Source organism: Hyla sarda, chromosome 5 (assembly GCF_029499605.1).
Source record: "Hyla sarda isolate aHylSar1 chromosome 5, aHylSar1.hap1, whole genome shotgun sequence".
Taxonomy (NCBI): Eukaryota; Metazoa; Chordata; class Amphibia; order Anura; family Hylidae; genus Hyla; species Hyla sarda.
The window spans coordinates 59,378,534-59,666,891 of record NC_079193.1 but is presented as its reverse complement, the minus strand read 5'-3'; the positions used below and the strand labels follow the sequence as shown (position 1 = coordinate 59,666,891).

Here is a 288,358-nt window from a genome sequence, read left to right as displayed (position 1 = left end):
ATGACATACGGGAGCGCATACGAAGGCATACGGGAGCGCGAGGTTTTAGCTCCCCCCTGCCGTATGCGCTCCCGTATGGGGGAAAACGTAGTGTGAACCCACCCTAACACAATTAATTTGCGCTGTATTTTCAATTTTAACTTTTAAAGTGTTAGAGTGAATTCAGTCATCTAAATTTGTATCTAAGCTACAAAGTGGAATACTCTCTCCTTTCAATCTCTAAAAGAAATCCTCTGTGAACTACATGTCCTGTGCCTACAAAACACTGTAAACTGTTATCTGCTCTTAATTGTTCAAGTCCACAACTGTAACTACCTCCCCCTTAGAGCTCCGTTGGCAGTTCTGTCAAGTTTAGCAGAGAAAAAACGGTGCAAGCACTATTTTTTTCTCTGCTAAATTCCTGTTAAATTATAAATTACCGGATCACAGACGGCCCCATGCAAGTGAATGGGGGGCGTCGGGACCCAGCAGTAGCCATTTGCATCCAGCCCGTTTCAGGGTCTGATCAGCTCAAGAAAAGAAAAAAGAAAAAAAGAACGTAGCCTCAGACAGTCAGTCCTGCCAGAATCTGTGGGTTCAGCCAACTATTTTCCTAATGTGTTTGGGGGCCTTTAGTGACACAGCCCCTTTAAATGAACATCTTTATATTTTATATTGCCACCAGTTTGTTTCTTTTTTACACAACACCAGGAAATTGCTTTATATCTTTTTAAATACTCTAATCATTTACCAGTTAGTACGTTCTATGCTTTATGTTACCTCATTTTCCCTTTTAAGTCCTGGCATGTAATTTTATCTTTTTAATTGGTTCTGTAATTTTAAAATTACATATGCAAACGGTTTTAAAATTAGCTCGTGACATTTTAATAGCAAGATCTGCTGCATTCTAGGCTGAAAAGTCAAAAAGTTCTTCTGCCCTTTTCAAAAATGCCAATGAATGCAGCGCAGAATCCCACCGGCGGGAAATTCTTCATGATTAGTGAAGTATAAAGTACAAACTAATGCAAATGAAATGTCATTTAATAAATTTTGATGGCGCCGAGTCACTTCACTTCACTTCCCAGTTATCCGCTGATTTTATTTGTGACAATTACAGTTTGATTTTAACATTTTAGGAGGTTACTTGAAAGAAACTAAATGAAACTAAATAAAACTAACATTAAATATTTCTTAATTTAATTATTTTATTTTTATATCAGAAGTGTTATTATTTTCTTTTTTTTCTTTTTTTTTTTTCAGGAATGCCAAAACAAAATGCTCCTTATACATGAATTCAGGACCTTAAAGGGGTACTCCACTCGCCAGCGTTCGGAACATTTAGTTCCGAACGCTGTGTGTGTGCTGCCGGGGTTGGCCACGCCCCTCAATGCAATTCTATGGGAGGGGGCATGATGGCTGCCACGCACCCTCCCACAGACTTACATTGAGGGGCATGGCCTGACATTACGAGGGGGCATGGGTGACCCCGCAGCGCGCACACAGCTTTCGGAACTAAATGTTCCAAATGCTGGCCAGTGGAGTACCCATTTAACTTGTGGAAAACAGCTATTTTTTTTTTCTATTTAACTCTTAACCTCTTAACAGTTAAAGGGTTATTTACGATATCTGAAACTCTATGTACTGAGGGGATGGTTAGATGCAGTTATGTCCCTCAAGGGGCTGAACTCAGAGTCAAGCACAAGCCAAGCCCCCCCGACACATGCTTAACATGCTGCATCAACCCAGCAAGGGGGAGAAGGGTGGGTGACTTCGGATTTAAAAGAGTTACTGAACTTCCAGCCTAAGTTATGTGTGATCAAAGAAAACATTACTACTCCCATCCGTATATCTTATAATATTATATATTTTATGGTTATTCATTTTACGTTATAAATTTTTCCGAAAACAGAATACCCCTCTAAAGGAGTTGTCCTACCTCCCTATTTCAGTTTTCCAGCCAGCTCCCGGCTGTCTGCGGCCGCAGGAGTTGGTCAGAAAAGTCATAAACAGCAGAAGCTGGGAAATTACTTCTATTGACTTTAATTGGGGTTGTGCAAACAGCGAAGCCAGCGAGCTATTCAGCTATGAATAACATTCCATGTCAGGAACTGTCCAGAGTACAAGCAAATCCCCATAGCAAACCTCTCCTGCTCTGGACAGTTCCCGACATGGACAGAGGTGTCAGCAGAGAACACTGTGGTCAGACAGAAAGGAAATTCAAAAAGAAAACAGGTTAACATATTTAACCCCTTAACGACGCAGGACGTATATTTACGTCCTGCGCTGGCTCCCGCGATATGAAGCTCATCAACGGCCGGGACCCGCGGCTAATACCACACATCGCCGATCGCGGCAATGTGCGGTATTAACCCTTTAGAAGCGGCGGTCAAAGCTGACCGCCGCTTCTATAGTGAAAGTGAAACTATCCCAGCTAGTCAGTAGGGCTGTTCGGGACCGCTGCGGTGAAATCGCGGCATCCCGAACTGCTTACAGGACACCGGGAGGGCCCTTACCTGCCTCCTCAGTGTCCGATCGACGAATGACTGCTCCGTGCCTGAGATCCAGGCAGGAGCAGTCAAGCGCCGATAACGCTGATCACAGGCGAGTTGATACATGCCAGTGATCAGCATGAGAGATCAGTGTGTGCAGTGTTATAGGTCCCTATGGGACCTATAACACTGCAAAAAAAAAGTAAAAAAAATGTGTTAATAAAGGTCATTTAACCCCTTCCCTAATAAAAGTTTGAATCACCCCTCATAGGAAACCATTGATCAATGATTCTGCCGCCTGACTGCTCATGTCTGGATCTCAGGCACTGAGCAGTCATTTGGCGATCGGACAGCGAGGAGGAAGGTAGGGATCCTCCAGCTGTCCTACAGCTGTTTGGGAAGCCGCGAATTTGCCGCGGCGATCCCGAACAGCCCCCTGAGCTAACTGACAACGTTTTAGTTTCACTTTAGACGCAGTAATCAATTTTGAACTCCGCGTCTAAAGGGTTGATAGCGCGCGGCACTGCGATCAGTTCCGTGCGCTATTATCCACAGGTCCCGGCCTTTGTGGCCCCGCGTTATAGAACAGGAGCGGACTCAGGGCGTACAGGTACGCCCTAAGTCCTTAAGGAGTTAAAGGGGTACTCCACTGGAAAAAAAAAAAATTTTTAAATCAACTGGTGCCAGAAAGTTAAACAGATTTGTAAATTACTTCTATTAAAAAAAAGCACAATCCTTCCAGTACTTATCAGCTGCTGTATGATCCACAGAACAGGAACTGTCAAGAGCAGGATAGGTTTGCTATGGGGATTTGCTCCTACTCTGGACAGTTCTTAAAATGGACAGAGGTGTCAGCAGAGAGCACTGTGGTCAGACAGAAAGGAAATCCAAAAAGAAAAGAACTCTGGAGCATGCAGCAGCTGATAAGTACTGGAAGGATTACGATTTTGAAATAGAAGTAATTTACAAAACTGTTTAACTTTCTGGCACCAGTTGATTAAAAAAAATGTTACCAGTTAATAAAAAAAAAATGTTTTCCAGTGGAGTACCCCTTTAAGGACTTATCCCCTATCCCCTATTTAGGGGATAAGTGTCTGATCCCGAGGGGTCCGACTGCTGGGACCCCTGTGAACTATTGTCTGGTGCTGCGGCCCTACCCATACACGAAGCAGCCACTGGCCCCTCCATGTATCTATGGGGAAGTTGGAGATGCAGCGCTTGTATATCTCTGGCTCTCCCATAGAGATGCATGGAGGGGGGGGTGTTGACCACCATTTTCTTTATACTGTAGGTCAGTCTAATTAATACATTTCTAAATATCTGCACCCATTTACAGATATTCTCCATAACTTTCTCTTTCAACTATTCTAAGAGGAACATATTTTCTCTGGAGACAAACATGACGGCACACAATTTCATCTTCATTCTAATGATCGGTAGAAAGATGGGACTCAGACTTCTCTGGTCAACAATGGTAACCTCACCTAATCATAGGCATCAACCTTTTAGTCGTGGGAAAACTTTAGCAGAATCCAGTGATGTACATTCTCTCTTTACTCGAACAGTAGTTTTGTACTCCACTACAATAGGTACTTTTGTTACTAAGGTTTGTTGTTCATCACTTTCCCTACATGCACCTGGAACACAGGAAACACAACACAAAAAACCATTTTCACACAATAAAGAACATCTTTTTAGCTTCATTATTCTTTTGTCTACCCAATTATGAAAGTATTATTATGTTTTTATATACCTTATTATATCATATTTCTTTGATCAATGAATACCTATAACTACAGTAATCCCCTGTAACAATTACTACAATAGAAAAAGGTAAAAAGTGGAATTTGCTATAGGGTGGGAAAATGCATCTCTTTAACAGCACTAGAGATGAGCGAACTTACAGTAAATTCGATTCGTCACGAACTTCTCGGCTCGGCAGTTGATGACTTTTCCTGCATAAATGAGTTCAGCTTTCAGGTGCTCCGGTGGGCTGGAGACTCTTTCCTAGGAATGTCTCCACCTTTTCCAGCCCACCGGAGCACCGGAAAGCTGAACTAATTTACGCAGGATAAGTCATCAACTGCCGAGCTGAGAAGTTCGTGACGAATCGAATTTACTGTAAGTTCGCTCATCTCTAAACAGCACCAAATGCCATTCAGGAAGACATTGTAGGCAAAACAAAGCCATTTATTAGCAGCCTTAGATAAGATAAAAACATCCAAGAGGTATTAAACAGTCATTTGTTATTGTTTCTCTCTGGACTTTGAGCACATGGTTACGTCCAATCAGTGGGGGGCTTCACTGCTGAGACACCTGTCTACAAAGAAGTGGCAGTGCTGCTATGAACCACTTGGGATCCTGTACACTCTGCTCAGCTTTACTCAGAGCTTGTATAGGCAGTCATGGGCTTTAAAGGGCTGCTCACCATATCAGACCCCTACTGCTTTGTTGGACATACCGTATTTTTCGCCCTATAGGACGCACCGGCGTATAAGATGCACCCTATTTTTAGGTGCAAAATCTAAAAAATTTAAGATTTTGAACCCAATAGTGGTCTTCAACCTGCGGACCTCCAGATGTTGCAAAACTACAACTCCCAGCATGCCCGGACAGCCGTTGGCTGTCCGGGCATGCTGGGAATTGTAGTTTTGCAACATCTGGAGGTCCACAGATTGAAGACCACTGCATAGGAGATAATACTCACGTGTCCCTGCCGCTCCGGACCCTTCACCGCTGTCCTGGATGTCGCTCCATCGCTGTCGCCGTGCCCCCGTCGCTCCGGAACGTCTCTGCTGCCGGCCGGGTATCCTCGCTCTCCGTCGCCGCCATCACGTCGTTACGCACGCCGACGTACATATGCGACGACGTGATGACGAGGAAGGAGAACGCCGGCCATACAGGGGATCCCTGAACGGAGAAGACACCGAGGAGGCAGGTAAGGTCCCCCCCGGTGTCCTGTAAGCACTAACCCGGCTATTCAGTCGGGCTGTTTGGGACCGCTGGGGTGAAATCGTGGCGGTCCCGAACAGCCCGACTGAACAGCCGGGTTAGTGTCACTTTCGCTTCAGACGCGGCGGTCAGCTTTAATCGCCACATCTGAAGGGTTAATACAGAGCATCACCGCGATCGGTGATGTCCTGTATTAGCCGCGGGTCCCGGCCGTTGATGGCCGCAGGGACCGCCACGATAGGGGTGTATTCGCCGTATAAGACGCACCAACTTTTCCCCCCAGTTTTGGGGAAGAAAAAGTGCGTCTTATACGGCAAAAAATACGGTAATACTTATAGATTAATATATAGTTAAAGTTATTAGAATAGTGTTGAGCGCGAATATTCGAAATGCTAATTTTTACCGCAAATATCAGCACTTTGCGATTTCACGAATATTTAGAATATAGTGATATATGTTCGTAATGAATATCTATGAATAAAACGTTTTTTGCGAATATGTACGAATATGCAAATATTCGCGATTATAGGCACTTCCAGTCAGAGGACACTGATCCCTCCCTTCTTTTAGGTGAAAGATATAATCGCGCATGCTCACTATGCAAATTTCATAACGAATTTTCGCATGGAAAAGAAAAAGAGAACAAACATAGCGAAAATGCGAACTTTGCGAACATATCGCAAATTCGAATATGGTCCCCACCGCTCATCAATGGTCAGGAACCAATGGTTAGGATGGCATAATCAAGCAGCAAATAGATAGATAGATATGAGAGAGAGAGATATAGATAGATAGATATGAGAGAGAGAGATATAGATAGATAGATATGAGAGAGAGATATAGATAGATAGATAGATAGATATCTTTGTTTCATAGTAGATACTGTGTTTAGAAAGAAAACAAATCCAGAAAGAAAATACAAGGTAGAATAACTCCAGTACATATCTTAGAATTTGCACGCAGACATTGTTGTGCCTACTTCTTTCTTTCTCTAAGAGGGTGCCCAATTAATGCTGTGACATCACCTGCACGGATGGCCCGTGCCACCAGTGCACATAGCGGGGAAGTAGTGCATGCACGCTAGTGGTCCAAGAGCTTGTGGAACCAGGAATGAAAGGGGTATTTCAGTGAAAAACTATTTTTTTCATATCAACTGGCTCCAGATTTGTTAATTTCTTCTATTATAAAATCCTACCAGTACTTACTTATTAGCTGCTGAAGTTAAGTTGTTCTTTTCTGTCTGACCACAGTGCTCTCTGATGACACCTCTGTCTGTCTCAGGAACTGTCCAGAGTAGGAGCAAATCCTCATAGCAAACCTCTCCTGCTCTGGACAGTTCCTGAAACAGACAGAGGTGCCAGCAGAGAGCACTGTCAGACAGAGAAGAACAACTCAACTTCAGCAGCTGATAAGTACTGGTAGGATTAAGATTTTTTAATAGAAGTCATTTACAAATCTGTTTAACTTTTTGGAGCCAGTTGATATGAAAAATAAATTATTTTTTACTGGCATACCCCTTAGGCATAATAGTGCACCAAAGGGCTAGAGAACACCCCAAGTGCACTAAAAAGATGATTTACATTTTTTTTATTTTAAATATAAATAAATACTAGCTGAGTACCCGGCGTTGCCCGGTTTTTCCTTCCTAATCCTTGTTGGGGAGGAAAATCAACAAAGGAGGAAGCTTTTGACTTATCCCATATATCCCATCCTCATATATTGTTGCCATATCCCAACCCCATATCCCGTCCTCATATCTCAACCTCATATCCCATCCTCATATCTCATCATCATATCCCGTCCTCATATCCCGACCTCATATCCCATCATCATATCCCGTCCTCCTATCCCGTCATCATATCCCGACCTCCTATCTTGACCTCATATCCTGTCCTCATATCCCGACCTCCTATCTCGACCTCATATCCTGTCCTCACATCCTGTCTTCATATCCTGACCTCATATCCCGTCCTCATATCCCGACCTCATATCCTGTCCTCATATCCCGTCCTCATATCCCGACCTCATATCCCGACCTCATATCCCGTCCTCATATCCTGTCCTTATGTCCTATCTCCAGCCGTTTGGAAGTTATGCAGTAACATATATTTCCCATTGACTTGCATGGGACTTTAAACATTAACCCCGCCCCTGGCAAATTGGGGTGAGTAAGGGTTAAATCACCTATCCTATGTTTGTTGTTGACATATAAGTAACATGTGTGCCAAGTTTCATGTTTATATCTTTAGCCGTTTGGACGTTATGCTGGAACATACACACATACATACATATACACATACATATATACATACATACATATATACACACACACATACATACATACACACATACATATATACATACACACATACATACAAACATACATACATACATACACACACACACATACATACACACACACACACATACATACACACACATACACACACACACACATACATACACACACACACACACATACATACACACACACACATTTACAAAGACTGGAGTGTCGGTTAGGTTTTTTCTTTCAGTATACTCGTCTTTTTTTCCTTGTGATTTACTAATCTGTCGCATGTGTCGGTTTTTTTTGTGTCGCATGATATAAAATTCTGTTGCACGGGAATAAAAAGTGTCGCAAAAATTAAACCAAATAAATAAAGTAAAGTTACTCTGCACAAGGATGTAACTTTACATTCATGATTGTTAATGGGTTAACAACCCAAAAGTTTTTAAAAAATATATATATTAAAAAATATATATTTATATAAATTTAAAAAATCTATTACATAATTTAATCATAAAAGCGTTGAGGGGTTAAAAATGCTTTTAAAGTATAAAACAAGTAATTTAATCATGAACCACAATGGTCAGCTGTCCCTTCCTCAAAAACACTCAATTTTTCCATTTTCACTCGACCCCTGGGCTGTCGGTTTGAGTTGAGAAATCACTTTTTTCAGAGTGATTTTACAATTACTGTGAGTGATTTTTCCATTTTGTCGGGTTAACGCCCATTTTTTAGTAAACCACGCCCATTTTGTAGGTTAAATTAAACTCTCCGAGTGTTTTTGAAAATGTAGGTTGTGCGCCTAAATTTTGGGCGCAGATTTGGTCGCACGCAGGATGCAAACTAATTTTGGGCGCAATAACCGAGAAAAACTGTTGGTTCTCCTTTAGTAAATGAGGGCCATTGAGTTTTATATATATAGATATCATATTTTAAAACCATGTTACCATTAAAAAAAAAATTGCTAAACCGCAGAGATATCAGCATCAACCCCACTATTACCCTGTACCAGCAGGTAGGTACGGGTGATGCTTCTGACAGATTCCCTTTAAGGTATTATTATTACTAGAGTTGACTATATAGGTGACCCAGTGAGCATTGCGCCCTACTGATCAGTCTGGAGTGAAAACCTGAGATCAGCTCATCACTTCTGGGGTTCATACAGGAGGTCGTACACCGGTGACTTGACTGGCAGCGGCTCCCCAGACCTGATTTAAAGTGAAGATATGGATCCAGCACTTGGTAGAAATACAAATCAATCCTTTATTTCATCATTTAGAAACATGAAGATGCAAAAAAGAAATAAATAAAATAGGAAATAAAAACATAGGAAAGACATCTACATGTTTCTGGTCAGAAAGGTTTTTGTCCCTTCAAAGATCTTCACTCTTCTGATCTGTCACAGTCCTATGGAATAGACTGTGTGTTACCGAAAAGTTTCAATACCCTTCGAGTTATTTTCGCCATTACTATATCAATTCTTTCTTGTAGCTACTACATAAAGCAGATCATTAGGTATGCAGCGTATGCACATTCAAGAGAGATGTTTAAAGGCTGGATTGGCCGTAAAGCCGTATTAATCTCCCCTAGATCCTGCTTTGCTCCACATTCATGTTCTAGAGCGTATGATCACTTAATCATGCCCTATAGGGGCCAAACATTAGGCATATTACCATTTCTGCAAGCATATTATCTCAGAAGCCTAAGCAATAATGACGTCTTTCACCTATCAGTATGAGCTGTAATTGAAGCCTTGACACTTCACAGTAAAGATTTATTCCCCCGGCTTAAGGCACGGATCGATCAGTAGGAAACATTCTTTGATTTACGTATCTTTGATCTAAATTGTTTAACTGAGGTTTATCAAATGGTCAAAGTATTATGGTACCAGTGGGAGTTAAGAACTTCCAACACTTTTCGATTACTTTTTTTTATTTGGTATTGAGCGGTCAAATTTTTAGACAATACATGAAAACATCCAGTTGGAGATGAAGAAGTTTAATAGAGAACCAAGGATATTTCATTGATCTGGTACAAAGCATTTGACATGGAAATTGTTTTTATAATCAGTAATAGACAATAAATCACTTAGATTTATCATCTGCTTAACGTGGATAGAAGTGTGATGTCCCAGTACAGGACATGGTCCTTCACTTCATTTAGGCCCCCTCAGGTTGAGTCCCTCAGTGACCTGGGGCTCTCCTGCAGTGTCTACCCTGCTGTTACTATACTGTCATTTATTGTCATAGGATTGTAGTCAGTGTATTAATGTACAGTTAGTATAAAGGACCTGTGAGAGGTCATTTAAATGGCCACTGTCATCATCATAATAATTTTTTTTTTTTAATTAAAATGTTTTAATTAACGTTTGAAAACTGGCCACTAGGGGTCTCCCTCCTAGTGGCCGGATGCAGGCTGGTGTGACGTCACGCCTGAATTTGGACCGATGCCGGTCGGGCAATCGGTCCGAATTCATTCAATCGATCCCGGCCGGGCAATCGGTCCGAATTCATTTAGCCTGCGCTCGCTCCATGCCTGTCAATCAGACAGGCGGGAGCGAGCGCATTGGCTCCCTGGCCTCAGATGCTGGCCACTCCTCCCGCACCATGCCGCTAATGCTGCCCCTGCACTCCGCTGATGCTGCTGGACTCTGCAGTTTGTTTGTATGTATGGGGATCGGGGTTTGAACACAGGGGTTGCGGGGAGAGCGGGGCTTGGGGTTTGAACACAGGGGTTGCGGGGAGAGCGGGGCTTGGGGTTTGAACACGGGGGTTGCGGGGATCAGGGTTTCAACACGGGGGTTGGGGAGAGCGGGGCTGGGGGGGATGGGGTAGCGCCGCACCGCGTCCATGGCCCTAACTTATTGTTTTCAACACAGGGTGCCTCCAGCTGTTTCACCACTACAACTCCCAGCATGCCAATAGATGTCAGGGCAAGCTTGGAGTTGTAGTGGTGAAACAGCTGGAGGCACCCTGCGTAGATGAACTAAGGGCGGAAGTCGGCCTCAGCAGGCATCAGGGACGTCGTGCCTGCTGGGGAAGTCTGCCTGGTAGTGAGCACAGTATCAGGCAGACAAAAATACCTTTTTAATATAGTAAAAAAAAAATGAAAAGCAGGGAGGGGGTTAGGGATAGATTGGCAATAGGCAGGGACAGAAAAATATATATAGGATGGTGGGAGCTACTCTTTAAAGGACCTGAGAGATGTCACATGTTATGTTTATGTAATCACATGTTACCCAGAGGGCACCAGCTTAACACATGACCCGCAGCTTAACCAATAGGCTTTGGCTCAGCCCCCCTCTATATAAGGAGGCAGCCATTACAATTTGCGCTCTTACCTCTTCCATCACTTTACTGAGACCAGCAAACACCAGAGATCTCAGTGCTAGTGTCCAGCACCTGGAAGGCCTCAAATCTACAGTCATTCCAGTAAGTCCAAGTCTATGTCTGCTGTCACTACTATCTACAGTCTAGTCAAGCCTCAAGTCAATTATCTAAAGTCTTCTACAAGTCTAATTGGTCCCAGCAAGCTGTGAGGTCATTCTGTGCTCCTGGCCACCTCTCTGCGATTCTGGCCTAGCGGTGAAGATAATAACACCTGTCTTAACTCAGTAAAACCTCTGTTAAAACATAACTCGGTTGTGGACTCTCCTTTCACTGCCTAGTCATTGGAATAGCGGAGATACCGTTCGTGTGGTTCCGGTACCCAAAAACCACTCTGGCGTCACGAACATTAGGGGTTAATAACACCTTGCCCCTGGGGTTAATACCATCTTGCCCCATCCACCTACACCGCTACACCCGATGGTCCTGCCATCACCATGGGTCACCACAGAAGACACCAGAATTGCAGTCTACAGCCCAAACTAGGACATTGATTCTGGAAGAAGTTTTTTTTTTCACATGAGCATGCTTTTATTATACAGCACTTTATTTTCTTAAAGGGTACGGAAATGCTTGTTTTCTTTGCTTTATGCCATTCACCATAAAGAGCGTGCTAACATTATTCACTAAAATTGTGGCTAGAGCTTTGTTTACTGTTTGCAATTTTTTTATGAAAATGATATTTAATATTTGTTTACAAATGATGTATTTAGAGCGTAGTAACTTTTTTAGAACTTCAATGTATATTGCTACACACTACGAGTTGGTACCCTGTTAAATACTTTAATGTAAAAAGGATAAAAGTATTCCAGGAGTGATATTTTTTTCCCCTTCATCAGACAGTTAAAAAGCTTGCCTGTTGAAAAGGTTTGATAAGATGATTAAATATTTAGCTAATAAAGTTATCACTCCTAGAATACTTAAAAATTAAAAATAAAGTATTTAAAGGGGTACTCCTGTGGAAAACTTTTTTTTTTTTTTTAATCACCTGGTGCCAGAAAGTTAAACGGATTTGTAAATGACTTCTATAAAAAATTCTTAATCCTTCCAGTACTTTTTAGGGGCTGTATACTACAGAGGAAATGCTTTTCTTTTTGGATTTCCCTTCTGTCACTACCACAATGCTTTCTGCTGACCTCTGCTGTCCATTTTAGGAACTGTCCAGAGAAGCATATGTTTGCTATGGGGATTTTTCTCCTGCTCTGGACAGTTCCTAAAATGAACAGAGAGGTCAGCAGAGAGCACTGTGGTCGTGACAGAAGGGAAATCCAAAAAGAAAAGCATTTCCTCTGTAGTATACAGACCCTAAAAAGTACTGGAAGGATTAAGAATTTTTAATAGAAGTAATTTACAAATCTGCTTAACTTTTGGGCACCAGTTGATTTGAAAAAAAAAAAAAGTTTTCCAGGAGTACCCCTTTAAGCATCACATGACTGCATCCATAATCAAATACCCATCCTTAGCGATGTTTGTGTTCCCAATATTAAGGATGAGTCTGTTTACATTTGAGTCATAAGTATGCACCACAATTTTTACAGCACTATTCAACAGTACTATTAGTAGGCTTCACTAACCATATGCAGGCCTGTCAAGTCTAATGGCTTTGACAATTGTAAATGCATCTACAGTGTATAGTTAATGTGGAGACTCCTATTAAGACATACACTTTGTTTTTGCAATAGGATAATTTTTAGGTATGTCACATTATTCATGATCAGATGTTTGTTTCATATGTAATCTCAATAGAAACATTGCTGTCTCGGGCACAGACGGATGACACATGCATTCTTCTCAGTCTGAGCTGAGAGACGGAGAAACCAGACATTTCTTGGGTGGGGATGGCAATATATGTGAAGACATGACATGATCTATGAAACATCTCTTTCTCTTCTAGGAGGATCTTTACACAAGATGACTATGCAAATCAAGACATCTTCTAGAAAAAATATTTTAGGCTTGCCAATGGGTTATTCCCAAAATGGAATATTCACAGTACTGAGAAAGAGTCCCCTCCTACAGTGAGACATCATTTTGGAGGTGCATCTGTATGAAAGGTTGGTTGCAGTTTTTAACATTTGAAAAGTATGGGAATAGGTGTATAAACGCACCAAAAGTAAATATTCACATTAAAAATAAGAATCCGGCTTGGGACAAAAATAAAACCATGTGATGATCTGTTCCAATGCCTCCAATTTCATACTGTACTACCCAAGGAAAACCTTTTTTTTCTAGTTTTACCCTTTATTTTCCTTTATTTCAACAACAATTATACATTCTATTTAAAATCACATTTCCATTTTTCTTTGTCTATTATCAACACTGTGACAACATTTTCCCTTTTTACCCTCTCCCCCCCCCTATACATTTCTTCCGTCCAGTTCCAGTGCCCTGTCAGACCCTCGCCATCTCAATATTCCTTTTTCCTTATCTAATACTACCTCTCCTCCTCCTCCCCCCTTAATAGACCTTCCTATTGCTAAAACCAAACAAATAAAGTAACATTTGGCTCCTCCCCCCTCTCAAAATCCACCTCTCACGCAAAGCCATTTATTTCCTCCCTCTCTCCTCCTTCCTCACTCTCACAATCTCTGTCATCCTTTAGTCCCCTTATTATAGAAGAGTTTCTGGGTTTTTTTTCCCTCTCTCTTCCTCCCTCCTTTAGTTTGGTATTTACAAATTTCCTCCCCTTGCCAGCGAAGAATGCTGCGTCTTCACGCCCCACTCCACCCTGACTACTTGTGCTCCACTGCCGATGCGTTTATTACGCACCCCCCAGGATCAACAACTTCGGGATAAAAATAGCAATTAAAATAGTCCACATATACCTCTACCATATTTGTAAATTGCTCTTTACTGCCACCATTGGTGAATTGTTTCTTTAAGAATACATGGAACATTGGTCACATGACTCCCCTCGGCCAAACTTCTATGCAGAAACTGATTTTGATAAAAGAGCTTGAACTAAATCAGTTCAATCTGGCCTTAACCAAAGAATTGTGAGGGTATCTCCCAGCATTCTACTGTGTGGATCATAGGCAGAGTCTGGCCAAGCCAGAGTGGTGTGAACATGTACATGTAAATTACACATTGGGCTGTTTATTTCATAATTCAGACAGGAGTGGTGGAGAAAGACTCACGGCACTCGATGCAGATATGATGCAAACTTTTATTCCTGATCAAGGTACAACACCAACGTCAGGAGGGGGAGAAGTAACGGGACAACGTCCGTTTAGCAGTGGCTGCTGCTTCCACTGGTCCCTATGTCACTTTTCCTTACTCCACCCATATAACACAGTATAATCGTTGCACCTGTTCAGCCATTCAGTAAACCCTTTAGGTTTCTTTGTGGGTTTTAATTCCCTACAATTTTTTACCACCGTATTTACTAAGATTTCCCTACATTTAGCTTTTTTTACAACTGCTCTGATCTGTCGGGTTTTCCTCAGCTCAAATCCACCACATTTTCTGTGGAAACCTTAGTAAATATGTTGGCTTTCTGAGAAAATGTCGGCAACACCCACCTTTTCTGTGACCACGTCCCCTTTACCTGACAGACACGGGAAAATGGAGAGTTTTTTCGGCTTTTTAAATTCTGGCGCATTCTGGTGCAATGAGACAGAATTCTGGTGCAAATTCCAGAGCAGACAGAATTTCTGGTGCAATTCAGCAGACATGTCGGGTTTCTAATAGTAAATGAGGGCCATTGTGCGTTTTAAACACTAGTAATTAATAGTGAAAAAATAATCCCAAAAAATTATCAAACATAAGATAAAAACATATATACAAGTATCAGTGTCCGATAACCATCTACATTAAATAGATTACATCCATTTCATACACTTAGTCTCGCTATATACTGAACACATTAATATCACTACGGTCATTAAGTCCCAATTGTCCTAGGGCTTTCCTTCTCAAAATAATCGCAGTTTCTATTTTCAACAATAGGGTGTTCAAACCCCCCCTCCCGGGGTTCCATCAATATGCTTAAGCCCCATAAAGGACATGGTTCTTACGTCACCACCATGGATTTCACAAATATGTTTTATTAATTTTGGAGATCCTTTTCCTGAGGTTATAGATCTAACGTGTTCAGAGAACCTAACATTGAGGGGTCCAATATAGAACATACCGCACATGCATTTTATAGCATAGACTACTGATTTGGTGCGGCACGTTATATGTTGCTCAATTTTGAACGATTCACCATCCAGTTGTGTTGTCTTACTCAGACACATGTAGCTGCACCAATTACCCGACCCACATTTGAAATTCCCTGTCGGGACACTTTTGGTTAACCAGTTAGCTTGCGCCATGTTCACACGTCCCTTAACCAGCTTATCCCTTAAGTTCACAGTTCTGTGGAATATTACCAGAGGTTTCTTTCTTACAACATTCTGCAGAAATTCGTCCTGCACCAACAAGAACCAATGTTTGTGAATCACATTTTTCAATACACATTCCATAGGGCTATTTCAAATTAGAAGATAAAATGAATATCCTGTGGAGCCATGTTGCTGCGTTTCCTTTATTTCTTTTCCAGGAGTTTAGTGCGATCAAGGGCTCTTGTCTTACTGTATGCTTGCTGCAGCGTGGCCACAGGATAACTTCTCTGCTGTTACCCTTCTAATAATTCCTCTGCCTGTAAGTCAAAAGAAACAATATCTGAGTTGATCCGCCTTAAGCGGACCAGTTGTCCATATGGGAGTGAGTTTTTTACATACATAGGGTGTAGCTTTTATGATTAAGTAGTGAATTCACCGCTGTGCTTTTCCGGTACCCCTTAGTAATCAGATGACCTGAAGATGCATCCAGCTGTACATCTAAAAAATAATAATGATTTATCACCAAAAATGTTGGTGAACCGCATGTTGTGAACATTACCATTGAGGTATGCAACAAACCGTTCAAAGGCCTCCCCCGTGTTATCCCACACTATGATCACATCATCGATGTATCTATAGCACAATTTAATACTGCTAATAAAGGGATTCTCACTAGTATAAATCTTATTTTCCCTCAAAATCGGCCAAGTACAGATTTGCAAAAGTCGGGGTTCAAATTGGAAAGCATTGCACTTCAATACCAAAGTTATGAAGTTCCTAATGCCAGTACGCACCTCGGGAGCATGTCTTAACTGCTGGGATGTGGGTGTAAGGGCTCTCCCCATCTATACTGGCAAGATGAAATGTGTCCTCCCATGAAAACCCTTCCAGGAGTCTAAGAAGATCCTGTAGATGGGAAGGGACGTTCTCTAGTAGGGATCGCAGGTACCAGTCCAGGTACTTGGAAACTAAGTCTATCGCCAATCTCCACCTGCCCACAATCAGTCTCCCGGGCGGGCGATCGAACGACTTGTGGATCTTATGCAACCAGTACCAGTACGGGCGTTTTGGGTATTCCACCATAAGCTTTTCAGTAAACGTTCCCGTGATCAAACCTTGCTCTAAGTGCTGATTGAATTCTGCCCTCATAGTCACTGGTCGGGTCAGATGGTAACGGGATGAATGTGGATTCATCCTTGAATTGTCGCATAGCTTCCTCAAAATAATAGTCATGGGATAGTAACATAACATTGCCCCCCTTGTTGGCCGGTTTAACTATAATGTCTACCCGAGATTGCAACCACTTTTAATTCACCGGAAGACAAATTAGGTCCATCTTTTGGATAGACAAGAGCCAGTAACTCTCTTGTAACAGCCTCCATGAATTGATCTAATGGACTGCCGGCCTGCAAGGGGGGGTTACATTTTGAAGGGTTACCTTCTCTAAATATGAAATTGGGCACCTCTGAATCCAGCTCCCAGGGTCCTGTCATATCACAGTGTGGCTAATACTATTGAATCTTGTTCATCAAAGTTATCACTTAAAATAAAACCCAAGGAACCTATGCTTGGACGGAGTTCACCTTCCCCTATTGGTCTATTTTCAACATTAGATGCAGAAGATAGAAAGTAACGGTGGAGATACATTTTTCTATCTTTTTTCAGATCTACCTCAAACATTACAGGATCAAATTGTGTAGTTATACAAAAGTTAAGCCCTTTGCTCAACAATGCTATACAATCGTCAGGAAGTGTCACTGAAGTTAAATTGATCACATTAGGTTTAATAAAAGGGGGGATTGGTACTCACGTTTGTGGTGATGTTGGGTACAGAATCACCTACTGGCACCAGGTGACCTGTTTCCTTTTCCCACCTGTTTTTGTGAGTTGTTGGGGGCCCCCGCCTCATCCGCCGCCTAAAGGGCTACCTCACCTTCAGTCACTCAACTGGATGAAGATGGCATTGGTAATCCGTCTGGGTCTCCTTTTCCGCTAGAGTCTTAGCCGGAGTTGGTAGCCCAGTATTCCTTGCGCCTCTGTGGTAATCTTGGACGTCTCCTGCAGGGTTGCTTCTGTTGCCAATCGAACACCTTGTCTGAGTCATAGTCCAATTTGTCCCTTAAAAATTTACCTTTTTTCTTTTCCTTCAGGTCCACCTGTATTGGTATCAGTCTCTTTCCAATCCGCTTCAGACAATCAGGTTTTGAGCTCCATTTTAGTCCTCAATAGTTCCTCCTTCACTGTAGAATATTCCCTTTCCGTCCGGGATAGAATCAAACGTGTTAGTCGTAGCGGATGATCTTTTTGGATTTCTTTCCACTCATGCAAGAATTCTGTATCATCAAAGAACTGTGAGATCTCCTTATACAATCTTAGTCCTCTAGGAGCTCTTTCGCTTAGGCTGTAGGACTGAAGGGAATTGACCGTCCAAAATAACTTTGTTTCTTTCTCAGAGAGGATAGAAACTTTGTGTTCTAAAGTGCGAATACAGGGTACTTACAGTTCCTCTTTGGTGTTGCATTGGATGAAGAACTGGTCCCACCCCTCCCGACCTAGGGATAGGCCTTGGCTTTCAGGTGCAGGTGGTTTGCTTCATTCTGACATAGCCCCTTCCATACGATCCATAATACAGGTTTACTCTGGCTGCAGAGCACAAGATCCAAAGTCCAATGTTTGTAAATAGAAACACAGTCGGCAAGTCGTAATTCAGACAGGAGCTGAGAACAACATGAGGTTCACCAGCACAACATGCCATTCTGCAGCAAGCATACAGTAAGACAAGAGCCCTTGATCGCACTAAACTCCTGGAAAAGAAAAAAAGAAAACGCAGCAACATGGCTCTACAAGATAAACATTTTATATTCTAATTTGAAATAGCCCTATGGAATGTGTATTGAAAAAATGTGATTAAGAAAAATTAGTTCTTGTTGGCGCAGAACTAATCTCCGCAGGATGTTGTAAGAAAGAAACCTCTGGTAACATTCCGCAGAACTGTGAACTTAAGGGATAAGCTGGTTAAGGGACGTGTGAACATGGCGCAAGCTAACTGGTTAACCAAAAGTGTCCCGACAGGGAATTTCAAATGTGGGTTGGGTAATTGGTGCAGCTACATGTGTCTGAGTAAGACAATACAACTGGGTGGTGAATCCTTCAAAATTGACCAGCACATAACGTGCCGCACCAAATCAGTAGTCTATGCCATAAAATGCATGTGCGGTATGTTCTATATTGGCAAAACGGTAAGACCCCTGAATGTTAAGTTCTCCGAACATGTTAGATCTATAATCCACTGATTTTGGCAATACACCTAATATGGACGGGTTTTATGAACTGCACCTTTTTGTGAAAAGGTGCAAAAAAGGCGCAAAGGCACTGAAAAGCCTCTAAAACTACACCATCCCAGACTTAGCTTAGCTTTTTAGTGTATGTGAAGAGTGAAATTTCTGAAAATGTGACCTGCACCAAATTTATCAAATGCTCTGTGACCATTTAATAAATTTGGTGCATTACACATTACCAGCACACACAAAAAAAGGTGTAGAAAAATGCTTCACTTACACCTAAAATGATAAATGCCGGCACATTTATTTTATGGGGCTTATGCATATTGATGGAACCCCGGGAGGGGGGGACTTGAACACCCTATTGTTGAAAAAAGAAACTGTGATTATTTTGAGAACAAAAGCCCTAGGACAATTGGGACTTAACCCCTTAAAGACCACATGTTTTTCCATTTTTGCACTTTCGTTTTTTCCTCCTTAACTTTTAAAAATCATAACCCTTTCAATTTTGTACCTAAAAATCCATATGATTGCTTATTTTTTTGCACCACAAATTCTACTTTGCAGTGACATCAGTAATTTTACCCAAATATCTATGGCGAAACGGGAAAAAAAATCATTGTGCGCCAAAATTGAAGAAAAAACGCAATTTTGTAACTTTTGGGGGCTTCAGCTTCTACGCAGTAAATTTTTCGGAAAAAATTACACCTTATCTTTATTCTGTAGGTCCACACGATTAAATTGATACCCTACTTATATAGGTTTGATTTTGTCATACTTCTGGAAAAAAAATCATAACTACATGCAGAAAAATGTATACGTTTAAAATTGTCATCTTCTGACCCCTATAACTTTTTTTATTTTACCGCATATGGAGTGGTATGAGAGCTAATTTTTTTTAGCGGTATGATGTTTGTATTGATCAGACTTTTTGATCGCTTTTAATTCATTGTTTCATGATATAAAAAGTGACCAAAAATAAGTTGTTTTTGACTGTGGAATTTTTTTGCGCATACGCCATTGACAGCGCGGTTTAATTAATGATATATTTTTATAGTTTGGACATTTACGCACACGGCGATACCACATATGTTTATATTTATTTTAATTTACATGTTTTTTTTATGGGAAAAGGGGGGTGATTTTGACTTTTATTAGGGAAAGGGTAAAATCACATTTATTAACTTTTTTTTTTACACTTTATTTTGTAGTGTTATAGCTCCCATAGGGGGGGTAGAACGCTGCACATACTGATCTTATACACTGTTCACTGCAAAGCCATGGCTTTGCATTGATCAGTGTTATTGGCGGTCGATTGCTCAAGCCTGCATCTCAGGCTTGGAGCAATCAATCGCCGAAGGGACGCGCCGGAGGAAGGTGAGTGACCCTCCGCTCGCGTCCCAGCTGATCGGGACACCGCATTTTTACTGCGGTGGTCCCGATCAGCCCACTGAGCATACGGGAAGCTTTCACTTTCATTCTAGATGCGGCGTTCAACTTTGAACGCCGCGTCTAAAGGGTTAATAGCGCGCGGCACCGTGATCGCTGCTGCGCGCTATTAATCCCAGGTCCAATTTCCGGCTTCTGTTACATGCCGGGACCAACCCGATATGACACGGGGTCACGTGACCCTGTGTTATATCGTGGGAGCCGGCCAAGGACGTAAATATATGTCCTTGGTCGTTAAGATTGTAGCGATATTAATGTGTTCAGTGTATAGTGAGAAGAAGTGTATTATATGGATTTAATCTATTTAATGTAGATAGTTATCGGACACTGATACTTGTATATATGTTTTTATCTTAGGTTTGTTAATTTTTTTGACAATTTTTTTTTACTATTAATTACTAGTGTTTAAAACTCACAATGTGAATTGGTTGTTATATAACAGTGATTGGCACCGCCCAACGGAACCTAAGGGTTAACTGATTGGCTGAACAGCTGCAATGATTATATTGTGTTATATAGGTGGAGTAAGGAGAAGTGACGTAAGGACGTTGTCCCGTTACTTCTCCTCCTCCTGACATTGTTCTTATGCCTTGATCAGGAATAAAAGTTTGCTTCGCATCTTCATCGGGTGAGTCTTACTCCGCTTATATCTCATAACTTTCTGGACCACTGAACACCGAACCGCTTGATGTTTATACACGCGGTTAGTGTGTAGCCAGACTAGCTTTCGTACACCAGGTGCAAACGTTGGGAACTCGGCAGTGCTGACTGTGTTTCTATTCACAAACACTGTTTCTTTCATGTCTGCTTACATAACACCTTGCAAAGTCAGTACATCAGTAATCCCTTCTTCCTCCACATACCCTATACTAGTACTATGCTGTGTAAATCATCAGCAAAGCACAGCCTGTTTGGAACACTTTTTGGTGCACCAGCACTATGTCATGGATCAGCAGAGAAGAGTAAAAGCTGTCCTTACAGAGAAGTAAGGAAAAAGGAGTTCCGATGTAAGTACTGCTGGCAAACTGTCCAGCTCTGGGGTCCCACCCCCTGAAATGGAGTGAATGAGAAACAGCTGTGCATCATATAGGGAACTTTAATTGGCACAATTACAGCAGTGAGAGCCCAAAAATAACCTTGTCATCACACAGAAGAGTTCATGTTATAAAGTCATCTTTTAAAAATACAGGTATGCTCTCATTTCTGCCTCCATCATGTTCAGATATGACTTTGACTGAAAGGGGTACTCCGGCGATAAACATCTTATCCACTTTCAAAAAGATTGGTGATAAGATGTTAGATCATGGGGGTCCCGCTCCTGGGGACCCCCGCGATCTCTGGGCCGGCATCCAGAACACGAAAAACGTGGAGCTTCCGTGTTCGTGATGTCACACCACGCCCCCTCCATTCATGTCTATGGAAGGGGGCGTAGTGGTTAATAAGTAGTGGTCGCTCCTCCTCCCATAGACCTGAATGGAGGGGGCGTGATCACTACTCGCAGGGGTCCCCAGCGGTGGGACCCCCATGGTCAGACATCTTATATCCTATCCTTTTGATAGGGGATAAGATGTTTTTCACCGGACTACCCCTTTAAACACCAACTTGTACACAAACAGATTCCATAGAACTATGACCCACCTGAAGCCCAGATTGTACATACATTGCTATAAAACATCACAAAAGAGTAATGAAGATAGGCAATCAATACATTCTCAAGTGCTAATAAGAGCTGCCATGTTCTTTGATACGCTGAGCAGTTTCTCATATTAAGTCACATGAAGATTTATGGAAAATCCATTGTTAAAACTACAGGATGAGATAATACTGCACTTAGTGAATAAGGTGCTATTAACATTTACATCCCAAATGGCACAATGCAGAGATACAGGGAATTCATTGGATTTTATTCACTTTAAGACACAATCTGAGGGGACAATTCACAATACAGGAAGTCCCTATACATGAAACGGTGGTGAGCCAGGGACTACGTCTCTTCAGGCATACTCACTTCTTACGTCGCAGACACATGATGGTATTCCCTATGTGGCTGAGGTTTCGTATGCCTGAAGTAATAATACTACGATTCGCAAGACACAGAATTCAATTCATCAGCTTGATAGATAGTTCCATTGTCACGGTGACTGACTTAATGGCTCATTAATAGTCCATATACTATAAGACCTGACCTATAGGCCATCATTATTGACAGTGACTTATTGGAAATTAAACCTGTCCATTTTTTGGCATATCAACCCTTTAAGACACAAATCAAAGTAAATGTCTATACCTGTATACTTTATTTCATGTTTTGTCCTAGATTTCTTAAATGATTGTCCTTGTCTAAAAGACACCATGGTATCAAATGCATGAAAAACTATAGAAAGAGAAAAGAAAATTGATTGTACATAATAAGAAAAAAATGTAAAATGACACAAATCCCTATAACAAAGGGTAGCAAAAAATAGTAGCGAAAATGGGCACTTACCCTGTTAAAACTTAGCTTTTTAGAAGGGAAATTACTGTTTTCTTGTGTTGTATTTTTGTTTGTACGATTGGTTATACTTCTGTGTTATGTGTTATCTGTTATGATATGTATATTGGAAATTATAAATAAAGAATATAAAAAATTTATTTAAAAAAAAACTTAGCTTTTATTTCTTCATGTAAAAAATCACTCTCATGTCAAGGGAAGAAAACAGACCCGGCAGCCGCCGGGTCTGTTTTCTTCCCTTGGCATGAGAGTGATTTTTTACATGAAGAAATAAAAGCTAAATTTTAACAGGGTGAGTGCCCATTTTCAATACAATTATCACCTTTTTTTTTGCATTACTGGATTATATTTTATTGTGAGCACCACCCTTTAGCCTTTGTTACCCTGCTAATACGGGAATATAATTTGATTACTCCTTGCAACCCCATGTTTTTTAAACAGTATTGCCACCCGCTTATTGCTTTGTGCCTAGTGTTGTTTGCATATAACAAAGGGGTTGTCAGTGAAAAAACTCACCCCCTATCGACAGGATAAAGAGTAAGTATCTGGTCTTATAAGTATCTGCGATCTCCAGTGTGGTGCTTTGGCTCAAAAAGAGAGTGCATGCTGTAGACAACACATGCTCCATTCACGTTTATTGGAGCACCTAAGATTTGTGAGTACAGCACTTGGGCATCTCCTTTATCTAGAACATGTTGGCCCATGAAAACGTGCCTTAAGCTGAGGTGTCTTGTTCTGTCTGTGATGATAAGGATGAGGCTACTGGAAAGTGACCTGTACAGCATTACAGTGAAAAGTGACACCAGAAGATAGAGAAGATAAAAGATGATGTTCACAGCTCAGCCTCCCCCTCCACTGTAGAATGACCTCTGCACAGGTCATTCTCCCGGGCCGGAGGAGCGGTGGTCAGATCACAGTGGGGGCAGCACACAGACATACAGTCTCCAGCCATACACTGTATATGGCTGGAGGCTGTATGTCTGTGGGGAGGGAGGGGGGGGGGGTGCTGCCAACCTAATGTGGGGGGAACTATACTGCCAACTAATGTGGGGGAACATGCTGGCAAATAATGTGGGGGAACATGCTGCCTACCTAATGTGGGGGGAACTATACTGCCTACCTAATGTGGGGGGAACTATACTGCCTACCTAATGTGGGGGAACCATACTGCCTACCTAATGTGGGGGGAACTATACTGCCTACCTAATGGGGGGGAACTATACTGCCTACCTAATGTGGGGGGAACTATACTGCCTACCTAATGTGGGGGGAACTATACTGCCAACCTAATGTGGGGGGAACTATACTGCCAACTAATGTGGGGGAACATGCTGCCAACTAATGTGGGGGAACATGCTGCCTACCTAATGTGGGGGAAATATACTGCCTACCTAATGTGGGGGGAACTATACTACCTACCTAATGTGGGGGGAACTATACTGCCTACCTAATGTGGGGGGAACTATACTGCCAACCTAATGTGGGGGGAACTATACTGCCAACCTAATGTGGGGGGAACTATACTGCCAACTAATGTGGGGGAACATGCTGCCAACTAATGTGGGGGAAAATACTGCCTACCTAATGTGGGGGGGAACTATACTGCCTACCTAATGTGGGGGGAACTATACTGCCAACCTAATGTGAGGGGAACTATACTACCAACCTAATGTGGGGGAACATGCTGCCAACTAATGTGGGGGAACATGCTGCCTACCTAATGTGGGGGGAATTATACTGCCAACCTAATGTGGGGGAACATGCTGCCTACTAATGTGGGGGAACATGCTGCCTACCTAATGTGGGGGAACATGCTGCCTACCTAATGTGGGGGGAACTACAAGGTACTGTACATTGAGGTAGGAGGGGTAGTCTTATATGGCGAGTATATCCCAAACTCTACATTTTAACTGTAAAAGTTGGGTGTCATCTTATACACCCAGTCGTCTTATATGCTGGCATATACGGTATGTGGGGGGGAGGGGTCCTACAGATACAACCGACCCTTTGAGGGTGAACAAACTGCTGATGCGGCCCCCGATGAATTCGAGTTCGACACCCCTGATCTATAGCAATCATATGATTGCTAATACTGTTCAGTGCTATGCATAGGGCATAGCACTGATCAGTATTATTGGTGATCTTCTGCTCTGGTCTACTCGATCTCAGACCAGAGCAGGAGACGCCGGGAGACGGACGCAGGCAGGTGAGGGGACCTCCGTCCGCCATTACAGATGATCGGATCCCCGCGGCAGCACTGCGGTCGATCCAATCGTCTATTTTAACATGCGCATTGCCGCAGATGCCGTGATCTGTACTGATCACGGCATCTGAGGGGTTAATGGTGGACATACGCGCGATCGCGCATGTCGGCCATTACCGGCAGCTCCCCGGCTGCTGTCTGACGCGAGCACCGCTCCGATGCTTGCGGTCATACAAAGGACGTAAATGTATGTCCTGGTGCGCTAAGTACCACCAGGATGTACAAATTATGTCTGTGGTCGTTAAGGGGTTAATCCCTTTGCTATGACACTTTTTTGCTCTGGCACCTCCCATTTCTCTTGATCATCTTTGAAATGCTGATTGGACATTAAGTTGAAAAGACACAGCCCTGTCTATAGATAAGGTCTCTCAGCTGGCAATGCCTAGAAGCGGAAAAAAAGAAGAAAAAAACAAGTCATGAGAAGGAAAAAACTGCCCGAAGAGCTCAGAGACAGGATTGTATGGATGCACAGATCTAGGAAAGTGTACAAAAAATTTCTGCTGCACAAAAGTTCCCAAGAGCACAGTAGCCCACATCATTCTTAATGTTAGAAGTTTGGAACAACGGACAACTTACAATAACGGACATTAACAGATGTATTTGCTAACGTCCGTCACGCCATAGACTTCAATGTTCAAAATTAAGGGACGTTAATTTATCCGTTTGGAGTGACGGAAGAAAAATTAGTCCATCCAATCTTCTGTCACAACTAACAGACGTTATTAGTGACGGAATAAAACTGATAATTAAGGATAATCAGAAAATCCCATAGACTTGAATGTGATTTTTTAACGGACGTTTAAAATAAGTTTGGAAATATTTTACAACGCCCGTTGGTAACAGAACTTTGAACGGAAGAATACCATAGTGTGAAAGGAGCCTTATTCTGTCTTGAAAGAATCTGAACAGTCAGAAGCTAGCCCTCATGTGAAGCCAGTAATGCTAAAGTAGTAAGGCTAATGTAGTATCTTGGCCTCTGAGTTGGAAGAGGGGCCCCATTTGACAGGTGAAAACAACTACTGGTTTCTTTTTAGCAGAACCTTGTATAGATGTTCTAGAATTAAGTGCCCTGTCTGGTAATGTATGCCTTTTGAGATACAGTAGGTATTATCAGTAGATATTAAAGTCTATTAAATAACATTTATAAAAAAATTTACTTTGTTACTAATCTTGAAGGTGTTTTTTGTAACCTGATATGATTGATGGGCTATCCTCAGGGTAAGCCATCAATCATTAATCAGCAGGATGCCGACTCTCAACACCCCTACCGATCAGTTGTCTACCGCTACACATTACACAGGTGGCTCCATTCACCATGTAGTGGTTGCACCATGTAACTGCAGCTCATCTCCAATTCATGTGAATAGGAACTGAGCTACAGTAGCCAGATTACCCACTGTGCAGTTAATGGAGCCAACTGCTTTCGGCCCCATTCACTCTCCAGTACAGGCTCCAAATAGCTGATCGGTGGGGGTGCCAGGTGCCAGCCATGGATAGCCTAACCTGAGGATGGTGCATTAATCATTTCATCCTGGGAAAACTGCTTTAAGTGAGATGTCAAAGTGCTCAAAGAGTCAAAGCCAACTCCAGTTAAAGTTACTGAAACATTATTTGTATAAATGTGGTTCAGAACAGGATTTTTGCCACCCTGGGCAAAAGCTAATTTTGCGGCCTCCTTGGCCCACCCTTTGGCCCACCCCACTAGGGTGGCACACTGTAACAAACCTCCATCAACAGGGCGATCTAGGCGGCTGCCTATTTTGCCTATAGGCAGAGCCGGCCCTGGTTCAGATAATAGTAGGGCAACTGCAGATAAATAAAATTCTCTACAGCTGTTCATACAAGTGACATCATCAGAATAAAGGCACCGTTTATTGCCCCTGTCAGTGGACACTGACATGCACTGCTCAAAAAAATAAGGGAACACTTAAACAACACAATGTAACTAAGTCAATCACACTTCTGTGAAATCACACTGTCCACTCAGGAAGCAACACTGATTGACAATCAATTTCACATGCTGTTGTGCAAATGGAACAGACAACAGGTTGAAATTATAGGCAATTAGCAAGACACCCCCAATAAAGAAAAAGTTCTGCAGGTGGTGACCACAGACTACTTCTCAGTTCCTATGCTTCCTGGCTGATGTTTTGGTCACTTTTGAATGCTGGCAGTGCTCTCACTCTAGTGGTAGCATGAGACGGAGTCTACAACCCACACAAGTGGCTCAGGTAGTGCAGGTCATGCAGGATGGCACATCAATGCAAGCTGTGGCAAGAAGGTTTGCTGTGTCTGTAAGCGTAGTGTCCAGAGCATGGAGGCGCTACCAGGAGATAGGCCAGTACATCAGGAGACGTGGAGGAGGCCATAGGAGGGCAACAACCCAACAGCAGGACCGCTATCTCTGCCTTTGTAAAAGGGGGGCAGGAGGAGCACTGCCAGAGCCCTGCAAAATTACCTCCAGCAGGCCACAAATGTGCATGTGTCCACTCAAACAGTCAGAAACAGACTCCATGAGGGTGGTATGAGACCCCGACGTCCATAGGTGTTGGTTGTGCTTAAAGCCCAACACTGTGCAGGACGTTTGGCATTTGCCAGAGAACACCAAGATTGGCAAATTCACCCTGTGCTCTTCACAGATGAAAGCAGGTTGACACTGAGCACATGTGAAAGACGTGACAGAGTCTGTAGACGCTGTGGAGAACGTTCTGCTGCCTGCAACATCATCCAGCATGACCATTTTGGTGGTGGGTCAGTAATGGTGTGGGATGGCATTTCTTTGTGGGCCGCACAGCCCTCCATGTGCTTGCCAGAGGTAGCCTGACTGCCATTAGGTACCGAGATGAGATCCTCAGACCCCTTGTGAGACCATATGCTGGTGCGGTTGGCCCTGGGTTCCTCCTAATGCAAGACAATGCTAGACCTCATGTGGCTGGAGTGTGTCAGCAGTTCCTTCAAGAGGAAGGCATTGATGGTATGGACTGTCCCGCCTGTTCCCCAGTTTGAATCCGATTGAGCATATCTGGGACATCATGTCTCGCTCCATCCACCAATACCACGTTAAACCACAGACTGTCCAGGAGTTGGCGGATGCTTTAGTCCAGGTCTGGGAGGATATCCCTCAGGAGACCAACCGCCACTTCATCAGGAGCATGCCCAGGCATTGTACGAAGGTCATACGGGCACGTGGAGGCCACACACACTACTGAGCCTCATTGTGACTTGTACAAAGGACATTACATCAAAGTTGGATCAGCCTGTAGTGTGGATTTCAACTTTGATTTTGAGTGTGACTCCATATCCAGACCTCCATGGGTTGATAAATTTGGTTTCCATTGATAATTTTTGTGTGATTTTGTTGTCAGCACATTCAACTATGTAAAGACGAAAGTATTTCATATGATTAGTTCATTCATTCAGATCTAGGATGTGTTATCTTAGTGTTCCCTTTATTTTTTTGAGCAGTGTATATTATATTGCAGCTCATCTTCTCTTAATAATTGCAGAATACAGACTGTCATATAAACAAATAGTTGAAATGGTATGTTCATGGCAGAGGTTCTGTCTGCAGCGAGTGCTGCTGAAATCCATCAGCGCTAGGACTGTGAGGACATGCACAGTCACTATTGATAGCATTGCAGTCAGGGCAGAATTCCACCAGAAGAATCAACATGTTCAGTGGCTTAATTTTCCACCACGGAAATTCTGCAGTATTGATGAGGTTGATTGAGGTAAAAGCCATTCACACCAATGTTTTCTTCATGCAACAGAATTTCCGAGAAAGATTTATGAGTGGAATTCCGCTGGGAAGTTCTGTAGTGTGAACATACCCAAAACCTGCAATGGAAATTCAGTTAGTGAAGGCAACAAAGGCCAAAGGTATCGGCACATCAACAGAAAAAAACATTTCATTGGTGGTGGCTGGTGGTTTACTTTCCTTCATCACTTTTTCAGACTTTGACGCACCATAAAACCAGACTAGACACACCTATAGAATAAATGATTTTGTTATGGCTGACCCCTCAGAGCGCCTCCCTATGCCTACACACACAAAGCCACATCAAATACATATATTACATTAACATCCTACTGACTCAAGCTTCTCAAGATTATTACTAGCTTATTGTGCGAGTTGTAGAACCTTAGGAAGAACCTTGTCCCGTGCAGGAATTTCAACCTACAGAAAGTAGCAGTATTAAATAAAAGCTGGGATTTTCTTGGTCTGTTTATCTGCGATGACAGGAAGATTAATTGTTCAAGTCCTTGTGAAAAGGGGGGCTGCCACGATGATGCGTCACTGCTTACCGAGAAGGGACGTATTCAGCTCCAGTGACAAGACGCAACAAAATAAAGACATTCCTGCAAAAACAGAATTCTTTGCTGATGCTAATGTGCTAATAAACAAATGAGTTCTCCACTGCCACCATTCACAGATGGGAAATGTTATTATTTGGTTTAAGTAAATAGAGGGAAGAATTTGGTTACATTTCACTGCACAACTAATTTCAGTGGAAACTCTGGGACGGTGGCGGATTTAAAAAAAAGTAACTACTGGTTAATATGTTTATTCATTGAACTAAGGGGGGATCCAAACAAAGGGGACAAAGCACTTTCATTGTCGCCTGTTAGCACGTCATTTGGAGAGGACATGTTTACAAACAGCTTTTGTTGTTTAACACTAATGTCCCTCTTATTGTTTAATTGATTGTATTAGGATCGGGGTGGAACCTTTTAGGGCCCTAAGCTGCAACTCGATATGTGCGTTTGTGTTGCAGGTTGTTGTAAAAACAGCTATGTAAATTTCCTGTCTTACACTTTGTTAAAAGCTCACTGCTGATTCAACATGAGGCAGTGTTTGAAGTTGCAATTGCAATAGAGGTGGATTACTGAAACATTTTAGAATTTGAAACAAAGCACACGGTTCTCTAAATCTCCTACTTTTCTCACTGCACTTAGGGCAGAAGCTGTAGGAGGTCTGGAGATATTTAAGTTTATATGATTTGATCTTGAAAATTGAATACAGCAAAATTGGAATCATTATTTATTTATTATTATTTATTTTAATGGTCCATGACAGTATACAATAGTGTGGTTGTAGACACAGGCATATCACGTTATGTCAGTTGTAAAATTAAAGGGGCACTCCGCCCCTAGACATCTTATCCCCTATACAATGGATAGGGGATAAGATGTCTGATTGCGGAGGTCCCGCTGCTGGGGTCCCCTGTGATCTTGGCAGTGGCACCCCAGATATCTGGTGCACGGAGCGAACTTCGCTCTGTGCCGGATGACTGGCAATGCGAGGCGGAGGCACCTGACACCACAGTCATGCCCTGATCGTGACATCATGGCCACGCCCCCTCAATCCAAGTCTATGGGAGGGGATGTAACGTCTATCACGCCCCCTCCTATAGACTTGCATTGAGGGGGCGTGGCAGTTATGTCACAAGCGGGCATGGCTATGACGTCACGAGCTTCCAGCGCTACACCCGACTCTCTAAGCGAACACCTTGTGCAACAGGGAGATCGCGGGGTCCCAAGCGGCGAGATCCCTGCAATCAGACATCTGATGCCCTATCCTTTGGATAGGGGATAAGATGTCTAGGGGCGGAGTACCCCTTTAAAAAAATATTGAGAGTTAGGTCTATCAGATGAAACAATATTGGAGATTCCCCTTCCATTCATACTGAATGTGTACACATTTATTTTTAGAATATGACAACAGGACATGTTGTCAAATCATCTCATAAGTGGACCCTACAGCCGATGATTTGCTACAAAATTGCTGGAATTGTGGGGTTCTTAGTTGTTCCTAGCTTTTTTGAAGGATTTTCTGGTAGTCTGCAGGGCATGTTGAACAAATGCTATGTTCATGGTACATCATAATGTTAGCCTTATTGGGTTTTTGTGGTAGGTCTAGGCCCACAACTTCTGTACGTTTATTTGTTCACACTCTATAGGCTATGAAGGGTACTCCGCTGGAAAACATTATTATTATTTTTTTTTATCAGCTGGTGCCAGAAAGTTAAACAGATTTGTAAATTAGTTCAATTTAAAAATCGTAATCCTTCCAGTACTTATCAGCTGCTATATGCTCCACAGAAAGTTCTAATATTTTTTTTTTTATTTTCAGTCTGACCACAGTCCATTTTAGGAGCTGTCCAGAGTAGGAGAAAATCCCCATAGCGAACCTCTCTTGCTCTGGACAGTTGCTGACATGGACAGAGGTGTCAGCAGAGAGCGCTGTGGTCAGACAGAAAAGAAATTCAAAAAGAAAAGAACTTTCACTGTAGTATACAGCAGGTGAAAAGTACTGGAAGGATTAAGATTTTTTAATAGAAGGAGTTTACAAATCGCTTACAAAGAAAATGTTTTCCAGTGGAGTACGAATTTAAAGGGGTTACTCCGGTGGAAAACTTTTTTTTTTTAATCAACTGGTGCCAGAAAGTTAAACGAGCACAGTGCTCTCTGCTGACATCTCTGTCCATTTTTGGAACTGTCCAGAGCAGGAGAAAATCCCCATAGCAAACATTTGCTGCTCGGGACAGTTCCTAAAATGGACAGCAGAGGTCAGCAGAGAGCACTGTGGTCATGACATCAGAGAATTCCAAAAAGAAAAGCATTTCCTCTGTAGTATACAGCCCATAAAAATGTACTGGAAGGATTAAGATTTTTTAATAGAAGTAATTTACAAATCTGTTTAACTTTCTGACACCAGTTGATTTAAAAAAAAAAATTCAGTTTTCCACGGGAGTTCCCCTTTAAGTGTTTTTTTTTTTTACATTCCAAACTGCTTAGAGAGTCAGGAAAAAAAAGCTGGGGATTCCCTGCCGATCCTCTGCAGGTGCCGTTACCATAGTGCTGGTCCCCATTAAAAGCACTTCCTGTTCTCTGTCCTGATATACAGGAAATGCCTAATCTAGTAACAGTGATGACCCACCTTGGCCAATGATTGGCTGAGTGGGCATTACCCATATGTTCAGACCAGAACAGGATGTCCTAACATTGGGGATCGGTATCATCAGAATGGCACCTGCAGGGGATAGATGATTTTTTTTTCCTGACAGAAAATATTTATCCAGACAGATCTTACAAGGGAGATTTCTAACCAAACTCCCAAAATTACAATACACAAAAATTTTGAAAGATGGTGTCTGATCATCTGAGGCATGCACCCAGTTTTTTTAATGGTTCCATGAATCAATGGCCGAGCACTACAATCCACTTTATCCAATTGAATACCATGGTGGGACACAGCCAACATTTTCATATTTCACTTAAAAAGAAGCAAAGTAGAGCGGCACTGTTAGTAAAAGAAATTAACCCATGACTGATCAGTAGGAGGACCTTGTCAAACCAAGATCACATTCCTGAATCCCTAGGATGATGATTTGGCAATATGTGGAATATTACCTGATATTCTGAATATATTTTACATACTGTATTTGAAAACAAGTGAGTAATTGTGTTTAGCTATTATGCAACTGCTGCTACCATATTATATACTGTATATGACAAAATAGTGTTCTATTAAAGGGGTATTCCGCCAATAGACATCTTATCCCCTATCCAAAGTATAGAGAATAAGATGTCTAATCGCAGGGTCCCGCCACTGGGAACCACCACGATTTCCGCACAGCACGCACTAATCCGTGCCGGGTGCTGCTCCAGTCTTGGAAAAAGCTGGGTTTCCAGGACTGGAGATGTGATGTCATGCCACGTCCCCTCATGATATCATGCCATGCCCCTCTCCATTCATGTCTATGGAAGGGGGCATGACGGCCATCTCCAGTCCCGGAAACCAATTTTTTTCCGAGACTGGAGCAGCTCCCGGAACAGAATGTTGGGTGTGGCATGGAGGTCGCTGGGGGGTTCCAGGTCCTTTGGATAGGGGATAAGATGTCTTTGGATGGAATACCACTCTAAATACATTTAAAGCAAATGGGTAACCGTTATGTAGAAATTCTGTGCAAAGTGCAAATACAAACTTCAACATATTTAGAAAAACCACTTTAACAATTATTCAAACCAAACTTACATTGATGTCCATCATAAGGTTTGAAAATCTACAAAATAAATCGCACACAATGCTGTAAAAAAAACTGCTCAACCTTTATTGTCATAATAAAAAATACATTATAGTAAAAGCAATTTCAGGCTAATGGCCCCATAAAATAGTCGCTGACAAAGCAATATTGGTTTGCTAAATGACATTTTTTCTCTAAATTGCTGAAAAATTATCTATAGGCAGCAATGAGGTTGAATTTGAAGCAGCTTATGAATGGTCTATGAAGAAAGGTGAGAATGCTGCTCATCGTTCTGCGCTTAGTCAAGACAGAAGGTGGATTTGAAAGGTTGTATGAGCTTTCAAACTCTCATCGGATTTGAAAAATCATTTTCTTTATGTATTTTAACTAATTGAGGACTGGATAATATTTGGCCTTGAGGACATGATTCATTTTTTTAATTTTACTTTTTTGGATTTTGGCAGTCATAGCTTTTTCTTCATATACAGTATTATTTAATTTATACACATTTTTACTCTGACAGAGATACTAGAAACAGCAATGCCGCTGCAATTTTTATAATAGACCGATAATGAATAGTGTTATATATTCATATAAAAGTTGTTAAAGGAAAACTGTCACCCTGATCACTCACACTAAACCCAATACACTGGGTTATAGTGTGGGTGACCAGGAATCCAAAGATGGGTCACTTACTATAATCAGTGCTGTGGTTCCTGAAATATTGGCTAATGAATTTCCTCTTCTGAATTCAGAGAGTAGCACGCAGGAGGCAGGGCCCCGCCGGCTGGCCACCCCTGCTTCTTTGCCTTTTGGCTAAGATCAAGTGTAGTATCTGTTCTTACAGTTTCATGCTGGTGGCAGGTGACGCCAGTGTGGAGCTGGTGGGGATGGGTGCTGCATGGTAGGGAGCAGGTGTACTGTGGCGTTCCGGGGCTGGTTCTGAGGAATCAGCTCGACGGCTGCCCCGATGTGACCTGTTTCCTCTGGGTCTCGTCATGAGGCTGAGAGGGTCTAGAGCCGAGGTACTTAAGTGCCTCGGGGAGTGGTGACCCTGAGGTGCCGAAACTCACTGGGAGAATAGGCTCACTGAGTTGAAGCACGGGCACCATAATCTCTTCACCTTTGTGGCACTCACCTCTTGATTCCCGGCCTTCTGGCTAGGAGCAGAGAAATTTTTATAGATCCGGCCGGATGTCCGGGCAGTATATCTGTACATATTCACTTATTTATTTTCTTTTTGTCTCACTGTGTCACTTTTTCCGTGTTGTGTGTCCACAGGATTTGTCAGGATGCGGTAGCCCTTCTGGGTGTCCCTCCTGGCGGTCTAGGGGAGGTGTGTGTGGCCATTAGGTTCCGCACCTCCCTGCAAACACCCCGGGTACTCCTGCTTTGGTAGGGTACCGACCGTTATCGGCTCTGCGGGCAGATACCTTGGCTAACGCTAAGGGGGATGTCGTGGGCATTTGTGGTCCCTTAGTAGCTTCGGCGAAAAGGGACATCGAACCTGGAACCTCGCAGGTACCTTTTGGTCCGGAGGCGAAGAGTAAGGTTTGTTGGGGGGCCTCTCTCCTATTGGAGAAGGGTTTGCGATAGACCGCATCCTTTGTGCACGTTTTTTTTGTGTAACACGTTTGCACTTTTTCTTGCACTTTGGGTTATTCGAGAGCACGTTCCTCGGATCTTAATTAAAAAAAAAACCCTGCTTCTTTGCGTGTTCTCAATCAGCTGTCCTCTTAGTTAGCATATTCATATTCTGCGACTCCACGTCCTAGTGATGTGAGTTGCATGTCACGTGAGTGCTGCACACTGTCGGTAGAGCGCATGTGCCGGCAGTTTACATACAGCTCTAATGTCCTGAGCTCTGACTGCTGAAAGCAGTCATGTGAGAGCTGTATGTGAACATATGTCAACTGCTGCACATGAGCTCTACCGACAGAGTGCAGAGCTCACGTGACATGCAACTCACATCACTATGACGTGGAGTCGCAGAATATGAATATGCTAACTAAGAGGACGGCTGATTGAGAAGACGCAAAGAAGCAGGAGTGGCCAGCCAGCGGGGCCCCGCCTCCTGAATTCAAAAGGGGAACTTCATCAGCCAATATTTCAGGAACCACAGCACTGATTATAGTAAGTGACCCATCTTTGGATTCCTGGTCACCCACACTATAACCCAAAGTATTGGGTGACAGTTTTCTTTTAAGATCATGACACACAATAAATGCTATTTATTTTTATTTTTCACTGTATTTTGACCTTTATTTTACTTTTTTTTGTTAAAGGGGTACTCCAGTGTCAAACATCTTATCCCCTATCCACAGGATAAGCAATAATTCTCTCATCGAGGGGATCTGTTCGCTGGGACCCCCCGCAATTTCCTGCATGACACCCCGACCCTGTACATGCGTGAGTGACCTCCGTTCAGTGCACGCTCACTGTCGACCACTTCACAAAGCGATAGCCTACATGCCCCTCCATGTATCTCTGTGGGAGAGTCGGAGATAAATGAACGCTGTATCTCGGGCTCTCCCATAGAAATACATGGAGGGGTGTTGTTGGCCACAGCTTTGATATATTTCTTACTGTTTACATATAGGGAAAGATCTGTTAATCAAGGTGGCAGAAGCCATGAAGGACCGCCCTCATGACTCCTGATTTATTGCAGGGGTGGGGGCCTCAAGGCCCCACAATCTTCAGAAATGGAGGCCCAACTCTGCTGCATTCTCTATGGGAGCGCCAGAGGTACAAGTACAGCTTCAGCCCCATTAGCCCCCCTCCAGTGGCAGCACTGACATAAAGTGTCGCCAAAAGAAAGAAAGCAAGAGCCAGCGCACGGTCTTCAGATTTATTCAAGAGGTATAAACAGGTAACAGGATGGCACACATACCGGCACTCCGGATAGGATGTGACGCGTTTCGGGTCACGTGACCCTTTGTCAAACATTTTTTTTAAAGTGAAAATAAATGTGATTAAGCCTGTCTTCCTAATAAAATTTTGAATCCCCCCTTTTTCCATTTTTTAAATAAAATTATGTAAACAAAAATAAACATAAACATATTTGGTATTGTTGTGTGCGGAAATGTCCAATCTATTAAAAAATAATGTTAATTAAATCACACAGTCGTGGGGTTAATGTAAGAAAAATACGAAATTCTAGAATTGCAGATTTTTGGTCACCATGTCTGAAAAAAAAATTATGAAAAGTGAATAAAAAAGTCCAATTTAAACAAAAATACTGATAAAATCTACAGATCCTGGCGGAAAAAATTAGCCCTCATACTGATATATAAAGAGCTATAAGAGTCAAAAGAGGACAATTTTAAACATACTCATTTTATAGAGGATCTCAAGTGAACGCTTCAGGACATTAATGCAGGGTATCCGGCACTGGAAAGGACTGACAACCAGGTGATAGCAAATGGCATTTATTGGACCAACATACAACACATGTTTAAAAAAAAATATATATAGTAGTGGGGGTGGATGGTAGTCTGGAGGTAATAGTGGTATTGGAAAATTTAAAGACTTATAGCTATTATTAAAAAAAAAAAAAATCCTGCACAGGCTTCCAGCATTACAAAAAAAACCTTTACTTACCTCTCGCCTCTTCTTCGGTGCCTCCAGTATAGCTGACGCGGCCACCACTGCAATCCTCTTCCTGGTGCCGGGAGTCAGAATGCAGCTCAGCTAATCATTGGCTGCAGTCAGAGCGACCACCTCTGCCAGTGACTTACTGAGCAGCAATGTGACATTATACAACTCTGCTGCTCCTCACCTATTGATAATAGACCCGGGTGAGGACATAATAGACTATTATCTCTAACGAGATTTATTCTCTACAGGCTCAGCTGGTCCGCCACCTGCCACAACCACCCACAGTCATATACAGGGAGTCAGCCCGCAGTCATATACAAGGAGAGAGCCTAAAGTCATACACAGGGAGAGAGCCCGCAGTCATATACAGGGAGAGAGCCCGCAGTCATATACAGGGAGAGAGCCTGCAGTCATATACAGGGAGAGAGCCTAAAGTCATATACAAGGAGAGAGCCCGCAGTCATATACAGGGAGAGAGCCTAAAGTCATATACAGGGAGAGAGCCTAAAGTCATATACAAGGAGAGAGCCCACAGTCATATACAAGGAGAGAGCCTAAAGTCATATACAAGGAGAGAGCCCGCAGTCATATACAAGGAGAGAGCCTAAAGTCATATACAGGGAGAGAGCCCGCAGTCATATACAGGGAGAGAGCCCACAGTAATATATAGGGAGAGAGCCCACAGTCATATACAGGGAGAGAGCCCGCAGTCATATACAAGGAGAGAGCCTAAAGTCATATACAAGGAGAAAGCCCGCAGTCATATACAGGGAGAGAGCCTAAAGTCATATACAGGGAGAGAGCCTAAAGTCATATACAAGGAGAGAGCCCGCAGTCATATACAGGGAGAGAGCCTAAAGTCATATACAGGGAGAGAGCCTAAAGTCATATACAAGGAGAGAGCCCGCAGTCATATACAGGGAGAGAGCCTAAAGTCACAGACAGTGAAGATGCGCAGACATTTAGAGGTATCATTCATTATAGTGTAACCTGTCAAATGTTGTATCTTCCAGTGGTTTGACCCCCCACGATCAGACACTTATCCCCTATCCTGTGGGGATAAGTACTTATGTACTGGAGTTCCCCTTTAACATATGTAAGATTCTTACTAACATATTTTTAATAATGAAATGTGGCCTTTATTTCTTACATGAGCCCCTGCCCTCCAAAATGTCTGTGCACGTTGCTGGCTATAACATTGAAATAAAAAAGTGTGAACAGCCTTCCATGAGCCCTGTACTATGGATCTATACAGCCAAGTACTTACGGTTTTTTTTCTTTTATTTGCTTTTTTTGTAATTATTATTATTATTTTTATTATTATTATTATGGTTTCCCTAATACTTTCTCCTCTTAGTCATTTCATTTTCTTGCACTAGACCAGTTGATTTAGAAGACAGAAGACAAGTAATATAAGAAACAAGTCAACCCCTCCATTGACCTGATGAAGTGGCGTGCATTATCATATTAGCCGCGGAAAGTCTAGGTGTGATGTAAAGATCACTGAAGACTGATTTGTTATAGTGAATATGAACTTGTGAAGCCTGTCTTCTGTCGGACAACCGTGTCACGAACCTCGATGAAACACCTGATCTGCCCTAGAAAAAGAATTACCGTCTTGAGACGGACACTTGTCAGCAAATCAAAGGCCTTCACGCGCTATTTGCACGGCTCTGCCCCCTTACCATTATAATAACTATACACCTTTTTTATTGTTATGACAACACCGCGGGCCGAATGCTCTCATCCCTGAAAACTTGATGAAAATATGTGATGATATTTTGAAACAAAAGACCAAACCACTTACATTTACAAAGACGCCAGCTTTGATGGCGGAATTAAATGAGTGGAATGCGCCTCAATTAAGAAACATTTGGAGTATCACTTAACCCCCTGTCAAAGTTACCTGATCCACAATACAAGCAGATGATGTTGGCTTTGAAATTCTCAGCAGAAGGTCAGTGACATCACCAGGAATGTCTACTCAGTATATGTCTCGACGTACCTTTACACCAGTGGTTTCAAATTGTGGTCCTCCAGATGTTGCTAAACTTCAACTCCCAGCATGCCCGGACAGCCGTTGGCCGTTGACTGTCCATGTCCACTAGGGAGTGCTTCATGTACAGTGTAGAACAGTGGTCTCAAAGAGATAATCTGAGGAAGGGATAGATAACCCCGAAACGTGACATTATCCTGTAATTTGTTATTTTAAATAAAAACCTATTATTTATACTTCAATCCTGCATCTGGTACTCCTTGATAGGGGGGATATGCGCATTTTCTACATCTATAAGGTGAGCGGCCACCTAGACTGAACCCTGAGTGTTTTATCCTCAATTGAATGTAGGATTCCCCACCGTACAAGGGTAATGCGCTGCCTCACAGTTTTTATTTTTTCTACTTCTACACAGCTGTTGGCCGTTGACTGTCCATGCCCACTAGGGAGTGCGTCATATACCGTGTAGAGCAGTGGTCTCAAACTGTAGCCCTCCAGATGTTGCAAAACTTTAGCATTTCCGGATAGCCGTTGCCAGTTGACCAAGGGTCTCAAACTGGTGGCCCCCCAAATGTTGCAAAACTTCAACTCCCAGCATGCCTGGACATGCCCAGCTGTCTAACAGCTGTCAGGAATGCTGGGAGATGAAGTTTTGCAACATCTGGAGGGCCACCAGTTTGAGACCCCTGCCGCTGACTGTCCATGACCAATAGGGAGTGCTTTATGTACAGTGTAGAGCAGTGGTCTCAAACTGTGGCCCTCCAGATGTTGCTAAACTTCAACTCCCAGCATGCCCGGACAACCATTGGCCATTGACTGTCCATGTCCACTAGTTAGTGCCTTATGTACAGTGTACAGCAGTGGTGTCAAATTGTGGCCCTCCAGATGTTGCAAAACTTAAATTTCCAGCATGCCCACAGCCGTTGAATGTCCATGTCCACTAGGAAGTGCTTAATGTACAGTGTAGAGCAGTGGTGTCAAATTGTGGTCCTCCAAATGTTTCAAAACGTCAACTCCCAGCATGCCCGGACAGCCGTTAGCTGTCCGGGCATGCTGGGAGTTGAAGTTTTGCAACATCTGGAGGTCCACAGTTTGAGACCACTGCTGTACACTGTACATGATGCACTCACTAGTGGACATGGACAGCTACTACATAGTACTACATATGTATCAATAATATCTAAGGTTTGCTGACATCAAAAGTACAGATAAAATAGAAAATAATAGTAATGTGCTTCTCCAGTAGTTCTTGCAGTAAATCTTTCTTTTCCTGCATCAGTAGCCTAAGGCAAATGACATATGTCAAACGGAAACATGGAAACCTTTTCAATCACTTCTGTAAAGTAAGGAAGAATGAAAACCTCTAGAAATCATAGACAGCTGAAATAGCGAAAAATGCCACCTGATACAAGTCCTCAAGTATCAAAGAAACCTGGATACAAGTCCAGTATCAAAAAGAAAGAAAAATATTCAGCTTTTTTTTTTCTTTTTTATGGACTGTCCGTTGTAAAGCAGTTTATTCACTTGTCTTCCTGGAGGTTAACCACCCTTCGGCCATGTTCACACAGTGGAATTTCCAAGTAGAATTCAGGGGGAAAATTCAATGGAAATCCTGATTCCAGCATCCGTTGACAGAATTGACCTGTCAGTTCTTTTGGCGGAATCTGCTCGGAAATGCATTGCTGCCTATGGGGACACATTTGCAAGTGGTCCCATGTTGTGCCGTCGTCCCCGATACTTGCGGAAAGTCCACCCAAACAACACCCAAAATATATCATAAATCAGTGTCTATCAGGTTCTGTTTTTGCTAGGATCTAAAAAGATCAAGGCATGTTTGCCTCCACCCGAAAAATTAAAATTATATATATGTATAAATGTATTTGTGGTTGGGTTACATGTACCGTAAGTAGAGTACCACTTGCATGAATAATTAGGCCTGGGGTGTGCCTGGGCGGCCATGAAGGGTATCCTAAAGAAGGGGGATACCCTGAGAGTGACTGTAGAAAAAAATAGGGGAGGGAGGGTGGAGACATCTTGCATGCTGCCAACAGCACCTGTGTGGATCAGGTGGGTATATAAAGACCAGACTCCTCACACAAATTAGGTTAACTGTTTCAGCTAACCTCCACTTGTGGTCGGGTTACATGTACCGTGAGTAGAGTACCACTTGCATGAATAATTAGGCCTGGGGTGTGCCTGGGCGACCGGGAAGGGTATCCTAAAGAAGGGGGCAAAAATAATTTAGTTAGGTAATGCATGAATTAATGTTTAAGCATAACCTACATCATATGAACCCAAGATAACAGACAAAATGCTCCAGTTAACAGCCAGAGGTTGGAACGTGTCAATGGAAAAAGCGATAACAGTGCCCTAACTTATTTAACATCTTAGTGATAACTGACAATGAGAAGCCCCTACCCAGAAGCTGGCTCAGCTGTTATGGAGCCAAAGCCAAGATAGAATTTATGGATATACCACTTGGCACTACTGGACCCATAGCGCCTACCAGAATGGTACTACCAGGGTGCGCATGGATAAAGGTAACCCAAGTCTCAAATATAGAAAATGTTGAAGTGCTTGATATACAGAAGGTACAATGAGTCGGTTAGATTGAAAAGTGGCCAAAACACAGACATCAGTAGGTATTTAGATAGGTAGTGCCAGAAGAGAAAGATTTGAAAAGTGTCCCGAGCTACACATATAAGTAATCCTATTGAACCATGCCATACATAAAGTGACAAAAACAGTCCCGCATAGACAAAACATAAAAGGATATAACATACTTAACTTGAAGTTTCGTGTACCAGTAAGGCAGTCTCCTCATACTTGCAGGCGTAAAGAAGATTATTACTGCTGCGCCCTAAGGCTTATCGCAAAAGAAAATATACATGACCAGCAGGTTACAAAGACCGATAAGGGCAAATTTCCTAATAGGTACACAAATGAAAAGACATGAACAAGCTGTACCCACATCAAAGAACTTAACAATAAGACATGTACAACTAAGACCACAATCAGACGCATAGTAACAAACAAAAGAGGAAGATAGAGATGGCAACAACATGAAGCTCGTGGACTGACAGTGCAATCTGCCTCGGACAGAATCGTGTGAAACGCAGAAACGGAAACAACATGAGGCTCGTTGATTGTCACGCAATCTGCCTCTAACAGGGGCGTATGTAACGTACAAAATCAAATGACAACAAGAGGCTCATGGATTGATGATACTATCTGCCCCAAACAAGAAAGTTTGTGATGTACAAAGGAATAACAACAATATGAAGGCTCGAGGATTGTCGGGCAGCCTATCTCTCACGGGAGCGTGTGACGTACGAAAGGCATGTAAAGAGACGGCTTAAAGCTTACCTGGTATGGCGAGGTCGAACTGACTGTAACAAGGCGTGTGTAATGACTAGAAAGGAAACTATAAAGATGAGGCTTTACGGATTGACGACAGCAATCAGCCTCCAACTACACCGAACGTATAGCGCTGAGAGGTAAAACAACCTAGCGTACATAACTTAAGCATAACGTGACAGAGCTGAAACAAAAGAATGGGACAATAACTATGAAATGTACACTGTAAGGAACTGTTTATGTATTAACCTGTAGGGAAATGTATGTATGTCACACTCTAGGGAGCCATATGTATGTCACACTGTATGGAACAGTATGTATGTCACACTGTATGGAACAGTATGTATGTCACACTGTATGGAACTGTATGTATGTCACACTGTATGGAACCGTAGGTATGTAACACTGTAGGGAACCGTAGGTATGTCACACTGTAGGGAACCGTAGGTATGTCACACTGTAGGTAACCATATGTATGTGACACTGTAAGTAACCGTATGTATTTCACACTGTAGGGAACCATTAATGTTGAAGCATGGTATATCACTTGAAGTAACATAAGCACCATATAACATCTCCGATAACATCAAGGCCCTGTATATGAGCTTATAGTAGTGTAAACCCTGAATAACATTAATGTTCAGCATAACAGGTAAATTAACCACTAATGCATAGTATATATAAGCAACAGTAACAAACACAAATTACCAGCAATAGTAACATAGGCCCATATGTCAGCTAAAAAAATGTTAAATGCCCAGTATATCTGCTACAGTAACATAAGCCCCAAGTAACATTAATGTACCGTATATCAGTTAATTAACACTAACACATAGCATATAGATACTAGTTATGTAATACAAATTATCAGCTATAGTAACATAAGCACCGTATGACCACTATAGGGATATTAATGCACCATATGACAGCTATGGAAACGTTACACAGCATCGGCTATATTAACACAAAACCCAGTATATCAACTATACCAAAACGAGCACAGTACATCAGCTATATTATCAACGCCTGGTACTATAAACCGATATAATAACGTGAAGCACGATATCAGCTCAGGTAACTCATGCCATCGGAACTATTGCAGCATAAATGTTAGTCACGTATGTACAATGTGACAGCTCGAGAAAGGTATACATCATTTTATGTGTAATGTGCCTGCTATAGGAACATTTGCGTAGTGTGAACATTATGGGGTAAAATGACTCATTTTCAATGAGAAACATAAGGGTAACATGACAGCGCTGAACATGAAAAAACGTGACCACAAGCCATGAAAACAATACTGTAAGAAACATATGCGGGTCACATTGAAGGAAGATCTACATGTTACACCACTAGGGAAACATATGCACGTACACTGAGTAGGAACCTGAGTAATACACTGTGTTGAATGCAAGCTTAGTATACTGTGTGGGACATAAGCATTGTACACTATGTGGAGGGTAAGCGTGGTATGCTGTGTGGGACATAAGAATTGTACACTATGTGCAGGGTAAGCATGGTATACTGTGTGGGACATAAGAATGGAACAATATGTACAGGGTATGCATGGTATACTGTGTGGGACATAAGCATGGAACACTATGTGCAGGGTAAGCATGGTATACTGTGTGGGACATAAGCATGGAACACTATGTGGAGGGTAAGCATGGTATACTGTGTGGGACATAAGCATGGAACACTATGTGGAGGGTAAGCATGGTACACTGTGTGGGACATAAGCATGGAACACTATGTGGAAGGTAAGCTTGGTATACTGTGTGGGACATAAGCATGGAACACTATGTGGAGGGTAAGCATGGTATACTGTGTGGGACATAAGCATGGAACACTATGTGGAGGGTAAGCATGGTACACTGTGTGGGACATAAGCATGGAACACTATGTGGAAGGTAAGCTTGGTATACTGTGTGGGACATAAGCATGGAACACTATGTGGAGGGTAAGCATGGTATACTGTGTGGGACATAAGCATGGAACACTATGTGGAAGGTAAGCTTGGTATACTGTGTGGGACATAAGCATGGAACACTATGTGCAGGGTAAGCATGGTATACTGTGTGGGACATAAGCATGGAACACTATGTGGAGGGTAAGCATGGTATACTGTGTGGGACATAAGCATGGAACACTATGTGCAGGGTAAGCATGGTATACTGTGTGGGACATAAGCATGGAACACTATGTGGAGGGTAAGCATGGTATACTGTGTGGGACATAAGCATGGAACACTATGTGCAGGGTAAGCATGGTATACTGTGTGGGACATAAGAATGGAACACTATGTGGAGGGTAAGCATGGTATACTGTGTGGGACATAAGCATGGAACACTATGTGGAGGGTAAGCATGGTATACTGTGTGGGACATAAGAATGGAACACTATGTGGAGGGTAAGCATGATATACTGTGTGGGACATAAGCATGGAACACTATGTGGAGGGTAAGCATGGTATACTGTGTGGGACATAAGAATGGAACACTATGTGGAGGGTAAGCATGGTATACTGTGTGGGACATAAGCATGGAACACTATGTGGAGGCTAAGGGTGGTATACTGTGTGGAACATAAGCATGGAACACTATGTGGAGGGTAAGCATGGTATACTGTGTGGGACATAAGCATGGAACACTATGTGGAGGGTAAGCATGGTATACTGTGTGGGACATAAGCATGGAACACTATGTGGAGGGTAAGCATGGTATACTGTGTGGGACATAAGCATGGAACACTATGTGGAGGGTAAGCATGGTACACTGTGTGGGACATAAGCATGGAACACTATGTGGAAGGTAAGCTTGGTACACTGTGTGGGACATAAGCATGGAACACTATGTGGAAGGTAAGCTTGGTATACTGTGTGGGAACGTATGGCAATATGCAGTTTTGCTTGTTATTTGCTATTGCAACTGAGTGGAAACGCAATCATGGTGGTGTAGTTGTGTAGAATGTAGCCGTGACACAGGAAGCCAAGTGATGTCAGTACCCTGGTTGAAATGAATATGTGTTATCATGTATGAACCATATGCGTGAAAAATGCAGGGAAACATGGCGTGTATGGTAACGTAAAACAGAACGCTGTAAGGAAACATAAGTGTGACACATTGTGAAATGAAAATGTGGAGTACCATGTGGTAATGTTAGCAAGGACATCCTATCACACCTTACCTCCAACATGAGAAAAGCATTGCCATGAAAACAGCCTAATGTACTCGACCTGAGAACCATGAGAGTAATGCTGTGACCGCTTGAAATACCTGACCTGCATACATTAATGAAAGCCTAACGTGACAGAGCTAAAAACAAGACAAATGTGACAATAAAGCTATGAAACATCCACTGACGTAGCAGGTGGGCGCACAGTATCTTCTATGGTGACATAACCCGTACATGACTACGTTTATGTAATAATAAAGTAAACAAGTTATATGAATGGTAACATAAAACAATATAGTATAGACATATGGTGTATCTACGATAAGTGACATAACCACGGTGACGTATAACAGTATACTAGCGGCAACTTACATGGTATATACTAAGGGATGTATACGTGGTGTACATATAACTGACAAACACAGTAAATAAATGCACTGGTGATGTATAACAGTACAATGTATAATGACAACTTATACATGGCCTATAATGGATGACATGTTGTCTGAGATAGAGCTTGGTCCTGGGCTGCAGCATGAAAGAGCGTACAGATGCGGGGACAGTATGGAGAGCGGTTGTGAGCATGAAACTGGATTACACCAGGTCACATATGAAGGAAAAGTAATCTTGTAAATGTAAGAACACAGTCAAAACACATAGTACTTAGCAAAAATATGGAGCCCAACGCTGAGAGGGTTAAACCTGGAGATTCAGCAGCCTATGCTGCTCTGTCAGCCCAAACACATCCTCCTGCTGCAGTCAATTATATGCATAAGAAACAGCTGTGACCTCCTATGAGTGATCTTTGCAGACTAAGAGATTGAGGCAGGAAAGAGTTAACCTCAGCCTGAAATATGCAAATTACCTCATGGCCAGCAGGCCAGGGCTGGAGCCTGCGCAGCTACATTTGCTTACTGCATGTTTACTGCATATTGTAGGAGCGAGATGTAGCTACTTCACTGCCTGCAGCATGAAAGGTACCGTGACACATTACCATATTCCTTGCATCATAGTTAGGCTAGCGAACAGTGCCTCTCTGGGATGAATACATTCAAACCTCCCGCCAAAACCACAGCATCCGGTGCAAAGACATCTTGCATGCTGGCGACAGCACCTGTGTGGATCAGGTGGGTATATCAAGACCAGACTCCTCCCACAAATTAGGTTAACTGTTTCAGCTAACCTCCGCATATAAATTCATTTATTTATTTTACATTATTAGATTGCTCTAGAACTACTTATAAAACAGAGGCATAGATACTGTACACCACTCATCATTCAAATTCCCTCCCTGGATATTACAGGATTATGAAACCTGTACCCACAGATATGTAAGCCCTGCCCTCCAAAAAAATATACATGTAACAGTGTATCTCTAAATATTACAGTCCTGCACTATACTATAATCCACACAATAGCACATATATGTTGTCTAATGTAAAACCAAAATAACTAACAGTGTCCATATAGTGGTAGATACTGATATAACATAGGCTCTGCAGCCCATATACAGTAAGTAATTACAGTGCAGTTACAACCATTGACTCACAGGCGGTGTCTTCTCTGATTTGAGCCTTTTTCTTCTCCATCTGATTAAGCACCACTGTGTGACCCATTCACTAATAATGCCTCATCTGGGATTCCATTTACAAAAAATGCCCAAACTGTAACCCCCTACTTATTAATAATGGCCCCCTGTGCCTCATATAATGACCCCACTTTGTCCAATACTGTAATAATGCTCACTGTGCTGCCATGCAGTAATTGTGCCCCATACAGAAATGGTGCCCCCATATGCCCAATACCAGGGACATGCACACATAGGCTTGAAAGGGGGCCTGAGCCCCCACTGCCCTTCTGTGCACCTGCCCCTTTAATGCCCCCCCCCTTTTTTTCTTGATATATACAGTGTTGTCCATGTCACGGCAGCACAACAACAGTGCACCAATAGTGCTCAATAGTGCACCAAATTCCTCCCCCCACCCCCTTTTATTGGACAAACATGCAACATGCGTTTAAAAAAAAAAATAGTGGTGGGGGTGGATGGTAGGCTGGTGTAATAGTGGTGTTGGAAAATTTTAAGACTTTAAGGGGTATTCCAGGAAAAAACTTTTTTTTTATATATCAACTGGTTCCAGAAAGTTAAACAGATTTGTAAATTACTTCTATTAAAAAATCTTAATCCTTTCAGTACTTATGATCTTCTGAAGTTTAGGTTGTTCTTTTCTGTCTAAGTAATCTCTGATTACATGTGTCTCGGGAAACGCCCAGTTTAGAAGCAAATTCCCATAGCAAACCTCTTCTAAACTGGGCGGTTCCCGAGACACGTGTCATCAGAGATTACTTAGACAAAAAACAACAACCTAAACTTCAGAAGCTCATAAGTACTGAAAGGATTAAGATTTTTTAATAGAAGTAATTTACAAATCTGTTTAACTTTCTGGAGCCAGTTGATATATATAAAAAAAAAGTTTTTTTCCTGGATAACCCCTTTAAAGCTATTTAAAAAAAAAAAAAAAAATCCTGCCCAGGCTTCCAGTATTAACAAAAAAAAAAAAATAATCTCTACTTACCTCTCGCCTCTTCTTCGGTGCCTCCGGTATAGCTGACGCAGCCACCACTGCAATCCTCTAATCCTCTTCCTGGTGCCGGGAGTCAGAATGCAGCTCAGCTAAGGCTTCTTTCACACTACAAAATCCTCCGTTTTTAAACATCCGTAGGAAGACCCGTCTGAAAATCAGCTGAAAACGGCAGTAACAAAATCCTAAACGTCCGTTAGAAAATCCCATTATAATCTATGGGATTTTCTAATATCCGTATGAATCCGTTATAGTCCGTTATTGATAACGGACGTTAGTTTGTTACGGAAGATAGTTACGGAAGAAATAGCTCATGAACTATTTATTCCGTAACTATCTTCCGTAACAAACTGACAGCTCCCTCTTGCCATTCTACTTCATTGCATCTGCATCTCAAGGAGTTGGTTGCTAAGAGATCCAAAAATCTGGGTCTTGCTTCTTCAATACCCAATGCACCCCTGGGTTCTGTTAATTTTAAATTAAACAAATTTTACTACATATTACAAAGTGATACATTTTGTAAAATTTTGTAGAATTATATTTATTTTCAGAAGATAAAATCAGATTTCTAAGCTAAAGGTGTATCAACAATCATAGTATCATAGTTTTGTTACTTTAACCCCTCAGAGTACTGACAAGGTGATTTCAGTGCTCCTACTACTGTTTTTGAGCCCCTGAGAATCTTCTGATTCTCTAGATTTCAGGGGACAGTACAAGAGCTGAGATGTGTGCCTGCAGTACTCACACCTAGACTTACTTCTCCTTATTTTACTGGCCTATGAAAAAATAACCTACTCACTAGCCTCCTCCTCTCCACCAATCCAGCTCGCTCCATATATTCTTCATTCTGCAAGGACATTACTTTATGTCATCCCAGCAAGCAGTTTATGGGAGAAAATCAGAACCAGTAGAGAGGATTCTACATAGCTCTGTGAAGAGGGGCATGAATGGAGGGGGCATGACTTCTGTGGTCACCTGACATCCGGCATGGAGCGTAGTTTGTTCTGGGCACCGGATGACTAGGGTGCCATGCCGTCCCAGAAGCTGGACTCCCTTTGTATAGGGGATGAGATATTTAAGGGCAGAGTACCCCTTTAAAGCATTATAGAAGTAAAGTTCAACATAAGCCTGTGCACTGGTTAGAGTATCACAGTAATTTAAATGTTTTTGTCTCATTTAAATTAGTCATAGACTACGTTTCCACACAGGTTTTTTTCAGCCATTCTTTTTTGAAAACTGTCACTGCAGTTTCTGCGCCAAAGTCAGAAGTGGATCCAGTAGGAAGGATAAGTATAATTCCTTCCATTATACTGTATTTTCCATTCCTTTTGAATACACTTATGACTTTTCAAAAAAAAACTTTAGTAAAAAACCTGAGTGGAAACTTAACTTTAAAGGAGATATGCGGCGAAAATGTTTTTTGCCTGGGCTGCAAAAAAAAAAAAAAAAACGCTAACCCACCTTCCTACATTCCCCTGTTGCAGAAACATCGGGGTCCCGTTCCTCCAGCGCTGCTCAGCTACCTGCTTCTTATCCTCAAAACCTCACAGTGCTGTCAGCGTATCGCCCATCTCGGCCGCTGATAGGCTGAGTGCACTGTCATGTAAGGAGCCCGGGCCCCGCCTTCTCCCTTCTGCCCAGGCTCCTTACATGACAGTGCACTCAACCTATCACCGACCGAGGAGGAACACTGCTGCGGCCGGCGATACGCTGACAGCACTGTGACGTTTTGAGCCTAAGAAGCCAGCAGCACTGGAGGAACGGGACGAACGATATCTCTGCAACGGGGGAACGTAGGAAGGAGAGTTAAAGTTTTGGGTTTTTTTGCCACCCGAGCACAGGATGAGTTAAAACATTTTCACTGCATATCTTCTTTAAGGTGACCACAAAATAAAACAAACAAAAAAACATTCAGAATTTGCAACAAGCTCTCAGAGCTCCCACTGGTGGTATGCTGATGAAATAAAATAACAAAAAATACAAAACAACATTTTGTTTAATGCTTTAATTTAAGCGCCAACCTAATTTTGCATTATGTTTCGAAGAGATAAAGTGTCAATAAATCTGTGAGATTTATGAGATGAAAACATAAGCACCTAATGAGTGATATCAACAGTGGTTTGAAAAATGTAAGATGAGCATTTCTATAGAGAACACAGAATGATGGGTTTACAAAGACTAGTGCGTGTCAAACTATGTCATAGGGGGCGCCAAGTGTAGCAAATAATATTTACACCAGAAGAGGACATGTTACGGTGCATTCACATTACAGAATATTTGCCCGGAGAAATTCTGGGTGGACAATATATTTTTCTGGGCATATAACATGAAAATTGTAAAGGCAAGTGCCTGGCATCTATCAATAAGAAAAGAAGCATCAGGCACTTATTTTTGCAGTTGTTTGTCCCCCTTTCCAACTGAAATAAATGAAAAAGTTTTTCACTACAAATAGGAGTCTTTTTTAAACTGACAGGGAATGTATGCAAGATATCTCAAAAAGAAAATATTACTCTTCTGCTGACAGTTGTTTCAGGGTTTTACCCTTTGCATATCCTGCCTTCAAAGAATTCCCAGTGGACCATAAATAGCCTTTAAAGGGGTTGTGCACTGCCCTGACTTTCGGAGCTCCGCTCACAGCGTCTGGAAGTTCATTACTCCGCACTCTGTGTGCGGGCTTCCGTGTTTGCAGCCACCGGGCGTGACGTCACGCCCGGCCCCTCACGACGTCTCGCCCGCCCCCTTGTGACGTCTCGCCTGCCCCCACAATGAAAGTCCATAGACTTTGGTAGAGGGTGTGACGTCACGAGGGGGCGGGCGAGACGTCACGAGGGCGGCTGCGAACACGGAAGCCCGCACACAGCGTTCGGAGTAATGAACTTCCGGACGCTGTGAGCGGAGCTCCGAAAATTAGGGCAGCGCACAACCCCTTTAAGCCTCCACACATCTTTATCTCCTTGATGAGAAACATTGCACCTTTAGTCCCACAAAGGTAGACCACTCATTAGCCAGCACACTTCTCTGTATTGATCGGGGGGAAAAAATTCTGAAACAGCTTTCTCTAAAAGGATATTCTTTCCTTTTAGAGATTTGTGTGGCTTGGCATACATTCCCAGTTAGTTTCCTAGGTTTCTACTTTGGGTGAAACAACGGGGGGGGGGGGGGGGACCAACGGCAATGGCAGCATCTGGAACAAGGAAGCATGGAGCTTCCGTGCTCATGACATCACGCCACGCCCCCTCCATTCATGTCTATGGGAGGGGGCATGACAGCTACACCTCCTCCTATAGACATGAATGGATGGGGCATGGCGGCTATAGTGCTATATATAGATATATATATAGAGCTATATAGCTCCGTGCACAGGGTGATTGGGGTGCTGCAGCGGAGATCGCCTTTGGATAGGGGATAAGATATTTTCCGGTGAAGTACCCCTTTAAGGTTTTTTTTCCCCCTCATTTGTCTGTGTGTATGTCATATCTACTTCCCTTAAAGGGGTACTCTGGCGCTTAGGGGATAAGATGCCTGATCGTGGGGGTCCCGCCGCTGGGGATCCCCGCGATCTTGCACGCCGCACCCCGTTAAAATCAGTCCCGGAGCATGTTCGCTCTGGGTCTGATTACTGGCGATCACAGGGCTGGAGCATTGTGACGTCAAAGCTCTGCCCCTGTGTGACGTCACGCTCCGCCCCCTCAATGCAAGTCTATGGGAGGGGGCGTGACAGACAACTGGTCGCGCAAAACTCATACTAGTCTATGATTTTTATAAGGCGAGGAGGAAAAACGAAAAAATAAAACCCCATAAGGGGTTAAGGGACAGCCACTTGAAAAAAGCAAAACATACTTCAAATTTGCAAGCTTTTTAACCCCTTAATGACCAAGTCCATTTTCACTTTAAGGACCAGAGCGTTTTTTGCAAATCTGTCACTTTAAGCATTAATAACTCTGGAATGCTTTTACTTTTTATTTTGATTCCGAGATAGTTTTTTTCGTGACATATTTTACTTTATGTCAGTGGTAAAGTTTTGTCGATACTTTCATCATTTCTTGGTGAAAAATGAAAAAATTTGATGAAAAATTTGAAAACTTTGCATTTTTTTTTACTTTGAAACTCTCTGCTTATAAGGAAAATAGACATACCAAATAAATGATATATTGATTCACATACATATGTTTGCATCATAAAGTTGACATGTTTTTACTTTTGGAAGACATCAGAGGGTTTCAAAGTCCAGCAGCAATTTTCTAATTTTTCAAACAGTTATCAAAAAAAATTTCAAACAATTTTCAAAATCTGAATTTTTCAGGGACCAGTTCAGTTTTGAAGTGGATTTGAAGGGCCTTCATATTAGAAATACCCCATAAATGACCCCATTATAAAAACTGCACCCCTCAAAGTATTTAACCCCTTAAGGACCAGGCTATTTTACACCTTAGGACCAGAGCGTTTTTTGAACATCATGGTGGAAAATTTTTGTGGTAACTTGCATCCTTTCTTGGTGAAAAATCCCAAAATTTGATGAAAAAATTGAAAATTTTGCATTTTTTCTAACTTTGAAGCTCTCTGCTTGTAAGGAAAATGGATATTCCAAATACATTTTTTTTATTCACACATACAATATGTCTACTTTATGTTTGCATCATAAAATTGACAAGTTTTTACTTTTGGAAGACATCAGAGGGCTTCAAAGTTCAGCAGCAATTTTCCAATTTTTCACAAAATTTTCAAACTCACTATTTTTCAGGGACCAGTTCAGGTTTGAAGTGGATTTGAAGGGTCTTCATATTAGAAATACCCCATAAAGACCCCATTATAAAAACTGCACCCCCCCCCAAAGTATTCAAAATGACATTCAGTCAGCGTTTTAACCCTTTAGGTGTTTCACAGGAATAGCAGCAAAGTGAAGGAGATAATTCACAATCTTCATTTTTTACACTTGCATGTTCTAGTAGACCCAATTTTTGAATTTTTACAAGGGGTAAAAGGAGAAAATGTATACTTGTATTTGTAGCCCAATTTCTCTCGAGTAAACACATACCTCATATGTCTATGTTAAGTGTTCGGCGGGCGCAGTAGAGGGCTCAGAAGCGAAGGAGCGACAAGGGGATTTTGGAGAGTACATTTTTCTGAAATGGTTTTTGCATGTTGCATTTAGGAAGCCCCTATGGTGCAAGGGTTAATAGCAGAAAATTCCCCCCAAAATTTGTAACCCCATCTCTTCTGAGTAAGGAGGTACCCCATAAGTTGACCTGAAGTGCACTACGGGCGAACTACAATGCTCAGAAGAGAAGGAGTCATATTTGGCTTTTTGAGAGCAAATTTTGGTCGGGGGCATGTCGCATTTAGGAAGTCCCTATGGTGCCAGAACAGCAAAAAAAAAAAACACATGGCATACCATTTTGGAAACTAGACCCCTTGAGGAAAGTAACAAGTAATAAAGTGAGCCTTAATACCCCACAGGGGTTTCACAACTTTTGCATATATAAAAAAAAATATATATATATATTTTTTTTTTTTCACTAAAATGTGCGTTTCCCCCCAAATTTCACATTTTTGCAAGGGTTAAGAGCAGAAAATACCCCCCAAAATTTGTAACCCCATTTCTTCTGAGTATGGAAATACCCTATGTGTGGACGTCAAGTGCCCTGCAGTCGAACTACAATGTTCAGAAGAGGAGGAGCGCCATTGAGCTTTTGAAGAGTGAATTTGTTTGGAATGGTAGTCAGGGGCCATGTGCGTTTACAAAGCCCCCCGTGGTGCCAGAACAGTGGACCCCCCCCCCACATGTGACCCCATTTTGGAAACTACACCCCTCACAGAATTTAATAAGGGATGCAGTGAGTACTGGCATTTGACAGATCTTTGGAACAGTGGGCTGAGCAAATGAAAAATAAAAATTTTCATTTTCACGGACCACTGTTCCAAAAATCTGTCAGACACCTGTGGGGCTTAAATGCTCACTGTACCCCTTATTACATTACGTGAGGAGTGTAGTTTCCAAAATGGGGTCACATGTTGGGGGGTCCATTGTTCTGGCACTATGGGGGCTTTGTAAACACATATGGCCTTCAATTCCGGACACATTTTCTCTTCAAAATCCCAATGGCGCTCCTTCTGTTCTGAGCATTGTAGTTCGCCCGCCGAGCACTTTACATCCACATTTGGGGTATTTTCTTACTCAGAAGAAATGGGGTTACATATTTGGGGGGGCTTTTTTCCTGTTTTCCCTTGTGAAAATAAAAAATTTAGGATAACACCAGCATTTTAGTGAAAAAAAATAATTTTTTTCATTTTCCCATCCAACTTTAACGAAAATTTGTCAAACACCTGTGGGGTGTTAATGCTCACTATACCCCTTGTTGCGTTCCGTGAGGGGTGTAGTTTCCAAAATGGGGTCACATGTCAGTATTTATTTTTTTGCGTTTATGTCAGAACCGCTGTAAAATTAGCCACCCCTGTGCAAATCACCAATTTAGGCTTCAAATGTACATAGTGCGCTCTCACTCCTGAGCCTTGTTGTGCGTCTGCATAGCATTTTACGCCCACATATGGTGTATTTCCATACTCAGGAGAAATTGCGTTACGAATTTTGGGGGTCGTTTTTTCCTTTTACTTCTTGTGAAAATAAAAAGTAAAGGGCAACACCAGCATGTTAGTGTAAAAAATATATTACGTACTCATACATCCGTGGTCCTTAAGGGGTCTAAAATGACTTTCAGAAAGTGTGTTAACCCTTTAGGTGTTTTGCAGGAATAGCACCCATTTTCTTATAGACCCAGTTTTTGAAATTTTACAAGGGGTAAAAGGAGAAAAAGCCCCCAAAATCTTTAACCCAATTTCTCTCGAGTAAGTAAATATCTCATATGTGTATGTAAAGTGTTCGGTGGGTGCAGTAGAGGGCTCAGAAGGGCAGGAGCGACATTGGAATTTTGGAGAGTGAGTTTTTCTGAAATGGTTTTTGGGGGCATGTCACATTTAGGAAGCCCCTATGGTGCCAGAACAGAAAAAAACCCTACCATGGCATACCATTTTGGAAACTACACCCTTCAAGGCACGTAACAAGGGATACAGTGAGCCTTAACACAACACAGGTGTTTGACGACTTTTCGTTAAATTTGGATGTGTAAATGACTTTTTTTTCACAAAAATGCTAAAAAAATTATAATTTTTACAAGGGGTAATAGGAGAAAATGCACCCCAAAATTTGTAACTCCATTTCTTCTGAGTATGGAAATACCCCATGTGTGGACATCAAGGGCTCTGCTGGTGCACTACAATGCTCAGAAGAGAAGAAGCCACATTTGGCTTTTGGAAAGCACATTTTGCTGAAATGGTTTTTTTTTGGGGGGGGGGGGGGGGGAGGCATGTCGCATTTAGACAGCCCCTATGGTGCCAGAACAGCAAAATAACACAACAAGAGGTACCGTGAGCCTTAACACCCCACAGGTGTTTGACAAATTTCCGCTAAAGTTGGAAATGAAAATGAAAAAAAAACATTTTCACTAAAATGCTGGTGTTACCCAATATTTTTGTTCTAAATTTGGTGATTCCCAGAGAGGTGGCCAGGAACACAGAAGGACCTCGCAGCTTGCTGGGACCAATTATACTTGTAATAGAATTGACTTGAGGCTTGAGTAGACTGTAGATAGTAGTGACAGCAGACATAGACCTGACTTACTGGAATGACTGTAGATTTGAGGCCTTCCAGGTGCTGGACACTAGCACTGAGACACCTGATCTCCATTGTTCCTTAGCAAGAGTGATGGTAGAAGAGAGACCATTGTAATGGCCGCCCCCTTATATAGTGGGGGGCTGAGCAGAGGCCCATTGATCAAGCTGCGGGTCATGTGTTAACCTGGTGCCCTCTGGGTAATATGTGATAACATAAACATAACATGTGACATTTCACAGGTCCTTTAGACATTTACTGGAGTCCTCCAAAGGTCCTTTATACTGACTATACATTCACATACTGACTATAATCCTATTACATTAAATAACACTATAGCAGCAGGGGAGACACTGCAGGCGAGCCCCAAGGTCACCGGGGGACTCAACCTGACAGGGCCTAAGTGTAGTGCAGGACCATGTCCTGTACTGGGACATCACACTACTATATAGTCCAGCAGTCTTCAAACTGTGGCCCTCCAGATGTTGCAAAACTACAACTCCCAGCATGCCCGGCCAGGCATGCTGGGAATTGTAGTTTTGCAACATCTGGAGGGCCACAGCTTGAAGACCACTGATATAGTCCAACATGCTGGGAGTTGTAGTTTTCGTTTGGGGCGGCTGCTGAGCCACAGGCTGTATCAGGACATGCTGGGAAATGTAATTAACAACTAACTAATTAGCCATCAAAAAGTCACATCAAAACAAAAATAGTACTATTAAAAACTTCAGACCGGAGTGCTAAAAAATGAGCCCTTATACAGGCTCGCATAAGGAGAAATAAAAAAAATTATAGGGGTCAGAAAACAACATTTTCCCCGTATATGTATATCCTGTGATGTCACGCATATATAATTAATTATGCAAATGCATGTGGCCGGTATTTTTTTGGCAAGAAAGGTTGCAACCCGAGCTCCTACAGTTCAAATGCTACTATCTGCGGAGCAGAATATTATATACAAATGGATTTCCTTAAAGGGTAGCTCCCACCATCCTATTTTTTTTTTGCTAGCCCGTCCCCCCCCCCCCCGCTATGGCACTAGCCTGTTCCCTCCTAAACCCCCCCCCCCCCGCCCCGCATACCCCTTTCCCTCATTACACTTGCAGGTACTGCAGAGTCCGGCAGCGGGCGTGCAGGGACAGCGGCGGCAACGAGGCGGCGGCGATGTGCGGGAGGAGTGGCCTCCCAGCCAGTGGCTGGGGAGCCAATGTTCTCGCTCCCGCCTGTCTGATTGACAGGCAGGGAGCGAGTGCAGCCTAACTGAAAAAGGACTGATTGCCACTCCAAAATCAGTCCTTTTTCAGTAGCCGTTTTTTAAATGTAAATTAAACCTTTTGAATGAAAAAAAATAAAAATAAAAGTATATTAGAGATATGTTGTAGTACATAAATACTACAACATATCAAAAAATAAAGTTGGTGACAGTGCCCATTTAACCGACTATAGCTTGACAACCTTTACGAATAACAGGAACCTCCCCAGCCAGACTTGCCATATGCTGTGCCTTTAAAAGTACATGTTATGTTAAGCACTATTGAGATCTCTCTAGATAATTCCTATTGTGCAGAAAAAGGTCGGCTATTAATTAATCAACAATGCATTTAGCTGTGGTTTAGAAGGAGAATACAAAACCAGAATGACTGATGGATCTGTTCTGGGCCCGGGGAGTAAATAAAAGCTATTTATAAAGCATTTTATTAAAAAACAACCATCAACCCTGTGTGTATTGCGAGCACGTTCAAAATCCGTTCCGATGACAGTTGAAATAAAGCACTATTATATGGCGCTGAACACAGTCTATTACGTGGAATTGTTTACCTAACAATACCAAGCAAAGGCCAGAATTTGGACTTGAAGAGGCAGCCCTTTTGATTGCTCACAAAGCCCTGAATATGCTACTAATAAATTGTTCCACACCTTTGTCTCCACCGAAAAAAAGAGAAAAAAAAAGGCAAAGGTCCTACGTTCTCTCACAAGAATGTACAAGTCTCCTCAAAGCAACGTGGCTCTCTGCTTGTAATTCTTCGTGTTTGTTGACTTAGAGTTTTCTGAGTGACAATGTACATCACGGGCATGTTACCTCTACCATCTGTGCTACCGAAGTCTATCTTGACTCAGATCAAAGCTTGAAGGCTTCTAAAAAGATAGACAAACCGCAATGTGACAAATAGCATGCTTTGTTTCACACAGCAAACAGAACTTACTTTCATCGGCCCACGGAAAGAATCCCATGTTTTTAACGCTAATTGTGTTGTCTGCTGCGAAAAGAAAAAAAAAAAAAAAGCTCTGGAGCTTTTCTGCATTCTCAAGGAATGAATACACTTTCAGGCTCAGTAAGGCTATAGCACCTAAGCTTCAAATTCAGCAAAACAATGAATTTTATTGAGTAATCCCTTATTTATAGAAAGGATTGTCGACACTAACACATATACACTATAGAACAGATGCAGGTATATATACAGTCGTATGCAAAAGTTTAGGCACCCCTGACATGATTTTCATTTCTAAGGGTGCGTTCACACACTATTACTAGCAGAGGGTTGCCCACTACGGGAAACCTGCTGCGAGTTACACTACCATTGATTTGAATGGGTCCACAGACAGTCCGCAATAGTGTCAGATTTGTGGACTGTCTGCGGACCCAAATGAATGGTAGCGTAACTCGCAGCGAGTTTCCCGCAGTGCACTGCTCCCTGGTACTCGCTGTTCGTGATTATAGAAGTATGCATAAGTATGTATGTTTGTACCCCCATGCTTACCTGTATTTTATGACATTTAGCTTTCTGGGTTCTTTCATATTATGTAGGAGTTCATATTAGCAGTTATATATACAATTTGATGGTTAATATACAAATGAGGTAGTGCACCCTTTGTATGAAATATAATTGATTTTCCTAAATCTTATATACCTCTTTATGTGTTTGGGATTTACTCAATGCTACATGGAATCAAGGAAAAGCAAGGAGCATGCAGTAATACAGTACACCAAAAATTCATACAAGCAAATCCCCATAGCAAACCTCTCCTGCTCTGGACAGTTCCTGACATGGACAGAGGTGGCAGCAGAGAGCACTGTGGTCAGACTGGAAATAACTACACAACTTCTTCTGGAGCATACAGCAGCTGATAAGTACTGATAGGACTAAGATTTTTAAATAGAAGTCATTTACAAATCTGTATAACTTTCTGGCACCAGTTGAATCGAAAACATTTCTTTTCCACTGAAGTACCCCTTTAATGGCTATTATCAGGCAAGAAGGTACACAGCACAAACAGGATTCAAATAGAACTTGGGATCCTTTTCTCTTCAGGAGTCTTCTTTCTGCCTGTGTCATCTTACAAAGGACCACAACACTAACACTTCCCACCTGTCAGCTACTCCAATTGGTTCTATCTTTCGATCACCGTTCCCCACTTCCCAAGGTTTATGTTTAGAACATTGTCCTATTGAACTATTACTACAGGCTTGGGGGTTATAAATTGGGTCCCTTTCTATAGCACTCCTCTATGAGACAGTGGGGTAGTCTTTATTGACCCTGGGCTCCCTCTATACCTGTTCAGTACGATTTATCTCTCAAAAGCCAACCCTAAACAAGGTTGACTCAAAGCTGATGAGTTGTAGTTTTGCAACAGCTGGAGATCCACAACTTAAAGAGGTACTCCGCTGCTCAGCGTTTGGAGCAAACGCTGAAGCCGGGAGCTCGTCATAGCCCCCCCCCCCTTTCGTAGACTTGCATTGAGGGGGCGGGGTGTGACATCATGAGGGGGTGGGGCTATGACGTCACGAGCTCCTGGCGGCAGCATTCGGGACAGTTTGCTCCAAACGCTGAGAAGCGGAGTACCTCTTTAAAGAACACTGTCTTAGTGAATCATTGGCACCCCTCTATCACTTGGCAGTTAATATATTCAGGCCGGGTTCATATGAGTAAAAAATGTGTGGAATGTCCGCACCAAAAACAGATGCGGACATTCGGCACATTTGACTAACCGGCAGGAGTTAGGACCGCTTTGAAATGCGCCTGTCTCATAGGCCACGCTATTTACAATTGATCACTGAATGATCACTAGAACCCTAAATTTACCACCCACTAAATTAATTGTAAAACCTAAAATATAACTTTTAGTTCCAATCCATTTAAAATTCCAGTGTATATATCTCCAGTTAATTGCTGCAATAACATATCTACTGCATGTAGCCACATGCTAGTGTCTGATGTGGGATTCCATTGCCTCGGCTGCAGTCCGACTGGCAATTTGAACTAGGAGCCCACTGTAGTTAAAAACGATCACACATAAACCCTCCCCGACGTTTCACCACAAGCAGTGGCTTTATCAAGGACTAAAGGGTCAATGGCCATTGAGTAAATTAACCCTCCACCCATTGGTCCCTTTTGTTGTTATTGTCTCATAGACCACAACACATTTCCTTGTAGACTCTGCAGAAAGAATAGACTTGACTATTCTTTCTGCGGATACCAGAATCTGAATCTGGTGAGATAATTTTGCTGTGTGAACAGTGCAGCAGAATCCCATTGAAATCAATGGGACTCTGCTGCTGCAAAATGTCAGTGTGAAATATTCATGCAGAATTCTGCACAGACATTCTGCCATGTGAACATAGCCTCATAACCCCATGCTGTACTACTTTAATGATTGAGGAGATGTGGCTGCTTGCCTTCAATTTGTAGTTTAGAGTCAAACAAGCTCAGGTTAAAGGAAATCTGCATTAAAATAAACTTATCCCCTATCCACAGAACAGGGGATAAGTGTTTGATAGCGGGGGGGTCCGAACGCTGGGGCCCCGCACGATCTCCCGCACAGGGCTCTGGCGTGGCTCTCCCGTACAGGAGGCGTGCCAGCCGCGGCATGACGCCCCGGCCGATACGCCTCCTCCGTGTAGTTCTATGGGAGAGGCAGGGATGTAGCGTTCGTGCCTCCCCACCTCTCCCATAGAGCTGTATGGGGAGGGGGCGTGCTGTCGAGCGCACAGCGGAGATCAGGAGATCGCGGGGGTCCCAGCGGTCAGACCCCCCCGCGGATAGGGGATAAGTTTATTATCGCTGCAGATGTTCTTTAACTTTACATGCAGCCATTGTTTTCTTTTTATGTTTTTTTTATGTATGATCTCCTGCAACTTTCACTAATAAATATCATTACTTAAATGGATCATAATTGCTACAGATTTAGCTCATTTGATGGGACAAGTGTTACATGATGTAACCATGACAATAAGATTCTCCATTGTCCTCCCGCTTAGGGTGCGTTCACACTAGGGCCGCGGGGCACTGAGCCGTCACCATTGACAGCTATGCTGTGCTCGCGGAATCAGCGCAAAGAATGAAAATGCTTACGCGGAACTATTTCAGCTGCGGTATTGTCCGCCGCTGAAATCCCGCAGTGTGAACGGGTCTCGCGGGGACCCGTTTACACTAATGTTAAGTTCACACCACAGAATTCCGTAGTGTGAACGTACCCTTAGGCTAGGTTCACACTACAGAATCTCTGGGCAGAATTTCTTTCCCGGAGATTTAACCGGCAGCACTAGGACCGCACGGACTGCATTGCTGTCCCCATAGACGGCAATGCATTTCTGGGTGGATCTTTGGGAAGATCTGCTCAGAAATGCATTGATATCTATGGGGACAGCAATGCAGTCCGTGCGGTCCTAGTGCCGCTGGCTTGATCTCCGGCAGAAATGTGAACCCAGCCTTATAGTCATACTATGGATACGTTCACACTGAGTAATTCAAGAGGAATTTACTCGGGTAATTCCTCTTGAATTCTCCGCTCCAAATTTATGCCCATCTCCTCTGCCCATTGACTTTAATGTTATTTCTGCTGTCCTGTTCACACTGCGGAAATTCTGCTTGCGGGATTCCGACGCCGAATTCCTTTCCGCTTGAAGAAAGAGCATGTTCATTCTTCAAGCGGAATCTGCGAGTAAAATCCAATAGAAGTCGATGGTAAAAAAAAAAATTCCGCCCGACATTGTTTTCGCGCGGAATTTGCGCGGAAAAAACCTTCACTTCTTTCTCCCCCATTTCCGCGCGCAATTCCGCGCGAAAAGAACAAATATTTTTATTTGCACAAAAATGTTTCTGCGTGAATTCCTCTTGAGTTGCTCAGTGTGAACGCACCCTATGGGGGAGATTTAGCAAAACCTGTCCAGAGGAAACGTTGCTGAGTTGCCCTTAGCAACCAATCAGATCGCTGCTTTCATTTTTGAACAGGCCTCTGAAAAACGAAAGCAACGATCTGATTGGTTGCTATGGGCAACTTTTACTCTGGACAGGTTTTGCTAAATCTCCACCTCTGTACAGGTAGGGAACACTATGTAGGTTAGAGGCTCCCAACCAGGGTGCCTCCAGCTGTTGCAAAACTACAACTCCCAGCATGCCCGGACAGCCTTTGGCTGTCCGGGCATGCTGGGAGTTGTAGTTTTGCAACAGCTGGAGGCCCTCTGGATGGGAAGCACCGATGTAGGCTGAGAATAGGATCGTATTAAACATACAGCTGGTCACGTGACACTCCCAACCCCCGACCTCTCTGCAGACTGAGAAAACTAAGGGGCGGGGAATGGGCGTTGCTGTCGAACCGGAGATCCTGACACTTCCGGGTTTGGGTTACCGTTGCCTGGCAACTCAAAGACGCCGTGCCCGGGAAAGAGGTGGGTTTTGGGAGCATACTCCGGTGGTGTATGTAGCGGCGGCTGCGGTGTGACGCGTGAATACCGACTACCGAACTGTGGAGCCCCGGAGGTCTCAGCACTACACCTCCCCCTTACCCACGGTATAGCGCCTGCAGACACCGAAGCGTTTTATGTAGCTGTTCACACTCGAAACATGACTTCATACTGAATAGAAAGTGTAAAGACTTGTGCGAATCCATAACAAGTACTGGTCCTGACTATCATGGGTTCTGACATGGTCCCGAGCTGAACTCCTAATGCAGCTGACCTCTCTGCGCATGTCTTCTAAGCAGTGATTTGCATTAGGGCCCTACTGCTATCATGTTTCCCTGTATGTGTAATCGTAGTACAGTAGATACTGTGGGGGAGATTTATCAAAACCTGTGCAGAGGAAAAGTTGCCCAGTTGCCCATAGCAACCAATCAGATCGCTTCTTTCATTCTGCAGAGGCCTTGTTTAACCCCTTAAAGTCCAGTGGTGACCCAGTGGTGAACAACTTATCCCCTATCCTAAGGATAGGGGATAAGTTGCCGATCGCGGGGGGTCCGACCGCTGGGGCCCACTGCGATCTCCTGTACGGAGCCCCGACAGCCCGCGGGAAGGGGGCGTTGCGACCTCCGCACGAAGCGGCAGCCGACACGCCCCCTCAATACAACTCTATGGCAGAGCCGAAGCGTTGCCTTCGGCAATCTCCGGCTCTGCCATAGAGATGTATTGAGGGGGCGTGTCGGCCGCCGCTTCGTGCGGGGGTCGACACCCGCTATCTGGCCGGAGAGCCTGGCCCCCATACAGAGAGATCGCAGGGGGCCCCAGCGGTCGGACCCCCCGCGATCTCCAACTTATCCCCTATCCTTAGGACAGGGGATAAGTTTTTCACCACTGGACTACCCCTTTAAACCCTTTTTGCACTTTCGTTTTTTTTCCTCCTCACCTTTTAAAAATCATAAGTCTTTCAATTTTGCACCTAAAAATCCATATAATGGCTTATTTTTTGCGCCACCAATTCTACTTTGCAGTGACATCAGTCATTTTACCCAAAAATCTACAGCGAAACCAAAAAAATTATAATTGTGTGACGAAATTGAAGAAAAACACCATTTTGTAACTTTTGGGGGCTTCCGTTTCTACGTAGTACATTTTTCGGTAAAAATGACACCTTATCTTTATTCTGTAGGTCCATACGGTTAAAATGATCCCCTACTTATATAGGTTTGATTTTGTCGTACTTCTGGGAAAAATCATAACTACATGCAGGAAAATGTATATATGTTTAAAATTGTCATCTTCTGACCCCCATAAAGTTTTTATTTTTCCTCGTGCGGGCTGGTATGAGGGCTCATTTTTTGTGCCATGATCTGAAGTTTTTATCGGTACTATTTTTGTATTGATCGGACTTTTTGATCGCTTTTTATAAATTTTTTTCATGATATAAAAAGTGACCAAAAATACGCTATTTTGGACTTTGGATTTTTTTGCGTGTACGCCATTGACCAGCGGTTTAATTAATGATATATATTTTTATAGTTCTGACATTTCCGCACGTGGCGATACCACATATGTCTATATTTATTTTTATTTACATGTTTTTTTTTATGGTAAAACGGAGGTGATTTGGACTTTTATTAGGGAAAGGGTTAAATCACATTTATTTACTTTTTATTAAAAAAAATTCCCAATTTTTTTTTTTTTGCAATGCCCCATAGGGGGCTATAACATTGCATACACTGATTGCTAGCACTGTTCACTGCAAAGCCATAGCTTTGCATTGATCAGTGTTATCGGCGATCGATTGCTCAAGCTGGAATCCCAGGCTTGGAGCTATCAATCGCCGATCGGACATGGCGGAGAAATGTAAGTGACCCTCCGCTCGTGTCCTAGCTGATCGGGACACCGCATTTTCACTACGGTGGTCCCGATCAGCCCCACTGAGCAGCAGGGAAGGTTTTACTTTCTTTTTAGACGCGGTGTTCAACTTGGAATGCAGCGTCTAAAGGGTTAATAGCGTGTGGCACCGCCATCGCTGCCGCGTGCTATTAGCCCCGGGTCCCGGCTTCAGTTACATGCCGGGACCGACCCGATATGTCACCGCGTTACCGCCATTATATTGCAGGAGCCAGCCACAGACGTAAATATACATCCGTGGTTGTTAAGGGGTTAAAATGAAAGAAGCAATCTGATTGGTTGCTATGGACAACTGGGCAACTTTTCCTCTGCACAGATTTTGATAAATCTCCCCCCAGTGGTGTTCTGACCATTTTCTAAACCGCCACGCTTTTGAGTCCTGCCCATACAGCCAGAGGGGAGTTCATCAAGCTATTTAGAACCTTTTTTTTTTTTTTTTTGTCGCACAAAACGTCTCTGTCGCTTCCCATGCGACTTTTGTGAGACTTTTGCTTTTGCTCATATTTGAAAGTGAACCCCCATTACTTTAGACTAGTTTTATGCAGTGGGCACTGATTCATTATGTGCGACCTTTCTCAGAAGCGGCCATCTTTTAGACAAAATCCCACACTCATTTACTCCAGCCCTGTAAAGCAGTCTAAACGGTACCATAGGTGTAGGAGACAGTAAATTCATCAAGTGGCGAGTGACTTTTGATGAAATCGGCGCAGGAAGGCAACATCAAACTCCACTTTTCTGCTCTAAAATAGTACACATACTAGACACCAATTGATGAATTCCCCTCCATATGTATTCAGGAAATGGACAGAATGTAATCACTATGGGGCAGATTTATCAAGACATTTAGAAAGCTTTTTAAACGGCTTTTTTCTGTTTCTATGTTTGTCGCACAATGGGTCAGTCTTTTTGCTCGACAATTGCTTTAGAACGTTTCCATGATTTTTACCCATTTAGAGCACTTTGTGCAGTGGTCACTGATTTACTAAGTGCGATTGTCGCACGATCCCAGAAATAGACGGTTTCTCAGGTCAATTCAGCCCTGCCCTACATTTCTTGTGTGACTTTTGAGTCAGGGTTTATGTGACTTTTCACACAAGAGTTGCATGTCTGCACAAAATCTTCAACTTTTTTAGGAGTTGCATCAGCGAAATATATCAAATCTGTGTGCCGTTTGATTAATTTGGCAAACGGCCGCAACTATTAGAGCAACTTTTGTACTTTAAAATAGTTAAGAATTCACACCACTCTTTGTAAATGCCCCTCTATGACACTATGTTGTGCCCCTTCAAGTCAATGGGCCCATTGGCAACACATCAGGCTATACGTCAACATCCCTTTACCGGTTACCACCATATATCCCGACATAGAAAAGCAGCAAGGTGTGAACTTAGCTTTAGGCTGCATTCACACTATGGATGCAGCCTACGGCTGTCAGGTCCGGCTGGGAAATTTAAAACCCAGGCACTCCCAGCTGGACCCACCCAGCTTCCCATTCACTTTAATGAGCCGACCGTAGTCATATAGGGGGAGATTTATCAAAACCTGTGCAAAGGAAAAGTTGCCCAGTTACCCATAGCAACCAATCAGATTGCTTCTTTCATTTTTCATAGGCCTTCCCAAAAATGAAAGAAGCGAGCTGATTGGTTGCTATGGGCGACTGGGCAAGTTTTCCTCTGCACAGGTTTTGATAAATCTCCCCGATAGTTACTCCGGTTGGCTAATTTTTGCCCCGTATCAGGTTTTGTGTCTGGACCTAAAACCATGGTATACTACAGTTTTAGGCCCGGTCACAAAACCGGACACGGGGCAAAAATAAGCCGACCGGTGTCGGTGTCTGACTCCGGTTGGCTCATTAAAGTGAATGGGTTTCGGCGCCGGTCCGGCTGGGATACGGGAGCGCCCGGTTTTGAAATTTCCCCATTGGATCCGGCAGCCGCTAAAAGTTAATAATACTGTATCATAAGAGCAGACTGAAAGCTCAACTAGTTATTTCTACTGGACACGTCATGAAGTCACATCTTCAGGTAGTAACTTGTAAGATAAATTGAGGGGTAAAGTAAGGGGTGACATTCTTGTAAAGGGCCTGACAAGATTTTTCAGCTTTATTACTGAAGTTGGAGATGAAAGAATGCTTGGACTACAAATAACCTTTACTATAATGGAAAAATTCCATCCTTTTTGAGTTATTGCAGGTCATCCAGCTTAAACTGCGATGCAGATCTCCTACGTTACTGTCCAAGGGGCATCCAAGAAGACTTGTCCGTTCACTTGCTCCCTGGCTCTCCTAGTCCAGATGGAGGATCTGCTTAGTAGTGAAGTTTTAATCCAGCATATATCCTTAGCACAGGCTACCAGTGTATGATCTGTGAGTATTTGTCCCTCGGTCGGGTAGATCCCGATCATCATACATTGATGGCCTATCTTAAGGATAGATCCGCTATTGAGTTTGCTTTAATGACAATTTATTAGAAAATTGCTCTGTAATAAATTATACAGGGTGGGCCATTTATATGGATTCACCTTAATAAAGGGGGAATGGTTGGTGATATTAACTTACTGTTTGTGGCACATTAGTATATGTGAGGGGGAAACTTTTCAAGATGGGTGGTGACCATGGCGGCCATTTTGAAGTCGGCCATTTTTAATCCAACTTTTGTTTTTTCAATAGGAAGAGGGTCATGTGACACATCAAACTTATTGGGAATTTCACAAGAAAAACAATGATGTGCTTGGTTTTAACATAACTTTATTATTTCATGAGTTATTTACAAGTTTCTAACCACTTATAAAATGTGTTCAATGTGCTGCCCATTGTGTTGGATTGTCAATGCAACCCTCTTCTCTATATACTACTATATACTACTATATACACCGCAGGAGAAATGCTAGCACAGGCTTCCAGTATCCATATACACTGCTATATACTACTATATACACCGCAGGAGAAATGCTAGCACAGGCTTCCAGTATCCGTATACACTGCTATATACTACTATATACACCGCAGGAGAAATGATAGCACAGGCTTCCAGTATCCGTATACACTGCTATATACTGCTATATACACCGCAGGAGAAATGCTAGCACAGGCTTCCTGTATCCGTATACACTGCTATATACTACTATATACACCGCAGGAGAAATGCTAGCACAGGCTTCCAGTATCCGTATACACTGCTATATACTACTATATACACCGCAGGAGAAATGATAGCACAGGCTTCCAGTATCCGTATACACTGCTATATACTACTATATACACCGCAGGAGAAATGTTAGCACAGGCTTCCAGTATCCGTAGTTTCAGGTGCTGCACATCTCGTATCTTCACAGCATAGACAATTGCCTTCAGATAACCCCAAAGATAAAAGTCTAAGGGGATCAGATCGGGAGACCTTGGGGGCCATTCAACTGGCCCACGATGACCAATCCACTTGATGTGTTTCCCTCTTTATGCACTGAAGCTGCACGTTCCCTGAGTTTTTCCAGCAAGATGGTGACCACCACATTATGGGTGACAGGTCTGAGTATCCCTAGATGAACAGTTTCCTGGAAAGTGGATTGGTCATCGTGGGCAGTTGAATGGCCCCCAAGGTCTCCTGATCTGACCCCCTTAGACTTTTATCTTTGGGGTCATCTGTGTTCCTCCTCTGGAAAAAGCAAAGGAAAGCCGTTCCTGTGCGTTCCTGCAGGACTCGAGCCATAGGGCAGGGCCCCACTCCCAAATCAGTCCCACCACAAATGTGTTGGCCAGAGAAGGTTGTTCTATGCTGTTTCTATAACTCATAGAGAAGTGAACAAAGGTTACGGAAACAACATAACTCACAGTTACTTTAAAAAGAGTTACAGGAACTAAATAGAACAACTTGAATACCTACTCCCATACTCCCAGCCACCTCTGACCTCTGCTTTCAAATGAATATAATTTCTGCTATTATTGTCTGAGATAAGAATACCCCTCTAATCCTATCATTTGTCCACATTTTAGATGACAGCAGCCTAACCACAATTATGCAGTGCCATGTCTACCAAAACAGCAGAGCAAATGACTTGTCGGGATGCCCCCTAGGATGAAAGATGGTCAATTATTGGCCTACATACCCTGCTAGCCATGACACTGTCCTAGCAACCAAGTAGGGGGGATTTACTGCATAAGACTGTTACAGCTCCTCCTGATTTTAAAATAAACTTCATTAATTTGTATACAGTTAGCACCCTCTAGTGGTGGCGGCATGAAGTCTGAATTATATCATTTGAATTTACCTATACAAATATATGATAGAATCAGCACTTAAAAGCAGAAAAGTGGACATCACCTTTGGCAGAACTCTAGGTATGGAGTGATATGGGGCCCTATGATGTCTGTGTCCTCCTCTGTTATCTTGTATCATTTAGACTTGCACTATAATTAGTTTTCCTGTTTTATTGCGTAGGATGTGTATTGTTAATTATTGACTGTAGTACAAAGAAAGTTTGCATTGAGTAATCTCTTCTATTTTTGCAGGTTCTCCTTTTCTCATTTGGACACGGAATGGCTCATCATTTAAGTTCAAGGCCTAGTAGAGCATCTGTTTCAGTTTCCAATGTAACAAAAGCTTCAAAGGTATATTTCACAATAAAATCACTCCCACACATGTCAATATTCATTTACAATGATGACACTTCGTGGCGCTTTATGTCTGCTATTTTTACAAGGGTTGAAGAGTTTCTTACTTTTCCCGGCTCCTTTAGAGATAATAATCAGGATAATACTATTTACCTTCATACTCAACTTTATGTGTATGTCTATAGTCTTTTCAGATGCTCCAGATCTTTATGCCTCTCAGCAATTTATCAATTCAGGGTATGTTCACACGGGCGGAATTTCCGCAGCGTATTTGCTACCATTGACTTCAACGGGTCAGCAGAAAATCCGCAATAGAGGCAGTCAATGGTAGCAAAATCCGCTGTGGATTTTCCGCAGCAAATACGTTGTGGAAATTCTGCAGGTAATCCGTGTGAACATACCCTTAAGGCATCTTCCATCTTTAGTATGTTCTCTTAGATTTTTAAGGGAAACTGGCAGAATATGAAATATGAAAAAAAAAATATATATATAAGATTATTGTTTATGAGTCCCCAGAGGTTGAAGATACTGGGCTCCTCTAAGCAAGCGTTTCTCTGCCCGTATATCAGTGTTTCCCAACCAGTGTGCCTCCAGCTGTGGTAAAACTACAACTCCCAGCATGCCCGGACAGCCTTTGGCTGTCCGGGCATGCCGGGAGTTGCAGTTTTGCCACAGCTGGAGGCACACTGGTTGGGAAACACTGCCATATGTACTGCATTTTCAGAGTCTTCATAGGATTATCAGGCCTTAAAGAGGTACTCCGCCATCAGGTAAAGCAAACAAATGCTGCTGTAAGCCCCAGTTCTGAAGCCACTTATTTGTTTTTGGGGGTGTTAGTCCTGTACTTCCTGGTTGTATTTCCTGGTTTAGCAATTGCTAATATTACAATATCCATATTTCCTTCAGCTCTTTATCACAGTCCTCCCACCCTGACTACTCCCCTCCCAGAGTAATCCTGCCAGTCCCCCACCCAGAGATATTGCAGTACATCTCATTTCACAGCAAACTATCCCAAATTCAGTGAGATTGCAGCACCTGGTGCACTCTTTACCTGCCCGTGGCATTGCTAGGCTGTGTTCACACGTGGCGTTTTATTAGCAGAAATGTTGTGGTTTACAATATAATTTCACAATTTATACTGTGATTTTGGTCCCTTTCCAAAAAAACGCACACTGGATCACAAAAATACTGCTAATAGAAGGCAGCATGCTGTATGCACACCTCATTATTCCTAAATTTCAAGAGCATCGGGTGTAGTGCCTAAGGCTCGTGACGTCACAGCCACACCCCCTCAATGCAAGTTTACGGGAGGGTAGGTGACGGCCATCACGCCCCCTCCTATAGACTTGCATTGAGAGGGTGTGGCCGTGATGTCACAATCGGGGCGTGACCGTAACGTCACAAGCCTCCGCCCTGCATCGCCAGTCATCCGGCACGGAGCGAAGTTCGCTCCGTGCAACAGATGTCTGGGGTGCCGCAGCCAAGATTACAGGGGTCCCCAGCGGCGGGACCCCCAGGATAAGGTGTCTAGGGGTGGAGTACCCCTTTAATGGGATGGAAGAACCCTTTTAACCTGTTAAGGACCAAGGGCGTACCTGTTTGCCCTGAGTCCGCTCCCTTTTCTACAACGCGGGGCCACGTCTAATAGCGCGTGGCACTGATCGCGATGCCGCGCTATTAACCCTTTAGACGCAGCGTTCAAAGTTGATCACCGTCTCTAAAGTGAAACTAAACTACCCCCGGCTAGCTCAGTGTGCTGTTCAGGACCGCCGCAGTGAAATTGCGGCATCCCGAACATCTGTAGGACATGAGGATGGTCCCCCTACCTGCCTCCTGGTATCCAATCGCCGAATGACTGCTCAGCGCCTGAGATCCAGAATCATTGATCTATGTTATCCTATGGGAAAACAAAGATCAATGTAAAAGATCAGTGTGTGCAGGGTTATAGCCCCCTATGGGAGCTATAACATTGCAAAAAAAAAAAGGGAATAAAAAAAGGGAATAAAGATAATTTAATCCCTTCCCTAATAAAAGTTTGAATCACCCCCCTTTTCCCATAAAAAAAAACTGTGTAAATAAAAATAAGACAATTTTCAACGTATACATTTTCCTGCATGTAGTTATGATTTTTTCCAGACGTACGACAAAATCAAACCTACATAAGTAGGGTATCGTTTTAATCGTATGGACCTACAGAATAAAGAGAAGGTGTAATTTTTACCGAAAAAGACACTGCGTAGAAAGGGAAGCCCCCAAAAGTTACAAAATGGTGTTTTTTCTTAAATTTTGTCGCACAATTATTTTTTTCAGTTTCGTCGTCGATTTTTGGGTAAAATGACTGATGTCATTACAAAGAAGAATTGATGGCGCAAAAAATAAGCCATCATATGGATTATTAGGTACAAAATTTAAAGAGTTATGATTTTATAAAGGTAAGGAGGAAAAAAATGAAAGTGCAAAAACGGAAAACACTCTGTTTCTTAAGAGGTTAACCTGTTAGGGACTGAGGGCGTACAGGTATGCCCTTGCGCCCTGGTGCTTAAGGACAGAGGGTGTACCTGTACGCCCTGGGCATTTCCGATCATTGCCGCTTGCCGGGAATGGGATGCCTGCTGAAATAGTTCAGCAGGCATCCCGTGGCAATGCTTAGGGGGTCCTGAGACACCCCCCCCCCCCGATCTTCCTGAAGGGTAGGAGTGAGGTGGCAGGGGTGCTACCTCCTCCTGTCCCCTGCTATTGGTCGGTCTCAAGTGACCGACCAATAGCAGATGGGGGGCGGGGGGGTTCAAAGGTTAGTTCCCAGTACCGAAGCGACGGGAGCTGCACGAATGAGGGGCGCAACAGAGCGGGCAAGCGCAAACTGTCACCCTCCAGATGTTGCAAAACTACCGTTGGCTGACTGGACATGCTGGGAGTTGTAGTTTTGCAACATCTGGAGGTCCACAGTTTGGAGACCACGATATAATGGTCTGGAAACTGTCCCCCTCAGATGTTGCAAAATTGCAACTCTCAGCATGCCCAGACAGTTCAGGCATTCTGGGAGTTGTAGTTCGGCAACATCTGAAGGGCCAGATGTTGCCGAACTACAACTCTCAGCATGCCTGGACAGTCTGGGCATGCTGAGAATTGTAGTTTTGCAATATCTGGAGGGCAACAGTTTCCAGACCACTATACAGTGATCTCCAAACTTTGGCCCTCCAAATGTTGCAAAACTACAATTCTCAGCAAGCCCAGACAGTCAGGCATGCTGGGTGTTGTGGTTCTGCAGCATCTGGCTCTTCAGATGTTGCAGAACTACAACTCCCAGCATGCCATGACCGTTTGGGCATGCTGAGAGTTGTAGTTTTGCAACAGCTGGAGGGGCACAGTTTGGAGACCACTACACAGTGGTCTCCAAACTGTTCTCCAGCTTTTGCATAACTACAACCCCTAGCATGCCATTTGGCTGTCAGTGCATGCTGGGAGTTGTAGTTTTGCACAGGAGGGGTTTACAGTGTGTTTACCACTGCAAGTTTGAGATGCGGCAAATTTTCCGCCGCAGCTCAAACTCCCAGTGGGAAACTCACTGTAAACCCCCTCCTGTGTGAATGTACCCTAAAACACCACACTACACTATACTACACCTACAGAAAATAAAAAAGTTAAACACTACATACACACACCCTTATATATTTAACCCCCCCCCATAAAAAAAAAAAAATGTCTCGTACGGCACTGTTTCCAAAACTGAGCCTCCAGTTGTTGTAAAATAACAACTCCTAGTATTGCCGGACAGCCATTGACTGTCCAGGCATGCTAGGAGTTTTACAACAGCTGGAGGCACCCTGTGTGGGAAACACTGCCGTAGGGTATTTTGGTATCAGAGGCAAGTGTCATTCTTGCATACGTGTCTGTCCCTATGCAAATCTTTAATTTAGGCCTCAAATACGCATGGCGCTCTTTCACTCACAGAGCCCTCTCCTATTTCAAGGCAACAGTTTAGGGCCACATATGGGGTATTTCCGTACAAAGGGAGAAATTGTGTTACAAATTTTGGGGGTCTTTTTCTCCTTTTACACCATATGAAAAGAAAAAGTTGGGGTCTACACCAGCATGTTAGTGTGCCCCTCACTTTTCATTCTCACAAGGGGTAAAAGGGAGAAAAAGACCCCCAAAATTTGTAATGCAATTTCTGCTGAGTACGAAAATACCCCATATGTGAACGTAAAGTGCTCTGCAGGTGCACAACAGGGCTCAGGAGCAAGAGCGTACCATGTAGTCACCCAAACACCCACATGTGACCCCATTTTAGGAACTTCACCCCTCAAGGAATGTAATAAGGGTAGCAGTTAGCATTTACACCCCACAGGTGATTGACGAGTTTTCGTTAAAGTTGGAAGCGAAAATGAAAAACTTGATTTTTTTCCACTAAAATGCTGGTGTTACCCAAAATTTTTCATTTTCACAAGGGGCAATAGGAAAAAAAATCCCCCAAAATTTGTAACCCCATTTCTTCTGAGTATGGAAATACCTCATATGTGGATGTAAAGTGCTCTGCGGGCGCACAACAAGGCTCAGAAGAGAAGGAGCAAAATTTGTTTTCTTAAGAGAGACTTTGGCTGGAAGTAAAGGCCATGTGCATTTACAAAAGCCCCCATGCTGCCACCACAGTGGACCCCCGAAATGGGTTGACATGTGCGAGGGTCCACTGTTCTGGCATCATGGGGGCTTTGTAAACGCACATGCCCCCTGACTTCCATTCCAACCAAAGTCTCTCTCCAAAATCCCAATGGCGCTTCTTCTCTTCTGAGCCTTGTAGTGCGCCCACAGAGCACTTTACATCCACATATAGGGTATTTCCATACTCAGAAGAAATGGGGTCACATATTTTGTGTGGCATTTTCTCCTATTACGCCTTGTAAAAATAAAAAATATGGAGTAACATCAGCATTTTAGTGAACAAAATAAAATTTTACATTTTCGCGTCCCACTTTAATGAAAGTTTGTCAATCACCTGCGGGTATATTAAGGCTCACTGTACCCCTTGTTACGTACCTTGAGGGGTGTCGTTTCCCAAATAGTATGCCATGTGTTTTTTTTTTGTTGTTTTTGTTTTTTTCTCCTGTCCTGGCACTATGGGGGCTTCCTAAATGTGACATGCCCTCAAAAACCATTTCAGCAAAATTCACTCTCCAAAAGCCCATTGTCTTTTCTTCTCTTCTGAGCCCTCTACTGCGCCCGCAGAACACTTTACATGCACATATGAAGTATTTCCTCACTCGAGAGGAATTGGTTTACACATTTTGGGGGCCTTTTTACGCCTTGTAAAAATGAAAAAATGGGGCTACAATAACATGTTGGTGTAAAAAAAAATTGAGATATAGAATTTTCTCCTCCACTTTGCTATTCCCGTGAAACATCTAAAGGGTTAAGAAACTTTCTGAATGTCATTTGCTGCTAAACTTGCTGCTGAACTTTGAAGCCCTCTGATGTCTTCAAAAAGTTAAAACATGTCAACTTTATGATGCAAACATAAAGTGGACATATTGGAGGAGTTTTTCTCTGTCTAAAATTGTCGCACAGAAAGTCACAGTCTAAATACGTGCAACTTTTTCGTGACTTTTTCTTTAGAGGATTTTTAGTACATGATGCATTATAGTCTATTTTAGAGGGAAAAATGCATTGGTGCTGAATTTATCAATAGCGACTTTTTGGTGAAAATTTGCATCGGGAGAAAGTACGCTGAAATGTCAGACCATACTGAAGCAGGTTTAAATACAGTGTAAACCGTAGATCCCGAAGTCTGCTACTTTTGATAAATTAAGCGCATAATAGACCGGCCTTATGCTATGTAGGTTGGTCTATATTGATCCGGGAAATAGACAACTGTGATAAATCCTCCCCATTGTATATGTGAATTAATATGTCATTTATTTGGGACGACCATTTTCCTTACAAGCAGAGAGTTTCAAAGCTAGAAAAATGCAAAGTTTTCATGACATTTTTGAATTTTTCACAATGAAATGATGTAAGTAAAATATGTCACGGAAAAACAATCTCTGAATCAAATTCATATGTAAAAGCATCCCAGAGTTATTAGTGCCTAAAGTGACAGTGGTCAGATGTGCAAAAAATGCTGCGGTCCTTAAGGTCAAAATGGGCTTCGTCCCCAGGGGTGAAAGGGGTACTCCCGTGCCGGAGCCTTATGAACATCCGGTTCAGAAGGTTTGGAGTAGTGGGCGTGACATCATCACCACGCCCCCTTGTGATGTCACACCACCCCCCAACATTGATTTCTAGGAAGGGGCGGGGCCATGACTTTGTGACCTTGGCCGCTGCTCCAAGCCTTCTGAACCGGATGTTCTGAAGGCTGGGGCACGGGAGTACCACTTTAAAGACTAAAGAAGTGCTCAATCCTTTCTGCAGAGAACTACCAAAGAGTTTATAATTGTGCCAAGAGGTACCAGACAGATTAGCTTTATTCTGATTGTTTAGAAGCCCAGTGGCCCTATGATAATAATGACAATGACTTAGTAAAAGAACAAGGAGTGTGGGTAGGGAATATGGGTAAAGAAGCTCTTACTTATGATGGGACTACTCCTTTATCATGTTGTTGTGTGGCTTTATATTTGTCGGGATTTCTATGATTTTGTGAAGCTGCTTTCAGGTTTAAAGAGTTAGTGTAATTTGTAAAATCATTTGACATGTTAAAAGTTTAGATCTCACCGGTCCTGAGACCTACTACAACGATCATGAGTAATAGCTGACAGAAGTGTGCTGCAGCGCTCTTCACTCCCCGCTGCCCAATCTGGTTCTTTCACTCCATAGACCACTGTTTCCCAACTAGTGTGCCGTGCCTCCAGCTGTTGCTAAGCTACAGCTCCTAGCATGCCTGGACTTGCAGGGAGTTGTAGTTTTGCAACAGCTGGAGGCAAACTAGTTGGGAAATAGACTAACGCAGTGAAAGAATGAATTTTTTTTGACAGCTGGGGAGTGAAGGGCATGCTGCCATACACTCCAACTGGCTATTACTCCGGAGTGAGACCCACTGTGATTTAAACTTTTGACGTGTATGGACAACATGTCAAAAGTTTTTACAAATGACAGTAACGCGATTACTATAACATTGTGTAATAATCCTAAAAATTTCTCTACAAAGGTTCTGACAGTACCAACGGTTTTTGCTTTTTGTTTTTCAAGTTTATAAATAATTTTTTATTAATTGATGATGATTTATTTTTATGTTTTAGATTCAAGATAGAAGAAGTCTCCAGCCTGTAATTCTGACCTCCGTAGCTTTACAGGATCATATTTTACAGAATCTCCAACTTCAGCATCTCTCTTTAGCTGATCCTTGTAAAGGAATCAGGAGTACGAAAAAGTCCGGAGCCAAAACTGTGGACAAAAAAATAGTCAAACCTGTTGTTGATACTGGGATCAAGAGGAAACCTACAGAAAAAGCTGCCATCAATACTACAGAGGAAGAATATGTTCTTGATCCATTTGGTCCAAAGTTAACATTGGGTAAGTTGTGTTAACTTTTCTCTATGGGAGTGTATTCACACCACATTTTGTCCACACGTCACAGACCTGTATTGGCAACATGTCAAAAAGGTTTGATGTATGCTGTGATGTGATCTTGGTGGCCCATCGACTATAATGGACTGAAAGTGTACTTTGTCTCTAACTTAAATGCCTGGTCTGCTGCTCTTCTCAGTCCATCACATACAAAATACCGTATTTTTCGCCGTATAAGATGCACTTTTTCTTCCCCAAAACTGGGGGGGGAAAGTTGGTGCGTCTTATACGGCGAATACACACCTATCGCGGCAACCCTGCGGCAATCAACGGCCGGGACCCACGGCTAATACAGGACATCACCGATCGCGGTGATGCCCTGTATTAACCCTTCAGACGCGGTGATCAAAGCTGACCGCCACATCTGAAGCGAAAGTCGGGCTGTTCGGGACCGCCGCGGTGAAATCGTGGCATCCTGAACAGCTTACAGGACACCGGGAGGGACCTTACCTGCCTCCTCGGTGTCTGCTCTGTGCCGGGATCCCCTGCATGGCCGGCACTCTCCTTCGACGTCATCACGTCGTTGCGCACGCTGTCCCGTCATCCAATAGGAGCGGCGTGCGTAGCGACGTGATGACGGCGACGGAGAGTGTGGATCCCGGGGAAGAAGACGTCCGGAGCATCGCGGACACCCCGGGGACGCGGCAACAGCGATGGAGCGACATCCAGGGCAGCGGTGACGAGTCCAGAGCAGCGGGGACACGTGAGTACTACCTCCTAAACCTGTGGTCTTCAACCTGCGGACCTCTAGATGTTGCAAAACTACAACTCCCAGCATGCCCGGACAGCCAACGGCTGTCCGGGCATGCTGGGAGTTATAGTTTTGCAACATCTGGTGGTCCGCAGGTTGAAGATCACTGTTGGGTGCAGAATCTTTTTTTTCTAGATTTTGCACCTTTAAAATTGGGTGTGTCTTATATGCCGGTGCGTCCTATAGGGCGAAATATACGGTAACCGTTCCAGACACACAGTGCCTCCCCTTACCAGCACTCCCATTTAGTGCAAGCCAAGCTGCATCCGTCTCTACTGGCAGCCACACATGGTAAGTGCATACGTGTCTCTGCCTCCTTGCTGCATGTGACTCCTTTTCTCTCTAACATGATTATAGGTTACAAGTGAGCAGCCACAGGTAGGAAAGGAGAACAGAATTTCCATCAGGAGGGCAGCTGTCTTTTGACAACCATGTCTTTACATTCTCTTGAGAATCGGCCTCCTGATGGCTGGGTGGAGAACTGTTTTGGTTTGCGAATTCCTTCTCATGGTGAATTCACAAACTAAGACCTATTTAAGATTCAAAAGTAACTTAGACATAATAAAAGGTTTGCACATCACCTCCATCTGTGTATTGTATGTAGGTAACTAAAAGCCCATTTCAATATTTGGTTAAAGGGGTATTCCAGGAAAAAAACTTTTTTTATATATATCAACTGGCTCCAGAAAGTTAAACAGATTTGTAAATTACTTCTATTAAAAAATCTTAATCCTTTCAGTACTTATGAGCTTCTGAAGTTTAGGTTGTTCTTTTCTGTCTAAGTGCTCTCTGATCACACCTGTCTCGGGAAACGCCCAGTTTAGAAGAGGTTTACTATGGGAATTTGCTTCTAAACTGGGCGTTTCCCGAGACATGTGTCATCAGAGAGGACTTAGAAAGAAAAGAACAACCTTAACTTCAGAAGCTCATAAGTACTGAAAGGATTAAGATTTTTTAATAGAAGTAATTTACAAATCTGTTTAACTTTCTGGAACCAGTTGAGATATATATATATATATATATATATATATATATATATATATATATATAATGGATAACCCCTTTAATTAAACAATAGTGATTTTCTTTTCTTTTTATATAAAAATAAGGAAATTTCTTAGTGATCCTAAACTTTAAACAGACAGACAAGTAGTTTATATGATATACCTGTGTGACTACTTCCCCTTTTTACATAGTCAGCTTATCTGTACAGTAACAGACACATTTGTTCTACTGCTGCCAGTATTATCGCTATCAATATTAGTAAATAGTAAGCCTATAGTGAGCAAGCAAAACCCTTAAAGGGGTACTCCACTGGAAAAAATTATTTTTAAATCAACTGGTGCCAGAAAGTCAAACACATTTGTAAATGACTTCTATTTAAAAATCTTAACCCTTCCAGTACTTATCAGCTGCTGTATGTTCCACAGGAAGGTCTTTTCTTTTTGAATTTCTTTTCTGTCTGACCACAGTGCTCTCTGCTGACACCTCTGTCCATGTCAGGAACTGTCCAGAGTAGGAACAAATCCACATAGCAAACCTATCCTGCTCTGGACAGTTCCTGACATGGACAGAGGTGTCAGCAGAGAGCACTGTGGTCAGGCAGAAAAGGAAATAAAAAAAAAAGAAAGAACTTCCTGTGGAGCATACAACAGCTGATATATAAAAAAAATAAAAATGTTTTCCAGGAGATTACCCCTTTAATAACTTGTCAATGTCACCAGATTACTAAAAGATCCATTCAACCTTAATGTAAATATTTCAGTTCTTTCCCATAGAAATACTGTGTTAGTAAAGTTCCAGTGTTTTATATCATTCCGGTAACTTTGTGAATAATGATGACAACTTAATTACTTCTCCCAAAATGACAAAAGGAAATCGGGCTTTAAACTTGTACTTGCCGAGACAGATGTTTGCAGGTACAAATGTTTTCATCTATTGTAAGCTACATAAGCTCAGTAGATATTTGAAGAGAGAAACATATAGTGGGTTATTTCTTAACATACAATTTATATAAAGGGTCTCGAAGTCACATTAAGGTCATAAATACGGAAAAAATATACTTAATACCACAGTCTCCCCTAAGGGGTGATCAATTATGAATACTGCCAAGATGTTATTTTCTTCCCTGCCGTCAGTACTAAGCCAATCCTAGTTTAACCGGGACCTGCTGTCCTGATCTGTCTGTTTTAGGAAAGGTTTGTGTTCTCCATAAAATAACAATTCTGGAGCCTGGTTCAAAATTTCCGGAAAATTTACGTCTCTAGTTGCAACTGAGCATGTGCGACCAATAAGCTGAACTTGAAGTACAGGTCATAACATCTTTACTTTGTACTTTTAAATGATGTTAAAGGGGTATTCAGGCCAAATACATCTTATCCCCTATCCAAAGGATAGGGCAGTGGTACTCAACTGGAAGACCGAGGTCCAAATCCAGATCGCGGCCACCAGTCATCCGGACCTCCAGACGGTTCAGGGAACCAGCCGGAGGTAGCAGCCGCTGTCCTGGCATTCATATGTATTATTGTCTTTGACAACCGGCAGAACAAAAGGATCCAAGCCCAACACGCCCAATCTCTGTTTTCATTAACAAATGCAATTGGGTGACAGTGGCGTGGCTCCCATACACATTTGATTTTCAAAAGATACAATCATTTTATAGTAAATCTGTTTTTTTCCTGCACAGCAGCGTTCCCGGCCACTCAGCTCTGCACAGAACGACAGTAAAGGGGCCACAGCACTAACCTTTGACCTAACAGGGCAAATGGACAGGTGTCATTAGGATACTCCCTTTTAATGATTTGTCTATATCCACAGCATGCCTAACCCTGGGACCCTCACCTGCTATGAGACTTCTCTTTCCAAGTCATTGAGAGTTATGGAAGAGCCAGCGCATAGAAAGAACCGAGCGCTGACTTTACCTAAACACGTGAAGACAGCTTAAAGGGGTACTCCGGTGGAATATATATATTTTTTCTTTTAAATCAACTGGTGCCAGAAAGTTAAACAGATTTGTAAATGACTTCTATTTAAAAATCTTTAAAAAAAAATCTTAATCCAGTACTTATCAGCTGCTGTATGCCACAGAGGAAGTTATTTTCTTTTTGAATTTCTTTTCTGTCTGACCACAGTTCTCTCTTCTGACACCTCTGTCCGTGTTAGAAACTGTCCAGAGCAGGATAGGTTTGCTATGGGGATTTGCTTCTGCTCTGGACAGTTCCTGACACGGACAGAGGTGTCAGCAGAGAGCACTGTGGTCAGACCGGAAAGAACAGCTCAACGTCTGCAGCAGAAAAGAACACCCTAAACTTCAGAAGCTCATAAGTACTGGAAGGATTAAGATTTATAAATAGAAGTAATTTACAAATCTATTTAACTTTCTGGTACCAGCTGATTAAAAAATAAAAAAAATAAAATAAAAAAAGAATGTTTGTTTATTAGCGAAGTACCCTTTTAGCTCTAGATACTGGTTTTTTTTTCTTTTGTTTTTTTGCTTAGTATAGATTTAACCTGTTCCCTGCATTAAACTCCTATTAAATACCTATCACTGCTTGTTCTATGCAGCATCTATATAAGGATAACATAGACATGTATGACGCACTTTATTAGGATGTTGTGGTCCTATGAATGCTTACGGTAAACATTATAATCTAGGTAAATTTCGTTTTTCTCCTAATTGACTTTGACGGCTGCACGATGCTAAAAACCACAGTGAGATAGAAGATGGCTATGCTAGCATTGTGTGTCCTCCCTATTAGAACGTCTAATCCCCTAACATGGCAGCGGAGGGAGGTAGAGCCTGCTGCTCTTCATTCATCATGGGTGCTGTATGGCTTTCATGTATATCATTCTGCACAGTAATAGGCGGCCTCTGACATTGATTAATGTCATACAGTGGCTTAAGTTAGTCCCCGGATTTGTTCTGAGCTGGAGAAGCAATGGTTTCTTTCTCTGAATGACTCAATTCATAACGCTCTCCATGTGACTGATTGATTACGGGTATGATGTCTTTACCCATTGTAATGATTGACAGGACAAAAGAGGACTCGGGAGACTTGCCCTCTAGATGTATTCTTTACACCATGTAGCTGTCATTACCAGTCAGTCACTAAAGGTGTCAGCGGTGAAGGCATAAAAATAATTAGCAGAGCGTCGGCTGTACACGCGGGGTTAACCAAGACAAAATAAAATACACGCTACAATCCTGTAGACATCATGGCAGGTTCCTACCATGTCTGAACATAGGGGAAACAGTTCATAAATGCCTTCCTATAGGTCAGTGGTGTCCAAACTGTGGCCCTCCTGTTGTTGCAAAACTACAACTCCCAGCATGCCCGGACAGCCAACGGCTGTCCGGGCATGCTGGGAGTTGTAGTTTTGCAACATGTGGAGGGACACAGTTTGGACATCACTGCTATAGGTTTTATGTTAGTATGGTAGCTTGGGGGTGTAGGGTATATGGGGTGTAGCTGTGTGGTAACTAAATGGTGTCTGGTTAACCCTTTCTATTCGTGACGCCAGGTTGAGGGCACCTCTGTAATGCTTGTCCTACCGCCGCCCTTCCCAAAAGCGATAGGGAGGTATGAAATAATTGAATGTCCACAACCGGAGAGTTTGCTGAAACTTGTCGGAACTTTTACTGAAGATTTTATGCAAGCTTTATAACCAGAACAGTCTCTGTACATGCAAAATCTCTTAGAGATTGACAGTGGTTGGGACCTTAAGCGTTTTAGAGTCCGTAGACTGATATGCGCTGTTCCGCTGGATTTAGGGGATTTAGTTGAGGTCCAATAGTCACGCTAGCTTTAGCGGGGATTCAGTTTAAGACTCACGTTTTGAGTTCACGCTGAGGCCGGCAGGTTTCAGGCCTAGCTTGTCTTTGTAAGTTGCGCAGATCCGTCCTGATAGTCCGGCATCCACAAGAGCAGCAACCCAAGAGAGCGATCATTGGCTGCAGTCCCCTTATATGGGCAGGGGCTGGCCATAAGCTGATTGGTCAAATACTTCTGTCAATTATCTTTACATAGAGCTATGGGTAATCACGTGACCCAAGGACCTCCAAAGGTTCTCCAACATACCATAGAGGAATTAACATAGTCACATGACTGAAGGTCCTGCGACGCTAACAAGGTAAGCATACTAATATACATTATATTAAATATACACATTTAAACATTATAAAATTACATAAGGAGAGGCGACTAGGGGCTGTCCCACCTGGGGGACCCTACCTGAACATAGTAACTCTGACTTTGGGGACCACCATACAAGTACGGTATGCAATACGGTACCGGGACACCACATTAGCAGATGGTATTGACAAGAGCATATACCCGGGTACTGATACTAATACCCCCACAAGTTACCCCATTACACTGCTACCCATGATAACAGTTTGTCTTTGGTTAAAGCTCAGAGACTTGGAATTGTGGAGGCTCCAGCGCTGCCCCTAACCAAGGATGAGTGGTTTAAAGTGAAACAGAGGTCAGTGGAACAAGGCGACTCCCTACAGCCATGTGTCATATGTAAAGAAGAATTTAAACTGCACCCACAGGTACAGTAGTTATTAAAATTATTATAATGAGATATATATATATATATATATATATATATATATATATATAATATTTTATTATATTTTTTATTTTTTTATAGCGCCCTTGGTTTCAGGGCTCTATACATATGGTAGGAGTTAAAGGGGTACTCCACTGGAAAACGTTGTTTTTTTTTTTTTTTTTTTTTTTTTTTAAATCAACTGGTGGCAGAAAATTAAATAGATTTGTAAATTACTTCTATTAAAAAATCTTAATCCTTCCAGTACTGATCAGCTGCTGTTATGATCCACAGGAAGCTCTTTTCTGCCTGACCACAGTGCTCTCTGCTGACATCTCTGGCCATTCTAAGAACTGTCCAGAGCAGGATAAGTTTTCAATGGGGATTTGCTCCTACTCTGGACAGTTCCTAAAATGGACAGAGGTGTTAGCGGAGAGCACTGTGGTCAGACAGAAAATAAATTCAAAAAGAAAAGAACTTCCTGTGGATCATACAGCAGCTGATAAATACTGGAAGGATTAAGATTTTTTAATAGAAGTAATTTAAAAATCTGTTTAACTTTCTGGCACCAGGAGATTTAAAATAAAAAATAAATGTTTTCCAGTGGAGTACCCCTTTAAAATACATAAGAAATGCAAGTACAATGAATATGATACTAAGTAAATGGCAGACTGATATAGGAGAGAGGGCCCTGCCTGCAAGGGATTTGTTAGGATCTATTTTTCCCTGTGATCAGTCAACTCCAGCCGTGTTTATTAGCAGACAGATTTAAAGGGGTTATCCACCATAAGGTGATTTTAGTACATACCTGGCAGGCAATAATGGACATGCTTAGGAAGGATCCGCGCTTGTCTTGGGGCTAAATGGCTATGTTGTGAGATTACCACAACACTGTAGCTAGCTTTTTGTGAACTTGTATTTCCTGTTTGACTTTTCTTTTTTTGACTACAAATCCCACAATTCCATTTTCCTCCCTCCCACACATCAGCCACCCCACCCATTGAAACATAAATGAGCTGCATCCATTCAAAGACCTGTGGTTTTCAATCAGGGTGCCTACAGCTGTTGCATTAGTTGCAGATTGATCCCTCCACCCATTGGAGCAGACAGGCTCCCTGTCATCAGCTGAATAGTAAGGTCAGGTCTCGGCCGTATTGCAAGCTGGGAAAAATCTGAGACAACAGTCATTTTGAATGCTGTTAAAAATAAATAGTCGGGTGAAAATCACAGAAGCATTGTGAGAAAACAGTCACACACAGGTACAGACACTATATTATGAACTACACTAACTTTACAGCCCCTGTATTCTAGTCAAATAAAAAAATTCCTGGAATACCCCTTTAGTGCACATGTATACAGGTGTATGTTCTCTTACATGCAGAGAAACAGCTCCACAGAAGAAAATCATACCCCAAAATAGATTACAGCCCTTTTATATTGCAACACTTTGAGTGTGAGCTGATTGGCTAAGGAACCCCGGTGGATAATGGTGTATAACTTTATTACCAATCACAGGGTTCCTTTACCCCTTCTTCCTTATCATAGAAAAAGCTTGTTATCCAACAAAGAGAGAGAAAATCAGTAGGTGAGGAAGACAGCTGGTTGTCTATAAGAAGTTAGGGAAGGTCTTTAAAGTGGCTGAGAGCCAGATGGGACGGGGTATTCGGCGTGTTCCTGTGTATGGGGGAAGCATGGGAGATGGTTGTGTGAGGTGCGGGAAGGGGATAGCACAGGCAGAGAGATCTTGAGAGAAACAAAGATTACGATAGAGGGTGTATCGGGAGATCAGGCCAGAGATGTACAGAGGGGACAGGTTGTTGACATCCTTGTAGGTCACGGTAAACAGTTTAAAATTGATGGTTTGGAGGGACCGGGGGGGGGGGGGGGGGCAAGATAATAAATTCCATTTTCTCTATGTTGAGTATTAAAAAGCAGGAGGATAAGAAGGAAGATATAATTGACAGACACTTTCTATTACAAGGGCTAGGCATATACCATGCCAAAAGAGTTGTCCCTATGCCATATTAAGGTATATGGAAGTTGTAAATGCTTTACTCTTTAAAGTTTTGTTCACATTAAAGGGGTACTCCGCTGCTCGGCATTTGGAACAAACTGTTCCGAACTCTGGGGCCAGCATCGGGAGCTCGTGACATCATAGCCCCTCCCCCTCATGACGTCACGCCCCACCCCCTGAATGCTGTCACGCCCCCTCCCATAGACTTGCATTGAGGGGGCAGGAGCTATGACGTCACAAGCTCCCTGTGCCGGCTGCAGCGTTCAGAACAGTTTGTTCCAAACACTGAGCAGCGGAGTACCCCTTTAAGTTTGGAGCCTATGTTGGAATTATACATCAGGAGTATTTTCATGGAAGCCTCCTTCCTGGGGCAGCCAGGGCTGTCATTGGCCGCATGCACCCATCCAGCCGCTGTCAGTGAGTGCCCAGGCCCGGATCACTGCATGGAGCTCCCATGGATTGTGCCAGGAGGTGGTCAGTGGGCACAGGGATCATCAGTAGACGTTTGCCCATAACTTCAGCAGCTGTCCCCTCTTCCGTACAGAGCCGACACTACTACAAGGAAACGGCGCTGCAATCAGAAGCCGCCAGTGTCCTCACATGTGATCCCGCACATGATCCAGTGGAAAATGACTGCTTTCCTCTCTATTTCCGCCCCCGTAAGTATCGGGGCAGCCACACAAGCCAACCTGCAGCGGAGGCTCCGGTGAGCCCTCCCCCAGGAGGCAGCAGCGGCAGCCCTGGGAGGACAGGGAACAGTGAGTAACAGCTACTCCTCAGTCAGGCAGAACGGGGCATATTTAATGGCTATCCATCGGCTGCTGAAGCAGTCAGCGCTGTCGGATAGCCGTTTGTGGAATGGCCCCGACACACAGCAGCATCGTATGTTGAAATGATCGTATGTCTGGGGACCAATGTATAGATTAGGCGCTTCTTCATTGTGCAGGCTTCTTTTTGAGGACAGTCCCGTCAATGCCATAAGGGCATACAAAGCATATTGTAAGAATCCCAATTAAAACATAAGGGAATACATTTACAATCAGCTGTAATTTATAGTAATCTATGGTAATCTTCATAGTATTGATACTGATATTTGTCTGTGCTGCTTGTTTTACAGGTTCTGCTTTCTTGTTCTCATGTATTTCACAGGGTAAGTGAATGGTTTTAACATGAATTATTATATTTATGATAATTAAAATTTTAACCCCTTAAAGACCACGGACGTAAATGTGTCTCCTGGTGTGGAGGTACTTAGCGCACCAGGATGTACATTTATGTCCTGTGTATGACCGCGAGCATCGGAGCTATCAGCAGCCAGGGACCCGCCGGTAATGGCCGACTTCCGCGATTGCGCGGATGTCTGCCATTAACCCCTTAGATGCCATGATCAATACAGATCACTGGATACAAATAAGAAAAAAACGACCTTGGCATCAGGCGCTCAGGATCCCAAAGGAAGTGGTCACACTTAGGTCATAAAGTGGCAAAGTGCAGCAACTTTATTTGATGTACAGCAATAGAACAATGACACGTTTCGGGGTGAAACTACCCCTTCATCAGATTGACTGTAGTACATCAATCTGATGAAGGGGTAGTTTCACCCCGAAACGCGTCATTGTTCTATTGCTGTACATCAAATAAAGTTGCTGCACTTTGCCACTTTATGACCTAAGTGTGACCACTTCCTTTGGGATCCTGAGCGCCTGCTGCCAAGGTAGTTTTTTCTTATTTGTATCCAGTTTATCTACAGGACACCATCCGGCTGCACCTGGGACCTTTGGGCTGAACAGATCCACACCATCTTTAATACCCCCATACAGGGTGATATGCATATTTCCTATATGCTCAAGGTGAGCGGCTAATTTATAGAGCCTGCAACCCCTTCCCGCAAGGGAAAATCCCCCCTCCCTCTATCTAGGGTAACGCACGAGGCGCCGCCTTCCGGTCTCTCCCCCCCCCTTTCTACCAATACAGATCACGGCATCTGCGGCAATGCGCATGTTAAAATAGATGATCGGATCGCCCGCAGCGCTGCCGCAGGGATCCGATCAACTGTAATGGCGGCCAGAGGTCCCCTCACCTGCCTCCGTCCATCTCCCGGCATCTCCTGCTCTGGTCTGAGATCGAGCAGACCAGAGCAGGAGATAGCCGATCATACTGATCAGTGCTATGTCCTATGCATAGCACTGAACAGTATTAGCAATCAAATCATTGCTATAGATAGTTCCCTATGGGGACATAAAAAGTGTTAATAAAAAAGTTGAAAAAGTAAAATATAAAGTAAAAAAAAAATGCTGCTTTTTTTGTCACATTTTATTCCAAAAAGAAATTATAAAAAATGATCTAAAAGTTTTATATATGCAAATGTGGTATCAATAAAAAGTACAGATGATGGTTCAAGAAAATGAGCCCTCATACCGCCCTATATACTGAAAAATGAAAAAGTTATAGGTGGTCAAAATAGCGCGATATTTTATATTACTGATTTTGTACAAAAAGTTCGACATTTTTTTTTTTTTAAGCGGTACAAAAATATAAAAGTATCTAGCCATGGGTATCCTTTTAATTGTATTGACCCACAGAATAAAGAGCACGTGTCATTTTCACGGTAAAGTGTACAGTGTGAAAACAAAACCCTCCAAAATGTGCAAAATTGTGGTTTTCATTTAAATTTCCTCACTAAAAAAAAAAAGAATTCTTTGGGTTCGCCGTACATTTTTTGGTAAAATGAGAGGTTTCATTACAAAGTACAATTGGTCACGCAAAAAACAAGCCCTTATATGGGTCTGTAGATGGAAATATAAAAGAGCTATTGATTTTAGAAGGCGAGGAGGAAAAAAAGAAACCGCAAAAATAAAATTGGCCTGGTCCTTTTATAGTCAGCTGATGGCCCAGACCCTGTAATTCCATATGTGAGTACAATAAAGTATATGAGACATTTGTGTCGTATCTATTGTGAAAGGGAATAGTAAGGTCGGAGCCTCCTTAGGGAGTACTCTTGTGTCACGCATATGATAGAAGAAGGTAATATGTAAAAGCTATTTTTTCCCAGACATGTTTGGAAGCATATGAGAAATTCACTGGGCGAAAAACATGCCCGATGTGTAGACGGAACCAGTATCAGACCAGAGTAATACATGATGCGGCTCAGCAGTTCAGAGGAAAATGTGCCACCAGGTAAGGCTGTGTTCCTAGAAGTGTTATCATTTATATGAGATTTTTTTATTTTGTACATCAACAGAGCCTTCAAATGATTTCATTAAGCTCTTTGGGATTGAGATTGCTCCTAAATGTTCTTGTTTTGTCATGAATCTGCGTTTGTGCCACTGGGATCCATGTTTCTTTAATGAATTAGGTACTGGTTCTCCTTAGGGGTGCCAGCTAGTATATGGAGTCTTAGAGTAAGGTCACCTGTGCTGTAATTTGCTGCATATTTTCTGCAACTGATTTTTCTTCCCATTGACTTCAATGGGTAGGAAAATATGCAGCAGCAAATTTGCAGAAAAATACAACACCTACCCTACCCTTAAAGACAATTGTTCCTGAGAATATGCAAATTAGCTCTCCTCCAGAAGGAAGAAAACTGTGTCTCAAGTGCCACCTGGCAGCTGTTTCATGCTGCGGTGAGCTATGTTAATAAACTGACCATTCTATTGGACCTGACCAATCTGGACAACCCCTTCTCAAACAAAATACGGATAGACTGGCCCTAGGCCCACCTTATGATAGCTGTGGTGGTCACACATTTCTCTACAGAAGCAGCTTCTACTGGGAAAATGTGTATCCCTGTAAGTAGGGATCAACCGATTATCGGTTTGGCCGATATTATCGGCCGATATTCACGTTTTAGGACGTTATCCGTATCGGCAATTACCTTGCCGATAATCCGATAATGCCCCGCCCCCTGCACCGACCCCCCCCCCACACCGCAGCGCACACCCCACCGCCCCGCCCCAGCCAGAGACCGCTGCCGCCACTGCCCCATTGCCTCCCCCATCCCCGGTTTTATAATTACCTGTTCCCAGGGTCCGCGCTACTTCTGGCTCCTGCGGAGTCCTGTGTTACACTGTGCTGTGAAATGACGAGAGACGTCCTCAACGCGACGTCACCATCAGTGCGCACAGTGACAGCTCAGGGGGACGCCGCCGAAGCCAAAACTAGCGCGGACCCCAGGCCCCGGGAACAGGTAATTATAAAACCGGGGATGGAGGAGGCAATGGGGCAGCGGCGGTCTCTGGCCGGGGCGGTGGTGGTGGGGGGTGCGGTGTGGTGCGGTGGTGGAGGTAGGACTCAGGAGGACCCCAGGACAGGCAGGGGGAGAGAAGCGGGTGGCGGTGGTGGTCTCTGGCACCGCAAAAGCCGCTGCAGTTCATTGATTTAAAGCGCCCACTTTAAATCAATGATCTGCAGCGGTGTTGCCGGGGTGGGTGGGGGGTGGGGGGGGGAATAAATAGCTGATAACTTGTACCGATATTCCGGTATAAGTTATCGGCTATCAGCCCTAACCTCCACAGATTATCGGTATCGGCCCTAAAAAATTGATATCGGTCGATCCCTACCTGTAAGGGATACTGGGGTGCCCTAATGTCCTCATGATGAATTATTGTTTGTACATTGACTCTCTGAGAATTAAAAATAAAAATAATGTATTTAAAGGGGCTCAGTTTGTTCCAAACGCTGAGCAGCGGAGTACCCCTTTAAAATTTAAGTGAACTTTAAATCAAGGAATTTCTTTTCTAAATCCTTCATTGTAGACTTTTGAGAAAAGATGTCTTCAAGTTTATCATATATTCTAGTGATGAACAAATAGCTGATGTATTATCACACACTAATAAACAATAGTAGAAATATATGACAGCACCATATTTAATAACCCGTGTGCTTTTCTAATACATCCGGCCTCGTTATTCAGGTTATTTCTTTTCTTCCTCAGGATACAGTCTTGCTGGAGGGGATACATAGTGCGGAAATGGTACAAACACTTTAGGCAAACAACACCTCCCCAAGACCCCAAGTTACGGAAGAAGTTCTTTGAGGAGAAGGTACCCGTTCATTTTATGTTGTAAGAAATGATTGGACTGTAATGATAGATCATTCTGGAATTAGGAAGCAATGGGTTAGAAGAGTTTACTTCACCGCATTTCAATAAATGAACTGCAAATCTCCAGTCTCCCCGTTTCCTCATAAAATGTCTGTCAGGCTAATAGGTTTATTATGTTCTAAGAGGGAAGGAATGAAAGCGTTCACGTTACACTACTGCTGTGCCCAGATCATCGTGTGTCTTGTATATTGTATTATGATGATGTCATCAGGTACTGAGGGATAATGCCGCAGCATTTTCCTTTAATACATTCAGAGAATACAGGCTCAAATAACCAGTGACTGGGATCTGCTGACACTACACGGACGGGAACTCTCTGCTCCATTTCAATACTTGCGCTGGCACATTTTTTTTTAGATCTCTCTCTCTCTGTCTCTGTCTGTCTCTGTCTCTCTCTGTCTCTGTCTCTCCTTTCTAAAGAAGGCAAGCTTATGGAGCCAGGTTGATGGTTTGTTTAATGTTCTGTTGAGAATCCTTGGTTCGTGGCTTTAACGTTGATGAACCGTTCTCAGCTCACCCCCTCCCCGGTGTGCTCGGATCCTCACCCTGGTGATGTACGTGATTCACGTAAAATAAGGAACAGTTGGATCCAGCAATCCCATAAAAAAAATCCAGTCTTAATCAAATCCAGGTAAAAGCCCATGCTGAAGGACAACACACCACCTAACTGCTACTACATCAATGAATTTGAGCACGCATGCGCTCGAAATGCGCCCGAATTCATTGATGTGGTAGCAGTTAGGTGGTGATGACAAAGAGTTCATGATGTTGGCCTGGACTCCAAATTCCCTAGATTTCAATACAATCTGTAGAGTGTTCCTGGAAAAATAAAGACAAAACAATAATTTGAGGATGCCGCACCTCACCACAAGACCGAAAGGATCTGCTGCAGATACTACAGAACACCTTCAGAAGTCCAGTCCAGGCCTTGACTGTTTTGGCAGCATGAGGGGGACCTTCATAATATTACTTAGGTGTCTTCAGTGTGTCATTAGAAAATTCTGTCCTTAAAGGGGTACTAAGGGGTATTTAAAAATCTTAAAGGAGTACTCCGGTGCACACTTTTTTCATGTTATCCCGTCCGGGCTGCAAAATAAAAGAAAACACACTTTCTCTTACCTGCCAACGAGCCCCCGGAGCTCCGGTACACTCCAGTACAGGTATTCGGTCCCTGGGCTGTATTCTTCTTACTTCCGGTACGTCACACGGAGCTTCAGCCTATCACTGGCCGAGGCGGGACATCGCTGCGGCCAGTGATAGGCTGAAGCTCTGTGTGACGTGCCGGGCTAACAGGAAGTAAGAAGAATACAGCCCGGAGACCGAACACCTGTACCGGAGCTCCGGGGGCTCGTTGGCAGGTAAGATAAAGTGCGTTTTCTTTTATTTTGCAGCCCGGGCGGGGTAACATGAAAAAAGTGTGCACCGGAGTACTCCTTTAATCCTTCCAGTACTTATCAGCTGCTGTATGCTCCACAGGAAGTTCTTTTCTTTTTGAATTTCTTTTCTGTCTGACCACAGTGCTCTCTGCTGACCCTTCTGTCCATGGCAGGAAATGTCCAGACAAGGAGCAAATCCCCATAGCAAACCTCTCCTGCTCTGGACAGTTCCTGACATGAACAGAGGTGTCAGCAGAGAGCACCGTGGTCAAACAGAAAAGAAATTCAAAAAGAAAAGAACTTCCTGTGGAGCATACAGCAGCTGATAAGTACTGGAAGGATTGAGATTTTTAAATAGAAGTCATTTACAAATCTTCAATGAAGAAAAACGTAGGTGCACTCACCGCTCAGTGGAGACCACTGCGTGTCGGGGTCCGGTTCACGGGATGCTGGATCTCAGCATAGGCGCAGGAAGTGTGGCGCCTGAGCGCCACACTTCCTGCGCCTATGCTGAGATCCAGCTTCCCGTGAACCGGACCCCGACACGCAGTGGTCTCTGCTGAGCGGTGAGTGCACCTACGTTTTTCTTCATTGAATTTTTCTGATGCTTGTATGTGTGCACCCCGCTGGAGATACGAAGACAGGTACCGGGGTTTGGCCGCACTCCAGTCCAGGTGATATATGCCCTTAGAGTGCTCTCCCCTTTCTTGTCCTGTATATACATTTAATTTACAAATCTGTTTAACTTTCTGGCACCAGTTGATTGTTGATCTACCCCTTTCCACTTATTTCCTATTTGCAAAACATTGCCCCGCTCGGATGAGGTTCTTGAGCCGGGGATACGGGAGGTGAATCATAGTCTTCTCCTAGTTTCTGGGTTGCCATGCTCCTGTTGATTGTGTCCAGGACATGAACTGAGAATGATATGTTTATTACACTTCTGACAGAGCCACAGTAGTTTTACTAAGATCTAAGAGTCCCTAAAAGGTCACAGCAACTATCTCATTTATGTCAATATCCACAATCTGTGTGTACAGAAAGCAAACTGTTTGCTAGAATGTAGCCGGTGCAGTTGCGAGCCGCTTTGATCCTTACCTATAAACCGTGCTTGCATAAGCCATTTAATTGAAGCAGCTCATTTTACGGGGGCCTGTAAATCTTTTTCATATGCATTACATTATCTGGAGCAGGATTTAATGCCGGCCTTGCTCTTTATAAGGAGTTAGTTTGGCTGTGAAATAACATGGGAGGCTGTAGGATTTGTCTCTCCTGCTATGAGATTTCCCCGAATGTTTTAATTTAAATCTCACCAAACACGGGGCCGGTCATGGGGTTTACTTATTGGCTTGACCAGGACAGGGCAAACATTCTGTCAGCGAGCACTGGCGGAGCAGGCAGGAGGATATTAACCCTATAATGTCTTATCACTGACTCATTCATGTGCAGTAAATTCCAGGCCTTTTCATTTTACTTTTCAAGACTGCAATAAGTCAACACATTAGTAAGCAATTTGCTGACATTAAGATGGATTACTCGAAAAAAATGACTCCTCGGAGTGCAGAAAGTTCACCTGGGCGTTCTTCTTAGTGTTTTTTTTTTAATCTTTGTATATAGACGTTTTTCCAGACCTTTGTATTCTCCTTGCACTACATTAGCTAATTTCACTATTGTGGAGCTGTTAACACGTCTTTGTTGCCCTGTTGGCCGTGCAGAGAATAAAAGCTAGTTACAGGTGATTACTTCTTTGTTGCATTTTTGTGTGTACTATGCTTTGCCTTTTTTTTTTTTTAATGGCAGGGATTTAAACATCGGCACGGGAACATTTAACCGTTCTGTTGCCATTGGGGTGATTATACACCTACATCACTTCAGACGGAGGGGTCAGATGTAAAAAGGACTTTAGAGAGAAGATGGTCCTATTTTATCGCAGCCACTTGACATTAGAATTTCCAAAATTGTATTGGACAGTGTTACATATACACATTATCATGTGGCGTTTTAATAAAGAAATGTACAGATTCACTAAAACTTTACGTTTATTTACGCCTTTAAAAACTAACAGATTTCTTATCACTACCTACTTAATAAATAATCAATTGGTCTTATCCTGGTCATGGGAACCAATAATACTTCAAATGATGTACAAAAATGAAAAAAGATAAAGGTGACCAAATCACCAAAACACAGTATGATCCATGTATGCTAAATTGATGCCTCTGAAGCTTTGCCTGTGCCTATACCAACAGGTGAGTACGGGTGACACTCATGACAATTTCCCTTTACGTGTTAAACTGTTCTCACCAATACCCACGGTGCCGCTCACCCTCACTATATATGTACGGTTACTTTTCTTCCTAACACTTGTATACACTTATTGGGGTTATGTAAGTCTGCCCTGTCCGGTATTACATGAAGTGGTTCATGTGCCAAGAGACTCTGTCTCTACATTGAATGTTCGCTGCTCCATTAGTCTCCCTGACATTTTGCCGGTGTATACGCTTTGTCTAGGGTTCAGAAGCTACTTAGTTTCTACATCCTTGACAAAACTGGTATGCTGGCAAAACAACGTACTGGCTTTATACCTATTTTTGTGAGCCAAGTCTGGGCTGGTGTAGATTTGTGACAAATTGTGCAACAGATCACACAAGATAAACTCATGACCACTGCTAAAAGTTAAAGGGGTATGCCGGGCAAAAATATTTTATCCCCTATCCAAAGGATAGGGAATAAGGTGTCTGATCGCAGGGGGCCCGCTGCTGAGACCGCCCACATTCTCCCTGCAGCACCCGCTTTCTATTCGGGTGCTGAATATCCAGTTTCGGAAACCTCTGGGTTTTCGGTACTGGGACGTGACATCACGCCACGCCCCCTCCATTCATGTCTATGGGAGGGGGCGTGACGCAGTCACGCCCCCTCCCATAGACATGAATGGAGGGGGCGTGGCGTGGCGTGATGTCATGTCCCCAGTCCCGAAAACCCAGAGGTTTCCGAAACTAGAGATGCAGTCCCCACATAGAATAGGGGTGCTGCAGGGAGATCCGCTGCTGAGACCCCCCGCGATCAGACATCTTATCACCTATCCAAAGGATAAAATGTTTTTGCCTGGAATACCCCTTTAAACAGACTATGGCATAGCTACACAATTTTGGAAAAAGCATCTAAAGAAGCTGCAACAAATCGTATGACAAATCAACACCACTAAAACAGGGTAAAACCAAAAATAAATCCCCCCTATGTGTCTTTATAACCCCACCCCCTGGTGACATTGCAGCCTGTTGAGGGTTTTTCTTGCATGTCAAGAAAATGTATTGATTTTCTTTTTATCACAAAAAAGTCCTTAGAAAAGTCCTTAACGAAATTTGCAAAAAGGTAAGGGTGGACACATCATAAATCTTTATGACACATATTAAACATAAAAGAACATTTTATTTCTTTTATTTACTATATTTGGAGCCCTGTGGAGCCCCCATGTATTGTGCGTAATCTGGAGGAGACACACCTTTCTCCCCATTCATCTGGATGACATACACTACAAGTGTAGGATTGTGTATGTGTTTAACTTCAGTAACAAAGGGACTTTCAGCAGAGATAAATTGGTGGCTGGATATGAAAGGCATATGTGACTGCTTAATAGGTTTACATTACTACGTCAATTTATAAAAGCTGTCCACATCTGTCTTCTTTCTTGGTAAGAACACAATACCAATGCTATAGGCAGCTCGCCGTAATGAGCGGCGCAATTCTCTGCTAAGCAAACACTTCTCCAAATCCTATGACTGCCCATTGCAGCTAATGGAAACTTTCTATCATTGCTATCTTGACTTTGCTGAAGTTTAAGCTGAAATATTTTGTGAAGCTGAGACCAGAATGTCAGGTTAATTCATTTTCTATAAGGGAATGTTTTCTGCGTGATGAAAAATGTATATTTACAAAAAGTCATAGTTGAAATTGCTCTCAAAGGTTGTAGGAATGATTTATGTGTTTATCTGCCCGGATTAATAGTTACCGTGCATCACTTTTACTTTTTTAGTTGTTATATGCTACAACATTGAAAATGGATAAAATTGCCCCCTCCTTACCGAAAGATGAAAAATCACATTGTGTGCCATATGGGTACATGTCCTACCATATCAGCCACATAGATTCCCAGACCTCCATATCCTCAAATACTTCTAAGATTAATTGAAATGTCAATGGAGAGCCTGACCTCCTCATCCAACATCAGTACATGACCTCACAAATGCTGTTTTGGCTAAATGGGCACAAATTCTCTCAAACACACCCTAAAATTTGGAGAAAAGGCTTCCCAGATGAGTGGAGGCTATTATAGCTGCAAAAGGATGTTAACACCAGTTGTTTTGGGCTAGGCAAAATACACTGCTCAAAAAAATAAAGGGAACACTAAGATAACACATCCTAGATCTGAATGAAAGAACTAATCGTATGAAATACTTTCGTCTTTACATAGTTGAATGTGCTGACAACAAAATCACACAAAAATAATCAATGGAAATCAAATGTATCAACCCATGGAGGTCTGGATATGGAGTCACACTCAAAATCAAAGTGGAAAACCACACTACAGGCTGATCCAACTTTATGTAATGTCCTTAAAACAAGTCAAAATGAGGCTCAGTAGTGTGTGTGGCCTCCACGTGCCCATATGACCTCCCTACAATGCCTGGGCATGCTTCTGCCTACTCCTGGACAGTCTGTGGTAGATGGAGTGAAACATGATGTCCCAGATGTGCTCAATCGGATTCAGGTCTGGGGAACAGACGGGCCAGTCCATAGCATCAATGCCTTCTTCTTGCAGGAATTGCTGATACACTCCAGCCACATGAGGTCTAGCATTGTCTTGCATTAGGAGGAACCCAGGGCCAACCGCACCAGCATATGGTCTCACAAGGAGTCTGAGGATCTCATCTCGGTACCTAATGGCAGTCAGGCTACCTCTGGCAAGCACATGGAGGGTTGTGCGGCCCCAAAGAAATGCCACCCCCACACCATTACTGACCCACAGCCAAACCGGTCATGCTGGAGGATGTTGCAGGCAGCAGAGCATTCTCCACGGCGTCTCCAGACTCTGCCACGTCTGTCACATGTGCTCAGTGTGAACCTGCTTTCATCTGTAAAGAGCACAGGGCACCAGTGGAGAATTTGTCAATCTTGGTGTTCTCTGGCAAATGCAAAACGTCCTGCACGGTGTTGGGCTGTAAGCACAACCCCCACCTGTGGACGTCGGGCCCTCATACCACCCTCATGGAGTCTGTTTCTGACCATTTGAGTGGACACATGCACATTTGTGGCCTGCTGGAGGTAATTTTGCAGGGCTCTGGCAGTGCTCCTCCTGCTCCTCCTAGCACAAAGGCGGAGGTAGCGGTCCTGCTGCTGGGTTGTTGCCTTCCTACGGCCTCCTCCACGTCTCCTGATGTACTGGCCTGTCTCCTGGTAGCGCCTCCATGCTCTGGACACTACGCTGATAGACATAGCAAACCTTCTTGCCACAGCTCACATTGATGTATCATTCTGGATAAGCTGCTCTACCTGAGTCACTTGTGTGGGTTGTAGACTCCGTCTCATGCTACCACTAGAGCAGTGTTTCCCAACCTTTTTTGGGTCGGAGCACACATCGGACATTTTTTTTTATGCGGGACACCCCTACTGAGGTTGATGAGCAAAAAAAATAAAAATAAACTATGAACAAATTCCTATGCACACTGCATATATCTTATCTTGCATATATCTTATTCCCCCCCACATTAGGTTGGCAGTATAGTTACCCCCCACATTAGGTTTGCAGTATAGTTACCCCCACATTAGGTTGTAGTTCCCCCACATTAGGCCCAGTATAGTCCCCCCCATTAGGTGCAGTATAGTTACCCCCACATTAGGTTGTAGTCCCCCCACATTAGGTGCAGTATAGTTCCCCCACAGACATACAGCCTTCAGCCATACAGTGTATTACTGAAGGCTGTATGCCTGTGTACTGCCCCACTTTGGTGTTCCAAGCACCGCTCCTCCGGTCCGGCTATAGCAGTAGGTCCCGGGACCTGAGATGCGCCGCTGGTAACACTTACCAAGTTGACAGCGCGTTCTCCTCGCTGCCCTGGTCCTCCGCATGGGACGTCAGTGACGTCCCTGCATGCACTACCTCCCGGCAGTCCCCACATTTTTAAAGTAAACGCGGGGCCGCAGGGACTTAATAGAGGCATCTCTGTGTCCCGAAAGCAACTTTCGGGACACAGAGATGTCCCACGGCAAAAACACCCGGTGGGTGTTTTTCCAACGGCACACTAGTGTGCCGCGGCACAGTGGTTGAAAAACACTGCACTAGAGTGAAAGCACTGCCCGCATTCAAAAGTGACCAAATCATCAGCCAGGAAGCATAGAAACCGAGAAGTGGTCTGTGGTCACCACCTGCAGAACCACTCCTTTATTGGGGGTGTCTTGCTAATTGCCTATAATTTCCACCTGTTGTCTGTTCCATTTGCACAACAGCATGTGAAATTGATTGTCAATCAGTGTTCTTCCTGAGTGGACAGTGGGATTTCACAGAAGTGTCATTGACTTGGAGTTACAATTTGTTTTTTTAGTGTTCCCTTTATTTTTTTGAGCAGTATATATTTTTCTGTTTTCATTATTCAGATGAAAATTCTTAAATTAGACACCTTCTACCCCTTTTGGTCCAGATGGAGGGGGTCTGACTTCGGAAAAATTACAGCATTCAGGTGGAGGGCACTTAGTTACGGCAATCCGGATGACACATTTATTCAGTGAGCAAGTGACGGCCCACTCAGCCAATCACCAAGGTGGGACATCGCTGCTGCCAGTGCTTGGCTGAGAGGGTCATTACTTGCCCTTGTCCAGGAAGGTGGGGGGACCGGAGCACACTGAGAATGGGTAAGTAGCTGGGGCCCCATAGATGAGATTGCGGGGGTCCCAGGGGTCTGACCTCCTCCCCATGATAACTTATCTCCTACCTACCCTGTGGATAGGCGATAGGTTTGGGACAAGTTCAGGTACCTGGATTACTCTGTTAAATCTTCATTACATTTTTATTTATGGGGTTTCATTGATTAAGTGTAAACACAAAAGATGGTGTGTGCCCAGCCTTAAAGGGGTACTCTGGTGGAAAACATTTTTTTTATATCTGGTTAAACAGATTTGTAAATTACTTCTATTAAAAAAAAATCTTAATCCTTCCAGTACTCCTCCTACAGCTGCTGTATGTGTCACAGGAAGTTCTTTTTCTTTTTGAACTTCTTTTCTGTCTGACCACAGTGCTCTCTGCTGACACCTCTGTCCATGTCAGGAACTGTCCAGAGCAGGAGAGGTTTGCTATGGGGATTTGCTCCAGCTCTGGACAGTCCCTGAAATGGACAGAGGTGTCAGCAGAGAGCACTGTGGTTAGACTGGAAAGAAATTCAAAAGGAAAAGAACTTCCTGTGGAGCATACAGCAGCTGATAAGTACTGGAACGATAAAAATTTTTTTTATAGAAGTAATTTACAAATCTGTGCATGAGAAAACAAAGAAAAGTCGGCACTCACCGGATTTCCAATTCAGCAGATTTTATTGCACATTACTCACAGCCGTAGTACAATTCTCGGGGAGACGACGGATGGTACAAGGGGGGTACCACAGAGAGGCGACACCTGTGTTTCGCACTTAGTAGTGCTTCAACGGGCCACAAATTTACAAATCTGTTTAACATTTTGGCACCAGTTGATAAAAAAAATGTTTCCACCGGAAAACTCTGCTCCTGTTTAACATTTTGGCACCAGTTGATAAAAAAAATGTTTCCACCGGAAAACTCTGCTCCTAGACATCTTATCCCCTATCCAGAGGATAGGGGATAAGATGTCTAATAGGGGTCCCGCCGCTGGGGACCCTCACGATCTCTCCTGCAGCACCCCCGTTTCTCAGCTGCACAGTGTGAGGATCGCTCTGTGGCTGATGATGGCCGATGCAGGGGACAGAGTATCTGCCCCCTCATGATGTCACGCCCCGCCTTGGCAATGCAAGTCTATGGGAGGGGGTGTGATGGCCGCCACGCCCCCTTCCATAGACTTGCATTGCGGGGGGGGGGGTGTCACGAGGGGGCGGAGCCATGACATCACAATACTCTGTCCCCTGCATCGCCCCGTCATCAGCCACAGAGCGATCCTCACACTGTGCAGCTGAGAAATGGGGGTGCTGCAGGAGAGAACGCCGGGGTCCCCAGTGGTGGACCCCCGCGATCAGACATCTTATCCCCTATCCTTTGGATAGGGGATAAGATGTCTAGGGACGGAGTACACGTTAAGGGTATTTAAGTAGTATACTTTGTTTTCAATAAAATATTTTTCAGTTTTGTAAATATTTATTTTTTATCCTAGTTTACAGAAATCTCAGACCGGTTGGTAAGATGCTGCAACCCAGACATTGATGGTCTATTCAGGGAGTGTGATCAGGCAATTGCCATAAGTCACAATATTTTTCATCTGTTGGAACAAAAGTGTAACCCAGAAATAGGTGAAGCAGACTGGGAAAGAATTCAGCTACAGGTGAGATATACCTACGGAATACCGCTTTATTGCTTTTATAATTACAATACTGTGTATTGACAATGCTGATATAACAGATGTGAGCTTGTTCATTAAACTCTTTTACATTGTTTGGGTCTTTTTCTACAGCTGAGCCCCTTTTAACCCCTTAAGGACAACAGATGTAAATGTACGCCTGGGCCTTTGCGCACATGAACGTACATTTACGTCTCGTACATGCCGCGAGCACTGGAGCGGAGCTCGCATCATGCACAGCAGGTCCCAGCTGCTATTCGGCAGCCAGGGACTCACCGGTAATGGAGAAGATCAGCGATTGTGCTGATGCCCGCCATTAACCCCTCAGATGCAATGATAAATACAGAACATGTCATCTGTGGCAATGCAGCACTTGTAATAGCTGATCTGATCGCCAAGATGACTGACAAAGGTTCCCTCACATGGCTCAGTCCGACCTCCCGGCATCTACTTCTCTGGTCTGCCTTCTAGCAGACCAGAGAAGCAGATCGCCGATAATACTGATAAGTGCTACTGATCAGTCCTATGCATGGCACTGAACAGTATTAGCAATCTAAAAATTGCTATAAATAGCCTCCTATAGGGACATAAAGAGTGTAAAATAAATGTGAATAAAAGTTAATAAAATGTGAAAAAGCCTGTGCTCCAAAATTTAAATTGCCACCTTTCCCCATTTTACGGAAAAGGTGCACTGATCAAACCCCTTTTTGCAGTTTCTTGATATGTCCTTCCATTCCCGAGATATGAGGATTTATATTTTGACAATTCAGGGAATCAACAAGATGGGTAGGGATTTAAAGGGTACCTCTCATAATCTTGTTAAATGTTAGAATCCCCCCAGTTCACTCCCCCATCATGATAAACCACCCCCTGCATTTATTTTTATTATTTTTTAGTTTTCTACATTGATATTCCTTTGTATTTTCTGCTCAGTCTCAGATTCACAGACTCGGAAAGGAATGTTCCTCAGCAGGCTGTGACATCATCTGAAGCCATACAGGGGAGAACTTCCTCCCTCACTCTGCTACACACAGCCCAGAGCAGTTCAGTGTGAGATGAGCTATGATTGGCTAAGGCTGCATCTCCCCCCCCCCCCCCCTCCCCCTCAGCACTCCAGACTGCATTTCCTGATTTTGGACTTCTGCCAGACCAGCAGGAATCCAAAGTCTGTGCAAGAGATGGGGGAAAATGTGCCGTGGACATGTAGGGAGACACCTAGTGGCAGCTTTTTTAAACACAAATAAAACATAGAAAGCTTAATTACATTAGAAAGATTTTGTTTATTTACCATAAGGAGTGCAATAGCACAAATTAGTTTTAATGACAGTGCCTATTTAATAAAAAAAAAAATGAGTGAATATCAGGGGATGGGCGGGATTATACAGTCTGTGTGTATCAATGTTGTACACTGAGGGGCATATATGCCTAATACCCCTGACTGTATAATTCCAACGTATAATCCCACCCAGTCACTCCCAATATTAAAATTAAGTTCACGTTCATCTGACAGATTCCCTGAATTGTCAGATAACCTATAAACCTTCATATCTCAGGAATGGAAGGGCGTATTAAAAAAAACCTATAAAAAGGTGTGTGATCAGGACACCCTAAGCTATTTAATGATAATGCAATCTCATTTTTGGGGATTTGGTCACAGGTCCTCTAAATCAGTGTTTCCCAACCAGGGTGCCTCCAGATGTTGCAAAACTACAACTCCCAGCATGCCTGGACAGCCTTCGGCTGTCCAGGCATGCTGGGGGTTGTAGTTTTGAAACACCTGGAGGCACCCTGGTTGGGAAACACTGCTCTAAGTAAAGGGGTCTAGGCTGCAATAACAGACACAGCCCCTTGGAAAATAGTGGTACTTTTAATTTCAATCTATGGAGTGCTGCCGTTTTTCCTTTCAGTATGGATTTAGCCTACAACCCCAGAACGTTGTGCACCATTACTGCACCATGAATGCGCCTTTATCTTTCCTATTTTTTCCTTATAGTTTGGCTTTTCAAGAGTCATACGTGAGACTGTTGAACCATCATTTGTTTTTTATTCTAGGCTGTTCGACAGGAAATATCGGACTGTCCCATATGTATTATGCCGCTGACTCACAACAGTGAAGAGCACAGAGGCCTGCCTAACCGTCAGCCTGTCCTTCTGTCTTGTTCCCATGTGTTCCACCATACTTGTCTTCAGGCATTTGAGGAGTTTTCATTGGGGGAACGTCTTGTTTGCCCTTTGTGCCGCTCTCCATACCAAAAGAAATTGTTCTCCTGTTAATACTTTGCATAGACCAGTGGTTGCCATCCAGGATGCCTCCATCTGTTGCAAAACTACAACTCCCAGCATGCTAGGAGTTACCCAGTAATGTTGTATACCAGTGGTCTCCAATCTGTGGACCTCCAAACATTGCAAATTTACAACTCCCAGCATGCCAAGACAAAGAGTTGTAGTTTTACATTAGCAGGAGACCCACACTAGTGACAATTTAGATTTAAAGGGGTTCTCCACCATAAGGTGACTTTAGTACGTACCTGGCAGACAGTAATGGACATGCTTAGGAAGGATCTTGTCTTCTGGGTGTCTGTGTTGTGAGTCAACTATAACACTGCTGCTTTCATTTTGTGAAATGGCTATTTCCTGCTGGAGTTCCCTCCAACTACAAGTGCCAGGATCCCTTGATTGTAAGTGTGAGGTCACTTTTCTCCCTCCCACACGAGACAACCCACTCATTGCGGACTGCACTTGGAAGCAAATAGTGAAAGAAGAGACGCTCCAGCTGAGTCTCAGAGCAACGTTGTAAGCTTTATTCACATGTTGCTACACGGATCACAGGTAGGTGGCAGGATGTGACTGGTTTCGGCCAGGTGCTGGCCTTACTCATATCATGAGTCTGTCTTCTTTCACTATTTACAATTCCCTGCAGCCCTGTGGAGAATGATTTCCCTCCCATCCAGCGATTGCTCCACCCATTCAGGAACAGACAGGCTTCCTATCAACACCTTACTAGTGATGTAATGTCTCGGGCCGCACTGCAACCTGGGAAAAGCTGAGAGGACACTGATTTTGTATGCTAATAAAAATAAACATCATGGCAAAGATCACAGGTACAGACACTATATTATAAACTACACTAACTTTACAGCCCCTGTAGAACAGTCAAATAGAAAAATTCCTGGAATACCCCTTTAACCCTCTTCTTGGAGGGACAGAAATAAACTTGGAAAAGAGACAAATTAGGAAACACAGAAAAGTTTATTGAACATATAAACATTTACAAAAGAATCCAGTATAATACACCCAAAATGCAATGAAAATAAAAAGAAAGCACAGACCACAACTAAAAACGCTCTGAAGTGATCTTGTTCACATTTCATACTTCGAGTATTCTCCGAAAAGAGAAGTCGGTAAACACAAGATTTGGACTTTATAAGCTAAAAATAAGAGTGAGATGGTGAAGCAGAATGTTAGGTGCGTGTAAACATATACGGTGCCCTGGATGTGAAGCCCCCACTGCAGGATGGGTGAACAGTTCAACTTAAACATGAAATGGCGCATTTGTTGTAAAATCAGGTGATTCCCTATAAACAGACTTTATCATATATATCAGCGCGTTTGTCATTTCCATATAATGCTGAGACCTTGGGGTGACACAATGTATTGTTACATGCGTTATCCAGCACTAGAGAAACACAGCTGATTTCTGTAAAAAGCAGCACCACATTTGTCTGCTGGTTGGATGTGGTATTGCAGCTCTGTTCCATTGAAGTGAATGGAGCCACACACTGGGGACAGATGTGGTGCTCTTTTTGGAAGAAATTAGCTTTGTTTTCTATTGCTGTATAACCCATTTAACACATGCACCAGTCTATGTAGTGCATTTAGATTAGTTTTGGTTCTCCAGTTCATGTGAAAATGCTTAGCAAGTGCAGCTGTTGGCATGCTGGGAGTCGTAGTTTGCCAACAGCTGGAGAGCCACAGGTTTGAGATCATTGCAGTAGAGCGTGTAAACCAGTTTTTCCCAACCTGTAGCTCCATCATGATTTGAGGGTTGTAGAGCCGTATGTTTAGGAACACTGGTGTAAACAATATGCTGTATATGATCACTGTCCCTGAGATCTCATCCTGGGACTACAATATATATATCATACATACAGGGGGGCAGCGGGACGCAAAATTTTGTTCCGCGGCCGGGAGTTTGAGACCCCTGTTATAAGGCATAAGTGTCTGATCGGGGGGTCTGACCGCTGGGCCCCCCACCATCTCTTGCCCAGCACCTGGAATGCTTCATGAGCAATGTATCTCCGCCTCTCCCATAGAGATGCATGGAGGGGGCATGTCGACCACTCCCCCGTGCATGGGACCCCTGCCATCAAACACATAACCCCTATCCTGTGGATAGGGGATAAGCTGTATAGTACTCAAGTATGCCTTTAAGGAGTACTCCAGTGAAAATTTTTTTCTTTTCATATCAACTGACGCCAGAAAGTTACAGATTTGTAAATTTACTTTATTGAAAAATCTTAATCCTACCAGTACTTATCAGCTGCTGAAGAGGAGTTGTTCTTTTCTGTCTGACCACAGTGCTCTCTGCTGACACCTCTGTCCATGTTAGGAACTGTCCAAAGCAGAATAGGTTTGCTATGTGGATTTGCTCCTACTCTGTACAGTTCCTGAGACAGACAGAGGGGTCAGCAGAGAGCACTGTGGTCAGACAGAAAAGAACTAAACTTCAGCAGCTGATAAGTACTGGTAGGATTAAAGGGGTACTCCACTGGAAAACTTTTTTTTTTTTAAATCAACTGGTGTCAGAAAGTTAAAACAGATTTGTAAATTACTTCTATTAAAAAAATCTTAATCCTTCCAGTACTTATCAGCTGCTGTATACTACAGAGGACATTTTCTTTTCGAATTTCCTTTCTGTCTGACCACAGTGCTCTCTGCTGACACCTCTGTCCATGTCAGGAACTGTCCAGAGTAGGAGAGGTTTGCTATGGGGTTTTCCTTTGCTCTGGACAGTTCTTGATATGGACAGAGGTGTCAGCAGACAGCACTGTGGTCAGACAGAAAAGAAATTCAAAAAGAAAAGAACTTCCACCTTGTAGTATACAGCAGCTGAAAGGTACAGGGAGGATTAAGATTTTTAAATAGAAGTCGTTTTCAAATTTGTTTAACTTTCTGGCACCAGTTGATTTAAAAAAAAAATAATTTCCAGTGGATTTTTTAATAGGAGTAATTTGATTTAAAAAAAATAGTTTTTCACTGGAGTACCCCTTTAAGCCTTGTTCAGGGCCTGAAGGGACAAGTGCATGACACAAGCATTCTTTCTTTGATCCTCTTAAAATCTGCATGTCATGCACCACTCACTCCAGCCCTGTAATGGGCATGATATAATAGTGGACTCCTTCTCCCTGGAATGTTCCTTTAGTTGTTAAGATGTCAATAACTCTTAGGTAAGAAATTATTAAAGGGGTACTCCGGCGCTAATACATCTTATCCCCTATCCAAAGGATAGGGCATAAGATGTCTAATCGCTTAGGTCCCACTGCTGGGGACCCCCGGGATCTGTCATTCAGCACCTACCTTTGTGACCTCTCCACAGTGCTGGAGGCTCAGAGTGTGCAGCGTGACGACCACGGGGCCGGAGTAGCGTGACATCACGACTCCGCCCCCGTGCGATGTCACGCCCCGCCCCCTCAATGCAAGTCTATGGGAGGGGAAGTGAATGGAGCCAAGTTGTAATACCACACACAACCTGAGAATAGGCGTTGTGCTGTTTTTGAAAGAAAGCCGCCATGTTTGGCTAATCGCGGATAACTCCTGTTACTGTGCCTAGAAAAATATGACATTTTATTGCAGACACTGCAGAGAATGCAGTGAAGTCTGTGCCATCTGTGCAATGTAAACACACTGCAGTTCCCAGTAACTATTTTCCTACAAGCCTCTATATCGGTGTTTCCCAACTAGGGTGCCTCCAGCTGTTGCAAAACTACAACACCCAGCATGCCCGGACAGCCAAAGGCTGTCCGGGCATGCTGGGAGTTGTAGTTTTGCAACAGCTGGAGGCACCCTGGTTAGGAAACACTGCTCTATATACAGCCTGGTTCTATAATCCGCAGCGGCCTACAGTACAATACACATACATGAGTTTACAAATCTCATTCACAGGCCGCAGACACTTTCAGTGCAGATATGACAAGCGACGAAGATTTAGGAAACTATAGATAGAGTAGCGATCTTGGCACCACTTGCTATGACAGTGTAAGGCTGGGTTCACACCACGTTTTGGCAATACAGTTCCCGTATCAGGTTTTTGATAAACGGATTCCTCAAAACCTGACTAAACTGTATCAGAAACGTGTGTACAAATTTTAATCTGTATACGGTTTGAAAAAGTGATGCATCCGTTTAAGAAAAAAAAATGTATACGTTTAACTTTTCACTCCATTAGGAATAAAGTTTCACTTGTTTGATTGAAATTCCCAAAAAAAACTGAGCAAAGTCAAAAACTGTACGCACATATCAGTATCACACATATCAGTATTGTGCTTTCTATAAAACTATAATCTTGTACTTTCTGCTTGAACATTTTGTGGAGTGTTCTCAGTGCTATCTTCATTCTGGAAACATCCTGCACAGTCATTCAAGGACGCAGGACTTAAAGGGGTTCCCCCGGTGGAAAACATATATATATATATTTTTTTTTAATCAACTGGAGCCAGAACGTTAAACAGATTTTTAAATTCCTTCTATTTAAAATCTTAACCCTTCCAGTACTTATCAGCTGCTGTATGCTCCACAGGAAGTTCTTTTCTTTTTGAATTTCTTTTCTGTCTGACCACAGTGCTCTCTGCTGCCACCTCTGTCCATGTCAGGAACTGTCCAGAGCAGGAGAGGTTTGCTATGAGGATTTGCTCCTGCTCTGGACAGTTCCTGACATGGACAGAGGTGCCAGACAGAAAAGAAATATAAAAAATAAACTTCCTGTGGAGTATACAATAGGGTTAAAAGGGTTATCCAAGAAAAAACTATTTTTTTTATATATCAACTGGCTCCAGAAAGTTATACAGATTTGTAAATTACTTCTATTAATCTTAATCCTTTCAGTACTTATGAGCTGCTGAAGTTGAGTTGTTCTTTTCTGTCTAAGTGCTCTCTGGTGACACCTGTCTCGGGAACTGTCCAGAGTAGAAGCAAATCCCCATAGCAAACCTCTTCTACTCTGTGCAGTTCCCGAGACAAGCAGAGATGTCAGCAGAGAGCACTGTTGCCAGACAGAAAAGAACAACTCAACTTCAGCAGCTGATAATTATTGGAAGGATTAAGATTTTTTAATAGAAGTAATTTACAAATCTGTTTAACTTTCTGGAGCCAGTTGATATAAAAAAAAAACAAAAAAAACGTTTTTTTCCTGGAATATCCCTTTAAGATCTTTAAATAGAAGTAAATTACAAATCTGTATAACTTTCTGGCACCAGTTGATTTAAAAAAATAAAATAAAATAAAAATAGTTTTTCACCGGAGTACCCCTTTAAAGGCATAAACATGTATATACCTTCCTACGCTCCCCTGCTGCCTCTGTATGCTCCTCTTCCTGATGCTGGGGCCCAATCTGTCACAGTGCTGCTCAACCAATCACTGGTCGCGGTGGTGTCCAGCCAGTCATTGTCCGAGCTGACCTGTAACGGATTGGCCCCCAGCATCAGGAGGAGGAGCCTACAGGGACCTAGATCAGCCATACAGAGGCAGCAGGGGAGCATAAGGAGGTATATACATTTTTATGTTTTCAAGTCCTGCAGCCTGGGCAGATTTATGTAAAATAAATAAAAAGCTCATTGCCGTAGTACTCTTTTAATGTGTGCAGAAAGAAAAGAAATCCATGCTTACATAGACTGGGCATTTCAGTTGCACTTTGACTGTCATATACATATAGTAAAAATGTCAATCCCTGGGAGAAGTAATTGTCAGCTGATCACTATCCCTATACCAGAGGGCGACATGGGCTTATTCGGGTGATAATCTCTTAGTCTCTGGGTATATGCAGAAAGGGCTATGTCAACATGCACAACCCTCAATATTAGGGCCCTGAATCTCCTCTCATGGACTAAGCCTGTAATACATATATATGACCTGTTTTGTAAATTCTTGGTAATATGTTGTATTACTATTGTGTGTATTTGTTTGTATATGTAGCACCAGTAACAACTCTAAATATAAGAACAATAAACTATTTTTTACCCGCTAAAGGAAGAGCAGAAGTGGGGTAAACTGGTCAGCGGGAATATTCTTGTAAACACTACATAGGATGAGACCGGGGGTATTGCTTTACGATCACAGTTACAAAGTGCCGGCCTGCTGTCGTACAACCTATGGTAGCATTTCCCAACCAGGGTGCCTCCAGCTGTTGCAAAACTACAACTCCCAGCATGCCCGGACAGCCGTTGGCTGTCCGGGCATGCTGGGAGTTGTAGTTTTGCAACAGCTGGAGGCACCATGGTTGGGAAACACTGACCTATGGTCTTGGATGTAGGATCTGCTGTAAGAAAATATTTAATTGGTGACTTACTGATCTTTTATAAGACAACTGCGGTTTTATTCTGAATATGAAGACCAAAACTACTACCTATGGTAACATAAAAGGGCGGCCGATCTCCGTTTATTCTACATAAATAAGGGGCTTGTCAGGGAATATAAATGCTGAGATCTAATATTCAGAACATGTTACTTGCCGGACAATGGGGAAATCCTGAAGGGTCCATACACACAGCCAGATTAAAAGCTATGGGCTATACTGTGCACCATAGGGCGGCACATGGAGTGTCTATGGGTAGGTAATACTGCAGGGCTGTGTGCATGAGCCTTTAGTAATAAGTGACCAAAAGTGTTACCCCTCAGCTACCAACTAGGGCCTGAAAGATTTAGAAAACCCTCCTGTAAGCCTCAATATAACAACTGCACCTCAATCTACAGATGTGATTACAGTCTAAAATTTATTAGACCTGGCCTGCACTACTGCTGTGTAACATTAGACCAGTGTTCCCCAACCAGGGTGCCTCCAGCTGTTGCAAAACCACAACTCCCAGCATGCCCGGACAGCCGTTGGCTGGGAGTTGTAGTTTTGCAACAGCTGGAGGCACCCTAGTCGAGAATCACTGCATTAGACAGTAATTCTACTTTGGGTAACACAATGTGTACAACTATATTTAGTGGTGACTGTAAGAAGCTGTTATATGCAACTGTTGTGCAACAAACCCGCTGTAATAGAAGTGAATGGAAATATTGTCCATCATTCTATGTTAAAGGGGTTGGGGGTTACTAGGATAACCTCTAATCACAAGAATGCGGATCCAGAGTGCCCCTGTTTTAAAGGAGAGTTAGTCAAGGACTGCAGCTCCATTCAGACTCTATGGGGCTTCCAAAACTAGCCAAGCACCGTTGTCAGGTATCTTCAGCTGTCTCATAAAATTTGAATGGAGCGGTGTTGGGCATGCGTGACTGACATTTCATTCAAACAGGGACACTTGGGACCCTTGGTTATTGTGTTCAGTGTTGGTCCCAGTGGTTGGACCCTGACCAATCAGACAAAAGTCAAGTGATTTCCATCTTGCCCCCCCATGCAACCCCTTTGTCACTATTAAGCCAATACATTTTAATGGTTTCTCCAATGGTTTTTTTTTGCTGTTGCATATTTCTCATAAGTAGCATTTAATGACAGGACATAGACTCAACCTGAGGAATAGGGGAACAGACATAAGACATAAGTTCTGAATCTAAGACAAGGCTGTCCACAATGAGCTTCATATAGGAAAACTGTGCCCAGAGAAGTGGCCTTGTTGTCCAAAATAACCACCAATCATTTGTGCAGTCAGGCTTATGAAAGTTAAACTCTGGCAACCATCATTTTTCTGGGTGACATTTTTAATACATGAGGCTTCATAAGCCAAGATTATTTCCTTTCACAGAAGTGCAGCTATGTGGCCACGATGACCTACACGTGAAGTCTTTGCTAAACCTATTAGAGCTGTGTGGAGAAGCACAGCCATGTCTGAGGCATCCGGCCACCTTCTCAGCTCTCAGGAATGTCGGTCGCAGTAGGATTGTGGGAATTCACAGTGTTTTCTGATGCCCATTTGGGGATGGTGAATCGCTGGGCACATTGGATAACTGAAGCTTATCTAAACCTGCAAAGAAACAAAGCATTGGTAGGTGGCAACATGAAAATTACCAATTCTTTCAGCCCATTTAAAGGAAAGAAAATTGCTGACAAAGAAAGGAAACAAAAATGCAACATAAAGAGTAACTTTTTGGACAGCTCTGGAGCAGGGTATTGTGGGAGAATGGGCGCACCTTTGATAGGTCAGGTAATCACATAGAACACTAATTCTCCAATAAATGAAACATTTGATGGGAAATGGTTTTAGGGAAAAAATTCCACTAAAAGGGCTGGATGCAGCTATTTAAAGGGGTACTCCGCCCCTAGACATCTTATCCCCTATCCAAAGGATAGGGGATAAGATGTCAGATCGCCGGGGTCCCGCTGCTGGGGACCCCGGGGATCGCTACTGCAGCACCCCGCTATCATTACTGCGCAGAGCGAGATCGCTCTGCATGTAATGATGGCCAATACAGGGGCCGGAGCATCGTTACATCACGGGTCCGCCCCTCGTGATGTCATGACCCGCCCCCGTCAATACAAGTCTATGGGAGGGGGCGTGGCGGTCATCATGCCCCCTGCCATAGACTTGCATTAGGGGGACGGGCCGTGATGTCACGAGGGGCGGAGCCATGACGTCACGCTGCTCCGGCCCCTGTATCGTCCGTCATTACGTGCAGAGCGAACGCGCTCTGTGCAGAATGATGGGGGGGGGGTGCCGCAGCAGCGATCCTTTGGATAGGGGATAAGATGCCAGGGGCGGAGTACCCCTTTAAGGTAAAGTCAGAAGTGACCCCAGCACAATGAACAAGTGTAAGTCCTTCTATTACAATTACCAGTCCAATGGCTTCAGTTTCTAAAACATCATCAAAAACTGCAGAAGCAAGATAAAAAAAAAGGGTATAAAACTCAGGCAACACCGATTTCCTACAGGACAATCTGCTTCCCTGAGACTCCTTGCACACTATGGAATTTCCCAAAAAATGGATGCAGTAACTGGTAATAACGGATGATAACTGATGACCATCATCCGTTATTACCAGTTACATCCGTTTTTTAATAAAAAAAAAATGTTATTACGTTTTTAACCCTTTTTTTGTAAAGCTGTACTGAGCATGCTCAGTACAAACAAATGGATGTTAAAAAACCTGACAATGACTGATGATGAAGGATGGTTTTTTTGAACATCTGGTTCCCATAGACTTCAATGTTAAATTTTAACGTCCGGTTTTTCAACATTATTTTTTTGCCGGACCAAAAATTAGTGCATGCACCGTCTTTTGTGCCGGCAAAAATAACTGACATTAGTAAAAACGGACATGTCTGATGCAAAAGAATGTTCAAAAAATCCCATTGACATGAACGGGATTTTTTGTCGGCCGTTTTCCGGACTTTTTGCCGGGAGTAATAACTGAGGTTTTTTACAGGATGATACCTGTAGTGTGAAAGGGGCCTTAGAGATACATCAGTAAACTAAAAGTAGTTTTAGCAGATTTAGGGCCCACTTGTGAGCAGAAAATTGTGAGCAGACATTCTGGCACTGCAGCCTTCCATTGTCTTCAATGAGATTCTGTTACATTGTGCACACTGCTGAATTTCCGCTGTGGAATTTTCAAATTCCATACTCCGCCAAAAGAGTGAATATTTAAGAGTTTTCTGGTGATTAAAGGGGTATTCCAGGAAAAAACGTTTTTATATATCAACTGGCTCCAGAAAGTTAAATAGATTTGTAAATTACTTCTATTAAAAAATCTTAATCCTTTCAGTACTTATGAGCTTCTGAAGTTAAGGTTGTTCTTTTCTGTCTAAGTGCTCTCTGATGACACCTGTCTCGGAAAACGCCCAGTTTAGAAGAGGTTTGGGGGATTTGCTTCTAAACTGGGCGGTTCCCAAGACAGGTGTCATCAGAGAGCACTTAGACAGAAAAGAACAACCTTAACTTCAGAAGCTCATAAGTACTGAATGGATTAAGATTTTTTAATAGAAGTAATTTACAAATCTGTTTAACTTTCTGGAGCCAGTTGATATATAAAAAAAAAGGTTTTTCCTGGAATACCCCTTTAAGGGTCTATTCACACAGCAGAATTACCGCATGCAGAATTCCACCTCAAATGAAAGCCCAGTAGACTTCTATGGGATTCTGCACTCCCATTCACACTTCCGAATTTCCGCTTGCAGAATTCCGCTAGCGGAATTCTGCAAGCGGAAATTCGGAAGTGTAAATGGGAGTGCAGAATCCCATAGAAGTCTATTGGGCTTTCATTTGAGGTGGAATTCTGCATGCGGTAATTCTGCTATGTGAATAGACCCTTAGGATGTCAAAGTGTGAACGTTGGGGCGCTGACACCTCGCACCACCCACCGATCCGCTGTTCGGCAAAACCACAGCTCCGATACGTACATAATGAACGGCATGAAGCAGTTTGCTCCTTTCATTGTGTTGTGGTGGAGCTGGCTCCCATTGAATAGGCCATCAAGGTTAAACCCCCCGAAAAGCCCTTTAAAAGATATGAGAATGACAGACTCTCACCCTGGATAGAACAGCTGGACTATCTGTCAGTGTGGTTGTCACCCTAGTAATGACATTACCAGTAATAGTATTGTTACATGTGGCAAAATAGTCACTCAGTTAGGAAATTATTATTTTTAATTTAGATGATGGTCCTATAAAGGAACATACAGAATAATGACCACTGCCCTGTCTAATCACTACTTTACCTCCATCTTGAAAATTCTCGGGTACAGGCAGCGATTATTCAAGGCAAAGAATAGAAGAATATACATTACCTATTGCTTTTAGCAGCTCTTCCCGAACTGCAGAGGTGAATTTGCGCACTAAACACAGCGTCGTCACAATGGCGAATATCAGATTGTATGTGACAACAATGTAGAAGTTCCCCAGCCAGTTGAATCTACCAAAGTCGCCCAAAAGATCGAATCTAGTGATTCCTGTGTGAAAAGAACAAAGACAGAAGGGTTAAATCCCACATCCACATCGGGGTGTCTGCCACGAACAGTCATCGTTCATTTAACCAAAAGCATTGAGAGGTTGTTAAAGGGGTACTCCAAAGGACAGGGGATGAGATGTCTGATCGTGGGGGTCCGTGCCGGATGACTGGCGATGTGGGGCGTCACACTGCTCCCATAGACTTGCACTGAATGGATGTGGCCGCGACGTCACGAGCCTACGGAGCTGCATCTGACACTCTAACGAACACCGGGTGCAGCAGGGAGATCGCGGGGGTCCCCAGCAACAGGACCCCCGTGATCAGACATCTTATCCTCTATCCTTTGGGTAGAGGATAAGATGTCTAGGGGTGAAGTACCCCTTTAAAGTGAGGGCACCTTATAGCTAAACATGCTGTGCATACAACTGACTGCTGAGACCAGAGATAACTATGATCCCAACCTGTTTAACCCCTGAAATGCCAAGGTCAACAGCAACAATGGCGCCTATGCAGTTAGTCAAAGAAAGGAAACTGTCATGGCAGCTGAGGAATGGGGGGATTGGGTAGGGAAGGGTTTAATAAAGAACCCCGGAGCCTTGTAGGATGACAGAGAGCTGCCTGATCCTACATACTACATGGCACAACACAAATATCAAACTTGACTATTCTTTCTGTGAAGGCCAGAATCAGAATTATGTAAATTATGTAAAGTCTGTCTTGTGCACAGTGCAGCAGAATAGAATAGAATCCCATGAAGTCTGCTGCAGCAAAATGCCCACACAGAATTTTCCGCTCAGAAATTCTGCTGTGTGAATGGGGCCCAAGACTTTAAAGGGTACTCCGGTGGACAAACTATTTTTTTATTAATTAATTGGTGCCAGAAAGTTAAAGAGATTTGTAAATTACTTCTATTTAAAAATCTTAATTCTTCCAGTACTTATCAGCTGCTGTATGCTGTAAGCAGCTGATAAGTACTGGAAGAATTAAGATTTTTTTAATAAAAGTAATTTACAAATCTGTTAACATTCTGTAGCCAGTTGATATGAAAAAACAATAGTTTTCCGCCAGAGTACCCCTTTAAGAGATTCTATGAGCTGTGCCAGCCATAGAGGAAAGCAGGCCGCTCCTTCAGCTGTACAGATGTCATTCACTTAAGATTCTGAAGTGTTAACATTATTTCCCTACTAAACAGAAAAGAAAAGTGTCATGTGAATTACTTTATTGCTGCTCCTTCCTCAGTTTGCCTTTCCCATCATGGTCAGTGCAGTTACGTCTTTGATTAGGAGGAGTAAAAAAAACTTTATTTTTTAAATACTGTGAGAAGACCATGAATCTGTTTAACGTATTTATTCCTTTTCATCTATTGAGAAGCAGTAGGCATAACATGTAGTGCGATGCATGATGATATTTTGCAAAGCACCACATGACTCACTGTACCCTAATGCAGTCTATTAATCCTGTTTGGACAGCTGTGTCTGTGCATTTGTTAGCTGTCTTCTAATTGTACCATCCTTCTATCTTATTCTTTTATTTATCTCTATGGCAAACTATTCAGGAATGCGGTTTGTAAGGCCGGGAAAAAAGTGGCTTTCGCTATTAATTTGTTTTCTTTGTAACAACAATTGTGCCCAGCAAGCGCCCTTCCTCTCAATAACCAGTGTACATTACTACCGACTGTTACCAACAATCTTGTATTATTGTGCGCGCAAAATCAGCTTTAGAAAGGCGCAAAGAGGGAACGGGCTTAAGCCACACAAAGGCTATTTGTTAGTTCCCACAGTATTTTTTATATCTGTTTACACACACACAGATTAATACTGCTTTTATTCTGGGTAAAGACAGAAGAGATAATCCAATCTGGTAAATAGTCTACAGTGAAAAAGGAAGCGGATTGTCCAAAAAAGCAACAAGGGTAAAAACTGGAATCTACAATATTTAAATTTCTGACTAAATAAATGTATTTTTATTAATTAATAAACATACACACACAAATATATATATATATATATATATATATATATATATATACACACATACACACACACACACATTAATTTACATATATATTATGTAAATTAAATATATATATATATATATTTAAATATATAATTTACGTAATATATATGTAAATTTATGTGTATATATATATATATATATATATATATATATATATATGTGTGTGTTGAAAATGGTGGCGTGAGGCTATTGAAACGTTGTAACTACTTTTTTGAACCATGGAGTAAATCACTTTTTTTTTTGGATACAACCATCTGATGTGCTGCACTTATCTTTTGTTAGTTTGCTGGAATCTGTCAACTAGGTTCCTACACCTGCGTGCACCCACCTCATTTTTACTACTTTGGATGTGCTGCTTCTATCCCTCCTTTATAGATATGATATTTTGCATATATATACACACACCAGTAAATATGTGTGTGCACATATATATATATATATATATATATATATATATATATACACACGGTATATATTTTATACACATATATATATATATATATATATATATATATATATATATATATATATATATATATATATATATACACACACACACACACACACACACACACACACACACACACAGTGGTCCCTCAAGTTACAATATTAATCAGTTCCAGGACGACCATTGTATGTTGAAACCATTGTATGTTGAGACCAGAACTCTATGGGAATCTGGTAATTGGTTCTGAAGCACCAAAATGTCATCCAAAAATAAGACAAAAAAAGTGAGGATTAAAGAAAAAACAAGTAGATAACTAATACAGATAAAGCAAGTCTTTACATCTAAAAGTAGGAAAGATCTGCTGGGAGCTGTAATCACTGTCTATGTCAGTGTTTCCCAAGGAGGGTGGCCACAGCTGTTGCAAAACCACAACTCCCAGCATGCCCGGACAGCCTTTGGCTGTCCGGGCATGCTGGGAGTTGTAGTTTTGCAACAGCTGGGGCCACCCTGCTTGGGAAACACTGGTCTATGTAGAGGACAGGAGCTTCTTCAGGGTCCTGTAAGTAAAAAATTTATGGAGTCGCCCTCACCTGGTGTCCAAAGGAGCAGCTAACCCTGGTACAGGTGAAGTGTACAGAACATGTAATACCTACTGTACTGTAGGGGGCGCTACTAGACACCAGTCAGTGCATGCACTTCAGTAATACAGGGGTTTTACCAGTGAATGCCCATTTTGATTGGTTGGTTCTTCCGGCCATTGACATGTTTCACAGATCTGGACGGTCCGTACATTGTATGTTGAGTCTGGTATCAACTTACGATGGTCCAGAACAGACCATTGTATTTTGAAACTATTGTATGTTGAGGCCATTGTAAGTTGAGGGATTATTGTATATATATTATATATATATACATACATATATACATACACACACACACGCACACTTTATTTACATATATATACCATATATATATATATATATATATATATATATATATATATATAGTACAGGCCAAAAGTTTGGACACCTTCTCATTGAGAGTTTTCTTTATTTTCATGACTATGAAAATTGTAGATTCACATTGAAGGCATCAAAACTATGAATTAACACATGTGGAATTATAGACATAACAAAAAAGTGTGAAACAACTGAAAATAGGTCATATTCTAGGTTCTAGCCACCTTTTGCTTTGATTACTGCTTTGCACACTCTTGGCATTCTCTTGATGAGCTTCAAGAGGTAGTCACCTGAAATGGTTTTCCAACAGTCTTGAAGGAGTTCCCAGAGATGCTTAGCACTTGTTGGCCCTTTTTGCCTTCACTCTGTGGTCCAGCTCACCCCAAACCATCTCAATTGGGTTCAGGTCCGGTGACTGTGGAGGCCAGGTCATCTGACGCAGTCCCCCATCACTCTCCTTCTTGGTCAAATAGCCCTTACACAGCCTGGAGGTGTTTGGGGTCATTGTCCTGTTGAAAAATAAATGATGGTCCAACTATACGCAAACCGGATGGAATAGCATGCCGCTGCAAGATGCTGTGGTAGCCATGCTGGTTCAGTATGCCTTCAATTTTGAATAAATCCCCAACAGTGTCACCAGCAAAGCACCCCCACACCATCACACCTCCTCCTCCACACCAGCACACCTGTGAAGTGAAAACCATTTCAGGTGACTACCTCTTGAAGCTCAACAAGAGAATGCCAAGAGTGTGCAAAGCAGTAATCAAAGCAAAAGGTGGCTACTTTGAAGAACCTTGAATATGACATATTTTCAGTTGTTTCACACTTTTTTGTTATGTATATGATTCCAGATGTGTATGTATATATGTATATATATATATATATATATATATATATATATATATATATATATATATATATATATATATATATATACATACACACACACACACATAAATAAATATATATTATATATATATATGCAAAATATCATAGAATCACAGAATGTTGCATAATCTTGTAATAACTTTTTTTTATTAACCTAACAGTATTTTGTAGAGACAAGCTTTTGGGGGTCCTCCCGAAGACTGGTCTCTGCAAAATACTGTAATACGAATTAAAAAAAAAAGATATTCTGAGATTCTGCAACATTCTGTTTTTGCATCAGCATCCCCATAGACTCTACTAAATAAAATTATAATCCTGTCTAGTATTGCAAATGTGAAAACAATTCCCCACCTTGAAATAATCAGTATAAAACAATGGGTTTTATAAATGATGCGTGTAGGCAGACCTACCTTAGAAAATGTCAAAGAAGCAGTCAAGGATTTCTATTTATTTTTTGCTTTTTCCTATATAGTGCAGCATAGGGTATTATTCACGGGCAGAGCTCGGAGGAAACATATGGCACTACAGGAATATGGTGGTGAGTGAGCATTATATGGGCAAAACAATGGAGTTCTTCTTTAATATGACATTTGAGGAAAGTAATACCATTCATGACACTATGCTGTGGTGTATTTATGCTAATCTAACAATTTTAAACCCATCAGTATTTAACAGTTTTTTTTAATACATATCCTTTAAGGCAGTGTTTTCCAACCAGGGTGCCTCCAGCTGTGGCAAAACTACAACTCTCAGCATGCCCGGACAGCCGAAGGCTGTCCGGGCATGCTGAGAGTTGTAGTTTTGCCACAGCTGGAGGCACCCTGGTTGGAAAACACTGCCTTAAAGGGGTTGTTCCTATGTCCAGACAGCCTGTTGTCATGCATAGCTGTGACCGCTACATACTGTACCACTTTTTATGGGAATCCATACATACCTAATGTTCTGGACATGACGGGCAGAGCTGAACTGAGCACAAGAATAGAGACACAGTTGCCAATGATCTGTGAAAGGAGAAAATCTGTGAATAAGTCACTTAACAAATAGGACTTTCCTAAAATTATTAACCCCTAAAACCTAATGTAGATTTGGTGTTATGAGGATTATCAGCTGTATCAGACTGCACCTTGGGCAAGAATTCACACTAACCTATATATCCTGCCTATGTGAATCCAGACTATACTTACTGGAAAAGAAAAGTTTTGCTTATATTAAACTTTAAGTGTTTTCCAAACAGTGCGCCTCCAGCTGTTGCAAAACTATAACTCCCAGCATGCCCGGACAGCCAACAGACTGACGCACTGTTTGGAAATCACCGTTTTAAGGGGAACCTACTTTGCCATTTTACTGGCTTTTAGTTTCCCAAGATCCATATTCCATTTATAAATGACAGAATGACTAGATTAGTTTATTAAATACATTCTTATTTTGCAGGTGCAGAATTAAAAAGCCTCTTCCTTAGAATAATAAAGAGGAACTCCACACACCTTAAAGGGGTACTCCGGTGGACATTTTTTTTTATTTTTTTTTATTTTTTAAATCAACTGGTGCCAAAATGTTTAACGGATTTGTAAATTACTTCTATTTAAAAATCTTAACCCTTCCAGTACTTATCAGCTGCTGTATTGTTCACAGGAAGTTCTTTTCTCTTTGAATTTCTTTTCTGTCTGACCACAGTGCTCTCTGCTGACACCTCTGTCCATGTCAGGAACTGTCCAGAGCAGGATAGGTTTGCTATGGACATTTGCTCCTACTCTGGACAGTTCCTGGCATGGACAGAGGTGTCAGCAGAGAGCACTGTGGTCTAAATAAATAAAAAAGAACTTCCTGTGGAGTATACAGTAGCTGATAAGTACTGGAAGGGTATATAAAAAAAAGTTTTTTCTTGGATAATCCCTTCCAGTACTTATCAGCTACTGTATACTCCACAGGAAGTTCTTTTTTATTTATTTAGAACACAGTGCTCTCTGCTGACACCTCTGTCCATGCCAGGAACTGTCCAGAGTAGGAGCAAATGCCCAAAGAAAACCTCTCCTGCTCTGGACAGTTCCTGACATGGACAGAGGTGTCAGCAGAGAGCACTGTGGTCAGACTAAAAAGAAAACATGTTTTCCATCGGAGTACCCCTTTAAAGTGCAACTGTCATGAGTTTTTAGCCCCCCAGACTACTACAATGTTGTTACAGATGTCCGTAACATGAGTGTAACCATACCTTTATCACTCTTACTCCTTCTTTTATAACTTATAAAAATACATTTATCCAGCAGTCAGGCACAGTCGGATAGGCGTGGCTTGGGGTTCGCAAAGCACCGCCGCCGCCACGCCTATCCTCTCCTTTCAGCGCTGGGACCGTTGTGTAGTAAGACACAGCACATGCGCCTCTCCCCTCCTCTAGTACTGCACCTGTGCAGTGAATGCATAGGCAGCGGGAGCAAGCGCTCACTCTGTCAATGCAGGGCGGTGGCGCGCGCACGTCAGGAGGGGCGCATGCGCTGTGGATGCGGTGTCTTACTACACAGCGGTCCTGATGCTGAAAGGAGAGGATAGGCGTGGCGGCGGCGGCGGCGCTTTGCGATCTCCAAGCCACACCTATCAGACTGTGCCTGACCACTGGATAAATGTATTTTATCTTATTATAACTTATTATAAGTTATGAAAGAAGGAGTAAGAGTGATAAAGGTATGGTTACACTCACATTATGGACATCTGTAACAACATTGTAGTAGTCTGGGGGCTAAAATCTCATGACAGTTGTGCTTTAAAGGGGTACTCTAATGGAAAACTTTTTTTTTTTTTTAAATGAACTGGTGCCAGAAAGTTAAACAGATTTGTAAAAATCTTAATCCTTTCAGTACTTTTTAGCAGCTGTATGCTACAGAGGAAAATCTTTATTTCATTTTTGTCCTGTTCACACTGCTCTCTGCTGACACCTGATGCCCATATCAGGAACTGTCCAGAGCAGGAGCAAATCCCCATAGCAAAGCTATGCTACTCTGGACAGTTCCTGACACGGACAGAGGTGTCAGCAGAGAGCACTGTGGACAAGACAAAAATGAAATTCAAAAAGAAAAGAATTTCCTCTGTAGCATACAGCTGTGAAAAAGTACTAAAAGGATTAAGATTTTTTAATAGAAGTAATTTACAAATCTGTTTAACTTTCTGACACCAGTTCATTTAAAAAAAAAAGTTTTCCACCGGAGTACCCCTTTAAGGTTTATTGCAGAAAAAGACACGGCCAAGACAATCAGCCATTAGAATATAAGTCTTTTAGGTAAATACCCACAACCATGCACATCTATAGGTCATTGTAGGAAAGTGTAAAGCTGGGTTTAACCCCTTGAATGCAAATTCCTAAATAGCTGCTCTGACATAAATTGGCCACTTCTCATCTGAAACAACACAGTTTACAGGGGTTTTCTAGTAATACAAATAAAAACTGCTTTTTTATTTTATTAATTTTTTTGCAAAAACAGCCCCACTCCTGTCCGCAGGTTGTGTGTAGTATTGCAGCTCGGTCCCATACACTTCAATGGAGCTGAGGTGTGGACAGAAGTGGTGCCGTTTTTACAAATACTGCTAATGTGTATTATGTATAAAGCATCGTCACGGACAGGGTCATGGTCTTAGGCTATGTTCACACGCTGGAATTTCCCCGCCGCGCAAATTCCACATTCTGGATTCCACAAAAACAAGAGACCTGTCGTTAATGTTGCGGTATTCCATGTCAGAATCCCACTGAACTCAATGGGGCTTAGAATTTGTTGGGCTTAGAAATCTTGTCACAATTCCGCAGCAAGCTTTGCAGGACTAAATTTGAGCGGGATAGCAGAATTTCCTCTGTGTGAACATAGCCGTACCCTCACACTAGTGTCAAACTGGCCTAAAGCTACGTTCCCATCTGCATTGAAGCCCCATTTGCCCCATTTGCAGAGTAGGTTTAAATGCCACGGGGGTCACGGGGGAAAAGACAAAACTGCATATAAGTTAAATTTCGACCCCCTTTCTCCCCGAACTTAGCCTCTGGTGCAAATATGAACTCGGTCGGACTTGCATCCCTATTACAATCGTGTGAACCTAATTCGGTGTTTCCCAACCAGGGTGCCTCCAGCTGTTGCAAAACTACAACTCCCAGCATGCCCGGACAGCCGAAGGCTGTCCGGGCATGCTGGGAGTTGTAGTTTTGCAACAGCTGTAGACACCCTGGTTGGGAAACACTGATCTAGTTCTTGGATGAGGCTTACATAATTTTTTCTTTTTCCAAAAAAGTAGCCAAAACTCACTTTTCGGACCTGTTACACCAGACTCTTGGTTCAGAATCCTCCAACAATGTGTAATGACAAGCACAACTTTTAGTACGACAAGGTAACTCTTCACTGGGGCATTATGGCTAAAAAATATAATTCATCCTTAAAGTCATTAACTTTCTAGGAGTGAATTTTAGTTCTTTAAAGGGGTACTCCGGTGGAAATTTATTTATTTATTTTAATTTTTTTTTTTATTAAATCAACTGGTGCCAGAAATTTAAACAGATTTGTAACTTACTTCTATTAAAAAATCTTAATCCTTCCAGTACTTATTAGTTGATGAATACTACAGAGGAAATTCTTTTCTTTTTGGATTTCTTTTCTGTCATGACCACAGTGCTCTCTGCTGACACCTCTGTCCATGTCAGGAACTGTCCAGAGCAGGAGAAAAATCCCCATAGCAAACCTATCCTGCTCTGGACAGTTCCTAAAATGGACAGAGGTGTCAGCAGAGAGCACTGTGGTCGTGACAGAAAAGAAATCTAAAAATAATTTGTTTTTTATACTTATTCTTTTACGAGGGTAGGACACAGGACTTTGGGGTGAGTGTTCTATGTGGATGGGGGGTGGGGGGGGGTTGGGGTTTATGGTTTTGTTTTGTCGTTTAATAAAAAATTTCTGATTTAAAAAATAAATAAATAAATGAAAAGAATTTCCTCTGTAGTATACAGCCGCTAATAAGTACTGGAAGGATTAAGAATTTTTAATAGAAGTAATTTACAAATCTGTTTAACTTTCTGGCACCAGTTGATTTAAAAAATAAAAAAACGTTTTCCACTGGAGTACCCCTTTAAGTACGTCAAGGTAACTTCACTGGGGCATTATGGCTAAAAAATAAAATTCATCCTTAAAATCATTATCTTTTTAGGAGTGAATTTTAGTTCCTTAACTATAGTGTACCCGAGAGCATACGTTCTAAGAGACTTCCAAACACAAGAGAAAGGAGAAGAAGGAGTCATATGGGCAATTAAAGGGGACAATGCTTGCTCCTTAGTTACTGACCTCCTCGGCCAGCTTGTGGGAATATCCAACAAAAATAAATGTATACATCTGTGTCAAAGCGTTACTTAACAGTTTCATTCTTCTCAGGCTGGTGTCAGATTGTGCGGAGTCAAATTAGCCTTAACTTGTAAGACGTAATTGAATGGGCCCCTCCAGTCTTATTTTAATGATTTAAATGTGAATGACTGTCTGTATTCCTCGCAGTAGCCGGGGTTCTTCACATTTTAGACCGGCGGAGTGAAGTACAGTTCGCACAAAGTTACTCATTAGCAATACGGTCCTTTGGGAAGAAAGAAAACTCCCTTTCACTGTTTCTATGGCTGGTTAACAAGCCCAGTAATTGCGGCTCTCTCTTTTTATCAAGTGAATGGACGGCGTCCAAATTAAACAGAGCACACATCCCCTTTTCCCACTCATTTCGCATTTAGAAAATCTTCCAGTTTGTCGTGTTTACGAAGCTTACGAGCAAATACTGATCGCTGCAAATGAGCCATTGGGAACAATTATTACATTGCTTGGCTGGTGGGTTCAGAGTGGGAAATACTTAATGCCATAGGGATGACCGTCATTGCACCTCACCACCTGTACCGTTACCTTGGTCATTGTTGTGTCATCTTCCCTGGGTGTGAAACTTCCAAAAAAACGTAGGCTGTAGAAGCCGACCACAGAAGAAACCATCAGATAGCTGCAAGAAAGTTAAGGTAATAGAACAGTGTAAGTCTGCTGGGAGGAATGCAACAGATTAAAGGGGTTATCCAGGAATAGAAAAACACAGCTCATTTCTTTCAAAAATAACTCCATGTCTGTCTCCAGGTTGGGTGTGGTTTTACAACTTGGCACCATTCACTTCAATGGAACTGAGCTACAGAACCACCCCAAACCTGGAGACAGACGGGAAGCGTTTTTTAAAAAGAAAGTAGCTCTGTTTTTCTATTCCTGGATAATCCCTTTAAGGCCAGCTGCACACTGATAGACGGCAATGTCTGTGGTACGGATTTTGCCAGAACAGTGACAGTGAGCAATTTCAATTTTCTGGTGGAATTTTTAGATCGGAATTTCCGAAAATTCTGCCAAGAAAATTCTGCCGTGTATATGGGTTAACGGAAAAAAATTCAGAAGCAGAATTCTGGTCGGAAATTTCGTAGTATGAACCCGGCCTTAGGGTCTATTCACATGGCAGCATTTCCACCTCAAATTAAAGCCCATAGTGGATTCACACTAAATAGTAGGGATCCACTTGTCAAGATCTCTGTATCCATGTGCACTGATGATGTAAACTGCTGCTTTTAACAATGAAATAAAGGCTGAGGTTTTATCCATATGCTGGATCACTTGTTTATTTCTATGGAGGGGGCGTGACAGCTGTCACGCCCCCTCCCATAGGCTTGCATTGAGGGGGCGGAGTGTGAAGTCACACAGGGGCGGAGCAGTGACGTCACTATGCTCCGTCCCTGTGATTGCCAGTAATCAGACCCGGAGTGAACATGCTCCGGGGGCTGATTCTAACGGGGTACAGCGTGGAAGATCACGGGGGTCCCCAGCGGCGGGACCCCCGCGATCATGCATGTTATCCCATATCCTTTGGATAGGGGATAAGATGTCTTAGCGCCGGAGTACCCCTTTAAGTGGTAATACCTTTGAACTGCTTTTACCTGGCAAAGTTATTCAGAGATAGTTTTTTCGAGACATATTGTACTTTATATTAGTGGTAAATTTTTGTTGATACTTGAAAGAAGTGATTTTTTTAGGACATTTTAGAAGGCTTATACTATTATGAGCATTTTTTTTCTAATTTTCTACTTTCAAAATCAACATTTTTTAGGGACCAATTGAATTCTGAATATATTTACACAAACACACATATTATATATATATATATATATATATATATATATATATATATATATATATATATATATATATATATATATATATATACATACACACATATACAGTGTCATGGCCGTAAATGTTAATAGGTAAAACAAAGGGGGAATGTTTCTTGCAGCGCTGGACCAAAATGAATTTTTTTTTCACCTATTTCCATATTATATTACCGATGACTCCAGTGAGTGTTCGGAGGGATTGTGAGCTGCAGGATCCGAAGACCCACTCTACATGTGAATGAAGGTGTTGTGCTCTGAGCGCAACATTACATGGTGAGTGAGATTCACACCATTTTCTTTTATACCATTGTTTTACTGTACTTCACTAGGGGTGCGTTCCCTCTTTTTTCTTTTATTTCTTACACATGGCAGTAAATGTTGGCACCCCTGAAATTTTTTAAGAAAATGAAGTATTTCTCACAGAAAAGGATTGCAGTAACACATGTTTTGCTATACACATGTTTATTCCCTTTGTGTGTTTGGAACTAAACCAAAAAGGGAGGGAAAAAAGCAAATTGGACATAATGTCACCAAACTCCAAAAATGGTCTGGACAACATTATTGGCACCCTTAACTTAATATTTGGTTGCACACCCTTTGGAACAAATAACTGAAATCAGTCGCTTCCTATAACAATCAATAAGCTTCTTACACCTCTCAGCCGGGATGTTGGACTACTCTTCTTTTGCAAACTGCTCCAGGTCTCAATTAGGCTAAGTTTCCACTTGGGTTTTTTTCCTGGCAGTTTTTGGAAAACTGCCACTGCAGTTTCTGAGCCAAAGCCAGAAGTGTAGTCAAAAGGAATAGGACATATAAAGGAAGAACTTACACTTCTCCTCCTTTATGGATCCACTTCTGGCACAAAAACTGCAGTGGCAGTATTCCAAAAACCGCCAGAAAAAAAACAAGTGGAAACTTAGCCTTATTGGAAGGCACCTTTTCCCAACAGCAATTTTAAGATCTCTCCACAGGAGTTCAATGGGATTTAGATCTGGACTCATTGCTGCCACTTCAGAACTGTCCAGAGCTTTGTTGCCATCCATTTCTGGGTGATTTTTGACGTATGTCTGGGGGTCATTGTCCTGCTGGAAAACCCAGCTTTCTGACACTGGGCTGTACAGTGCGACCCAAAATCCGAGGGTAATCCTCAGATTTCATGATGCCTTGTACACATTCAAGGCCCCCGGTGCCAGAGGCAGCAAAACAACCCCAAAACATCATTGAACCTCCACCATATTTCACTGTAGGTACTGTGTTCTTTTCTTTGTAGGCCTCATTCTGTTTTCGGTAAACAGTATAATGATGTGCTTTACCAAAAAGCTCTATCTTGGCCTCATCTGTCCACAAGACGCTTTCCCAGAAGGATTTTGCCTTACTCAAGTTCATTTTGGCAAAATGTAGTCTTGCTTTTTTATGTCACTGTGTAAGCAGTGGGGTCCTCCTGGGTCTCCTGCCATAGCGTTACATTTCATTTAAATGTCGATGGATAGTTTGAGCTGAAACTGATGCTCCCTGAGCCTGCAGGACAGCTTGAATATCTTTGGAACTTGTTTGGGGCTGCTTATCCCCCATCCAGACTATCCTGCGTTGACACCTTTCATCAATTTTTCTTTTCCGTCCACGCCCAGGGAGATTAGCTACAGTGTAATGAGTTGCAAACTTCTTGATAATGTTGCGCACTGTGGACAAAGGCAAATCTAGATCTCTGGAGATGGACTTGTAACCTTGAGATTTGTTGATATTTTTCCAATATTTTGGTTCTCAAGTATTTTAGTCCAGCCCATTTTTGGAGTTTGGTGTGACATTATGTCCAGTTTGCTTTTTTTCCTCCCTTTTTTGGTTCAGTTCCAATACACAAAAAGGGAATAAACATGTGTATAGCAAAACGTGTTACTGCAATCCTTTTCTGTGAGAAATTCTTATTTCTAGAAAATTTTTAGGGGTGCCAACATTTACGGCCTTGACTGTATATATAATTATTTATTTTTATTTAATTTTAAATTGTTTTTTTCTTCTGTTCAACAGCTCCCCCTAGTGTCTGCCCCCTGCCAAGCACAAAAGATGCAGAGCAGGTTTAGGACACTAGGGGGAGCTGTTGTACAACTAAACTAAATTTTACAAAATAATTTTTGCACTGCGCTTCACCCAGAAGTGAAGCATGCAGAAGGGCACAGCTGAGGGAGCTTGGGACGGGTAAGGGACATTGGGGAAGGGGGACGGGACACTAGGCAGAGCGGTGTGTGTGTCCCGATCCCCGTGATTGAGACACACACACCCCGCTCTGCACAGGATTTTCATATGCAAAAAGCTGCCATCAGCTAGTCAGATTTGACTAGTTGATAAAAGCGATCGCGGTGGGGGGGGGGTTGCCAGAATCTGCATGACGTACATGTACATCATAGGTCAGCAAAACCTTCCCGGTCATGACGTACATGTATGTCATAGGTCGGTAAGGGCCTAAAGGGGTAGTCCAGTGAGTTAAACTTATCAGACACTTATCCCCTAGCCACATGATAGGAGATAAGTGTCTAATCGCGGGGGCCCGACAGCTGGGACCCCTCGTGATCTCTTATACCGCTGAGGCGGTACATCGCTGTGGCCAGTGAGTGGGCAGTCACTTGTGTCGGTCCAGGAAAGTGGGGGCGAGAGCGCACCGGGGACATGTAAGTAGCCAGGGCCCTATACAGGAGATCCCATCTGTCTGATCGTTGGACCCCCCATGATCAAACAGGAATAAATATCTAAAACGTTCAGTTTCATGGAGTTCCCCTTTAATAGTATTGGATACAACAAAAATTCAAGAGATTTTGTCTATTTATGAGACACATGCACATATAAAAGCGAACCAGCAGCCAAAGGATACAAAATTAAAATGATTTCCAAAGCAGCTCCAGCAAATCCAAATGTGAACAGTGATGCATTTCCAATACCTGGACCCTGGAACAAAAAAAAAAAAAAAAACTTAAATTGGAACGCTTTGCACAAAACTTATCTAAAATGACTAAATTCAATAAAAATAAAACCTTTTTAAAAGGAGGTTGCCTGGATAGGAATATCTTTTTTACTGTGTTGCCTATTCTGCAGGAAACCTGGCAAAGCTGTATATGGACAATCGGGACGGTGGTGGAGCAGACCAGGTAAGTATACAGCATAGGCATGTTTCCTGCAGACCAGGCCACATAGTAAAAACACTCCTGGCTAGAGAACCCCTTTAATATATTCTAGAACACTGTTCCCCAGTTAGTGTTTGTGGCCACTCTATACACTTTTAAGCTCTATTGGCACAAGATGTCAGATTAACTAGGGTTTAAACAATATTGCTGGCAGTAAAAAACTCAAGTGTCCCCATTTTTATGTGTAGTGTTGTACTGTAAGAACCTTGTGGAGCAAGAAAAAAGGTTGTTTAGAAATGCAAAAAGTTTGTCCAGAATTAGCAAAACATGGCAGCTTTCTTCCAGAAACTATGCCACACTTATCCGCAGGTTGTGCGTGGTATTGCAGCTTGGCCCCATTGATATCAATAGAGCTAAACTGCAATAATGGATGTAATTTGTGGACAGCAGTGGTGCGGTTTCTGACAGAAAGCGGACATGCTTTCCTAACCTTGAATAGTATAAGGCAGAGGTATAAGGATTGTCTAGGACTAGACTACATGAAGTACATAGTGGGAACCTACCTGTACAGAGCTAGTGTGGATGTAAGATCAATTCTATGTATGGGACATATACATAAAAATTAAAAAAATTATATATATATTTTTTCTTTTCTTCTTTTTTCTAGATTTTTAAATGATGAAAAAAATAATAAAATTCCCTGGTATCTGAAAAAGTGAAGTCTAACTAGTAAGGGAAAAAATATTACCTAAGACAAGCTTAATGGGGTACTCTGGTGGAATTATTATTATTTTTTTTTATTAACTGGTGCCAGAAAGTTAAACAGATTTGTAAATTACTTCTTTTTAAAATGTTTAATCCTTCCAGGACTTATCAGCTGCTGTATACTACAGAGGAAGTTGTATAGTTCTTTCCAGTCTGACCACAGTGCTCTCTGCTGACACCTCTGTCCATGTCAGGAACTGTCCAGAATACAAGAAAATCCCCATAGCAAACCTGACAGTTCCTGACACGGACAGAGGTGTCAGCAGAGAGCACTGTGGCCAGAGTGGAGAGAACTACACAACTTCCTGTGGAGCAGCTGATAAGAACTGGAATGATTAAGATTTTTAAATAGAAGTTATTTACAAATCTGTAATAATTTCTGGCACCAGTTGATTTGAAAAAATAAAAATAAAAATGTGTTTTTGACTGGAGTACCCTTTTAATGATTCTTACTTAACAGAAATTAATTCCTCCACACGATGAGATCACAAAACTGGCATGACTCCAGCTTTCCTGACTTACAGACATCCACCAAAGCTGTCCTACAGGTATCATGAAAAAAATCTAGGACAGGTTCTAAGGGAGAATGTGCCACTGATGCCAAAAAGTGTAAAGGCAGACAACAGCTTGTTTCTTACACCTGTGCAGGTTTCTACACAAATACAAAACCAACAAGAAAAAGCTCAGCGGTAAATTTAGGTAGAGATATTCAAAAAATATATATATTTTTTATTTTTTTTAAAGCCTACAGATTATTTTACAAAGGGAAGAAATTCAATTCCTTCCGTGTGGGTAGTAATAAAAATATTCAAGGTACGATTTTTTTTAATTATTATTGTTGATATTGTATGTAAAGACCAAAAGAAGAGAAAGTATACATTTATGTACATAGCTGGTCCATAATCCATATTCATTCATTGGACAAGGATATCAGGAATAGATGCCTTGAAACCTGGAAAATAAAAATCAGCAGCAGATCCTGTATGTGTGAATACACCCAAAGGATACACTCACATGTGCGTATTTTTGCTGCAGACCTGCTGCAGATTTTGCTGCCCATTGCTTCAATGGGTAGCAAAATCTGCTACAGCAAATCTGCAGCAGAAAATATGCACATGTGAACTGACCCTCAGGGTCGGTTCACGCGGGTGTATTTCCAGGAGATTTTCCACAGCGTATTTGCTGACAAAAAATCAGCGGCGGATTATGTTACCACTGACTTTAATGGTCAGCAAAAAAATCATCAATAGTGGCAAATTTGCCACAGACCCATTGATGTCAATGGTAGCAAAATCTGCCACAGATTATTTGGCAGCAAATACATTGCGGAAAATCTGCAGGAAATCCACCCATGTGAACAGACCCTAAGGGCTCATTCACACGAGCAGATTTATTTGTGAGTTTCCCGCTGCGGCTGTCCGCAGCAGATTTTCCGCTGCGGAAAATCTGCTGCAGACCCTATTGACGTCAATGGGGCTAGCGGCAGATTTTCCGTAGTGGAAAATCTGCCATGGAGAGACCGCCCTCTTTCAAATACGCAGCGGGAAGCCGCAACTAAATCCGCTCGTGTGAACAAGCCCTAAGGGTCAGTTCAAACGTGCATATTTTCTGCTGCACATTTGCTGTCACAGATTTTGCTACCCATTGAAGTCAATGGGCAATAAAATCTGCAGCAAAAATACACACGTGAACGCATTCTAAGTCCACACGTGCATATTTTCTGCTGCAGATCTGCTGCAGATTTTCTCCAGCAGATTTTGTTGCCCATTGAAGTCAATGGGCAGCAAAATCTGCACCAGGAAATCTGCAGCAAAAATCTGCACATGTGAACTGACCCTAAAGGAGTATTCCCAGCTCCAAAAGTTATCCCTATTCAAAATAGGGAATAACAAGCTCATGAGAACAGAGTAAAACTGTTCCTCTGAATGAAAGGAAACTGGATGCAAATGGAGCAAACTCTGCAAAGTGGCCAGAGTCCTATTTATCCTATATGGGGCTTCCAAGCATTGCCCATAGGTCAAACCCCACAAGGTGACAACCTTTGGAGATGGGAGTATCCCTTTAACATAAATATAAGACAAAGTGAAAGAAGCACCATGCTAGGATAAAGAACGGCAGGGCACTAGTTCTCTCCATGTCTGTATGTTCTGTTTTGCTCCCACACTGTCCAAAATACTGAGCAAACTAAAAGTTGCTTTGCTACTTTATGCATATGCCTATATTTTTTACATTCATTACCATTTTGAAATCACTGCATTCATTAGCATTATAAAATCACCATCCACAATCACTGTTACCTTTGAACCCTTTGGCATTGCCGTCTCATCAACCAGAAGGCGGAGGATGTTGCAGGATACCAAAATCACAGAGAAAGACTAAAAGGAAAATACAGAACAATTAATATATTGTCCAGACTGTTTGGGTACATTCACATTTTTTTAAACATTTTTTTTTATTTATTTTTTGTATAACCCCCGGTGCCCGGGCTACAAAAAGGAACAAAACAAACTTTAACTCACCTTCTGACATTCCCCTGTTGCGCTGTTATCGGTGTCTCGGTCCTCCAGTGATGGTCTTCTTCCTGGGGACGGTGACTCATATTGAGGACCGAGACACTGATAACGGCGCAACAGGAGAATGTCGGAAGGTGATTAAAAGTTTTTTTTTTTTTTTTTTTCACTTTTTGCAGCCCGGGCACCGGGGAGAATATAAAATGCACACTACAGATCTCCTTCAATCCATCTGAGGTACAGGAAGCCTGTCTTGTTTTGTTTTTCAGCAGATATTATATGGTCAGGGTAAGGGTATGTTCACATGTACTTAATCCACTGCAAATTTCCTGCAGCTGATTTAAATAAATATAAATAGATAAAATCCACAACACAAAATTAAGAGGGGATTAAATGGGAGGTCGGACGACAGAAACAGCCCGTGTATGGTGTCAAAATGTATCATAAAGCAATTTACTAATATAGATTATAATCCAAAGCAAACAGATAATCCATTTCAGCTGTGCTTTCTTCCTGTAAATTGTGACGTCACGTCACAGCCTTAGCAGAGCTTCGTCCTTCTTTTAGACCTGTCCTTCACCTACTACATTATTCTAAGGCTGGGTTCACACTACGGTTTGTAACTACAGTTCCTGTATACGGCTGGGAGGATGGGTGGGCGGGGCTTAATCGCGGCGCCCGCACTCAGCCGTATAGGGAACCGTAGTTAATGTATGTCTATGAGCCGACCGGAGTGAATTGCAGCCTCCGGTCGGCTGCTTTCTCGGCCGTATGCGGTTTCCTGACCGCAGGCAAAAACGTGGTTGACCACATTTTTGCCTGCGGTCGGGAAACCGCATATGGCCGAAAAAGCAGCAGACCGGAGGCTGCAATTCACTCCGGTCGGCTCATAGACATACATTAACTATGGTTCCCGAATACGGCTGAGTGCGGGCGCCGCGATTAAGCCCCGCCCACCCCTCTCCCAGCCGTATACGGGAACCGTAATTACAAACTGTAGTGTGAACCCAGCCTTACTCCTTCTTCTAGACTGGTCCACCCTTCTCTGGGCTCCTCCTTTTTTTTTTTTTTTTTTTACAATATCTCTTTCATTGTTAACAAAAATACGAGACAATTACATGACAATAATAATCATTTTGCCACAATAATAAGTAAATTACTTATTATTACAATTATTTCATACTCTTTTAGAAAAAGAACCAAAAAAAAAAAAAGTAAAAACTATCCTTCACCTTCTACATTGCTCTTTGCTTTTTATTCTAGATCTAACCTCTGCCTACTTCCTTGGTAAAAACATAATTACTTTCATTACTCAGTATTACAGAAAACTCTTGGATCTCCCAATATTTCAAACTGAATACAGAGGTAAAATAAATAAAAAACAATAATAAACAACCTAACAAATTACAGTCAATGGCTACGAGTTGGGATAATCTTTACCACCTCAAAAACATTTTGTTTGCACCTGCCGATTTCTCAACCTCAACTCAACTAAAATACAGAGAACTTTGAAATAAACAATAATAAAAATGATATTTCTAAGGTATGATAGAACATTGTTACCGTTGCAATGAGGAGCAGTATCATTACAGCTGGATAGACCAAGTTTCTCTCCCAGGCTGAAGCTTTCTTGCGTCTTTCTTTAAAAGAAAAGAAACATACGCTTGTAACTATGATTTAAGATTTTGCTTTAACCAAAACTAACACACTCCCCAAAACTCACTACTCACAAAAGGTTCATGATGAATGGGGTTATCCAGGAAAAAACGTTATATTATATATCTATATCTCAACTGGCTCTAGAAAGTTAAACAGATTTGTAAATTACTTCTATTAAAAAATCTTAATCCTTTCAGTACTTATGAGCTGCTGAAGTTGAGTTGTTATTTTCTGTCTAAGTGCTCTCTGATGACACCTGTCTTGGGAACTGTCCAGAGTGGAAGCAAATCCCCATAGCAAACCTCTTCTACTTTGTGCAGTTCCCAAGACAAGCAGAGATGTCAGAGAGCACTGTTGACAGAAAGAAAAGAACAACTCAACTTCAGCAGCTGATAATTATTGGAAGGATTAAGATTTTTTAATAGAAGCACTGTACAGATCTGTTTAACTTTCTGGAGCTATATATACTATATAACTATATATTATATAGTTTTTTCCTGGAATACCCCTTTAAAGATTACCACATCTGTGAAAATTTGCTTTCCTGAGCATAATTCGCAAAATAAGTCGAGGAAAACTAAAATATCAATGTTTCAACATTTCAGCCTTAAAAGGGGTATAGACATCTTATCCCCTATCCAAAGGAACCCCTGCGATCTCTCCCGCAGCACCCCTGTCATCTTGTGCACGGAGTGAGCTTCGCTCCGTGCACAAGAGGACAGGGGTGCTGCGGGGGTTCCCAGCAGTGGGACCCCCGCGATCAGACATCGCGTCTCCCCCTTTAGGGACATCAGCAACTGGTTTAAACTGACTGTATAGCCATATAGATCCTGCAGGTACATAATATCACTGTATTAAAATAGATGGATCTAAGTACTGTAGGGTTATCCTTCAATTCAAAAGTACTTATCAATCACATAGGGGATAACAAATCACACATTTACTAACCTAGTTTGGATTTCATAGCCTTTGCATTGATGAGATCATGTTCAATCCTCTTCATATTGTTGTCTACTACAGAATGTCCTGCTGAAGACAAACAAAGTCACAATGCCTTAATGCTTTTTGTGCATATAACTACAAAAGAAAAACTACTGAGGGGACCAAATGGTCTCAAAAACATAAAAATACATCAATATGTTAAAAACACACACACACAAAAAAATAAAACTAAAAACAACATTTAAAAAGTGAAAAAGGACTACAACTACACCCTTTCCCTTTCTGACCCTAAAATAAGGGTCCAGTGACCCACACTGTTCTCCTGGATTTTTCTCCCCTTGTCTTCTATCTGAGCTAACATGCATCCGTCACCTGCTGTTACCTCTAACAATGAGGAGCTCTGATGGGCCTAGGTTAGTCTGAGTAGCAGCTCAGTATATTTCGAATACAAAGACTAAAATCTAAAAAGATGCTTTATTTGCATTCAATAAACTAATTAAGAATAATAAAATAGAAAAATCAGTGCAAGGGTGTGCATGGCCTTTAAGACATTTTGGCTCAGTTCACATTAGTGTCATAGCTTCCCCCATAACAGAGTCATGATACAAATGTTTTAGAATGAATCATAGGAAGTTATCAGAGTTTTATTGATAGCTGTCATGCCCCCTCCCATAGACTTGCATTCAGGGGGCGGGGCGTGACATCACATGGGGGCGGGGTCGTGATGTCATGATACTCCATCCCCGTGGTCGGGAGGCATTAGACTTGGAGCCTCCAGCGCTTCCTGCAGTGCTCACAGTTGGGTGCTGCATGCTAGATTTCGGGGGTCCCCAGCGGCTGGACCCCCACGATCAGACATCTTATTCCCTATCCATTGGATAGGGGACAAGATGTCTTAGGGCCAGAGTACCCCTTTAAAACAGTGTCTTTCTGCTTAAGAAATAAATAATCTATTTGTGAAATTTCTATTAACCTCTATAGTAAAATGGCTGTGTGCAACGTGAATGCACACACATTAAAGAAACACTTCAGTTACTGGTATTTAGTGCCAGTTGGTTCATTCCAGCACAGCTACATCCATTTGTTTCATTACTGTAACTGGGTCATGTAATCACCGGTGATTGGCTAATTGGTCTATCACTGTTCAGCAGGCAGAGACAGTCTTGAAAGCAGTGTCCAGAGGTGAAAGATGGGGCTTAATTTAGGAGATTGCTGGGAAATTAGAACCCCCCCACCACGTTATCAGACAATTATCTACTATACTGTGTATAATGGATAAGTTTATCTAATGTGGAGTACCCCTTTTAGGTGTCAGAAGTAGTCAGTCCTGGGGCAGCTGACTTCCTGTGAACTACGGGATGACATCATCACCTTTAGCGTTTTTTTTTCTGCTAGCTTCCAGACCCCAGACTTTCCGATTCTTCACAAAACACCTCAATTGTGATTCTAGGTCAAATCACTTTCCCCTCATGGCAATATTTATCTAAATAACGCAATGTGAATATGAAAATGCATCAAATCTGCATATAATGTGAACTGACCTCAAACCCCAGCATCAGCAGCCTACATAGATAGGTAGGTGCAATGATACAACTCCACATCTCTCTGCAAAGCCAGAGGATTCAGGGGAAATTATTTTAGTGATGGAAATGAACTGCCACAACAGCTAAAACAGGTAAGCACAGGGCATACACAAGAATTCTGGCTGTAAAGTCTTTTTTTTCTGGTGGACTGGTGCCTCTGGGACCTCTATCTATATGGAGGATTTTTGTTTGACCGAAGTAAAGTGGCCACAAACTAAATGAATGAATGGAGCAGGGATGTGGGAATTGTATCGCCCGACGCCCAGGACATGCAGTTCTAGGCGCCGGGCAAGTGATTTCTTCAGGCATTTAGCCCTGTTTCGGGCAAGCAGCGCTAAATGCCAGAAGAATTCACATATGATGGGGCAATCAGTCTTGCCCCGTCACTAACTGAAGCTGCATGATGCAGCCTATAGCGAGCCTTCCTGGTGGAGGTGCGCGTGACATCATCGCACGTGCCGTGCAGGACGCCGGGATGCTCACTTACCGCGCGCACCTCCGCCAAGAAGTCCCTGCAGGGAACAGGGAGATGCAAGTAGAAGTGAGTTAGTAACTCAAACTTGGCTACTTACTACATAAGGGAGGACCTGCCTACCACTAGGTTCTAACCTGTCTACTTAGAGCAGTGCATCCCAACCAGGGTGCCTCAAGCTGTCCGGGCATGCTGGGAGTTGTAATTTTGCAACAGCTGGAGGCAACCTGGTTGAAGAACACTGACTTAGGTGGTATAATTGTTTAAATGGGAGCCCTACCTGACGAGGGTCATATCTATCTAGGGGCCTTTCTACCTACTGGGAAGCCCTACCAAATCATCAGGTAGGGCTCCGCAGTAGGTAGACAGGCCCCCAGATAGATATGACTCCCATCAGTAATGGGTGTCATATCGATCTGGGGCCTGTCTACCTACTGAGGAGCCTTACCTGATGGGGGTCATATCTATGAGGGGCCTGTGTACCTACTTGGGAGCCCTACTTGATGGGAGTCATAACTATCTGCAGACCTGTCTGCCTACTGGGGAGCTCTACCTAATGGGGGACATATCTATCTGGGGCTCTGTCTGCCTACTGGGGAGCTCTACCTAATGGGGGACATATCTATCTGGGGCTCTGTCTGCCTACTGGGGAGCTCTACCTAATGGGGGACATATCTATCTGGGGCTCTGTCTGCCTACTGGGGAGCTCTACCTAATGGGGGACATATCTATCTGGGGCTCTGTCTGCCTACTGGGGAGCTCTACCTAATGGGGGACATATCTATCTGGGGCTCTGTCTCCTTACTGGGGAGCTCTACCTAATGGGGGACATAGATATCTGGGGCTCTGTCTGCCTACTGGGGAGCTCTACCTAATGGGGGACATATCTATCTGGGGCTCTGTCTGCCTACTGGGGAGCTCTACCTAATGGGGGACATATCTATCTGGGGCTCTGTCTGCATACTGGGGAGCTCTACCTAATGGGGGACATATCTATCTGGGGCTCTGTCTGCCTACTGGGGAGCTCTACCTAATGGGGGACATATCTATCTGGGGCTCTGTCTGCCTACTGGGGAGCCAACCCTTCCTACCAACTGGGGGGGGGGGGGGGAACATCTCTATATGGGGCATTACTAGGGGAGCCTTACCTACCTGATAAAGTGACATATGTTCCTGAAAGGGGGGGGGGGGCTACCTACTTAATGGGGCGGACTTACTTATCAGGGGCCCTATCCACCTAATGGGGTGACATACTGATCTGCCTATTAAGTTTCTATCAATATAGACCTTATTTACCGACTATTTTGGTTGAAGTCATTTTATGTACCAGGACAGGTGGATTGTCATGAGGGACAAGTAGATTGTGCTCCGTTTTAGTTCCTTGGACAAAAAGTTTAAAAAAAAAAACATTCCACACCCCTATGGAGTGGCAGACACTTTTTCATAGAGGCCCGCCATTGAAGTATATAAGAGTTATGGAAACAGACAAGTGCTTGGCTTTCTCTGGAACTATCATAAACCATTAATAAAGAAAGCCCTTTACCACGCAGTGTTAAAGTACGTACTAATAAGAGACTGCGCACTAAGCAATACAGGCGACAAACACATTAGGACAAATGTAATTTGTTAATTACTTGGCACTAATCAAGTGCCCTTTATATTGTGTCATAACAGTCTAGCCAATAGATCAAGTCAGTAGACACGGCTTGCAAGGACTAGTTCTTAATAGTGATGGATTCTCCATACAAACCACAAAGCAGCTCATTTAAGGTCAATTTAACTGTATTATTTTGTTTTTCTTCCAGCCCCAACATGGGGTGTTCGTACCTCAAAGGAAACCGTAAGAGTATCTATTTGCCTTCCCTTCGGGTGATTGGCATCTCTACACCAATTAGTTTGAAATTACACTGTTACTAGCGTGCAATAAAAACAGCACCTTTCTTCTTTGTAAACTCTGCAAAGATACTGTCTAACTAAATAACTTTGATCAAATACAGATTTTTGATCTTGCCACACCCGTCTCTGTGGATTTTGGAAAAATCAATAGCTGCAGGCGTTCCATTTTTAATTTAATATACAGGGGAAAAAATCTCCCTTCGCTTTATTCTTCTTAATAAAAAAAAACCTGATGCTATAAGTGAAATTTAAGATGTTGGAAAGTTACCTTCTCCCATCTTGTTTTTGGGGGGACAAATCACAAGGCTTGATTGTGTTAGCAAACTGAAAGCCAACCCTTGGGTGCGGAGCAAGATGGCACATAATTATACATTTTGCTACAGAGCTCTTCTGGAACTTCCTATGTATAATTTGGGTGTAATTAGATATTAAGGAATTCACTGGGGTTAATCAGAAGGCAGAAGTGTCAGGGATTTGTTTGTGTACTTGATAAGCGCCGACATTCCTGATGTTTTACAGCATTGCATTAGAATTAGAGTTACGGTAATCGTAACATTATACTCCGGAGCGTCGGGGGTTACATGTTCACCTTGACTTTGTCCATCCCAGGTCATTTTCTATACAGGTGAGGTCAGTTGTAGTTTATGGCTCACAAGGTTTGCTATAATAAAGTGAGAAACCTTATGTCTGCATTTGTTAGAAAATATATTTTATTAAAAAAAAATTATATATATATATTAAAGTGACCATTGTTAAAATCATTATTCTTTTAAAGAATTTCTAGTATTTTTTTTTCTAATAATTTTTGATGTTACTATCTATATATTCCAAATAAATCCTGAAATATTGCAGTTTTCATTCTGGCCACTAAGGGCTCATTCAAGTCAATGGGATCCATCAAGACCCAGCTGTGTCAGTGTCAGCAAAAAAGAGAAACAAATGGACCCAGAAATAAAAAATCGTCCTAAAGTACTTTGTTTAAAAAAAAACATGAAGTTTTCTATGTTTTATTTGTGTTTAAAAAAGCTGCCACTAGGTGTCTCCCTATTTGTTCAGAGCACATTTCTCCCCATCTCTTGCACATACTTTGGACTCCTGCTGGCCTGGCAAAAGTCCAAAATCAGGAAATGCAGTCAGGAGTGCTGAGGGAGTGCAGAGGGAGCGCAGTCTTATCCAATCATAGCTCATCTCACACTGAACTGCTCTGGGCTGTGTGTAGCAGAGTGAGGGAGGAAGTTCTCCCCTGTATGGCTTCAGATGATGTCACCCCTGCTGGGGAACGCCCCTTCCCCATCTGTAAATCTGACTGAGACTGAACAGAAAATACAGAGCAATATCAAGGTAGAAAACTAAAAAATAATAAAAATAAAGGCCGGGGGTGGTTTATCATGATGGGGGCAGTGAACTGTGAGGATTATAGAATTTAACAAGATCATGAGAGGTACTCTTAAATAATAAGCTGGTACTTCCTGTTATGTAATGATTGCTTTTCAACAATCTTTTTTGGGCAGGTTTACAATGAAAGGTGACACCCGTACATAGATAAGACAGATTCACCATTCACAATAGGTGATGGTCACAGCTCTCCTCCTCCTCCCTGCACAGATCAAAGAGCATAACCAAAACACTTCCACATAATTCAGTAAGTATTCTCCATACAACAGGTGTGGTGGCTGTAAAACAAATATATGAACCGTAGCTCGGCAAATGGCTAATCCCATGATCATGTACAAAAAATTTAGTAAAAATAAATATTTACATTCAGAAAATAAAAATAAAAACTGATTTCATGTTTCACACAGAACTGTACTGGCACTGCACTACAGACTACTGAAATATTGCCCATAAAATTACCAGAATCCTGAAGACCGTGTGAACAGAGCATTACTGTAAAGACTTGAAATACACATAGACAGCCCATATGGGAAGTCTACATGACATAGCTGCTGATTCTTATATATATAGAATATATCTACTAAATATATACATATCTACTACTATATATCTCTCAGGTGCCCTGGATTAAAAGCTTCACTGCTTGGTACTACTGTATAATGGCCTCTTTGGTTATGTCATAGAGCAGTGTTTCCCAACCAGGGTGGTTCTACTGGTTGAAAAAACTTCAACTCCTAGCATGCCTGGACAGCCAAAGGCTACCACTAGGTTCTAACCTGTCTACTTAGGGCAGGGCATCCCAACCAAGGTGCCTCCAGCTGTTGCAAAACTACAACTCCCAGCATGCCCGGACAGCCGAAGTTTAGTTTTGCAACAGCTGGAGCTACCCTGGTTGCGAAACACTGCTACAGAGATACTGGACAGCAAGATCCCATTTTCTGTGTGGATCTCTAGTGTATGGGAGACACCATAGAAGCTAGTCTTTACCCACTATTCAAGTTATATAGTGATATTCCTCATGAACACGCATGACACAGCTTATGCTGAAAAGGTACAGTTTAAAAGTAATTTTCTTGAGTCTCATCCTTCTTGAAAAAGGTCTCCCAGATAAAATGTATAAAAGCCTTTTAACGTGCACCAAAAATGTAAAAATGTGTTAAAAAAGGGGCCGTCCTATGTTCGGAAACACAGGCGCCAAGTTTAAAGGGGTACTCCGCTGCTCAGCGTTTGGAACAAACTGTCCCGAACGCTGGAGTCGGCGTCTGGAGCTCGTGACGTCATAGCCCCGCCCCCTCATGCAAGTCTATGGGAGGGGGCGTGACGGCTGTCACACCCCCTCCCATAGACTAGCATTGAGGGGGCGGGGAGTGATGTCATGAGGGGGCGTGGCTATGACGTCACGAGCTCCCGGTGCCAGCGTTCGAAACAGTTTGTTCCAAACGCTGAGCAGCGGAGTACCCCTTTCAGGCTGTACTACTGAATGCATCTTTTAACAATAGAGGTCTATAAATATTCATTGTGCAGGAGATATACTATTAATTGCCAAGTGTGTTAAATGATCGCCAATTCTATAGATAAAAGTTAAACATGCGCATTGCTACATTGGATGAAATGTATCACCGTGTAGAAGTCGTCTTTCCTCAATGAATAACAGAAAGAAAATAAAAAGTAATTTAAAATAAGATGTGGTAACAGTAATGTCTTCATCTTTGCATTAGCATGCAAGTGCCAGAGTAATATCAGCATGTTCCTTTGATTAATACGTCTGCTGATGAAGACACTTTGGGCAGACACTAATCCTTCAGTGAATTCAGAACAAAGTACTAGCGCACAGCCTTTAAGAACTTACAGCTTTGTAGAGAGAACATCAGATTAACAGTTTCTTGACTGGACTGCAACGTTCCAGGGTTGAATTCTTATAACATTATATTTAGGAAAGCTAAAAATTCCTCCAGGAACATCTGAAGGTTTAGCGCTCCTCAACTTGTCAAATGTATGACCTGAGACCGTCGCAGCCAAGTCGGCAGGAAACTCAGATTTTGGCCTCATATTCCATTAGCATAAAGTTTAGATGGAAGCACGCAGAGACCTGGTGGTCCCACACTACAGTCCTATAGGCAATCTGGGTGCCACTTTATGGTGCCTATAAAGTTACTTTCCCCCAGAAGCATTGCTTACATGAGCAAAAGGTATAGGCCCAGATTTCTCAAAGAAGGTCTATGGCAGAGCTATTTTCCCACGTTTATTTGGGTGGTGGGTTTGACTAGCGTGCATCTTATTTATCAAGAAGGTGCAGCAGGATGATGAATTTTGTGCTCTGCTGTGGTGGGAAAAGCTGCCGGGACATTTTTACTTGCATTTTAGAAGCTACAATCAAATTTGATTGCGGTGTCTAAGGGGTTAAAACCGGGCATCACCATGATCGGTGATGTCTGGCATTAGAGATTGGCCCTGGTGGCAGATAGCCACCAGGACCACCCAGCTATGACCAGCACTCAGCTCCTGAGCACGTGTCATAGAAGGGGAGTGGGACGCTGTCGTCCACAAGGGGTTAAAGGTTGAATTGTGGTAGGTAGAAATTATTCTCACGCCTACTGGTAGGTGGTGAAGCTTTGCGGCTAAAAAAGTACCTTTGCACACAAAATAGCGACTTTTGACAAAAGTCGCAAATGATAAATATGTGACCACTGCATGGTCAACAAGAAAAAGTTCTACGGGTAGGCAAAAAGAGTGAAACTGTCTATATCAAAAGACGCATAAAAGTCTCAACATATGCTGCTTGTGCCTGAACTGCGCCTAAACATAGACAAAAATGCTCTAAAAGCAATGATAAATCTCCCCCAGAATCTTTTTTACACGCCAAAAATGTGAGTCCAAAATCAAATAAATAAATAAATACTTTATTAAAAAGACCATATGTCACTAGCAAAACATACTATGTTTAAGGTACTGAAGAGCAAGTGCTTAACAGAGGGTCAGAGATAATCGTATTCAATATGTCACGCCCCCTCCCATAGACTAGCATTGAGGGGGCGGGGCTATGATGTCACGAGCTCCCGGCGCCGGTTCTAAGCATTTGGAACATTTTATTCCAAACCCTGAGCAGCGGAGTACCCCTTTAAGTGACCAATGCAATGTGCAACGCCTAACCCCAACGTGTGTTTCATGTACTTCTTCAGGGAGCTGTGATCTGACTGGAGGTAAAACGATCCTTTTATACTATAATCACTCTGGTGAGCGAGAGGAGCTTCTGGACACTTGACCATACACAGCGTTGCACCAGAGAATCCTAGCGCCAACTTCTGGAATCATCCTGTCAGTGCACAGGTCTAGAAAAACATAATTCCCTGGAGATGCCCACTACTAGATCAGTCGCCAGGCAGTGCAGAACTCCAGTTTTCAGACATTGCACATTCACACATTGGGAGCTTTGTAGATGGTGATGTAACTATATGAACCAGAGCTATATATAATCTCCACTTGTGTATGTATGTATATATGTATAAAGCATAACCTCCAAACTGCTAGAGATATTTCAATGAAATGTGGTACTTGTTACTGATATGTCAACTAAAGATATAGTTGAGTTAAACCTTATGTGAGGGTGGGGTTTTTGTCTGAAGTCCTATGCAGGCTATGGGACTTCCAGTACATGTCTTGTTTGCATTGCACTTGGCTGGGGAGATTGTCCAGGACTTTACAAACATCCTGCCATGCAAAGAATAGTTAGTGCTGAGGACGAGATATGAGGACAGTATATAAGGATGGAATATAAGGACGGTGAATGAAGTTGGGATATGAGGACGAGAGAGCCATTGTTGCTTTTCCTCTCCCACAAGGTTTAGGAAGGATAAATGGCCAACGTTTCATTTAAGAGAGAGAATCTTTTAGGCTATGTTCACTTGGTGGAATGTACACATGGAAACTCTCTGTGCGGACATTCTACTGACAGTGAAATGCTGGCAGAACATGCCGGTGCTAGGACCACGGGTACGGTGTCCATTTTAGGACATAGTCAGTGGTCAGACATAACTCCGTCCTTCGTCAGGTGCAACGGCGTCCCGCCTCCTCCCTCGGACCAATCGCCGTCGGTCATCAGCCACAACTCCGTCCTCCATCATGTGAAACGGCGTCCCGCCTCCTCTTTCGGACCAATCACCGTCAGTTGTCAGCTGTAACTCCGTCCTCCGTCATGTGAAACGGCGTCCCACCTCCTCCCGCGGACCAATAGCCGTCAGTCGTCAGCCGCAACTCCGTCCTCCCTCATCCGAAACTCCCTCGTCCAAAACGCTGTTATGCCTCAGACGATTCTCCATCAGATGCAACTTCCTGCCGCATAGCAGAGCCGACGCTCTACAGCATGTATAGCAGAGTTGAAACTGTGAAACTTGCACGTGTACTACATACACTACATGTGCTACAGAGTCTGTATAGCAGAGCCGACATTGAATAGCGTGTACAGCAGAACCTGTATAGCAGAGAGCTGACACTGACTCGGCTCTGCTACACGGCAGGAAAGTTTTTCGTCTGAGGGATGACGGAGTTTTGGATGAGAGACTTTAGGATGACAAAGGAGGGAGTTGCTGCTGATGCCTGATGGAGATTAGCCCGAGGGAGGAGGAGTGACGCCGTTTCACCTGATGGAGGACGGAGTTAAGGCTGACGACTTTTGATGTCCTAAAATGGACACCGTCTCATAGACGGCAATGCATTTCCTTGTGGAATCTGCAGAAAGAATATCATTTCTATTATTTAGGCGGAGGCCAAAATCAGAATTTCTGCGGCAGAAACCTCTGGCGTGGAAATTCTGCCATATGAACAGTGCAGCGGAATCCCATTGAAATCAATGGGACAGTGCTGCAGCCCAATATCCGCAGAAGAATTCAGCATGGAAATTCATCCGTTTGAACATGGCCTTAGTGACTCGAAAACTATTAATACTAAAGTGAAAAGTGCAATACAAAGCTCTTTAAAAGGGCAAGTGCACATCGATGTATTCATTTGGTAATAGTGGCAAAAATGCATCACTTCATATGTGAACATATTTACAAATGTAACACACAATATAACATTATGCCAGTACCAAAGTCCATATGTACCACACAATATTCAAAATTCTTCATACCTAAGATACATTACGTAATGCAAGAAGCTTCCCATAAGAATTATGGTTTTGGAGATGCTCTGATCCACTTGTCTAGCCATCATAATTTGGTTCTCAGTCGCTCAGAACATTTTTATTTATCCATTTTTCCCTCTTCCAATACACCAGGGGTCATTGTCATGAAGTTATCAATCTTATGCACTTTATCATACAGTAATTTTAATGTTCTAGTTAATCGGTGTATATAAAAACTTTTTTTGCTTTTATTAATCCTTCAGATACACTTTGTTTATTTTTTCCTCTGCAGGACATCAATCCGTTCCTTACAATTTAGGGACATTTGATGCTTTCCATGACAGCATAACTTCCTAACAAAACAAGGATTGAGAACCATTGTTTTACCTTTCTGACCCTAAAACAATTTGGAATAGCATTTTGCTTTCACGTTATCCCTTACTGCAACAGCCATTGTTCACTTAGGAGACAATCCATTGTGAATGGCTGCAGGAAAAAAAACAAGTGCATGATGACAACTGGTGTTCTTGTGCTATCATCTGAGTAACTTGTCCTTTCACCAACTAAAAAATATTTAGTATGTAAGGTTAAAGTCAAGGGAATTAATGGTGCGCTATTCGGAAGAGCTTTCATCAATGGGAAACAGGTGAACTGAAGTAGAAAGTGGAAGCAGCAAACCAGTTCATGGACATGAGAATCCACTTGAGTGCAGAACTAGTTTCTCCCCAGTCCGTTGTCACAGTCCTCGGCACAGGTCGCTTTCTGCTGAGCGATCCTCTATCTAAGGCAGTAGTAAATCTCACGTGTTCTCATGTACTTTATGTCTTAGCTTCTTACTAATTACTTACTTAGTTCTACATATTAACTACAAATTCTTCTTACGACTTCTCTATTTCCCTCCCTAGATGTAATTCACATATCGTAAGCCAACCAAGGTTTTTAATTCCCAAGTGTATTGACTTCTGCAGTTATTAAAGGGTTACTCCAGCCCTAAGACATCTTATCCCCTATCCAAAGGATAGGGGAAAAGATGTCTGATCGCGAGGGTCCCGCCACTGGGGACCCCAACAATCTCTCATGCAGCACCCACCTGTCTCAGCTGCACGGAGCGATGATCGCTCTGAAACTGAAGACTCAAGACCACGGGGCCGGAGTATTGTGACGTCACGACTCTGCCCCCTTGTGACGTCACGCCCTGCCCCCTCAATGCAAGTCTACAGGAGGGGGCGTGGTGGTCGTCACGTCCGCTCCCATAGACATGAAGTGAGGGGGCGTGGTGTGAAGTCACGAGGGGGCGTGACATCACGACCACGGCCGCCCGCACAAAGCATTCTGAACATGTTCAAAACGCCGGTTACTGCACAGAGATCGCGGGGGTTCCCAGAGGCCGGCAATCAGACATCTTATTCCCTATCGTTTGAATAGGGGATAAGAGGTCTAGAGGCGGAGTACCCATTTAATTAATTAACCAACGTATACACAAGTTTCTAGAATGGAGTTCCAGTGGCCTGTTGGATGTAAGTTATATACATGTGTAAGTTTACACATTTTTTGTATTTCTAAAGTATAGTAGTTGCAGGCATTAGTGTAGTTAACATAATTTGGTATTGCCTATATGATCTGGGCAGGAATGTGCTTTATTGCGCATATTTTGTAAGCACGAAGGTTTAATAGAGAATATCGAGACTAATGTTTAAAAACAGAAAATAGGACACAGTGTGGGGCTGGTGGATCCTATTATAGGGCATTAAAATCCAGAAATTCCCATTACCTTTAGATGAGGATGAAAAGGGACCTTTAAGGAAATCTTTCGTAGAAAGATTTCCTTAAAGGTCCCTTTTCATCCTCATCTAAAGGTAATGGAAATTTCTGGATTTTAAAGGGACCTTTAAAGGAAATCTTTCTACGAAAGATTTCCTTAAAGTCTATTGTTAGAGTACATAAATGTGGCATATAAACATACGAACAGGGTTCTTCAACACTGACCACACATTAACAGACGTCTATTGTCTGTCAATCATCATTTGTCAGTTCTTAATGTAGCACTTTCAACTGCACAAATGGAGCCAAAATATGTGAACTATGTGCCCAAAAACACCAGCAACATGCACTACAACAACAGGGATTAGTGGACGTGAGCATGCCTTCCACCTCATTCAATCGCTGGTCTCTAAAATGCCAGAAAACTATTCCGGGGACTACTTAGCAGATAGGACTGTGAACTTGGGAAGTGATTTCTGGGAAGTCTACCTGCTACTTAAGATCAGTCAACATTATTATAAACAGGGTTTTCCCAGATTGTAAAGTTAAGGAGCAGATAAAAATGTTGAAAGCTTGCTTGTAATATATTTATTTCTATATTTGCCCTTTTTGATTACATTTTTTGTGCCAAAGCTTTGGCTAAAAACACTTACGGTATTGAAAAACTGTCACAAAAACTGCACCATTTAAAAAATATATATATTTATTCATTTGTTTATTTTTGTTATTTTTATTTAAACAAATAAATAAATAATATAAATAATAATATAATAAATAATAATAAATGGTGTGTGTGTTTAATCCCCTTAAACAGTAATCAATTTAAACTTCATGGACCAAAGGTATCAAAAAAAACATATCCCGCTCCTTCATTATTGTAAATAAAGACAATTTAGACAAATAAAATAACCCAGGTAAAAAACGAAACATGTGATTATTATAGAGAAATACCATAAAGCTTTCTTTGCAGCGCCTCCTCCTGTAGACTTATGATGTACATCTGCTCATCAAGGTCTTCAAGGATCTAAAACAGTCAAATAAAACCATTATTAAGGCACAGCACTATCTGGATGTAATGCTTAGAATAGTAAACTTATATTTAGCTATCAGATAAAAGGTAGTGCGGCACTGCGTGAGTGTGCTGGATGCGGGATGGCAGGTAGGAGTTGGTGTAGCTGTATTGCCTCAGGTGGTGCTCAGATCATACAAGCAAAGTTCATGATATCCGTAAAGAGAAATGAAAAGTCGGCACTCACCGGTGTGGCTGCAGGGTCTTCTTTATTGAGACATACTCACATCAGGGGTACAGAAGAGAGGGGTGGTGGGGGGACAAGTGGTGGCGACCGAGCTCTAGTTTCGCACACTTGGTGTGCTTCGTCCGGCCATTATGGCCGGACGAAGCACACCAAGTGTGCGAAACTAGAGCTCGGTCGCCACCACTTGTCCCCCCACCACCCCTCTCTTCTGTACCCCCCCTGATGTGAGTATGTCTCAATAAAGAAGACCCTGCAGCCACACCGGTGAGTGCCGACTTTTCATTTCTCTTTACGGACACCATTATATTTAGCTATGTCTTTGTGTAAAACAGTGTTTTCCTAACCAGGGTTCCTCCAGCTGCTGCAAAAAATACTACTACCAGCAGACCCGCACAGCAGAGCTAACCTATTTAGTCTGCACTAGGTCGGCACAGCTGCAGGAACTGATTCAGTCGGTGCTAGGACCGCTCAGATAGGAACCATCACCATTGACAGAAATGCACATCCAAACAGATTCACCAAAAGAACGAACAGATTCAATTTTTCGGCAGAGTCCGGAATTTGAATTTCCACTGCGGAATTCAGTTTCACGGAAATTCAGCAGTGTGCACAGTCCACCAGAATCGCATTGAAAATAAATAATCAAATTAATTAATGGAAAACAGTCAGCCTGATCACCCACACTAAATCCAATCCACTGGGTTATAGTGTGGGTGAACGAGGGGTCATTTACTTAACTATGTCCAGTAGGTCCTGAGATATGTCCCCCAGAAGATCCTATGCTGAATTTAGGGAACCGTGCTCAGGGGGCGGGGCTTTGTCAGCTCAATTTACATATTCATTGTCCGTGACTAGAGTTGAGTGAACTTACAGGAAATTGGCTCGTAACGAACCTCGCAGCTCGGCTGCTGATTACTTTAGTCTGCATAAATTAATTCAGCTTTCCAAGGGCTCCAGTTGCCTGGAAAAAGTGGATACAGTCCTAGAAGACCCTAAGACTCCTCCCAGACTTTTCCAGGCAACCAGAGCCCATGGAAAGCTGAACTAATTTATGCAGACTAAAGTAATCATCAGCCGAGCTGTGAGGTTCGCTACGAGCCAATTTACTGTAAGTTCGCTCATCTCTATCTGTGACTCCATTTAACTAGGATTTGGAGTCGCAGACAACGAATATGTAAATTGAGAAGACAAATTGAGCCAACAGAGGATCTTCTGAGGGACAAATCTCAGGACCTGTTGGACATATTTAAGTAAGTGACCCCTCTTTGGACTCCTGTTCACCCACACTATAAGGCTGGGTTCACACTACAATTTGTAACTACGGTTCCCGTATACAGCTGGGAGAAGGGGGGCGGGGCTTAATTGCGACGCCCGCACTCAGCCGTATAGGGGAACCGTATTTAATGCATGCCTATGAGCCGACCGGAGTGAACCGCAGCCTCCGGTCGGCTGCGTTTTCGGCCGTATGCGGTTTCCCGACCGCAGGCAAAAACATGGTCGACCCCGTTTTTGCCTGCCGTCGGGAAACCGCATACGGCCGAAAAAGCAGCCGACCGGAGGCTGCGGTTCACTCCGGTCGGCTCATAGACATGCATTAAATACAGTTCCCCTATACGGCTGAGTGCGGGCGCCGCGATTAAGCCCCCCCCCCCTCCTCCCAGCCGTATACGGGAACCGTAGTTACAAATCGTAGTGTAAACCCAGCCTAACCCAGTTTATTGGGTTTAGTGTGGGTGAACAGGCTGACAGTTTTCCTTTAAATGAAAATAATAATATGTGTATTAGTATAGACATTTTTATGTGGTATTTTTTCCCCTACTTTTTCTCATTAATAGTTATGCGATTCTCATGTCATGTGAATGAAAAAAAAATGCCATAGTCAATGCATGCAGCGATTTCTATAATCTGCCACAGAGCCAAAAAATGTGTAGGTATAGTGTTACATTTTTCCCTACTCCAGTGCTTCCCAACCAGGGTGCCTCCAGCTATTGCAAAACGACAACGACCATCATGCCCGGACAGGCTTCGGTTGGAAATCGCTGGTCTATATGGAGTGGAGGAATTAGATTGGCCGGGGAGTTGAGTACGATGTAAACATTTGTGTGTTGAAAAACTACAACTCCCAGCATTCTTGGCGTTGTAGTTTTGCAACAGCTGGAGGCAGCCCTAGTTGGGAAACACTACCCTACTGACTCCCAGCTAGCACCTGACCATAATGTTTTGGTGAAAAAAAAAACACCATGTGGAGAGCATGGATTCTTTGAGACATTTTCGGACAAAAATGCCACGTCTGTTTCCAACCTTAAAGAAGCAAAGGTCTTCAGCAATGGGATGCCAGGGAAGGAATGACTGCGACAAATAAAAGTAAAGTTGTGGACTGAGGTCACGGGTTCATGAGACTAAGGGCTTGGGATTGATGCAAGAGGAGTATAAAGGGCTCAGGAGGAATTTGGGAGGAATTCAGTGGCTGTCCACTAGAACAAGGGAAGCCTCAGAGTGAGGAGTGAATTATAAGGACGGTGCGCTCCTACTTGACTTAAGAGTGTTGAAACAGGACAAGCAAGAACTTTTTAGGGCGGCTTAGAGACAAAAAAAAATAAAATCTTTTTACCAATTAATTAAGCCTGTCACTCTCAGTGTTTTAGCCTCCATGACAGTAAGTAATAGGACGCACATAGTTTACAATAAAGGAGCGCAAATTACTGAACGCATGACAAGTCGCTAAAACACGAGAGCCTGGTGCTTAATAGGAACGAAAATTGTTCTGTGGCCAGGAGCAATTAGCACGTATCAACTGAAATGGAAGATATGGTAAAATAACAGCATTCTGTAATTTTAGACTTTGATAGACTACACACGGACCCATCAAAATAACCACTATAAGCCCAGTTATGGAATCTGTGGTTAATTTGGCGCTCAGGACTGCCACCAGGAAAAGTATTGGGGAGACAGGTAAAAAGTGGAGGCCCTCGCTCTGATAGACTTGGGCACTCCGATGGCAATGAATCTGAAATCCCACAGCAAAGGCAGCTGTCTGTGATCCCAACTTGTTTTAGAGCCCTGCATTGGGATCCAATGGTACTAAATAAAAAACTTGCTGACGGTAATTTGGTTGTTGCAGGCAGGAGCAGGCGGTCACAGAACATACAGTGGGTCCAACAAAATCCCACGCAGTCTGGCAAACTTCTGAAATGCCACAGGGGGCTAATGAAATGGAATATGAGGGTGCTAAAATGGCACAGGGGGGTGATGATATGGCACGGGGGGCGCTAGTAATGAAATTGCAAAAGGGGGGGGGGTAATGAAATGGCACAATAACTGTAAATGGACCTCAAATATTGTTAGCCTTTTGGCTACGCAGGGCTCTACTTTATTTTCCAGAAGAAGATTCAAGGTTGTTCTAAGTATTTTATTCTGGTTAAGACCCTATTCACATCACTCTTTTACAGTCCATGAGCATAGCCTCAGGCTTTAACAGACCACCATCGTTTATTAGTTATTACAATCTGACTGTTTTACACAGGTATATGTTTTATTTGTACATTGTGATTCAAAAAGGATGGTGCAAGTGTAAGGCCGGGTTCACACCACGTTTTTACAATACAGTTCCCGTATCAGGTTTTTGATTTAAAAAAACCGATTCCTCAAAAACTGACTAAATGTAAACTGTATCAAAACGTGTGTACAAATTGGAATCCGTATACGGTTGAAAACCGTATACTGTTTGAAAAATGATGTCCTGTTGCATCTGTTTTTTAAGAAAAAAAACATAAGTTTTTAGCTTTTCATTCCATTATGAATAACGTTTCATTTGTTTGACTGAAATAAAAAATAAAAAATGGTGCAAAATCAAAAACCGTATGGTGAAAACTGGATGGAACTGTTACGCGCATACAGTTCTGTACGGTTCCCGTTGACTCCCATGTAAAAAAAAAAAAAAAAACGTATACGGTTTTTCACCCGGACCAAAAACTATGGTAGGCTATGGTTTTGGGTAGGGGAAAAAAACTGACCAAACCGTACAGGATGCAAAACGGACACAACCTGATGCATCTTTTGGCATATGGTTTTCAATGGAGAGTCTATGCATACGGTTTTCAATACGGTTCTGTACGGTTTTCAAATTGAAGAATTGAACCCAGCCTAAAGGCCATCAATAATAAATGAACAGTGACTGAAAATCAAAAGCAAAACCCGGCTGACCAGTATGGAACTACGAGTTGCACAAACCCCGATATGGCGTGTACGTAAATGTCTGCATTGTAAACCCAGGTCTTTTGCATTCACTTATAATGGCAGATTGGTAGAGGAGGAATTCGCTGACAGGCCAGTGTTCAGCGATGAGGCAACCTTTCACCTCAGTGGGAAGGTCAATCATCACAATATTAGAATTTGGGGCTCAGGAAAACCATGTCGGCTTAGTGAGCACATTAGGGACTTACCCAAAATAAACATTTTCTGTGCAATAAGCAGGTGCCAAGTCTACGGTCCCTTATTTTTTGCTGAGGATACAGTCACTGGCCGCATCTACATAGACATGTTATAGGAACGTCTTATGCCATAGATAGAGGAAGATCTGCCAAAGCTCGATGGTACACCTCCATTTGAACAAAACTCTATTGCAGTGGTCTCAAACTGCAGCCCTCCAGATGTTGCAAAACTTCAACGCCCAGCATGCCCGGACAGCCGTTGGCTGTCCGGGCATGCTGGGCGTTGAAGTTTTGCAACATCTGGAGGGCCGCAGTTTGAGACCACTGCTCTATTGGAACGTTAGATTGGCTGCACAGGAAACAGGGATTCACCAATGTTCCGCCGGTCTCCATTAAGGCCAAATCTAACACTGTAACTTCTTTCTGTGGAGCTACATCAGTGTATCTGTGGGTTTCCTCACAAAGGGAACTTGGAGTTTACACCTTCAATATATAAGTTGAGTTACTAAAGACTTGACAGTTCTTTATGCTACGTCCCTATACCTTGTTGCGCTATTATTCTAGAAATACAGGGAATAAGAGAGACATGTTCTAGAGCTAAATTTTCTATAGCAAAGAAGTGAGTCCAACTAATAAAGCATTCTATCACAATTTTACGGATATATCGCTGGGGAAACAATAAGAAAAAATAAGTGTCACACAAATTATACTGCAGTATATTATATGCTTTATTATAAAATACATATCAGGGATACACTGAAAGCACTTACTGTAGGTTTCACCAAAAGCTGTCCCATTACTGCAAACATTCGTGAAAGGCCAACAGGTGTACACACTGTAAAGAGATGTATCCAAGTTATAGTTAAAGGGGTATTCCAGGCAAAAACTTTTTTTTATATATCAACTGGCTCCGGAAAGTTAAACAGATTTGTAAATTACTTCTATTAAAAAATCTTAATCCTTCCAATAGTTATTAGCTTCTGAAGTTGAGTTGCTGTTTTCTGTCTAACTGCTTTCTGATGACTCACATCCCGGGAGCTGTGCAGCTCCTATGGGGATATTCTCCCATCATGCAAGGGATATTCTCCCATCATGCACAGCTCCCGGGACGTGACATCATCATTGAGCAGTTAGACAGAAAACTTCAGAAGCTAATAACTATTGGAAGGATTAAGATTTTTTAATAGAAGTAATTTACAAATATTTTTAACTTTCTGTAGCCAGTTGATATATAAAAAAAAGTTTTAGCCTGGATAACCCCTTTAAAGAATCAATGAATACTTGTGCACTATTCAAGGGATAGGGGATAAATGTCAGATCACAGGGGGAACAATCTTCAGAATGGGGACCCCGGGGTCTTCAATGGAGAGGCAAGTCGCGCATGTTTTCCCCACTCTATTCTCTATGGGAGCTGCCAAAGAAAGCCTAGTGCTGTACTTCACTCCCTTCGGCAGCTCCATAGACCAGTGTTTCCCAACCAGGCTGCCTCCAGGTGTTGCAAAACTACAACTCCCAGCATGCCCGGACAGCCTTTGGCTGTCCGGGCATGCTGAGAGTTGTAGTTTTGCAACAGCTGGAGGCACCCTGTTGGGAAACACTGCCATAGACAATGAAATGATCAGCAGCACTTACAGTCATGGCCGTAAATGTTGGCACCCCTGAAATTTTTCTAGAAAATGAAGTATTTCTCACAGAAAAGGATTGCAGTAACACATGTTTTGCTGTACACATGTTTATTCCCTTTGTGTGTATTGGAACTAAACCAAAAAAGGGAGGAAAAAAAGGAAATTGGACATAATGTCACCAAACTCCAAAAATGGGCTGGACAAAATTATTGGTACCCTTAACTTAATATTTTGTCGCACACCCTTTGGAAAAAATAACTGAAATCAGTCACTTCCTATAACCATCAATAAGCTTCTTACACCTCTCAGCCGGAATGTTGGACCACTTTACCTTTGCAAACTGCTCCAGGTCTCTTATTGGAAGGGCACCTTTTCGGAACAGCAATTTTAAGATCTTTCCACAGGTGTTCAATGGGATTTAGATCTGGAATCATTGCTGGACACTTTAGAACTCTCCATGGGTTGTAAACTTCTTGATAATGTTGCGCACTGTGTACAAAGGCAAATCTAGATCTCTGGAGATGGACTTGTAACCTTGAGATTGTTGATATTTTTTTTTACAATTTTGGTTCTCAAGTCCTCAGACAGTTCTCTTCTCCTCTTTCTGTAGTCCATGCTTAGTGTGGCACACACAGACACACAATGCAAAGACTAACTGAACTTCTCTCCTTTTTATCTGCTTTCAGGGGGGAATTTTTATATTGCCCACACCTGTTACTTGCCCCAGGTGAGTTTAAAGGAGCATCACATGCTTGAAACTATTTTATTTTTCCACAATTTTGAAAGGGTGCCAATAATTTTGTCCAGACCATTTTTGGAGTTTGGTGACATTATGTCCAATTTGCTTTTTTTCCTCCCTTTTTTGGTTTAGTTCCAATACACACAAAAGGAATAAACATGTGTATAGCAAAACATGTGTTACTGCAATCCTTTTCTGTGGGAAATACTTCATTTTCTTGAAAAATTTCAGGGGTGCCAACAATTATGGCCATGACTGTACGTGTGACTCTCTGTTCATAATAAAGACCCGGGGCCCCACGATCGAACACTCCTGTGGATAGAGGATAAAGTATTTTTAGTTGGAATGCTTCTTTAATATTCAGAATTTTTTTTTAAATTTTAACCATCATACTACCAAATAAGAATATTATAGGGTGTAAGATCAAAAATCATTAGGTGCTGTAAAAATGATGAACAATATTGGCCCAAATTTACAAAAACTATCTAATAAGTAGACATTGTAGATATGGACTAGACAGACTAAAATGTATCACGTATATCAGGCTGTCTGATCAATTTGGGAAATTTTTATACTGTCTATTCTGTTTTTCCAATCGTTAGTTGGCTTATTGCACTTCAAATGTTACTCCACAATAAATATAAAAAGGGGCTTAACCTAAAAAGTGGGTGCTGCCTAAGTGTTTAAATATACATACGGTAGTATAAAAACAAAGAAAGAGAAAAACACTATAAAATCGCACACACCATATCAGTACCATACAAAATCTTTATTGATATACAAAATACTTAAAGGGATACTCCGATCGAAAACTTTTTTTTTTATATCAACTGGTGCCAGAAAGTTAAACAGATATTCCAGTACTGCTGAATGCTGCAGATGAAATTCTTTTCTTTTTGGAACACAGAGCTCTCTGCTGAATCACGATCACAGTGCTCTCTGCTGACATCTCTGTCCATTTTAAGAACTGTCTCGAGTAGGAGAAAATTCCCATAGCAAACATATGCTGCTCTGGACAGTTCCTAAAATGGACAGAGATGTCAGCAGAGAGCACTGTGCTCGTGATGTCAGCAGAGAGCTCTGTGTTCCATAAAGAAAAGAAATTCCTCTGCAGTATTCAGCAGCTAATAAGTACTGGAAGGATTAAGATTTTTTAATCGAAGTAATTTACAAATCTGTTTAACTTTCTGGCACCAGTTCACTTAAAAAAAAAAAAAAACTTTTCCACCGGAGTACCCCTTTAAAGAGTACCTGTCATGATCTTGTTAAATTTTATAATCCTCCCAGTTCACTGCCCCCATCATGATAAACCACCCCCTGCCTGTATTTTTTTATTATTTTTTAGTTTTCTACCTTGATATTGCTCTGTATTTTCTGCTCAGATTTACAGACTGGGAAGGGGTGTTCCCCAGCAGGGGTGACATCATCTGAAGCCATACAGGGGAGAACTTCCTCCCTCACTCTGCTACACACAGCCCAGAGCAGTTCAGTGTGAACTGAGCTATGATTGGATAAGGCTGCACACACACACCCTTAGCACTCCAGGCTGCATTTCCTGATTTTGTATCTTGTCAAGCAAGGTGCAAGAGTGTCTAAAAAAAAGGACTAAAATATGTCTAAAATACCCATAATAAATGTAACACAAGCCATTTTGTTTTTGCATTTGCAATAGTAAACATGCCCCACCTGCAAAAGTTCTTTAAGAATTCACAATTCATAAAAATGTCAAAGACCTCTGTATGGATATGGTTTTCTAATAGAATAGACTACTTACAGAGTAGCAGGAGGCATCCCATGAGGGAGATACAGGAATACAAATAGGGGAGATAAAATTCCCAGAGATCTGAATGAGAAAAGAAAAGTCATGGGAAATACAGTTTTTAACATTTTACAAGCAAAACAAAAACAAATAAGACAAAACCATCTATTGTGATTAAATGTACCATAATAATAATAAAACCAAACACCTTGTACTCTTGGTCATGATCTTCTGACATATTTTTGAACTATTTTTTGCATTAATCTGCTGAAAGCGCCCACTGCCATTAGGTAATACTGTCACCGTAAAGGGTCTTGGTCTGAGACAAGGTGTCCCAACAGAATGGTACACAGCCTCTGCCAGTTTGCCTTATCCTATAGTGCAGTGGTGTCCAAACTGTGGCCCTCCAGATGTTGCAAAACTACAACTCCCAGCATGCCCGGACAGCCAACGGCTGTCCGGGCATGCTGGGAGCTGTAGTTTTGCAACATCTGGAAGGCCACAGTTTGGGCACCACTGTTATAGTGCATCCTGGAGCCATCTCTTCCCCAGGTGACACATACCTGCTATCTACATAATGTAAGCGAAAAAGTAATCCATCTGACCAGGCCAGCTTCTTCCACTTCTGATGCTCATGTGCCTATTGTATCCACTCTTGGCAGTGGACAGGGGTCAGCATGGGCACTCTGACTGGTCTGTGGCTATACACAGGAAGCGGTAGTTCACCGTGTTTACGGGTAACGTCCTATCATATAAAAATAGAATCACAACACTTCCACTGAGCAGTAGTCACTGTCAAATACCACTAAATGATTTGGGCCGACTACTGGTCCTGGTTCTACCTGCACAACTAAAATGGAATGGTTGAGACAGACTAAGGTCATAGATATGAAGAGACAGCGGGGGGGGATTTATCAAAACCTGTCTAGAGGAAAAGTGGCTGAGTTGCCCCTAGCAACCAATCCGATTGCTTCTTTCATTTTCGAAAAGGCCTCTGAAAAATGAAAGAAGTGATCTGATTGGTTGCTATGGGCAACTCAGCTACTTTTCCTCTGGACAGGTTTTGATAAATCTCCCCCAATAAGTCTCTTCATTACTCTCCCTGCCTCCAGTGGGTGACTGGAGTACAGACGTTCAACTAGAGCAGCACCCCCAAAAAATAGTTTACACTACATTTGTAGTGTACGGGAACCGGGGGAGCGAAAACCGGGCGCTCCCGTATCCCAGCCGGATCCGGCCCGAACCCCATTCATTTCAATGAGCCAACCGAAGTCATATGCTGACTCCGGTCGGCTCATTTTTGTCCCGTATACGATTTTCTGACCGGTCCTAAAACCGTGGTAGCGGTCGGCTCATTGAAATACATTACATACGGGCCAGGTCCGGCTGGGATACGGGAGCGCCAGGTTTTCACTCCCCCCAGTCGTATCCGGTTCCCATATTGCCAAATCGTAGTGTGAACCAGCCCTTAAACTTATTGCAATAGTGTTGTGTGCATATATATATATATATATACATACACACACACACACACACACACACACACCCGCTCTACGAGAACGTCTTATTTCCTACTTAGTCCTAGTGAGAATTACTTTTTTCCCCCAGCCTTTGCTCTCCATGCACATTTATAAGCCCCAGCATAGGATCCTGTTGCTGGTTTGCTTTCCACCAAACTACTTTTGGTAGGCATCATACCTATACACTCAACAAGACTGCTGTTTTGGAGATGGTCTCACCCAGTAGTCTAGCCATCATTACTTGTCCATTGTCAAAAATGTATTTACTGCTTCCAATATATTAACTTTAAGAAGTGGTCTTTCATTTTCTGTCTATATATATGTTAATTCTATATTTCCATTCTACCCACTATTAACAGTAAGGACATGGCTATACATAAGCCAACCAAACACAAACAATAACTAAAACCAAAACTTACTATAACCAAATTGTACCCTTGGCTTGGCTACTACTAATAGTTCTAGGAGAATGGATGATGACCTTGCCAAGTTGCATGGATTGGCAACATGTGGTGCGAATAATCAATATCCTTGTATTTAGCTGGACATCCAATACTATGGAAGTCGGAGTGAGAGGCATTTATCTCAAGGTGGTGAAAACTGTAGATGAGCTCATCCTGTCTCCTATAACTAAAATGACTAAGCTTGGTTACCTGAAGTTGCTTCATATGAGAGGAGTCCCAACACATGTGTCCATAAGAAGGACAATAAGACTAGAAGGGACCCTTTATAATAAAATGCCAGATATCCGAGATATACACCATGGGTAAAGGGAAAGAAATAACAGACATGTTCTACTGTAAATCACTCTGAAGCTAGATTACATAATGCAGTGATACATTGGGAGATGACAGTCAGTAAGAGCTAACAATTTATGGCTGCTTTTTATTTCCCTCAGACACTTGTTTCTGGCAAACTTAAAAATAAGATACCAGGAAATACTATATAAATAATTGATCATTTAACTTAATAAGGCAATTCTACTGTGCTTTTCATTCCTGCAGTATATACACGATGTACAATAGACATCATTTACATTCAATGCTATCTATAGGCATTATGTTTTTGTCAGGTATCCCCAAACATCAGTACAAAGTCTATAGGAGCTGTCAGGCCTTCCTCCAGAGGCCTATCGGATGGTTATCATCTGACCATATTCTATATATTTTTCATATATATTTATTATTGTTTTTATACATTATTATTATATATGTTGTCCAGGAAATTATTTTTACTGTTTAAAAAAACAGAATCACCTTCCTCAATCCCTTACAGGTGTCTTCCTGCCGATGCCCAACCCTGCAGCACCGCACATCTTAGTCTCAATCTCAACATAAGAAAGTACCCGCTCAACCAACCAAGGACCGTAGCGATTGACTGCAATTCCTTATGTCAAGATGGAAAACTGAGCTTTTTTCGGCGCTGGTCCTATCTTATATAAAAGTATTGGGACACTTGGTGCATGTCCTAAAATACACTTTATTAGCACTATAGCAACGTATTTCTGGTCCGGACTGGACCCTTCGAAGCTCAATTTTTCTACTGCTGCTAAAGTGCTTTCCCACCGGTCTAGTGGATCTATCACCGGATGAGCTACGGTTTCAAGTCCTGGTCTGATTTTAGATTGCTAAGTGCAATTTCACTTTTTCATTTTACATTTTCTTTTGTGGCTTATGTCAAGATGGAGACCAGCAAGAGCTGCGCAGCAGGACTGGGGTGATTGGGGCAGCAGAGTACACTTTTTTTTAAATTGTTTTTACCCAAGCCTGGCCACAACTGTAAAATAATTTCCCAGACAACCTAATTAATCTTCTAGAAAAAAAACTTTACATGTATATATGTTTTAACTACTCTACTGGAATGATATGCACTTTAAGTTGCACTAAACCTGAGTGCTAATGGCGAGTCAAAGTTGTCAGCTTGGTGACCGCTTCCTAATGTATGTAGCTGCATTTAAAAAGGACCTGTCACCTCTCCTGACTTGTCTGTTCCTGAAAATGCTTTCATTATCCATAACCTAACAAATCTGGATATCTGTGCATGATAACATTTCTCTGGTAGTCCATTAAATACACAACTGGATATTACCATGCCCCGATTCTGGTATGGCGTATTGGTTATAGGACCACAACAAATGCTTTTAAGAAAAGATGCTCCAGTGGCTTGTGCTTTTACTGGTGGTGGCTTTTGCATAAGTGGACTTCAAAAGGCGTTGAAAGCAGGATTTTAAAGTTCCTGTACGTACAACCTGCTGTGGTAGATGTGAGAGTGTAGCCATCAGGTAGTTCGTATTAAAGATCTGGAGGAGCAAAATGCAACACCAAGAGCGACTGACCATCTTGAGAGAAAAATGCTGCTCACTGAGAAAGCAGTTAGTGGGGTAGTCATGGAGGGTGGAGAAATTAGTCAGAAGGACCAAGTAGCAGGGTTAATGTAGTTAGAGGAACTGGAAGGGGTTCCAAGAAAAAGAAGACCACTCCTTATGTGCTCTCAAGCAAAATTGCCAAGTAGGGTGATGATGCGAGGGCGCGAGTCTCCAAAATGGCAACACTAGAGGATACTGGTCTCCCTTACAGCCAAGGGAACAGTCTAACAAGCAGTGGAGAAAGGTAATGGTGGTAGGCCAAGACAGTTAGTGGTTGTATGGGAATTGTAGAATCAGGAAAAAGGAAAGAAGTACAGATTTGTTTCCAAGACTGAAGCAGCCGAATGGTTTGCTGTTTACCTGGTGCCAGGGTTTGGTACTTGGGGTGGGGTGGTGGGGGATGACCAAGCTGTTGTGGTCCATGTAGGAACAAACAGCAGGATAAATGGTAGGTGGAGGTCCCTCAAGAATAATTTCAGAGAACTAGGTCCCAAGCTAAAGGGAAGGACCTCAAAGTTGTACTCTCTGGAATACTACCTGTGTCATGTGTATCACAGGAAAGACAGCGAGGGCGAAGGGAGTTAAATGCCTGGGAAGGGTTTGGGATTTTAGAGCACTGGGTTGACTTTTAATTGGGGTACAAACTGTATTCTGCAGATAATTTGTACCTGAACGGCAGGGGGTCCGCTGCATTGGGGGAGAGAATCCTAGAAGGGGTGGCAAAGTATTTAAACTAGGGATGTGGAGAAAGGACAAAGTAGAAAATCAAGCATATAAAGAGGCAGATAGGTTAGAGAATGGTGAAAACATAGTGCTGGGTGGAAAAGAAACTTGTGGGGGAGGTTAAGAGCAGTGGATAAGGAGATTCAGGTGTCACAAACCAGTAATGAGAACAAATGTACCAAAATTAACATTAGTGATATTGTAAATGTGTAAAACTAGATGGGGTACTTCAACCAATTTTAATTTATGCTATATTCCCAGGCTGCTGCCATTAAAATAATGAACTAACGAACCCTCCGCAGCTCCACCAGTGCCGCTGAAATCGGTCTCCCGTCCTCCAACCCCAGATTTCTTCCTGGTTTTGGGGTCAGACATGTCACACTGCACTCGCAGTATGGTCCTGCCTCAGCCAGTGATAGGCTGAGCGGCAGTGTGATATAATGGGCTTGGGCACCAGAAAGAGCACCTGGCCTGGGCCCATTACATGACACTGCCACTCAGCCTATCGCCAAGCTTTGTAGCATGGTACAGTCTATGGAAGATGTGCAGAAGTGCATAAAACTGGGAGAGACTGGTAGAGAAGGATCTGGGTGTACTTGTAGATCATAGAATACAGAACAGCATGCAATGTCAAGCAGCTGCTTATAAGGCCGGCAGGATATTGTCATGTATTGTATGAAACGGTCATAGAGTCGCTGGACAGGGAGATCATATTACTGCTTTATAAAGCATTGGTGCGGCCTCACCTGGAATATGCTGTTCAGTTTTGGGCACCGGTTCATAGATATGATGTCCTGGAGCTAAAAGGGTACAAAGGGGCATGGAGCATCTTGGTTAAAATAATTAAAAATAAAAAGGTCCATACAAAAACATGGGAAAAAACTGTCCCAGGTAAAACAGTCTCAAAAGACAAGGGAGCGCTCCCTCTGCCTGGAGAAAAAAGGTGCTTTATTTACCATAAGAACTGTGAATCTGTGAAAGAGACTACCTCTGGAACTGGTAACAGCAAAAACTACTGAGAACTTCAAAACAAACTTAGGCAGCATTCACAGCTCGTTTTCACCCTACTGTTGCCGGATCCGGCTAGGGGAGGGGATAACCGGGCACTCCCATACCCCAGCCGGCGCTGAAATCCATTTACTTTAATGAGCAGACCGGAGTAAAACGGTGACTCCGGTTGGCTCATTTTTGGCCCGTATCCGGTTTTGTGACCAGACCTAAAAACCTAAAACCGTAGTATACTATGGTTTTATGTCTGGTCAGGAAACCGGATACGGGCCAAAAATGAGCCAACCAGAGTCACCGTTTGACTCCAGTCAGCTCATTAAAGTAAAAGGATTTCAGTACCAGTCCGGCTGAGGTACGGGAGTGCCCGGTTTTCCCCTCCCCCACCCGGATCTGGCAACTGCAGGCTGAAAACGATGTGTGAATGCAGCCTTAGACAAATTCTTAGATGAAATTAACATTGTATGTAAAAATAAAGATAACAAACATCCCCACCTTATTATCCACCTGTATCCCTTCCCTTAATTCATCTCCTTTCCGCCTTGGTTAACAATGATGAACAGGTGTCTTTTTTCAATCATACTAAGGGTGGGTTCACACTACGTTTTCTCCCATACGGGAGCGCATACGGCAGGGGGGAGCTAAAACCTCGCCCTCCCGTATGCCTTCGTATGCGCTCCCGTATGTCATTCATTTCAATGAGCCGGCCGGAGTGAAACGTTCGGTCCGGTCGGCTCCTTTTTGCGCCGTATGTGCTTTTACAACCGGACCTAAAACTGTGGTCAACCACGGTTTGAGGTCCGGTCGTAAAAGCGCATACGGCGCAAAAATGAGCCGACCGGACCGTACATTTCACTCCGGCCGGCTCATTGAAATGAATGACATACGGGAGCGCATACGAAGGCATACGGGAGCGCGAGGTTTTAGCTCCCCCCTGCCGTATGCGCTCCCGTATGGGAGAAAACGTAGTGTGAACCCAGCCTAACTATGTAAGAATTGCTATATTATGATAAATGCAAGTATCTATGGAGGACATGTCAAGAGAGGTCACAGGTTCTGCTTTACAGCTTGGACAGGTATGCAGGGAGAAGAAACTTACCGTACAAGGACTCCATGCTTGCAGCGCTATTATCGATCAGGGCAGATGCCACCCACACAATGCCAAAAATGAGCAAGGCCAGAAGGATGAGCATGACTACTGTCTCCAATATCCGAGCTTTGATTCCCTTGATGGAAAATAAAAATATTGACATAAGTGAAAGTGATACATATTAAAGGGGTATTCCAGTGAAAAAAATATTTTCTTCATATCAACTGGCTCCAGAAAGTTAAACAGATTTGTAAATTACTTCTATTAAAAAATCTTAATCCTTCCAATAATTATCAGCTGCTGAAGTTGAGTTGTTCTTTTTCTCTGCTGACACCTCTGTCTGTCGCCAGAACTGTCCAGAGTAGGAGCAAATCCCCATAGCAAACCTCTCCTGCTCTGGACAGTTCCTGAGACAGACAGACAGGTGTCAGCAGAGAGCAATGTGGTCAGACAGAAAAAGAACAACTCAACTTCAGCAGCTGATAAGTACTGGAAGGATTAAGATTTTTTTTTAATAGAAGTAATTTACAAATCAGTTTAACTTTCTGGAGCCAGTTGATATGAAAAAAAATAATTTTTCACTGGAATACCCCTTTAAATATTAAAAAGACTCTGTGGGCAACCGAAAAATTGAGACTTTACTGTCATTATACAGTTTTTATCAGGTGATGGGCAGGATTATACAGTCAGAGGGTGTGTATATTGTACATTGAGGGGTGTATTTGTCAAATACATACCTCCTGACTGTATAATCTCGCCCATCACCTGATAGTCACTTCCATTATTAAAACTAAGTTTACGCCCATTTGACAATTCCCTGAATAGTCAGACAGACATACTATCAACCCACATACCTCAGGAATAGCAGGGCATATCAAGAAACTGGAAAGGGTGTTTGATCAGGGCACCCTAAGATATTTAACAATCTCAACTTTTGGGTTGGCTGCAGGTACAATTCAAGTAAAAATAAATAAATAATGAAAAATACATGCTCCCGCACACAGCTGTCTCCATTACTGAGAAATTGCTTGACCATAAGGGTGCATTCCCACGTGGCATATTTTGCTGCGTATTTGCTGCTGCGTATTTTATTTTCCCGTTGAAGTCAATGGGTAGGAAAATGCGCAGCAGCAAATATGCAGCAAAATACGCCACGTGGGAATGTACCCTTAGAGTCAACCGTACACGAGAGCACAAGTAAACCAAGTACATATATGAACAAATGAAATAAATGCTGTCTATACAGTGCTGCTCACTTGTACGTACAATTTAGGAACGCGTTCCTTTACTTATGGTCTGGGATGTGTAGATATTTATTTTAAAAGTTACAAGAACAAAAATGGATGAAGAGCTTTTAGGAAGGAAATCTACGTATCAGATATGACTTTCCCGGTATACAGATGACTAATATGAAAATAAGACAAGACTTTACCAAATCGAATATTCATAGAAATAAATAAACAAACAAATAAATAAATAAATAAATAAAGCTTTCCTGATAACGTCATCGCTGTGCAAAGCCATTTTTAAAAAGATGGATTGTATTTCTGATTCTCAAGGCTGAGAAAGTGGATTAGCAAATTGTATCTGTGATTCCAATCAAGCGAATGGAAGACACTGGCGACCTGCCAGGATGTGGCATCACGCCAGATGCTGCACAGGTATAGTGAGGTAATCGCTATTAACTGCTGCTTTAAGCAAATGGGCTTGTGCATCAGTCTGAAGACTACAGAGTCCTCGTGTGGGCAGAATCAACACTACAAGACCTCGGCAATTTTTGTAATTTTTTTTTTTTATTAAAATCAACTTGGCAATTTTTTTTTTGTATTAAAGGAGTACTCTGGTGCAAAGTACTCCTGCTCCCTCCTGCCCGGGCTGCAAAAAAAATGAAAATAAACCATCTCTCACCTTCCTGGGTTCCCGCGGAGCACCACTACAGCTGATCGGTCCTCCGGTCCATCTTCTTCATACTTCCGTGTGAACGAAGCGTCACATGGCGCTCAGACTTATGGTCCGAGGCAGAACATTGCGGCGTCCGGCGATAGGCTGAGCACCATGCGACGCTTCGCTACACACGGAAGTATGAAGAAGATGGACCGGAGGACCGATCAGCTGTAGTGGCGCTCCGCGGGAATCCAGGAAGGTGAGTGATGGTTTATTTTCATTTTTTTTGCAGCCCGGGCAGGACGGAGCAGGAATACTCTGCACCAGAGTACTCCTTTAAAGTCAACTTGTTATTCGGCTGAATGGTCCGCTTACATACCCTTTTCGGAATGCATTGCTTTAAAAAACATAGTTCGCATATTGGGTTCACAATTTTTTTATGGTCATTATTCCTACATGAAAACCATCAAAAAGTAGAATATAAATATGTGATCATTGCGGGACTGACCGGCATGACTTTAACCGAACTCAAGAACGGAGGTCCTGTGATTCTGCGCCATTCACTACTGTAGGACTGCATGCGATAGCTGGGCACGGGGCAGTCGGTTTATCATCAACGATTTGTCTGTACAGTTATCCCTCAACATACAATAGTTTCAACATACAATGGTCTTTTCTTTCATTGTAACTTGAAACCAGACTCAACATACAATGCTATGGAATCTGCAAAACATGTCAATGGCTGGAAGAACCGACCAATCAGAATGGGCATTCACTGGTAAAACCCCTGTATTCCTAAAGTGCATGCACTGAATTCCTGTCTGGTAGCGCCCCCTACAGTACAGGGAGGTATTACATGTTCTGTACTAATTTTAAACTATGCCATGTTAGCTGCTCCTTTGGACACCAAGTAAGGGGGCGACTCCATTTTACTTTTTTTTTTAGGACATTTTGTGTACTGTACAGGACCCTGAAGAACCTCTAGTAAATCTCTGTCTATTTCAGTGTGCTCCAACCAGGGTGACTCCAGCTGTTGCAAAACTACAACTTCCAGCATGGAGGCACCCGGGTTGGAAAACACTGAACTAGACAGAGATTTACAGCTTCCAGCAGATCTTTCTTACTTTTATCTGTATTAGTTATCTACTTATTTTTCTTTAATTCTCACTTTTTCCTATTTTTGGATGACATTTTGGGGACTTCAGAACCAATTACCAGGTTTACATAGAGTTTTGGTCTCAACATACAATGGTTTCAACATACAATGGTCGTCCTGGAACCAATTAATATTGTAACTTGAGGGACTACTGTATAGTGGTCTTTTTTTCTAAATAAATTGTAGGAAATCATTTGTGAACAGCCACTTTTTTATGGTCTTCCGTGAATTTTTTTTCTACTCTGCGCAAACTAATAGAAAAACAAATGGTAGTTACACAAAAAGATACATTACACCATGGCAAGATTTTACATTTGCCAACTAGCATAGCCAATGTTAACTAAAGAAGAAGCTTGGGGGAGAGGTCATATTTATAGCAGAAGTTTTTCACTTCATACCTTGCTTCAAACTATCTGTAACAAGTGTTATTTGTGGATTTACTGTGGATTACAAACATCATGCGTATTGAAAGGGTGAAATTCGAGATGAAAGTTTGTGGCTTTTGCACAACATTGGGAAGAAAATATGTAAAGGCTTCTCACATTTTTTTTTCCCCTTACAGTGTTTTACTTCAACTAGGAGTCTGAGAAACTGACTGGGAATGTATACCAAGTCAAATCTCTCCAGAAAAAAATACCCATCTGCAGACAGCTGTTGCCTGGCTAGTGAGAGTATTATCAATGTGGGACAAAAGGGGTAAAGTTTCTCACTAAGGAGAGTGTCATAAAAAGACATGTAAGAATTATAGGCCAGTCATGCTCCACTGAGAAGTCTAGGAAGAAATGATATGCAAAGCAGATCTCACACCACTTTTTCCATGTGGCTTTTCCTTCGAGTCAGTATTTCACTCCCACTAGGAGTCCCAGAAACAGACTGGGAATGTACTTCGTTAGCACCCTGCTCTCTACTGATGAGGAGAAGAACCCAGAAGTATCTGGCTGCTGATGAGTATTATTTCCTTTTGGGGAGATCTTTAGCTTAGCATACCGTATATACTCGAGTATAAGCCGACCCGAGTATAAGCCGAGACCCCTAATTTCAACCCAAAATCCCAGGAAAAGTTATTGACTCGAGTATAAGCCTAGGGTGGGAAATACCTCATCCCCCCCTGTCATCATCCAGACCCGTCATTAACATCCTCATCATCATCCCCTTGTCATCATCCCACACATCCCCCCTTCATCATCCCCTTATCATCCCACACATCCCCCCTTCATCATCCCCTTGTCATCATCCCACACATCCCCCCTTCATCATCCCCTTATCATCCCACACATCCCCCCTTCATCATCCCCTTGTAATCATCCCACACCCCCCCCTTCATCATCCCCACCCCCCTTCATCATCCCACACCCCCCCCCCCTTCATCATCCTCTTCTCATCATTCGCCCTCAGTGGTCTTCAACCTGCGGACCTCCAGAGGTTTCAAAACTACAACTCCCAGCAAGCCCGGGCAGCCATCGGCTGTCCGGGATTGCTGGGAGTTGTAGTTTTGAAACCTCCGGAGGTCCGCAGGTTGAAGACCACTGCGGCCTTCAACATCATCCAGCCCCCTCTCCCCCCCTTTAGTTCTGAGTACTCACCTCCGCTCGGCGCTGGTCCGGTCCTGCAGGGCTGTCCGGAGAGGAGGTGGTCCGGTGAGGAGGTGGTCCGGGCTGCCATCTTCACCGGGGGCGCCTCTTCTCCGCGCTTCCGGCCCGGAATAGAGGCGTTGCCTTAACAATGACGCAGAAGTACGTTGGCAATGAACGCACCTCTGCGTCGTTGTCACGGCAACGTGACTATTCTGAGGCCGGGCCCGAAGCGCTTAGAAGAGGCGCCCCCGGTGAAGATAGCAGCCCGGAACCACTATGCCACCGGACCACCTCCTCACCGGACAGTCCTGCAGGACCGGACCAGCGCCGAGCGGAGGTGAGTACTCGGAACTAAAGGGGGTGAGAGGGGGCTGGATGATGTTGAAGGCCGCAGTGGTCTTCAACCTGCGGACCTCCGGAGGTTTCAAAACTACAACTCCCAGCAAGCCCGGACAGCCGATGGCTGCCCGGGCTTGCTGGGAGTTGTAGTTTTGAAACCTCTGGAGGTCCGCAGGTTGAAGACCACTGCGGGTGGGGGAGTTCACTCGAGTATAAGCCGAGGGGGGTGTTTTCAGCACGAAAAATCGTGCTGAAAAACTCGGCTTATACTCGAGTATATACGGTACATTCCCAGTCAGTTTCCAAGACTCCTAATTAAAGTGAAACATAGATCTTAAGGTAAAGCCACTTGGTTAAAGCGGTGTTAGAGCTGTTTTGAATATCCTTACTTTCCAGAATTCCCAGTGAAGAATGAACATCCTATAAGTCTCCATGTTTTTATGACACTTTCCTTGAGGAGAGTCATTACCCTTCTGGTCCCACAACAGAATGAGCAATGCTGCAGAGTTATAACATTTCTGCTATATGTGGATGCATTTTCAAAACCCAATTCACGTGCATTATACTGTAATTTGCTGCAGATCCACACTAAACACCAGTGGCGAACCTGCCAGGTTTAAACACACAAGCATATGGTAATTTATAGGGACAGGTCCATAGACAGAAAAATGGATACATTTTGGACGATTGCAGAACCTACTCTTAATAACAATTATGTTTCTCCCACAACTAACGGTGCTTAAACTATGTCTTATAAAGAAAGACCTTCATATTCTTGAAAGATTGCAATATGTTATAGTTTAATTTTATCATTAAAAGGAATCAGCTACCAAGGACCCTCAATTCTCATCACTACCCCAGCAGGAAGTCACACATTAAAGATTGGAATTTCATTGAATTTGGCAATATGACAAATTCAAGAACCTTTTGCAAACCCCATGTGTGTGATACATCTCGTAGCTTAGTAGTATCGTGGCAGAAGCAAACCTGAGAGAGGAAACTGTAGAATAAACCCTTACATCTCAGCTACATAGCGGAGGTGTACAGACAAAAGGGTGATATCATGTTGATGCAGGTCTGAGTGGCATCAGAAGCAAAGAAAAAAAGAAAATTAAACCCAGACAGGCTTCCATAAATTAGACTGTTAACACTGTCTTCAGTTACATATCGAAGTGCTCGACCTTCAGACGGGAAGTTTTGAAGTCAGCGGAAATCCTTGATGAGGTTAACAACCCTATTATAGACACCTGCCTGCAATTGATTTTACTTATTGCCACAGAGGCTTGGAGATGTATGGTTATGCAAGAACACATTTGTACAGATGATCATACAATAGTGAAAACATTTTTTTATTTCATTAAAATAAAAAAAGGCTACAGCAACCCTGTTTCTAAGAGTCATAAAAGCTTAGTGGATCCATAATGAATAGTTTCTTCATACGGTCTACCTTCTTGACTCATGTGCGAATCTCTCAATTTTACCATCTGTTAATGGTGCTCAAGTAAACCCACAGTACAGAGTACACTAAAGTCCAACCGCTGAGGACCACGCTCAAACTCGAGAACAGGAAACCCAATAACCTGTTGGAATGGAGCACAGTACTCGGCTGCTTCCACTTCTCCCATAGAGAATGAATGGAATGGTGGTGTGCGGCCTGTGGATAGGACATAACTTTCTCAAATGGGGAAACCCCTTTATCACGATAGTGTCATCAACAAACTTATGGCATGTCATAGCTGGGTGCCAGGTCTGACTCATTCACTCCATAGACTATAATGGAGAGAATGAGATAGATCGGGTGTCCAGCTGGCCAGGAGGTTAAGCCCGCTGCCGCACACTTCACACGGTTATAACTTAGGATCACAGCAGGTTTCAGAACTGAAACCAGTGAGATCTAAACATTTGACATGTTTGGACAACATGAAAATCTGATTGTGCAGCTCACAGTGATCAATATGCCAGGTTAACTGAAATAGTCTCTCTTACCCAAAAGAGAAAAGAAAAGTTAAAAAGGATAAAAATAGGATTTTTGAGTCCATACCACCTATTACAAAATAGATGTATAATCTGCGGTTTGTGATATTATATATATTTTATTTTATATTATTATTACTATATATGTTGCCAACATTTTTTGACTAAATCATACAGATTTAAGATTGATCTAGCGAGTCCTAAATTTTTTCAAAGGGGAACAGACATCCTATTATACATCTATTTTGTAATAGGTGGTAAGCTGGGGACTGAAAAATCCTATTTTTATTATGTTTGGACAACATGTTTCAACTTTAAACTGCCCTCCAAAATTGGAAGAGAGGGGTGTGGACTCTCAAGATGGCAGATTTTTTTTTCTTCCCCCACCCCCTGTCAGAAGGACCACAAGCTGGAAGCAGGGAGGGATGATTACTTTATTTATTTATTTTTTTACACAGTACACATCATTGTGAAGTGTACTGTGAAGAAAAAAAAAAGGAAAAATAAAACGAATATTCCTCATAACGAATATAAATATTCAAGAAATCGCGAAGTGCCGATATTAATGAAAAAAAAAAACACTATTCGAATATTTGCGCTCAACACTAGACATTATGTGAATGCAGCCTTAACTTGTTTCTTTACACCACCTTCCTGGAGGGTGTAGTTTGTGTCAAAAATGCGTTGCAGGATTAGTGAATTAATAGTTTTACAACTGTGTGTGTCACACCTTGTTCGTAAAAATAATAAATAAAATGAAAACAAGGAAACAAGCTTGTAAAAATTATGTAATTTTTGCGCATCTACTTTTGTATTTGGCATTTAACATGCACCAGATTTAGAATCAGAGTACAAAATTCTGGTGAAGCAGGACTTAATAAATCTGGGCCAATGTACTCTTTACTTCTTAGTGACTAAAGACTATCGTGTGTAATACGGCTTCTATTACTAGCGTCAACAACAAAAAAACAGACTACGACACAGCTGATGTGCTGCATAAATGAACTCTAAATAGCCAGTCTCAGCCAATGTTTGGTGGGGTACTTGAACGTTACAGTGTGTGCAGTGTTCTAAAGTAGCAATATATAGGTAGAACCTACCTATATGTACTGTAGAGAGACAACAGGGTCCGGAACTCCCCAGTAGTGTTGTGTGGTGGGATGCAGAGGTAGCGACAACTGTATTATGAGGCTGATCACGGGTGCTATTCATGTGAAAATACGGCATGCAAAAAAGACTGTAGAAGAAGGCTGTACAGCATTCACCAGATCGTTGCAGAGAAAAGGTTCTTTATTTGAATAAACTGGAACATTACAGCAAAACTGTTCCATTTCGTGGGAGTCCACTTGGTCACGCCCCTAGGGGCGTGACCAAGCGGACTCCCGCGAAATAGACCTGTCACCCACGAACTCCACGGTGCTTGCGTTCACCTTCCCTCTCCTGTTGCTGCTGTAATGTTCCAGTGTATTAAGGTAAATAAGGAACCTTTTCTCGGCAATGATCTGGTGAGTGCTGTACAGCCTTCTTCTACAGTCTAGAATCTACCTAGATGCTGCAACTTCTATTACTATATTCTGTGTACAAACGAACGACAAACTGTGAATCACTGAACAAAAGAAGTTAGGGGGAAAAAAGTATCAAGGAGCAGATTCACTTCGGGTGCATTCACATCACGATTTTACCATCCTACTTATTCTCAAGATTTTTAACTTTGAAATCGTACAAATCTGCATGCTAAGTCGTATCCATTGACTTCCATGTATTAATGATAGACAACAAATGCATCAGTTTTGATCTGCATCCGATTTTGCACGATTTAAGATTGGAGGCAAAATCGTGGTTGACCAAAATCGGATCGTAATCATGTCCAATTTTTTTTTATTATTGATGTCTACGTAAATCATATGGAATCGTGTGACTGTGCGATTCTATAAGATTAATCTCACACGATTTTTTTGTACGCATGCGCAGTAGACTTCAAAACACATACACTTCAAATATATAAAACTTTTTGCCATTGGCATGCATATTAATTTTAAAAACAGGATCAGATTTTTATTGAAAATAGGATGTAATTTTCATCTGTACGATTTTTGGATACGATTTTAAGATCGGATAGCAAATAAATCTTTACATACGATTGTATACGATTTTTTGCAATCCGATTTTGTCCGATTTTACGGTCTGATAATCGGATGGTTAAATCATGATCATGAACCTAGCCTTAGTGTAAATGAAAAAACTAAAATATCAAAATCTACCAAATCCTGTGTGATAACAACGTGCGTTTCCATGGTGAATACTGCAAAGCTGAACCATCTTGACCGGCTGTAAGGTATGTAAACAGCACTTTATACATGATACCTCCGCCCATGTAGAAAGCCTGGGAAAAACCTCGGAATTCATGGCACACTGAAAATAAATATCTCAGCCATTGTTCCCTTCCTACAAGAAAAAGAGGTCTCTTAGTAACATTAGGGTAAGGTTTGCTTAGCCAGCCGTTTGGACTGCAAGACATTTTCCGTCATCTAGAGAAGATAAATGTAAGCCCTGAATGGGAATATGAAAATAAAAGGCAGGTGCTGGTTATTCTAAGGCAAGAACTGAGAGTAAACAGACATGTTCATCACCTGTCTCTGTTGCTTTAGCTGGCGATTAAATGATCGCTCAGAGTATAGGGCAATATTAGTCTGCATGTTCAGCTGTCAGGTCAAAAGGACTCACGTCTCATTGATACCGTCGTCCTGCCATGTAGGATTATTCCCCACAAAGAGACGAAAATGGTAAAGAGTCACTGGTGCCTTTTACCCAGAGGATCAAAATGTGTGTGTGTGTTCTGCAGCTTTTCAAGCAAATGAAATATACAGAATTAGGAAGAAAAAAATTAAACAAAAAATAAGAAAAAAATAAAAATAAATCTATTGGGGGGAAAAAAGAAGAGTGTTTGGCTATGTTCACACGGTGGAATTTCTGTGCTTTCGCTGAGATTCTGTTCTGCCAAGCTGGCAGCAGATTCCGCACAGAATTTGTGCACAATTTCATGCACGCCAATTATAGGGGTTATCCACCATAAGGTGACTTTAATACTTACCTGCCAGACAGTAATGGACATGCTTAGTAAGGATTTGTTCGTGATTGCATTGGTGGTAAAGGGCAGTGTCCTGCGTCCAACACAGTGCTGCTGCTTTGTTTGTGTGAACTGGCTATTTTCTGTTTGTGTTCCCTCCCTCCAACTACAATTCAGGATTCCTTGTTTCTAGGTGGGAGCTGACTTATCTCCCTCCCACACCAGCCACCACACCCTTTCAACACCTGACTAGTGATGTAATGTCTTGGGTAACAATGCACCCTGGGAAAAGCCCCTGTAGCCCGGTCAAATAACTTCAATGTTACTCTGTTGCAGAATTCCACAAAAATAATTGGCATGTTCATTCTTTTGGCAAAAAAATTTGTAGTGCTAATGGGACAACAGAAATTCCATTCACCACAATGTTAAATGAAACGGAATTTCTGAGCTGAATTTTTCTGCCGGATTCTGCACGGAAATTCCCTTAATCGGCATGTCACAGCCTGGTGGCTGTAACATTCAGGCGCCTGTTCAAAAGATACATTACTTAGGCGGAAATTTTAGCCTCAAAAATATTTTAAGGAAATTCATGCAGATTTTAGGGCATATTTACAGTGTTAAGATCTGAGCAGATTTAAATGTGTAATACCTGCAGATTTCTGCAGCCAAATCAGCATCTTTCTGCATAAAAAAAATAAAACGCCATCCCCTATTGTCATTCGTAAAAACTTTTGACACGTCAAAAGTTTAGATTGCACTTAAAGGGTTATTCCAGGGCAAAACTTTTTTTTATATATCAACTGGCTCCGGAAAGTTAAACAGATTTGTAAATTACTTCTATTAAAAAATCTTAATCCTTCCAATAGTTATTAGCCTTTGAAGTTGAGTTGCTGTTTTCGGTCTAACTGCTCTCTGATGACTTGCGTCCCAGGAGCTGTGCAGCTCCTATGGGGATATTTTCCCATCATGCACAGCTCCCGGGACGTGACATCATCATTGAGTAGTTAAACAGAAAATTTCAGAAGCTAATAACTATTGGAAGGATTAAGATTTTTTAATAGAAGTAATTTACAAATCTGTTTAACTTTCCAGAGCCAGTTGATATATAAAAAAAAAGTTTTTGCCTGGAATACCCCTTTAACTCCACAGTCAACTGGTTTCCCAACCAGGATTCCTTTCATCAGTTGCAAAATTACAACTGTCAGCATGCCCGGACAGCCTTCGGCTGCACTGGAATGCTGGGAGTTGTAGTTTTGCAACAGACATGTCAAAGGTTTACACTGCACTTCACTTCCTGGACAATCTCACTCCACATAAATCCCTGTTTCCCAACCGGTGTGTCTCCAGCTGCTGCAAAACCACAACTTTCAGCATGCCCAGACAGCCAAAGGCTGTCCGGGCATGCTGGGGGTTGTAATTTTGCAATAGACATGTCAAAAGTTTAGATTGCAAAGTAATTTTATGGTATGGGACTATATAAAAGAGCTACAATAGGATGCCTAATCACATTACAGAACATACAAAAATCCCTCTTTTCGTTCCTATAACTTGTTGACTACTACGGCTTTTAAAAACTTTTCAGTAATTTGCTAAGATTCTTTGAACTCGTGACTCCAGTAATCCAATACATTCTGCAGATCACATGTGCCCTCTAGTGGTTAATACATTAATTATCCAGTTGTTAAAATAGTTATTGCAAACAGGACAGGCTATTAACATTAGATTATATTCCTGTGGAAATATACATATTTACCCCCCATTAACAATCAAGATCACAGACTTTACCAATGTCAACTATGTTGTTTCGCTCCTCTACTTTCTGACCACTAAAATCACCAGTCTGTTCCCCAGTTCACAAATTAAGTTGGAGCTTCCACTGCAGGGTTCGTCACTTTTACCTACAAATAAAGCACCTCCTTTCACATGGTCCTGTATAGTGTGGGATTATATTTCTATAAGTATATGTACTTACTATAGCTAGGCCTCACTGTAAAAAAAAAAACAGCCCACGTGACATAAGGTGGTAAAGCAAATGTAACAATGAATATCTTTTTATAAGAGAAAAATGCTTCTTTCTTTTATGAGCACTGTGGACAGACAGAAAGTTATTTTCTTTTTGAATTTCTTTTCTGTGTAGTATACAGCAGCTGATAAGTACTGGAAGGATTAATATTTTAATTTACAAATCTGTTTGACTTTCTGGCACTAGCTGATTTAAAAAAAAAAAATGGTTTCCACCGGAGTACCCCTTCAAGGCTATGCTCACATGTACTGTATATGGTGATGATTTTATGCTTGTAAATCAATTATCAAATCTGCAGCATGAACCCCCGCCTCCAGAGTAATTGGGGTGAGATGCAGTTACCAAGCCCCATCCATATACAATAAAAGGAACAGAGCTTCCAGCCCCATACACTGTATATGTAATATGGGGGTGCACTTTTAATATAACAGCTGATTGGCAGGAATACATGTGTTGGCACCCTGCTGATCAGTGACTGATGGCCTATCCTGTTTAAAACTAAATTAACATTCTAGTTAAAAAAAAATAACTTATCTGTCCTTAAATTGGCACTGTCAGAATCCAAAACTTTTTATATGTTGTACATCTCGGCAAAACATTAACCTTTCTAAAAAAAAAAAAAAAAAAAAATGTAATCTCCTTTTTATAGAAATCATGGATTATAAAAAACAAAACATACATCTTTGAACAAGCTGAAGCTCAGGCTTGGACAAAATCCTGTCACCGAGGGTGGGAGTAGCAGTCCTCTGTGCTCACTTCTGTCCTATCAGACTGCAGCATGAAAACAGAGAGAAGGGGGTTACAGAGCAGCCTGCAGTGATTGGATGAAGAGACCCAACATGGCACAGCAGATTCAGGGAGGAAGAGGAGTCATGCAGAGTGAGGACAAGATACTGACACGCCCCTTTCAGAGCACAGGATGAAAAACCAAGTGAGCAACAGAAAGAAGGTATTTGTGAGCGAAATATAGGTGTAAGGCACGTAAAAAGATTATATGTGAATGATCAGGATTGGGTACAAAGTAACATATCACTTTTTTTGTGGGATATGACAGGTACACTTTAAATTACCAAATCCTAGGGGATTGCAGTAGAAAGACCCATAACAATTTGCCGATGTGATGCAATGTGAAGACTATTGCTGTCTGGAATAACCAAAGTCTAGAGAAACAAAATGTTCATTAACGGCAAAGTTAATGTTACGCCGAGCGCTCCGGGTTCCCGCTCCTCCCCGGAGCGCTCGCTTCACCTCCTCCGCTGCAGCGCCCCGGTCACGTCCTCTGACCCGGGGCGCTGCGATCCTGCTGCTAGCCGGGATGCGATTCGCGATGCGGGTAGCGCCCGCTCGCGATGCGCACCCCGGCTCCCCTACCTGACTCGCTCCCCGTCTGTTCTGTCCCGGCGCGCGCGGCCCCGCTCCCTAGGGCGCGCGCGCGCCGGGTCTCTGCGATTTAAAGGGCCACTGCGCCGCTGATTGGCGCAGTGGTTCCAATTAGGGTTATCACCTGTGCACTCCCTATATTACCTCACTTCCCTTGCACTCCCTTGCCGGATCTTGTTGCCTTAGTGCCAGTGAAAGCGTTCCTTGTGTGTCCCTTGCCAGTGTTTCCAGACCTTCTGCCGTTGCCCCTGACTACGATCCTTGCTGCCTGCCCCGACCTTCTGCTACGTCCGACCTTGCTTCTGCCTACTCCCTTGTACCGCGCCTATCTTCAGCAGCCAGAGAGGTGAGCCGTTGCTAGTGGATACGACCTGGTCACTACCGCCGCAGCAAGACCATCCCGCTTTGCGGCGGGCTCTGGTGAAAACCAGTAGTGGCTTAGAACCGGTCCACTAGCACGGTCCACGCCAATCCCTCTCTGGCACAGAGGGTCCACTACCTGCCAGCCGGCATCGTGACAGTAGATCCGGCCATGGATCCCGCTGAAGTTCCTCTGCCAGTTGTCGCTGACCTCACCACGGTGGTCGCCCAGCAGTCACAACAGATTGCGCAACAAGGCCAACAGCTGTCTCAACTGACCGTTATGCTACAACAGTTGCTACCACAGCTTCAGCAGTCATCTCCTCCGCCAGCTCCTGCACCTCCTCCGCAGCGAGTGGCCGCTCCTGGGATACGCTTATCCTTGCCGGATAAATTTGATGGGGACTCTAAGTTTTGCCGTGGCTTCCTTTCCCAATGTTCCCTGCATCTGGAGATGATGTCGGACCTGTTTCCCACTGAAAGGTCTAAGGTGGCTTTCGTAGTCAGTCTTCTGTCCGGAAAAGCCCTGTCATGGGCCACACCGCTCTGGGACCGCAATGACCCCGTCACTGCCTCTGTACACTCCTTCTTCTCGGAAATCCGAAGTGTCTTTGAGGAACCTGCCCGAGCCTCTTCTGCTGAGACTGCCCTGTTGAACCTGGTCCAGGGTAATTCTTCCGTTGGCGAGTATGCCGTACAATTCCGTACACTTGCTTCAGAATTGTCCTGGAATAATGAGGCCCTCTGCGCGACCTTCAAAAAAGGCCTATCCAGCAACATTAAAGATGTTCTGGCCGCACGAGAAATTCCTGCTAATCTACATGAACTTATTCACCTAGCCACTCGCATTGACATGCGTTTTTCTGAAAGGCGTCAGGAACTCCGCCAAGATATGGACTCTGTTCGCACGAGGCGTTTCGTCTCCTCGGCCCCTCTCTCCTCTGGTCCCCTGCAATCTGTTCCTGTGCCTCCCGCCGTGGAGGCTATGCAGGTCGACCGGTCTCGCCTGACACCTCAAGAGAGGACACGACGCCGTATGGAGAACCTCTGCCTGTACTGTGCTAGTACCGAACACTTCCTGAGGGATTGTCCTATCCGTCCTCCCCGCCTGGAAAGACGTACGCTGACTCCGCACAAAGGTGAGACAGTCCTTGATGTCTACTCTGCTTCTCCACGTCTTACTGTGCCTGTGCGGATGTCTGCTTCTGCCTTCTCCTTCTCTACAGTGGCCTTCTTGGACTCTGGTTCTGCAGGAAATTTTATTTTGGCCTCTCTCGTCAACAAGTTCAACATCCCAGTGACCAGTCTCGCCAGACCCCTCTACATCAATTGTGTAAATAATGAAAGATTGGACTGTACCATACGTTTCCGCACGGAGCCCCTTCTTATGAGCATCGGATCTCATCATGAGAGGATTGAACTTTTGGTCCTCCCCAATTGCACCTCGGAGATTCTCCTTGGACTTCCCTGGCTTCAACTTCATTCCCCAACCCTGGATTGGTCCACTGGGGAGATCAAGAGTTGGGGGTCCTCTTGTTCCAAGAACTGTCTAAAACCGGTTCCCAGTAACCCTTGCCGTAACTCTGTGGTTCCTCCAGTAACCGGTCTCCCTAAGGCCTATATGGACTTCGCGGATGTTTTCTGCAAAAAACAAGCTGAGACTCTACCTCCTCACAGGCCTTATGATTGCCCTATCGACCTCCTCCCGGGTACTACTCCACCCCGGGGCAGAATTTATCCTCTCTCTGCCCCAGAGACTCTTGCCATGTCCGAATACGTCCAGGAGAATCTAAAAAAGGGCTTTATCCGTAAATCCTCCTCTCCTGCCGGAGCCGGATTTTTCTTTGTCTCCAAAAAAGATGGCTCCCTACGTCCTTGCATTGACTACCGCGGTCTTAATAAAATCACGGTTAAGAACCGCTACCCCTTACCCCTCATCTCTGAACTCTTTGATCGCCTCCAAGGTGCCCACATCTTCACTAAATTGGACTTAAGAGGCGCCTATAACCTCATCCGCATCAGAGAGGGGGACGAGTGGAAAACGGCATTTAACACCAGAGATGGACACTTTGAGTATCTGGTCATGCCCTTTGGACTGTGCAATGCCCCTGCCGTCTTCCAAGACTTTGTCAATGAAATTTTTCGTGATCTATTATACTCCTGTGTTGTGGTATATCTGGACGATATCCTAATTTTTTCTGCCAATCTAGAAGAACACCGCCAGCATGTCCGTATGGTTCTTCAGAGACTTCGTGACAACCAACTCTATGCCAAAATTGAGAAATGTCTGTTTGAATGCCAATCTCTTCCTTTTCTAGGATATTTGGTCTCTGGCCAGGGACTCCAGATGGATCCAGACAAACTCTCTGCCGTCTTAAATTGGCCACGCCCCTCCGGACTCCGTGCTATCCAACGCTTTTTGGGGTTCGCCAATTATTACAGGCAATTTATTCCACATTTTTCTACCATTGTGGCTCCTATCGTGGCTTTAACCAAGAAAAATGCTGATCCCAAGTCCTGGCCTCCTCAAGCAGAAGACTCCTTTAAACAACTCAAGTCTGCCTTTTCTTCGGCTCCCGTGCTCTCCAGACCTGACCCTTCCAAACCCTTCCTATTGGAGGTTGATGCCTCCTCAGTAGGAGCTGGAGCTGTTCTTCTACAAAAAAATCCTTCCGGGCATGCTGTCACTTGTGGTTTTTTCTCTAGGACCTTCTCTCCAGCGGAGAGGAACTACTCCATCGGGGATCGAGAGCTTCTAGCCATTAAATTAGCACTTGAGGAATGGAGGCATCTGCTGGAGGGATCAAGATTTCCTGTTATTATCTACACCGACCACAAGAACCTCTCCTACCTCCAGTCGGCCCAACGGCTGAATCCTCGCCAGGCCCGGTGGTCTCTGTTCTTTGCCCGATTTAATTTTGAGATTCACTTTCGTCCTGCCGATAAGAACATTAGAGCCGATGCTCTCTCTCGCTCCTCGGATGCTTCAGAAGTTGATCTCCCTCCGCAACACATCATTCCACCTGACTGCCTGATCTCCACTTCTCCTGCCTCCATCAGGCAGACTCCTCCAGGAAAGACCTTTGTTTCTCCACGCCAACGCCTCGGAATCCTCAAATGGGGTCACTCCTCCCATCTCGCAGGTCATGCGGGCATCAAGAAATCTGTGCAACTCATCTCCCGCTTCTATTGGTGGTCGTTGATCGATTCTCCAAAATGGCACATTTCATTCCTCTTCCTGGTCTTCCTTCTGCGCCTCAGTTGGCTAAACAATTTTTTGTACACATTTTTCGTCTTCACGGGTTGCCTACGCAGATTGTCTCGGATAGAGGGGTCCAATTCGTGTCTAAATTCTGGAGAGCTCTCTGTAAACAACTCAAGATTAAATTAAATTTTTCCTCTGCATATCATCCCCAGTCCAATGGACAAGTAGAAAGAATTAACCAGATCCTGGGTGATTATTTGCGACATTTTGTTTCCTCCCGCCAGGATGACTGGGCAGATCTCCTTCCATGGGCCGAATTCTCGTATAACTTCAGGGTCTCTGAATCTTCCTCCAAATCCCCATTTTTCGTGGTGTACGGCCGTCACCCTCTTCCCCCCCTCCCTACCCCCTTGCCCTCTGGTCTGCCCGCTGTGGATGAAATTTCTCGTGACCTTTCCATTATATGGAGAGAGACCCAAAATTCTCTCTTACAGGCTTCTTCACGCATGAAGAGGTTCGCGGATAAGAAAAGAAGAGCTCCCCCCGTTTTTTCCCCTGGAGACAAGGTATGGCTCTCCGCTAAATATGTCCGCTTCCGTGTCCCTAGCTACAAGTTGGGACCACGCTATCTTGGTCCTTTCAAAATTTTATGTCAAATTAATCCTGTCTCTTATAAACTTCTTCTTCCTCCTTCTCTTCGTATCCCTAATGCCTTTCACGTCTCTCTTCTCAAACCACTCATCCTCAACCGTTTTTCTCCCAAATCTGTTCCTCCCACTCCTGTTTCCGGCTCCTCGGACGTCTTCTCGGTCAAGGAGATTTTGGCTGCCAAAAAGGTCAGAGGGAAAAATTTTTTTTTAGTAGATTGGCAGGGTTGTGGTCCTGAAGAGAGATCCTGGGAACCTGAGGACAACATCCTTGACAAAAGTCTGCTCCTCAGGTTCTCAGGCTCCAAGAAGAGGGGGAGACCCAAGGGGGGGGGTACTGTTACGCCGAGCGCTCCGGGTTCCCGCTCCTCCCCGGAGCGCTCGCTTCACCTCCTCCGCTGCAGCGCCCCGGTCACGTCCTCTGACCCGGGGCGCTGCGATCCTGCTGCTAGCCGGGATGCGATTCGCGATGCGGGTAGCGCCCGCTCGCGATGCGCACCCCGGCTCCCCTACCTGACTCGCTCCCCGTCTGTTCTGTCCCGGCGCGCGCGGCCCCGCTCCCTAGGGCGCGCGCGCGCCGGGTCTCTGCGATTTAAAGGGCCACTGCGCCGCTGATTGGCGCAGTGGTTCCAATTAGGGTTATCACCTGTGCACTCCCTATATTACCTCACTTCCCTTGCACTCCCTTGCCGGATCTTGTTGCCTTAGTGCCAGTGAAAGCGTTCCTTGTGTGTCCCTTGCCAGTGTTTCCAGACCTTCTGCCGTTGCCCCTGACTACGATCCTTGCTGCCTGCCCCGACCTTCTGCTACGTCCGACCTTGCTTCTGCCTACTCCCTTGTACCGCGCCTATCTTCAGCAGCCAGAGAGGTGAGCCGTTGCTAGTGGATACGACCTGGTCACTACCGCCGCAGCAAGACCATCCCGCTTTGCGGCGGGCTCTGGTGAAAACCAGTAGTGGCTTAGAACCGGTCCACTAGCACGGTCCACGCCAATCCCTCTCTGGCACAGAGGGTCCACTACCTGCCAGCCGGCATCGTGACAGTTAAAAGTATTGTCTGAAATTGCTCTCATGTTAAAAATTGCAATAAAAATTGTATCTAATACCTGCTGTCTGTGATGGCTTCTAACTATTAAAAAAGAATTGCTCTGTGACCTGACTCACTGTAGAAAGGGCCCCTGAATTCTCAGAAGCTCAATGTGAAAACTAATAAATGTTTAAGTGAGGGTGATTGTTTAATGATCGGAGTTCTGCAGGAGAAAAATGACCTTATTTCTTACTCATGAAATGTTGGTTCATGTCAAAAATCCGAAGGAACAAACTATTGCCTTTGATGTCACTGATTAAACAACTTTTGTCTCTAATGGAATGAGGACGTGGGCTGTAATATAATGAATAACTCACGTTTCTCGAAAATCCCAGTTCATGGAGAATGAATGACTTTAGAGTCAAAGAAATATACTGTCAGATGACAAACACTATTTTTTCTTTATCTTCGCAAGAGCAGGTAACATATTACCGACAGCGCCTGAGGGTGTGAAAGACTGACAAAAGAACAGCATACCGAGATTAACGCCATCAGTCTCTAAATGGTTTTATCCATCTTCTTACATCTGAAATGCCCAGGAAGGGCTGGGGCACTTGGGGTACGTATGTGCGGCTCCTGGTAGAGGGCAAAGTCCCATAGTGCAGTGGCCTTACCCAGGATGAAATAGGAGTGATCTATCCTACCATGAAAAATAGTGCCTCTGTCTTCTCCTGGTTATGGGGGCACTGTACTTTCTTTCCAGTCTCCAAAAGTTATGGGATTTTTTGTAATACACTTGTGGTCGGTGTTCTACCCCATACGTACACTACATTAACAAAAGTTTTAGTTTAGTTTGAGTTTTAGTTTTAATGAAATCAAAAAAAATAAAAAATAAAATAAAAAAACTGAAGGCCACAAAAATAACTGCATAAAAAAAAGGTATGGTCTTTCGTTTGAGTTCAAAGGTTCACAATTGAGACCCCTCGCAACATGTTTTTAGACCAAGATATAAAATCTGTGTATCCTTGGTAAGATGATGAAAACTTGGTATTCTTGGATGTGTTGTAAAAGAAGAGTAGATCACACTCACCAATCTTCTTAACCATACGGCTTCTTTATTGCAACTTCATTTAGAAGAAACAGTGAACATGGACATGCCGAGAGAGGAGTCGGACGCCGGTGTGTATCAAGGTGCGACAGCTGTTTTGTGGGAAACGCCCACTTCGTCAGACCATTCTTGGATGTGGGTTACCTTTTTCACAAATGTCTACTGAAACATACTGTGTGAATCTAGGTACGTAAGGTAAACTAATGATAAGCAGAACAAAGTATAAGTTTTCATAACCTACTGCTTATGGTGTTGACAATACAGAGTAGATGGTTTAAAAAAAAAAAGTTGCACTGGACTTTCACAGCAATTCCACTGCACCCACTCCTATCTTGCCCCCCTCTGGCCTCCTAGCCAAACAGGCTGTCTTACGTAGTTTGTGTCATTCTAATAGCGGTAAATAGAGTGTTGGTTTGTTAGTAACTAAGAGGTAATCTAACCAACATAGCTGGTGCTAGCACTGAGGCCTCTTCAATATTTATTAGTGCTTGTACCTGCATGGCCTTACTATTAGGGTAAACACACACAAAACTTATGTGTTCCAGATTTTCTGCACAAATATGCATGGTAAATGCACACCAGATTACAGTACCAGTGAAGTAAATATAAATATATATATATATATATATATATATATATATATTTATTTATTTATTGCTGTGGGTTTGTCGCAAATTTTCCCAAAGGGGGAGGTAAAATCTGCACCAAAATCGGCTGTAAGTTTGTGCCATTTCTGCATCAAATCCACAACAAACCAAACAGTGGTGCAATGTGCTGCAGTATTACCTTGTTCATTTGAATGGGACAATACTGCAGCACCTTGCTCTGTTGCTACTTAAAGGAGTACACTAGCAAAAAATGTATTCTCTCCATGTGACCGGGCTGTCGCAATAAAAAAATAAACCTTGACTTACCTCCCACTGGCCCCGGGGTGCTGCCAGGATCACCGTTCCATCTTCCGGTGCGGTCTTCTTCCTGCTTCTGGGCAGGGGGGGTAACACTGCAACTTAGCTAATTGCCAGTCACAGCAATGTCTCACCTTGGCCAATGATAGGTTGAGCAGCAGTGTGACGACAGCCAGGAAGCCTATTACCGGCTGAGGAGGGACAACACTTCGGACGGCCGATTACCTGAGCTGCAGTGTTATGTGTCGCCCCCAGAAGCAGGAAGGAAATCGCACTAAAGGATGGGACGGCAATACCGGTGGCACCAGGGGAGCGGCAAGAGGTAAGTCAGTCAAACTTTATTTTTTTTTAATTGCAGAAGCACAGGCATATGGAAAGTTAAGGGTTGCCATAGTAACCCTTAAAAGAATCACTGCCATTTAAATAAACTTTCAGCAAGTTGTCCAGACATGTCAAAAGTTTGGATCACACAGGGTCTCACTCATGAGACCCGCTACAATTGTAAATTGTAACATTATGGAGTGTGCGGCAGCGCTCTTTATTCCCCAGCTGCTCCATCTGGCTTTTTCACTCCATAGACTTATGCAGTAAAAGGGTCAGGTTTGAGTGACAGTCAGGGAGTGAGATGCTCACTGCCGTGCACTTCACCCAGCTGTAACGATCATAGTGGGTCTTAGGAGTGAGTCCCAGTGCGATCTAAACTTTTGGACTGTCTAGGCAATATATCAAAAGTTTATTCATATGAAAGTGACGAGTTAAAGTATGGTGATGCAAGTACAAGTGCTGGAAACACTAAAGAGGCTGCAGTGCTCACACAAGTGCCACAGCCCAATTCAAGCAGCTGAATGGTGTGGTGCCAGGAGTTAAACCATGGCGACCTATTATTAATGGACTATCATGAGGCTGGATAGCACTTTTAGCAGCCGAAGACATGACGGAACATGCCAAATTTGTAAAACACTAAATTAAGAAAAAAACTAAAGCAAACGTTTCAATCCCCTAGTCAAAATCGTGTGCTCTACTCTTTTGCAAACACTGTGGGAGAAAGCAGCCACTGATGCTGTAAGTGAAATCTTTCTGGGATAACGTGACTAAAGAACAGTTTGATAACAATTAATATGTAATGTTAATAATCAGTGGAACTGAAAAAAAAAAATCATTTCTTTGTAGTTCCTCATATCTGTACCTTGCTCCGTGACTGGTTTAAAACAGCAGCTGTTAAAAAAAAAAAATCCTATTCTGTATATTAAAAAAAAAACTGTGATCAAACCAGTATGCAAGACAAATTTTCCTGAAAGGTCCCCAGCGGGGGTCTTCCTTATTGTTAGGGCAGTGCACGATTTCCTCTCACCCACAAAAAGTCATAGAGGGAACCTGCCTGGTGTTGGTAACATTAAGCAGCACTTCCTTAATCACTCATTTCCAACAATTTATGGATGATCAGTGGCAAAAAAAAAAAAAAAAAGAAAAGAAATGAAAGAATTCAGTGCAAGTCAATTTGAAACAACAGGCTTTTGCTTCGAAACCCAATGCTGCAACTATTTAAAGTGGAGGCCTGACACGAATTAAAGCGCTGGAAAATAAAGGACTCGTCTGGCCATAAAATACAGTACTGGGTCACTTTTATGTAAGTTTGCCAAAAGGGACAAAAACCAGGGCAATTTCAAACTGTGACACAGGATAGAAGCATATTAAAAACAATCTTGCTTCCTTCTCCATTGCGCTGTCATGTTCTTTGGCTTTATAGACCTTGCAAACTGGAGACCCGACCTCTTCGATTTCCACCTGGCCCACCCAATTAATTAAGCAAGGAAGTTACCTTCCATTTTTTCATCCTATTTGCTTTTATTATCAGTCCGCTGTGTTTGATGTTTTAGAAGTTAACCTCTTAATCCCACTGAACATTTTGGGAATGTCTGGATCATTTAGGTAATTGGTCAGGATGTTTCTGTCGCTCATGTTCAATTTTATATAACAGGTTGTGGTATGATGTGCAGTATTAAAAGAAAGAAAATAAAAAATGACACACAAGACGGAGGCACCTTACCGGAGCGGCAGGGGATAGAGGATGTGCTGTAATGTATAAATCAAACAAGAGGTGGGGGAATCTTTATTGGAAGCACATGAATGAGTATGAAGGAGAGGTCTAAGTAGTCAGACAGAATTATAAAAGAAAAAAAAATTGTTATTCTTAATTGAAGTCAAATATAATAATACACATTCTACACTGACATTATTGTGACCTGATGTTAGATTGCACAATAATATGAATGTACGACTGTAATTTGGCCTACATTGTACTACAAATTCCAGCCTTACCGTGGGTGCGGATCACCCAAACTAACAGCAGCATAGTTCTATAGATCAGAACCACAGGTGAGCTGAGATGTGAAAATGTAACAGAGAAATCTGCTCATATGAGATTGCCTATATATTTCGGTAACAAAGAAAAATAGAATGTGTTGACCATTCAAAGCATTGGAACCATTAGGCCCATTTAGCAATTTGCAGAAAGATTGCTAAAAATAAAATTCTCAAATTCAATATGCAACCATCACTTAGCTGTCTAGGGCAGTGGTTTACGCAGAATAAACCATACATGATTTTGTAGCACATAACTTTTGTGTCAATTTGTATTGTGCACTTTGCACCGATTTGTTGATATTTTATTCCCTGAGGGGTGAATAAACCTAATCTTATTTGAGCCATTTTCCTAGCTGAATTTTTATTTGTGCTCAGGGCTCAAAGCGTAATTATATGCAATAGCTATACAATTAATAATCCTTACTAAGCAGTTTGAAGTGCGCCATAACTGCATGTGAGGGCATGTCTATAGAGGGCATACCCTATGGAAAAGCTTAAAAAAGGGGAGGGTTGGGGTGGGTCAATGAACGTGAACCCCGCACTGGACATAAAGGCACAAGGGGCATTATAAAGACCCACGCCCCTCCCACAAATACAGCCCTGCGGGCTTACCACTTGTGCTCTGGGCTCAAAGCATAACATGCAATAGCTATACAATTACCGTATTTTTCGCCGTATAAGACGCACTTTTTCTTACCTTGGGGGGGGAAAAGTTGGTGCGTCTTACATGGCAAATACACATTAAAACCCTGTCATATCACAGAGCTCTCGGCGGACATCAACGGCCGGGACCCGCGGCTAATACAGGACATCACCAATCGCGGTGATGCCCTGTATTAACCCTTCAGATGCGGCGATCAAAGCTGACCACCCTGTCTGAAGCGAAAGTGAAAGTGATGGCGGCAACGGAGAGCAAGGATCCCGGGCAGCAGAGACGTTCCGGAGCGACGGGGACACCCCGGGGACGCAGCGACATCGATTGAGGGTGACATCCAGGGCAGCGGTGATGGGTCCGGAGCGGCTGGGGCACGTGAGTAATACCTCCTATACCAGTGGTCTTCAACCTGCAGACCTCCAGATGTCGCAAAACTACAACTTCCGGTATGCCCGGACAGCCAACGGCTGACCGGGCATGCTGGAAGTTGTAGTTTTGCAACATCTGGAGGTCCGCAGGTTGAAGATCACTGTCCTATACTTTGTATTTGGTTCAGAATCTTTTTTTCTAGATTTTCCTCCTTTAAAATTGGGTGCGTCTTATATGCCGGAGCGTCTTATACAGCGAAAAATATGGTAATGATCCTTACTAAGCAGTTTGAAGTGTACCACAACCGCACGTGAGGGCATGCCTATAGAGGGCAAAAATCAAGACAAAATAGGGTGGAAAGCAAGCATAACTATTGACCCAATAAACTACTGACCTGAAACTTAAGACCTTAAAAACATAATATAATACCATGTAAATTCAGTATGGAACTATTGACAAAGGAAATTCACCTACCAATCCCTGATTATATGCGTCCGCACTAGATGACCAACACAGCACTCTGAGAAACAATACCCTGATAGAGACCAGGTCATAACTTAAAACTAGCTACGGTACGAACATAAATAGATGAAACTGTTGGTTGGTGAAATCCATGCTGCTGAATGACCTGTCTAATACCTTAAAGAATAGCATGACGGGATAATACATACAGAAAGTAAATATCGCAACAATTAAGGTTAAGGGGCAAAAGCAACAAAACATAGTAGTATGGAATGGACATCTGAATTTAAGCGTGACAGGATTTCCGAAAACTCAATACTTGTTCCAAGCTACGGAGTGCAATTAGCAGTAGTAGTGGCCAGCGACCTGAAGCCGTGATTAGCGATGCAATATCCTAAAAACGTTCGCTAAAATGTGACCGATAACATATGAAAGATATGAAATGTAAATGTGACAGGCAACAAGCAATATAAAACACGCAAGCCTGAAGACATGGCACGCAACATACAATGTAACCTGCAACATTACAGCTCACCTAATATGGTCATACATGAGCCTAAACGTGAACATAAACTAAATAGTAATGGCAAACAACGATTAGCTAACTGTAAGAACCTGTGTAAGGCTGGGTTCACACTACGTTTTGTACTTACGGTTCCCGTATATGGCTGGGAGGAGGGGGGGCGGGGCTTAATGGCGGCGCCCGCACTCAGCCGTATAGGGGAACCGTATTTAATGCATGTCTATGAGCCGACCGGAGTGAACCTCAGCCTCCGGTCGGCTGTGTTTTCGGCCGTATGCGGTTTCTCGACCGCCGGCAAAAACATGGTCGACCGCGTTTTTGCCTACGGTCGGGAAACCGCATACGGCCGAAAACGCAGCCGACCGGAGGTTGCGGTTCACTCCGGTCGGCTCATAGACATGCATTAAATACGGTTCCCCTATACGGCTGAGTGCGGGCGCCACGATTAAGCCCCGCCCCCCTCCCAGCCGTATACGGGAACCGTAAGTACAAAACGTAGTGTGAACCCAGCCTAACAGAAGTCACATGCAACAGAAATTAACTTAACCCCTTAAGGACCAGAGCATTTTTTAACAAATCTGACCACTGTCACTTTAAACATTAATAACTCTGGGATGCTTTCACTTTTCATTCCGATTCCGAGATTGTTTTTTCATGACATATTCTACTTTATAATAGAGTACGTGGATCAATTCCAAAAATAAGGACTTTCCATACACGCTTCTCCTCTCAGGAAAGATGCAAGGCAGCCATCCACAGTGTAAAATTAGGAAGTTTATTACAATAGTTTCGAGCCCGTACTGGGCTCTTCGTCAGGCATACTGTCAGATTATCCAAAACACAACATTTAAAAGCCCGGGGAGAGAACTTCAACCGGGTTAAAAGGTCACCATACAGTAATTAACATATACACCACGCGAACCTAAAACATGTACAGTGGTCCCTCAACATACGATGGTAAACCGTTCCAAACGGACCATCGTTTGTTGAAACCATCGCATGTTGAGGGATCCGTGCAATGTAAAGTATAGGACAGTGGTCTACAACCTGCGGACCTCCAGATGTTGCAAAACTACAACATCCAGCATGCCCGGACAGCCGTTGGCTGTCCGGGCATGCTGGGTGTTGTAGTTTTGCAAAATCTGGAGGTCCGTAGGTTGTAGACCACTGTTAGAGGAAGTTGTACTCACCTGTCCCTGCCACTCCGGACCGTCACCGCTGCCCGGGATGTCGCCGTCGATTGCTGTCGCCGCGTCCCCGACGCTCCGGCATGGCTTCTGCTTCCCCGGCATCCGCGCTCTCCGTCGACGTCATCACGTCGCTACGCACGCTGCTCCTATTGGATGACGGGATGGCATGCGCAGTGACGTGATGACGTCGATGGAGAGCGCCGACGATGCAGGGGATCCCGAAGAGGAGGTACCGGAGACCCAAGGACAGGTAAGTGATCGTCACCGGACCACACGGGGCACCGTAAACGGTTATCCGGTGGCAGCTGAAACAGTCTGCGCTGCCGGATAGCCGTTTATGCGATGGCCCCGACATACAAAAGCATCGTATGTTGATGCTGCCTTCAACATGCGATGGCCTCTGAGAGGCCATCGCATGTTGAAATTATCGTATGTTGGGGCCAGCGTAGGTCGAGGGGTCATTGTACATACTTGTCCATTGAAACTATAACTTATAACATAAAACATGCAGTCGAGCCATAAAACCAACTGCTATTATAATAACCATAAAAGTGATGTTATAACAATGATATAAGGTGTAGCACAAGATAATCATGACTAGCAAAGCGACTTACCACATCTGCTAACTGCCCATCTGACGCCCCTTGTAGACGAAATTCATTAACCAAAAGACTAACTGTATAATAAATGTAAACACCTCTAGGCCCACAAGCATTCACACGACACGCAAGAACGAATGTACGAGAGCAAAGCAAAATGACCACCAAAAACCTAAGTTTTACCCTGCGAGCGCAAGAATGTACATAAATGACTGCTATGAGAGTGCCAACACGAGTAGACTGCTATGAGGACCTATGAATGACTGCTACGAGGGTGCATACATGAGCTGAAACTTAAATATGGGGCGCTATGAAGGCTTGTGCATGGAATGACTAATGAGGGCACATGTATGAAATGCGACTGCCAAAAGCTGTATACGTGAAATTACTGCCATGAAATGTCCACATGACTGCTATGGATTGCATATACATGCATGGCTGCTAAGAGTGGCGTATACTGACTGCTAAGAGGACATGTATATGAAATGACGCTATGAGGATATATATGCTATAATGGCATATACATTGATGACTTCTACAAGAGTGTATACATGAAATGACTGCTATAAAAACAGAAATGACTACTAGGAATTTTTTTTTAAACCAATATATATATCATATAATAAACAACACAACTTAACCATGAGAGGACACACGTGGATGCACCTTTAGTGGCACAATGTGATAAATTCAGCAGCGATAGGATATATGTAGATGCATAACAAATACAAATTGGTGGTAACAGGACATATGTAACTGACAAAATGCAACGCAATCAGCTAGTACAAGAACTGTAAAAGAACAGCAAGACAATGTAACGCAAGACAACTGTGATAGTTCATAGGAAAACCAATTGTAGCGGGAAAATGCCATAAAAGTCAGCAGTGACTGCCACAAATGCAATGCTAAAAATTAAATGTTTAAATTCATCACCTCAGTGCACCGCAACCAAGGTGCGCTGCCACAGATGCTACATAGGGAACATGTGAGCCGCATAGTGGATGCCTGATAATGGGCAGACGGATGAAACGTGAAACTAAGTACGGGGACTGATAGCTAGTGGCACGCAGGAATCAACCACAAGCTCGCATGACCTCAGACCTTATGATGTGGAGGATGCCGACTGGCACATACAAGAAGGTAAAGTGATTGGCCATGCTGGAAAGCCACACTATTGACTACTATGCCGAAGTAGGTGGAGAAAGTATGGTGATGTAGCGCCCCTGGATAGGGGTTGCCAAACAGACAAACCGTGCATCTTAATATATGCTTAATAAAAGTTAAGTTTTATTATTAGGGGTTAATTGTCATTTTTGTGCCGAGTTGGCACTTAATCGCCTTCCCTAATAAGGGTATTTGTGTTGATAATGTAATCCTTAAACCGGCAATGATTTTACATAGCGATAGATCTAGCCAGCCCAGCCTGTAACACACCAAGGGAGAGTGTAGGCAAGAGTGAAAGTGAAAGCAAAAATGGGAATAGAAATTGTAATGTGCAGAATGTGGTAGTGTGGGAGTGGGAGGAGTTTAGTAGCAGTGTGGATCAGGGGGGTGCAAGTGGAGTGCATGAGGGGGGGTGCAAGTGGAGTGCAAGAGAGGGGAGCTAGTAAAATGCAGGTGAGGAGCGGTAGTGGAATTGCAGAGAGGTTTGGCGGCTGATGCCTCTGTTAAGAGCAAGGGTCCTGGTTTGGGGTCTGGTTCAATTTCCGGTTCGACTGACCCCCCAGTAGTGGCTGCTTCTCCCTGAAGCTATGCCAGCATCACTGCCAGATCAGGGGGATCCCCATCTCCTTCTAGCTCCTCCTCCAGATGCAATGAAGGGCAAGTGACATCTTTGCCCTGATCCACTACTACGGTACTTCCAAGTTTGACATCAGCTTCATTCGGCCGAAGCATGTGTAGTGGTGAAAGCGAGCCCGGCTGGCGGGATTTTGCCATGAAGGAGATATCTCATCAGAATTTGGCCAAGAAAGTGACCGTTTTGACACGTTCTTGCTATGACATAATGCCTGGCTCAGCCGATATGGTGACATGCCAAAAAAGAATTATGACGAACATGGGATCTTGTCTGGGGCCTTGACATTTTCCGTCAAACTGAAGTGTTCGGGGAGCACTGGTGCACACATTCCATCAGCTGCATTTCTTGGGAGAGACCGAATCCCAATTTTCTACCAGGGCAGCCCAAGGTCTGTCACAGGTGCAGCAGCCCCACTCGCTTTAGTGCAGCCTGTACCGTGCAGGTCTGTGCTCTGTGTGATGGGGTACGTCATCTTGCTGCATCCTGTAGGCAGATCAGGTGTCATCTGTTTGGTGTCTTAGGACACCCTTTCAGCCGTTGTCTTAGTGCCTTTGCCCGTGCGACGGTCACCTTGGCTAGAGCAGTAAAGTTGCCTCAGCTTGGGGGCACGAGTGCTGGTGAAGGTGCAACAAGGTCAGTGAGGAGGAAAGGTCCTGCCAAGCTGAGGTGAGAGGCTAATCGTAGAAGGAGCAGGGGACTGGAGAGTTCCCATGTGGCAGGGGTAGTTTCTGGCCCTGCTCCAGAGGTTGGTCCCTAAACTGCTGAGGCTCTGGAGGAGAATGTGCTGGATGAGGAAATGAAGAGAATCTGTCGAGAAGAAGGCAGCAAGGCTGATCTTTCCGATTCCTCCCACTATGAAAGTGTGGATGAGGAGGGTGAAGAGAGGCCAAAAAAGAAGGGTGGTAAAGGGGCAAAGAAGAGGTCGGAGCCCTCTAGTCCCCGTGCTACGGATCAGGTCCCAAGCAGAAGCTTATCTGCCCCCCTCTGATTGATCTGGCTCACCGGTACTCTGTCCTCGATACCATCTTCTCCCCTCCTTGGAGGGGGTGGGGGTCGAGGATATGGTAAGTGAAGTGGGGGAGCCTCCAGGGGGAACTGGGCCATGTCCTGATGGGGCAGTTTCCCCAGGGGATGGACAAGTCTAGGGCTGCAGCTAACGATTAATTTAATAATTGATTAGTTGTCGATTTTATCGATTAATTGGAAAAAAAACATCAAAATGCCAAAACAAGGGGTTCAGCTTTTATTTTTTTCTTTACGATTTTTGTATAGCAATAGGAAAAGGTGGAGCGAATTTTTATTGGGGGGGGGGGTTGATTTACATTTAATTTGTTTTTACTTTACACTTTTTCTATAGCACTGCTATACACATGGGGGTATTTGCAGACTGCAGAGCATTGCACCCAACCCATGTCTGTAGTACACTAGGATGCAATGCTCTGCACCCCCCCCCCCCCATGTGTATAGCAGTATATATGTACTACATACACACTGTTTTACCCATGGGGGTTTGTGCAGCGCATTGTACCCTTGTGTCTGTAGTACAGACACAAGGGCAGAATGCTCTGCACAAACCCCCACGGGTAAAGCGGTGTGCACTGCTTACCGATATACACATAGGGGTATATGCAGAGCGTTGCACCCTTGTGTCTGTAGTACAGACACAAGGATGCAATGCTCTGCACATACCCCCATGTGTATAGTAGTGTAAGTGTGTACTACATGCACACTGCTATACACATGGTAGTATGTGCAGAGCATTGCATCCTAGTGTCTGTACTACAGACACAGGGGTGCAATTCTCTGCACACACTGCTATACACATTGGGGTATATGCAGAGCATTGCACCCCTGTGTCTGTAAGACAGACACTAGGATACAATGCTCTGCACATACTTCCATGTGTATAGCACTGTGCATGTAGTACACACTTACACTACTATACACATGGGGGTATGTGCAGAGCATTGCATCCTAGTGTCTGTAGATGACACTAGGGTGCAAAGCTCTGCAAATACCCCCCATGTGTGTGTCAATAAGCAATGCGGCAGTAACAGGGGCAGGGCACATTAAACTGCAGGAAACTGTCCTACCGGCAGCAGTAGTACGGAGTCCTCCACGGCAGGCTGAGGCTCCATAAGTGTAGAGCATCCACAAGTGGAGGGGAGGAGTTCAGAGAAGCAGCCACACACGTGATTGGTGAGTAGCGGACAGTGGGACAGGGACTAAACTAACTGAACAGAGGCTGCGGCGGTGTGGACTAGTGTCTGACTACGTGCCCGCAGCAACGAACAGCAACGGACAGCAACAGACAGCAACAGACAGCAACAGACAGCAACAGACAGCAACAGACAGCAACAGACAGCAACAGACAGCAACAGACAGCAACAGACAGCAACAGACAGCAACAGACAGCAACAGACAGCAACAGACAGCAACAGACAGCAACAGACAGCAACAGACAGCAACAGACAGCAACAGACAGCAACAGACAGCAACAGACAGCAACAGACAGCAACAGACAGCAACAGACAGCAACAGACAGCAACAGACAGCAACAGACAGCAACAGACAGCAACAGACAGCAACAGACAGCAACAGACAGCAACAGACAGCAACAGACAGCAACAGACAGCAACAGACAGCAACAGACAGCAACAGACAGCAACAGACAGCAACAGACAGCAACAGACAGCAACAGACAACAAATCGGGCGATTATTCGATAACGGAATTCGTCGACCACGAATTCGGTTATCGTATTTTATCGATAACTTAGATTAAATCGTTGCAGCCTTAGACAAGTCCAAATAAAGGTTAAAGAGTACCTGTCATCATCTAAACTTTCCCTGATCCCCCCTTCCCATCTGTCCCCTTCTCTAACTATGCCTATCCCTGTGTTTATTGAGGTTTAAAACGCTGTGGAAATACCTTTTTTTATCCCTCTTCATTAGCTCAGGAACACTGTCTTTCTAAGGGGTGAAAGGAGGCGGGTCCCGGCAGGCATGATGTCACATGAAGCTTGGCAGGGACTCTGCTTCTGCCAGTCTTCCTGTATGCTGCTCTCCCTCTGCAGCAGTGCTTCCCAACCAGGGCACCTCCAGCTGTTGCAAAACTACAACTCCCAGCATGCCCAGGCAGCCAAAGGCTGTCCGGGCATGCTGGGAGTTGTAGTTTTGCATCAGCTGGAGGCACCCTGGTTGGGAAACACTGCTCTGCAGTGTGCATACAGACTAAGTACAGGGAAGGGACGGCGGGGGGGGGCACAGAGCAGGGAGTGCAGTGAGATAATACAATGTATAAGATAACGTGTGGTGAGGGGCAGGGAGAACACAGAGCAGGGGGGAGGGGGAGGTGACTGGCTGTTATATGAGAGGCATGTGTAGGCTTGTAGCTCACAATACTGAACTTCCGGTGGCAGGACCAGAGCCCTTCAGCATTAGTCCTAAAAGCTGTACACTTACTATGAAAAGCATAGGATGCTGCTTGCAGACCAGGCATAGAAGAGTGACCCCTAGTGGCCAAAAGTATAAAATGAAAAAACTGGTATAAATATTAATATTTTTTAATGAAGATATATTACAATATCTCTTCATTAATGATTATGAACAACATATTAAAAGTTTTTGTTGATGACAGGTACTCTTTAAAAGAGAAAAAAGCCTCCTCATCTCGGGATGAGGGGGTAAAGGAGACAGAGATGAGGGGGTTAGGGCCATCTAACTTAATCACCCTGTATGGTGGCACTCACCCCATTGACGCTGGCATCTATTAACTGTGCCAGTATTAAGTCTGATACGGCTAGATTTGCAGCCCTTGATTTTCTCGGCCGTGTCGAATCCGACATTTTCTTTTTACAAGAGACCAGGTTGTCAAATCTAGCCTCCCTGGTAAAAGCCAGGAGAGAGTGGAGGTGCGGGCCCTCCCACTGGTCTCTTGCGGCTGAGCCGTATAGTGGGGTGGCGGTCCTTTTTACCGCTCCGGTTGAATGCAGACGGGTTATTGAGTTAGAAATGGGGAAGTGCCTGATCTTGGATATCCTCATGAAGGGACAGGAGCTTCGGCTCATTAATATCTACGCCCCACTAACAAAGTGGGGGCGAAATGAGGATTAAGCCCTTTCTTTTTACAAGCCAACAGGTGATCTTTGGAGGGGATTTCAATAATGTCACGAGATCCCAAGATAAGAGAGGCTCCACTGATCAGTTGGTTCATGATAGCATAGTTCTCAATAGTATATTTAGGGAAGCTCGCTTAGAGGATGCCCACATCTGGAGCCCCTCAGGCCACGCAGGGTTCACCTTTCATTGAGGTAGCTGCAGGTCTAGGATAGACAGGTTTTATTTGAAGGAGGAAGCCGTCTCTTCCACAGAGTCCGTGGTTGAGATGGAGTTCTCAGACTACTGTATGATTTTATTTTCTCTGAATGTTTCAGAAACTCCTCAGATGGGTAAAGGTTATTGGAAGCTGAATATATCCCTCCTGGAGGAAGCGGTGGTAAGACAGTCCTTTGAGGATTTAAGTCAGGTACCTCTACTGGGCCTTTGTAGTAGTAAGTCAGAGTGGTGGGAGATGTTCAAGAAGCGGGTTGCAGATCCTTCTACTTGCACCTCTTAGGAAGGAAGGATCTGTTCGAAACAGGATGTCTGTTTTCCTGGCTGAAACCATTCCTGAGCCAGGGGTAGACCCCTCTCGGTGTTTTGGCAGAAGAAATCAGGGAAGAGGAAGTGAGACTGGCGATCGAGGGGCTTGCCCCTAAGAAGTCAACAGGTCTGGATGGCTTAACATGCGAGTGGTACAAGACCTTTATGGAGTCTTGAGGAGGTCAGCCCTAATTCTTCTCTCGAAGGGTAAAGATCCGAGCTGTATTTGAGAATTGGAGGCCCATAGCTCTTCTCAATACAGACAGGAAGCTTCTAGCTAAGATACTGTTTAATCGGTTGGTGAAGTTTGGACCCCGGCTCCTTTTGGTTACAGGCTGCAGCACCTTAAGTGCTGTTCTGTGTCCGGGAGGCAGTGGAGCGGAGTAGTGCAGGTCTCTGGAAGGGGTACATGCTGTCCTTGGATCAGGCCAAAGCATTTGATCGGGTGAACCACGAGTACCTCTGGTCCGTCCCTCTGAGAGTACTTTTGTTAATTGGCTTAAGACCTTGTGTGCAGGGGCAGAGAGTTTCCCTCTGGTGAACGGTTGGTCGGGCCGCTCTTGAGGTGGGGTCTGAAGTCAGTCAGGGTTGTCCTTTGAGTCCGGTCTTATATGTGTTCGCAATCGATCCCTTTGTCCGGAGGGTAGATTGTGGGCCGTTGGTGGGAGTTGGGAGGAGTCTGGCAGAGCTGGATGTCACCCAGAGAGTAGTGGCGTACACTGATGATGTCACCATTTTTGTGTCTTTAAAGAGAGCAGGTCGATGTGGTGATGTAGGAGGTGGAACGCTACTCTGAGGCATCCGGGCCCCAAGAGTCAGCAAAAGCGTTCGGCATCACGTTCGGCCAGGATGATTATCCCACCAAATACTGGGATGGTAAGCTTGAGGATGCCACTCAGAAGGTGCACCAGTGGAAGGGTTGGTTTTTGACCCTCAGGGAAAGGGTACACCTGATCAAATCGTATCTGCTACCCTTGTTTATCTATCTGGGCAGTGTACAGTATGTATCTTGCCAGAGGCTTACTACACTAGGATCTACAGCCTGTTTTTTCAACTGTTATGGGGGGGGGGGGGGGACAGGTTGAACCTAGTCAAGAGGGACGTTATGTACCGCACAAGGAGACTAGGGGGTTTATCTATGGTGAACCCGGTGGTGTTCTTAACGAACACTTTCTTGAAAGCTAACATTGCAAACCTCTGGTCAGAGAGGGCTCCTCCGTGGGTACTCTCCTGCAGTGAATGGTTTCGGCCTTTCTTCCAGGAATGGGAAACAGGAGGGCAAGTGAAGGACCGCTGTACGTCCCATGGATAACTTCCGGCTTACGCTACCCCGACTCTGAAGGTGATACGTCTGTGGGGTCTGGGAGATCAGGACTGTGCCTGAGTGTAGGAGATCTGATGATGGGGATGTCCCCGAGAAGAGTGTGGTAACACGCTGGAAAGCATGGACCACTTCTTGCTTCGTTTTCCCTTCAATATAGGGGTTTACAACAGTGTGGGCGCTTCCATCGGCTGAAGTCAACTTGCCGGCCATACCTATCCGGAGTGGGCTAATGGGGCATTCAGGAACCTGGGTGGACATGATCGGGGCACTTTTTAGTGCACTTTCTTAGTTAGCTTAGTGGTTAGGTACTACATGTGGAATACACTATGTTTAGTGTCTACACAGCGGAAAGTCATCTTCTAGGTGGAGGACTGTAGGAATATCACCGGTGACCTGGGCAAGATCAGGTCTTTGGAGTATGGCAGTCTTGGTACCAGTAGGGCTTCTCTCCTATAGAGAGGGTTTTGTTTTGACGTGCCCAAGGTACTAGACCTTTTGGGTAGAGTACCCTTGTTTTGGTTAGGGACAGTGATGTAGAGACAGGGTTAGGGTGATTGTAGGGTCGATTTATTTTTAGGTATAATGGTAAGGCGAGAGGTAGGGTGGAGTTAGGGAAAGAATGTAAATTCTTGGGTGCACATGTGGTGGGCTAATGCATGTGCACCCAAGCATTTTGTTTTCAGATGTTAAGGGTATGAAGGGCTTACAGGCACCAAACTTGGGCCTAAAGTGGGTTGTATTGTTTGTTTATGTATGTTATAAAGCTGGTAATATAGTATATTATATTTTTGTTTCTTTTATATTTCAGTTTGTGTATTATGCAGTGTTTATAAAGAGTTTATAGTAGTGATAGATATGTCAGTCGAACCAGTTGTTATTTTTGTAGTAATTTCTCTTTGTATCCCGTTGTGGATTTAGTTTTCTTTGGTTAGGTCTTGTAGGGAAAATGTAGTAAATGTATGTATGTATGTATGTATATGTGTGTGTGTAATATAGTATTATAAATGTTATAAAAAAAAAATGAAAATTTGTGTGCAGTGGGAGTGTTTATTGTGTTTTCTGTTTGTATTATGTTTGGGTGTTTTGAGTTGAAGATTAACCCCTTAACGACCAAGCCCATTTTAACCTTAACCCCCTTGGGGATGGAGCCCATTATAACCCTAAGGAAAGGAGCATTTTTTTGCAAATCTGACCACTATCACTGTATGCATGCATTAATAATTCTGGGAAGCTTTTACTTATAAATTTGATTCAGAGATTGTTTTTTCGTGACATATTCTACTTTGTGTTAGTGGTATATTTACGTCAATAGTTGCATAATTTCTTGGTAAAAAATTCCAAAATTTCAGGAAAAATTTGAAAATGTAGCATTTTGCTAACTTTGAAGCTCTCTGCTCGAAGGAAAAGGGAGATGTCAAATACGGTAAATTACATATTGATTCACATATACAATTTATCTACTTTATGTTTGCATCATAAAGTTGACATGTTTTAACTTTTTGAAGACATCAGAGGGCTTCAAAGTATAGCAGCAATTCAAAATTAGAAGTTTAAGTTTAGAAGTGAATTTGAGGGTCTTTATGTTGGAAATTCCCTTTAGGCGTTTCACAGGAATAGCAGCAAAATGGAGGAATGGAGAAAAATGGAGAAAAATCTAAATCTCCATTTTTTTTTACACAAAAATGTTATTGTAGCCCCATTTTTTTCATTTTTACAAGTGGTAAAAGGTAAAAAGGCCCCCCAAAACTTGTAATAAATTTTCTCTCAAGTAAGGAAATACCTCATATGTGGATGTAAAGTGGTCTGTGGGCACACTAGAGGGCTCAGAAGGGAAGGAGCGACATTGGGATTTGGAGAGCGAATTTTGCTGAAAAGGTTTTTGGGGGGCATGTCGCATTTAGGAAGCCCCCATAATGCCAGAACAGTAAAAAAAAAAAAAAAAAAAAAAAACACATGGCATACTATTTTGGAAACTACACCCCTCAAGGAACGTAACAAGGGGTATAGTGAGCCTTAACACCCCACAGGTGATTGACGAACTTTCGTTAAAATGGGACGTGAAAATGAAAAATTAGATTTTAACACTAAATGCTGGCGTTACCCCAAACTTTTCATTTTCACAAGGAGTAATAAAAAAAAAATTTCCCACAAAATTTGTAACCCCATTTCTCTCGAGTAAGGAAATACCTCATATGTGGATGTAAAGTGCTCTGTGGGCGCACTAGAGGGCTCAAAAGGGAAGGAGCGACATTGGGCTTTTGGAGAGCGAATTTTGCTGAAATGGTTTTTGGGGGGCATGTCGCATTTAGGAAGCCCCCATGATGCAAGTTGGGACTTAAAAATAAAAAAATGTTTCAATAAAATACTGGTGTTACCACAAATTTTTCATTTTCACAAGGGGTAATAGGAGAAAAAGCCCCCATCATTTTTTAACCCATTTCTATGTATGGAAATATGTTTGGAAATACCCCATATGTGGATGTAAAGTGCTTTGTGAGCGAACTAATAAAGAAACAAAAAAACAAACATAGGAGAGCGGACAGGATCGATATTCATATGCAGCCAATTTCCTACGTTAAAGGCACAACTCTACTTACTTCGGCGAGAGGGTTTTTTTCGTCCTTAAACCCCCCTCAATCCGGCTAGCCTTCGAACAAGTTCGTCTTTACCACGCCATCCAGGTACTTGACACACCATCAATCATGCGCTCCTTTTTTCGGATCCGTCTGAAAATTTTCTTTATAATCACTGCAATGCACTGAACTTCATTCAAAAAGAATAATTTATTTAATAATACATATAATCCGACGCGTTGCGGGGAGAAAATTCCCCTTCCTCAGGTATCCCGTGGTGCGAGAACAGTTGCCCCCCCCCCCCCCACATGTGACCCCATTTTGGAAACTACACCCCTTACAGAATGTAATAAGGGGTGCAGTGAGTATTTACACCCCACTGGCGTTTGACAGATCTTTGGAACAGTGGGCTGTGCAAATGAAAAATTACAAAATTACATTTTACATTACGGACGACTGTTCAAAACATTTGTCAGATACCTGTGGGGTGTAAATGCTCACTGCACCCATTATTACATTCCATGAGGGATGTAGTTTCCAAAATGGGGTCACATGTGAAGGGGGTCCACTGTTCTGGCACCATGGGGGCTTTGTTTACGCACATCACCTTCAATTCCAGCCTAATTCTCTCTCAAAAAGCCCAATGGCGCTTCTTCTCTTCTGAGCATTGTAGTTCGTCCGCAGGGCACTTTACATCCACATATGGGGTATGTTCTTGCTCAGAAAAAAATGGTTTTACAAATTTTGGGAGGCTTTTTTCCTATTAACCCTTGTGAAAATGAAAAATTTGGGGTAACACCAGCATTTCAGGGTAAAAATTTTTTTTTTTAATTTTCATGTCCAACTTTAACGAAAATTTGTCAGATACCTGTGGGGTGTTAAGGCTCACTATACCCCTTGTTACGTTCCGTGAGGGGTCTCGTTTCCAAAATTGGGTCACGTGTGTTTTTTTTTGTGTTCATGTCAGAACCGCTGTTACTACCAGCCACCCCTGTGAAAATCACCAATTTAGGCCTCAAATGCGCTCTCTCACTCCTGAGCCATGTAGTTCGTCCGCATAGCGTTTTACGTCCACATATGGGGTATTTCCGCACTCGGAAGAAATTGTGTTAGAGAATTTGGGGGTCTTTTTCTCCTTTTACCTCTTGTGAAAATGAAAAGTATAAGGCAACACCAGCATTTTAGTGTAAAAATGTTAATTTTTTTACACTAACATGCTGGTGTAGCCCCCAACTTTACCTTTTCATCAGGGGTAAAAGGAGAAAAATTCCCCCAAAATTTGTAACGCAATTTCTCCTGAGTACGCAAATACCCCATAAGTGGCCCTAAACTGTTGCCTTGAAATACGACAGGGTTCTGAAGTGAGAGAGCGCCATGTGCATATGAGGCCTAAATGAGGAATTTGCAATAGGGGCGGACCCGGATACAAGGATGGGGCTTGTCTACACCAAACCCTACAGCAGTGTTTCCCAAACAGGGTGCCTCCAGCTGTTGCAAGACTCCCAGCCTGCCAGGACAGTCTATGGCTGCCTGGCAATACTGGGAGTTGTTGTTTTGCAACAGCTGGAGGCTCAGTTTGGGAAACACTGCCATATGAGACGTTTTCCATTTGTAAGGGGGTGTATATGTAGTGTCTTTTTATTTTGTGTTAGTGTAGTGTAATGTAGTGTTTTTAGGGTACATTCACACGGTTGGGTTCCCAGTGAGTTTTCCGCTGGGAGTTTGAACTGCGGCGGAAAATTTGCTGCAGCTCAAACTTGTAGAAGGAAACCCACTGTAAACCCGCCCGTACATTCACATGGGGAGGGGCGCCCCAAACCTTCAGCTGTGGCAAAACTATATCTCCCAGAACGCACTGACAGGCCATACATGCTGGGAGTTGTAGTTTTGCAACAGCTGTAGGCACACTGGTGGGGAACCACTGAGTTAAAAAACAGACTCTAGCTCAGTGATTCCAACCCGTGTGCCTCCAGCTTTTGCAAAACTACAACTCCCAGCATGTACGGTCTGTCAGTGCATTCTGGGAGTTGTAGTTTTGCAACAGCTGGAGGCACATGGGTTGGAATCACTGAGTTAGGAAACAGACTCTAGCTAAGTGTTTCCCAACCAGTGTGCATACAGCTGTTGCAAAACTACAATTCCCAGCATGGCCAGACAGTCAGGGATGCTGGGCATGTAGTTCTGCAATATCTGGCCCTTCAGATGTCGCAGAACTACAACTCCCAGCATGCCTGGACAGTCTGGGCATGCTAGGAGCTGTAGTTATGCAACAACTGGGGAAGAACAATTTGGAGACCGCTAAGTAGTGTTCTCCAAACTGTAGCCCTCCAGATGTTGCAAAACTACAACTCCAAGCATGCCCAGAGTGTCCATGCTGGGAGTTGTAGTTCTGCAACATCTGAAGGGACAGATATTGCAGAACTACATGCCCAGCATCCCTGACTGTCTGGGCATGCTGGGAATTGTAGTTTTGCAACATCTGGAGGCCTACAGTTTGGAGACCACCGCATAATAAAACTACAACTCCCAGCATGCCCAAAAGTTGTAGTTTTGCAACATCTGGAGGACCACAGTTTAGAGACCACTACACAGTGGTCTCCAGAATGTGACCCTCCAGATGTTGCAAAACTACAACTCCCAGCATGCCCAGACAGCCTTTGGATATCTGGGCATGCTGGGAGTTTTAGTTTTGCAGCTTTCAGAAGGCCACAGTGAAGATCACTTACCGCGATCTTCACAGCAGCCTTCTCCACCACCGGCATTCCGGCTGCCGCTCTGATGATGCCGCCGCTGCTCGGAGATGCCACTGTCGGTCCAGATAAGCCGGCCATGCTCCGCCCCCCCACCCCCCCTCGCCTCCTGTGTTCCCCCCCCCGCTCTGCCCGGACTTTGATCGTTCTGACCGACCAATGGCAGGGGATAGTAGGAGGTGGCAACACTGCCATCTCGCTCCTACCCTTTAGGATGGTTGGAGCTGTCTCTGATCAGCTCCGATCATTCTCATTTTCCGGGCGAGATGACCGCAAATGGGGGGTCTCAAGACCCCCCTAGGCATTGCCCTGGGATGCCTGCTGATAGATATCAGCAGTCATCCCGGTCCGATCACCGCCCAGCGAGCGGCGGTGACCGGAAATGCGGAGGGCGTACAGGTACACCCTCCGACCTTAAAGGAGAACTCCAGAATATAAAAATTGTCCCCGATACTGAAGGCAGTAAAAAAAAAAAAAAAAAAAAAAAAAATGATGTACATACCTTCCTCCGCTCCCCCGGGGCCTCTGGTAACCGGCTCTGGTCTCCACCGTGATCATCTTCCTGGTTGCTGGTAGTCGGCGAGCCTTACTGCACTATAGGCTGAGCGGCAGTGTGATGTTTTCGGCCCCGGCAGTAGGTGTCGGTGTAGTGAATAATTGTGTGTCTTGAAGCATTCTCACACTGCCGCCCAGCCTATCGCCGGCCGAGTCGGGACTTCCCTGCGGCCGGTGATTGGCTGAGCGCAGTATGACTCGCCGACCACCGGCAACCAGGAAGAGGATCGTAGCGGAGACCGGAGACGGTTACCCGAGGCCCTGGGGGAGCGAAAGAAGGTATGTAGGCAGTATGGAGGACAATTTTTATATTCTAGAGTTCTCCTTTAAGTGATGGGACGCGAGGGCGTATCCCTACGCCCTCCTTCCCCAAGGAGTTAAGGACCAGGCCAATTTTATTTTTGTGATTTTGTTTTTTTCCTCCTCGCCTTCTAAAATCCATAACTCTTTTATATTTCCATCTACAGACCCATATAAGGGCTTGTTTATTTGTGACCAATTGTACTTTGTAATGAGACCTCTCATTTTACCATAAAATGTACGGTGAACCCCCCCCCAAAAATTTTTAGGGAGGAAATTTAAATGAAAACCACAATTTTGCACATTTTGGAGGGTTTTGTTTTCACACTGTACACTTTACGGTAAAAACGACATGTGTTCTTTATTCTGTGGGTCAATACGATTAAAGAGATACCCATAGCTAGATACTTTTATATTTTTGTACCGCTTAAAAAAAAAAAATCTAAAACTTTTTGTACAAAATCAGTTATCTAAAATCGCCCTATTTTGACCACCTATAACTTTTTCACTTTTCCGTATATAGGACGGTATGGGGGCTCATTTTTTTGCGCCGTCATCTGTACTTTTCATCGATACCACATTTGCTTATATAAAACTTTTAGATAATTTTATATAAATTTTTTGGGGAATAAAATGTGACTAAAAAGCAGCATTTTTTTACTTTTTTAATGTTTTACGTTTACACTGTCACCGTACGGGATCATTAACATAATATTTTCATAGTTTGGACATTTACGCACGCAACGATACCAAATATGTTTATTTAAAAAAAAATTACGCTTTTTGGGGGTAAAATGGAAAAAACTGACAATTTTAATTTTTATTGGGGGAGGGTATTTTTCCCTTTTTTTTACATTTTTCAACTTATTTTTTATTTATTTTTTTTACACTTTTTATGTACCCATAGGGGACTATCTATAGAAATCATTTGATTGCTAATACTGTTCAGTGCTATGCATAGGACATAGCACTGATCAGTATTATTGGTGATCTTCTGCTCTGGTCTGCTCGATCTCAGACCAGAGCAGGAGACGCTGGGAGACGTACGGAGGCAGGTGAGATGACCGCCGTCCGCCATTACAGATGACCGGATCCCGCGGCAGCGCTGCGGGCGATCCGATCCTCTATTTTAACATGCGCACTGCTGCAGATGCAGGTGATCTGTACTGATCTCGGCATCTGAGGGGTTAATGGCAGACATCCGCGCGATGGCGGATGTCAGCCATTACCGGCAGGTCCTCGGCTGCTCCTAGCAGCCAGAACCTGGTGTGTATGACGCGAGCACCGCTCCGATGCTCGCGGTCATACACAGGACGTAAATGTACGTCCTTGTGCGCTATGTACCCTTGCACCAGGTCATACATTTACGTCCATGGTCGTTAAGGGGTTACATTTTCTTTGTCTAGATTTTTTAGGATGTAGTAAAGATATGGATATGTGTGTGCACGTGTGTAGTGTAGTATAGTATTATTATTATTATTATAATTAAAAAAAGGTGTGCAGTAGGAGTGCTTGATGTGTTTTTGTAATGTGTGATTTTCCCAAGTTTGGGTGTTTTTGAGGTAAAGCTAAATAGTGCTATTTTTTATGTTTCTTTTTGTCATTGCAAATTAAGTATGCATGCGAGTATGTTGTTAGATATTTGGTTACGTAGGGTGTAGTTCTAGTATTTTTAGGAGAGCTGGGCTAGCCGTTTAGGCCGGAATTTAGGTTCTTGTATTTAAATGTAAAGTTTGGGTTTATGTTATTTCATGTTGTTGTTTCCGTTATGGCAAAGTTGTGCTGGTTTTGCGTTTGTTATGATTTATATTTTTCTATTAAACGATTTACAGGATATAACTCAGGATCAGTACAGGATAAGTAATATAATGTACGTACACAGTGTCCCTCATTTACTATTGCAAACCCGACATGTTTTGTTGGGTTGTGCGCCAGATTCTGTCGCATTGCGCCAGAAATTTTGTCTGCGCCAGGATGTGCGCCAGACTTTGCGCCAGAATTGAAAAAACCCAGACTAACTCTCCATTTTGCTAAGAAAACCCGAAAAAAGGGCGTGGCTGCCGTGAAAAGGGGGCGTGGTCACCGAAAAGTGTTCCCGATATTTTCACAAAAACCCAACATATTTACTAAGGTTTCCACATAAAATGTGGTGGATTTGAGCTGAGGAAAACCCGACAGATCAGAGCATGTGTAAAAAAAAGCAAAGTGTAGGGAAAGTGGGAAATGTAGGGAAACCTTAGTAAATACCGTGGAAAATAAATCGTAGGGAATTAAAACCCGCAAAGAAACCTCTTAGTAAATGAGGGCCAGTGTCTCCCCCAGCAGAATAGTGAGTGCTGCTATGGAGTATAATACAGGATATAACTAAAGATCAGTACAGTATAAGTAATGTATTGTATGTATACACTGACCCCACCAGCAGAAAAGTGAGTACAGCTCTGGAGTATAATACAGGATATTACTCAGGATCAGTACAGGATAAGTGATGTAATGTATGTACACAGTGACTCCACCAGCAGAATAGTGAGTGCTGCTCTGGAGTATAATACAGCAGAATAGTGAGTGCTGCTCTGGAGTATAATACAGGATATAACTCAGGATCAGTACAGGATAAGTAATGTAATGTATGTATACAGTGACCTCACCAGCAGAATAGTGAGTGCTGCTCTGGAGTATAATACAGGATATTACTCAGGATCAGTACAGGAAAAGTAATGTAATGTATTGTACACAGTGACCTCCACAGCAGAATAGTGAGTGCTGCTCTGGAGTATAATACAGGATATAACTCAGGATCAGTACAGGATAAGTAATGTATGTACACAGTGACCTCACCAGCAGAAACGGGGAGAACACTGGACATGACTCACAGGATCAATAACAAAATGAAACACACAGTAACTCCTGCCAGCAGCACAGCAGGTACAACTCAATAGTGAAAGTAACGAATATCAGGTTGGTTGGAGTTAAATAGAACAGCAAGCTATGAGTGCCGTTCTATAACATGCTGCAGGAGGGCATGGCACAGAAGTGACAGCAGGCTGGCCTGAACGTCTCCCCTGCCACATGAACGGAGCGATGCAGGGAGACGAACAGACACCTGAGTGGCGGCGGTAATACGGGCTGAAAGTAGCCCAGACAGAGCAGCTGAGACAGAACCCCGCCTGCATGTGCTGCTGCTCCGGCCGAACACAGCGCAAACTTGGCCAGCAGCAAATCAGCCCGGAAATTGGGACGCTGGCACCTCACACCAAAATGCCGGTCTCTGTGAACATCACCCACGCACCAGACGTAAGGCACAAGGGGCATTATAAAGACCCACGCCCTCCCACAAATACAGCCCTGCGGGCTTACTACTTACATGAAGGCATTGCTTGGATTTTAAAAGATCTGGTAGTTAAGTTGGTGGATTTGGAAGAGGTATAGAGATCCCCTAGAAGGTCACCCAGTACTTCAGTGCCCCAGTAAGCAGAATGGTTCCCCTCCCCAGTAGGCAGTTTCTCCCGCTGGGTGGGTAGGTAGACCAGTGTCCCTGGTAGGTAGTTTACCCCAGTAGGAAGGTAGGCATCAAACCACCACAATTTAAATATATATAAAATGCTTATCTTCTCATGGCTTCCACGCAATGCACCATGGTCTTCATCTGCTCTGGTATCAGGAGCATGATGACCAAGATGGTGAAGCAGAAGTGAAGAGACGAACCTCCTTGTAGGCAACATGCATAAAGCAGCATTTGGTTTACAAGACTCAGTGACAGAGCAAGAAGCCAATGGGTCTTTTCTGCAGTACGGCTTCCACTGCATGCGCATCCTAAGGATACACTAACAGCTAAAAGTGGCACTTAGCAATAAGAAATGTAAAAATGTATTCTGCGCTTCTGAGGGAGGGGGGTTGTAGGCAAATTACTGTATAGACAGAAATAGATTTTTTCTAAACCAAAAGATAGCTACAAAAAAATCATTTTCTCAGCAGTTCATGTAGACTTTTTCACTGACTACTGGCACGTAACTGGCAGATATGACAACCTAGGGAAGGCTTTAAACCCTCTGCCCATACAGCATCTAAACTAAGCAGAACAAAGTACATGCACTCTTCTAGGAGATATATAGCCCAGATCTGCATCAGTAAGTGGGTTTTCCTCAACAAATATTTAAAGGGATATTCCTATGTATGGATAAAAATGTGAAAGGCGGCTGCAGGGGCATCACACACAAAGCAGCAGTCTAAAACAAAGGATAGATTCACACTGTGTTATGAGTCAGTTTCACTGGTTTTAAGTGCATTACATGTAATTCTGCAGTGTACAAAAGGGTTGACTAAATTATTACAGCAAAAAAAAAAAAAAAAAACTGATATGTTGCTATTAGGTTTTGTTCTCTAATCACATATGTCAATGGCAAACAGATTCTGCTGTATGCCATCCGTTTTTAGCATCTATTAACATTTATGTTTTTACCCACTGATAAAATGAATATGTGGAACAAGAGTAATCACAGCAGCCAAAGTGAGTAAGACAACAATTGCAATATGCATTAGTACTGGAAAAAGTCAAAATAAAGCGTACAGCAAGTACACAGAGGGTAATGTTTAAGGGAGATAATGATGATTGGGCTTACAAAACGATGTTACGCTCAGAGCACATCATCTGTATAAACAAATAAATATTTGGATAGAGTCAGCTGCCTCGGATCCATCCCTGTTCCCAATGTTGTCGACAATCACATAGTAGTAATGGACATAGTAATCGACGTAAAAATGAATCTGAAATGGGTTACGTGTGACGTTACGTTACTCTACACTTATCTAGCCAGTCACATTGGCTTAAAATCCGTCTCTATGTATTTTACCCAGGATCCAGAGATACCTGTGGGGCAACAAGCCTTTATCATAAAAAGATTTTGCATTTAAAAAAAAAAATAAACTGTTTTCATAAACAACAGCGCCACCTACCAGGCGATCAGAAGTACTGCAAAGAGGACCAAAGTGGTCCCAGTGTACCCTAATCTGTTCATGGGTGCCTCAAGAGGGCAGCATATTTGGTCAAACAATTGAGATCATTAAGTACATCTGACTATATTAGCGAGACAATCTTGTTTTTATATGGGATGGTCAGAATGAGTCAGTTACCCTTTTATTGCCTTCACACAATTCTGAGCCTCTGGATGAATGGTTAATCTTTACAATTTTACACAATTAATCACTATGTTGTCACTAGAACACTTCTTTTCCCACCAATTATTCATGATTAAAGCTTACCTGTCAGACCCCACACAAAAAAACCTGTTAAATGCTACTCAGTACATAATCCTGATCAAGTACATGTAATTTGTATGTCTCTCTTAGCCATATTTAACTAAAAAATAACATTACAGCTGCCCACTGTCTTTTTCATCTTCCCAGGGGAAGGAGGCAAGTCCCTATCTTGCCTGCACTGTGATGACTACTCCCCCTCCCTCACTCTGCTGACTCACTGTTCTGGGGAGCCTGGCAGCCCTGCTCTGTAAGCCTTTCCTCTCTGGTTTTATGCTGCACACACACACACACAATGGATTATTGGAGATTGTCTGTACTCAGCGGTGTACCTACAGCTTCTGCAAAACTACAATTTCCAACATGCCCAGACGTCTTTTGAATGTTCAGGCACATTTGAAATTGTAGTTTTGCAAGAGCTGTAGGCACATGATTGGTAAAACTCTGAGTTACATCAGTGTTGCTGCAGGCTGTGTTCCTCGTGCAGCCTTGTAAATCAGCCATCTCGTGTCCATGACCCTTGGACATGCTCATGCTGCTGTGGGAATTAGTGTCCCAGGAGGTATGGGGACCCCTAGTGGTGGGATTTTCAAAGGCAGTTTTCTTTAACAAAATGTGAAAAAAATTTTAAGTATATTAGAAAAACTATTGTTTTGCCAAGATGTACAACATATAAAAAGTTTTAAAATCTGACAGTGCAGATTTAAAACATAACTTTTATTATGGGCCTTTAAGCACATAAAGTTACATTTTAAATTATGAATTAATGGGTGGAAAAACAAAAGGTTCTAGTGCTCACATAGGGGGCGATTTATCAAACCTGTGCAGAGGAAAAAAGTTGCCTAGTTGCCCTTAGCAACCAATCAGCTTGCTTCTTTCATTTGTAACAAGGCCTCTGTAAAATGAAAGAAGCGATCTGATTGGTTGCTATGGGCAACTTTTCCTTTGCACAGGTTTTGATAAATCTCCCCCATAGAGATCATTTGTATAAAAAAAATATCAATGAGTAGGGAACTCAATTTACTCTAACACTAAAGTCAGGATCGGATTGAATTTCTCCATTTCAATGACGATAAATTTATTAAGTCCACTTTCTTGAAATCTGTAGACATAAATATCTACCTTTAGTTCACAAGTGGCAATAAAAAGGGCTTAAGAACATTCCTTACAGTCAACTCAAGTGTATCAGAAGAACCTGCTCTAATGATGGTATATTTAAAAAACAGGCCACCCAGATAAAGAAGCATTATGTATTCAAAATACCTGCTATCCCAAGAGTAAAAATAAGGTTAAAAACCAAACATAAATAGAATGTCTTCACTCCAAAGAAAGAAAACAGGAAGCGAATAAACAGTATGTAACAAATCTGTGAACCAAATTAAACAGATTTTAGCCAATAATAGGTACATCCTCCAATGGGATCCCTTTCTAACAGAAGTACTAACACCAGTCCCAAAAACAACACATTCAGATGGGCACCTACCCTAAGGAATGTTCCGGCCCCAAGTCAACTAAAAAAGCAGAAAAAGAAATAGGACAAAATGGGCCCTAATGGCAACTTTAAGTAAAGAAAGCTACGGTGTCAAAATTGCTCACAACTATTGTATCTGCTGACACGTGAAGTTTTTCCCATTAAGGATCACATGTTCCATAACCTATGTCATCTACTTAAAAGGGGTACTCCGGTGGTAAACAAATTTTTTCAAATCAATTGGTGCCAGAAAGTTAAAGGGGTATTCCGGCACCCTGGTCATCCGCGTACAGAGCAAACTCCGCCATCACGTCCCCTCCCACAGACATGAATGGAGGTGGTGTGGCGTGACGTCACAAACACTGAAGCCCCAAGCTTCCATGTTTCGGATGCCGCCGATGCCGGCCCAGAGATCACGGGGGGTCCCCAGTGGCGGGGCCACCGCAATCAGACATCTTATCCCTTATCCTTCGGACAAGTTTAAAGTACCCCTTTAAACTGATTTGTAAATTACTTCCATTTAAAAATCCTAATCCTTCCAGTACTTATCAGCTGCTATATACTACAGAGGAAGCTGAATAATTATTTTCTGTCTGACCACAGTGTTCTCTGCTGACACCTCTGTCCATGTCAGGAACTGTCCATAGTACAAGCCAGTCCCCATAGCAAACCTATGCTGCTCTGGACAGTTCCTGACACGGACAGAGGTGGCAGCAGAGAGCACTGTGGTCAGACAGAAAACAACTATACAACTTCCTGTCCACTATGTAAAGGACATTGCAGGACTTACCTGGGCTGTGCTGTGCTGAAAAACATGCCCTGGCATCGAGTCATCATTGGAAAGATGTTAAAGAGTACCTATCACAAACTAAAACTGACTCAAATGCACCCCCCACCCCCATCTGTCACTGACTCTTCCTGATACAAATTTTTTTTTTAAACCCTTTTTTTAAACCTTAATCTGTCCCTGTATAGCTGCTCATCTGTGTGCAGTCTGTGAGAGAGGAAAGGGGAGTGGCCTGGCAAACGTGACATCAGCTGAAGCCTGCCTGGGCTCGCTTTCGCCCTTCTTCTAGCTCAAAAGCACCTCTATCTCTAAAGCACTTACTTTGTTTAAAGAATAAATCGATCAGGCTAGGGGAAAGGCAGACCCAATCCTTCTGTATAGCAGACCTGCATTACACTGACTTATGGCCAGCATGCGCTGGCTCTTCTTCTCAGGGGTCCGGAGCCTGATGATGCGGCCGGCCGGTCAGGAACGCTCTCTGCTGTGCTGCGGGCACAGCGCTCGCTCCCGCCTGTCTGACAAGCTCAGCACCCTGCCTGCCAATCAATGTCCCTGGTACTGAGATTTTGGACTCATGCTGGGCCAACATGAGTCCAAAATCTGAGACATGTATGTAGGGAGACCCCTAGTGGTCATATTTTAGATTAAAAAATAAAGATATAAATAAACAATTTTTCTAATTACATGCATTTTGAAAGTTGTTAGGGAGACCTTAATGAAGAACATTCCAAAATATTTTTTGATGGCAGGTACTCTTTAAGCACCAGTTGTTCCTAAGTCAGTGGTTGTTCAGCCTAAATTTCTACCTATTCTGGTCTTAGAAGTCGAGTGGGCAGACCTTATTATTGATTGGAATCTCTCTCTGTATGCAGGCAGAAACAAGGATTAATCATCAATCATTAAGGCTTGATCATTAATCATCAATCATTAAGGCTTCTTATTTTGAGCTTAGGAGTCGAGTGGGAAGAGATTTACTGCAAAAATGTCAGTGATTGCGCAAAATTTGCAACAATTTTAATTTGTTTCACTCGATAAATCAGCTAAAACCTTGGCAAAAGTGAAAGCTCTTTTGACTTCAACCACACTACTTATTTAAAAAAAAAACGTATGTGTAAAAGCTGTAAAATTTTTGCTCAGCTCACCCATTAGGCAAAAATTTGCGAAAATTTTGCACCAGAAAACAGGGAAAAAAATCAACTATAAATTCTCTCACACACGCCTAAAATACTCAAGTATAGGGTCCTCATGTCCAAGTGTCTAAAAACTATCAGCATGGGCTCCCACAATACTCCAGATTAGAGCCCTAGGCGGGACTGTTTTCTTAATTCCGCTACCACTTGATTTTGGACCATTACTGGTCGCTCCTGTAAGATGTGTCCCCAATCCCACCCACTAGGGATTGACCGATATTGTTTTTTTTAGATCCGATACCGATAACCTGTGAACTTTCAGGCCAATAGCCCATAACTTATACCAATATTCTGTGCATTATATGGGCACATGACGGGGGGGTGTCATGGATTGCAGGAAAAAAACTTACCAGGAAAGGTTAAAAGGACCTTAACATGTATAGCTTGGAAGAAAGAAGAGACAGAGGGGATATGATAGAGACTTTTAAATACATAAAGGGAATCAACACGGTAAAGGAGGAGAGGAGATTTACAAGAACAACTACCACAAGAGGACATAGTTTTAAATTAGAGGGGCAAAGGTTTAAAAGTAATATGAGGAAGTATTACTTTACTGAGAGAGTAGTGGATGCATGGAATAACCTTCCTGCAGAAGTGGGCGCTGCAAATACAGTGAAGGAGTTTAAACATGCATGGGATAAGCATAAGGCTATCCTCCATATAAGATAGAGATAAGCATAAGGATATCCTTCATATAAGATAGAGATAGGCATAAGGCTATCCTTCATATAAGATAGGGCCAGGGACTATTCATAGGATTCAGTCTAGATGGGCCAAATGGTTCTTATCTGCCGACACATTCTATGTTTCCATGTCAATGTTTCTATGACCGGAGCTGAAGGAGGCGAGTGTGGCCCCTACAGGAAGTGATAGCTACGGGGCGCCCTGGGATCAATCTGTTATCCTTTGCCATGCGGAGCAGCGAGACTTCAAGACAGATTGGGGCGCACATGCTGGATGCATTATTGCCATTATCGGCCGATACCGATAACTTGAAAAAAATTGTGAATATCGGCCAATCTCCTAATTGGTCGATCCCTACCGCCCACTCCTGAAAACAGTGTCATACCTTTTAGAGATAGCCCCCTTGTGCCATTTCATCAGCCCCCTGTGCAATTTCTGAGATTTGCAGGAAATGCACAGGATTTTGCGGGACTCGCAGTATGCCGCCTGATCCTGCCAGCTCAAGACTAAAACCGCCTGCTCCCATAAGTTTTATATAAGGACCTGCAGGATCCAAATCTCATTGCAGTGCTCTACTCCACCATTAATAATGCTTAAAGTTTAATGTCTAAAATCTAAGCTCAAATATGAACAACAACAATGATTTACCTAAGTGGACTTGAAAGGTCTTACAAAAAGTACATGGCCAGACAGCACAGCACTTCGTCTGAAAAGCTCCTGATATTTACCACATCATCTAATATAATTCTTCGATTTTACTACCACTTCCTAGGGTTCATAGTTACTGTAAAGGCAAAGGGGATAAAAAGGTGGTAGAGACTATAAAAAGCAGCCCCTGCAAGCTTAAAAAGATCCACTTCAGAAAAATAAAGCCCGCAGACAAGCCCCGAAGGCCTGAATGTCCATTTACATTAATACCCAAGTTTAATTAGAAACTAAGCAGAGAAACCTGCCCGGTCTGTTCTGCTCTGTACAGTCGTATGGCACAAATCCAACACTCATAATCAAGGCCATTAGTCAGGAGGTTATTAGAAGCGAACGCTAGTTAGAAATTAAATGCTCACAGCGCAGGTCAGGGAGGGATGACTCCACCAAGGATTCTGGAGCAAACCACTAATTTACTTGTTTAATATACTGGGAGCGCAATAAAGTCAGGAGGGTTTCGCAGACACCGAATGGTTGATCTGAATCTTTAAGAGTCAGAAAAGCAAAACGTGCCATAAACAGGCAAACAAATAACACCAATGATCAACTCATGTCAAAATAGAAGAATGTAAAAGAAAAAAAAAAATTATGAAAAATGTCAAATTAACTAACTTCTGAGTGACTTATAAAGTTAGTGTTGATACAACATTAATACACAATTTGTCAGTAATAATAGACATATACAGTAGGAAAGTGTTTTCAAATCTCCTTAAAAAGCAAAAAAATAACATGGTATAAAAAAAATAAAATAAAATAAAAACCTAGCCTTAGTATGCCGTTTATGGAAACCAGACTATATAGACACGTGAAGTGAATGCATTAGGGCAGTTTTTCACTACCATTGTCCCTCCAGCTGTTGCAAAACTACAACAACCAGCATGCATACCAGTTGGGAAACATTGCATTGAGGTTTATTAGATCCGTATAGTTTAGGGTGTTCTAAGCTGTCAGGTAAAAGTTTCCTATTAATGTAAATGAGGTACATTTATAGGCAGGGTCAAACATTGTATAAAGCCAACAGTATCCTGGAATGTCAGAGTAGCCAACTAGCCTGTAGGACCATACATCGTCATGGATAATCTTTTGGGACAATCTTATTTCTGGAATCCAACTGGATGTAAACCATAGAAAAAGTTTACTCCGGCTCATAGCTGCAACACCACCCCACAAAATCCCCAGGACCTTCCCCAATCTCTATCCACAGTTATGGCATTAGAGAGAGGGTGACATAGCTGCGTATGAAATGCAAGTTCTGCTGTACACAGGGCTTTTACAAGTTTACTCAATGCTAGAGACAGACAGAAATAGAGAGAGAGACAGACAGACAGACAGACAGACAGAGAGAGAGAGAGAGAACAAATTGCACATTGCAAATGCAGCTGTGTCTTCCCCTACTACTGCCCATACAGCTAACTGCAGACAGACTGAGCATAACAACACAACTTTATGAATAGGGGCACCATTTCAACACAGATTTTTAGGGGCCAAATGGGTCAAATAACAGTAATACATTACACTGAATAAATTATTATATTTTTTTTAATATCAAAAAATATACCTAAAGACAACAATGAGACGCGAAGTTAAAATTAAAAAGTTACCTCATTCCCCTGACCCTGTTCCCCTCTGTAGCCTCTTCTGATATACTGCGCATGGTCACCTCCGACCATGCTCCCATCTCTATAACCCTATCTCTAGGCGATTCCCATCCCAAGTCCCGTAACTGGAGGTTCCTCCCTCATTTAGTCACCTCCGACGACTTTAAACAGTTTCTCACCACCCACTGGTCTCATTTTACTGATGATAACCTAGCGCACATTGACAACCATGCCCTGTTTTGGGCTACATCGCAGGGGTGATGCGGGGACATGTCACTTCTTACTTGATCCATCAAACCCAGCTGGGTTTCCTTAGGCATAGGTATTCTACCTGGGGCATCAGCCAGGCAGTTGCCGCCACAGTTCAGGCCCGGTCTCCAGGATCCCCGAACATGCTGCTATTGGGTTTAGATGCCGAAAAGGAGTCTGACTCTGTCGCATGGCCCTTTCTGAAAGCGGTGTTGCGCGGTCGGGGTTTTCTGAGAACGGTTCCTGTCCTTCCTCATAACCTCTCAGCAACATTCACACACGATGCTGATGATTAATGGATGTAACACCTCTCCCATAGTGATACATAGGGGAACGAGGCAAGGCTGCCCCCTGTCACCCCTCCTCTTTAACCTTTCTTTAAATGCCTTGCTGAGACACCTCTCCCTTCACACCCATTACCAGGGGATCTGGATTGTTCATGCTTAAAGTTGTCAGCCTTCGCTGACGATATCCTACTGTTTAAATCCAACCCCCACGTATGCCTAGATGCTGTATTGTCTGATATACATTCCTATGACCCCCTGTCCGGTTACATAATTAAAACTAATAAATCAGAGGCACTCCTCCTGAGAGGCCCACACAGCCCTCTGGGTGCGAGCCTATGACTTCCACTGGAACGCTAACTCCCTCCCCTATCTAAGGGTAACTATTACTAGATGACCCTCACAACTGTACAAGTAGTAACATAGTTCATAAGGTTGAAAAAAGACCAGAGTCCATCAAGTTCAACCTATATCCCTATAATGAGTCTCTACTGAGTTGATCCAGAGGAAGGCAAAAAACCCTCATACTAGAGGTAAAAATTCCTTCCCAACTCCAAATATGCATCCACACCCCTTTTGAACTCTTTCACAGAGTTCCCCATGACCACCTCCTCTGGTAGAGAGTTCCATAGTCTCACTGCTATTAAAGGTATAATGTAGCGCCTTTCTTAAAATATCTTCACTCTTGCTGTGAAAGAATTTTTCCCTCTCTTTTCTGGAGAGAGCAAACCTCCTAAAGCTAGTCATATTGCCCAAACTACTGAGTATTTTACAATCCCTCCCCAAAATCCTCCGTCCAAAGACATTAGACATTTTAACAGCCTGTTCCGCAAATTTATCTGGAATAACCGCAGGCCTAGGATCACCCTTCACATCTGCCAGCAACATAAGTAGAATGGGCCGCTAAGTTAGATAACTTAGCGGCCCAATTGCACATACCGTATATACTCGAGTATAAGCCGACCCGAGTATAAGCCGAGACCCCTAATTTCAACCCAAAATCCCAGGAAAAGTTATTGACTCGAGTATAAGCCTAGGGTGGGAAATACCTCATCCCCCCCTGTCATCATCCAGACCCGTCATTAACATCCTCATCATCCCCTTGTCATCATCCCACACATCCCCCCTTCATCATCCCCTTGTCATCATCCCACACATCCCCTTATCATCCCACACATCCCCCCTTCATCATCCCCTTGTAATCATCCCACACCCCCCCCCCTTCATCATCCCCACCCCCCTTCATCATCCCCACACCCCCCCCCCCCCTTCATCATCCTCTTCTCATCATTCGCCCTCAGTGGTCTTCAACCTGCGGACCTCCAGAGGTTTCAAAACTACAACTCCCAGCAAGCCCGGGCAGCCATCGGCTGTCCGGGCTTGCTGGGAGTTGTAGTTTTGAAACCTCCGGAGGTCCGCAGGTTGAAGACCACTGCGGCCTTCAACATCATCCAGCCCCCTCTCACCCCCTTTAGTTCTGAGTACTCACCTCCGCTCGGCGCTGGTCCGGTCCTGCAGGGCTGTCCGGTAAGGAGGTGGTCCGGTGAGGAGGTGGTCCGGGCTGCTATCTTCACCGGGGGCGCCTCTTCTCCGCGCTTCCGGCCCGGAATAGAGCCGTTGCCTTGACAACGACGCATCTGCGTCGTTGTCAAGGCAACGTGACTATTCTGAGGCCGGGCCCGAAGCGCTTAGAAGAGGCCTCCCCGGTGAAGATAGCAGCCCGGACCACCTCCTCACCGGACCACCTCCTTACCGGACAGCCCTGCAGGACCGGACCAGCGCCGAGCGGAGGTGAGTACTCAGAACTAAAGGGGGTGAGAGGGGGCTGGATGATGTTGAAGGCCGCAGTGGTCTTCAACCTGCGGACCTCCGGAGGTTTCAAAACTACAACTCCCAGCAAGCCCGGACAGCCGATGGCTGCCCTGGCTTGCTGGGAGTTGTAGTTTTGAAACCTCTGGAAGTCCGCAGGTTGAAGACCACTGCGGGTGGGGGAGTTCACTCGAGTATAAGCCGAGGGGGGTGTTTTCAGCACGAAAAATCGTGCTGAAAAACTCGGCTTATACTCGAGTATATACGGTAATAATAATAGGTGACTGGCTCACACTATCCTCTATATTAATACACTGATGTCTCCCTGGACCAACAGTTTGTCCCGGATATTTCCCTGGTAAGATGGGAGGCCTACACAATCTCGCCTCCTTTGTGGATAGACATCACCTTTACACCTACAATGAACTGACCCTAAAATATGACATCTTGGGCCCTCACCATTCAATTACTTACAAGCCTTTAGTTACCTCCGTAACCTCCGTAGTGTGACACAGCACTTGACTGACAAGGATTGGGACGACCCCTTACTCTCCCTGACTAACTCAACTCAGCTCTGCTCGGGACAAACAAGTACTACCATATGTTGACACGCAAATTCCACTACTCGAGTGTCACGACTGGCACATACTACTGGACAATGGTACTAGGCGACATCACGACTGACAATATCCTGCAGGCCTTGACAAACGCAGCTAAACACCTTCCCTCTGCGCTATACTGGGAGATGGCCTACAAAATCACACATAGGGCGTACATCTCCCCCATAGGGGTTATCCCATTGGCAACACTGCGGACCACATGTGCCCAAAACGTGGAGCCCCTCACGCTGACCTCTTACACTGTTTTTGGTCCTGCCCTTCTATTAAAACCTTCTGGGAGCGGGTTCGGGTGTACATGGCCTCTCAACAATTGTCCTCTTACCCCCTACTGGTGTATATTTGGCATTCCTCCTGATTCCTCCTCAGTGAGATTAGTCCATGACAAAGGCTGCTGTTTTATATCTCTGCAGCTGCTCGGAAGTCTATACTTCATTGTTTGATTTCAAACTCACCCCCTCCATCCGTCTTCTCCTTGACAAACTGGTCTTCCTATTCCGTATGGACTGGATAGAATTTTCCTTACTCAAGGAGAAGCAGGTAAAATGCTTTTTCCTTACCTGGACCAGGTTTCTATCCCCATTCCCAACACACATTGGACAAAAGCTGAAGGACTGCTTTGGGCACACTACTTGGTACCCCGACCGTGCTATTGGTGGTGTAGACCCACTGGATCTTGACTAGTATCACTCATCCCTCACCTGCAAGTTCTATAATTGGACTCTTACTGCTCCGGGTGCCCAGACCCATCTCCCGCTCTCTCTCTCTGTCTCTCTCTCCCCCCCCCCCAACACACACACACACACACACACACACACACACACACCCCTCCTGGTTTTCTCTGGTTATTTTGGGTTCAGCCTCTGGATATATGACCCAGGCGGATGTCTGTATTGTATGTTTTTCTTCTATTTTCTTACCTAGATTGCAAGCCATGGCGGACTTGAAGGCTGGATATCCCCCCGCTGCGTGACTTCTCACATCTGTGGGCCACCTCCAATGCACTACTAGTGCTGAACCCTCTACTGTCCGTCGTCGTCCCCCCCATCCCCCTCCCTCACTGTTTTGTTACATTGATTGTAACATGTTCAATAAAAACTATTTTGAAAAAAATTTAAATTAATTAAATTAAAGATACCTTTTTAAGCCCAGCGAAGCCTTCAGATTCAAGAAAGAAGAATGCAAATGGCATCAATACAAAAAGACACAGATTGGAGAAAAGTGAAACGAGATTCCATAGACCTGAAATGACAAATAGAATCATTACTTTCCACTGAATTTTGGGAGAGGAACATCTGATGATAAAGGCAAACACATTTAACATAGTTCATAAGGTTGAAAAAAGACCAGAGTCCATCAGGTTCAACTTATAACCCTAATGAGTCCCCAATGAGTTGATCCAGAGGAAGGCAAAAAAACCCTCATACTTGAGTAAATATTCCTTCCAGACTCAAAATATGGCATCAGAATAGATCCCTGGATCAACGTTCTGTCCCCATAGATCTAGAATCCATAACCTGTAATGTTATTATTCTCCAAAAATGCATCCAGACCCCTTTTCAATTCTTTTACAGAGTTCACCATGACCACCTCCTCAGGCAGAGAATTCCACAGTCTCACTGCTCTTACAGTAAAGAACCCCCATCTGTGCTGGTGTAGAAACCTTCTTTCCTCTAGATGTAGAGGATGCCCCCTTGTTATAGATACAGTCCTGGGTATAAATAGATCATGGGAGAGATCTCTGTACTGTCCCCTGATATATTTATACATAGTTATTAGGTCACCCCTAAGCCTTCTTTATTCTAAACTAAATAACCCTAATGCTGATAATCTTTCTGGGTACTGGAGTCCTCCCATTCCCATATTATCCTGGTTGCCCGTCTTTGAACCCTCTCCAGCTCCACTATATCTTTCTTGTACACTGGTGCCCAGTACTGTACACAGTATTCTATGTGTGGTCTGACTAGTGATTTGTACAGCGGTAGAATTATTTCCTTGTCGTGGGCATCTATGCCCCTAATGATGCACCCCATGATTTTATTTGCCTTGGCAGCAGCTGCCCGGCACTGGTCACTACAGCTACAATTACTATTAATTAAAACTCCCAAGTCCTTTTCCACGTCTGTTGTCCCAAGTGTGCTCCCATTTAATACATAATCCCAGCCCAGATTTTTCCTCCCCATGTGCATAACCTTACATTTATCAGTGTTGAACCTCATCTACCACTTCCCAGCCCAAACATCCAACCTATCCAGATCCATTTGTAACAGTGCACTGTCCTCTATTGTGTTTACCTCTTTACAGAGTTTAATATAATCTGCAAAGATTGCTACTTTACTATTCAACCCCTCTACAAGGTCATTAATGAATATATTAAATAGAACAGGATCCAAGACTGACCCCTGTGGTATCCCACTAGCAACAGTCACCCAAACAGAATAAGCACCATTAATAACCACCCTCTGTTTATTATCACTGAGCCAGTTACTTACCCACATTCTCCCTTAGCCCCATCCTTCTCATTTTATGCACCAACCTTTTATGTGGCACCATATCAAATGCTTTGGAAAAATCCAGATATACAACATCCAGTGATTCCCCCTGGTCCAGTCTGGAGCTCACCTCCTCATAAAAGCTGATCAGGTTAGTTTGACAGGAACGATCCCTCATAAACCCATGCTTACATTTATTTTTATCAAGATACTCAAAATTGTATCTCTTAGAAAACCCTCCAACAATTTACATACAACAGAGGTTAAAGTTTACCTCTCATGAAAATTTTTTTTATATGTTACAGATGAAACCCTAATAAACACTTTTCTAATTGGTTTTATTTATTTTTTCATGTCTATTTTTACTTTGAGAAATCCGCCACTAGGGGTCTCCCTAGCAGTCCTGGCCGAAAGCATTTGGGACTTAGAGCATGAGTCCGAAATAACTCTGCAGCCAAGACTCAGCGCAGCTCCCCGTCTGTCAATCAGGGCAGGAGTAAGCGCTTAGCTCGTAGGCAAGCAGGGAGTGCTCCTGACCCACCACTGTCCTTTTTCCTGCAGGGCATGGCAGCTCTGTCATCTGAACAGAGAGGAGGGAGACCCAGGAGATGGAGTCCCTGCAGTGTGCCGGGGCTGTAAGCGGGCTCCTGGATGCAGCCGAACAGCAGTAATTCCTATACAGTGCCTGACATGTCCCACCCACTTCCTTTCCTTGGACAGTGCTCTGAACTGAGCTACCGATGAGAAGAGAAAAAGAGGTACAGTATTTTTAGGGGGTTTTAAAGAAAAATAAATGCAGGGATAGACTTAGAGTCAGGGACAGATGAGGAGGGGGATTATGGAGAGTTTAGATGGTGATAGGTACTCTTTAAACTCACAGGCCTATAATTCCCGGGGTCACCATTTGACCCCTTTTTAAATATTGGCACCACATTTGCCATGCACCAGTCCTGGAGAACAGTCCCTGTTTCTATAGAGTCCCTGAATATTAAAAATAGGGGTCTGTCTATTACATTACTTAATTCCTTTAGAACATGGGGGTAAATGCCATCTGGACCTGGCGATTTGTCTATTTAGATTTTTTGTAGGCGGCACTGTACTTCTTCCTGGGTTAGACAGGTGACCTGTACTGGGGAGTTTACCTTATCACACTGTGACTTTTATCTGTTTTTTTTTTTTTTTTTTTTTTTTTTTACATATTTTACATTTTTCTCTCTATAGCTTTTTATTGCTTCTTCACTGTCGTCCTGCTTTAGTAGTTTCAATGCTTTCTTTTTGTTGTTTATTGCACCCTTAACATTTTTATTCATCCATATTGGTTTTCTTTTATTTCTGACCCTTTTAGTGAGAATTTAAGATATCTTTAAAAGTCTCCCATTTAGTGTCAGTGTTCTTGTTTTTGAGGACATTATCCCATTTTATATTGTTAAGGGCTTCTCTGAGTTGATCAAACTTTGCCTTTCTAAAGTTCATTGTTTTTGTGGCCCCTCGAGAGATTCCCTTATTGAAGAACAAGTTATAATGTACTATATTATGATCACTATTTCCTAGGTGTCGTCCTACTTGCACATTAGTTACTCTGTCAGGTCTCATTTCACTACCAGCCTCTACACATGCAACATATTCCCGTTATCTATATTCACAAGTAGTAGCCGACTCCACACTATCTATTCTGATCCTACTCTGTCAGGCCTGTTGGTTAATATTAAGTCTAGTAGGGTGCCCCCTCTGGTCGGGCCCTGCACCATTTGGGACAGGTAATTGTCTTTAGCTATAGTAAGAAACCTGTTTCCTTTATGAGATTCAAAGGTCTCAGTCTCCCAGTTTATATCAGAATAGTTAAAGTCCCCATTATTATCACCTCATTCTGATTTGCTGCCTTGTTTATTTGCCTCAGTAATTGATCTTCTGCCTCTTCTATTATGTTTGGTGGCTTATAGCAAACCCCTATCAGAATTGTTTTATTTTCATCTCCGTATATTTCTACCCATAATGCCTCCACATTATCGTCTCCCTCCCATATATCCTCCCGCAGTGCGGCCTTCAGACTCTATTTCCCATAAAGACAAACCCCTCCCCCTTTCCGTTTTGTCCGATCCTTCCTGAATAGACTATAACCCTGTATGTTGACCGCCCAGTCACAGCTATCGTCCAACCAAGTCTCTGTTATACTCACTATGTCATAATCCTCCTCAGACATCAACCACTCCATTTCCTCAGTTTTATTGGACAGACTTCTGGCATTAGTCACCATGCAATTCAATGGTGTATTTTTTATCTTCCTATGAAGCCTATCCCTATTAACTATTCTAAGTCCTCCCTCTGCTCCACCCCCAGGTATATTAATAAGTCCCCCCTCTCTATCTACACTATCTTCCCCCTCTACATGGTAGGTTCCCGACCCCCCCCCCCCCCCCCGTCCCTAGTTTAAACACTCCTCCACCCTCCTCCTCCACCCTTCTAGCCATCTTCTCCCCAAGCACAGCTGCACCCTCCCCATTGAGGTCCCTACGTCCCTACGGTAGCGCCGGTATCAGACAGTGAAGTCGGCCCAGTTCTCCATGAACCCAAACCCCTCCTTCCCACACCAGCTTCTGAGCCACTTGTTTACCTCCCTAATCTCCCGCTGCCTCTCTGGTGCGGCTCGTGGTACAGGTAATATTTCAGAAAATATTACCTTGGAGGTCCTTGCCTTAGGCTTGCGGCCTAAGTCCCTGAAATCATTTTTAAGGACACTCCACCTACCGCGGCAAATCGCGGATCGGGTTGACGGGTTGCTGGGTCCTCTCCAGCCCCACCCAGCAACCAGTCAACCCGATCCACGATGTGCCAAACTCGAGCGCCAGGAAGACACCACACTGTGCGGCGATCCCGGTCTTTGTGACAGATCGCCCTGTCTGTCCCCCTAATAATTGAGTCCCCCACTACCAGTACCTGTCTGGCCTGCCCTGTACTCCTCCCTCCCTCCAAACTGGAGCAGACACCCCCCTGGCGGTCAGAGGCAGAGTCCTGCTGCAGCTCTGAAATGGCTTCCCACTCATCTGCCAATCGGGCAAACTTGTTGGGGTGTGCCAGATCAGGACTAGCCTCCCTGACACTTTTCCCCCTACCCAATTTTCTAACTGTAACCCAGCTAACTGCCTGACTGTCCTGCACCTCCATCCCACTATCCTCCCCCACCTCTACCCCCAGAGTACTTGCTCAGTGAGCAGGAGACTCCTCTCCAAGTTGTCAATGCGTCTCAGTGTTTCCAGTTGCTCCTCTAGATCCAGAATCTGGGCTTCCAAATGAACAAATCACACACATTTCGCACAATATGCACCCTGAAACTGCTGTTCATGGATTGCATACATTGTGCAAGATGTACACTGGACTGCCGTTCCCAAATTTAAGTAAAAAAAAACTGGAAAAAAAAAAAACAAAGGAAAAAAACATCATCAGGAAATGACCCATTGTTTTAATCAATTTTATAGTAAACAATTCTTAAAAGGAAACTAGCATCAGTCACCTGACTAACCTGAATATACAGGTAGCTAGAAACAGGGTCACCAACATTTAAGCTCAGCATGTCAGTTAAGGGGTCGAGTTATTGATATCAGGTGGCGGGGTTATCATCTGGAGTGGGCCAATAGAAAGAAAGCTGTGCACATACAGCAGCAGCAGCTTCCATCAAGTAACAAGATGAACATCTCCTAAACGGCTGCCCCAATTTTCACCAGATCTGAAGCTATTGAAACAAGGTCACCCGCACTTCTATATTCATACTGCTGTCAGTCTCCCTTTCAGAATTGGTGATTTTTTTTTTTTCTTCAATTTTAAATTTGGCTGACCATCTTTAAACCAATTCCAACAACTAGGTCTTAAAACTGTACACAATGGCCTGGATTTATCAGTCTGAGACAAAACGTTGTGTTCACACTACAGAAGTATCACTTTGCCTGTATGTTTTCATTATACATCCAAATAAAGATTCCTGTTCTATACAATATATATATATATATATATATATATATACACACACACACACACACACACACACTAGCTGAGTACCCAGCGTTGTCCGGTTTTTCCTTCCTAATCCTTGTTGGGGAGGAAAATAAACAAAGGAGGAAGCTTTTGACTTCATATCCCGTCCTCATATATTGTTGCCATATCCCGACCTCCTATCCCGTCCTGTAATATATGTGTACCAGTTATTGAAATATCTCCAGCCGTACGCAAGTTATGTGGGAACATACATTTCCCATTGAGTTGCATGGGACTTTAAACAAAAACCCCGACCCTCAGAAATGGGGGTAGTTAAGGGTTAAATTAACTATCCTATATTTTAAGTGGATATATAAGTAACATGTGACCAAGTATTATGGAAATATCTCCAGCCGTTTGGAAGTTATGCAGTAACATATATTTCCCATTGACTTGCATGGGACTTTAAACATAAACCCCACCCCTGGCAAATGGGGGTGGGTAAGGGTTAAATTACCTATCCTATGTTTGTTGTTGACATATAAGTAACATGTGTGCCAAGTTTCATGTTAATATCTTTAGCCGTTTTAAAGTTTTTGTGGAACATACACACATACATACACACATACATACACACATACATACACACACACATACACACACACATACACACACATTGGGGGAGATTTATCAAAACCTGTGCAGGGGAAGAGTGGTGCAGTTGCCCATAGCAACCAATCAGATTGCTTCTTTCATTTTCCACAGGCCTGTGGAAAATGAAAGAAGCAATCTGATTGGTTGCTATGGGCAACTACACCACTCTTCCTCTGCACAGGTTTTGATAAATCTCCCCCATTGAGTTTTATTTATAATATATATATATATATATATATATATATATATATATATATATATATATATATATATATATATATATATATATACGTACCGTATTTATCGGCGTATAACACGCACTTTTTAGGCTAAAATTTTTAGCCAAAAGTCTATGTGCGTGTTATACGCCGATACACCCCCAGGAAAGGCAGGAGGAGAGAGGCCGTCGCTGCCCGCTTCTCTCCCCCTGCCTTCCCTGGGGTCTAGAGCGCTGCTGCCGGCCCTTCTCACCCCCTGGCTATCGGCGCCGCTGCCAGTTCTGTCCCCCTGACTATCGGTACCGGCGCCGATAGCCAGGGGAAGAGAAGGGGCAGCGGCACCCATTGCCGGCGTCGCTGCCCCGTTGCCTCCCCCCATCCCCGGTGGCATAATTACCGTATATACTCGAGTATAAGCCGACCCGAGTATAAGCCGAGACCCCTAATTTCAACCCAAAATCCCAGGAAAAGTTATTGACTCGAGTATAAGCCTAGGGTGGGAAATACCTCATCCCCCCCTGTCATCATCCAGACCCGTCATTAACATCCTCATCATCCCCTTGTCATCATCCCACACATCCCCCCTTCATCATCCCCTTGTCATCATCCCACACATCCCCTTATCATCCCACACATCCCCCCTTCATCATCCCCTTGTCATCATCCCACACATCCCCTTATCATCCCACACATCCCCCCTTCATCATCCCCTTGTCATCATCCCACACATCCCCCCTTCATCATCCCCTTGTCATCATCCACACATCCCCTTATCATCCCACACATCCCCCCTTCATCATCCCCTTGTCATCATCCCACACATCCCCTTATCATCCCACACATCCCCCCTTCATCATCCCCTTGTCATCATCCCCTTGTCATCATCCCACACATCCCCCCTTCATCATCCCCTTGTCATCATCCCACACATCCCCTTATCCCACACATCCCCCCTTCATCATCCCCTTGTCATCATCCCACACATCCCCTTATCCCACACATCCCCCCTTCATCATCCCCTTGTCATCATCCCACACATCCCCCCTTCATCATCCCCTTGTCATCATCCCACACATCCCCTTATCATCCCACACATCCCCCCTTCATCATCCCCTTGTAATCATCCCACACCCCCCCCTTCATCATCCCCACCCCCCTTCATCATCCCCACACCCCCCCCCCCCCCCTTCATCATCCTCTTCTCATCATTCGCCCTCAGTGGTCTTCAACCTGCGGACCTCCAGAGGTTTCAAAACTACAACTCCCAGCAAGCCCGGGCAGCCATCGGCTGTCCGGGCTTGCTGGGAGTTGTAGTTTTGAAACCTCCGGAGGTCCGCAGGTTGAAGACCACTGCGGCCTTCAACATGCGGACCTCCAGAGGTTTCAAAACTACAACTCCCAGCAAGCCCGGGCAGCCATCGGCTGTCCGGGCTTGCTGGGAGTTGTAGTTTTGAAACCTCCGGAGGTCCGCAGGTTGAAGACCACTGCGGCCTTCAACATCATCCAGCCCCCTCTCACCCCCTTTAGTTCTGAGTACTCACCTCCGCTCGGCGCTGGTCCGGTCCTGCAGGGCTGTCCGGTAAGGAGGTGGTCCGGTGAGGAGGTGGTCCGGGCTGCTATCTTCACCGGGGGCGCCTCTTCTCCGCGCTTCCGGCCCGGAATAGTGCCGTTGCCTTGACAACGACGTATCTGCGTCGTTGTCAAGGCAACGTGACTATTCTGAGGCCGGGCCCGAAGCGCTTAGAAGAGGCCTCCCCGGTGAAGATAGCAGCCCGGACCACCTCCTCACCGGACCACCTCCTTACCGGACAGCCCTGCAGGACCGGACCAGCGCCGAGCGGAGGTGAGTACTCAGAACTAAAGGGGGTGAGAGGGGGCTGGATGATGTTGAAGGCCGCAGTGGTCTTCAACCTGCGGACCTCCGGAGGTTTCAAAACTACAACTCCCAGCAAGCCCGGACAGCCGATGGCTGCCCTGGCTTGCTGGGAGTTGTAGTTTTGAAACCTCTGGAAGTCCGCAGGTTGAAGACCACTGCGGGTGGGGGAGTTCACTCGAGTATAAGCCGAGGGGGGTGTTTTCAGCACGAAAAATCGTGCTGAAAAACTCGGCTTATACTCGAGTATATACGGTACCTGGGACGGGTCCGCGCTGCTCCAGGCCTCCGGCGTGCGTCCCCTTAGTCGTTGCTATGCGCTGCACGGCGCGGCGCATGACGTCAGTGCGCCGCGCCGTGCATAGCAACGACGCAGGGGACGCACGCCGGAGGCCTGGAGCAGCGCCGACCCGTCCCAGGTAATTATGCCACCGGGGATGGGGGGAGGCAACGGGGCAGCGGCGCCGGCAATGGGTGCCGCTGCCGCTTCTCTCCCCCTGGCTGTCGGCACCGATAGTCAGGGGGACAGAACGGGCAGCGGCGCCGATAGCCAGGGGGAGAGAAGGGCCGGCAGCAGCGCTCTAGACCCCAGGAAAGGCAGGGGGAGAGAAGCGGGCAGCGATGGCCTCTCTCCCCCTGCTTTTCCTGGGGGTGTATCGGGGTATACACGCGCACACACGCACCCTCATTTTACCATGGATATTTGGGTAAAAAAACTTTTTTTACCCAAATATCCTTGGTAAAATGAGGGTGCGTGTTATAGGCCGGTGCGTGGTATACCCCGATAAATACGGTATATATAGATAGATAGATATATATTTTTATATTACATTTCTGTATGGAGCAAAATTAAACGTACTGTGACAGATACTGTTAAACGGAGACAAAAATGCAGTGTAAACCCAAGTCTAAGTTTACTAAGATTCAAAGTCCTTTTCCATGTAAATTTTACAGTGTTTTCCCATTCCCCATCTCTGTGGTTGATGTTAAAAGGGGTACTCCGCTGGAAAACAGTTTTTTTTTTTTTTATCAAATGGTGCCAGAAAGTTGTAAATTGCTTCTATTTAAAAATCTTAATCCTACCCGTACTTATCAGCTGCTGTATGATCCACAGGAAGTTCTTTTCATTTTGAATTTCTTTACTGTCTGCCACAGCGCTCTCTGCTGACACCTCTGTCCATGTCAGGAACTGTCCAGAGCAGGAGAGGTTTGCTATGGGGGATTTGTTCCTGCTCTGGACAGTTCCTGACATGGACAGATTTGTCAGCAGAGAGCACTGTGGCCAGACAGAAAAGAAATTCAAAAAGAAAAGAACTTCCTCAGGAGCATACAGCAGCTGATAAGTACTGGAAGGATTAAGATTTTTTAAATAGAAGTAATTTACAAATCTGTTTAAATTTCTGGCACCAGTTGATTTAAAAAAAATAATAATTCCACCGGAGTACCCCTTTAACTATGTTTTAATGGATGGTATATAGAAGATTGGTGACCCCCTGTTAAAAAACAACTTTGTTCATTTGCAGGTGTGTGAAGTCCAGGCAATAAAATGTATGCTGTTTTATCGCCATCTAGTGGCTATTGTTGGAACACCAATTTTCTAAATCCAAACAAATCAGGTAAATGAAAGAGAAAATTATCTATTGGACACGAATGATAGTCTTCCAGGAGAATAAACAGGCTGAAATCACACATGCAATTTTTGCTGCACTTTTTTCACCGGAAAGGATACAAAAGTAAGTATCAGGGTTTCCTGTTCTGTCACAACCACTCCAGTATTTAGCTAAATAAAAAACTGCACCAAAATGTATATGGGTAAGAGCAGACTAAGCAATAGGAAACTATAGTGGTGTGAAGAAAAATGAAAGTAAGGAAAAAAAAAAACTATAGAACAATAAACACCACAACATTTTATCGTAATATTACAGATTCAGGATTTTCAGACACTTCTAGAAAACTATTTAAAAACACTGTAAGGGTACGTTCACAGGTACGCAGGTTTGATGCGCAGGATTTTCTGCTGCAGATTTCAATGTAAACTAAATGACTGAGCACAGCTTCTAATCTGCAGTTACAAATCTTGCGCATCAAATCTGAGCAGGATCCTGTATGTGTGAACGTACCCTAAAGGGCAAACAACCTGTATGAAAAGTGGCCAAAATAAAATAACATCCATAACCATTAAAGTAACATTCATTATCTTGTGACATTGACATTTGTTAACTGGAAGGATATACTGGACAGCCAATGGTGCAAGCAGGAAAAATGGGCAAGTGTAAGGATCTGAGTAATATTGACAAGGGTCAAAGTGTAATGGGTTGGCCACTGGGTCTGAGCATCTCTAAGCAGGTAGGTCCTGTGTTCCCTGTACAGAGTGCTTAGTACCTACCAATGATGCCTGATGAAGCAGATAATCTGTGAAACGCATTGCATGATGGGTGATTAAAGTTGTCTCTACCCTCCGAGTGTGTCCAGCGCCTCCTGATGTCCGCCACCTCCTTGGAGGCTCCTTGTGTTCTTTGTGCATCTATCTGAAGGTGGACCGGCTGCCGGCATACTTACACACAAGTTTTTTTTTTTCCATTTTTACACTTGGCGAGTGTAACAATCTGGGTGAGCATTGTAATTACCTCTGTTCACCCTGGTTTTTAGTGGTAATGCGCTAGGTAGCGCCCTCTCTATTCCTTTGATGTGAAACGTAGAGCAGCATTACTAAGAGTTCAAGGTTTTGACTTGGCCTCCGAATTCTTTAGATCTTAATCAAATTGAGCATCTGTGAGAGAAGTTGGAAACACAAGTGCGATCCATGGAGGTCTAAACTCACAACTTACAGGACTTAGGGCGTAACTCCGATACTGGTTTGGTGGCAGGATACCTGTTTAAGGCAAAGTTTCCACTTCGTTTTTCTGTGGCCCCAAAAAAAAAAACGCCACAGCATTTTCCTGTGTTTGCCGTGTTTTTTCGTGCTTTTTTTCTGGCATTTTTTGCCTTTGAGTGGAAATTTGTTGGGTACCCAAAGAAGAAAAAAAAAAAAAAAAAGAAGGATGCAGTAGTGATGGAAAAAAATGTAACAAAATTTATATTTTTTATAACAAAATGTTTTAATTAATTTTTATTTTTAAACAGGGATCAATTTATGTGGGTGGGCAGGGCACTAAAAATGTAGCCGACAATAATAAAAATGTAGTGTGTGTGTTTTTCACTTATTTTAAAATATTTTTTTTTGGTAGTACTACACACTGTTCCATGATGGGAGTAATAGTTCCTGTACAAATAGACAGATCGCCCCAGGTGTCACTCCTGCCACCTGATTTGATCGTCCATAATATAGCAGAGATGCAGAGTGTCTCTATACAGAGCTCGCATCTCTGCACTGTACTCAGGGCCTGCCAGTGATGTGAATAGAAATTCACATCACTCATTCATATTTTCCGATGGTGGCTGCCAATCACCGCTCTCAGCGGGAAATATGAATGATTGAGTTGCCGGCCGCAGTACAGAGCAGAGATGCGAGCGCAAGGAGAAAGTCGCTCCACATCTCAGGGATGAAGGATGATCGCAGCAGGTGTTAGGAGTGACACCCGCTGTTATCTGTCCTTAACTGCAGGTACTACTGCTCCCAACATGAAGCATACTCTTCATTAATAGACAGGTCGCATTAATAGACAGATGGCAGCAAGAGTCACTTCTGACACCTGTTGCGATCTGTCTATTAATGCAGGTACTACAGCTTCCAGCATGGAGAAGAGTGTGCTCCATGTTGGGAGCTGTAGTACATACAGTAAAGGAACGATCACAGCGGGTCTCACTCCTGGCACCCGCTGTGATCCTCCTGTATAATGTATAGATGTGTGCGCTCTTCTATAGTCCCCTACACCGACCTATATATACACATTCATATTTCCCACAGAGAGCTGCGATTAGCTGGAACCATCTGCCAAATCACAGCTCTCTGCGGGAAATATGAATAGGTGTCTATATACGGCAGTGCAGGAGACCGTAGAAGAGCGGCCGCATCTATAAATTAGACTGCATTTAAATCTCGTTTTTACATTACGGGTGCTGGATCTGGCTGGGGCAGGTACGTACCCCAGCCGGAGCAGCGCTGAACTCCATTCACTTTAATGAGCCGACCGGAGTCAAACGGTGACTCCGGTCGGCTCATTTTTGACCTGTGTTTGTGACCAGACCTAAAACCGTAGTGTACTACGGTTTTAGGTCCGGTCACAAAACTGGATACGGGTCAAAAATGAGGCGACCGGAGTCACCTTTTGACTCCGGTCGGCTCATTAAAGTGAATGGAGTTCAGCACTGGTCCGGCTAAGGTACGGAAAGCCCGGTTTGCCCCTCCCCCAGCTGGTTCTGTCACCCGTAGTGTAAAAACGGGATGTGAATACAGTCTTATACAGAAGGATCGCAACGGGTGTCAGAAGTGACACCTTTTGGCGATCTGCCAATTAGTACAGGTACTAATACTCCCATCATCCAACAGTGTATTCCATGCTGGGAGTAGTAGTACTGTCTAAAAAAAAATAAAAAAAAGTGAAAAACACACACACTACATTTTTATTATTGTCGGCTACATTTTTTTGTGCCCTGCCCGTACACATAAATTGATCCCTGTTTAAAATTTCATTATAAAAAAGATAAATTTAGTTAAATCCTATTTTTTTCATCACTCACTACTGTATTTTTTTTAGTGGTACCCTACAAAATTATATTAAAAAAGGTATCTCCATCATGTTTTTAGATTGCTAAAGTCAAAAAATGAATAAAAACCGCCTGCAAAAATGCCAAAAATGTCATTTTTCTTGGCATTTTTTTACTCCCATAGACTTCTATAGGAGAAAGACGCCAAAATTTCAGGAAAAATAATGCCATAGGCTCAACATGCTGCAACTTTGCAAAACCGCCAAGGAGCTAAAAAAAACTAAAAAAAAAAAAAAAAAGAGTGAAAAAAAACGTCAAACGAAAAAACACAAAGTAGAACAAGAATTTTGCGATTTCTCATTGATTTACAACTAACATCTGGCCGCAGGGTTTTTTGGCCGAAAAACGCCATGCGGCAGAATTGGCGTTTATCTTGGCGTTTTTCCCCAAAAAAAACAAGTGGAAACCTATCCTAAATCTCTTAGCAACTTTGTAGCCTGAAACTAAAGAGATCAGGACATGGATATACCGGAAGTCCAATAGACTTACACAGAGGGTGTACAGGCTCCATGCACAGGATCTGTAATATGTCTTGGCCTTGGTGTATAAGTCTAAATAACTGTAAAAGTAATAAGCTAACGTGTGTTTTGTCAGTGCATTGAGTTAAGCATTTATTACAAGTGTGTAAGACTGAAGCAAATAGAAATTGCTGTCCAATACTGACCATGGATCAGAGAGCCATTCAGCCACTGGATATAGTAGCTTTTAGGGAATGATAGGAGGATCTCATTGCTGATGATGGAAAAAGGAAGAAGCAACACAGCACCAGCTGAAACAGCCAGTGTGAATGTGCTCAGGAACAGCCTGGAAGTGAAACACAATGAATGGTTACAATGTGCTGGCAATGCTATGGTTCATAGAAACACACAGTCGCATTCCACTTCAATAGGTAACATCTCCAATCCAGAGGGTATTGTCTAATGTAACTACTCTACACTTAGAAGTCTAGATATAAAATGACTACATTCACCTAAAATATAACAACATAAGGCAGGAGTGCTCAAGTGTGGCCACAAGATGGACCCAGGGCCACTAGAGGCAGGGAGCGCAGCCTAACAAAAAGTATCCATGCCTTGCTTCATTGTGCCTATGCACTTGTTCTCTGTACTAACAGGCTGGTATGGACATCGCTGGAGCGGACAATGTGGCACTGACTGCAGGAATCACTTTACCAGCATCAATCAGCCCTTTCCTCATGGGACTGATAGAGAGCTCATTGGTTGTTTTAATAAGCTCTACCAATCACGGAAGTGCTGGGTTGTAAGTGAAACAACCAATGATCGCTCTGTTCAGCATCAAGATGGATGTGCTCATTGGTTAGTAAACTCCTGGGTAAGGGATATGCTGCATCTCAATGACATATCTGTCCAAATGTCCCCCCATTGCCACACTCTGCCCCCATGTGCCCAGCTGCCAGATAGTACCCCCAAGTTCCCTGTTGCAGTTCTCCTCCCTCCCATGCACTCACTGGGGAATTAGAGAGTCAGCAAAGGGCCTGTAGAGAAAAAGGAGGAAGGCCGAGGCAGCCTCTTCACTGATCTCCAGTCCTCTTACTGTCTCCTTCCTCCACAGTCCTCTTGCTGTCTCCTTCCTCCACAGTCCTCTTGCTGTCTCCTTCCTCCACAGTCCTCTTGCTGTCTCCTTCCTCCACAGTCCTCTTGCTGTCTCCTTCCTCCACAGTCCTCTTGCTGTCTCCTTCCTCCACAGTCCTCTTGCTGTCTCCTTCCTCCACAGTCCTCTTGCTGTCTCCTTCCTCCACAGTCCTCTTGCTGTCTCCTTCCTCCACAGTCCTCTTGCTGTCTCCTTCCTCCACAGTCCTCTTGCTGTCTCCTTCCTCCACAGTCCTCTTGCTGTCTCCTTCCTCCACAGTCCTCTTGCTGTCTCCTTCCTCCACAGTCCTCTTGCTGTCTCCTTCCTCCACAGTCCTCTTGCTGTCTCCTTCCTCCACAGTCCTCTTGCTGTCTCCTTCCTCCACAGTCCTCTTGCTGTCTCCTTCCTCCACAGTCCTCTTGCTGTCTCCTTCCTCCACAGTCCTCTTGCTGTCTCCTTCCTCCACAGTCCTCTTGCTGTCTCCTTCCTCCACAGTCCTCTTGCTGTCTCCTTCCTCCACAGTCCTCTTGCTGTCTCCTTCCTCCACAGTCCTCTTGCTGTCTCCTTCCTCCACAGTCCTCTTGCTGTCTCCTTCCTCCACAGTCCTCTTGCTGTCTCCTTCCTCCACAGTCCTCTTGCTGTCTCCTTCCTCCACAGTCCTCTTGCTGTCTCCTTCCTCCACAGTCCTCTTGCTGTCTCCTTCCTCCACAGTCCTCTTGCTGTCTCCTTCCTCCACAGTCCTCTTGCTGTCTCCTTCCTCCACAGTCCTCTTGCTGTCTCCTTCCTCCACAGTCCTCTTGCTGTCTCCTTCCTCCACAGTCCTCTTGCTGTCTCCTTCCTCCACAGTCCTCTTGCTGTCTCCTTCCTCCACAGTCCTCTTGCTGTCTCCTTCCTCCACAGTCCTCTTGCTGTCTCCTTCCTCCACAGTCCTCTTGCTGTCTCCTTCCTCCACAGTCCTCTTGCTGTCTCCTTCCTCCACAGTCCTCTTGCTGTCTCCTTCCTCCACAGTCCTCTTGCTGTCTCCTTCCTCCACAGTCCTCTTGCTGTCTCCTTCCTCCACAGTCCTCTTGCTGTCTCCTTCCTCCACAGTCCTCTTGCTGTCTCCTTCCTCCACAGTCCTCTTGCTGTCTCCTTCCTCCACAGTCCTCTTGCTGTCTCCTTCCTCCACAGTCCTCTTGCTGTCTCCTTCCTCCACAGTCCTCTTGCTGTCTCCTTCCTCCACAGTCCTCTTGCTGTCTCCTTCCTCCACAGTCCTCTTGCTGTCTCCTTCCTCCACAGTCCTCTTGCTGTCTCCTTCCTCCACAGTCCTCTTGCTGTCTCCTTCCTCCACAGTCCTCTTGCTGTCTCCTTCCTCCACAGTCCTCTTGCTGTCTCCTTCCTCCACAGTCCTCTTGCTGTCTCCTTCCTCCACAGTCCTCTTACTGTCTCCTTCCTCCACAGTCCTCTTACTGTCTCCTTCCTCCACAGTCCTCTTACTGTCTCCTTCCTCCACAGTCCTCTTACTGTCTCCTTCCTCCACAGTCCTCTTACTGTCTCCTTCCTCCACAGTCCTCTTGCTGTCTCCTTCCTCCACAGTCCTCTTACTGTCTCCTTCCTCCACAGTCCTCTTACTGTCTCCTTCCTCCACAGTCCTCTTACTGTCTCCTTCCTCCACAGTCCTCTTACTGTCTCCTTCCTCCAGTCCTCTTACTGTCTCCTTCCTCCACAGTCCTCTTACTGTCTCCTTCCTCCACAGTCCTCTTACTGTCTCCTTCCTCCACAGTCCTCTTAGACTATGTTCATACTCCACAATTTCAGCTTCAAGATGCAGAATTCCAGCCACATTGAAGGGGAGGCAGAATTCCGCATCTTTCTACATCAATGCAGAATTTATGCGGAACATAAAAGGCTATAAAACACATGCAGTTTATGCAGATTTTAATATGAAAATCTGCATAGTTGCATCTATGCCCAAGGCATGTAAATGTCGCTACAAAATAAGAATTCAAATGTTTACAGATATACCCTTAAGCCAAAACCCTAGAGAAACTAGTTGCATCATGACCTTACTATATAACTGTCTAACAGAAGTGACTGTGCATCTTTCCTCTCAATTCAGCTGGAATTTACAACCAAAAAGAAGAGCAAGACATTTTTGAAAAGTGTACATACGAGATTCGATTGACTGTGACGTCTTCATCCTCTTGTTCATCTGTAAGATAAAATGACATTTTAGCCCTCCCTATTCTGCCTGTAAACCAGTGTTTCCCAACCAGGGTGCCACCAGCTGTGGCAAAACTACAACTCCCAGCATACCCGGACAGCCTTTGTCTATCCGGGCATGCTTGGAGTTACAGTTGTGCAGCAGCTGGAGGCACCCTGGTTGGGAAACACTGCTGTAAACAATACATAAAACATAAAGTGAGTGTCCGTTTAGATGCTGGTCTCTATGATCGGTTACATTTTAAAGACACAGATATCCACTTCCCTGTCCCAAATGACTGGCCTGCACCCTCACAGTAAACGATCTTCACTTCAGACATATTGGCCCAGATTTATCAAACTGTGTGAAAGAAAAAATATAGTAATTTTCCCATAGCGACCAATCACAGCTCAGCTTTCACTTTACCAGAGCATGTTAGCTGAGCTGTGATTGGTTACTGTGGAAAAATCCCTCAAGTTTTTCTCTCTCATAGTTTGATACATCTGGGCCATTTTCTGCTTTCAGTGACGATTGCACATGCACCACCCTTCGCGTCCAGGTTAAGCTTGGAAGCTACATCTGGTAGCTGCGCATGCTGAGATCAGATTTCCTTTAACCAACTGAATCCAAACTGTCAGGGGCTGTTTATGAACCAAATAGGTTTTTTCCATTCTTATGTAAAATTAACATTCCCTGACATCAATGGTTAAATGGTACTCAAATCAGAAGGTGCCAGAAAGTTAAACAGATTTGTAAATTCCTTCTATTTGAAAATCTTAATCCTTCCAGTACTTATCAGCTGTTGTATGCTCTAGAGAAAGTTGTGTAGTCTGACCACAGTGCTCTCTGCCGACACCTCTGCCAGTGTCAGGAACTGTCCAGAGCAGGATAGGTGTCAGGATTCGGCAGGCTGGAGGTGGATCCTCTGTGTCAGAGAGGGATTGGCGTGGACCGTGCCGGCGGACCGGTTCTAAGTTGCTACTGGTATTCACCAGAGCCCGCCGCAAAGCGGCATGGTCTTGCAGCGGCAGTAGCAACCAGGTCGTATCCACCGGCAACGGCTCAACCTCTCTGACTGCTGAGATAGGCGCGGTACAAGGGATTAAGCAAGAGCAAGGTCGGACATAGCAGAAGGTCGGGGCAGGCAGCAAGGGTCGTAGTCAGGGGCAACGGCAAGAGGTATGGAACACTGGCTTGGGACACACAAGGAAACGCTTTCACTGGCACAATGGCAACAAGATTCGGCAAGGAAGTGCAGGGATAGTGAGGTTATATAGGGAAGTGCACAGGTGAACACACTAATTAGAACCATGCGCCAATCAGTGGCGCACCGGCCCTTTAAATCGCAGAGAGCCGGCGCGCGCGCGCCCTAGGGAGCGGTGCCACGCGCGCCGGGACAGAACAGACGGGGAACGAGTCTGGTAAGCGGGCCGGGATGCGAATCGCGAGCGGGCGCGTCCCGCATTGCGGATCGCATCCCGGCTAGGGACATTATCGCAGCGCTCCCGGTCAGCGGGTCTGACCGGGGCGCTGCGAACAGGAGAACGCTGCAAGCGCTCCGGGGAGGAGCGGGGACCCGGAGCGCTCGGCGTAACAGTACTCCCCCCTTGGGTCTCCCCCTCTTTTTGGAACCTGAAAATTTGTGAATTAGGTCCTTGTCGAGAATGTTATCCTCGGGTTCCCATGACCTCCCTCAGGACCGCAATTCTCCCAATCTACAAGAATTTTTTTTTTTACCTCTGACCGTCTTAGACGCGAGAATTTCTTTAACCGAGAAGACATCTGAGGACCCGGAGACAGGAGTAGGAGCAACAACCTTGGGAGAGAAGCGGTTAAGGATAAGCGGTTTAAGGAGAGAGACATGAAAAGCGTTAGGAATATGGAGAGAAGGGGGAAGAAGGAGTTTGTAGGAGACAGGATTGATTTGGCACTTGATTTTAAAGGGTCCAAGATAACGTGGTCCCAGTTTATAACTGGGGACACGGAAGCGGATATACTTGGCGGAGAGCCACACTTTGTCTCCAGGAGCAAAGACAGGAGGAGTTCTTTTTTTGTCGGCATGCTTCTTCATCCGGGATGAGGCCTGTATGAGGGATTTTTGAGTCTCTTTCCAGATGGTGGAGAAGTCCCGGGTAACCTCATCAACAGCGGGCAAACCAGAAGGCGTGGGAGTGGGGAGGGGAAGAGGGTGACGGCCGTACACCACAAAGAACGGGGATTTAGGATTCAGAGACTTTGAAATTGTACGAGAATTCAGCCCAGGGTAGAAGATTGGCCCAATCATCCTGGCGGGAGGAAACAAAATGTCGCAAATAGTCACCAAGAACCTGGTTAACTCTCTCTACTTGCCCATTGGATTGGGGAGGATAGGAAGACAAGAAATTTAATTTGATTTTAAGTTGATTACAGAGGGCCCTCCAGAATTTCGAGACAAATTGAACGCCTCTATCCGAGACGATATGCGTGGGAAGCCCGTGAAGGCGAAAAATGTGCACAAAAAATTGTTTCGCCAACTGTGGCGCAGAAGGAAGACCTGGAAGTGGAATAACATGTGCCATCTTGGAGAAACTATCAACGACCACCCAAATGACTGTGTTGCCATGGGATAAAGGCAGGTCTGTTATAAAGTCCATGGCAATCTGAGACCATAGTAGCTCAGGAACAGGCAGAGGATGAAGGAGGCCGGCAGGCTTCTGACGAGGGGTCTTGTCCCGGGCACAGACTGTACAAGCCCAAACAAAATCAGCAACATCTGCTTCCAGGGTAGGCCACCAATAAAATCGAGTTATGAGCTGGATGGACTTTTTGACGCCAGCATGGCCGGCGAGGTGCGAGGAGTGTCCCCAACCTGAGGATCCTGAGGAGCTGGCGCTGGCCGGAAGTCTTTCCAGGAGGAGTTTGTCTGATGGAAGCTGGGGAAGCGGAGATCAGACACTCAGGAGGAACAATGTGTTGCAGGGGGGCTTCCATTTCGGAGGCATCCGAGGAACAAGAGAGGGCGTCAGCCCTGATGTTCTTGTCAGCAGGGGGAAAATGAATCTCAAAGTTAAAACGGGCAAAAAACAACGACCACCTAGCCTGACGTGGGTTCAGCCGTTGGGCAGACTGAAGATAAGAGAGATTCTTGTGATCTGTGTATATGATAATTGGGTATTTGGACCCCTCCAGCAGGTGCCTCCATTCCTCGAGGGTTAGTTTTATGGCCAGCAGTTCTCGATCACAAATGGAGTAATTTTTCTCCGCCGGAGAGAAGGTCCTAGAAAAGAAACCACAAGTAACGTTATGTCCAGAAGAGTCTTTTTGTAGGAGTACAGCTCCGGCTCCCACCGAGGAGGCGTCTACCTCCAGTGAGAAGGGTTTAGATGGATCAGGTCTGGAGAGTACGGGAGCAGAAGAAAAGGCAGTTTTGAGACGGTTCAATGCCTCGTCCGCTTGAGGAGGCCAGGACTTAGGGTTGGCGTTTTTCTTGGTTAGGGCCACAATTGGGGCAACAATGGTGGAAAAATGTGGAATAAATTGTCGGTAGTAATTGGCAAACCCCAAGAAACGTTGGATAGCTCGGAGTCCGGAGGGGAGTGGCCAATCTAACACGGCTGACAGTTTGTCTGGGTCCATTTGAAGTCCCTGGCCAGAGACTAAATATCTTAGGAAGGGAAGAGATTGGCATTCAAAGATACATTTTTCCATCTTGGCATATAATTGATTGTCACGGAGTCTCTGGAGAACCAGGCGGACATGACGGCAGTGTTCTTCGAGGTTAGAAGAGAAAATCAAAATGTCGTCCAAGTAGACCACAACACAGGTATATAACAAATTACGAAAAATTTCATTTACAAAGTCCTGGAAGACAGCAGGGGCGTTGCAGAGCCCAAAGGGCATAACCAGATATTCAAAGTGTCCGTCTCTGGTGTTAAATGGGGTCTTCCACTTGTCCCCTTCCCTGATGCGGATGAGATTATATGCACCTCTTAAATCCAATTTGGTGAAGATTTTAGCGCCACGTAGGCGGTCAAAGAGTTCCGAGATAAGAGGCAGGGGATAGCGTTTTTTTATAGTGATCTTATTAAGACCGCGGTAATCGATGCATGGCCGTAAGGAACCGTCTTTTTTGGAGACAAAGAAGAACCCCGCTCCGGCAGGGGAGGAAGACTTGCGGATGAATCCCCTTTTTAAATTTTCTTGGATGTAATCCGACATGGCTTGTGTTTCAGGAGCTGACAGAGGATAGATTCTGCCCCGGGGTGGAGTAGTACCAGGAAGGAGATCAATAGGGCAGTCATAAGGCCTGTGAGGAGGCAAAGTCTCTGCTTGTTTTTTGCAAAAAACATCGGCATAGTCCAGATAGGCCTTGGGGAGACCTGGTATAGGAGGAGCCATAGGAGTTTGACTGGCAGGACTGGGAGCAGACGTGAGGCATTTTTTGTAGCAAGAAGTACCCCAGTTCTTGATTTCCCCGGTGGTCCAGTCAAGGGTAGGGGAATGGCGTTGGAGCCAAGGTAGTCCGAGAAGAATTTCAGAAGTGCAGTTAGAGAGGACCAGAAATTAAATTTTTTCGTGATGAGGTCCAATGCACATTAACAGGGGTTCTGTGCGGTAACGCACAGTACAGTCCAATCTTTCACCATTAACTGGGGCGATGTAGAGAGGTCTGGCGAGACTGGTCACTGGGATGTTGAACCTGTTAACGAAAGAGGCCAAAATAAAATTTCCTGCAGATCCAGAATCCAAGAAGGCCACAGCTGAGAAGGAGGAGTTAGAAGAAGAAATCCGCACAGGCACAGTAAGACGTGGAGAAGCAGAGTTCACACCTAGAGCTGTCTCACCTTTGTGCGGGATCGGAGTGTGTCTTTCCTGATGTGGAGGACGGATAGGACAATCCTTCAAGAAGTGTTCGGTACTGGCACAGTACAGGCATAGGTTCTCATTGCGGCGGCGTGTCCTCTCTTGTGGTGTCAGGCTAGACCGGTCTACTTGCATAGCCTCCACGGCGGAAGGCACAGGAACAGATTGCAGCGGACCAGAGAAGAGAGGAGCCGGGGAGAGAAACCGCCTAGTGCGAACAAAGTCCATATCCTGACGGAGCTCCTGGCGTCTTTCGGAAAAACGCATGTCAATGCGGGTGGCCAAATGAATAAGTTCATGCAGGTTGGCAGGGATTTCTCGTGCGGCCAGCACATCTTTGATGTTACTGGATAGGCCTTTTTTGAAGGTCGCGCAGAGGGCCTCGTTATTCCAAGATAATTCGGTGGCGAGAGTACGAAATTGGATGGCGTACTCGCCTACTGAAGAATTACCCTGGACCAGGTTCAGCAGGCAGCGGGGCCTCAGCGGGATCCATGGCCGGATCTTCTGTCAGGATTCGGCAGGCTGGAGGTGGATCCTCTGTGTCAGAGAGGGATTGGCGTGGACCGTGCCGGCGGACCGGTTCTAAGTTGCTACTGGTATTCACCAGAGCCCGCCGCAAAGCGGGATGGTCTTGCAGCGGCTGTAGCAACCAGGTCGTATCCACCGGCAACGGCTTAATCTCTCTGACTGCTGAGATAGGAGCGGTACAAGGGATTAGGCAAGAGCAAGGTCGGACGTAGCAGAAGGTCAGGGCAGGCAGCAAGGATCGTAGTCAGGGGCAACGGCAAGAGGTCTGGAACACTGGCTTGGGACACACAAGGAACGCTTTCACTGGCACAATGGCAACAAGATCCGGCAAGGAAGGGAAGGGGAAGTGAGGTTAAATAGGGAAGTGCACAGGTGAACACACTAATTAGAACCAGGCGCCAATCAGTGGCGCACCGGCCCTTTAAATCGCAGAGAGCCGGCGCGCGCCCTAGGGAGAAGGGCCGCGCGCGCCGGGACAGAACAGACGGGGAACGAGTCTGGTAAGCGGGCCGGGATGCGAATCGCGAGCGGGCGCGTCCCGAATCGCGGATCACATCCCGGCTAGGGACATTATCGCAGTGCTCCCGGTCAGCGGGCGCTGCGAACAGGAGAACGCTGCGAGCGCTCCGGGGAGGAGCGGGGACCCGGAGCGCTCGGCGTAACAATAGGTTTGCTATAGGGATTTGCTTCTACTCCGGACAGTTCCTGGCATGGACAGAGGTGTCAGCAGAGAGCACTGTGGTCAGACTGGAATGAACTACACAACTCTCTCTGGAGCATACAACAGCTGATAAGTACTGGAAGGCTAAAGATTTTTAAAAGGAAGTCATTTACAAATCTGTTTAACTTTCTGGCACCAGTTGATCTGAAAACATATGTTTTCCATCAGAGTACCCCTTTAAGTATCAGCGTCATCACAGTGGAGAGATCTGAGAGATACATGCTGCACGCACCGTGAATTCCCCTCCCCCCGCAATCTCCTGTATGGGGCCCCGGCAGCCCACAGGAAGGGGGCGTGTCAACCACAACATGAAGTGGTGGCTGACACAACCCCTCAATACAACTCTATGGCAAAGCCGGAGTGCTGCCTTCGACAATCGCCAGCTCTGCCATAGCGCTGTATTGAGGTGGCGTGTTGGACGCTGCTTCGTACCGTGGTCAACACGCGCTCTCTGGCCAGCAAGCCAGGGCCCCGTACAGGAGATCTCGGGGGGCCCCACCGGTCAGACCCCCCGTGATCTGAAACGTATCCCCTATCCTTAGGACAGGGAATAAGTTTTTCAGGACTGGACTACTCCTTTAAATAAAATCTGAAAAAAAAAAGGTATAATGCATGATACGTATAAGCAAATATTTACCTGCTTTTCTTTTGTATCTTTGGATGATGAAATAAGACACAATATACAAAATGGCGAACAAAAGGAAGCAAATCTGTAAAATAAAGGAGAAATAAACAATGTTTATAATGCAGGTAGTAAAACAGTGACATCATACATTCTTTAATAGATATATGGTTAAAAAAATTCCTTTCAGTCAAAGTAAAAAAGACATGCCAGATTTTTATAGTCTAGATAATCTACTTTAAACTACAGCAAAAAATGTGATCATTGATTTGTGGAGATCAGCTCAGTAACATTTAGATTCTAGCTTTTTAACTAAACAAAAGCCTAGACTTCAAGTATTACTTCAAAAAAGCTGACGCTATAATACAAGCATGGATGTCAGACACCCTAACACAGTGGTCTCAAACTGTGGCCCTTCAGCTGTTGCAAAACTTCAACTCCCAGCATGCCCTGACAGCCAACGGCTGTCCGGGCATGCTGGGAGTTGAAGTTTTGCAAAAGCTGGAGGGCAACAGTTTGAGACCACTGCCCTAACACTACAACCACAACCATACTTTGGTTCTATCTACCACTAGAGGGCACTATAAGAGAGACAAAGAATGTTACTATTCCCAGTGACTGAACTACACCTGAGATGACTGATGAACTCTCCGAAAATGCTTATAGTTGTAGTCCTAACTTATGTATGAGCACTATAGTTGTTTTGTTGTTTTTGCTCCATTAGGCAGGGTACATACTGAGGAATTTCCAAGTGTAATTCTGCTTGGAAATTCTGATGCAGAAGAATCCTATTGCTGCAGAGTCCACATTTCGGGATTTTAGCAGCGGAGCTTCTGCCACGGAAGTTATTCTTAAACTGGAATTTACACAGAATACATTGCAGTCTAGATTTCCAACCAAAAAAATGTAAACCTTGTCTTAGTACCCCCTTTGCTCTGGCGGCAGAATACCTTCTAACTTACCAGTCAATGGCATTCAGGGACCAGAAAAGATGTTTTCCTGGTCTTAGTCCTCCTTCACTCGAGTGGCAGAATACCGTTAAACTTGCCCGGGAAGTTTAAAGTATTCTGCTGCCGGAGCGAAGGAGGACTAAGACAAGGAAAACATTTCTCCGGCCCCTGAAAGCAATACTGCCAACTCACCGTGCCCATGAAAACAATGCTGCCAAACAGCGCGCCCATCAATGCCATACTGCTGCACAGCGCGCCCCTGAATGCCATACTGCTGCACAGCGCGCCCCTGAATGCCATACTGCTGCACAGCGCGCCCCTGAATGCCATACTGCTGCACAGCGCGCCCCTGAATGCCATACTGCTGCACAGCGCGCCCCTGAATGCCATACTGCTGCACAGCGTGCCCCTGAATGCCATACTGCTGCACAGCGTGCCCCTGAATGCCATACTGCTGCACAGCGTGCCCCTGAATACAATACTGCTGCACAGCGCGCCCCTGAATGCCATACTGCTGCACAGCGTGCCCCTGAATGCCATACTGCTGCACAGCGTGCCCCTGAATACAATACTGCTGCACAGCGCGCCCCTGAATGCCATACTGCTGCACAGCGCGCCCCTGAATACAATACTGCTGCACAGCGTGCCCCTGAATACAATACTGCTGCACAGCGTGCCCCTGAATACAATACTGCTGCACAGCGTGCCCCTGAATGCCATACTGCTGCACAGCGCGCCCCTGAATACAATACTGCTGCACAGCGTGCCCCTGAATACAATACTGCTGCACACCGTGCCCCTGAATACAATACTGCTGCACACCGTGCCCCTGAATACAATACTGCTGCACACCATGCCCCTGAATGCAATACTGCTGCACACCGTGCCCCTGAATACAATACTGCTGCACAGCGTGCCCCTGAATACAATATTGCTGCACAGCGTGCCCCTGAATACAATACTGCTGCACAGCGTGCCCCTGAATACAATACTGCTGCACACCGTGCCCCTGAATGCAATACTGCTGCACAGCATGCCCCTGAATACAATATTGCTGCACAGCGTGCCCCTGAATACAATACTGCTGCACACCCCGCCCCTGAATACAATACTGCTGCACACCCCGCCCCTGAATACAATACTGCTGCACAGCGTGCCCCTGAATACAATACTGCCGCACACCCCGCCCATGAATACAATACTGCCGCACACCCCGCCCATGAATACAATACTGCCGCACATCCCGCCCATGAATACAATAGTGACAAATACTGTGCCCCTTTATTATAATACCGTCATATACTGTAGCCCGACTACTGCAACACTGTACAATATTGCTGCACAGCGTGCCCCTGAATACAATACTGCTGCACAGCGTGCCCCTGAATACAATACTGCTGCACACCGTGCTCCTGAATACAATACTGCTGCACAGCGTGCCCCTGAATACAATACTGCTGCACAGCGTGCCCCTGAATACAATACTGCTGCACCCCGTGCCCCTGAATGCAATACTGCTGCACAGCATGCCCCTGAATGCAATACTGCTGCACAGCGTGCCCCTGAATGCAATACTGCTGCACGCCGTGCCCCTGAATGCAATACTACTGCACAGCGCGCCCCTGAATACAATACTGCTGCACAGCGTGCCCCTGAATACAATACTGCTGCACACCCCGCCCCTGAATACAATACTGCTGCACACCCCGCCCCTGAATACAATACTGCTGCACAGCGTGCCCCTGAATACAATACTGCCGCACACCCCGCCCATGAATACAATACTGCCGCACACCCCGCCCATGAATACAATACTGCCGCACATCCCGCCCATGAATACAATAGTGACAAATACTGTGCCCCTTTATTATAATACCGTCATATACTGTAGCCCGACTACTGCAACACTGTTCCCTTAATACTACAACACCCCTAAATGAAATATTGCCACACACTGTGCCCCTTAAAACAATAAATAATGACACTGACCCCTAAAACTGTGCTATTGCCCCTCCTAATGAACTGTGCCAGTATGTCCACTAATGAATTGCCACTGTACCCCTAATTACTGTGCAGTTGCACCTCTAATGAACTGTGCTCCTTACCATTGTTTCCAAACCTGTGCACTCAGCTGTTAAAAACTACAACTCTCATCATGCATTATGGGTGCTGTAGTTTATTATAAACTGGAGAGCAACTCCTGGTCTGAGCAATTGTCGGCCACGGTCCAGGTTTAGATCCAGGTCCACCCATTGAGTACTCCTGCTCTAGGTCATCAGGTTAAGTCAGTGTTTCCCAATCAGTGTGCCTCCAGGTGTTACAAAACATGATGGGAGTTGTAGTTTTGCAACAGCTGAAGGCACCCTGGTTAGGGAAACACTGGGTTAAAAGTATTCCATGTAAAAACTTTTTTATATCGACTGGCTTCAGAAAGTTAAACAGATTTGTAAATTACTTCTATTAAAAAAAAAATCTTAATCCTTCCAGTAGTTATCAGCTGCTGAAGTTGAGTTATTTTCTTTCTGACAACAGTGCTCTCTGCTGACACCTCTGCTTGTCTCAGCAACTGTCCGAAGCATTAGAGGTTTGCTATGGGGATTTACTCCTACTCTGGACAGTTCCTGAGACAAGCAGAGGTGTAAGCAAGGAGCACTGTGGTCAGACAGAAAAGAACAACTCGTATTCAGCAGCTGATAAGTACTGAAAGGATTAAGATTTTTAAATGAAAAAAAAAAAAAAAAAAGGAGAGAACAGGAGCACTCCAATGTGCAGGATCAGTGGGTCGACACCATGTAAAGGCAGGTGAGAGACACGCTCACCTTATAATGTTGTGCAATAACCGAGGCACAAGGCTCCCATCGCATAGGAAGAGAACTTGTAGATCTGGAACGGCCGCTGCAGACCTCCCACGCCAAGTCGGCGTGCACAGGATACACCAATGGACATAAAGGAAGATAGAAGTAATTCCATACTGCCAGTCATCACTCAATGAGGTAAGAACCAGGGGTAATACTGGAATCCTAAGTTTTATTACACAACGCGTTTCACGGCTGAGATGGACTTTTCAACAGGCGTCTGCTGAAATGACCATTTTGGCCTTGAAACGCGTTGTGTGTTAATAAAACTTAGGATTCCAGTATTACCCCTGGTTCTTACCTCATTGAGTGATGACTGGCAGCGCGGAATTACTTCTATCTTCCTTTGTGTCCATTGGTGTAGGATTTTTTAATAGAAGTCATTTACAAATCTGTTTAACTAACTGGGGGCCAGTTGATATAAAAAAAAAAAAAAAAGTTTTGTCCTGGAATACCCCTTTAACCTCTTCAGGACATAGGGCGTATGGATACGCCCTGCATCCCGAGTCCTTAAGGACCAAGGGCGTATCCATACGCCCGTGGGAATTCCGGCCCCCACCGCTAGCCGGTTGGGGACCAGAGCCGGATGCCTGCTGAAATCGTTCAGCAGGCATCCCGGCATATCGCCCAGGGGGGTCATTATGCCCCCCCATGTCGGCGATCGCCGCAGATCGCTGGACAATTCAGTCCAGCGATCTGCGGCGATTCCGCGTCAAATCGGGTCTCCAGTGACCCGATGACCCGGAATTACTGGCTGTTCGAGGCCGTCTCTGACGGCCCCGAACAGCCAGAGCCTGCAGGGGTGAGGTGGCACTGGTGCCACCTCACGATCGCCCTGATTCGTCGGCCGGATTACCGGCAGACCAATCAGGGCGCCTGCTGCGGGTCTCACTCCCACACCCGCTCCGCCCCTCTTCTGGAGGACGTGAGCGGGTGCGGGATGTGCACCCCGGGTGCTGGGGACCCCGATCCCCGGCGTTAATGTTGGGATCGGGGCCCCAGGAGCAGCGGCGGCGGGACTGACCTGCAGCATCTGGGTCGTTGGAGGTGAGTGACAGCCTCCTGCTGTTGCTTAGCAACAGCTCCCAGCATGCAAAAATGGCATGCTGGGAGCTGTAGTTATGCAACAGCAGGAGGCAGACCACCACAACTCCCAGCATTCCCTTATGGGCATGCTGGGACTTATGGTTTTGCAACAGCTGGAGGCACATTCTTTCTATGGAAAAGTGTACCTTCAGCTGTTGTATAACTACAACTCCCAGCTTGCACAAACAGCTAAAGTGCATGCTGGGAGTTGTAGTGGTGCATCTGCTGGTTGCATAACTACAACTCCCAGCATGCCCGTTGGCTGTCGGTGACTGCTGAGAGTTGTAGTTTTGCAACAGCTGGAGGCACACTGGTTGTGAAACACTGAGTTAGGTCACAAACTCAGTGATACATAACCAGTGTGCCTACAGTTGTTGCATAACTGCAACTCTCAGCAGTCACCGACAGCCAACAGGCATGCTGGGTGTTGTAGTTATGCAACAGCTGGATGTCCCCCCCAATGTGAACGTACAGGGTACACTCACATGGGCGGAGGATTACAGTAAGTATCTGGCTGCAAATTTGAGCTGCCGCAAACTTTCTGCTGCAGCTCAAATTGCCAGCGAGAAACTACTGTGAACCCCCGCCCGTGTGACTGTACCCTAAAAACACTACACTACACTAACACACAATAAAATAAAAAGTAAAAAAACACTACATATACACATACCCCTACACACCCCCCCTCCCCTCCCCAATAAAAATGAAAAACGTTTGGTACGCCACTGTTTCCAGAACGGAGCCTCCCCCTGTTGCAAAACAACTCCCAGTATTGTCGGACAGCCGTTGACTGTCCAGGCATGCTGGGAGTTTTGCAACAGCTGGAGGCACCCTGTTTGGGAATCACTGGCGTAGAACACCCCTATGTCCACCCCTATGCAAGTCCCTAATTTAGGCCTCAAATGCGCATGGCGCTCTCACTTTGGAGCCCTGTCGTATTTCAAGGCAACAGTTTAGGGTCACATATGGGGTATCGCCGTACTCGGGAGAAATTGTGTTACAAATTTTGGGGGGTATTTTCTGCTTTTACCCTTTTTAAAAATGTAAAATTTTTGGGAAAACAAGCATTTTAGGTAAAAGAAATATATATTTTTTTACATATGCAAAAGTCGTGAAACACCTGTGGGGTATAAAGGTTCACTTAACCCCTTGTTACGTTCCCCGAGGGGTCTAGTTTCCAAAATGGTATGCCATGTGGGTTTTTTTTTGCTGTCCTGGCACCATAGGGGCTTCCTAAATGCGGCATGCCCCCAGAGCAAAATTTGCTTTCAAAAAGCCAAATGTGACTCCGAGACCTGTAGTGCGCCAGCAGAGCACTTTTCACCCCCATATGGGGTGTTTTCTGAATCGGGAGAAATTGGGCTTCAAATTTTTAGGGGTATTTTCTGCTATTACCCCTTTTTAAAAATAAAAAAATTTTGGGAAAACAAGCATTTTAGGTAAAAATTTTTTTTTTTTTTTTACATTTGCAAAAGTCGTGAAACACCTGTGGGGTATTAAGGTTCACTTTATCCCATGTTACATTCCCCGAGGGGTCTAGTTTCCAAAATGGTATGCCATGTGGTTTTTTTTTGCTGTTCTGGCACCATAAGGGCTTCCTAAAGGTAACATGCCCCCCGAAAACCATTACAGAAAAACTTACTCTCCAAAATCCCCTTGTCGCTCCTTCGCTTCTGAGCCCTCTACTGCGCCCGCCGAACACTTTACATAGACATATGAGGTATGTGCTTACTCGAGAGAAATTGGGCTACAAATACAAGTAAAAATTTTGTCCTTTTACCCCTTGTAAAAATTCAAAAATTGGGTCTACAAGAACATGTAAGTGTAAAAAATGAAGATTGTGAATTTTCTCCTTCACTTTGCTGCTATTCGTGTGAAACACCTAAAGGGTTAAAACGCTGACTGAATGTCATTTTGAATACTTTGGGGGGTGTAGTTTTTAATAATGGGGTCATTTATGGGGTATTTCTAATATGAAGACCCTTCAAATCCACTTCAAACCTGAACTGGTCCCTGAAAAATACTGAGTTTTAAAATTTTGTGAAAAATCGGAAAATTGCTGCTGACCGTTGAAGCCCTCTGGTGTCTTCCAAAAGTAAAAACTTGTCAATTTTATGATGCAAACATAAAGTAGACATATTGTATATGTGAACAAAAAAAAAAAAATGTATTCTTAATATCCATTTTCCTTACAAGCAGAGAGCTTCAAAGTTAGAAAAATGCAAAATTTTCTAATTTTTCATCAAAATTTACGGATTTTTCACCAAGAAAGGATGCAAGTATCGACAAAAATTTACCACTATGTTAAAGTAGAATATGTCACGAAAAAACAAACTCGGAATCAGAATGATAACTAAAAGCATTCCAGAGTTATTAATATTTAAAGTGACAGTGGTCATATGAGCAAAAAACGCTCCGGTCCTCAAGGCCAAAATGGGCTCCGTCCTGAAGGGGTTAAGTAGAAAAAAATGCGACCGGACCACTATTACTGTCCTAGTAATAGAATATTAAAATGCAGAACGGAGGTGACGCTTGTAACAGTAATGGGATGATCAGATCGTACATCCTGGAACCGGGCATCCATTCAGGTTATTGATTACCGCATGAAATATCTACATAAGACAAGGGAATATCCACCTTAAAAGCCAATTAAAGCCTTCACAGATCACACAGAATTATTTTCTGGTGTTAAGAACAAGTGGAGATTAATTTGAAGGATCGGTATATCTACATGATAATGTGGTCTTACTCACCGGTGTGACAGCTGTCAAGGTATTACCCCATAATAGAGCCAAGAAGATTGGTGACATGAATTCCCAAACATAAGGCTTCGGACAAGCTCCATCAATTTCCAGACGAATAACAAGCTGGCCTTTTCTAATTAATCTCCAAGAAGAATAAAATACTGAGGAACAATGCAAGAAGTCTGAAGAATAACTTACAGATGGATGCCAAAGGAATGCCTGGGCAAACGTATGGTCCTCCAAAACCAATGGGCTGACCCAGCAATGCATAGACATGCCTGGACCTCTAGAGAGGAATAATCAAGATCATGGTTTCCCAACCAGGGTGCCTCCAGCTGTTGCAAAACTAAAAATCCCAGCATGCCCGGACAGCCTAAGGCTGTCCGGGCATGCTGGGATTTGTAGTTTTGCAACAGCTGGAGGCACCCTGGTTGGGAAGCCATGATCTTGATAGCTACTCTATGCATTGGCTAACAGATAAGGCTCCATATGAAGGAAACCACCCCACCCCACTGAACTAACTCAACATACCCTACCAGGATATTTAGGCAGGGTCCCACAGCTCATCTTGTCAGCAAGCACCCCATCAATATGATACTAATGACCTTTCCCATTAATAGGCTATTAGAATGTTTTGACCAGAGAACCACTTTAATATAAGTTTGTTTTTATTCTTAATTTTTTTTTTCTTACAAGTTTCTCCATAGGTCTTCATAAAAAATTATGTTCAGTTTCTCCTCTGCAGCCACATTGTTACATATGGATCTGACTGCTGTGTGGGCCCTGTTCTGACATGTCGGTCTCTAGCCCTCATCTCTCCTCTCCTGAACGATCTTCTGCACTCATTTTTGACCAGATGAAAGGTCAAGTTAGTTAAGGCTAGCAAGGTTTTTCATAATCCTCATTGAATATGTATATTGAAAGGGAACATGTCAGCCGTTTCATGTTGCCTGAACCAGGAGCACCCACTCTTCAATGCACTAGTACTCATTATAGTACAGAATGACAGAATTCTGTCTGATTCTCTCGTATTCATAATGCTTTCACACCCCCTGAGGAAGCAGAGGAGAGCAAAAAACGTACGTTGGGATATGTATGTGGTGTGGTAAGACATTGGTCTGGCAGCTTAACCTTGTATGTTGTTATGTAGGGAGTTCCTTTTATCTCCCCATTGTATGCATTTGGACCTCATTATGTACAGTACTTCCTATCTGTTTTTATGATAAACTAATTTTGTGCTATTATTTTAGGTTTGCGTTTTTTCTTTTGGAGCTGTTAATAAATAAGAGGGTTATATATACACATGTATTGCATGTACTGCTCTGATCCGTAGATTGTTAACAAGTTAGTTAGTGCAGACCTGAGCTTTACTATGAAGATGTGGTTAACAGAAGACGTATAACTACAGGAAATGCTTGTCTAAGAATAATGTCACTGTGAGGATGGGTGTGAACCCACTGTGCCCCCTTACCAGTCTGACTTTGGGTCACTCCTGGCATTGTTTAACCCATTAAAGACAGAGCTCATTTGGGCCTTAAAGACAAAGTCAGTTTATTTTGCGTTTTATTTTTTTTTCCTCCTCGGCATCTAAAATCCCTAACTCTTATTTTTCCATCCGCAGACTCACATGAGGCTTGTTTTTTGTGAGACCAATTGTACTTTGTACAACAAGCATTCTCCCAGTCCTCTGGCAGGGAGCACATGGAAGGTGTTCACACTTGTGTGGTGCTCTGTGGCGGCCATTGTTTTTGTGATGCTTTGTCTGTGGGGTGGGGTGGCCCGGAGCTTGGTTGGGCAGCAGTGGGGCTGTCTGGCCACTGGATCGTTCCCCCTGTGGGCATGGTGTCACGGGGACAGTGGTCACCGCCGGTCGCACTACGCCAGTGTCAGGTTAGGGACCCACTCTGACTAGGTGGCCTTGACGAGGCGAGTGGGCTTGTTCTTTTTGATCAAAATGTATAGTGACAACCTGTTTTTTTTTTTTTTTTTTTTATCAGATCCTTTTTAATTAACTTTTTGGTTTTCATAACAGAAACAAACAAACTAAAGCACAATATATAATGCATGCAGAGACAGCTTCTCAAAGCATAATTGACAATAGGAGAGCAGGCTCATCAGTCTATGAGGTATATCAATATTGTGCGCATTACATATATCAAGGATACATGGGAATATGCAATAAAAAAATTTTTTTTAAAACACACGAACGAGAAAAAAACATGCAAGAGCAGTTTCCATACGACTTCCGGCAGTACACCAATAATAGTAGTCCACCATAGAAGAAAAAAATCAGAGATCTCGGGGGGAGACACCATGAGTGCTATCAGCATGTTTGAGCGCACCATTATAATCCTGAACAGTAGGAAAGGAAAGAGCAAGGAAGGAGAATAAGAAAAGAAAGGCAGCACAAGGGGGGGGGGGAGAGACAAGGAGAGGGGTGAGAAGAACCACGAAGGGAGAGAGGACGGGATGAGAGGGAGACGAGCGGACAAACACAGGTCAAGTACACAGGGTGAACAGCAGGGAGACTAAGTACGGCCAGCTAGAAAGAAAGCCTGTAGGGGTCCTCCACATAATTAAGGGAGAATAGAAGTGGGCAATCCCAGGGTATCCTACCAGGGTCCCCATATACGTTCACATTTAGCCATGGCGTTCCTTTAAAGATAAACCCAAAGCTCCAACCTAATCACAGCATTCATCCTGTTCTTAAACTCCTGCAGTGTGGGGGGAACCGCATGGGGTCCAGTGCGACGCAATAGGTTTACGTGCCTGATACAGTATACACTGGATTCCCAATAGAACACAGTCATCCACCTGAGTACCATCCAGACAACCCACTACACACACTGCAGGAGTTAGTGAAAGAGGGATAGAATAAACATCCCAGACTAAGTCTGAGACACCCCCCTCCAACTCCCTACAGCCCCAGAACATGTGCAGTAATCCTGCCTCATCTATAGAGAATCTGGCGCACATGGAATCAGGGAGCCATCCGATTTTATGTCGAAAGACTGGGGTTTGATATACTCTGTGTGTCAAGTACAACTGGGATAGATGATGCAGTTCACTAAAAGATAGGAGAGGAACGGTAGTCAACATATAATTCCACTGTTCATCAATAAGGGGTCCAACCTCGTCCGTCCACTTGTCCCTAACCGTTAAAGGATAAGTAGATAAATGCTTGTCCAAAAGGGTACGGTAAGCTATGGATATAGCCCCTCTCTGAATGCCCACCTTCCCAATGTCTTGCAAGGGATAAGGAGTAGAAACAGTCAGTGGGCTCCTACCCCTCTGTCAGTCCAGCGTGTGGCGCAACTGTAGGTGTTGGTAAAAGACTCTATGGAGGAAGATCAAACTCAGTCTAAAGATCAGAAAAGGATAGAATAGAGCCATCACCCACCACGTCAGTCAGATTACGTACACCAGTTGTCATCCAGGGTGAGAAACCCTCCAATCGGAAAATCTCCCCCAAGGTGGGGATTTTTCCATAGTGGGGTAAAGGGAGTAAAACCTGACACCTGTAATAATAATTTCACCGAACTCCACACCTGGACCATCAAAGAAACCGTTGGGAGCGAACGAGCGAAGCCTATAGTGGTGCCCAGCTCGAGAGCACCCAAAGCAGGAGACACCCTAGTAAGCCATTCCACCAACCTCCCAGACACACCACAACCCCCTATCTCTCCCCAACCCTTCTAATGTTGTACCTGGGAAGCTAGGAAATATACGTAGGGATTAGGGATGGCCAGCCAGTGAGCCGCGGACGCTGCAGAGCTTCTGATCCCCGTCCCTTCTGATCAGAACAGAAGCCCTGCTCCCGCGGCTCACTGGCTTTCACTTCCTGCAGGGGGAGGCGACAGCTTCCATCCTCCGATTAGAAGCCCTGCCCCCTTGGCTCACAAGTCATTCACTTCCTGACGTAGGGAGGATGTGCAGCGCTGCGGCTCACAGGAGGAGAAGCAGAGCAGCACCCGTGGGCCATATTTGATTATGGACAATGCGCTGCGGCTGATAATTCATTCGGGGGGTGGCCCGACCGGTATTGGGGTATATGAAAAATTTATATCATAAAAGAGAAAAAAAAAAAAAAACACACACACACACACACACACACACACCGATATTCGGTATGAACCGGTATACCGCCCAGCACTACCTGGACCTAGTCTTATGTCGGCTAATCCTCTGAATATACAGTCCCCTGACGTACGTCTTCATCACCTCCCATATCATAGAAACCAACGAGGTACCTAAATTAAGGGAGAAGTAATCTCTGAGGGCCTGGTCTATGTCGCCCCCCACATCAACTAGTTGTAACCAGAAGGGGTGTAAACACCATAAAGTAGACATGGAACAGAAGGAGCCGCCCCAGGACAGTCTCAGGTGTATTGGGGAATGGTCAGAGATACTGCGGGGAAGGTATTCCAAGTCCCCCACTAAAGGCAATAAGGAGTAAGTGCCCAGTGATAAATCAATACAGGTAAGAGTCCTATGGGAACTAGTATAAAGGGAATAATGGCAAGTATCAGAGCTCCATATCCTCCACAGGTCGCAGATGCCCACCTCCTCAAGGAGACACGCTAGGGAGGAACGAGTGGAAGGAGCAACACTGGATACAACAAAGTGTCTGTCCAGTTGGGGTGAAAGAACAGCATTAAAATCCCTGATAAGTAAAGTTGGCACCTGCTGCAAAGCTGAGAGGACAGAGAACACCCTCTTAAGGATATCGCTAGAGTAGGGAGGAGGAATATAAATTGCTACAAGGATAACCTGTTCCCTAAAAATAATGCAGTGTAAGCAAATATAATGCCCCTCCGGGTCAATATGGGAGGAAAGACATCCAAAGGGAACGGCCCTATGGACAAGAATGGACAACCCCCATGTACAAGTGGAATAAGTGGAGTGGAAGGCCTGGGACACCCAAGACAGGACACACACTGAAATCAGGGACAAGATGTGTTTTCATAAGGCAAAAAATGCCCAGGTGAAATTCCTTCAGCTACTGGGGGGGGGGGGGGGGGAACGCACAGCGCTTGTTGGCATCCCCCAGGCCTCTCACATTCCAGGAAAGTAGATGGACTTGATTAGCCATTAGGACAAACAAACATAGAGAAGGATAACTCATTCCACTCACTCACTCACCCCAGGACCACAAATACAGACAAGGCAGACATCATGGGTGACAGCTTATGGAGAAACTGCGCATGGTAGAAGAAATAAAAAAAAAAAAAACAGAAACAGGTAAACAAATCACTAAAGTACATAAAGAAAAAATACATTGTCTCCAGCATGGGAGGACAGCAGGAGTCCATCAAGATATCGCCAGAGAGGAGCAAACGATCTTCCATAGGTGGGCATGCTCCAAACATCCTGATAGCGAACCAGTAAAGAATAAGCCACTATATCACACAAGGTGAAAATGTCCCCAAGTACAGGGAAGGGAGTATAACTCCAGGACAGCGTAGCAAGTGTATGGGAAAACAATAGAAAAAGTAACACAAAACCAGCCCAGAGTGAGAAAACAGCAGTGTCCTGGAGTAAGGCAAACATAGCAAACAGGGATCAGGCATCATCAGGTGCGCAACGGGTTCGGGCCTCATTAGAATCCAGCCATTGTAAAGCCTGCTTAGGAGACTCCAACATGTGTGTCTTTCCCAGGGTTACCACCCGTAACTTGGCAGGGTAAAGCAAAGAGAAGACAACGTTTAGTGCTCCGAGTCGTCTCTTAATGTCCAGAAACTGAGCACTATACTTCTGTAGCTCAGAGAAATCCGAACAAATAGAGACTCGCGTTCCATCAATGGTGTGGTCAGGATGATCACGGGCAGCACGTAGTATGGTGTCCCTATCCTTAAAATGGAAAATTTTCAGTAGTATTGGGGGGGGGGGGTGCCCTCGGTGGAGGAGCACGGAAGGGCAACCTGTGTGCCCGCTCTACAGCAAATAAATGCGACAGGGTATCCTTCCCAAACTTAATCAGGAGCCAAGGTTAAAAAAAAAAAATGTCTCCCAAAGCCTTCCCCTCAGCAAGTTCAGGGACACCAATCATTCTGAGGTTATTCCATTGGAGACGGTTTTCCAAGTCGTCCGATTTGGCAATTAGTAGAGAAACATTATGCACTACTCTGCCCAGATCTCTTAGTACAGCAGGAAATGTATCTTCTACATCCCCTAATCTGTCTTCAAGGGCTGTAATACGCTCATTTGTGTGGCGGAGGTCATGCCATATCAGAGATACCTCCACCTTAATAGAGCCAGTGTCAGCTCCTAGGGCCAGGACTGCAGAATAAATGTCCCTCATAGTGGGCTCCGTGATGGAGGAAGAAGCAGGCACCCCCGTGGCAGCCCTCCCACTAACATGTCCAGACCGCAGTGTCAGAGGATGCCTCCGAATCTGCACTTGCGGCCGTGCCCGAGTCCCCTCCAAGGCAGCGGGGACATGTGCGAATCTCTCCAGGCACGCCGCGACATCAGAGAGATGAAGAGGAGTGGATGCCCAATCTTGGTTGCGCGGTGTGGCCAGGACGGAGTTTTTCATGGACCTGTTCCTCCCGGAGCGTCCGCCCGCCACACTCGCAGAAGGGACCGGAGGCAACCACGGACCTTCAGGGTACGGTATGGGAGGTTTTCAGCTAAATATCGGGCGGCTACAGGATAGTACACAGGAGATTAGAGCAGGAGCTCACATCGCCGATATGCTGAGAAGCAAGTAGATCAAAATGCAAACGAATGATGTGCGGCTAGGTTTCTCTATTTTTGTTGTACAACTGTACTTTGTAATGACACCTTTTATTCTACCATAAAATGTACAGCACAACCAAAAAAATATTATCCTTTTGGAGGATTTCATTTTACGTTTAAAATGATACCCATGTTTACATGCTTTACTATTATTGTACTACTTTAAAAAAAAATAAAAAAATAAAATCTAACGTTTTAAACAAAATTAGTAAGTCACCTAAAAAACTAACAAAGTTTCAGATCAAAAGTGTTTTAGTATACTGAGAAAGCACAAAAATCTGGAAACATGCAATAAAGGGATTGTCTAGGATTAGAACATCTTTTACCTAATCCTTTACAGCCCCTTTAAGTCTAATAACTGTTGACATGTACACTATATATAGCAAGTGGCTAGGCAGCAGCAATGCTAAAATGCAACACTAAAACTGAGTAAATACTGACATGTAAGACAGTGAATCCTCTGAGGGTTGGGAGCAGTTCACACTGCGTAGTTCGGATGCGTTTTCTTACTCAAAAGTGAGGTTGTTTTGTTTTTTAAAGAAATATTGTCATGAGGAGAAAGTGATTTGACTTGATTTGAATTTTTGCAGCATTTTTCATATCTTTGCTGTATTGTGACACACATTTTTATTGCCTTTTGGCTTATTTGCTGTGATTTTCCAAAATCGTGGTACCAATTAACAGTTTTAAAAAAAAAATTGCACAACTGCGGTGCAATAGCTACCTGACAATCACAGCAAAAAGAAAAAAAGCAGCAAGAAATGCAATGTATGAATACAGTCAGGGGTGTGGAAATTTTATAAAAAAACTACTTGTCCACGGGACTAAGATGGAGCAAAATCTACTTGTCCCTCATGACGACCCACTTGTTCGGACCAATTTTCGCTTTTACGCTCTCATTAGCCATGACTACCTACTATAAGGATACCTTTAAATTTTTCAATAACATTCTCTGAACCAAAAAATATATATTAGGTGAAGTGAAATTGAAATAATAAAAGATAATTTTGCAGATTTGGTGGTTTTCTTTTCTACGCCATTTACCTTGTGGTTGAGCTAACATGTTAGTTTCATACTTTAGGCGCCTGATTACAGCGATACCAGATTTGTGTAGTTTACGTCATGTTTTACAAATTTAAAAAAAAATTCTGAACTTTTTAGAATTTTTTTTAATTGCCATTTTTTGACCCCTGTAGCTTTATTTTATTTATTTTTTCACATACGAGGCTGTATGAGGGCTCATTTTTTGCGCCATAATCTGTTTTTTGTATCGGTACCATTTTGGTATTGATCTGACTTTATCACTTTTTAACTTTTTTTTTTCTGGGATATTATAAAAATTGCAATTCTGTGGTTTGGAGAGGGAGGGAAAAAAGAAAGATACGGGGCACTCTGGCGTAGTAGGTTGTATACTTCTTGATAAGGGAGAAGAGAGACAAAGGAATCCCACCACCACACCTGTGCAGTGGTACTGACCTCTAGCACAGTGCGGCGTATATGGTGCGACTCTGGAGTGGTGTGGGATGGACTGTTACAGCTTGCTGCTTGGTATCCTCTTGTCCGTTGTGCCCGGGGCAGGGCAAGAGAAAGGCTATATAGGAAGGAAAGTACAGAAAAGGCGGGGGTTCTGTATCCCAAGCGCTACTGTTAGATAAAACCAATAGGCCAAAAGGTACACAGGATGCTTTTTATTCGTACATAAAAGGTACAACTGGACAACGTGTTTCGGCGTGCTCTCACACCTTCCTCAGGTCCACAATATACAATTTGTGGCGTCCTGTGTGGAGGTTCCTGTCTTCTGGCAGCAGAACACATAGGACGCCACAAATTTTATATTGTAGACCTGAGGAAGGTGTGAGAGCACGCCGAAACGCGTTGTCCAGTTGTACCTTTTATGTACGAATAAAAAGCATCCTGTGTACCTTTTGGCCTATTGGATTTATCTAACAGTAGCGCTTGGGATACAGAACACCCGCCTTTTCTGTACTTCCCTTCCTATATAATTCTGTGGTTTGGTATTTTTTTTACATTTACCGTACAGGATTCATAATGTTATATTTTATTAGGTCGTACAATTACGCACGAAGCGATACCAAATATGTTTATTTTTATTATGCTTGCATGTTTTTATATAGGAAAAGGGAGTGATTTGAACTTTTAACATGGAAGGGTTAATGTGTGTTTTTTTTTAAATGTTTTTTTTTTAGTTTTTTTTTTTTTTTTTTTTTTTTTTACACTTTATTAGACTTATAGGAGGAATCATTAGATTCCTCATACAGATGAATAGCGTTCTATTGAACTCAATTGATCGGTGTGCTCTGTGATGCATTGATAGAACCTCGTCCAGCCAGGATCTATCAATGACAGAGCCACGGGACAGCAGGGAACAGAGGTAAGCCCTCCGGCTACCTCCATAGTGGATCGCTCCCCTCACGATCGCGCTGCGGCGGGGGGGTCAGGGTTGTATGATATACCCCACTGGCCTACCGGGGAGCATTCACATGTCCCTTTAGACGCCGCTGTCAGCTTTGACAGCGGCGATCTAAAGGGTTAATAGCCAGCCGCGGCGATCGCCGCATGCTGGCTATTAGCGATGGCCCCGGCTACTGAGAACAGCCGGGGGCTGCAGAGTATGGAGCGGGCAGGAGTCCAGAGCCCGCTCCATACAGACTGCTGAGCGCCGCATGCTAGTTATTAGCGGTGATGTGAAACTTGCGCCCTGTGCAGACGTGTGACCGCTCCTCCCCTCAGCTCTCCAACGCTAGAGCTGGGGGGAGCGAAGGCAGAGGACGCAGGTCTGCACGGGGAGCAAGAAGCCACGCCCCCTCATCTCCCCCTCGCACGTCTGCATGGCAGAAAGAAGGCAGAGCAGGGGAGACAGCTTCTCATCTCCCCTGCTCTGCTTCGGAGGATGCAAGTCTCCACAGCCGGGGGCTGCAGAGTATGGAGCGGGCACGAGTCGGGAGTCCGAACCATACAGACTGCAGAACGCCAGAGCGCTTGTCAGGTCCGGCCCTGCTTGCCCGAAGCCGGGTTAAGGGCCGGAAAAATTCACCTGCCCGGCGCCTGGAACTGCATGTCCCGGGCGTCGGGCGATAGGAATTCTACATCCCTGACTATACATCCTGATCACACAAAGCAGCGTTTTCCAAAGAGTATGTGCAAAACTACAACTTCCAGCATGCCCGAACAGCCAAAGGCTGTCCGGGCATGCTGGGAGTTGTAGCTTTCCAACAGCTGAAGACACACTGTCCAGAAAACACTGACATAGACATGGCACATGGAGGTGGAAAGGGTGGGGAGGGGTCTGTGAGTTGGTAGGTGGGATCTGGTAGGTGATGATGTCATCCTGTACTCCACAGGAAGGCAGAGTCTGACATCCTGTTGTAACCATTAAGCACTGAAAGATTTGGAAAGTCAGCCTAGTGATCACATGACCAAATTAGAGTAATAAAAACACATGGATGCAGCTGAGCTGGAGTAAAACATATGGTGATGTAGGACTAGTGATGGTAAGTGTGTATGATAAAGGGGGGGGGGGGACTGGAGGTTGTTTTTTTTTTTTTATGACTCAGAGAGGCGTGACCAAGCGGAGTTTGGCCGTAAAATTGTCGCTGCTCTTCCGAGCTTGGCGGAGCCCTTGTTTTATTCTCAGTATCCTTGATGTAACCTGCACCATTTGATCGAAATTAAAAGTCTTCATATTTTGCATCCAAGTTGGGGTGAGTGCTATATTATTGTTACTCTTTCTGCCATACTTGTATACTGCATGTCTCCGGACGTACAGCAATCACCTGTGATACAAGCCCCGTACACTTCTTAGGACGTTGTATCCAATTTCCCCATACACACGTATACATAATACCCCAGTGCCGAGCAGCTCTGTTCTCTGCATCATCGCTCTTAAAGGGTACTCCGCTGGAAACCTCTTGGATAGGGGGTTAAGATGTTAGATTACGGGGGTCCCGCCACTGGGGATCCCTCCCGATCTCCAGTGCGGCACCCGTCATTTGGTGCACGGAGCGTGGCGTGACGTGACGTCACAAATGCGGAAGTTGCAAGCTTCCGTGTTCCAGACACCGCCGCTGCCGGCCCAGAGATCGCGGGGTTCCCCTGCGGCGGGACCCCTGCTATCTAACATCTTATCCCCTATCCTTTGTATAGTGGACAAGATGTTTCCAGTGGAGTACACCTTTAATGAATCAGAGACAATCTTCAATAAGGAGTGGGACAAAACCCTACCCGAGATGTGTGCAAACCTGGTGGCCAAATACAAGAAACGTCTGACCTGTGATTGCTTACAAGGGTTTCGTGACCAAGTACTAAGTCATGTTTAGCAAAGGGGTCAAATAGTTATTTTGCTGAGTAAAATGCAAATCAATTTATAACATATTTGAAATGCGTTTGTCTGAATTTTTTTGTTGTTATTCTGTCGCTTATCATTCAAATAAACCATTAAAGGGGTACTGTGCAAAAATTAACTTATCCCCTATCCACAGGATAGGGGATAAGTAGATGACTGCGGGGGTCCGACTGCTGGGACCCCCACGATCTTCGGAATGGGACCTGGTTCTGAGTGAGAAGTGTGTGTGGTAAACAGCAAATGCTCCATTGATTTCTATGGGAGTTCTGAGGAGACCCAAGTCCAGCACTTAGGCATCATTGGTGCTCCCATAGAAATGAATGGAGGGCGTACAGTCTACTGGTAGACAACACAAACTCCATTACTGAGCGAGACGGGGTCCCTTTCCGGAGATCGCGCGCGGGGGGGGGGGGGGGGGGTATGTTTTCAGCGGTCCCAGCTACTTATTCCCTACACTGTTTATTTTGGTTGCAATTCCCCTTTAAAATAAAATTATTTCTCTGTCAGTGGCCAAACGTACATAATCAGTAGGGGGTCAAATAATTTTTCTCTTCACTGTAACAATGGCTTTTTATATCCATCATATTATAAGATACAGTAATGATAATGCAGCCTAATGTACCTGCCTACAGATCCCTCCAGGGATACCGAAAGCTCAAAACAAGCGTTAATGAGTCGGAGCGTTCTGTCCTAATGGAAATTGTACGTTACTATTATTATACATCTCCACTGAAACAGGTTTTTATTCTTTACAGCTCAATTCTATTACTTTAGTGGAGACAAATCTTTTAATAACCAAGACATTTTATTTCAACGTGACAAAACGAAATGCCACATTCATCTGTATCACATTAATAAAAGAACAGAGATCCTTGCCTAGATCCTCTGTATCATCTGTGCAGGAAGAATGATGATGTGCTGATAAGGTAATAAGGCTTTGTTCACACAAGCACTAGGGCTATGTTTAATAATGAGTAAGGAGTCTCTGTTACACCCATCATAAGACAGATACAAACAACAGACATTAGTGACTTACAAATGGCTCAGTCTTTTTCTCACTCCCTAACCTGTGACCGGTTTCCGCCTTTTTCTATCCTGCATTACTCTGATATTTCTACAATTCCCTCTTCCTAGACAAGAACTGTATTCTATTTGTAGAAATGGAAACAAGGCACCAGCCCTCTACAAAAACCTTAAAAAGGGGTAGGGATCGACCAATTATCGGCCGATAATCACAATTTTGGGCATTATCGGTATCGGCAATTACCTTGCCGATAATGCCCCACCCCCGCACTGCCCCCACCGCACCGCGACTGCCCCCCAAACTCCCCCCCCCCCCCCCGACCCGCCGCACCGCGACCACCCGACCCGCCGCACCCCCCACCGCTCCGGCCCCATTGCCTCCCCCATCCCCGGTTTTATAATTACCTGTTCCCGGGGGCCAGAGTCCACGCTACTTCTTGCTGCTGCTGCGTCCTGCGTTACGCTGTGCGCAATGACGAGTGACGTGACGTGCGCGACGTGACGTCACCATCAGTGCGCACAGTGACAGTTCAGGAGGACGCCACCGGAGCCAGATGTGGAGTGGACCCTGGGAACAGGTAATTATAAAACCGGGGATGGGGGAGGCAATGGGGCCGGTGCGCTGCGGGGGGGGGGGTCGGTCGAGGTGCGGCGGGGACGGGTGCGGTGCGGCGGCAGTCGTGGTGCGGCGGGGGGGAGCGGTGGCAGTGATAGGTCTCAGGACCCCCGGACAGGCAGGGGGAGAGAAGCGGGGGGGCGGCGGCGGCCTATGGCACCGCAAAAGCCACTGCAGTGCATGGATTTAAAACCCGCCCACTTTAAATCAATGATCTGCAGCGGTGTCGCGGGGGGATAAATAGCCTATAACTTATAAAGGAATATCGGTATAAGTTATCGGCTATCGGCCCTAACCTCCACCGATTATCGGTATCGGCCCTAAAAAAAAAAAACGATATCGGTCGATCCCTAAAAAAGGGGTACTCCGCTGCTCAGCGTTTGGAACAAACTGTTCCGAACACTGGGAGCTCGTGATGTCATAGCCCCGCCCCCTCAATGCAAGGTCTATGGGAGGGGGCGTGACGGTTGTCACGCCCCCTACCATAGACTTGCATTGAGGAGGTGGGACATAACATGAGGGGGTGTGGCTATGACGTCACAAGCTCCCGGCGCCGTCTCCAGCATTCGGAACAGTTTGTTCCAAACGCTGAGCAGCGGAGTACCCTTTTACCCTCTTCCCACAAATGAATGTATATTTATGTCCACTGCCAGCTCCGGCTGCATGAAGAGCGATCAGCAGCCAATCAGGACAATGTCCAGCATTAACACTTTTAGACACTGCGAACAAAGCCGATTGCAGCGTCTAAAGGTGGTAAATCCAGTTCCCGGCTGGCCTCAGTTGCAAACATGCTCCTTTGCGCAATGTCTGTGTGAGCCGACTCTCCGAGCTTCCCTGCCTCCTTCCTCTCTGCTGCCATATGCCTACTTACCTCGAAATATGCATAATCTTTTCAGAGCAGTCACGTGGGCACAGGTTCTCATGTCATTTGGACGTGACTGCTATGAAGAGGATATACATATCAGAGATAAGCGGGTATATGGTGACAGAGGGGATGGAGACAGGGAAGCTCAGACAGTCAGCTCCCACTAATATTGTGCAAAGGAACATATAAGCAACTGAGGCTCTAAGTTTACAAGGGGACCACAGACTGGAGTGAGTAATACATCATTTTATTCAGTTTAACCCAGTGTATTAAGTTAAAAGGGTACTCCAGTGGAAAACTTTTTTTTCTTTTTTTTTTTTAATCAACTGGTGCCAGAAAGTTAAACAGATTTGTAAATGACTTCTGTAAAAAATATCTTAATCCTTCCAATACTTATTAGCTGATGAATACTACAGAGGAAATTCTTTTCTTTTTTGAACACAGTGTTCTCTGCTGACATCTCTGTCCATTTTAGGAACTGTCCAGAGCAGCATATGTTTGCTATGGGGATTTTCTCCTACTCTGGAAAGTTCCTAAAATGGACAGAGATGTCAGCAGAGAGCACTGTGCTTGTGATGTCAGCAGAGAGCTCTGTGTTCCATAAAGAAAAGAATTTCTTCTGCAGTATTCAGCAGCTAATACGGACTGGAAGGATTAAGATTAAGTAATATACAAATCTGTTTAACTTTCTGGCACCAGTTGATTTAAAAAAAAGAAAAAAGTTTTCCACCGGAGTACCCCTTTAAGTGCGGGTAAGCCTGCAGTCAGTTCCTTTTTTAAATCCACAAGAACTAGTGATGGTTCTTTTTTTGGACTATAGCTTTGGCCTAAAAAAGGGTGGAAATGATATTAATTATCCTGGAGCAATGTTATGGATTTTTCTCCATTTGGAAGCTACAATACAGATGTAAACAAAGCCTAACAGATAAAAGTGGACGTATATCCTATCACAGAATGAACAAGGGCTTCCCAACCAGTGCCTCCAGCAACTACAACTACAACAACTACAACTCCCAGCATGCAGTCATAGATTAAGGAGTGCTGGAAGCTGTAGTTTTGCATTAGCTGGAGGCACACTAATTGGGAAACACTGGAATACACTGTGGACAATTACACCCTACCATGTGAACCCCTAATATACTGTATACACAGAGATACAATTTAATTATTATATTTGGCTAGGTATAATCACTGCTATGGGTATATCCATACTGCTTTCAGGAAAACAGAGTGAAGCAACTGTGAAAAGTTATCTTACTTCTATGAAGTTCTCTTTCACCACTGGAGGTAAATGGGATAATATAATTTCAATCTCCATTCTTATTAATATAAAAAAGACAATATTCAATGGACAGTAAACTTCAATAGTAAAAATAAATAAATAAAGTGGCCAAATAGAGTGGTGATAGCAGTCCTGGCACTGAGGGGGTCACTAGATCACATGGCACACCCCTTGGCCCTTTGGCTTCTATTATATTGGCCTCACAGACATGTGGGAGAACCTCTAGAGCAACAAGGGTGCCTCCAGCTGTTGCAAAACTACAACTCCCTGCATGCCCGGACAGCCTTTGGCTGTTCGGGCATGCTGGGAGTTGCAGTTTTGCAACAGCTGGAGGCACCCTGTTGGGAAACACTGCTCTAGAGAAATTGACATGATTCTTCACAAGTCCCTCTAGTGATCCGCGGTGGTCTCCTAAGCTCCCAACTAACTCCTAAACTCTAGCTCTGTGTCTATCCTTAAAGGGGTACTCCACTAGAAAACAATTTTATTTTTATTTAATCTTTTAATCAACATCTTCTATATAAAAATCATTACTTCTATATAAATAAAATAAAAAACTTAATCCTTCCAGTACATATCAGCAGCTGTTATGATCCACAGGAAGTTCTTTTCTGTTTGAATTTCCTTTCTGTCTGACCACAGTGCTCTCTGCTGACACCTCTGTCCATCTTAGGAACTGTCCAGAGCAGGATGGGTTTTCTATGGGGATTTTTTCCTACTCTGGACAGTTCCTAAAATGGACAGAGGTGTCAGCAGAGAGCACTGTGGTCAGACAAAGGAAATTCAAAAAGAAAAGAACTTCCTGTGGATCATAAGAGCAGATGATAAGTACTGGAAGGATTAAGATTTTTTTATAGAAGTGATTTACAAATCTGCTTAACTTCCTGGCACCAGTTCATTTAAAAAAAAAAAATAATTTTCCAGTGGAGTACAAGTTTAATTAAAACTGGTCATAAGTAACTTACAGATGCCTGTATCTGCCATGGAAGCTGCATGTAAATACATCTTACCGTATTTTTCCTTATTAAAATAGCAGTTTTTGCACCTGTTCTTTGAGTTATGAAGGTTCTTTTATGTGGGACGACTTTTATGCAGAAGGTGCATGACAGCCATTGTGTGTGGGAGGAAGAATTCCCTGGGGAAAGGGAGTTTAGATGTATTAGGATGTATAGAAAGCATCTGCCCTACAATCCAAACCACCAGTCACAAATGGCAGCAGCCATGGAACACGCAAAGAACACGCTTACTTCTAGGTGTGCTGAACGTCTGTGGAGGAAGACTAACACTACAAACTAATGCTCAAATCCTATTACTTTGTCCACAACCTGGCCAAACAAAACTATGTTACCTCCCTCATCTTGTCTCTGCCCAACAACCCGAAACCACTCTACAGTGGCCTGGCCTCATATTTCTAAAGTAAAAGAGAGGCCATCCTTCATAAAATCCTCACCCAGTCCCCAATAGTGCTGATCCCATTCATGGCCACAACACTTCTTCATCACTTAGTTTCTGAGCCAATAACTGAGGATGACGTCTCCAGGCTCCTCCCCTCCCCCCCCCCCCCCCCCCCCGCCCCTCTACCTGCACTAGTGTAGTGACCCTATCCCTTAAAAAGGGGTACTCAATTGGAAAAAAAAATTTTTTATTTTTTTTATTCGTTTTTAAATCAACTGGTGCCAGAAAGTTAAACACACTTGTAAATTACTATTAAAAAATCTTAATCCTTCCAGTACTTATCAGCTGCTGTATGTTCCAAAGGAAGTTCTTTTCTTTTTTGAATTTCCTTTCTGTCTGACCACAGTGCTCTCTGCTTACACCTCTGTCCTTTTTAGGAAGTAGGAGGAAATCCTCATAGCAAACCTCTCCTTCTCTGGACAGAGGTGTCAGTAGAGAGCACTGTGGTCAGACAGAATGGAAATTCAAAAAGAAAAGAACTTCCTCTGGAGTATACAGCAGCTGATAAGTACTGGAAGGGTTAAGATTTTTAAATAGAAGTCATTTACAAATCTGTTTAACTTTATGGCACCAGTTGATTAAAAAAATAAAAATAAAATTATTTCCAGGGGAGTACCCCTTTAACACCTCCTCCAGTCTCACTCACCTGCAGTCACCTGTCACTTAAAGAGGTACTCCACTGCCCCAGCGTTCTGAACATTTTGTTCAGAATGTTGGGTGTGGGCTGCGGGGGTGGTGACGTCAAGTCGCGCCCCCTCAATGCAAGTCTATGGGAGGAGGCATGTCAGCCGCCACGCCCCCTCCCATAGACTTGCATTGTGGGGGGATATCGTCACAAAGGGCCTGGCCATGAAGTCACGACCCCCGCAGCCAGAACGGAACAAAATGTTCCAAATGCTGGGGCAGTGGAGTACCCCTTTAACTAAAATTTTAGCCTCTCCCTCTCCTCTGGTATCTTTCCCTCCTCCTTTAAACATTCCGTCATAAACCTATTACAAAAAAAAAAAAAATCTCCAGACCCGTCCTGTAGAGCTAACCATGGATCCGTCTCTAATCTCCCCTTCATCACCTAACACCTGGAACAGAATAGACCTCGGTCTATTCGAGCCTAAGGTGCTATTTGAGAACTCGCTACTTGACCCCTTAGGCTATGTTCACACGGAAACTCTCCACGTGGACATTACCCCTGAATGCAGAGCACCAGCATAACAATGCGAGTGCTAGGACCGCTCAGAATTGTGCCATCTCATAGACAGCAATGCATTCCGTGCGGAGTCCACAGAAAGAGACATGTCTATTTGTGCTGCACCAGTTCTCTGAACTGCAATACCCCAAACCCTTTAGACTTACCCAACAACCACAGTATGGTGGGTAAATGAGCCCTAAAGATACATCTCTTCAAGAAGGTCTATAACATTCCCTAATTGCCCCCCCCCCCCCCCCCCCCCCCTTACTATCATTTGAAAGGTCTCTCTATTCTTTATGCAAGTTAAACACTAAGGCTAGGTTCACACAATGGAATTTCCGTGCAGAATTCCGCACTGTGATTTCAATGGGATCCTGCTTCAATGTTGACATAGCAGAATTTTTGCACAGGAAACATCTGACGCCGTAATTTAAATTCCAGTGTCCGCAGGAAGAACAGGAATGTCATCATGTATGTAATCTTGTAACGTGTCATTTTATCCTCAACATTTTAAAGTACTGCGGAATCTGTTGGTGATATATGAACAAAATATTTACCTAAATCCCCATACAACCCTATGATGAGACCAGTTTGGTTTACAAGATCTGCAGAGAGTCAGAGTCATGAGGCTGGGTTCACATCACATTAACAACCAATGTAAAAAAATAAAAATAAATTACATTGCACTCACCGAGAGGTATCACCCAAGAAGTACAAGTGTTTGGAGAAGACGTGCCAGTTGTGATTACCATTCTGCATTTGTCACATTACATTAATAATATACATTAGAACAGTGACATGTATAACAATGCACTTGTTACTGTTTTTAACCCCTTAAGGACGTTTTCCCACTTTCATTTTTTTTCTCCTCACCTTTTAAAAAACATAAGCCTTTCAATTTTGCACCAAAAATTTATTTGCAAGAAAATTAAAAACGTTTAAAATTGTCATCTTTTGACCCCAGTATGAGGGCTCATTTTTTGCACCATGATCTGAAGTTTTTATCGGCACCATTTTTGTTTTGATTTTTCTTTTTTTGCTATAAAAAGTGACAAAAAGTACGCTATTGTGGACTTTGGAATTTTTTGCGTGTACGCCAAATGACCGTGCAGTTTAAATAATAATATATCTTTATAGTTCGGACATTTCCACACATGGCGATTCCACATGTTTATTTTTATTTACACAGTTTATTTTTGAAAATGGGAAAAGGGGGTGATTCTTACTTTCATTAGAGAAGGGGTTAATTAATTATTAGTAACTTTTTTTTCCTGTTATAGTCCCCTCTAGGGGCTATAACATGCATTACATTGATTCCTAACATTGATCATCAGCATAGAACTACATGCGGATGATCAGTGTTATCCGGGCTTGACTTCTCCTGCCTGGATCTCAGTCATGGAAAAGTCGATCGCCGATCGGAAGCCGAGGAAGCACGTAGGGGACCTTCCTTCCGTGTCCTAATTGACCGGGACACAGCGGTTTCACTGCTGTGTTCCCGATCAGCCCAACTGAGCTGCAATTTTTTTTTCATCTTTAGACGCGGCGATCAAATTAGCCGCCGGGACCGACCCGCAGGGTGACCCCGCGTTATAGACCGGAACCGGGCACAGGGTGTATGACCTGCGTCCTTAAGAGGTTAAAGGGGTACTCCCGTGGAAAACTTTGTTTTTTTTGTTTTTTAAGTCAACTGGTGCCAGAAAGCTAAACAGATTTGTAAATTACTCCTATTAAAAAATCTTAATCCATTTTAGGAACCGTCCAGAGAAGGAGAAAATCCCCATAGCAAACATTTGCTGCTCTGGGCAGTTCCTAAAATGAACAGCAGAGAGCACTGAGGTCGTGACAGAAGAGAAATCCAAGAAGAAAAGCATTTGCTCTATAGTATACAGCCACTAAAAAGTACTGGAAGAATTAAGATTCTTTTAATAGAAGCAATTTACAAATCTGCTTAACTTTCTGGCACCATACATAGTTAGTATGGTTGAAAAAAGACATACGTCCATCAAGTTCAACCAGGGAATTGAAGTGAAGGGTGTAAGGGGATAAGGGGAAGGGATGTATAATGTTATTTTGTTCCAGGAATGTATCTAACCCTGTTTTAAAGCTATTAATTGTTCCTTCTATGACCAGTTCCTGAGGTAGACTGTTCCATAAATTCACAGTTCTTATGGTAAAGAAGTTGATTTAAAAAAAAAAAAAGAATTATACCAGAGTACCCCTTTAACATATATGTGAAATGTACATTATTAATGCAATATGAGAAAAGTATATGACATACTTAACTTATAGTTCTAAATTTTTATTTTTTTTTATTTTTTTTTACAAATAACATTTCTCCTTGTAAAAAAAAAAAAAAAATTAATTGTAGAATTCAATTCAAAGCTGAAAATTAGTAGATATGAATCTCATTGAAGCACAAGGCTCGCATTTATTTCCCATTGACTCCAATATTAGTATAAAAACGGAAAAAAAGAAAATCATGGTATACCAAGCAGCATAAGAGACGTACAGGAGAGCACTCAAAGAGTCCACTCACAGTTACGGTGCCAGGATCATCTTTATTCAGGTGCAGTTAAAACATCAGCTGGATGCCAGGTTCCCGTAGCAGGGTAAGCAGCTTTCACGCCCACACAAAGGGCGCTTCTTCAGACCACACCCCCTGCCATCACCTGCTCCAGGTAAATACACCTGCCTTAGTCACGTGATGGCAGGGGGGGGTGTTTACAAACAACTTTATTAAAAAACACACACACACGGGATGCGGACGTAAAACCAGTATATCAACTTACAAAATTGTAGAGTAAAAAAATATAAATATACTACTATGCAATCATAAATACACGCTCATATCAAGTCTATCATTAAGACCAAGGCCCCCCTGGGCGTTCATCCTAAGGATCCAACGTCCTTTCTGCAGTAGCGTCTTTCTGGTATCCAATCCCGCTTTAGGATGAACACACTCTATAACAAAAAACCGCAAGGTGTGAATATCACTATTATGCACCTCGCGTACATGTTCGATCAGGCGGGGAGAACCTTTCCCCGTCCTGATCGAGTTTACGTGTTCCCCAAACCGTACATTGACTGCCCTTATGGTACAGCCGATGTTAAAACGGTTGCAGCGGCACTGGATGGCATAGACAGCATTTTTTGTTCTGCAACAGAAAAAATCCTTACACGTCACTTCTATACCTCCTATGTTGATGTACTTGTCTGTACAGTAAAAGCTACACCAATTACACCCTCCCCATTTGAAATTGCCCTTCGGCATATCCTTAGTCAGCCAGTTAGTACTGGGGTTAGGGTTTTTTAGGGAGCTACTTACTAAAACATTACTTAGGTTCTTACATTTTTTGAAAGTAATGAGGAGGTTTTTTTGTAAAATTCTGGAGGTCCGGGTCGTTCTGCAAACAATTCCAATTATTTTGGATGGCTTTTTTGATTTTTTCTGCTAGAGGGCTATATGTAAAGGCAAATGAAAATCGATCCCAATTATCTTTGCCATTACCATCTTTATGTTCATTCTTATTTTTTCTCAACAGTGTATCTCTGTTTTTACTCCTAGCTTTGTTCAAGGCCATATCCAGAATATTTTTAGGATATCCGCGTAGTAAGAATCTGGCATGTAATTCTCCCGCCTGCACCTCGAAATCCCTTTCTTCGGAATTTATCCTTCTGAGTCTTAGGAACTGCCCATACGGGACAGCCCTCTTAACGTGTTCAGGATGGTAACTTTCGAAGTGCAGGAGGGAGTTACAGGCCGTAGGTTTACGGTAACCCTTGGAGACCACCTTGCCATCTGCAACACTGACTTCCATGTCCAGGAATTCTAAAGTTGGTGTCCCAACTTTCCATGTGAACTTCAGTTTCATATCATTTTCATCGTTTAGAGCGGAGATGAAGTCCACTGCGTCCCCGCCAACACGATGAAAACGTCATCGACAAATCTGTGGTACTGCACGATATGACTGATAAACCTGTTCCTACTTGAGAACACATTTCTGTTCGAATCCTGCCACATATAAGTTGGCTAGAGTACATGCCACCGGGGTCCCCATGGCGACCCCGTTGGTCTGCGTGAACCAGTCATCGTTAAACTTGAAGGAATTACAAGACAAAATAAAATTAATATACCCAATGCTTCGTCCCGAACACTGGAGGAACCCCCTAATGACCTCTACACTTTTTTCTTGAGGGATACTAGTGTAGAGGCTTTCCAGCTGATGTTTTAACTGCACCTGAATAAAGATGATCCTGGCACCGTAACCGTGAGTGGACTCTTTGAGTGCTCCCCTGTACGTCTCCTTATGCTGCATTTGCACCTATGCTAGTGAAGCTCTTCTTTGGGGGTGTTAGCACCTGAACAGAGGCTATACGATGCCCCGCCTTATCGGGACATTTCTCGTGCATACACCAGTTGGTTACACATGCCTAGCTGCTAGCCGTGAAGGGAGTGTCGATCGCTGTATCTGCTGCTGCTAATGGTATACCAAGCTATACCATCCCACAAAAAAAAAAAAAAAAAAATTATATATATATATTTTATAAAACACACATATATTATATAACCCTGGAAGTGGTGCCTCTCCCTGAGGAAAATGCTCATCCCTTTTAGCTAGTCGCTACTCATCCTCAGCTAAGCCAGAACACCCTGCTCTGTATTGGCGAGGGGAAAGCACCCCGAAACAGTACCTCGGCTTTAAAAAAAAAAAAAAAAAAAAGCACGCCGAAACAGTTGTCTGCAGATGGGTCCTCTTCCCTTTTGGGGAGAACTCTGACTTGGTATAAATCCCAATAAGCTTCTGAGACTTTGTAACCAGAGCTGATCAGAGGGCATGCTACCTTATATGGTGGTGTGATGAGAAACTTTGCATACATATAAACACATACATATATATATATATATATATATATATATATATATATATATATATATATATATATATATATACACACACACAGTGGTCCCTCAACATATGATATTAATTGGTTTCAGGAGAACCATCATATGTTGAAACCATCATATGTCGAGTACATATGTCTATGTAAAAATAGTAATTGGTTCTGCGGCCTCGGAACCATTGTATGTTGAATACATATCTCTATGGGAAACTGCTAATTGGTTCTGGGATGACCATTGTATGTGGAGTGTATGGGAGTGTTTAACAAACCAGGGTGCCTCCAGCTGTTGCACAACTACAACTCCCAGCATGAATGTACAGCCATTGACTGTCTGGGCATGCTGGGAGTTATAGTTTTGCAACAGCTGGAGGCACACTGATAGGGAACCATTGATGTATGGGGTGTATTGTGTGTATATGTATTGTATGTGATGTGTGACATCGCATACAGTACTGTACAGTTCTTTAAATACCTTCAGGGGGGACAGAATGTCCTCCATTACAATCCTGCCGACTACAGCTCTATAGGAAAGGAAGGGGAGGGCAGCCAGCAGCTCATTGGATGCCTGCAGCAAGATGCTCCAGGCTATTGGCTATGGCTGCTCTGGGGGGGCGGGGCTTACACAGAGCTCACAGTGGAAGCCTGCGTGAGTTAGCAGGACAGCATGTGAGTAACAGGAGGCAGAACGGGGCACACGGGGCACATTATACAACTGTCTGTCAGTTGCTGAAGTTGTCAGGGCTGTCAGATAGCTGTTTGTATGATGGCCCCGACACACAGCAGCATCATATGTCGAGGCTGCCTTCAACATACGATGGGCTCTGAGAGGCCATCATATGTTGAAATGATCATATGTCGGGGCCATCATATATATATATTTGGGATCGACCAATATCGTTTTTTTAGGGCCGATACCGATAATCTGTGGAGGTTAGGGCAGATAACTTATACCGTTATTCCGGCATAAGTTATCGGCTATTTATCCCTCCCCCCACGACACCGCTGCAGATCATTGATTTAAAGCAGGCGCTTTAAATCAATGAACTGCAGCGGCTTTTGTGGTGCCAAAGGCCGCCGCCGCCAGCCGATTCTCTCCCCCTGCCTGTCCGGGGGTTCTCCTGAGTCCTATCACCGCCACCGCGCCCCCCACCGCAGCACCGCGTCGCACCCCCCACCGCACCGCCCCGGCCCCATTGCCTCTCCCATCCCCGGTTTTACAATTACCTGTTCCTGGGGTCCGTGCTACATCTGGCTCCGGTGGCGTCCTCCTGAGCTGTCACTGTGCGCACTGACGGTGCCAGGGCGGTGCGGTGTGCGACGCGGTGGGGGGGGGGGGGGTTGGCCTTCGCAGTGCGGTGGGTGGTGCGGTGCGGTGGGGGCGGTGCATTATCGGATTATCGGCACGGTAATTGCCGATACCAATAACGCCCAAAATCATGAATATCAGCCAAACCGATAATCGGTCGATCCCTAATATATATCCACACACACTAATAAAAATAATATATTATAATTGCAGTGTGTGGCTGTACTTAATGGGGTACTCCGGCCCGAATACATCTTATCCCCTATCCAAAAGGAAAGGGGATAAGATGCCTGATCGTGGGAATCCCGCCGCTGGGGACCCCCACAATCTGTAATTGCGCACCCACCTTTTTGAGATCTCCGTAGAGCTGGAGGCTCCGAGTATGTAGCGTGACGACCACAGGTCCGGAGTATCGTGATGTCACGACTCCGCCCCCGTGTAATGTCATGCCCCGCCCCTTCAATGCAAGTCTATGGAAGGGGGCGTGATGGCCATTTTTGTTTCGTGCAGTAGGAACTAAGACAGAGAAAGAAATGAAGTAAATATTATTAAGCCAAGCGCTGACGTCACTGTGCCCGAGGCCAGGATTGTAGCTCTGCCCATTCTCCAGACTGCTTATTTGCATATTCAGTAAAATAAAGATCTCTTCAGAACGTAGCGACGGATCTGGACACAAAAGGTATCGTTTTAAATCAGTGTCACCCGCACTTCCAGGCAGTACTGCTGGTTTGTGTGGGTGAATGTAGTGACAGATTTCCTTTAAAAAGGTATATTTACAAGTACAGTATCCTGCTCATATTTGATGCTGCAGATCTGAAGCTGTGTTCAGTCACTTAGCTCACATTTAAATCTGCAGCTTCAAACATGTGCAGGATACTGTACATGTGAATAGACCCTAAAGGGGTATTCCTATTTAGGACATCTATGGCATATCCACAGGCCAAAAATGTCTGATAGACTTAATGAAGTCCACACACTGTGCTAAAATAGAGTTTTAAAATAGGACTTTCTGAAGACAAAAGCCCACAACAGTCATGGGAATTACTTTTCAAACCTTTATTGCTCCAAGCTGGTAAAAAACACGGGAGTACAGGGCACACACCAATGTACGATTCACATCATGTGATGCTTTCATAAGAAAGAAGGCATCACATGATGAAAGCATCACATGATGTGAAACGTACGTTGGTGTGTGCCCGATCCTCCCGAGTTTTATACCAGCTTGAAGCAATAAAGGTTTGAGCCACATGAGTGTCGTGGACTTTAGCTTCAGTAAGTCTAATTAAAACTTTATTTTAGCACAGTGTGAAGTAGGAAGGGTTAAAAGTCATGTGGTGCCAGTCAATGTTTGTCTCTATCTGGGTCATAAACGTCTCAAAGATGTCTACCTCTGGTACCCAAACCCATCTCAAGATCAAGGGCCCCTGAGGTCTAGCTGAAGCTGTCAGAGGTGGACGAATGGGCTATTTCCGGAGCTGGGTTAGGCCAGGTTCACATGGCCAAAAACGGAAAACAAGGGCGGACATTCCACACATTTGAATGATCAAGCTGGCGCTAGGACTGCTAGGAAATGCGTCATCTCATAGACGGCAATGCATTTTCAAGCAGAATCATCAGAAAGACTAGTTAAAAGGAAAACTGTCAGCCAGTTCAGCCACACTAAACCCAATATACTGGGTGATAGTTTAGGTGAACTGGAGTCCATAAAGCGTTCACTTACTTTAGTGTGTGCCCTGAACGCTGAGTTCTCTCCCGCTAAATTTCTGTTCATCCTGTCTGCAGTAACGCTTTGAAGATGGTCCCTTGGCGTCCATATCTCTTTGGGTCCCGGAGGAAGCCTTCATTTTCCTCAATTCCCATGCGCCCGGAGCGCAGTGCTCTGTCTGCAGAGCGCATGCGCCTGAAGTTTTACGCAGCTGTCACGTCCTGGTGATGTGAGAGCTGTGCGTCCGGAGAGCGTTCTGCGCAGTGTAACTGTGCATGCGCTGGGCCCTCACTACACAAGTCGGGAGTATAGAGTGCCCGGCGCATGCGCAGATCTTCTTGCAGCACCCACATTCTATGCCGGGCTGCTGCTTCAGTCTCAAAAACCTCTGTGTTTCTAGGACTGGAGACGTGACGTAAAGCCACCTCATGACGTCATGCCACGCCATAGAATGCAGGTGCTGCATGGAGATCACAGGGGGCCCTAGCGGCAGGCCCCCCGCGATCAGATATCTTATCCCCAATCTTTAGACCTCCTTCCATCACAAGTTTGGTGAGGTACACGGCAGCGCACACTTCATTAACTAGATGTCATCTGAGCAATTCACTGCTTTAGTCTATACCAGTGTTTCCCAACCAGTGTGCCTCCAGCTGTTGCAAAACTACAACTTCCAGCATGCCCAGACAGCCAACGGCTGTCCGGGCATGCTGGGGGTTGTAGTTTTGCAACAGCTGGAGGCACACTGGTCTATGCAGTGGATGAAGCAGTAGGCTGGTGGGTAAGGAGCGCTGCCACGCACTCTCATTTATAACATGCGATCAAACGGGACCCAGGACTGAGACCCTGGGCGCCCTAAACTTTTCACATAACAGGATGACCTGTCAAAAGTTTTTTTTTTTTTTTTTCAAATGACAGTGACTCTTTAAAGGGGTTATCCAGGAATAGAAAAACAGAGCTAATTTCTGTCACAACAGTGCCACTTCTGTCCTTAGGTTGTGTGTGGTATTACAATTTGTCCCCATTCATTTTAAGGTAACTGAGCTGCAATTCCACACACAACCTGAGGACAGGGGTGGTGCTGTTTTGGGGAAAAATTAGCTCTGGTTTTCTATTCCTAGACAACCCCTTTAAGCATGTGAGCAGCTTGGACTCAAGTTCTCCGACATGCTCCGCCCCAGACAAACACAGCCACACCTTTTTCCCTATTAAATACATAGCACTCCCTAAATGATAAGCCCCTTATCAAGACTTTTTTCTTTTAACCCTTTATGTATAATTTTAGACAAAGAAACAAACTTTACAAATTGGAAAAAAAAAAAATCTGAAGACGGGGGAGAAAAGTATGTAAACAAGTCATGTCAGGGCCGGTACTTGTCCTGGGGGCTGAGAATCTGGAAGAAACAATCTGTGAACTAGTATTGAGCCTTAGTGAGATGAGGGGATACTAAGGACTGTGACACCAGGGGAGATGAGGGGGCACTAAAGACTGTGACACCAGGGGAGATGAGGGGACACTAAAGACTGTGACATCTGGGGAGAGGAGGGGGCACTAAAGACTGTGACACCGGGGGAGATGAGGGGACACTAAAGACTGTGACACCTGGGGAGATGAGGGGGCACTAAAGACTGTGACACCGGGGGAGATGAGGGGGCACTAAAGACTGTGACACCGGGGGAGATGAGGGGACACTAAAGACTGTGACATCTGGGGAGAGGAGGGGGCACTAAAGACTGTGACACCGGGGGAGATGAGGGGACACTAAAGACTGTGACACCTGGGGAGATGAGGGGGCACTAAAGACTGTGACACCGGGGGAGATGAGGGGGCACTAAAGACTGTGACACCTGGGGAGATGAGGGGGCACTAAAGACTGTGACACCGGGGGAGATGAGGGGGCACTAAAGACTGTGACACCGGGGGAGATGAGGGGGCACTAAAGACTGTGACACCTGGGGAGATGAGGGGGCACTAAAGACTGTGACACCGGGGGAGATGAGGGGGCACTAAAGACTGTGACACCGGGGGAGATGAGGGGGCAATAAAGACTGTGACACGGCGCAGTAATGACTAACAGAGGGGGAGATGAGGTATCAGTTATGTCTGTGACAGCCAGGGAGATGAGAGGACACTAATGACTGACACCAGGGGAGATTAGGGGACACTAATGAATGTGACACCGAGGGAGATGAGGGGCCACTACTGAAAGTGACATTGGGGGATTTGAGGGGACACTACTGAATGTGACACCGGGGGAGATGAGGGGACACTAATGACTGACACTGGAAGAAATAAGGGGACACTATCAACTGTGACACTGGAAGAGATTAGGGGACACTTGGGGGAATGAGGCAACAAAAACGACTGTGACACAGGGAGAATTAGGAAACACTAATGACTGTGACACTGGGAGAGATAAGAGGACAATAATTACTTTGATACAGGGGAAGGTGAGGGGACACTAATAATGTTACACCAGACGAGATGGGAGGACAGTAATGACTGACACAGGGAGTGGTGAGGGGATACTAATGACTGTGACACAGGAAGATGAAGGGACACTAATGACTGTGACATTGGGGGAAATAAGGGGAAAGTAATGACATGACACAGGGGAAGGTGAGGGGAAACTAATAATGTTACACCAGAGGAGATGGGAGGACAGTAATGACTGGCACAGGGGAAGGTGAGGGGACACTAATGATTGTGACATCGGGGGAAATAAGGGGAAGTAATGACATGACAGAGGAGAAGGTGAGGGGACACTAATAATGTTACACCAGAGGAGATGAGGGGACACTAATGACTGTGACACCAGGAGAGATAAGGGGACACAATGGGACATAATGACTGATCATATAAGATCACGTGACGTGCAGTATCCTGGCTCCTAAATCCATAACCAATGTATCCAGCCATAAACATCCATTACAGAGTTTCCCAATCAGTGTAATTCCAGCTGTTGCCAAACTACAACTCCCAGAATGCCCGGATGCTGGAAGTTGTAGTTTTGCAACAGCTGGAGACCCAGTGATGTACTCCACAGCAGAGAATATGAGCAGTGACCTCCATGACATCAGTGTGTGACACATGACAGGACCGGACACAACACTTACAATCCATTCTCTAACTTGGCTGTGAAAGTTCTGCTCCCTGACGGTCACATCGTCTTCTTCCATCCTTCATATTGCTGGAGCCCGGGACGGACCGCTGCTCAGCCTGAAAACCATCCCCCACCCCCCGCACACAGAGGGGAGCAGAACAATAACAAAGACCCGGGCCTCTCCTGGGCTAAGGATGCGGTACGTACTACTCCTGCTCCACAGCCTCCACTCTGCCCAAAACACTGGAGCACGCGCGGCTCACAAGTAACGCGCCCTGTGATTGGCTGATACACAGGGCAGCAGCGGGTCGTCCCCTTTGTCGGCTCGTCTGATTGGTGGAGCCCTTGTTTAGCTCCCCGCCTCCTCTCTTCCTGTCAGTGTTGTGCGGCAGTGTTATTAGATGAGGCAGGTGGCTGACAGAGATAGGAGGCGGTCACGTGGTGCAGGAGGCCCGCCCTCATCTACATAGTGAAAGTTATCATTGATGTCCGTACTGATATATACAGAAAATACGTATGTAGAGACAGAGATTTTATATATAGATGCGAATCATAAAATGTTGCAGTATCTTGTAATGACCTTTTTTATTGGACTAACAGCATTTTGTAGAGAAGCTTTCGGGATTCCTCCCAAAGGGATTTGCTTTGGACTTGATAAAGGAAGGAATCCCGAAAGCTTCTCTACAAAATGCTGTTAGTCCAATAAAAAAGGTCATTACAGGATACTGCAACATTTTATGATTCGCATCTATATATATATATATATATATATATATATATATATATACATATATATATATATATATTTATTATAAATATATTTCTATGGAAAAAAACACCCCCTTTCCTGTACATTGCCGCGGCCCCGTACAGGAAATTGCGTGGGGCCCCAGCGCTCGGGCCCCCCGCGATCTGAAACTTATCCCCTATCCTTCGTATAGGGGATAAAGTTCAGATCTCCTTTAAGGAATCAGCACATTTTCATTTTTGCATTTTCGTTTTTTCCTCCTTCCTTTCTAAAAATCATAACGCTTTCAATTTTGCACCTACAGACCTATATAAGGGTTTGTTTTTTGCGTCACCAATTGTACTTTGCAATTACATCATTTATTTTTGAATATAACCTGCAGCGAAACCAAAAAAAGTTATTTCTGGGGTTATAAAAATAAAAAACGCCATTTTGTAAATTTTGGGGTTCCTGTTTCTATGCAGTGCAATATTTGGAAAAATGACACTTTGTCTTTGTTCTGTAGGTCCAAACAGTTACAAGGATACCCAATTTATATAGGTTTTATTTTATTTTAATACTTAAAAAAATTATAAACATGCACTAAAATGAGTATGTTTAAAATTAGCATCTTATGACCCCTATAACTTTTTTATTTTTCCGTGTACTGGGCAGTATAAGGGGTCATTTTTTGCATCATCATCATCATCTGAGGTTTTTGATGGGACTTTTTGATCGCTTTTTATTAATATTTTTATGGTATATGAAGTGACCAAAAATACACAATTTTGGACTTTGGTATTTTTTTACGTGTACACCATCGACCGTGTGGTTTAGCTAACCTAATATTTTAAAAGTGCGGACATTTACGCACAAGGCGGTACATATGATTATTTTTATTCTTTATTTCATTATTTTATTTTAAAAAATGGGAAGAGGGGGTGATTTAAACTTTTAATAGGGTAGGGGTTAATTAACTTTTATGAAAAAACATTTTTAGATTTTTTTTTAATTTTTTTTTGGCCCCCATAGGGGGCTACAACAGGCAATCTTCTGTTTGCATACACTGATCAGTGCTCTGCCATTTCAAAGCACTGATCAGTGTAACCGGCGCTCTGCTGCTCCTGCCTGCTGCACAGGCATGGAGCAGTAGATCGCCGATTGGACAACGGAGAGGCAGGTCAGGACCCTCCCATCGTCCGGTAAGCTGATCGGGACATCGCGATTTTGTCGCGATAGTCCCGATCAGCTCCGCTGAGCTGCCGGGATTATTTTACTTTTGTTTTAAAGGGTTAATGCCGGTCATTGTTTTGTCATGTTGCTCCTCTGACTGACTTCCGGCAAACTATGAGGATCCGGCAGCGCTGCTCCTTTTATGTAGGGCTTCGGGAAAATGGCCGCCTGTTAGACACGGGGACAATAAAGACTCCAACGCCAAGTTACGGGCAATGGTAGCTTTACTGAGGGTAGACATTTGGTAAAGTCTATACAGTTCAGCCAGGGCCCAAGGAGGTGTCCAGTGATTCAGAGACCTTAAGGGCTTGTAGTAGGACTGGACAATTGAATGCGGACCACGCTGACTTGACAGATGACAGGGACTGACTTGACTTGACTCATAAAACTTAGACTTTAGATTACTTGAATTGATGGTGGCTGCAGGACTTGAGTTTGACGTCTCCAACACCCTGGACAAACACACTAGGCACGACTGCCTTGGAGCTCAGCAGGAAGCAAAAGCTAAGAGCCAAGAGAGAGAAGCTAGCTCCACCCAGGGCTTATATGGGGGAGACTAGCAGGGAGCCCATAGGTCACGCTTGGGATCACCTGGTCACTGGTACCTCCTTGGTACCAATCACATGATATAACTCTTAAAGATACAACACATTTTATAATACAATACACTGCAGAACATATGTACAGGGGGGGAAACAGGTGCAAGGGGCCCTGGGGACACTGAAGGAGGCTGCCTGACAGGGCAGCAAGGGTACACGTTAAAATCTCCCATACTGGGCCACCACACTTGTGCACACTAACACTTTTACAAAAAAGACCATTTTCCTCTGCCTTCCTGCCACAGCTACTATTCTGATCCTGCGAACCGCTTGATGCCGCACATTTTATGCCAAGTTCTCCTTTTTTTACCCACCTGCACACCGGGTACTGGTATTGCCAACCACCGCCCCACTCTGTCAAAGGGTCACTTTCAGGATTCCTGATGCTGCTGATGCCACCTACAGGCTGTCTCATTCTGCTATCATATCTTCTCCTCATGCTGATGCTAGCTCCAGTCTGTCTCATTCTGCCACTACAGTATATGGTCACCTCTTGCTGCGCCAACTCAAGGCTGTGTCATCCAGCCACTATATGGTCTTCTCATGCTTCCGCCACCTCCAGGCTGTGTCATTCAGCCACTATATGGTCTCCTCTTGCTGCTGCCAACTCCAGGCTGTGTAATTCGGCCACTATATCAGTGGTTCTCAACCTTTTTGGTGACTGTACCCCCAAAGGCTTAAAGTATGTCCGCGGGTACCCCCTCGCATGGAACTTGCGCGCGAGGGGTACCCGCGGACAAAAGGCGTGTTCTTACCTTTATACTAATGTATCCCCCATCCAATATGGCAAAAGGGGATCAGATGGAGGGGGGAATAATGGGAAAAGGGGATAAAGATGGAGGAGGAATAATAACACAAGGGGATAAAGATGGAGGAGGAATAATAACACCAGGGGATAAAGATGGAGGAGGAATAATAGCACAAGGGGATAAAGATGGAGGAGGAATAATAACACAAGGGGATAAAGATGGAGGGGGAATAATAACACAAGGGGATAAAGATGGAGGAGGAATAATAACACAAGGGGATAAAGATGGAGGAGGAATAATAACACAAGGGGATAAAGATGGAGGAGGAATAATAACACAAGGGGATAAAGATGGAGAAGGAATAATAACACAAGGGGATAAAGATGGAGGAGGAATAATAACACAAGGGGATAAAGATGGAGGAGGAATAATAACACAAGGGGATAAAGATGGAGGAGGAATAATAACACAAGGGGATAAAGATGGAGAAGGAATAATAACACAAGGGGATAAAGATGGAGGAGGAATAATAACACAAGGGGATAAAGATGGAGGAGGGATAATAACACAAGGGGATAAAGATGGAGGAGGGATAATAACACCAGGGGATAAAGATGGAGGAGGAATAATAACACAAGGGGATAAAGATGGAGGAGGAATAATAACACCAGGGGATAAAGATGGAGGAGGAATAATAACACAAGGGGATAAAGATGGAGGAGGAATAATAACACAGGGGGATAAAGATGGAGGAGGAATAATAACACAAGGGGATAAAGATGGAGGAGGAATAATAACACAAGGGGATAAAGATGGAGGGGGGAATAATAACACAAGGGGATAAAGATGGAGAAGGAATAATAACACAGGGGGATAAAGATGGAGGAGGAATAATAACACCAGGGGATAAAGATGGAGGAGGAATAATAACACAAGGGGATAAAGATGGAGGAGGAATAATAACACAAGGGGATAAAGATGGAGGAGGAATAATAACACAAGGGGATAAAGATGGAGGAGGAATAATAACACAAGGGGATAAAGATCGAGGAGGAATAATAACACCAGGGGATAAAGATGGAGGAGGAATAGTAACACAGGGGGATAAAGATGGAGGAGGAATAATAACACAAGGGGATAAAGATCGAGGAGGAATAATAACACCAGGGGATAAAGATGGAGGAGGAATAATAACACAGGGGGATAAAGATGGAGAAGGAATAATAACACAGGGGGATAAAGATGGAGGAGGAATAATAACACCAGGGGATAAAGATGGAGGAGGAATAATAACACAAGGGGATAAAGATGGAGGAGGAATAATAACACAAGGGGATAAAGATGGAGGAGGAATAATAACACCAGGGGATAAAGATCGAGGAGGAATAATAACACCAGGGGATAAAGATGGAGGAGGAATAATAACACAGGGGGATAAAGATGGAGGAGGAATAATAACACAAGGGGATAAAGATGGAGGAGGAATAATAACACAAGGGGATAAAGATCGAGGAGGAATAATAACACCAGGGGATAAAGATGGAGGAGGAATAATAACACAGGGGGATAAAGATGGAGGAGGAATAATAACACAAGGGGATAAAGATGGAGGAGGAATAATAACACAAGGGGATAAAGATGGAGGAGGAATAATAACACCAGGGGATAAAGATGGAGGAGGAATAATAACACAAGGGGATAAAGATGGAGGAGGAATAATAACACAGGGGGATAAAGATGGAGGAGGAATAATAACACAAGGGGATAAAGATGGAGGAGGAATAATAACACAAGGGGATAAAGATGGAGGGGGGAATAATAACACAAGGGGATAAAGATGGAGAAGGAATAATAACACAGGGGGATAAAGATGGAGGAGGAATAATAACACCAGGGGATAAAGATGGAGGAGGAATAATAACACAAGGGGATAAAGATGGAGGAGGAATAATAACACAAGGGGATAAAGATGGAGGAGGAATAATAACACAAGGGGATAAAGATGGAGGAGGAATAATAACACAGGGGGATAAAGATGGAGGAGGAATAATAACACCAGGGGATAAAGATGGAGGAGGAATAATAACACAAGGGGATAAAGATGGAGGAGGAATAATAACACAAGGGGATAAAGATGGAGGAGGAATAATAACACAAGGGGATAAAGATGGAGGAGGAATAATAACACAAGGGGATAAAGATGGAGGAGGAATAATAACACCAGGGGATAAAGATGGAGGAGGAATAATAACACAGGGGGATAAAGATGGAGGAGGAATAATAACACAAGGGGATAAAGATGGAGGAGGAATAATAGCACAAGGGGATAAAGATGGAGGAGGAATAATAACACAAGGGGATAAAGATCGAGGAGGAATAATAACACCAGGGGATAAAGATGGAGGGGGAATAATAACACAAGGGGATAAAGATGGAGGAGGAATAATAACACAGGGGGATAAAGATGGAGGAGGAATAATAACACAAGGGGATAAAGATGGAGGAGGAATAATAACACAAGGGGATAAAGATGGAGGAGGAATAATAACACAGGGGGATAAAGATGGAGGAGGAATAATAACACAGGGGGATAAAGATGGAGGAGGAATAATAACACAGGGGGATAAAGATGGAGGAGGAATAATAACACAAGGGGATAAAGATGGAGGAGGAATAATAACACAAGGGGATAAAGATGGAGGAGGAATAATAACACAAGGGGATAAAGATGGAGGAGGAATAATAACACAAGGGGATAAAGATGGAGGGGGGGAATAATCAATCCTCCCCCCTCCATATTAATCCCCTTGTGTTATTATTCCCCCCTCCATCTTTATCCCCTGGTGTTATTATTCCTCCTCCATCTTTATCCCCTTGTGTTATTATTCCTCCTCCATCTTTATCCCCTTGTGTTATTATTTCTCCTCCATCTTTATCCCCTTGTGTTATTATTCCTCCTCCATCTTTATCCCCTTGTTTTATTATTTCTCCTCCATCTTTATCCCCTTGCACCATTATTCCTCCTCCATCTTTATCCCCTTGCGCCATTATTCCCCCTTCCTCTGATCCCCTTTTGCCATATCGGATAATAATGGTACACGGGGATTAAAATTGGGGGCTGTTGATTATCCCTCCCTCCATCTTATTCCCCTTGTGTCATTATTCCCCCCTCCTTCTGATCCCCTTTTGCCATTTCCCCCCCTCCATCTTAATCCCCTTGTGCCATTATTATCCAATATGGCAAAAGGGGATCATAGGAAGGGGGAATGGCGCAAGGGGATTAAGATGGAAGGGGAGAGGGATAATGGCGGAGGGGGGATGGGGAGTAATGAAGCACAAGGCATTAAGATGGAGGGGGGAGAGGGATAAAGCACCAGGCATTAAGATGGAGGGTGAGAGGGATAAAGCACCAGGCATTAAGATGGAGGGGGGAGAGGGATAATGGCGGAGGGGGGATGAGGGAGAAATAAAGCACAAGGCATTAAAATGTAATGCCTTGTGCTTTATTACTTCCCCCACCCCCGCCGCCATTATCCCTCTCCCCCTCCATCTTAATGCCTGGTGCTTTATCCCTCTCCCCCTACATCTTAATGCCTTGTGCTCCGTCCAATACACTTCCCCCCCCCTCCAATACACTTCCCCCCCACCTCGTTCAAAACACTTCCCCCCCCCACCTCGTCCAATACACTTCCCCCCCCCCACCTCGTCCAATACACTTCCCCCCCACCTCGTCCAATACACTCCCCCCCGTCCAATTCACTTCCCCCCCCAATGCACTTCCCCCCCTCCTCGTCCAAAACACTTCCCCCCCTCCAATACACTTACCTCCCCTCCAATACACTTCCCCCCATCCAATACACTTACCTCCTCTCCCCTCCAATACACTTACCTCCCCTCCAATACACTTACCCCCCCAATACACTTACCCCCCCCCCAATACACTTACCCCCCCCACCTCATCCAATACACTTACCCCCCAACTTGTCCAATACACTTCCCCCCCCCCACCTACTCCAATACACTCCCGCCCGTCCAATACACTCCCCCCCGTCCAATACACTCCCCCCCGTCCAATACACTTCCCCCAGTCCAATACACTTCCCCCCGTCCAATACACTTCCCCCCCATCCAATACACTTCCCCCCCTCCAATGCACTTCCCCCCCTCCAATGCACTTCCCCCCGTCCAATACACTTCCCCCCTCCAATACACTTACACCCCCCCTCCAATACACTTACACCCCCCCTCCAATACACTTACCCCCCCTCCAATACACTTACCCCCCCTCCAGTACACTTACCCCCCCTCCAATACACTTACCCCCCTCCAATACACTTCCCCCCACCTCGTCCAATACACTTCCCCCCACCTCGTCCAATACACTTCCCCCCACCTCGTCCAATACACTTCCCCCCACCTCGTCCAATACACTTCCCCCCCCACCTCGTCCAATACACTTCCCCCCCGTCCAATACACTTACCCCCCCATCCAATACACTCCCCCCCCCCCCCCCGTCCAATACACTTCCCCCCCTCTGGCCCACACAGTTGTTAACTTTCTTTTTTTACCTGGCCTCTGGCGGGACCCTGTTCGCTGCCGCTTGATGCAGTGCGACCCGTTCGGCAGGACCGCACTGACGTATGACGTCCTCCTGTGTTGTGCGGCAACTCCGCGCAAAGTAAGGGGAGGTCACATGTCTCCCCGGCAACCAGGCAGCTCACTCACAGTAGCGCTACTGTACAGTGAGCTGCCGCGGCTAAAATAAAATGTGAGCTGTCAAATACTCGCCAATGCATGGTCGGTATTTGACAGCGCTTTCACGTACCCCCGCTCAACCCGTGGCGTACCCCTTGGGGTACGCGTACTATGGGTTGAGAACCCAGGAACTATATTGTCTCCTCTTGCCGACGCCAACTCCAGGCTGTGTCATTCAGCCACTATATGGTCTCCTCATGCTGCCACCAACTCCAGGCTGTGTCCTTTTGCCATATTATGGTCTCCTTATGCTTCCGCCACCTCCAGGCTGTGTCATTTAGCCACTATATGGTCTACTCATGCTTCCGCCACCTCCAGGCTGTGTTATTCAGCCACTGTATGGTCTCCTCTTGCTGCCACCAACTCCAGGCTGGGTAATTCAGCCACTATATGGTCTCCTCATGCTGCCGCCACCTCCACGCTGTGTCATTCAGGCACTATATGGTCTCTGTCATTGTGCCACTCTGCGACAGTGATTCAAATAGTGATGCCTGTAATCTGAATAACAGAATTATTTCACTAACACAGCACACTCCCTATGCATGTTACGGCAAGGCAAAGTGTTCTACACCCCTTTTGAGGCTCTCAGAAATAACCGTTTTTAGTAGTGATTCGATTCGTTCACCACTAGTGACAGCACCATGCAAATGCCAGCGGTTGCCAGCCGCTGACTTTACAAACAGACTGCAAAAGTGATGTAAATATTATAATAGACTGAAAAAATCGTGTAGCTCTCTTAGCAAGGAGATATACCTGAGGTTACTGGTGTTGCCTATACCCAGATAGGCCAGAAATTAGTGCAAAAATAATAATATGATATATGTAAATATATACAAAATATATGTGACCAGTCCTCAAAGGTATACAAGAAAGAAGATAATAGCAAGCCAATATACAGTGGGGATCAAAAGTTTGGGCTCCCCAGGTAAAAAAATGTATTAATGTGCATAAAGAAGCCAAGGAAAGATGGAAAAATCTCCAAAATGCATCAAATTACAGATTAGACATTCTTATAATATGTCAACAAAAGTTGGATTTTATTTCCATCATTTATACTTTCAAAAAGTTTAAAAGTTTGGGCACCCTGCAGAATTTATAACATGCACTGCCCCTTTTTTGTAAAGCTGAGACCTGCCAGTGTCATGGATTGTTCTCAATCATCATCTGGGAAGACCAGGTGATGCCAATCTCAAAGGTTTTAAATGCCCAGACTCATCTGACCTTGCCCCAACAATCCGCACCATGGGTTCTTCTAAGCAGTTGTCTAGAAATCTGAAACAGAAAATAGTTGACGCTCACAAAGCTGGAGAAGGCTATAAGAAGATAGCAAAACATTTTCAGATGTCAATATCCTTGTCAGGATTCGGCAGGCTGGAGGTGGATCCTCTGTGTCAGAGAGGGATTGGTGTGGACCGTGTCGGTGGACCGGTTCTAAGTTGCTACTGGTTTTCACCAGAGCCCGCCGCAAAGGGGGATGGTCTTGCAGCGGTGGTAGCAACCAGGTCGTATCCACCAGCAACGGCTCAATCTCTCTGACTGCTGAGATAAGCGCGGTACAAGGGATTAGACAAGAGCAAGGTCGGACGTAGCAGAAGGTCAGGGCAGGCAGCAAGGATCGTAGTCAGGGGCAATGGCAAGAGGTCTTGAACACTGGCTAGGGATACACAAGGAATGCTTTCACTGGCACAATGGCAACAAAATCCGGCAAGGAAGTGCAGGGGAAGTGAGGTAATATAGGGAAGTGCACAGCTGAACACAATAATTAAAAACCATGCGCCAATCAGTGGCGCACCGGCCCTTTAAATAGCAAAGAACCGGCGCGCACGCGCGCCCTAGGGAGCGGGGCCGCGCGCCGGGACATCACAGACGGGGAGCGAGTCCGGTAAGCGGGTCGGGATGCGCACCGCGAGCGGGAGCGTCCCGCATCGCGAATCGTATCCAGGCTAGGGACATTATCGCAGCGCACCCGGTCAGCTGTGAGCGCTCCGGGGAGGAGCAGGGACCCAGAGCACTCGGCGTAACAATCCTCTGTTCAGAATGTAATTAAGAAATGGCAGCATCAGGAACAGTGGAAGTTAAAGCAAGATCTGGAAGACCAAGAAAAATATCAGACAGAACAGCTCGCAGGTTTGTGGGAAAAACAATTCAAAACCCACGTTTGACTGCCCAATCCCTCCAGTAAGATCTGACAGACACTGGAGTTGTGGTACACTATTCCACTATAAAGAGATACTTGTATAAATATGGTCTTCATGGAAGATCATCAGAAGAAAACCTCTTCTACGTCCTCACCACTAAAATCAGCATTTGAACTTTGCAAATGAACATATAGACAAGCCTGATGTATTTTGGAAACAAGTTCTGTGGACCGATGAGGTTAAAATTGAACTTTTTGGCCGGAATGAGCAAGGGTACGTTTGGAGAAGAAGGGGAACAGAATTTAATTAAAAGAATCTCTGTCCAACTGTTAAGCATGGGGGTGGATCAATCATGCTTTGGGATTGTATTGCAGTGAGCCAGTGGCAAAGGGAACATCACACGAGTAGAAGGTAAAATGGATTCAATAAAATTTCAGCAAAATTTG

General features: G+C 43.8%; 2 protein-coding genes, 1 long non-coding RNA gene and 1 pseudogene across 10 annotated transcripts; 3 read left to right on the top strand and 1 right to left on the bottom strand.

Annotated features, from left to right (window-relative positions):
- Positions 1 to 33,728: 33,728 nt before the first annotated feature.
- LOC130274692 (U2 spliceosomal RNA) lies at positions 33,729 to 33,818 on the top strand (annotated as a pseudogene).
- Positions 33,819 to 34,799: 981 nt separating this feature from the next.
- On the top strand, positions 34,800 to 35,999 carry LOC130272524 (uncharacterized). The gene is made up of 3 exons (XR_008843592.1): positions 34,800 to 35,065; positions 35,218 to 35,341; positions 35,532 to 35,999. It is a non-coding gene; the product is annotated as an uncharacterized LOC130272524 (long non-coding RNA).
- A 25,584-nt stretch (positions 36,000 to 61,583) lies between these two features.
- On the top strand, positions 61,584 to 104,507 carry RNF32 (ring finger protein 32). 5 transcript variants are annotated; one of them, XM_056519577.1, is made up of 9 exons: positions 61,584 to 61,621; positions 68,396 to 68,494; positions 75,727 to 76,000; positions 82,217 to 82,359; positions 85,490 to 85,522; positions 87,425 to 87,549; positions 89,306 to 89,414; positions 99,230 to 99,397; positions 101,465 to 104,507. In XM_056519577.1, the coding sequence occupies exons 2-9, from the start codon at positions 68,423 to 68,425 to the stop codon at positions 101,684 to 101,686; spliced, it is 1,146 nt and encodes a 381-aa protein (XP_056375552.1). In that variant the 5' UTR covers positions 61,584 to 61,621; positions 68,396 to 68,422; the 3' UTR covers positions 101,687 to 104,507. The 5 variants fall into 5 exon arrangements, with proteins under 5 accessions (XP_056375552.1, XP_056375549.1, XP_056375550.1 ...); XM_056519574.1 differs by lacking the exon at positions 61,584 to 61,621 and adding an exon at positions 61,747 to 61,968; XM_056519575.1 differs by lacking the exon at positions 61,584 to 61,621 and adding an exon at positions 61,962 to 62,090.
- A 2,309-nt stretch (positions 104,508 to 106,816) lies between these two features.
- Positions 106,817 to 278,038, bottom strand: LMBR1 (limb development membrane protein 1). Of its 4 annotated transcripts, none has more exons than XM_056519572.1 (18): positions 277,724 to 278,032; positions 241,543 to 241,615; positions 234,781 to 234,820; positions 231,704 to 231,843; positions 218,268 to 218,371; positions 161,743 to 161,869; positions 160,385 to 160,438; positions 155,046 to 155,114; positions 151,678 to 151,742; positions 146,173 to 146,245; positions 133,002 to 133,079; positions 131,958 to 132,034; positions 130,182 to 130,259; positions 126,870 to 126,943; positions 122,715 to 122,805; positions 117,752 to 117,818; positions 112,346 to 112,507; positions 106,817 to 109,587 (listed from the first exon to the last, which is right to left on the bottom strand). In XM_056519572.1, exons 1-18 carry the CDS (start codon positions 277,784 to 277,786, stop codon positions 109,514 to 109,516), a joined length of 1,509 nt encoding a protein of 502 aa, XP_056375547.1. In that variant the 5' UTR covers positions 277,787 to 278,032; the 3' UTR covers positions 106,817 to 109,513. The 4 variants fall into 4 exon arrangements, 3 of the variants coding, with proteins under 3 accessions (XP_056375547.1, XP_056375546.1, XP_056375548.1); XM_056519571.1 differs by having other exon boundaries at positions 106,818 to 109,587; positions 133,002 to 133,082; positions 277,724 to 278,024; XR_008843902.1 differs by lacking the exon at positions 106,817 to 109,587 and adding an exon at positions 117,228 to 117,339 and having other exon boundaries at positions 112,376 to 112,507; positions 133,002 to 133,082; positions 277,724 to 278,038.
- Positions 278,039 to 288,358: the final 10,320 nt, after the last annotated feature.

Coding starts and splice junctions, on each gene's coding strand:
- RNF32 (XM_056519577.1), top strand. CDS start 68,423: ATGGCTCATCATTTAAGTTCAAGGCCTAGTAGAGCATCTGTTTCAGTT. Junction 68,495..75,726: donor ATGTAACAAAAGCTTCAAAG/GTATATTTCACA, acceptor TTTATGTTTTAG/ATTCAAGATAGAAGAAGTCT. Junction 85,523..87,424: donor GTTCTCATGTATTTCACAGG/GTAAGTGAATGG, acceptor ATTTTTTCCCAG/ACATGTTTGGAAGCATATGA.
- LMBR1 (XM_056519571.1), bottom strand. CDS start 277,786: ATGGAAGAAGACGATGTGACCGTCAGGGAGCAGAACTTTCACAGCCAA. Junction 231,844..234,780: donor GTCACAGTCAATCGAATCTC/GTATGTACACTT, acceptor TTTCACTTCCAG/GCTGTTCCTGAGCACATTCA. Junction 218,372..231,703: donor GAATGGCTCTCTGATCCATG/GTCAGTATTGGA, acceptor TTGTCATTTCAG/GTCTATGGAATCTCGTTTCA.